We start from the raw sequence: 288358 nt of genomic DNA, 5'->3' as shown, positions 1-288358 counted from the left end.
ATATTCCATTTTGTTAATTGATACTAGTTAAGTATTAATACTTCTATTTCTGAAAGCATTCTTAATTTACAGCATTTTTTCACACCTGTCTAAGACTTTTGCATGGTACTGTATATTATATACTGTTATATTCTCTTATATATTCCTAGATTGTAAGCTGGAAAGAGCAGGGCCCTCGATCCCCTCATGTTTTGCATTGTATTGGTATTGTTCTGTCACATGTTCTGTCCCCCTTTGTAATGTACAGCGCTGAGCGAACCATTGGCGCTTTATAAATACTGTATAATGATAATAATATAGAATAATAGGGTGGATACTGGTATTATTCTCTTGCGCAGGCTTATTCAAGTATATCCCCAATTTTGGAGCCATATTTGGCATTGCTATCAAAACATAAATGTGGCATGAAGAGACAAGCTAAAGGAGAATGGTGGTCAGCAGGGACGGACTGACCATTTGGAAACTCGGGCACTGCCCAACGGCCCGGGGTCAGTAGGGGGCCCCATGAGATGCCCCTGGTACCTTTTTCATAGACTTTTTTGAGTTTGGGCAAAGACACAGGGGCCCCATGATCCCCTATTGCCCAGGGGCCCCATGAGTTGTTAGTCCGCCCCTGGTGGTCAGTTTGGCTTATTGAAGTTTTCATAGACAAGAAAGGAAGAAATAAAACCAGACCGTTTTCCTTTGCTTCTTCTTCTCCCTAAATAAATCTCTTGCATAACTTCCTCTGCAGTAACAGTAATTCACTCCAACAAAAGGATTCAGTTTTAGGATACTTGTATTCAGCACTACAGTAAGCTAAACATAAATAACTTTTAGCAACTGAAACACAATTAAAATATAAATCCGCACTAACATTTCAGACAATAAAAAACTTTATAAAATTAGTTCTGAGACTGTAAATATGTTTAACGAATGCAAACTGTTAAAACTAAACACCTTGAAGATATTGAAAAACGATTTAACTCTGGCATAAATGCATTCATTACAAAAAAAAATGCATTTAACCTGCAATGAAGAGGTATAGAGGCTACTATTGCTGAAATCTATCTTTAAATACTTGTATATAGAAAAAGTGCAGCGCTAAAAATATTCGGACAGATTTTTGGTAGCAATGTTCATAAATGGGTAATGAGTCCACAATGTAAAAGCTCAAGGTGATATATTAATCCCACGGTCGTGGTTCGAATAAAAGTCGGTGAGGGGCAGGGTATGTATAAAATGCGCACTCACATACATACCCTGCCCCTGCCCCTTTATACATACCCTGCCCCTTTATACATACCCTGCCCCTGCCCCTTTATACATACCCTGCCCCTTTATACATACCCTGCCCCTGCCCCTTTATACATACCCTGCCCCTGCCCCTTTATACATACCCTGCCCCTTTATACATACCTTGCCCCTCACCGAGTTTTATTCGAACCACGACCGTGGGATTAATATATCCCCTTGAGCTTTTACATTGTGGACTCATTACCCATTTATGAACATTGCTACCAAAAATCTGTCCGAATATTTTTAGCGCTGCACTTTTTCTATATACATGTCTCTTGAAAGGTTTATGGTTTCCTTTACTGTGCTTAGCTGCTTTTCTGAATATATTGTGAGCGCTCACTGAGTTTTTCTATCTTTGTTATCTTTAAATACTAGTTGCCTGTCTTTAATGCTGTTCTAATAGCTTCAGTACTTTCGAAGCCACTGACCAAGCCAGATACCTATGACATATGCATGTCATAACCCCCCCTGCCCCCTCCAACTTCAAAAAGTTTTCTCCCTGCAAGGTAAGAGCATAATGTGCTAGTATGTTTTGCCTACTAGCACTTTATGAAAGACTTACCTGAAAAGAAGCTCTCTAGCGGAGTGCTGTCATCAGGGGTGTGTTTACCACAAGGGAAACAAGGCATTTGCCTAGGGCGGCATTTTTCAGGGGAGCAGCAGCATTTTTCAGGGGCCACCCCCCGAAAGAAGGTATGGAAGAAGGAACACACACAGCATGGGGACCAGGTGGGATCTGAGAGAGGCTGTTGTCTGCTTGATGGTGTTTGCAGAGCCTGACTCTTGTTCCCGGGGATGTCCAGAGCTGTGAAGGTGAGGGTCTTCTCTTTTGCCAGGGCAGGGGGTGGGGTTGCCAGTGTATGCTGGGCGGTGGTAGTGGAAGGCTCTCTCGGGTGGGGGTGGGAGCTGGGGTGTTGTTGGTAAATGTCAAGCTTTCTTCGTGGGGGAGGGGGGTGTTGGTCGGTGTCAGGGTCTCTTCTTGGGGGGGGGGGGCGATTTTTATGATGCCTAGGGCAGCAAGAAACCTAAATACACCACTGGCTGTCATGACTCCCTGGGGATTCCATCTTCACTTGGCCTTCCTTCATGGGCTGTAGCCATTTGACTGGCGGAACCGCAATGACGTCACTCCTCAGCCACAGTACTGCTCTCTCAATGGACAGCAAGCTGTCCATTGAGAGTGCGGTGCGCATGCACCAGTGACATCTTTGGCGCTGCTGAACTAAACTGTGCAAGATTATTAAAGGCTTGCCTGTTGGTAAAGCATAAAAAATAGACTTTACTACCACTTTAACCACAACCATTACATGCTTTTCATTTCCAGTAGGTGTCTCCTCTGAGAGCACCACTGTAGGGTAGCCTTTAGCATTGCCATGTATACAAATTACTCCCATTTGCACTGTATCAAGCCTGACAGTGTCTTCCAGACTGGTATGGTCCAATGGGACAGGGTTTACAGAGTCTACTAATGCCTCCGCCATATACTCTTCTTTTATAATAGAACATATTTGCTTTTCAGTCTGTTTCTCCCGAAAGGGGAGATCAGGACCTTTCCGGGAGTAGCGGACATATGTGCTCGGAGCGCGCAGGGCGTGCGCTCTCAGCACAAATGTATTTTTTAATTGCACGCAAATATGCGGCTGCTCGACGTCAAGGCCCAAATGCCGAGAGGCCGTGTATTTGCGTGCAATCGTCGTCAAGGGGTTAAGCAACATCTGTTATGATTTAATATGTAGTACTAACTGCATGATCATCAGATATTAGGATCATTGATATTTTCTTACATGCTAAGGGGTAGGGTGGAGATCCGAGGTGCATTTATGAATATGCCATGCATAGTGTGTTCAGTTATTTTTTTAACCCCTTCCCTTCTGGGCACTTCTACCCCCTTCCTGCCCAGGCCAATTTTCAGCTTTCAGCACTGTCGCACATTGAATGACAATTGCTCAGTCATGCAACACTATACCTATATGAAATTTTTAGCATTTTGCTCACACAAATATAGCTTTCTTTTGGTAGTATTTAATCGCCACTGGATGTTTTATTTTTTGCGCGATAAACAAAAAAAGAGCAAAAAAATTTAAAAACAAAGTTTTTCTTTGTTTCTATTATAAAATTTTGCAGACAGGTAATTTTTCTCCTTCACTGATGTGCGTTGATGAGGCTGCGCTGATAGGCAGCACTGATAGGCGGCATTCATAGGCAGCACTGATAGGCGGCATTCATAGGCAGCACTGATAGGCGGCATTCATAGGCAGCACTGATAGGCGGCATTCATAGGCAGCACTGATGAGCTGGCACTGATGATGTTGCACTGATAGGTGGCACTGCGGGGTACTGATGGGTGGCACTGATGATCACTGATAGGCACTAAAGGGTGGCGCTGCTGGGCAGCACTGATGGGTGGCACTGATGGGCATAGGTGGGTGTCACTGCAGGGCGCAGGTGGGTGTCACTGCTGGGCACAGGTGGGTGGCACTGATGGGTACAGGTGAGTGGCACTGATGGGCACAGGTGGGCAGCACTGCTGGGCACTGATCATCAGTGCCAATCCCTTCGCTGACAATTGCCAGTTCTTGGCTTTACTTTCCTCACGCTATGACAGAGTGAGGAAAGTGCAGCCAATAACCGGTTGCCGCTGACCGGCTGACCACTATGACAGCGTGAGGAAAGTGCAGCCGATAACCGGCAACTGTATTTACCCGGTGATCTGCTATGTCATTGGACACAACTGATCACGTGGTAAAAGGCCGCCGTGATTGTCCGTTTACCGTATGACATTATCAGCTGTGTCCGTATGACATTATCAGCTGTGACCGTAGGACACAGCGATCGCCGGCAGTGCCTGGTGCGCACCGCTGGGCGTGCGCAGGGGGCGTGTTCTGAAATGACATCCATGGACGTCATCCCAGAACCATACAACCGCGCTGTAGCCATCCTTCGGCTATAGCGTGGTTAGGAACTGGTTAAGAATAATTTTTAGTAAACATTTTCCATGAGATACAAATGGAAAGCACTTGTAGAGTTTCCATACAAGGAATACATAAACATGTAGAAATTAAATAAGTGCAACTTGCTCTTAGAATTTAGATTACAAAATAAATTAGCTACATTAATGGGCAAAGAATAATAAAAACAAAACAATTGCAGCGTTAGTTATACATACATCTAATTGAAAAAGCAAAAAGATAAATGGAAAATGTACATAGGTGGTAACAAAGTCCATATAGGCTTCACATGTATAGATAAAAGTTGGAATCTGGTCACCCAGATGCCTGACTTCTGGTTCCTGACTCGGAGAGTGCCATTATTATTATTATTATTATTATTATACAGTATTTGTATAGCGCTAAAAGGTATGCTCAGCGCTGTACATTATAGTGGGGGACAGAACATGAGACAAGACAGTAACAAAACAATACATGAGGGGTTCGAGGGCCCTACTCTTTCGAGCTTACAATCTAGGAGGGAGGGGATAGTGGTACAGGAGGAAGTGGTTGTGGGGGATGGAGTGGTAGGAGGAGTGAAGGAGATCGGCTGTTAGGTGAGGGTGGGGTAGGCTTCCCTGAAGAGATGGGTTTTCAGGGTGCGCCTAAAGGTGAGGAGGGTAGGTGACAGTCTGATGGATTTGGGTAGTAAGTTCCAGAGGATGGGGGAAGTCCTGCAGTCGGGCGTGGGAGGTGGAGACCAGGGAGCTAGAAAGTAGGAGGTCTTGTGGAGAGCGAAGAAACATATAAAAGTGGAATATTTACCCGCATTATATAGAGACATCATCTATTTCCTGTACAGAGATACCTTCAGTGAATGAAGCCTTCCAAATTGGAAATGATACGTCTGCTTTAAATGTAAAGTGAAAACAAAAGTACTACGTTGACTACTGAGACTTTTCTGCTGCTTGGAGAAGTAACTTTGATTGCACCGGAAGTGACCTTTACTGAAGACCTGCTGCTGTATCAGTTGGATATATTATACTGCTCATGCTGGCCGACCCTTTGGGCAGTCAAACCTTCTGGTAAGAGGCCAGTTAATTTGGGTGGAAGGTGATGGTCTTCTTTCTGGATTGGAATTCTCTTTTTATGCACCAAATTTTATATATACAGTACATGTGAAGCCTATGTGGACTTTGTTACCACCTATGTACATTTTCCATTTATCTTTTTGCTTTTTCAATTAGATGTATGTATAACTAGCGCTGCAATTGTTTTGTTTTTATGAATATGTAGAAGCATGTGCAAAACATCACCATACAGTGCAATTCTGAATAAAAGGCTCAATGTAAAAGATCAGCTTCACGTAAATAGGCTGATGTGCAGACCAGTGTATCCCAGAAACAAAAACCAACCAAAGAGGTGTAGCAAAAAAAGAAAAAAAGAAGTCCTCAAGGAAGAAACCTCGGTGGAGCCGTAAGAGAGAGAAAAGAGAGGGTCCAATACAACTGGGAATGCTAGTACCTCCTTGACACTGTTATTAACCATTTCAATACCGGGCAATTTTACCCCTTCCTGCCCAGGCCATTTTTCACGTTTTAGCGCTCTCACACTTTGAATGACAATTGCGCGGTCATACAACATTGTACCCAAACTAAAATTTTATCATTTTCTTCACACAACTAGAGCTTTCTTTTGGTGGTATTTAATCACCGCTGGGGTTTTTATGTTTTGCTAAATTAACAAAAAAAGACCAAAAATTTTGAAAAAAAAAACACGTTTTTCTTTGTTTCTGTTATAAAAGTTTACAAATAAATAATTGTTCTTCATAACTTTAGGCCGAGATGTATTCTGCTACATGTCTTTGGTGACAATAACCCAAATTAGGATGTATTATTTAGTTTGTAGGAAAGTTATAGAGTTCACAAACTATGGTATAGATCTGAATATTGATCAATCCTGAAGTACTGACAGCCAATCTAATTTCTTGAGGTCCAAGATTGTCAGAACAGTACAGATATCCCCCAAATGTCAGGACAGTACAGATATCCCCCAAATGTCAGGACAGTACAGATATCCCCCAAATGTCAGGACAGTACAGATATCCCCCAAATGTCAGGACAGTACAGATATCCCCCAAATGTCAGAACAGTACAGATATCCCCCAAATGTCAGAACAGTACAGATATCCCCCAAATGTCAGAACAGTACAGATATCCCCCAAATGACCCCTTTTTGCAGAGTAGACAGTCCAACGTACTTCATAAGAGGCATGGCAAGTTTTTTGAAGTTGTATTTTTTTTGTCATACTTTTTCGGAAAATGAAAAAATTAAAAAAATTATTTTCACTATTTTTTTTTTACACACTGTCACCAGTGCAGTACAGCGTCATCATATAACTGGCATGGCGGTGAACAGGGACACTGACTGGTGACAGTATGAAAATATATATATATATATATATATTTTTTTTTTTTTTTATTATTTTTAATCTTTTATTACATTTTTTTTTAAATTTTTTTAAGATTTTTTTTTCATATTTTACTATGACCAAAGTAGCTCTGCAACCGCGCGAACTGCGCATGTGCCAAATGGCGTGCACCCGGAAATCTAAAGCGTTTTTGATGCCTCCAAACAGCTATAGGCCGGGCGGCTAATGGTTAAGATCCTAGAGAGTGGTTCACAGGTATGATTTCAGAGCATTGGAATTTGAAAAGTCAGTCCAGGTGTACCAAGTTGACGTGAATTTAGAGTATTTGTGTTGAATACTTTCTGTGAGCTCTTCCATTCACATGTGATTCACTCAGTCACCCATTCTCTAATCCTGGACCTGTAGAGGAATTCCAGTGCTTGGGTATTATACACCTGGCTGCCATGAGTAGAAAATGCAAGAAACCTTTTCTGGCCATCTGTGGTGAACCCGTGAGCACTGATAGTAAAGCCAATGCAGGCATCATAGGGAAGTCTGTACCCATGATTTGGGCACTTAACTGGAATCCCGCCTCCCAGAATAGTGTCAACAATGGGCAAGACCACCACAAATGCTGTGTTCAATTATTGCTATTTTTTTTGGAATGCTTTAATTGATAATGGGAAATTCTTTCTGGCTCTTTTCGCTGATATTATGTTTTAAATATACTGTATGTTAATAAACCGGTTTTTAACGAATTCAGTAGTATTTCCGTTTCTGAGAGTAACTTGGCACTTAAAAAGTCCCATTTTTTGTTTCTTTACTCTTTACTGTATATACCCACTAAACGGAGAAACCAAGTTCTGCTTTGTGTGCAAGGAAAGTAGAATTGCTGGCCTGGGAAACAGCAAATATTTTGCAAGCATAACAATATTTCAAGTTAGGAAATTGGGGCTTCCTTAATTTTGCTCCCAACACCCCTAATATTGTGCAATATAGCCTAGATTTTGTCAGGGCGACTTTGTTTCCTCCTTCTTTACAGTATTTGGAAAATCAGCATGAAGAAAAATGAGTGTAAGCATGCATGATAAGATGTAATAACACACGATTGTCAATGGACTTGGAAAAAGAATAATACATCCACAGAATAAGGTGGCCTCCAAAATAATACACATTCTTGCATATTATGGTGTTATAAAACATGAATGTGCAAGGAAAAATTCCTTCTGAGATGACTATTTTTTGACTATGACTATTTTTTGTTATTGCAACAACTTGTTTGATAGCAGGTAGAAAAAGGCATTTACTGCTTCTTATTCTAGCTTTTTATATGATGTCAAAGCTCAACTGCAGATAAACAAGTAAGTAAACAAATACATATGTGTGAGCTGTTCTAACTGTCAAAGCGCTTGTCAGGGGCGGACTGACCATTTGGAAACTCGGGCACTGCCCGAGGGCCCGGGGTCAGTAGGGGGCCCCATGAGATGCCCCTGGTACCTTTTTCATAGGCTTTTTTGAGTTTGGGCAAGGACACAGGGACCCCATGATCCCCTGTTGCCCGGGGGCCCCATGAGTTGTCAGTCCGCCCCTGGCGCTTGTATATCTGTTCATTTAGTCCTGAGATTTACACACCCCTGTCAGACAGCACAGTCTGCCTGGTGACATGGCATTTTTCTGGTGCAGTTAAAGTGATACCAAATGCTATTTTTTTTGTTGTTTAACCTCCCTGGCGGTATTCCCGAGTGTAGCTCGGGGTAAAGTTTCAGTACCAAAAGCGGTAACCCTGAGCTACACTCGGGCTTACCATGCGGCGCTGCATAGGGAGTCCCTGCAGAGCTTACCTTGTCCTTTGTTCCCGCGATGTGTCCCCTGCAGCATCCCCAGCCATTTCCTCCGGCTAATGCCGGCACCCGGCTTCTGTGTTCCGGTCCCTGTGACGTCGGGAAGTACGGGCACCGCCGGCGGCAGGAAATTTGAAAATTTTAAAAAATGTCATTTTTTCAACCCATTTCAACCCATGCTGTTTCAACCCATTTCACATACATTTTGTCCCTACTGCTTTGTCCGGCGCCCTGCCTGTATTTTGTCTGTTCTTTCTGCCTGGAAACTGAGAAAAGTCCACGGCGTCCAAAAAGCGTCCCTTTAGGTCAAAATCGGTTTTAGACCGGCTAGAGAACAGCGATAGTAAATCAGAACCACTTGCAGAATTGAGTGATAATGATTCGTGGGGGAAATTCCTCATCAGACACTGAAAACGATTTTGCGACTTTGCTCAGTGATGTGCGAACTTGGCGCTATATTTCAAATTTCAGTGCTTTCGGTTTGATTATATTATTGAATTAAATGTATTATTATTATATTATTATTTTTTATGATTATTAAATTATAATTTATGATTTTCGTGTTTCAAGTTTTATCCTACCCGGGATGTTTACTAGACTCTTGTTCAGACAGATTTCAGTGAGTTATTCCTAAAAATTACAGCCTACAATAAAAAAATACATATTTCCATGCAAAAAAATGGTACCGCTTTCAGCACCAAAAATCTGAAATAATCATACCGCCAGGGAGGTTAACCTCCCTGGCGGTATTCCCGAGTGTAGCTCGGGGTAAAGTTTCTGTACCAAAAGCGGTAACCCCGAGCTACACTTGGGCTTACCATGCGGCGCTGCATAGGGAGTCCCTGCAGAGCTTACCTTGTCCTTCGCTCCCGCGATGTGTCCCCTGCAGCGTCTCCGGCCATCTCTTCCGGCCGATGCCGGCATCTGTGTTCTGGTCCCTGTGACGTCAGGACGTACGGGCACCGCCGGCGGCGGGAAATTTGAAAATTTTAAAAAATGTCATTTTTTTCCAAATTTTACATAGTAAAACATTCCTGTATCAAACCATTTCACATACATTTTGTCCCGAGTGCTTTGTCCTGCGCCCTGCCTGCATTTTTACTGTTCTTTCTGCCTGGAAACTGAGAAATGTCCATGGCGTCCAAAAAGCGTCCCTTTACGTCATAAGCGGTTTTAGACCGGCTAGAGAACAGCGATAGTAAATCAGAACCACTTGCAGAATTGAGTGATAATGATTCGTGGGGGAAATTCGTCATCAGACACTGAAAACGATTTTGCGACTTTGCTCAGCGATGAGCGAACTTGGCGCTATATTTCAAATTTCAGTGTTTTCGGTTTGATTATATTATTGAATTAAATGTATTATTATTATATTATTATTTTTTATGATTATTGAATTATAATTTATGATTTCGTGTTTCAAGTTTTATCATACCCAGGATGTTTACTAGACTCTTGTTCGGACAGATTTCAGTGAGTTATTCCTAAAAATTACAGCCTACAATAAAAAACTACATAATTCCATGCAAAAAAATGTACCGCTTTCAGCACAAAAAAATCGGAAAGAATCAGACCGCCAAGGAGGTTAATTGGACACTTGATGGACTATTGATTTTTGTATGGATTTAATAATTTAATTTGGAATTATTTGGTTAGTATATTCACGGGTAGGATAACAGAAAGGTTGTATTATTATATTTCTACTTTCTAGGGAGAAAGTGTGACTTTCTAGTGGGGATTCACATATTAGAGGTGGATTCATTTATTTTATTGTGGGGAAATTCGTCATCAGACACTGAAATTTCCATGCAAAACAATGTACCGCTTTGACATTTAAAAATATTGACACAATCAGACCGCCGGGGAGGTTGAAAGGTAATCTATAGGTCACAGGAGGGGTACGTTGTTTGCATTGAGCTAGCCAATCCATATACATACAACTACATATTTCCATGCAAAATAATGGTACCGCTTTCAGCACAAAAATCTGAAATAATCATACCGCCAGGGAGGTTAAATAAAAAAAAAATATATATATATTTACCTGCTTTATGCAATGGTATTGCACAGAGACGTCGCTTACCTCCTCTTCTGGCATTCCCCTGCTAGCGCTATCAGCTTCTCCCTGCTCCAGGAGCCTCCTTAGCAAGCCTGGTGTTATGAGGGCACCTGTGCACTCCCAAGCCAGGCTGTGGGCATCCATAGACACACATATAAAGATTGTAAGCTCCACAAGCCGGGCCTTCCTATTCCTTCTGTACTGAAATGTATTGTAATTGTACTATCTCCCTTATATTGTAAAGTGCTGCGCAAACTGTTGGCGCTATATAAATCCTGTATAATAATTATAATAAAGTCATGTCCCTGCTCCCTCCTCACAGTTGTTTGGTTAACAGCAGCAAAAGCTTATGGCTTCCCCTCCCTTCAGTGTCTTCTGTGAGACTAGGAAGTATTAGGAGCTGTGTTGCAGCCAGGACAGCGCTGGAGCAGTGAGAAGAGCCAAGAAAGTACCGTATTTAGGGGTGGGTAGGACAGGTAGTGCAGTGTTTTTTCCACCTTAATACAGAGAATGCATTAAGAGACAAAAAACCTTTAGATGTTAGAACTACTAAAATAGCTAGACCACCTTCCCACACCCAGTCTATGGCTGGACAGCAAAAGAGCACCAGTAGTCTGGGGAGGTCATCTCTCTGCTCTCTCCTCCTGTCAGTATTCCTTGTCAGCTTATGTTCATGCAGCACATCTGTTTAGATCTTAGTGCTACCCCAGCTTCTCCTAAAGTGCTACTGTACAGGGCTCAGTCAGGTCAAATTTGGGTATTTGCATTTAAAAATGCATTTAATTATTTATTTTAGGTACTTATATAGCGCTGTCAATTTACACAGCGGTTTACATATATATTGTACATTCACATCAGTCCCTAACCCTCAAGGGGTGTACAATCTAAGGTCCCTAACTAACATTCATATACAAGGGCCAATTTAGACAGGATCCAATTAACCTACCAGTATGTCTTTGGAGTGTGTGAGGAAACCCACACAGGCACAGGGAGAACATGCAAACTCCAGGCAGCTGGTGCCGTGGCTGGGATTCAAACCAGCGACCCTAGTACTGCCAGGCAGAAGTGCTAACCATTTAGCCGTATGTATTTGCAAATGTGTGCTAAATAAACCCCTGTTTTTAACGTATACTGTTATAGGAGGGGAAAGTCGGGGACTGATCATTTGGGGGGAGTTGTGTTTAAAGGTGGAAAGGGGGAATAGGATTTGGGCTAGGAGGGGGGAATTGAGGGGGGGGGGGTTGTGCTAGAAAAGAAAATATGGTGTGTGTGGGGGTATTTATGCCATAATTTTTTTTTGGGGGGGGGGTGTGCTACGAGGGGAAATTCAATGATCAATTTGCCAGCCAGATAGTTTAATAAAGCGACACTGTAAAATTTTCATGTGGCTGCATGTGTAGTATAAATGCATTTAAAAAAAAAAAAATTCCCCCCCTAGCACAAATCATCTGCCCCCAATTTTCCCCTCTAAGCACAAATCCTCTTCCACTCACTCCAAATTCCCCCCTCCCAGCAAAAATTCCCCTCCCCAGTCCCTCATCCAAGCACAAATTCCCCACACACACACATTCCCCCCCCCCCCCCAAAAAAAAAAAATTCTCGAACAAATACCCCCCTACACACCATATTGCCTTTCCTAGCACAACCCCTCCCTTCAAATCCCCCCTCCTAGCAAAAATCCTCTTCCCCCATTCCACCTTTAAACACAAATCCCCCCAAATGATCAGTCCCCAAGTTTCCCCTCCTACAACAATTCTTACCCCCTGCCATCCCCCAAATTTCCCTTTCCAACACAAACTCCTTGTGGTGCCCCCCCCCCCACCTCACATGATACCACAGTGCCCAGGGCAGCTGTCCCTCCTACCCACCCCTTATCCCAGCCCTGGTTGCCTGACATTGCCCTTTTTGGTAAATTTTACTAACATTCTGGATTTTGGAGGAGATGCAATTGTGGGGAAATCAGGATGAAACCTTCTGTAATGTCCAGTTGAAATAGAGAGGAATGGTACTTCAGCATTGTCCACATCACTGCGTTCTGCTGTCTGCATTAGGTTCTATCACAGCTCTTCTGTATTTTATAACACAGCTTTTCCCTTCTTCATTCACATTACAGTCTGTGATGGCCCCGTGTTCACACCAGGGGCGGACTGACAACTCATGGGCCCCCGGGCAATAGGGGATCATAGGGCCCCTGTGTCCTTGCCCAAACTCAAAAAAGCCTAAGAAAAAGGTACCAGGGGCATCTCATGGGGCCCCCTACTGACCCCGGGCCCTCGGGCAGTGCCCGAGTTTCCAAATGGTCAGTCCGCCCCTGGTTCACACTACATTTTCTATCAGCCTCCCTTCCACATTTTGTATTTGTCAGCCCCCTCCTCACTATCCTGACTAGGTTCTCTGACAAACCCCAACAACCCCAACAGCAGAAAAAGCACTTTGAGTCCCCAGGGAGAAAAGCGCTATTGATATATAAACTGATTGATTGATCCATATTATCATTTGTCGAAGCTCCTCCACCTTCCATCCACACTACAGTACTTTCGTTAAACGTTTTTCATTCTTCGCCCAAACTATATTTTTTGGTGGCTCCCCCTCCAATGTACAATCTACAGTACGTCTCTCCTGCCACTGTCCATGTTTTCTGGTAGCTTCTACAGACCTTCTAGACAGAGGTCAGAGGTTTCACATCCTCCTAGAGCAGAAAGAAAACTCCTCCTACAAGCTTTAACCAGTGCTCTGCTGAAGTCCCAAGACTGTTCTAACTGCTGATGAGAAAAGGTATTTAGCAGTTTATATTTACTAAAATAATTGCATTTTTATGTTGTGCGTACTGTGGGAGACTAGGTATAGTGAATGGTCCTGGTTTTAGTAACACTTTAAGTCTCCAGTAAGATGGGAGCGGTTAAACTTCCTGATGATGCATGTTTGTCATCACATCTGGACGCTAGCGTCACATCTGGGTTTCCCCTACGTCATTTCTGGAAAAAGCCTGCTGGCTCAGTGGTTGCAAATGGCGGTGCACTGACATTATCTCCAGAGAATGCTTTGTGTGTTGGTGCCCTTCTGGTACCAATTGTGAGTGCATATGATTTTATTTGTTTATCCCTTTATTTAATAAAAATTAAATAGAGGGATATTTAATAAAACCCCCCCAAAAAAACAGGTCCGCACTTTTCACTTGCCTCCCGTTGTTTGAGAGCTCCGGTTCTCACTGATGGTAAATAAACAAAGTGGCATGGTCACTGCTGACAGCTGGTGCCCCCCGCCCCTTTGTTTATTTACCAATGGTGGGAACCAGAGCTGTCAGACAGTGGGAGCCAACAATGAGTACAGAGCTGTTTTTTTTAATTTATTTTTTCAGAGCAGGGGCGTTCATTGTGATTGATGGATTTACTATAGGGGACATTGTTTTTCTTTATTCTTTTTTTAATAAAGGACTTGTCAAAAACTGTTCCAGGGTTGTGGGGAAGAGACCCTTGTCCCCATCGACATGGGGACAGGGAGCTCTGGGGGGGAGCCCTACCTTACCCCAAAGCACCCCCCCATGTTAAGGACATGTGGCCTGGTATGGTTCAGGAGGGAGGATGCCTGCCCCCCCCCCCCTTTTCCTGACCTGCTGGGCTGCAAGCTCGGATAAGGGTCTGGTATGGATTTTGGGGTGGACCCTACACTGTTTTGTTTTTTTTTGTTTTTTTTACATTTTTGCACAGGGTCCCCTTTAAATTCCATACCAGACCTGAATGGATTCGATATTACTGATACTATGAATCCATTGGAAAAATTTTGAATCCGCTTGGAAACAAATAAACGGAACAAAACTAATTTTGTTTTAAATGCAACAAAACTAAATTAATAACTTAAAGTGGAGCTCCCCCCAAAAGGGGAAGTTCCACTTTAAGGACCGCTCCCCCGCTCCCCATTAAGGATTGGCACCTTTGGGGAGCGGGGGGGACGGGGACGGAAGGTGTTCTCCCTTCCTCCCTTTCTGTAGTCTTTTGGGACACGTGACAGGTCCCAGGAGACTACAGAACCATTCACGAAGTGCAGTGCTACTCGCGCATGCGCAGTGGGCACCCGGCTGTAAAGCCACAGTTCATGATTTGCAGGTGTGAAAATGAAGACATGTTTTGCTTTGAAAGCGAAAGTAATATAACATTCTTTTGATTCTGCTGTGTGATGAGACACCTAGCTAGCAGTTAGGAAGCCTCACTTTTGTCATTCATTGCATACTTTGCTAGTGATACGGAGTCATTTCAGAGCTTAATGAGCTTCAAAGAGGGCAAATTTTTGGCGCCGCTTAGCTGGTGCCTCTGTGACTGAAATTACCAATTTATTTGTGAGGTACAGTATCAAAGGTTATGATGGCATTTACTTTTTTGGGGAAAACGTCTGCTAAGCATAGGCGCAGTTGACTGATCAACTGAACCTGCCGACCTCCTCCACTCTTCCTACCACTCCATCCCCCACAGCTATCTCCTCCTGTGCCACCATCCCCTCCCTCCTAGATTGTAAGCTCCAAGGAGCAGGGCCCTCGATCCCCTCATGTTTTGCATTGTATTGGTATTGTTCTGTCACATGTTCTGTCCCCCTTTGTAATGTACAACACTGAGCGAACTATTGGTGCTTTATAAATACTGTATAATAATAATAATAATAATAATAATAATAACTGACTGAAAGAAACATTGAACAGGATTGTGACCCGGAATAAGAAAACAACTGCTGCAAAAGTGACTGCAGAGCTCAATCTCAGTCTTCCAAAGCCAGTGCCCACAAAAACTGTGCAGAGGGAATTCTATAAGAGGAGAGAGTGGTGCAACACCCATAAATCATGGACTATCGATCAATGTACACATTTTGGCTTTCCATGTACACCCCATGGTGCAGACGTTGTTTCCCAAAGACAGCGATTCACACAGTTGGTGTTGTCAAATTATGGTTCGATGAGCATGCAGATGAAGTCTTGCGCCTTACCTTGGCGCTGTAGTCGCCAGACCCCAATGGCATAGAGCCACTATGGTCAAGGTTTGGGCTCATTTTCAACCTCCGGCATCTATGCAAGAACTGGAACACTTTTTGCATAAAGGGTAGTATCAGATTCCATTATCCACCATCCAAGACTTATATTTGTCAATTACCAGGAAAATTCAAGCCGTCTTGGATGCCAAAGGCGGTCCAACACCATATATTCGGTAACAATTTTGTTCTTTTACCTGGTGTTTTCATAATTTTGTCCAACCCCTGTATCTCTGATGTGTGAAATGTTTCTGAATGTGGCCTACCATTTATTCAGGAATAGGGAGGGGACCTGGGATGTATACCTCCTTAGTAAAATCCATGCTTCCTGAGTAAAATCCAGGATGAAAGAAACCTGCTATAAAAGTCTTACACCCTGGTATAAAGTTACTTCAAGACCAACTTCTATGTTTCCAAATGTATCCCCACTGATTGATAGAGGATGTGGGCAGAAAAAGACCCTCTTGAATGTTTAGTGGGAATGCCCCAAAAGCTGCCCCTTCTAGTATGATATCTGATCACAGATTAATTATATCTTAGGCATTGGTTTACTTGAAGCCCTGGAAATTTTTTTACTCTACATGCCTAACGTTACTACCAAGCATTATAAAAAAGAGTGATCTTCCACACCTTCTAAATTCTTCCAAAGCATCGTCTCTCCTTTAATGGAAACAATATACAGTACATTATCAAAACCTTTTCTTTCACTTTTCACCCCCAACCCTAATACCCTTCCTTTACTTCAAAATCTTCACAATACAATTCAAAAAAAATCATTTAAAATGTTCACCAAATGTCCCAAATAAAGTTCACAATTAAAGTCCAAACGTAATCCGCCCGATGTCCACACTATTCAATCTTCCAATCGTGATAAGATGTCCAATTTGTTATTCCAAATCCAAGAAACCTCAAAAATATAAACTAAATATAGTGCATTACCTCTCAAACAATATTCTGTGATACCATACAAACACTCGTGAGAGAAAAAAAAACAAAAAACTGAATTACAAAATTCTATGTGATTATCAAACACGAATAAATAAATAAAGTGGATAGAGAAGGTCCCCTATACACCCCCACTCGTGAAGTGGGTATAGTTCACAGCAACTGGACTAGTGACAATACACAGTATATGAAGATATCATCACTCTAACCAGGTAAAATTAACAAAAAAACACTCAAACTGTGATTAGTGCACCATTCCAAACATGTGCCACCACACTAGTAGGATAACATACTATTACCCTCTTGCAGCTTAAAAAAGCGTTTCCAACATTCCAGGATACCAAGAGTATATCCAATATGCACCTTTCCCCTTGTGAATCAATCCAATGGAGGCTTCCCCGCTCTTCATAAGGCAGAGAAGACAAGAATAAGTGGAGTATATAAGTTAAAATTAAACACAGATTTTTATTAACTGCTTACATTGACAGCCCGTCCATCCTGTTCCATCAGTTCAAACAGACAAATTCCCACAACAAAGATGGCGGCGTTGCTCTTCTGGTTATGAGTCCTGACGTCACGACCCTAACGTTTTACTTTTCTTGGGAGACATACAGAGATTTTAGTTGAAATATACAGTACATGCCATACAATCAGTAGGTCTGCACATCACTTTATTAAGTTCCACTGACATGGCTTGTTTTGTTTGTTTATCTCCTCCTTCTTTGTACTTACTACCCTCGCTCCTTACCCCACTTTTCTTTCCATGTCACCCATTATCCAACCCTGTGTTGCCTGCAGTCGAAAGCAATGTAGACACTGTAATTTTCTGTTGATTATATTAGTAAAATAATCTACAATTCATAAATGCAACACTGTACAAATCTAACCCTGTGAACCTTATTTCTCCATTTAAATAAAGATTGTATTAAAAAAAACAAAGAAGGAACCAGACTTCTGGGAAGAAAAGAAATGAATGTATACTATGCCAAGCTGTTGGATAGGTAAAACATACAGTATACAAACAGTAAATATTACACATACATGTTGCTTAGTATGCATGGACTGAAGATGAGAAATGGGTCAGATGCTAGGTCTGCTAATTGTTTCTCAGCAATGTAAATATTTTAATTATGACAAAAAAACATTTCAACAATTCTTTTTATTTTTAGTTTTCTTTTTTTTATTTCCCAAACCCTTGTAAAATGTCTCTGATAAAGAGGCTGAACAATTTTCTCTTATTAAGTAACCCAAGTTGTTGCATCACTAAGCAATTGCAAAATGCCTGGGAAGCCTCTCCACAAGATTATTGAATATGGGTGTATACCCACAAAAGCAATATTAAGTTTAGATTATTTTCCCATCACCATAAAAATAATTTATGAACATTTTACTATAAAACCTATAGAAAAAAATCTACTTTAAGAAAGTACACTATACTGCCAAACTTATTGGGACACCCCTCCAAATCTTTGAATTCAGGTGTTAGAATCACCTCCATGGCCACAGGTGTTTAAAATCAAGCCCCTAGGCATGCAGGCGGCTTCTACAAACATTGGTGAAAGAATGGGTCGCTCTCAGGAGCGAAGTGAATTCAAGTGTGGTACTGTGATACAGTTGTGTCCAAAATTATTCAACCCCCAATGCTGTAAAGGGGTTTAGGGACTATAGTGTACATTTGGAATTGTATTCAGAATCAAATCCTACAAGGACGTTGTAACTACCCAAATGCAACTAAAATGACATCAATTGTTTATGTAATACAGTAGTAAATGGTTCTTATGTGGTTTCTTCATTGCCACAATTATTCAACCCCTTAAAGACTACCACTCTGAAGAACAGAGGTTCATACAGGTGCTTTCCATCAGGTATTGAAAACACCTGTGGATGTCACCGAGCAGCAATCAAGCATAATAAGCACCAATTAGGCAGCTTTAAAATGACTGTGATACTCAGCTCCTTCTAGACATTTACTGGTGTGGTTACAAACATGGTGAAGGCAAGAGAATGGTCCAGGAAGACAAGAGAAGAGGTGATTTCTCTTCACAGGAAGGGCAATGGCTATAAGAAGATTGCAAAGATGTTAAACATACCAAGAGACACCTTAGGAAGCATCATTCGCAAATTCAAGGCAAAGGGCACTGTTGAAACGCTACCTGGTCGTGGCAGAAAGAAGATGCTGACTTCGACTGCTGTGCGCTACCTGAAGCGTAGAGTGGAGAGAAGTCCCCGTGTGACTGCTGAGGAACTGAGAAAAGATTTGTCAGATGTGGGTACAGAAGTTTCAGCCCAGACAATAAGACGCACACTGCGTAATGAAGGCCTCCGTGCCAGAACTCCCAGGCGTACCCCCTTGCTGTCTCCAAAGAATAAGAAGAGTCGACTGCAGTATGCCAAAAGCCATGTGGACAAACCACAAAAGTTGTGGGATAGTGTTCTGTGGACTGATGAAACAAAATTAGAACTGTTTGGGCCCATGGATCAACGCTATGTTTGGAGGAGGAAGAACAAGGCCTATGATGAAAAGAACACCTTGCCTACTGTGAAGCATGGTGGAGGGTCAATCATGCTTTGGGGCTGTTTTGCTTCTGCAGGTACAGGGAAGCTTCAGCGTGTGCAAGGTACCATGAATTCTCTTCAGTACCAGGAGATATTGGATGGAAACGTGATGCAGTCCGTCACACACCTGAGGCTTGGGAGACGTTGGACCTTTCAACAGGACAATGATCCCAAGCATACCTCCAAGTCCACTAGAGCATGGTTGCAGAGGAAAGGCTGGAACATTTTGGAGTGGCCATCGCAGTCACCAGACTTAAATCCGATTGAGAACCTCTGGTGGGACTTAAAGAAAGCAGTTGCAGTGCGCAAGCCTAAGAATGTGACTGAACTGGAGGCCTTTGCCCATGAAGAATGGGCGAAGATACCCGTAGATCGCTGCAAGACACTTGTGTCAAGCTATGCTTCACGTTTAAAAGCTGTTATAACTGTAAAAGGATGCTGTACTAAGTACTAAGATTGAATGTCACTTGGGGGTTGAATAAAACTGATAATGCTGTGAGCACAGAAAAGACATTTGTGGTTATTTCATTATAACTGTTATGTTATATTTGTCTGACCTACAAGTGCCTCTTTAATGTAAATGTAAGCAAGATGACTGAATGATCAAAAGCAATGTCAAACTGGCCAAAACACTCAATTTCAGTGGGGGTTGAATAATTTTGGACACAACTGTAGGTTGCCACCTGTGCTATAAGTCCATCCGTGACATTTCCTTGCTACTAAATATTCCACAGTCAACTATTATTGGTATTATAACAATGTGAAAACAACTGGAAACAACAGCAACTCAGCCATGAAGTGGTAGGCCACATAAAATGACAGAGTGGAGTCAATGCATGCTGAAGCGCACAGTGCGCAGAAGTCACCACCTGTCTGCGCAGTCAATAGCTAAAGATCTCCAAACTTCATGTGGTCTCCAGATTAGCACAACAACAGTGCATAGAAAGCTTCATGCAATGGGTTTCCTTGGCTGAGCAGCTGCATCCAAGCCTCACATCACCAAGTGCAATGCAAAGCGCTGGATGCAGTGGACTCTCGAGCAGTTGAGATATGTTCTCTGGAGTGACCAAGCATGCTTCCCTGTCTGGCAATCCAATGGACATGTCTGGGTTTGGCGGTTGCCAGGAGAACAGTACTTACCTGACTGCATTGGGCCAAGTGTAAAGTTTGGTGGAGAGGGGATTATGGTGTGGGGTTTGTTTTAAGGGGTTGGGCTTGGCCCCTTAGTTCCACTGAAAGGAACTCTTAAGGTGTCAGCATACCAAGACATTCTGGACAATTTCATGCTCTCAACTTTGTGGGAACAGTCTGGGGATGGCCCCTCCCTGTTCCAACATGACTGCACACCAGTGCACAAAGCAAGGTCCATAAAGACATGGATGAGCGAGTTTGGGGTGGAGGACCTTGACTGCCTGGCACAGAGTCCTGATCTCAACCCAACAGAACACCTTTGGAATGAATTAGAGCAGAGACTGCGAACCAGACCTTCTTGTCTGACATCAGTGCCTGACTTCACAAATGCACTTCTAGAAGAATGGTCAAACATTCCCATAGACACCCTCCTAAACCTTGTGGACAGCCTTCCCAGTAGAGTGGAAGCTGTTATAGCTATAAAGCAGCGGTTCTCAACCTGGGGGTCGCGACCCCTTTGGGGGTCGAACGACCATTTCCCAGGGGTCGCCTAAGACCATCGGAAAACACATATTTCCGATGGTCTTAGGAACCGAGACACCGCTCCTCCGTCTCAGGCGATGTGTGGGCGGGATGATACGCTGCTCCTGTCACCTGGCCACACCTCCGGGATCGCTCAGCAGCTCCGCCTCCTCGCCGCTGATTGGCCACCGGAACTGTAGCTCAGGAGAGGCACACAGGCGGCCAATCACCGGCGAGGAGGTGGAGCTTGGAGGAGGAGCCGAGCGGCAGCGCGCGTACATCAAAGAAGATCGAGGGAGCTGCCGGAGCGAGTGAAGAGGAGAGCGACCAGAGAAGGAAGACAGCTGACAGGTAAGTGAGAGAGCGAGCCCAGGCTGGAGCAGGGGTCAGCAAAGTAAGTTTCATTGGTGTCAGTGGGAGGAATAGTGCCCCATCATTTGTGTCACTAATACCAACGATGGGGCACTATTCCTCCCCCCACTGACACCAACGATGGGGCACTATTCCTCCCCCCACTGACACCAACGATGGGGCACTATTCCTCCCCCCACTGACACCAATGATGGGGCACTATTCCTCCCCCCACTGACACCAATGATGGGGCACTATTCCTCCCCCAACTGACAACAACGATGGGGCACTATTCCTCCCCCCACTGACACCAACGATGGGGCACTATTCCTCCCCCCACTGACACCAACGATGTGGCACTATTCCTCCCCCCACTGACACCAACGATGGGGCACTATTCCTCCCCCCACTGACACCAACGATGGGGCACTATTCCTCCCCCCACTGACACCAACGATGGGGCAGTATTCCTCCCCCCACTGACACCAACGATGGGGCACTATTCCTCCCCCCACTGACACCAACGATGGGGCACTATTCCTCCCCCCACTGACACCAACGATGGGGCACTATTCCTCCCCACACTGACACCAACGATGGGGCACTATTTCCCCCCCCCCTGACCCCAATGATGGGGCACTATTCTCCCCTCCACCACACTGACATCAATGATGGGGCACTATTCCTCCCACTGACACCAATGATGGGGCACTATTCCTCCCCCCACTGACACCAACGATGGGACACTATTCCCCCCCCCGACCCCAATGATGGGGCACTATTCTCCCCTCCACCACACTGACATCAATGATGGGGCACTATTCCTCCCACTGACACCAATGATGGGGCACTATTCCTCCCACTGACACCAATGATGTGGCACTATTCCTCCCACTGACACCAGTGATGGGGCACTACTCCCCCCACTGACACCAGTGATGGGGCACTATTCCTCCCACTGACACCAATGATGGGGCACTACTCCCCCCACTGACACCAATGATGGGGCACTACTCCCCCCACTGACACCAATGATGGGGCACTATTCCTCCCACTGACACCAATGATGTGGCACTATTCCTCCCACTGACACCAGTGATGGAGCACTACTCCTCCCACTGACACCAGTGATGGGGCACTACTCCTCCCACTGACACCAGTGATGGGGCACTACTCCCCCCACTGACACCAGTGATGGAGCACTATTCCTCCCACTGACACCAATGATGGGGCACTACTCCCCCCACTGACACCAATGATGGGGCACTACTCCTCCCACTGACACCAATGATGGGGCACTATTCCTCCCACTGACACCAATGATGGGGCACTATTCCTCCCACTGACTCCAATGATGGGGCACTATTCCTCCCACTGACACCAACGATGGGGCACTATTCCTCCCACTGACACCAACGATGGGGCACTATTCCTCCCACTGACACCAACGATGGGGCACTGTTCCTCCCACTGACACCAACGATGGGGCACTATTCCTCCCACTGATACCAACGATGGGGCACTATTCCTCCCACTGATACCAACGATGGGGCACTATTCCTCCCACTGACACCAACGATGGGGCACTATTCCTCCCACTGACACCGACGATGGGGCACTATTCCTCCCACTGACACCAGTGATGGGGCACTATTCCTCCCACTGACACAAGTGATGGGGCACTATTCCTCCCACTGACACCAGTGATGGGGCACTATTCCTCCCACTGACACCAGTGATGGGGCACTATTCATCCCACTGACATCAGTGATGGGGCACTATTCCTCCCACTGATACCAACGATGGGGCACTATGCATCCCACTGACATCAGTGATGGGGCACTATTCCTCCCACTGACACCAGTGATGGGGCACTATTCCTCCCACTGACACCAGTGAAGGGGCACTATTCATCCCACTGACATCAGTGATGGGGTACTATTCCTCCCACTGATACCAACGATGGGGCACTATTCCTCCCACTGATACCAATGATGGGGCACTATTCCTCCCACTGATACCAATGATGGGGCACTATTCATCCCACTGACATCAGTGATGGGGCACTACTCCTTCCACTGACACCAATGACATGGCACTACTCCTCCCACTGCAAAATTACAGTTATGAAGTAGCAACGAAAATAATTTTATGGTTGGGGGTCACCACAACATGAGGAACTGTATTAAGGGGTCGCGGCATTAGAAAGGTTGAGAACCACTGCTATAAAGGGTGGGGCCAACGTAATATTGAACCCTACAGACTAAGACGGGGCTGCTATTAAAGTTCATGTGTGTGTAAAGGCAGGCGTCCCAATACTTTTGGCAATATAGTGTATGTGGATTACCTAGTCTATCAAGGAATTATTTATGCTAAATGGCCTTTAAGTGTTTAAATTATCTGTGCTTAACTGTTACTTTAACTGTTTGGACTTAGTTGTGGTCATGTGCACTGCACTCTGCACACTATAAACTCATAGTCCCTAGCAGGGGCGGACTGACAACTCATGGGGCCCCCGGGCAATAGGGGATCATGGGGCCCCTGTGTCCTTGCCCAAAGTCAAAAAAGCCTATGAAAAAGGTACCAGGGGCATCTCATGGGGCCCCCTACTGACCTCGGGCCCTTGGGCAGTGCCCGAGTTTCGAAAATGGTCAGTCCGCCCCTGGTCCCTAGTCAACCTTGGGAGACAGCAAGAGAGGGTGGCTATGTTCCTACATAAAATAGTAACATGATGAATGAATGTAGACATTTTCTAACAGGAAGTCATATCACATCAGAAAAAAAAGGATTTGGAGGAGGCTGAGAGCAATAGAAGGTACTTTTTGAGTGCATATTTAAAAATATGTTTTTTAAACAGAGTTATGTGTAATTTTAAAGCTCACTGTAGCCATAGAACTGAACTGTGTACCTTACCTAAAAATGTGAAATCGCATTATGATCTGGGATAGTACTCTCCATCACATGTACATTTTATTCAGATAAAAAGGAATTTTAAGGTCTTACCAGCCCTGGCACTACAGTTTTTCTCATTACTAAATAGCTTTTAAAGTGGTAGTTAACTCTTTTTTTGTTACCTACAAGTAAGCTTACCTGTAGGTAAAATGGATATCCCCTAAACATGCACCGTTTAGGAAATATTCAATGGAGCAGCAGCCGGTGACGTCACTGGCACATGTGCTCTGAAGTGACGGCATACCCGTGCCGTTTCTTCAGAGCTCTGTGTCATGGCTGAAGCTCTTGCATGTGCGAAAGTGAAAGACTTACCTTAAATGAAGCCCTCCACAATCACTGCCATAATAAAATGTACATATGAATATACATATAAATATAGTAAAATATGTGACCTACATATGTTACTACATTTATATGTACATTTTATTATGGCAGTGATTGTGGTGTGGCACCTGTGGTCTTTGCATGTCAAAATGATGGCCTCATTTCTGGAGGGGATTCATCTCCTGACATATTGAGACACTTCTCTCAGAATATCCATGGTGGCTATGTACGTTTTTTACCTCATATGGTCTGGTTCAATACTAACTAGTTATGATCATGTTTACTAAAATTAATTATTAATTATCATTATAGAGTGATATTATATCCCTGAAGAAGAATCTGTTAAGCATTTGAAGCGTGTTTGATCCCAGGCTGAATATATCTGCAATCAAGCTGTGAGGTTGCAAGATGGAAATCAGCTATGGGGGATACCAGGGGATCTATATTGGAATATACCACCATTTTTGAATTTAACAAGTAGTTTGAACTGTTGTACAATATAAAAAAACTATATAAAAGCAATGATATAAATGATATAAATATAAAAGCAATGGTCATTTTGTATATGCTGGCAATGATGCATTGGATATACAAATAAAATGTTGACTTGCTCTTTTAAAAAGAAGTGTTTTTTCTCGTGCAATTTACGGTTGCCTTAAAAATCCCATCAAATGTAAGATATAAATCCTTTGTATTATAGAAATAGGGATGATGGCAACCACACCCTGAGCTACATTGAATTACTGTGTCTGTCCTATTCAGTTCTTGGACAATAACATTTGCCTTTCCATGCTAATTGGATCAAGGTGTCTGTGCTACATGTGTGGATATGAATGCTGGGGTATTTTCCTGACACTCATTAGAACTGAAGAAGTACTTTGATATGTTACAAAATTTCCTGAAAATTACAGAATAAGACAGGCCATAGATGACGCATTTTTTTGTTTTGACCATTGGGTAATTTCAATCTGCTTGGTGTTGATCGGAGAACCTTTCCTGTGGATCTATTGTGTTCTGATACTGGGGAGAGTTCACCTCTGTCAGGATACAATAATTTGCTGGCTATGGCCAGCGGCACTGATCAAGCAAAAAAAAAAACAAAAAACAGCAAGCTGGTTCTACAGAAGTTGATTGAGAGATCAAATTCTGTACAACCAGCCTGCCCATACATGGATTGAAATTCAGCTGAAACATCTTAATTTTGATGACAGGAAAGAAAAGAACAGGAGAAGCCAGTCCAGATGGAGTAGTAAATGCTATATTTAATAATATAGGATTAAAAACACTCACAAGAGGCAATAAATTAACAAGCTCATCTGTTTAGAGGGATGTGCTCACTCCTCTCCATCCTCCGCCTCCACAGTCTGTGGTAAAAAGGGAAGAAGAGGCCTGTCTCTTTTGCCTGTGTTCCTGGTATCTTCCACATCCAGCCCTCCGCCTCTTCCGGTGACGCCATTTCCGCTGGTGCGTTCCACACTGCTCGGCGTGGACTCTTCCTGGTCCGTTGGACCGGCTCTGCTGCACCCCACAACATCAGGCAGGTCTCCTCAACAGCACATACGGCTCCACACTGTCCCAGCTTACATCTATGGCATGACTGGTGGTACCTGCAGGACGGAGAGGAGTGGTCACATCCACTTACACAGATGAGCTTGTTAATTTATTGCTTCTTGTGAGTGTTTTTAATCCTATATTATTAAATACAGCATTTACTACTGCACTTAGACTGGTGCCTCCTGGTCTTTTCTTTCCTGTCTTTGCATGCAGAGTTGGCTTTGCTCTATAGGATGGCTGCCGCCAGGGGTGGACTGACAACTCATGGGGCCTCCGGGCAATAGGTGATCATGGGGCCCCTATGTCCTCGCCCACACTCAAATCACACCCAAAAAAGCCTATGAAAGGTACCAGGGACATTTCATGGGGACCCCTACTGACCCCGGGCCCTCGGGCAGTGCCCGAGTTCCCCAATGGTCAGTCCGCCCCTGGATGCCACTATTTGACACTTAGTGTCTCAAAAACTTCTCAAAGACTTGGTTATGTCTATGGACATTATATGATTTAATTTAACAGTGTTAATTTCCCGTACCTGTCTCAGCACGGAGTAATACGTCATGTGCTTTGTGAGCATCTGACATTCTGTTTCTTATCCATACTATTAATTTGGAGTAACTTCACCTCTGTGCGCCAAAATTTCTTCCTTATAGCTTAATTTTGATCCTTCTCTGGCTATTTTAAGTCGCGTTGAGAGAAACTAACTACTGCTAGATTTTCCTAGCAGCTGTCAGGAATGGAATCACCACTGGTGGTGCTGTGGCTCACTTGCTCTGTGGGCTGCAGTACCAGCTCCTACCAGAGGGTGCTTTCAGCAGCCAGGGTCTCACTCCTGCAATCAAGCCATCACCTGAGGCTGATTGCAGGAAGTGTATTTAAGCACGACCAGGCCTGCAATCAGTGCCTTGGTGTTGTTCCCCATGAGCCTCTGTACCTACATCCTGTCTGCTTACTGCCTGATATTCCTGCCTGATCCTGACTCTGCCAGAACTCTACCTGCACCGACCCCGGCTATTCCTGACCTTTCTCCTGCCTGCTCCTTCGTACCTTGTCTACCCGATAGTTACCGACCCGGCCTGCCTGACTATGCTTGTGTTCCCGCACATATTGAGACTAGTTCAAGGTTTGGTTTGGTTTTGCACTGTGTGTTCTGTGTATTGTATAACCTTAAATAAATTATATTACTTTTACACCATACTTGAAGCCTGTGTTTCCCTGTGTCAGTCCACACATCTCTGGTCATACCGGGATCCCTGACAGCAGCTTTCATAGTACTTTTAACAGGACCATCAACAAGGGGGTACAGCCAGCTTTCCTTTACCTGGCCCAGCCCTGCCAATTTTTCAGGAGGGTCCAGAGGTTGAGAGGGGACTTCCAACTTCTGGAATAAGTGTAGTAATCTGGACTTTGTGCACTGGTGCCCAGTCATGTAATCACAGGAAGGGACCATCCCCAAACTGTTCCCACAAAGTTGGGAGCATGAAATTGTCCAAAAAGTCTTGGTATGCTGACGCCTAAAGAGTTCCCTTCAATGGAACTAAGGGGCCAAGTTCAACCGCTGAAGAACAACCCCACACCATAATCCCCCCTCCATCAAACTATACACTTGGCACAATGCAATCAGACAAGTGTCGTTCTGAAAACCATCAAACCCAAACACGTCCATCAGATTGCCAGACAGAGAAGCGTGATTCGTCACTCCATAGAACATGTCTCCACTGCTCTAGAATCTACTGGCGGCGCGCTTTACACCACTGTATCTGACGCTTTGCATTGCAGTTGGTGATGTAAGGCTTGGATGCAGCTGCTCGGCCATGGATACCCATTCCATGAAGCTCTCTACACACTTTTGTGCTAATCTGAAGGCCAGAGGAAGTTTGGGGGTCTTTAGCTAGTGAATATGCAGACAGTTGGCGACTTCTGCACACTGTGCGCTTCAGCATGTGTTGACCCGGCTTTGTCATTTTACGTGGCCTACCACTTGGTGGCTGAGTTGCTATTGTTCCCAGTTGCTTCCACTTTGTTATAATATCACTAACAGTTGAGTGTAGAATATTTAGCAGCAAGGAAATTTTATGGATGGACTTATTGCACAGGTGGCAACCTATCACGGTACCACGCTTGAATTCACTGAGCTCCTGAGTGCAACCCATTCTTTCACAAATGTTTGTAGAAGCAGTTTGCATGCCTAGGGGCTTAATTTTATACACCTGTGGCCATGGCAGGGGCGGACTGACCATTTGGAAACTCGGGCACTGCCCGAGGGCCCGGGGTCAGTAGGGGGCCCCATGAGATGCCCCTGGTACCTTTTTCATAGGCTTTTTTGAATTTGGGCAAGGACACAGGGGCCCCATGATCCCCTATTGCCCGGGGGCCCCATGAGTTGTCAGTCTGCCCCTGGGCCATGGAGGTGATTGGAACACCTGAATCCAATAATTTGGAGAGGTGTCTCAATACTTTTGGCAATATATATATATATATATATATATATAGAGAGAGAGAGAGAGAGAGAGAGAGAGAGATCAGGGGGAAACAGGTGCAAGAAATACAATCTTATTAAATTTAAATAATCTTTAATTTCAGCCAACATATATAAGCATACTTTTCTTCAGAAAGAGGTGAAAACAAAATGAGTTATCTGTAGCAATAATGCAAAACAGCAATGTTGCATAAACGTTTGTCCAAGATGATTACCCATTGGTATACCAATTGCTCAAAGAGACTGATATTGCCTACCTTACTGTAAAGTTGCATGGGGAATACAATGATGACGTTAGAATGTAAAGCATATCTATGGTTCAAATTTTAAATAATTTATTCTTTTCCACATTTCAATCACTCTCTAGCCTACTCCTATTAATCTGAACAATCCTGAAGTTAAACTTGCTTTGTGAAGATCCCCACACATTTACTGCTTTGAGTTCTGTGACACTATGTCCTTTTGAGCCTGCCCTCTGAACTACAGAGGTGCTGAGAGGAGGAGTTTCAGGAGGTGGAGTCAGTACAGGAATCATTGCTTGCAGGCATCACGATACCATGGGATAAGTAGTTCTTTGAGTTCTGTGACACTATGTCCTTTTGAGCCTGCCCTCTGAACTACAGAGGTGCTGAGAGGAGGAGTTTCAGGAGGTGGAGTCAGTACAGGAATCATTGCTTGCAGGCATCACGATACCATGGGATAAGTAGTTCTTTTAAATTAAACAACAGAGGAGAAGTTGCAAAGCATGCAGGGACTGTTCTGTTTGTTGAATCCAACTTAATTATTCTTCAGATGATTGCAGCACAGAGTACTAGCTAGGACTGAACTACTTAGCACTAAAAAGGAAGGGAGGACACCAAATTACATAAGCAAACAAGCTTTTCTTGATTTAAACTGCCACTAGATGTCAGCATACTACAGATGAATAATAATAACCTGATGCAGTTTATTAAAACAGAGAAAAATACATATAGGTGGGACAGAACAAGGAATCTTGGCCTCTATACATACAGCACTCACAACCTGAAAAGAGATTTTTCACGTAAACTTATATTGGATTGTCCAAAATAACTATTTTTTATATTGTTATTGGAATATTTCTCTTATAAATTGAAAATAATTAACTGTGCTGAGTGATATCTACCAAATAGCATCCTGCCAATATCCCAAATATAGCAATTGCAACACTGGATTCAAACCCTCCCTGGGAACTTTAAGGTAGAAGCACAATAGAGTGTGTCATCTAAAAGTTGTAATTCTTTATTACATATACGTTGAACAAACATAATAAAAATAGACCAATAGGTCATTAAAATCTGATCTTTACGTATAATGCAGGACCTACGATTGAGTGAATATACCATACTCCAGCTGAAACCGTCTTTTGAATGCACTCTGTGGGGTCTCCAGGGATCCTTGTGGTGGTTTGATGGACTTTTTGGGGTCACGGTTTTGTGATTTCCTGTGGATGCTGGTAGATTTCAGCCTTACAAGATCTACTTTTGGTTATCTTCATGTGTAACATTACCTGCACTGACCATAGTTGATGTACCCATTCCTTCACCCTGAAGAAGGAGTTACTCTCTGAAACATGTTGGGATTTGCGATCTATTGAAGAATACATCCTTACTGACCAAGCTATGATTAATGATTGGCAGTCTTTGTATGGTGTATATTTATATGTACTTGGGTATGGTTATTATGCATTGTCAGACAAGCTGCTGTAATGGACTACCTGACAGCACCTCTGTCAGTCCCCTGAGTACCGGAGCACTTGTTCACCAGGGCCCCTGATGGTGGGGATGGACTTGGAGCGCTCCGGGACCAGGTCGCAGCTACCGGGTATCTCTACCAGAGGTAGAGGAGTCTGCCAGAGGCTCCTGTGGGTTAAGAGTCTGATGTGAGGGAGCCCGGGGATCCCTGAGGGATGGATGGATGGATGAGCAAGATCAAACAGGCCGTGTCAGTAACTGGTGGGTCGGTGCGGTACAAGACGATAGGCAAAGGATAGTCGGGTCACATGCAGGGTCAATACCAGAAGATCAGATCTATAAGGGAGCATCCAGGAGCAGAGTCAGGCAAGCCAAGGGGTCAGGACAGGAGAAGGCAACAAGGTCAGACAATCCAGATCAGAGTACTCACAACACAGGCAACAGGATACGCAAAGACCATTCGGCAACAAGTGTCTGTTCAGGGCTGGTTTAAGTAGCCCGCCCTGCACCTGACAGGGGCAGCCAAGGTCCTAGTGCCTGCCCAGTACTGTCATAGACGACGGGTGCGCCTGGGTCCTAGTGCCCTGCTGCCTGCATGTCTTGACAGACACCTACGCATGTGTAGACCCATGCGTCGCGATGGTCCCTGACGGCTGCATATTGCATTATATGTAATTATCAAAGATTTTATTGACCTATTGGTCTATTTTATTATGTTTGTTTGACATATATGTAATAAAGAATGACAACTTTTAGATAACACACTCTATTGTGCTTTTGCCCAGAAAGTTCCGGGGAGGGGGGGGGGGCTTGGATCCAACGCTGCAATATCTTATAAATTGAAAGCGTATGCTGTGACTATAGATCTATTTTAACTATAACAGGGTTTGGAAAAAAGAAAAAAAAAACAGCAGTTAATACTTTCCTCAGGAGTGAGTAAAATATTACAACGATGAGCCAAGGACATGTACTGTATTGTCCCCAGACCTATGACAAGGAACCTTAAAGTGACAACTAAGGACCTGGTGGCATTTCTAAAGCTTGAAACTAATGTTCAAGAGGCTGCTATGGAAAAAACAGAAGTTCACAAATACACAAGTTCATGAGAGGTTACATACGAAGAAATAACCAGTCGGAAAAAAAACGAATTGCTGTGTGTTTCATGTTTATCACAGAGTATCCCCCAACATTACTAGAACAATAGTCTATGGACAGATAAGACATGTTTGAGTTTCTAGTAAATGTATACAGAGTTATGATTGGAGAAAACAAAATAGTGCTAACAAAGCCAAAAGTGTCATCATTCAAACCCATGTCCAGAATGGCTATGCAATGTGTGGTCTTGTATGGCGTTAGATGACACATAACATATGATGGGCTACTATTTCCCTTCGGTGTCTATATACAGGATACTCTAAGGACTGAGAGAGAGTGCAGGTACATATCATAACTGCTATGCATGGAAACTCAAGAGCCTTGTATGACCTACAGCCTTGCAGTGACAGCATAGGGGTAATGGTACCATTATACCACCAGAACTTTAGGAGAGTGACAGGTAACTGGGCTGCATCATCTAAATGTTCATATTTTCAACTTTAAATCTAATCTTCAACTTTTAGTGAAGTTTATATAGTTTGTTTGGACCATATTACTACCTTCACAAAGAGATGCAGAGTTGGGAGTGCTGTGTACAGTATATACAGTTTACAGTGCTGTTTTTGGCAGTGAGATGGGAACAGTCTGTCTCACTCAGCGCCGGATCTAGCTGATATGGGGGTGCAGTAAACAATGTTGGGGGGGGGCAAAGGATGCAAGGTCAACAGGGCGGTGTATAGAAGTCAGTAGAGCAGTGTAAAGGGGGGGCCAGCAGGGCAGAGAGATAGGGTCAGCAGTTTTTAGGGCAGAGTACAGAGGGCATTAGTTTGTAGGGCAGTTTACAGCAGGTTATCAAGGCAGTGTACAGGGGATATCAGGGCAGTGTACAAGGGGTCAGCAGGACAGAGAATGAGAGGTCAGCAGGGGAGTGTACAAGAGTCAGTAGGGCAGTGTACAGGTGGTCAGTAGGACACAAAATAGGGGTCAGCAGGGCAGAGGATGGGATATCAGCAGGGGAGTGTATAAGAGTCAGTGGGACAGTATATAGGGGTTCAGTGGGCACAGGATAGGGGTCAGCAAGGCAGAGGATGGGAGGTCAACAGAGGAGTGTACAAGAGTTAGTAGGGCAGTATAGAGGGGTTCAATAGGGCAGAAGATAGGGGTCAGCAGGGCAAAGGACAGGGGTCAACAGAGGAGATGACAGGGTCAGCAAAGTGGAGAACATGGGTTATCAGGTCAAAGACAGGGCAATAGAGCAGAAGAAAGGGGGTCAGCAGGGCAGAGGACAGTGGTCAGCAGGATGGAGGATAGGGGTCAGCAGGGCAGGGTACAGAGGGTCAGCAGAGTAGAGGACAGAGGTCACAGGAAAAGAGGACAGGGTCAGAACTGCAACATAGCACCCAGCTATACACTTCAGATTGAGCCTGTGTCTGTAAGGGAATCAAGTCTCAGCTAAGTGCTGTGTGGGGAGGAGGAGATCTATTGACTGCCCTATGTGTGTGGTGTGGGCAGTGCCAGGACAAGGTCATCTAGCTCCCAGGGCAAAGATGACAAGCTAAGCCCCCCTATATGTGAGCATCATGTTTCAGCATAAATAGCTCCCCCTTGAAAAAAAAGCACTAAGCAGCACGCTGCCCCAAGCATAAATTCTGTCTGCAAGCCAACATTCTCCCCAAACAACAATGCAAAAATTTCCCCTCCTTCCAGTGTAAAGCCCCCTCCCAGCACAAATTATTTTCCCCTCAATCCAACCTCCAATGCCCTCAATTCCCCTCTCTGAGCGCAAATCTACTTCACCCAAAAATTCACCCCTCTATGCACCCCTCCTTGTGTTCAATTTTCCCAAACTAGAGCAGAATGGTGCTTTAAAGGCTTCAACCAACTGTTCCAAGCTTTCCAAAGCTCCACAAATGCTTTACAAAACTTCAATAACTAATTTTACCTGCACTTAGCTCTACTTCCCTGAACTTCTGTACCTTGAAAAAAAGATTCCCATAGAGTTTGGAGCGAGCTGAGACTAAATGAAAAAAAGTTGTGTGACTCACTTTTTAAAGGGGGGTCATTAAACTTTGGTAAGCCTCCTTTCCACTGGAGGGTTAAGGGTGGTAAAAGAATTGGTATATTTGAAGATTTTTGGTGAAGGAGAACACAGGACTTATATTGTGGTGATATACGGGACATTTTCTTTGGATTTGAATCAACATTTTGTGGGACTTGATTATTATTGTATTTCACTTGTTTAGACACTGTAAGATAAGTGTAAAGCTTTCCATAACTTGCTGCACACAATGTTCTTTTAAAAGCTGAAGCCTGCGTGATCAAGGCCTTAACCGCACTATGTGACTACAAAGAATAAACTGAATATTGTCAAAGGGAAACAAGTGGAAAAGAAGAAAATGTGACCCATATACAACATATGATATATAAATGGTTTGTTATGACGTGGATGGGCTGCAAACCTATGTTGGCATGTTTCAGATCAACAATGGTCACCATAAGATGACTCTGGCTATTGATGCATTAGAAGTGGCTGCTGTGCCTGTTACACTGAAATTCTTCATAAACATTATATAATATTGATAATTCTTTGATTTATATTCCATTTGTATGTATTATCAGCATCACTATATGAGAATAACAGAATACTTCCCACAGTAGGTCCATTCAACACTAGCCACTTGCCCTCCTGAGGATTTACCCCCCTTAATGATCAGGCCTTTTTATGTTATTCGGGGCTGCACTATTTCAACTGATAATTGCGCGGTCATGCAACGCTGCACCCAAACAAAATTTATGTCCTTTCTTTCACACAAATAGAGCTTTCTTTCGGTGGTATTTGATCACCTGAGCGCTTTTTTTTTTTTCGTGCTATAAACAAAAAAATACTGAAACTTTAAAAAAAAACAACAACAATATTTTTTACTTTTGGCTATAAAAAATATATAGTAAGCTCAAAGTTAGTCATAAGTTTAGGCCAAAATGTATTCTGCTCCATGTTTTTGGTAAAAAAAACCCCAATAAGTGTATATTGATTGCTTTGTGTAAAAGTTATAGCGTCTACAAACTATGGTATAGATCAGGGGTATTGAATTAAAATTCAAGGTATCAAGTATTAGGTATCCCCATCACATTTCCACCTTACATCAGGTATTCCCGTCAGAATACCCCCTTACACTCAAAGTACCCCTTTCTATCATATGTCCCAAGCAGAGTGCCCCTTTACATCATATTCACCATCAGATTGCCCCATTCCATCCCATGTTCCCATCAGGGTGCCCCTTTCCACAGTATGTGCCCATTTTTGCCCCCTGAATGTAAAATGGGCCCGACAGAGTGCCCCTTAACATAAAATGTGCCCGTCAGAGTGCCCCTTAACATAAAATAAGGGGCATACTGATGGGCACATTTTATGTTAAGGGCCATTCTAATGGGCACATTTATATTAAGGGGCACTCTGATGGATACATTTTATATTAAGGGGCACTCTGATGGGCACATTCTATATTTTGCCCATCAGAGTGCTCCTTAACATTAAATGTGCCCGTCAGAGTGCCCCTTAACATAAAATGTACAAATCAGAGTGCCCCTTAACATAAAATAAGAGGCATGCTCATGGGCACATTTTATGTTAAGGGGCACTCTGATGGGCACATTTATATTAAGGGGCACTCTGATGGACACATTTATATTAGGGCGCACTCTGATGGGCACCTGTTATGTTAAGGGGCACTCTGATGGGCACATTCTATGTTGTGCCCATCAGAGTGCCCCTTAACATGCAATGTGCCCATCAGAGTGCCCCTGTAAGAGTACATCCTACCTTGAGGGCAGACAGGAGCTTTCCGGGATCCTTGCTGGATGCTTGTGTACAAGCAGGGATCAGGAGCCGGAAAGACAGTGAGCTGAAAGGGGCACACGTGATGTCATGTTGTCATGCCGACCACCCTGCTCAGCGGCGGATCTGTCATTGCATGCTGCTGGTCCAGGTGGCAGCGCTGCTGTGGCTATTCGCGGACCACGGTCCGCCATTTAGTGACCGCTGATATAGATACTGCAATTTACACCATTTGTCAATTAAATAATATATGGCTCACACAAGCCATAGGTTTAATGTGGAATTACACCCCAAAATACATTCTGCTACTTCTACCGAGTATGGGGATACCACATATGTGAGACTTTTTGGAAGCCTAGCCAGATACAGGAGCCTGAAATCCAGGCATCATCCTGGTATAACCACTCAAAGTCTAGTGATGTGTATATACTGGTGTACATCACTGGTCCTTGTTGGGTATATATGCTATGTTCTTTTTTTTTATGCATTCTGTGGGCTGAATGAAAAAAAGAGAAGAAATATCTGCCAGAAAAAGTGTGTGGTATGCTCACCAGAATATAGAATATACCGCCCTGCATCCACCCACTTCTAATGGTGGGTAAACATGAAATGTATTTTTTTGTCATTCAGCCAAGTGCTGAACAAAAAAAAAAGATCCTAACAGATTCCTCTATTCACATCGGTCAATGTGGATGAAGACATTTCTGCCAAAATTTTTTTTTTTAAATATATACTAAAGCATAGGGGCCATCCACCCACTGGCCACCCCAGGCCCTATGCTTTGGCATATATGCTCTTTTTTTAACTGCAGATGAAAAATCTCATATGAAAGGCACTGCACACAACTAGTTATGTATATTCTGAGAGCAATTCCCTGTTGCTGTCAGAATAAACAAGTTGGTGCTGTAGCTGAATGGCATTCCTGCAAAGAAAACAGCAATGGTTAGCAATAAAACAGTAACTCAATAAAATAACTTTTTTCTTGAATTATGTGTCCAAAAATATTATAAAATATATATGCCGAAGCATAGGATATATACTTTTATTTAACTACGGATGAAAAATCTCGTCCAACAGCACAGCACACACCCACGTCTGTATATTCTGAGAGCAAGACCCTGTTGGTGCTGCAGCTAAATGGCATTTCTGCAAAGAAAACAGCAATAGCTAGCAATAAAACAGTAACAATAAAATAGTAACATTGTAACAGTAGAACAGTAACAACAATGACAACAACAACAAAAGCTACAACTATTTTACATTTTTTAATTCTTTTTTGTACTCGCGCTTTTTATTTTTTTAAGCTTTTTCTTTTTTTAACTTGAATTTAACAAGACTGTAGTGTCTCTCAAAATGCGATAGCCAGTTTCCTGACTACCTAACATCTTTCGAGACTCTGTGCAAATATGTGCCCTGAACTGTGCCGTGTTGTATTCTATACTAATTCTCCACTAGTGTGTGGTAGTGACGGAAGCAGTCCTTGAGGCATAGACCAGGTTGGCCAGGACAGGAGGGACAAAAAAAAGCGGGTGTCATGCCTAATTTCATGTCTGCTATATACACATCTTTTTTGGGGTGTCCTTTGGGTTGGGGTACCAGGAATGTCATCAGGAAATGCCTCTCTTGCAGCCTGCTAACTGCATCTGTTTTGGGGGTTTGGGCCACAGCACCTTCTGGATACAAAAGGGCTGTGATGATCTCTGTCTGGAATTTTAGGAAGGATCCTGTCAGGGCTCCAGGTATGACCAGAGGTGTGTGGACCGACACAGGGAAACACAGACTTCAGGTATAGCCAGTGTGATGCAAACAGTTGATATAAGGAGGCACTCTGATGGGGACAATCCCATGTAAGGGGGCACTCTGATTGGGACACCTGATGTAAGGGGGCACTCTGATTGGGACACCTCATGTAAGGGGGCACTCTGATTGGGATAACTGTTCATATGTAAGTGGAGACTTTGATGGGGACACCTGATGTAAGGGGGCACTCTGATTGAGATAACTGTTCATATGTAAGTGGAGACTTTGATGGGGACACCCGATATAAGGGGGCACTCTGATGGGGATAACTGTTCATATGTAAGTGGACACTTTGATGGGGACACCTGATGTAAGGGGGCACTCTGATTGGGATAACTGTTCATATGCAAGTGGACACTTTGATGGGGACACCTAATTTAAGGGGGCACTCTGATGGGATAACTGATCATATGTAAGGGGGCATTCTGTTGGGGACAGTTGATGTAAGGGGGGACTCTGAAGGTGGCACCTGATGTAAGGGAACACTCTGCTGGGGATCCTGATGTAAGGGGGCACTCTAATGGGGACACCTGATATAAGGGTGCACTCTGTTGGGGTTAGCTGTTCATATATAAGTGGACACTTAGATGGGGACACCTAATATAAGGGGGCACTCTGATTGGGTTAACTGTTTATATGCAAGTGGACACTTAGATGGGGACACCTGATCATATGTAAGGGGGCATTCTGTTGGGGACAGTTGATGTAAGGGGGGACTCTGAAGGTGGCACTTGATGTAAGGGAACAATCTGCTGGGGATCCTGATGTAAGGGGCACTCTAATGGGGGCACTCTGATGGGGATAACTGTTCATATATAAGTGGACACTTAGATGGGGACGCCTAATATAAGGGGGCACTCTGATTGGGATAACTGTTCATATGTAAGTGAACACTTTGATGGGGACACCTAATATAAGGGGGCACTCTGATGGAGATAACTGTTCATATGTAAGTGAACACTTTGATGGGGACACCTAATATAAGGGGGCACTCTGATGGAGATAACTGTTCATATGTAAGTGAACACTTTGATGGGGACACCTAATATAAGGGGGCACTCTGATGGAGATAACTGTTCATATGTAAGTGAACACTTTGATGGGGACACCTAATATAAGGGGGCACTCTGATGGAGATAACTGTTCATATGTAAGTGAACACTTTGATGGGGACACCTAATATAAGGGGGCACTCTGATGGGATAACTGATCATATGTAAGGGGGCATTCTGTTGGGGACAGTTGATGTAAGGGGGGACTCTGAAGGTGGCACCTGATGTAAGGGAACACTCTGCTGGGGATCCTGATGTAAGGGGGCACTCTAATGGGGACACCTGATATAAGGGGGCACTCTGATAGGAACCCTGAAGTAAAGGGGCACTGTGATGGGGACCCCATATAATAGGGGACTCTGATGAGGACTCCTGATAAAGAAGCACAGGTTCTGTTTAATCATTCCAATCTAATGACTGCCTAATACATACTAGTCATGACACTGTGACAGACTCTCAGTGACGTACACACAGTGTTGACATTATGCCCCCTTACTTTTTTTTACTGCACCCCCAGATTAGATAGGCTAGATCCGGCCCTGTTTGACAGCACGATTTAGTAAAATATAGTATACATTATATACAGTATAAATTTACAAGTAAAAAATGTAAGACCAGATTCAGAAATACAGGTATGCACCTTGATAGGCTACCTTGATAAGGGACATTAGAGAATTCTTGATACTGGTGTCACAGGTGTATGTAAATGGCTGCAGACAAAATGCCTGTACAGAGCAGTACATGGCCACGGCTGTCCGCAGGCATCCACACATCCAGCAGTCGCCTGTGATTAGGGTCACATGTCCCGTTACAAAGTCATTATCCATGTAGACAGAGATTTTTTTTTTCTTTTAGTATGTAAAGTCAAGTCTGCCCAAATCATTTTCATTGTGTTGTGAACTGGACTGAGTACATGAGCTGCTTGCCTGAAAAAAGTATTTGGAAAGAAGAAGTGAAATTTATCAGAGGTGCCAGTGATCCATTAAGAACTCACAGAGTTTAAAATTATCCCTTGCTATGCAAATTTCCTGACCAACTGGCTGGTTCCCTGTTATGCATGGAGAGAAGCTGCAGCCACATCTGCTTCCCGTTTTGCCATCTGTTTGGTCTCTTCCAAAGCAGCTTGCATTTTACTGATTAAGCTGCCTAACTCAACCGCTGAGACGTACACCCACTCTGTTGTATGGCTGATTGGAGGCAACCTCTGAACTACAGAGTGCATGACTGTCACTCCAGAGGACAAAAAAGGAGCTGATTTCTGTGAACTGACTTTACTGAATGGTACCTACATTATAGTTTTTCTCATTCAAAACTACCTATTATATTTTGGGAAGCATAGTGACTAAATGGTTAGCACTTCCATCTGGCAGCACTAGGGTCATTGGTTCGTGATCCCAACCACAGCACCACCTGTCTGGGTTTGCATGTTCTCCCTGTGCCTGTGTGGGTTTCCTCCAGGTACTTCCGTTTCCTCCCACACTCCTAAGACATGCTGGTAGGTTAACTGGATTGTGTCTAAATTGGCCCTAGTTTGTATGAATGTAGGTTAAGGACCTTAGATTGTACACCCCTCGAGGGTTAGGGATTGATGTGAATGTGCAATACATATATAAAGCACTGTGTAAACTGACAGTGCTATAAAAGTACCTGTAATAAATAAATACATTGACATTGTCCATATACAGTTGTGTTCAAAATATTAGCAGTATGTTGAAAAAAGTGAATAAAGCTGAAAATCCTTCTAATAGCTTTTATTTCCATCCACACAAATGCATTGGGAACACGACACATTCTATTCCAAATCAAAACATGAAGAAAAATAGATTTATAGAATTTGTGTTGTTCCTCTAAAAAAATTAAAGAAAAGTAAATATTAGACGGTTCAAAAAATCGCAGTGTTTGTATTCTTCTTTACAAACTCAAACATTCACTATATAAACTGAGAAATGTTTGAAGATTTTGCTTTCCTTTGAATGACTTCATGAATATTTGGTTGTAGTCGCACTGTTTCTGAGAACTGCTGTACATCTGTGTTGCATGGAGTCACCCAACTTCTGGCCCCTGTGATCAGGTATTCCAGCCCAGGATGATTGGACCACATTCCACAGTTCTTCTCTATTTCTTGGTTTTGCCTCAGAAACTGCATTTTTGATGTCACCCCACAAGTTTTCTATTGGATTAAGATCCGGGGATTGGGCTGGCCACTCCATAACGTCAATCTTGTTTGTCTGGAACTAAGATGTTGCACATTTACTGGTGTGTTTGGGGTCGTTGTCTTGTTGGAACACCCATTTCAAGGGCATTTCCTCTTCAGCATAAGGCAGCATGACCTCTTCAAGTATTCTGATGTATTCAAACTGATCCATGATCCCTGGTATGCGATAAATAGGCCCAACACCGTAGTATGAGAAACATCCCCATATCATGATTCTTGCACCACCATGCTTCACAGTCTTCACAGTGTACTGTGGCTTGAATTCAGTGTTTGGGGGTCGTCTGACAAATTGTCTCCGCCCACTAGACCCAAAAAGAACAATCTTACTGGCTCCCGATTACCCAACGCATTAAATTAAAATTACTAACTCTGACATACAAAGCCATTCACAACGCTGCCCCAAACTACCTAACCGACCTGATATCCAAATACCACCCTACCCGTACCCTTCGCTTCTCACAGGACCTCCTACTCTCCAGCTCCCTGGTCGCCTCCTCCCACGCCCGACTGCAGGACTTCTCCCATCCTCTGGAACTCCCTACCCCAATCCATCAGACTGTCACCTACCCTCCTCACCTTCAGGTGCACCCTAAAAACCCATCTCTTCAGGAAAGCCTACCCCACCCTCACCTAACAACTGATCTCCTCCACTCCTCCTACAACTCCACCCCCCACAGCCACTTCCTCCTGTACCACTACCCCCTCCCTCCTAGATTGTAAGCTCGAAAGAGCAGGGCCCTCGAACCCCTCGTGTACTGTATTGTACTGTATTGTCTCATGTTCTGTCCCCCTTGCTAATGTACAGTGCTGAGCAAACCCTTTGGCGCTATATAAATACTGTATAATAATAATAATACATACTTGAATAGAATTTTTTTTCTTTAAACCAGAGTTTAGTGTCGCTTTAACTGCACAATAATAAACAAGTCAGATGCACTATAAATGAAAATGCTGCAAGTAAAAGAAACACTAGAATCGCAGATTCTTTATCCATCTATCAATTTATTGAGCAACTTAATAGATAGAAATAGGCTGAATACTCCATGAAAAAAAGACTTCAACTTTTCATTCAGAATAATACAAGTTGGAAATGTTACCCAGCAGTGAAAGTGGTAATCAGTTTCAAATCCTGTTTTAGATCTTTTATATCTCTTATTGCAATATATAAATAAAAAATATAAAAGGTGGTACAAACAATTTTAAAGAGAAATAATAAATAACATTTTTACAAACATGCTTTTATTTATTTTGTATTTTAACAATATTTTATATAACAAATTTCAGGATATACTACAGATTATGTTTTTAATGTGGAACGATATAAAATGTAAGCAATATTACACACACAAACAAATACAACAATTAGCCAAGTTACAGAGCTTGTCTACCTTTGGCAGTGTGCTTCTTTGTGACCAAAATCGTGTCTGTTGCAGTAGCTGGCAAAGTGCATTGATCAGTTACTGCTTGTTTTATCCTATGTTGTGGATAAATCACTCGGTCTGATACTATGATGGAGTAGACAGCTTAAACTTGGTTCCAAAGTATCAGAGCCATTTTTCATATTAATTATTGGACAACTATACTTTTAACAAATGCAAACCTAGCACCCTCCCTTTACCCTCCCCATTCTCGCTATAATCGTTTCTAAATAGCTCAGATCCTCCGGCAAACTGGTCAGTGATGAAAGCTATAGATTATGCAATTTTCCCATGGGTGGAAGGAAAGAAAATCGCTTGATTCCTTCATCAACACAGTCAGTGTTGATGGGGGAATCCCTCCTGCAGTGCTATTGTGTTATGAAGGTGGGGAGCGTGAGATGCCTTTCCTATCTGTGGAATACAATAATTAGTGTACAACCATGGTGTCCATACATGAATGGAAATTTGGCTGGTTCCTGCTGAACCAGATGAATTTTGATCCATCTATATAGCCCACTTAAAGCGGAGTTCCACTCAACCTATCAAAAAATAAAAGTCAGCAGCTACAAAAACTGTAGCTGCTGACTTTTAAAAAAACAGCCACTTATCTGTCCCTCGGTCCCGTGGTGTGTCCCCCCCCCCAGCTCGTTTCACCGGCCGTCCTGTATTCCAGGAGGCCGGTATCTTCATTGTGGGCACCCGGCTGTGATAGCTTGTGGCTTCACAGCCGGGTACCCACTGCGCATGCGCGAGCAGCGCTGCACTTCGTGAATGGTTCTGTAGTCTTCTGGAACCTATCACGTGTCACAAAAGACTACAGGGAGGGAGGACACCTTCCGATCGGACCAGAAGTGGGAGCGGATACCTGTCCTATTCTGGTACCCGTCCCCACCCCCGCTCCCCAAAGGTGCCAATCCTTAATGGGGAGCAGTCCTTAAAGCAGAACTTCCCCTTTTGGGTGGAGCTCTACTTTAAGTTGAGACAGACACTAGGCAGAGTTCCAGTCCTCTGCACAGAGGCTGCACTGTATAGTGCTGCACAGTCTATTCTTCATATGTCCTTTTAAAAGAGTCATGCCCTGCAGATTTGCAAGTAGATGGCCTATGGCAGGGGCATCAAACTGGCTGCCCTCCAGCTGTTGCAAAACTACAAGTCTCATCATGCCTCTGCCTTTGGGAGTCATGCTTGTAACTGTCAATCTTGCAATGCCTCATGGGACTTGTAGTTATGCAACAACTTGAGGGCCACCAATTTGATACCTGTGGTCTGCGGAGAAGAATGCATGTGCAAGAGAAGAAAACTGGAGCGCAGCTGTTCCTGAGCTGATCCTCCAGCTCATTTGAGATATGCAGAAAGTGGAGAGTCTAGAATGGAGAGGGTGAAGAGGTGTCGTTAAGATTTTACATTTTCCAAAATCTAGTGGTCTTATAGGCATGATTTTGTGTAGGCATCTTGCAAAGTATACGTCCCAAACAAAGCTTCCCAACAATAACGATGATAATGACGTTGGCCATTCACCTTCAGTTCTCAATTCCACAATCCTTTTGATTTTTTTTGGAAACTGAAAATGGGTAGAATTGCTATGAAACTGCCATCATTAAACTTTGTGAACATGAATGTGACTAGGGGCATTCACTTTGCTCCTGATTAGGAGTTGCTGCCGTTACCCTTCACAGTACTGAAAGACAGCTGCTCAAGGCAGTATCTGGTGGCCCAAAGTCGGACACAGCATGTAGGACTGATAGCAGAAAAAAATGACTCCCCCTAAATTTGGAGGAAAATAATAAAATGCCATTTTCCTTTTGAATTAGGCAGAGAAGTAATTTCTAAAGATCTATCAGTGGGCTAAGTAGGGGTGTATTGATAAAATTGGAGAGCTATTCATCTAGTGAAACTGCATGTATTTATTTTTTTATTACAGGTACTTATATAGTGCAGTCAATTTACACAGCTCTTTACATATTTTATTATACATTCGCATCAGTCCCTGCCCTCAAGGAGCTTACAATCTCTGACTCACATTCATACATACTACCACCAATTTAGACAGGAGCCAATTAACCTAACAGCATGTGGAGTGTGGAGCAACATCTTTGGAGTGTGGCAGGAAACTGGAGCACCTGGAGGAAACCCACACAGGCACAGGGAGAACATGCAAACTCCAGGCAGGTAGTGTCATTGTTGGAATTGGAACCGACGACCCTAGTGCTGCTAGGTGGAAATGCTAACTACCTAGCCACCGTGCTGTTCATGTACATTCATTCTGTGCAAATGGAGGCAAAACCAATTGGTATTAGTCTATTTATTCTGTGGGTCTATTTTTATTATTCATACAGATTAGAGTGGATCAGTAATGTGCATTATGGCTACTTGATGGAGCTGATGATCCAGACATTAAGTACTTACCTACCATACATACAGTAAATTCACCTTTCCAACCCTCATTCACCTTTCCAACCGCTCCGTTTCCGCCACCCCCCTCTGCCAATCCCTCCACTGGGTTCCGATTGCGCAATGGATCAAATTCAAAATCCTAACACTGATATACAAAGCCGTCTACCATACTGCCCCGAAGTACATCACTGACCTAATATCCAAGTACCGCCCAACACGCACACTCCGCTCCTCACAAGACCTCCTTCTCTCTAGTTCCCTGGTCTCCTCCTCCCATGCCCGCCTTCAGGACTTCTCCAGGGTGTCACCCATCCTCTGGAACTCCCTGCCCCAACCCATCAGATTATCACCTACTCTTCTCTCCTTTAGGCGCACCCTGAAAACCCATCTCTTCAGGGAAGCCTACCCCACCCCCTGCTAACTTGCCGACCTCCTCCACTCTTCCTACCACTCCATCCCCCACAGCTATCTCCTCCTGTACCACCATCCCCTCCCTCCTAGATTGTAAGCTCGAAAGAGCAGGGCCCTCAATCCCCTCATGTTTTGCATTGTATTGTTATTGTTCTGTCACATGTTCTGTCCCCCTTTGTAATGTACAGCGCTGAGCGAACTATTGGCACTTTATAAATACTGTATAATAATAATAAATACTTATTTGTTATGATCCTTGGCTCTGTCTAGTGGTAACAATATAGTATTTTCCTGAATCATTCTCTAACATTAGACCTTGAGAGAAAATAGCCTTATAACATTCATTTGTGACCCCATTAGCACAGAGCAAATCTACATGCAGTTTGACAGGATGACTAGCTCAGCAAATTTTTATAAATACCCCCCTACACTCCCTCGAATGGAAATACAATAGGCTCAATTCACAAAGTTAAGACTTTTTTTTTAAAAAAAGTGTGAATTATTTCCAGTTGAGTCCAATAAAATTTGAAAATTCTAGTTGGCGTTAAAGTGAAACTAATGTTAAAAAACAAAACAAAAAAAAAAAATAGGCAGATTCTTTAGTACAAAAGAGACATGCATTTTCTCTTCTGCAATAAAATACACTTGCCTGCCTATTCACAATCTCCTTCATAATGTACGCAAGTGAAGCTCAGTTTGCATTGCCAGCACGGTGCCATTGTGTTGGGGTGAATGCCTCCTGAGCATGTGCAGAAATGACATCATCCTGTGCCAGCCAATCAAGATGACTGAAGATGGGCACCCTGAAGAAACCGGGTAGATGATGCATGCCTTGGACCTTCGGAGCAGAGGTATGTATTCCATACTTTATTTCTGCTTCAAAACTTTGTGAATTGAGCACACTGTTTTAAGAAATATTTTATTCAAGCATATTTGGTTATTATTTGTAAAATAGTAAACTCCCAACAGAATCTGTAACTAACAGACTCTTTAGCTTTCAGTCTACTGACATTACTGGGCCCTTTTGTGCTTTTTACTTTAGAGCCTAACACTGATTTTTCCGATAAATACTTCCAATACATTTGCTTAAAAGTTACAGTGAGCATTTGCAATCTGTGGGCAAGGATACATTTATACAATTCTATATTTTTAATATATACATGAAAAAGTAAGCCACCTATATAAAGTGTGGTATTTTAGGTTTTATACATTGCCAGAATATGTTTTGAATATGTACAATAGTGAACACTACATTGCCGCCTGTCCAGATCAAAAATGAATACACGATTTTCAAAAGCTGAAGCGATAAATAAGCACATAGTATACATTTTTTTGTAATGGTATTGTCAGTTTTATACAGAAGTTGGAATTATTTAGCCCATGGTCATTAAGTGGTAGGAATCTGCAACAGACATGGCTAGAAAAAGTAAACTGTCAAAACTATCCAGGAATCACCCAGTAGTTACACTAAAGATAAGTTACCTCCAGATGCTGCATGACACTTTTAGGTACACCTGAGCAGGGCCAGCACTATACTTCCTGCCCCCCAGGCCAACTTTCTTTCTGCCACCTCTTCCTACTCAGTCTAACTAGCCTTAGGCTGGCCATACATTATACAATTATCTGGAGATTTTTGGTTTAGATTTACCAAAAACCATATAATAGGAGGACAAACCTAAACAACACTTTCAGTTGTATCCAATTAGGCTGGCCCTTGCACTACACAGTTGAAGGTAAATCTAAAGGAAATTGGGCAGAAAATCTCCAGATAATTGTATAATGTATGGCCAGCCTTATCTGGAGATTTTTTATTTAGATTTACCAAAAACCATATAATAGGAGGACAAACCTAACAACACTTTCAGTTGTATCCAATTAGGCAGGCCCTTGCACTACACAGTTGAAGGTAAATCTAAAGGAAATTGGGCAGAAAATCTCCAGATAATTGTATAATGTATGGCCAGCCTAAGGCTGGCCATACATTATACAATTATCTGGAGATTTTTGATTTAGATTTACCAAAAACCATATAATAGGAGGACAAACCTAAACAACACTTTCAGTTGTATCCATATAGGCAGGCCCTTGCACTACACAGTTGAAAGTAAATCTAAAGGAAATTGGGCAGAAAATTGGTAGATAATTGTATAATGTATGGCCAGCCTAAGGCAGGCCATACATTATACAATTATCTGGAGATTTTTGATTTAGATTTACCAAAAACCATATAATAGGAGGACAAACCTAAACAACACTTTCAGTTGTATCCAATTAGGCAGGCCCTTGCACTACACAGTTGAAGGTAAATCTAAAGGAAATTGGGCAGAAAATTTGAAGATAATTGTATAATGTATGGCCAGCCTTAGTTTCAAACTAACAAGATCAAATGTCACAGGTACATCTAAGAAGGGGCTAAAAAACTGTTTTCTTACTCTGTGTCAGTCCACCTAGAATGTTTATCAAGAGAAGGACAAACTGTCACCCCATTCTGCTTGCAATTTGGTTCTAGATAAGGCTGGCCATACATTATACAATTATCTTCCAATTTTCTGCCCAATTTCCTTTAGATTTACCTTCAACTGTGTAGTGCAAAGGCCTGCCTAATTGGATACAACTGAAAGGTTTGTCCTCCTATTATATGGTTTTTGGTAAATCTAAACCAAAAATCTCCAGATAATTGTATAATGTATGGCCAGCCTAAATGGACCCAGAGTGTCTAAGCTGTAAGAACACAGTAAAGGAGTCTACCAATAGATATGTGGTACTGTGCAAGGATAGCAAAATGCCCGGGCATACAGGATGTTAGTCTGGAACTTTTTATTGCATGTGGGAATGTATTATTGACATTTAGTAACGTGATGTGTGGTCGACAACGTGCAAAAACCTGACAGCCCTGCTGCCCTAAAGCTGGCCATAGATTGTTCAAATCTTGACCCGTTCAGTAGGGTCTGGATGAGATTCGAACCATCTATGGGCAGGCTGATTGTACCAAAATCGATTGTTGTAAAACTTGGGTACAACCAGCCTGCCAGATCTTTCATACGACTATTGCCAATGACTGGCAATAATCACTGTGTTGTCCTGGCATGTGCAGAAAAGAAAATTGCATCAACTGTGGCTGGCCTAAGTCATGGCCTAAGTTGGATATGAAGTAATCTGCCCTTGCTCCTAGATCAGTAGTTCTCAACCTTCCTAATGCCGTGACCCTTTAATACAGTTCCTCATGTTGTGGTGACCCCCAACCATAAAATTATTTACCCAGCAATTATAATTCATGAAGTGTCGTTTTACCTCCAATACTGCTGCTTTCAACACAGCTGCTTTCTACACAGTAGCTGCTCTTTACACATGGGAAATATGTGTTTTCCAATGGTCTTAGGTGACCCCTGTGAAAGGGTGGTTCTACCCCCAAAGGGGTCGCGACCCACAGGTTGAGAACCACTGTCCTAGATGGATCCACAGCCTGTCTAATAGGCACCATACAGTATATGCTGTGCAACATTCAACTGTGAGACTGCAAAGGGCATCCTTGAGAATATCCTGCACTTCTAGCAACAAGACCATTGTAAGCAGTGGAGTGTTGCTAGCTATGTCTGGAAGGAAACCAAAAGACTGTGCAAGTAGGACGTGCCTTTGTATGTATTTCAAGGCCTATTTTTAATTTAGGTTCAAGCTTAGCATTGATAAAGTTAAAATTTCACTTTAAAGGTCGTTCCATCTTTTTAGGTGACAGCTGCTCTATTGACTTGTACAAGCTCTAATGAAAATACATTGAGTTTCATGTATTTAAACTAGGAGGAAATGGCTATGGTCACTATTTTAACCAGCTGAATACTTCTCATCTGTTAACTTTACTGCTTATTTTGCTAGCCAATCATTTTCAGCTGGTATCAAACTCATTGGTTTTTTTTTCAAAATGAGGCTATATTTTTCCTGCCCCCCTCCTGTGCTTTTTTGGGCATACTGAAATAATTATTCTTTTGCCTTTGGAGACCTCAGTATGCTCTGGATATAAAAGAATACTTCAAAGACAACATAGCAGAACTGAGTTGTCTACTGGCACTACGGAGCCAAAAAAATCTGTCACTCTGTATTATTAGTTAAAATATACAGGTGAAACTCAAAAAATTTGAATATCATGCAAAAGTTCATTTATTTCAGTAATGTAACTTAAAAGGTGAAACTAATATATGAGATAGACTCATTACATGCAAAACAAGATAGTTCAAGCTGTGATTTGCCACAATTGTGATGATTATGGCTTACAGCTCATGAAAACCCCAAATCCACAATCTCAGAAAATTTAGAATATTGTGAAAAGGTGCAATATTCTCGGCTCAAAGTGTCCCACTCTAATCAGCTAATTAAGCCATAACACCTGCAAAGGGTTCCTGAGCCTTTAAATGGTCTCTCAGTCTGGTTCAGTAGGATTCACAATCATGGGAACGACTGCTGACCTGACACCATCATTGACACCCTCCATAAGGAGGGAAAGCCTCAAAAGGTAATTGCAAGAAGTTGGATGTTCCCAAAGTGCTGTATCAAAGCACATTAATAGAAAGTTATGTGGAAGGGAAAAGTGTGGAAGAAAAAGGTGCACAAGCAGCAGGGATGACCGCAGCCTGGAGAGGATTGTCAGGAAAAGGCCATTCAAAAGTGTTGGGGACTTTCACAAGGAGTGAAGTGAGGCTGGAGTCAGTGCGTCAAGAGCCACCACACACAGACAGATCCTGGACATGGGCTTCAAATGTCGTGTTCCTCTTGTCAAGCCGCTCCTGAACAACAAACAACATCAGAAGCGTCTTACCTGGGCTAAAGAAAAACAGACCTGGTCTGTTGCTCAATAGTCCAAAGTCCTCTTTTCTGATGAGAGCAACTTTTGCATCTCATTGGGAAACCAAGGACCCAGAGTATGGAGGAAGAATGGAGAGGCACAAGGACCCAGAGTATGGAGGAAGAATGGAGAGGCCCACACTGCAAGATGCTTGAAGTCCAGTGTGAAGTTTCCACAGTCTGTGTTGATTTGGGGAGCCATGTCATCTGCTGGTGTTGGTCCACTGTGCTTCATTAAGTCCAGGGTCAACGCAGCCGTCTACCAGGAGATTTTGGAGCACTTCATGCTTCCTTCCGCAGACGAGCTTTATGGGGATGCGGACTTAATTTTCCAGCAGGACTTGGCACCTCCCACACTGCCAAAAGCACCAAAACCTGGTTCAATGACCATGGGATTACTGTGCTTGATTGGCCAGCAAACTTGCCTGACCTGAACCCCATAGAGAATCTATGGGGCATTGCCAAGAGAAAGATGAGAGACATGAGACCGAACAATGCAGAAGAGCTGAAGGCCGCTATTGAAGCATCCTGGTCTTCCATAACACCACAGCAGTGCCACAGGCTGATAGCTTCCATGCCATGCCGCATTGAGGCAGTAAATGCTGCAAAAGGGCCCAAACCAAGTACTGAGTACATATGCATGCTTCTACTTTTCAGAGGTCCGATATTGTTCTATGTACAATCCTTGTTTTATTGATTGCATGTAATATTCTCATTTTCTGAGATTGTGGATTTGGGGTTTTCATGAGCTGTAAGCCATAATCATCACAATGATGACAAATCACGGCTTGAACTATCTTGCTTTGCATGTAATGAGTCTACCTCATATATTAGTTTCACCTTTTAAGTTGCATTACTGAAATAAATGAACCTTTGCACGATATTCAAATTGTTTGAGTTTCACCTGTATAAACGAAAGGTGATTCATTCGGTAAAAGCAATAGGAAGGAATGTACAAGCCAACAAAGCATTCTAAAGGTAGAAATACTATTATAGTTCTGTTCATACTTTCCAAGGTACCTATCCATGTCATATGGCTAAGATAAAATGAGAGGTTTACAGCATTCCGAAGTGGTTTCCAATCGTCCATAGACTTCCTGTAACATATTCAATGTATTCACTTTGGCATGAACAAACATAAACATGATAACATTCTCTAGTTTGTTTAATACAAATGTCCTTTAAAAGATTTCCAAAAACATGGATGCTCTAAAATGTAGCATCACTGTGTTACAGTAGAAATTGTATATAAAAAAAAGCATGCATCCTCTGTGGGAAAAAAAAGTAGTTACATTACTGTCTCTTGTAGACGCTATGTCCCCTATTGTTCCTGTGGATGGATGTAGAATAACACCTGTATGCCCTTCTGTTGTTCATATATTTTGTGCTTCATTTTTTTCTTCCGTGCAATTCTGGTGGAATCTGCACCTACAATTTACTGGCTGCGGAAAGAGCTAAGTATGGCTCAACCCATGTTGAAGCGATGCTCTCCTCGGGTTATGTGTGATGAAAATTCATACCTGTCCTGGCTCTGATAACCACACATGTTGCACTCAAATGGGTCACGGAAGCCGTGACAACCCATGTGGATAGTGTACATCACATGATCCAAGAAAAGAACTCGGCAGTGCTCACATTTGTGGATTTTTAGTGGCTCTCCGTTACTGCTGATCACTTTAAAAGCATCTTGTGAATTGTCACTGGCAGCCCTAAACATATCAAATGGCTTGTTATCTTTTAGAGAAAGCCCATTTCTGGGATGAGGGGTCATGTGATTTGTGAGATAAATAAGGCCCCCCCTTTCCTCATTGTTGCTTTCAGTGTCTGTGGAGTCTTGGCAACTATTGCTTGGTGATACCTCCTTTTCAGAAGAGATGGATTTAACCTGGGAAAGCAGCAGTAAATTTTCCACTGCGCTTTCATGAGCTGCTTGGCTGGGATGAGAGGCAATGTCAGAGTGGGGCTTGTGTAGGGCATACATTGTGTTTATGGCTGGACCAACTTCAGGACCACCAGGTGGGGTCTGTATCAGAGGACGCAAAGATTCTGCTCCCAGATATGTAATTGCATTGTTGATTGCCTGATCCATGACATGTGTCTGCATCATGTCACTCTCCTTCTCATAATTAGCACTGCCATCAAATGGGAGATCTGTCAATCGTTTCTCTCCTATGAGAAAAAAAAATAAAATGAAAATATTTTATATATATTATTATACATATGCAGAGATAACAAGAACACCCTGGACATTGCTATTCTTTCTTTCTAGAAACTTGCCTAGCCATCCATTTGGGCTTTCCTTGCCCTTGTTTTAAACCTATCCTGAATATCACATCTGTCCAATAAAATTTACAATGTCTCAAAATGTACCTTTATATCCTTATACATCAGTGGTTCTCAACCTTCCTAATGCCGCGACCCTTTAATACAGTTCCTCATGTTGTGGTGACCCCCAACCATAAAATTATTTACCCAGTAATTATAATTTATGAGTGTCGTTTTACCTCCAATACTGCTGCTTTCAACACAGTAGCTGCTTTCAACACAGTAGCTGCTTTTAACAGAGTAGCTGCTTTCAACACAGTAGCTGCTTTTAACAGAGTAGCTGCTTTCAACACAGTAGCTGCTTTCTACACTGTAGCTGCTCTTTACACATCGGAAATATGTGTTTTCTGATGGTCTTAGGCGACCCCTGTGAAAGGGTCGTTCGACCCCCAAAGGGGTCGCGACCCACAGGTTCAGAACCACTGCTATACATGCTACACAAAAATATTGCATTTCAAAGGATAAAGGCAGGTTGCTTTTTTTTTTTTTAATTACAAAGTTAATATCGATGTCATGGTGTCGCTCAATTAAAAATAAAAACAGAACAATTAAGTAGATCTTAAAAATAACCTTAAAAAATAATACGTCATCTTTTGTAAACAATTTAAACAGAACTGCTTGACTCAGTAGGGATCACCCATCATCAGACAGCTCGGTCTACAGTTTCAATCAGACAAAATCAGCCACCTGGCAGTCTGCTACTGCTTTGCTGTCTAGTTAGCAAACCCAAGGTTCTTTGAGAATCCTTTGTCATGCATTAAAATATTTCTAAAACAGCAACGGTTTTCTCAACCCCCCACCTCACCCCCTCGGTCTCTGCCCGAATCACACACCTACTGAGCGACATATCTGACTGGATGTCGCTCCACTTCCTTAAACTGAACCTCTCCAAGACCGAGTTTCTTGTCTTCCCCCCAGCCCGGAAACCACCCCCCATTGACTTCTCCATCACGTCCAACAACACCACCATCAAACCCGCCCCGCAGGCCAGAGTACTTGGTGTCATTCTGGACTCCAACCTATCCTTCCAGCCCCAAGTCCAATCTTTAACAAACTCATGCAGACTCCACCTCCGCAACATCGCCAAAATCCGCACGTTCCTAACCCCAGAAACCACTAAACAGCTCATCCACTCCCTCATCATATCACGACTCCACTACTGCAACTCCCTCCTCACTGGCCTGCCTCGCCGCTGGCTATCCCCGCTTCAGTCCATCCTGAATACGGCAGCCAGACCCATTCACCTTTCCAACCGCTCCGTTTCCGCCACCCCCCCTCTGCCAATCCCTCCACTGGCATCCGGTTGCGCAACGGATCAAATTCAAAATCCTAACACTGACGTACAAAGCTGTCCACCATACTGCCCCGAACTACATCACTGACCTAATATCCAAGTACCGCCCAGCACGCACACTCCGCTCCTCACAAGACCTCCTTCTCTCTAGTTTCCTGGTCTCCTCCTCCCATGCCCGCCTCCAGGACTTCTCCAGGGTGTCACCCATCCTCTGGAACTCCCTGCCCCAACCCATCAGATTATCACCTACTCTCCTCTCCTTTAGGCGCACCCTGAAAACCCACCTCTTCAGGGAAGCCTACCCCACCCCCTGCTAACTTGCCGACCTCCTCCACTCTTCCTACCACCCCATCCCCCACAGCTATCTCCTCCTGTACCACCATCCCCTCCCTCCTAGATTGTAAGCTCGAAAGAGCAGAGCCCTCGATCCCCTCATGTTTTGCATTGTATTGGTATTGTTCTGTCACATGTTCTGTCCCCCTTTGTAATGTACAGCGCTGAGCAAACTATTGGCGCTTTATAAATACTGTATAATAATAATAACAGTTTAGAGACATATACAAGTAAAAAACAAAAACAAAACAACTAAAATATAACTGGCCAAAAACCAAAATAGATTTTTTTTAATTGTACAGGGATTATGTTTTTGTTGTCAGTTTAGATGCACATAGAGCTGAACTGAGGTATTCCAAAATCAGTCATGAACTTCATTCTTTACTTTAGCATTGAACACCATGGTGTGACCTATGACCCCTAGCTGAAACATTAGATCACAGAAGTGACTGCTTAAGGCCAGCCTCACGTTTTTAGTGCATTCTGTGGAACTTTTCTGGTGCTTATAACTGATTTTTAGAAGCAGTGAGCAGTTATTGTGCCAAATAATCTCGAAAATGTATGTAGAATTTATGGAAATTAAAGCCGCTATTATAGGCGTTTGTAATAGCAGTTTTGGATAGAGTAGGTAATGTATATATGCCATTTGTGTCCAAATAGGAAGATTTCCCTTTTTTTCCCACAGAAACATCAGGAAGTCAATAAAAACAACTCCAAAGCAAGGAGAAATTTCCATTTAGACGTCTGTCACCAAACAGGTGTCCCCATTAGAAGACGTCTCCTCACCTCCTGGTCCTCTGACTCTGCCAACATGCAGGCAGTGGACAGGCTTTTCTACTTGGGCTGGATGTATTTAGTAGATTTAAATTTAACCACTTCATGTCCGGACACTTTCACCCCCTTCCTGTCCAGGCCAATTTTCAGCTTTCAGTGCTATCACAGTTTGAATGACAATTGCGCGGTCATGCAACACTGTACCCATATGATTTTTTTTAGCAATCGTTTGAAACAGATAAAGCTTTATATTGGTGGTATTTATTCACCACTGGGATTTTTATTTTTTTTGCTCTGTAAATGAAAATGTCCAAAAATTTGGAAAAAAAGAGTTTTTCTTATAAAATGTTGCAAATAAATAATATTTCATCATAAATCTTGGCCAAAATTTATTCCATTATCTTTTTAATAAAAAAAAATAACCCAAATTAGTTTATAACCAAAAATGATAATTTTTAAACATTTTTTTTACATTTTTATTTCCTTTTTTTATATTATATTATTTATGTTTTTTTTACATACTGTCATCCTAGCAGTACAGTGTCAACATGGGGTAATGGGGGGTATTTTTTTTACACTGATTGCTTTTACACCCATAAAGGCTGTAAAAGCAATCATTTCTCCTTCTCTCTGGCTGCATTCTTGCAGCCATTGAGAACTACTGTGTGAGCTGTGATTGGTCACATGGTACAAGGCAGTTGTGAATAGCCTTGTACCATGTGACCTCTGTGATCATTCACAGATCATTCTGTGACCATGTGACCTCTGTGATCATTCAGATTTCACACGTAGTAAGCAATGATGTCAGAAGTGACATCTTGCTTACTACTCAGCATGTGATCACTGATTGGCCAATTAGTGATCACATGATTGGGACCTCGTACAGAGGTCCCGTCCGATGACCGGTGTTTCACTGTGTCCGGAGGACACAGCGGGCACCGGATCGCGGTGCCGTGCGCTCCCAGGGAGCGCGCACAGCTAGAAATGGAGGGTGCCATTTATGAATGGCAACCCGCCCCTGGAGTGCCATCGTCCTGCCGTTTATAAACAGCAGGCGGACAGCAAGTGTTTAAGAACTGTCAGACGGTGGGAGCCTTTGTCGGGTGCAGAACTCTTTTTTTTGGGGGGGGTTGGCAGTAGCTGCAGGCATCGTGAACAATGATGGACACAGCGGGCACCGGATCGCCAGGGAGCGCGCACAAGCAGAGGGCAGGGAGGCCCTTTATATACGGCCACCCGACCCTGCACTGCCACCGTCCAGCCGTTTATATACAACGGCCGGACTGGAGGTGGTTAAAGTTAATCACTTTATTACAGAGGCACATTACACAAAAATATTTATAACTTATTAAACTAATTGCCTTATCCCTTTAATTAAACCTCCTCAAAACGCAGATTCAGTGGAGATCCAGTGGAATTCTGGAACCACTGTGGGAATTGATGATTTAAAATTAAATAAAAATCACATTTTTAACTTTATTTAAATTTGCTTTATTTTTTGTGTACCTGATAGCAAGGATCAGGTGCATCTATCGCTGCAAGCTGTTTTCAAATCTGAATGGAGAGAAAGATACATTGTATTTTGCTCTCCTTGTTTGAGGAAAAAAAATGTAAGTGAACATGTGTCAAAATAGATGTGTTGAAAAATACATAAATAATAAAAAATAAAGAAAAAAGCAGCTAGATGAAGGCTTGATCTAGGTCAGTGTCAGCCTGCTTTCATACTAATGTACTGCGGTTCACCCGCACTGCAGGTGCAGCGCAGCTTGTTGGAGCACTTTCGGAAAACGCACCAAAGATGCAGCATGCAGGAGTTTTGGTGCACTTTCATAAAGCGCACCAAACACATCGGACACAATTTAACTCTATGGGAAAGTGCAGCCAGCCCGCTCCAAACAAGCAGGTAAGCTGTGCTGCACCCGGGATGTGAAATTTCTATCAGTGTTAGAGTCAAGAGTAAAGGTCAAGGTCGGAGTCAAAGGTCAAAATCATTATATTGTAGGTTGGATGATTTTAAAAATCCAGTAATATGGAGTCATGTCAGAGCCTACTGAGCTTCAAAGAGGGAAAACTGTTGGTGACCGCTTGGTTGGTGCTTCTGTGACTGAAGTTGCCAATTTATTTGCTCTATTGCGAGGTACAGTATCAAAGGTTATGACAGCATATACAGTTTTCACGAAAATGTCATTTGAAAAAGCGAAAGCGTGGTCGACACGGTCAACTGACTAAAAGAGACAACTGCTGCAATAGTGTCTGCAGAGCTCAATCTTAGTCCCTGAAGACTGAGATTGAGCTCTGCAGTCGCTTTTGCAGCAGTTGTTTTCTTATTCCGGGTCACAATCCTGTGCAATGTTCTTTTGTCTCTTTTGGTCTGTTGACCATGTCGACCGCGCTTATTATTATTATTATACAGTATTTATAAAGCGCCAATAGCTCGCTCAGCGCTGTACATTACAAAGGGGGACAGAACATGTGACAGAACAATACCAATACAATGCAAACCATGAGGGGATTGAGGGCCCTGCTCTTTCGAGCTTACAATCTAGGAGGGAGGGGATGGTGGCACAGGAGGAGATAGCTGTGGGGGATGGAGTGGTAGGAAGAGTGGAGGAGGTCATCAAGTTAGCAGGGGGTGGGGTAGGCTTCCCTAAAGAGATGGGTTTTCAGGGTGCGCCTAAAGGAGAGGAAAGTAGGTGATAATCTGATGGGTTGGGGCAGGGAGTTCCAGAGGATGGGAGACACCCTGGAGAAGTCCTGGAGGCGGGCATGGGAGGAGGAGACCAGGGAACTAGAGAGAAGGAGGTCTTGTGAGGAGCGGAGTGTGCGTGTTGGGCGGTACTTGGATATTAGGTCAGTGATGTAGTTTGGGGCAGTATGGTGGACAGCTTTGTACGTCAGTGTTAGGATTTTGAATTTGATCCGTTGCGCAATCGGAAGCCAGTGGAGGGATTGGCAGAGGGGGGTGGCGGCCAGTGGAGGGATTGGCAGAGGGGGGTGGCGAAGATGGAGCGGTTGGAAAGATGAATGAGTCTGGCAGCCGTATTCAGGATGGACTGAAGCGGGGATAGCCAACGGCGAGGCAGGCCAGTGAGGAGGGAGTTGCAGTAATTGAGTCGTGATAAGATGAGGGAGTGGATGAGCTGTTTAGTGGTTTCTGGGGTTAGGAACGTGCAGATTTTGGCGATGTTGCGGAGGTGGAGTCTGCATGAGTTTGTTAAAGATTGGACTTGGGGCTGGAAGGATAGGTTGGAGTCCAGAATGACACCAAGTACTCTGGCCTGCGGGGTGGGTTTGATGGTGGCGTTGTTGGATGTGACGGAGAAGTCAATGGGGGGTGGTGTCCGGGCTGGGGGGAATATCAGGCAATGTTTTCCCAGAAACTGTATATGCCGTCATAACCTTTGATACTGTATCTTGTGACAAGGCAAATAAATTGGCAACTTCAGTCACAGAGGCACCAGCTAAGATGCACCAACAATTTGCCCTCTTTGAAGCTCAGTAAGCTCTGACACGACTCCGTATTACCAGCAGCGCATGCAGTGAATGACGAAAGTGAGGCTTCCCACCTGTTAGATACAGTAGGTGTCTCATCACACAGCGGAAGAAAAAGAATATTACATCACTTCCGCTTTCAACACGAAACATGTGGTCATTTTCACACCTGCAAATCATGTAGTGTTTCCATTTTTTTGGTCTAACCCCTGTATGTGGTATGGTTGTGATCGTCAGGAGCAGGAGAATTAATTTGGGGTTGTTCTTTGGTGGTAGGCTATAGTAGTAGAAAGAAAATACAACAAAAGTTTAAATTTTTTTTTTTTTTTTTTTACTATTTGGAGCCAGTTTTCCTTTGATAATAAAAATAAGAGATATATGCTACCATTTACCACCAAATGAAAGCCAAAATTGTCCTGAAAAACACAAGGTGCAATCCATCTAGATACAAAAAATTGTTGTGATATGTATTTTTACTAACGTGTCAAAGTTGCAAAATTGTGTTCAAGCATTAAGATTTGTTTTACTCTCCATTGTGAAAGGGTTAAAACAGTATTAAACCCCAAAGTAAACCTTTGTTATATTGCAGCTTACCAATTCTTAGATGTATAGGTGCATTCGTTTAGTTTTTTAGGCTTTCTTTATTCTATTTTCATCTGGTGATCCAACCAGTAAGTATTGTTTTTTTCAAAAGGAATAAAGATGGGACAAACTGACAGGGGTGCTTACAGTGATCAGCTTTTACATATTTAAGGAAAACCTTTATCTCAAAAAGAATAAAAAAACAGTTTGTTGTAACTGATTATAAAGTATCAGCTGGAGTTTTGCTTCAAATTGTTAGTGTACTTAAATCTGTTAGTAAACCTAACACTCCCACCGCACCCAAGACTGACAATGCCGTTGTCCAAATTTGCCCCCTGTGCAACTTCATCCAGAGTGTAGGCACTCAAATACAGGGAGGTTTGTTATTGGATGGATCACCAAGGAAAAACAGAGGGAAAAATCCTAAGAAAAAGGAAACTAATGCAGCCACCACATCTGCACACTGGTAAGCTGCAATAAATTACATTTTTGGTTTTGGGCTTAATACTACTTCTTTTAAATAAACAGTCTGCAATGTATATAACAATTGTTAAAACATTCTGAACTATTAATAAATAATACTTAATATGATTATGTCTGTGGACACGTCAGAGGTGATCAAATCCTCCACTCCGAGTGCATCCCACAGCTCAGATTCTCACCTTCCTCTTTGATCCCATGATCTTTGCTATGTGGCCCCGCCCTTAACTTTTTCACTATGCTCAAAGAAGATGGTGAACTAGAAAAGCTGCAATTTCTGGGGAAATTGTGTGAAGTGTTCTTGCCTCCACCAGTAGTCTACAACTGGAGTGGGCGGAGTAATTGGGTGGAGTGGGCGGAGTAACTGTTGTGTGGTTGGAGTGGCTGGAGTAACTGTGAAAAGGTTGGAATGGGCTGAGTAACTGGGTGGAGTGGCTGGAGTAACTGATGTGTGGTTGGAGTGGCTGGAGTAACTGTGAAAAGGTTGGAGTGGGAGGAGTAACTGGGTGGAGTGGGCGGAGTAACTGTTGTGTGGTTGGAGTGGCTGGAGTAACTGTGAAAAGGTTGGAGTGGGAGGAGTAACTTTATGGAGTGGGCAGAGTAACTGTGTGGAGTGTTTGGAGCGAGTAAAGATAGTAAACATGACACTAACCAATTGATTGATCAAATTTAAAAAGTGCACATGGCAAGCTTGCTAGAGTGAGAAACGCATTTCAACTTTTAAAAATGTGAGGTGGCTAGAGTGCAGTTTCAATGAATGTCAATGGGCGGCGTGAGTTGCAAACAAATGGTCATATTGTGAAAACTATCAGGACTATGGCTTAGCCGTGGACATTTTTAGTGGCAGCAGAGATAGCTGAATGTTTTGATATAAGATTTGTGTAGGTGGGCTTGAAAATGAGGGAGTGATGGCAGTTTAGAAATCATGTCCTGATTTTTCAGCTCACACTCTAGCTTTTGTCAGCTCCCACTCTAGTTTTGAACATTCCGCCATTCATTCCTATGGGACCAATTTCACCACAAAAAATTTCGTGAACCATTCGGCGAAACGTTCCACAAACAAAGCCCGGAAGTGACGAAACGTGTTAGGGAGTGACGTCAAGATGCACGTACGCAAACCGGAAGTGTCGCCGCGGCCATTTTGTTGGTTATCCACACATGGTTTTCTGCATTTGTTTGTTGGAACTTGTATAGGAGCCATGTCTGGAGCTGGAATCTCTAAGTTTTAATATAAGTGGTTATTAAATTTTCCCTGTGCTTTGAATATGAGTCTTGAGACCCTTCTTGTCTTTCTGAGGACCTTGGAAAAATATCTTTGAAGAGAGAATGGAAGACTTCTGATCCATAATACTGTTAAGCTGATTAAATACACACAGAGGGTAATAGTATTTAGTACTATTGGTGCTGGTTTTTGGTGATGCAGTGATCACAGACTGCTCACAGTTTAATTTGTATTACATATGTGCACTATAAGAAATTATTTTAACCTTTTATAAAAGTTTTGTTTTTTTTTTTGGCACATTTTTTTAAGTGGTTTGAGTTTTGCACTGAGTGATTATTCCTTTGTATAAAGGTAATGCAGTAGAGTATTTGTTTCTTTATTTTGAGGTTCTTACTGGATGAAATAGGAGTCAATCCTTCTTATTGGATGAAAAAGTTTGGAAATTTGGGACTTTTTTGGACACTGGACTTTTTTGGACACTTTTGGGATTTTTGAGATTTTATTGGACACTTTATTGTCTAACTGTATTGTAATATATCACAAAAAGGTTATATTATATGATTATATATATATATATATATATATATATAACAGGAAGTGGTCGCCATGCAAGAACACTTAATGAAATAGACTATGTAAGTCTCTTTGATATCAATGTAGAGAAGTTACTTTTCTAGAATCAGCTGGATATGTTTATCTAAAGGTCCATGCAAACAAGAATATTTACTGTAGTGCTTTTGTAACTGCATCATTTGACTTGTTTTTGTGGCTTCTGTGAACTGTGTTTAGTTGAGTAGGCTGAACAACATATAACGAGACTAGTAAACCTTTAGACAAGACAGGAAACATTACAGCTCACATGTGCTGGAAAATGGTAACCAAAGCTTTACATGAACCGCTAACACTGAGAAAGGGTGTAAATGCTGGGAGCTGCCTGATATGTATCTAGGCGAGAAAAAAAAACCTCAAGCGTAGAACAGAAATGTTTTTTGTCACACTTGTAGGCAGTTGGTTTCACTGACACCTGCTATTTACACATATCCTTGTTAGTATTTACTTATTATTACTTATTATAGAGCTTCAAATATCTACAGTTGTTTCCCATTGTGTCATGATTCTAATTAAACTTTCTTTATTCTTCCATTATCTGGCACATTTGAACATGTTTGCTTTTTTATGGCATAATCAGAGGTTTTTGGGTAGAAGGAACAGATATTGGCGAAAGGATGAAAGCGGTGGGATGCTACTTGAAGGAATGATTATTTGGGTGGCTTTGTCTGATTCAGAGAGGGCGCATGCAACGTGAAGCTGTCTTTAACCACATGCCGCCCAGCCACTGTATAAATACGGCGGCAGGGCGGCACGGGCAGGCAAAACCACGTTTTAAAAGGTGTGTTTTGTAAACAGGTAGGGGGCGCGCATGAGGCGCGCCACCGCCCTACCTGTCCCGCCGATCACAGCCGCGGATGTCAGTCGCCGGGTCACAGCCGGTCCTTACCAGCTATCGGCGGCAATCAGTGACAGAGAGCACAGCTGCAGTAGCTGTGCTTTCTGTCAGTTCCCTGACAGCTCGAGGACAAGCTGATCGGGACAGAAGAGTTTCTCTCTCCCGATCAGCGTGTCCCCTGCAGTACACACCCCCGCCCCCTAGTAAAACACTCCCCTCACACAGTTAACCCTTTCCCTGAATAATAAACTTAACCCCTTCCTCCCCAGTGCCATTAGTACAGTGTCAGTGTTTTTTTTTTTGCACTGATCACTGTATTGGTGTCACTGGGGATGTCAGTGACCCCAAGTCAGTGCCCCCCAATGTCAGAATGTCCGCCGCAGTCCCGCCATAAGTCGCTGATCGCCGCCATAAGTTGCTGATCGCCACCATTATTAGTATAAAAAAAACCTAAAAATCCCAGTATCTTTCGCGCCATTTGTAAACGCTATAACTTTCACATAATACAATTAATTTACACGTATTGGGTTTTTTTTTTTTTTTTAGCAAAGACATGTCGCAGAATGCATTTTGGCAGAAATTTATGACTAAATTTGATTTTTAAATTTTTTTTTACTGGACATGTTTTATAGCAAAAAGTCCAAAATATTGTTTTTTTCCTCAAAATTGTCAGCCTTTTTTTTATAGCGCAAAAAATAAAAACCACACAGGCGATCAAATACCACCGAAAGAAAGCTCAATTTGTGGGAAAAAAAAAGGATGTAAATTTCATTTATGTACCGTATTGCATGACCGCGCAATTATCAGTTGAATTAGTGCAGCGCTGTATAGCAAAAAGAGGCGTGGTCATTAAGGGGGGTGAATCCTCAGGAGGTCAAGTGGTTAAGTTCACATTGATTGTTGTGTAAATGTGTCCTGTCTGCTGTTTCAAAAGTACAGGATGACTTATGTATGTTGAGTTGTAAAGGCCTAATTACAGGTCCACGCGGCAGACTATTATTCTTTTCTAAGTTAACTATGTTGTTATCTTACTTTCTATAAATCACACAATAATTGCTATCATTCATAATCATTGTAGAATACAGAGTAAAGATTACACCTAGTTAATGGTTGAATTTACTTGAAATATTTTCATTGAGGAATGTCTCACATAGCACTATCGAATTTTCTGGCAATTCTATGTTACTCTGCTAAAGATTATTCCTGCTAGACAGAAAAGGCTACAAGTTCTTACCAACAAATTTCTGAGGCATACAGCTCTTACGTTTGGCAACGTTACTTGCAATTCTGTCCAGTACAAGAGACCTCTCAGAGCCAAGCTTGGAAAGATCTTCAGCCATTTCAGCCTGGTTTGTCTCTTCTTTTACTACTACAATCAAAACATGTGCAATTGAGATTATATCTCACATCTACAAAAAAAAAACCTCTGACTTGAGTACAACATTCTACTAATTAGTAAAGTATATACTGCAAAGTAAAATTGTATTCCTAAATCCACAAGACTTAATAAAACACTCCAAAATGCTCAACTTAAAAAGTTTTCTCAATCCCCTCATGTTTTGCATTGTATTGGTATTGTTCTGTCACATGTTCTGTCCCCCTTTGTAATGTACAGCGCTGAGCGAACTATCGGCGCTTTATAAATACTGTATAATAATAATAATAGTGAACGTGGTTAAAAAACTACTATATTCAGCAAAAACCCACACATTGCAGACAGTTTACCCCTTTGAAGACTTCCAAGAGCGGGTGCAATGTTTTAATGTGACTCCCACAGTCTTAGATTTTAATTAAATTGACATTTTAAAATTCAAATTATGCTAAATTTACTTTGCAAGTAAAACCTGAAAGTCAACTGTAGATTGCCGTTAAGACGGGGTTGAACAAAACCCAAGAAACACATTGGGGGGTATTTACTAAAATTGGTGCACACAGAAATCTGGTGAAGCTGTGCATAGTAACCATTCAAACTGCAGCTTTTTCAGTTAAGGTTTGACAATAAAACCTAGAAGCTGATTTGTTACTATGCACAGCTGCACCAGTTTAAGTTTGCAAAAAGTTTAGTAAATCTCACCCATTGTTTTTGCTTCTAATAACAAATTCAACAGGTGCCCAATTTGGCCCTTTAAATTGTTTTCCAAAGAAAAGCATATTTTTGGATGTGCAATATATTTGCAGACTCAGGGTTGGACTATGGCTTCAGAATCCTGTACTGAATCATGCACCCTCAGGGGCGGACTGACAACTCAGGGGGCCCCAGGCAATAGGGAATCATGGGGCCCCTGTGTCCTTGCCCACACTCAAAAAAGCCAATAAAAAAGGTACCAGGGGCATTTCATGGGGCCCCCTACTGACCCCGGGCCCTCAGGCAGTGCCCGAGTGCTCGAATGGTCAATCCGCCCCTGTGCACCCTTATGTTGGAACTCGAATGTAATGTTAGTACAAGGCATTGCAACATTCCTTTAAACCACACAGGTTTTATATTTAACATCTAATATCTTTTACCAATTCACCAATTTTAAAGGAGTCTTTAACCAATTCAATAGCGGATACGTTCCACCCCTTCCTGCTCAAGCCAATTTTCAGATTTCAGGATTGTCACTCTTGATTGACAATTACTCAGTCATGCAACACTGTACCCAAAAGACATTTTTTAGACAGATAGAGCTTTCGTTTGATGGTATTTAATCACCACTGGGTTTTTTTGTTTTTTTTTTATATATAAATGGAAAAATTTTAAACACTCTAAAAAAAAAAAACATGCTTTTCTTAGTTTCTGTTATACAATTTTGCAAATAAATAAACTTATTTCATAAATTTGGGCCACAATGTATTCTACAACATTTCATTGGTAAAACATAACCCAAATCAGTATATATTATGTAGTCTGTTTGAAAGTTATAGAGTCTACAAACTGGTATATATAATTAAAAATTGATTATTCCTTATGCACCTATAACCTCTGATAATATCTCTTTTCATGAGGCCCTCAAATGCCAAGAAAGTACAACAATCCCCCAAATTACCCCTTTTTGGAAAGTAGACAGCCCAAGGTATTTAGTAAAAGGCATATTTATATACTTAGTCTGGCTGAAAAAAGACAAAAGTCCATCCAATTCAACCATTAAAAAAAAAAGTTATAATCCTACACCCACAGTTGATCCAGAGGAAGGCAAAACAACCCAGCAAAGCATGATCCAATTTGTTCCTGCAGGGAGAAAAATTCCTTCCTAATCCGCCGAAAAGGCAATCGGATATTCCCTGGGTTAGTGAGTTTTTTGAAGTTGTAATTTTTGTCACAATTTTTTTGAAAATTAAGAAATTAAATGAAATATGTTTTTACCACATTTTTTTATTTTACATACTGTCATCAGAGCAGTACAGCATCACCATATGTCTGGTGTGGTGGTGATCAGGGACATTGACTGGTCACAGTATGGAAAAAAAAGGTATTTTTTAAATGTTTTAAACTTTTCTTTTTTTATTTTACATTTTTTTTTATTGTTTACAATTTTTTACATACTATGACCAAAGCAGTACAGTGTAACCATAGTGACACTGTACTGCTGTTGGGAGGTGATCAGGATGATGAGATGATCACTGGTATAAGCAATCATTTTATGAATGGCATCCTTGCAGAAACTCTTCTGCAATTAAATCCTACCTGCTATCATTTTTTTTAAATACAACTTTAATTTCACTTTAACCTCTTGCCGCCCGGCCAATGGCCGATTGGCAGCTGGCAAAATCCCTCAGCGTTCCGGGTGGACGCCATATGGTATCCTCCCGGGCATGCGCAGTTTGCGCCTTCAGAGCCGTGCAGCGGCGCGATCTGTCACCGGCCGTGTACCTCAGACACGGCCGATAACAGATCTGAGTACCGGCCCCGTTGCCGGTACCATGTGACCTGCTGTGACCAATCACAGCAGGTCACATGACAGTTGTATACAATGGATGGCTTCATTCATGCCATCCATTGTATACTAGTGTGTCTAGCTGTGAATGGTCACAGCGATCACATGCACAAGCTGGACCAATCACAGCCCAGCTGTGTCATGTGATTAGCCGTGGCCAAATCACAGCTAAGCACAAAAAAAAAAACCCTGAATGAATCGATGTCATTCAGGTAAATGCTTGCTTATAGCAAAGTAATTCTTTGCTATAAGCAAATTGTGTAAAAAAAAAAAAATACTGATCACTTCCCCAAAGTAGTACAATGTTACTATGGTAACATTGTACTACTTTGGTCATAGTGAAAAATGAAAAAAAAAATCTTAAAAAAAAGAAAAAAAATTTAAAAATGATAAAAAAAATAATAAAAAAAATTATATATATATTTTTTCATACTGTCACCAGTCAGTGTCCCTGATCACCGCCATGCCAGTTATATGATGATGCTGTACTGCACTGGTGACAGTATGTAAAAAAAATTGTGAAAATAATTTTTTTAATTTTTTCATTTACCGAAAAATTATGACAAAAAAAATACAACTTCAAAAAAACTCACCATGCCTCTTATGAAATACGTCGGACTGTCTACTCTGCAAAAAGGGGTCATTTGGGGGATATCTGTACTGTTCTGACATTCTCGGACCTCAAGAAATTAGATTGGCTGTCAGTACTTCAGGATTGATCAATATTCAGATCTATACCATACTTTGTGAACTCTATAACTTTCCTACAAACTAAAAAATACATCCTAATTTGGGTTATTTTTACCAAAGACATGTAGCAAAATACATCTCGGCCTAAATTTATGAAGAACAATTATTTATTTTCAAACTTTTATAACAGAAACAAAGAAAAACGTGTTTTTTTTTTCAAAATTGTTTTTTTTTTTTGTTAATTTAGCAAAAAATAAAAACCCCAGTGGTGATTAAATACCGCCAAAAGAAAACTCTAGTTGTGTGAAGAAAATAATAAAATTTTAGTTTGGGTACAATGTTGTATGACCGCGCAATTGTCATTCAAAGTGTGAGAGCGCTGAAACCTGAAAAATGGCCTGGGCAGGAAGGGGGTAAAAGTGCCCGGTATGGTAGAGGTAAAGTAACCATAAACAGGAATTTTGATGTGCCTGTAAATTTTATATATTGGATTACAGTACAGAACACAGGAATGAATTGTTAGAGCATGAGTTATGTATATACTGCTACCTTCAGGTGACTGAACACTGGAAAAAGATTTAATGGGACAACCCCCAGTATAACCCTGTCCAGTCCCTGAGGCTCCAGTTTGTTAACAAGTAGTAAGGAGATCGCAGAGGAAACGGGAGGGACACGTGTCCTGTACTCGAATATATGGAATTTACAAGTACGTCAAAATCTCTATTATCCTATTTCTGCAGTACAAGACACAGGAATTGATTCTTAGACAATGGGACATCCTATATTAATAAATCCAGGGGTGGGCAACAATATTGCCAAAAAAACCAGCAAGAAGAGGCCTACAGGGAAACAAATTCCTGCAAAAGGCGAAAGGAAGAGCACCAGGAAAACAGGTCAGACTGGCTTCCAAGAAACTTTGTCCACATGTAGTAGAAAAAAAAAGAAAATTGAAGAGCCAAGAGAGGACTATGGCTGCCAGGCGCAACAAAGAGATAATTTTGTTTCTATAAAAGACCTTTTAAGGCAGGAACCCCAAAAAACACAAGGGGAGGGACACAGAAGATTGCAGAGGGCAACAAAGAAGAGCAACTTCTTGCAAAAAGAGTGCACAGGGAGTGCAGGGAAACTAAAAGACTGAACCAATACCTGCAGGACACTAAGGGGTTTATTTACTAAAGCTGGAGAGTCCAAAATCAGACTCCCTTCTGCATAGAAACCAATCAGCTTCCAGGTCTCATTGCCAAAGCTTCATTGAACAAGCTGAGGTTAGAAGCTGATTGGTTTCTATGTAGAAGGGAGTCTGATTTTGGACTCTCCAGCTTTAGTAAATAAACCCCTTAGGGGTTTATTTACTAAAGCTGGAGAGTCCAAAATCAGACTCCCTTCTACATAGAAACCAATCAGCTTCTAACCTCAGCTTGTTCAATGAAGCTTTGGCAATGAGACCTGGAAGCTGATTGGTTTCTATGCAGAAGGGAGTCTGATTTTGGACTCTCCAGCTTTAGTAAATAAACCCCTAAGGGTTCTGTGTTTGTCAAACACAAACAGCTGAAGTTGAAGGATGAGGAATTGGAATACATTTCAAAATGGAGTTCTCTATCACCACAATAGGTGAGAACAACCTCAAATGATAAATTGCAGAGTATTGGGGAAGAGATCGGCATGCTCCAAGGAAAGAGAGGTACCCAGCCTAAAAGTTGGAATGTGCATAACTGTTGGATATCAGCAAGTTGGAAATGCTGAGAGATTTCTAAACAAAAGTCTGTACAGCAGTCATATAACTAAAGATTTCTGGGGAGAGAGGCAGGCAAATATCGGGGCCCCTACACACTGCATAGAGAAAGTGAAAAAATGCAAAAGGGAAGTACTGAGAACAGGGACAATGGGAGATTTTCTGGTACTAAAATGGCAAATGAAAATCATCCAGTACAAAAGGCTAGGTTTTAGAGAACGTATGGCTTCTCAGCTGATATAACAGACAATTTGGTAATCTACAACCATGACACATGGAGGGAAGACTATATCCAATTTTGGTGTAGAGTCTGTTGAATGTAAGCCAGGGAAATATGTATTACAGCAATAAGGAGTAAAAAAGCTCTAAGTAGTGGAGCTAACCTTCCCATGTAGAGATGACCTTGAACAGAGAAAACAGCACAGGCTGCATTGAAAGAGCCACCAGCAGAACCTCTTATCGAGGGGTAACTGAGGGGTGCTAATTAAATCATGTTCATGAACATGGGACCAGACAAATAGGATTGGACCCAAGTACCCCAGACAGTATAAGGTTGGGTTGGAGCCCAAAAAGAATGTGGGATTAACTGAAAAGGAGTAGTGTGAACATTTTGGCACTTGGTTCAAATAATTAGGCTCAGGAGCCCTGTAATAACAGGCCTCCAAGTCACCCAGGGATATTAACGTGTTCGGGGAATAAATAAGGGTCTGATAAAAAAGCAATGCAAAGACTACATTGATGTGTGAATAGATCGAGAGTATAACTCTTAACAAACAAAAACCTCATATGAGAGATAAAATGTCAGGTCTAAGAGAGACCAAGCAGAAGTCTAGCTACTAAAGTAATTAGGACATACTGTATGTTTTAGAGCCCCTATAGGATTTGTGTCCCTAAACTAACAAATGGCCAAGTGCAAGATTTAGAAAATCCTTGTAAGTCTTCCCAAAGGAGAAGGAGATGATCACCCCCTGTGACTCTAAAGCTGCAAAGGGTTGTAGGGAAACTGTCTGCATTTTGTGAAGCAGCAAGTGGGATCGGGTAGTAGACCACAATAGAGAGAGGAGAGCAATAGACTTTTTGTGTACCTCTTTGAAATACAGAGAGAAATAAATGTTTGAGGCTTTTCTGCCCTAAGCTGGGGCAAATGTCAGCAGGCGTTCACCACATTATAGAGGTGGAGGCAAAACTTCATTGTGACAAAGCCAATGGGCTTAGAGTTGAAGGATCTGAGATGAATGGATAGACCTGCAGTAGATGATAATGCCTGGAGGGGGCACACAGATCTTCCACAGAAGATAGAGGAGGACAAATCAATTGGGTGTGTGATTGTGGAGAGTGGGGTAAAAACCCCCTTATCTCCATAACCATTTTATTGTATTCCTCAAAGAATTTTCCAAAGAGGAACTCACCTTCAAAGAGCATGTGCAAAATGTACATTTCTCAAGCAGGATCAGCCGATCAAGCTCTAAGACCTGATTTCAAAAGAATCTCCAAACTTCAATCAACCGAAACCTTAAAAGGAGGGAATGCCCTCAATAGAAACAGTACATTGGTGAAGAATACAGAAAGGCTATGTAGATAGATGTTACCTTCCTTTCTGTGCCTAATGGAAAATGCGATTGCTGTGCAGATCTAGGTACAGCCAGCATATGGCAAGAAGCCACAAAATTGTGGTTCTGAAAATTTTTCACCAGCCTCTGATAAAATGTCAGCATCCCCCTTAACTTCTGCAAATGTGAGTGAGTTAGACAATCCAGGTTGTAATGCATGAATACAGTAAAGGTAAGTACAGCCAGCAGAGTGTTTACTACTGGTGGCATCCACCATTTCCAACAGAGGAGATAGCCTTTGGAATAGATAAGACATAGTTGGAGAGAATTTTGCTTTAGTCAGACAAGCCACATGTTGCACATCTGTGAGGAAGCCCAACTGAGAGGGTTGTTGCAATGTCAGTGTAAAACCTTTTTCTGAAACAAGGCAACATTTATCAACCTGAGAGGGACTTTGAGTTTCCTCAGGGTCTGAAGCAGAACATTCGCTATTTCTCCCATTTGTTCCCACTCTCAGCCACTTGTAATTTGCTCATTGTCAGGTGAGGATCTTCCCCTGTGGGGTGCACATGGAATGGATGCGGACTGCAGGGGATCAGTGTGTCCAGTATGAAGAAATCACAATAATACAGATGCTAACCAAGTTTCAGTGGCTGTATCTCTGAGGTATTAGGCAATAGGTGAGACAGCAAATCAGTAGTTTGCATCGTTAGAGGCAAAAATTGGAGGCAGAAGTGCATTTAGGAGTCTTATGAGAACTGCCTCACTAGGTAGAAAGGAACCTCTGGTATTGAGATGGAAAAAAAGACCACAAAATGTAAAAAGGTAAACGCTATGTTAACATAATCTACAAGGCAAAATAAGTGAGGGAATAATAAAAACCACAATAAGTGTAGCTTGCCCCATAAAATGTGCCTTCAAAACCACTTGTGTGGTTAGCAAGATGGTGGTCTTGAAGGATAGAAGGATTTAATATAGTGTGTACCACATCCAAGTAATGATTCAACAAAGCATAGAGACAGGAAGCAGTATGTAAAGGTAATGGGAAACTCTGTCTTACCTCGTCCATGTTGTTGGTCCCATCCAGGGTATAGGCTTTAGGCTAAGCCAAGACATAGCCCAGGGGTTGGAATACCCCTGAGGAGAAAGCATCACAGCCCTGGACCTGTATAGCACTCTATGGCAAACTACATTTGTTGCGTCACGTGTCAAGGTGGGCACCTAACGCAGTATCCAGTTCACAAAGAAAACATTACAGGCTGGCCCAGCTGCTGTGGGGCCTGGGAATAATAACAAAGGTAAACACCAATGGAACCAATCTGGAAAATACTAGTGAGCTACAGCATAAAGCAATAAACTGTCAGCTGAAGGAGAAAAGTTAATCTGGTAAAAACCAGAAAAATCTTCTTCAACAGGAAAAGCAGTCCATCACCTAAGGACACTAGCAAAAAAACAGGAGTCCCACAGCACGGGTGGGATTATATGAATATACAGCAAAGCTTTTACCAGCGTCCAATCCTCTGAAGATAGCGACATATAACCCAGAGTCTAATAATCAATTCCTGTGTTCTGTGCTGTACAATGCAGATGCAGAAATGACCCTTAAACTTTTCTCTGCCAGACCAGTGTTTGCAATTTTTGCACACGTTTAAAAAATCATTTTAGGCCTACAGATTACACAAATCGCCCAAACATTATGTTTTCTGAAAGCAGACACCCTAGAGAATAAAATAGTAGTAGTTCTAATTTTTTCTAGGAAATGCAAAATTTCAGTAAAAACCACATTAACGTGAATGCAATAAATGACTTAAATTTTTGGTAAACTATAAAAGACAAGGTTGCACCGAATAAATAGATACCTAACATGTCAAACCTTAAATTTGTGTGCGCCCATGAAATGGCCCCTATAGGTCATCAGTTTGGTGTTATGCTTCAGTTTACGGAGGAGGTTTTGTGCTAGAAATATTGCTCTCACTCCAATGTGCGCGGCGATATGTAACATGTGTATTGCAATTGATTAAGTGCCCCCGACCCATATGTATGTATATGTTGAGGTTAGGGGTCTCAAAATATTTTTTGGAAGGATTTTATGTGCTTGGGAGTAACTTTATCTTTTTGCAAAAAAAAAAAAAATATATTTTTTTTTTGCTTAGCTTCACATAGGGGACAAAAAGTCCCCAAAGTGAGGGTGTTATGGTGACTGGTTCTCTTTAGTGAGACATGCAGGGTCTAAAAGACTTTACATGTCTCCTCTGGGCTCCACTGAATGTATTGCACCGCAATATATTCCTTCCCCGCTATGCTAGGGGAAAGTGACATGTGACTCGGAAGTGACGTTATACACGCCACTTTCCAGGTCACAACAAGAAGAGGAGGAGAGCTGACATGTGTGTCCTCCCTCCTCTCCACCAGCCATGTCGGTCCCGGGACCCCAGATGGTTTAGCAGAGCCCGAAATACATGGCGGGGGGCATGCACGCGGTGAGCACTGTTACCAGGGGTGTGTGGAAGCACAGCCGCCCGAATGCTGCCACCTAAAAGGCAGGAGTGTGCCTGTCAGTTTTACACACAATCCTGGTGGCTGTAACGACCGGATGGTGTGTAACCCCCCCCCCTCCCCCTCCACTGTCAGGCCTGTGCAATGTACAGACCTGGCAGTGAAAGGGTTAACGTAAACTGTGCCAATTTTTACTTTTTGTCAAAAGCCAAACCCTTATTTCCACCTTTAACTACTCCACTTGGCTGCTGATGTATGCAGAGAGCAGAGGCACTGTCACAGGAAGGGCAGAGGTGTCTTTGACATGCGGGTTGGGATTGCCAGCTTTACGCTGTGTGAGAGACAATATTGGACACCCTGTGTAGCATTTACTCCCTGGAATCCATCTGCCCTTAGCTCAGGCACACAGGCAGGAGGGTGTGCTTAGCTGAGTAACCCTCCCCTCCTAAAGATTCTTGTAAAGTATGATATCATTTGCCTAGGCTAGAAACCAGGAAGTAGCTGAAGAAATGTAAAAAAAAAGTTTAAAACAAGTAAATATGATGTACTTTCCAATCTATTTACTAATGCTAGCAGTATAAGGATTATAAATAGTCATTATGGAATGGGGGAGTGAAGTTCTGCTTTAAGTCTGGAAGTAATGATGAGTAAGTAATGCTGTCTTTCTCCTCAAACCCTTCCTCTACTTTGCTGTTTGACTGCTGCTCATGAGGCATTAAGTTCACTATGTATTCAAATGACCAGAAATGCAACATAGGCACACATCTGGCTCAAATAATATAATTAATAATTTCAATTATTAGGGAGAGTCAAAATGTGAGAAATGCTGAGCACTCTGTAGCCATCTAAGACTGGCCATTACTGGCTCCATCCAATGGGCAATGCTTGGTTGGCTACTTAAGTGTACCCTAAGGAGATAGTAGCCTTGCCTATTCAAGCTCCGAATATTAAAACATATTTTATTTTCTGTAAGTTGACGTGCAAAATGATCAGTCTATGGTGGTGTATTATAAGCAACTAAACTGTGTTTTCCTGTAAAAAGCATATACTTATTTTTACAAGCTTACTTATTGGGGTCAGCAAAGTCACCATCATATCAACTGCCCAATAGTAGGGGTGGGATTGGGATTGGGTGGGGCCTAGCTTGATTTTCACCGTAAAAAGCGATGATTTGGATATCATTTCAGCTGACTTGACTTTCTAGATCTACTAATTTTTATATTCATTTTTAATTAAACTAAAGACAAGAGCATTTATACAGTTGTGTTCAAAATAATAGCAGTGTGTTGAAAAAAGTGAATAAAGCTGAAAATCCTTCTAATAGCTTTTATTTCCATCCACACAAATGCATTGGGAACACGACACATTCTATTCCAAATCACAACATGAAGAAAAATATATCAAACTTGTGTTGTTCCTCTAAAAAAAATGGAAGAAAAGTGAATATTAGACGGTTCATAAAAAAAGTGTTTGTATTCTTTACAAACTCAGATATTCACTATATAAACTGAGAAATGTTTGAAGATTTTGCTTTCCTTTGAATGACTTCATGAATATTTGGTTGTAGTCGCACTGTTTCTGAGAACTGCTGTACATCTGTGTTGCATGGAGTCACCCAACTTCTGGCCCCTGTGATCAGGTATTCCAGCCCAGGATGATTGGACCACATTCCACAGTTCTTCTCTATTTCTTGGTTTTGCCTCAGAAACTGCATTTTTGATGTCACCCCACAAGTTTTCTATTGGGGATTGGGCTGGCCACTCCATAACGTCAATCTTGTTGGTCTGGAACCAAGATGTTGCACGTTTACTGGTGTGTTTGGGGTCGTTGTCTTGTTGGAACACCCATTTCAAGGGCATTTCCTCTTCAGCATAAGGCAGCATGACCTCTTCAAGTATTCTGATGTATTCAAACTGATCCATGATCCCTGGCATGCGATAAATAGGCCCAACACCGTAGTATGAGAAACATCCCCATATCATGATGCTTGCACCACCATGCTTCACTGTCTTCACAGTGTACTGTGGCTGGAATTTAGTGTTTGGGGGTCGTCTGACAAACTGTCTCCGGCCACTAGACCCAAAAAGAACAATCTTACTTTCATCAGTCCACAAAATGTTGGGCCATTTCTCTTTAGGCCAGTCACTGTGCTCTTTGGCAAATTGTAACCTCTTCAGCACGTCTTTTTTCCAACAGTGGGACTTTGCGGGGACTTCTTGCAGATAGCTTGGCTTCACATAGGCGTCTTCTAATTGTAACAGTCCTCACAGGGAACTTTACTCCTTCTTTCATCTTCCTAGAGCTGATTGTTGGCTGAGTCCGCGCCATTTTGGCTATTCTTCTATCCATTCGAATGGTAGTTTTTCACTTTCTTCCACGTCTTTCAGGATTTGGTTGCCATTTTAAAGCATTTGCGATCATTTTAGCTGAGCAGCCGATCATTTTCTGCACTTCTTTATATGTTTTCCCCTCTCCAATCAACTTTTTAATCAAGGTACGCTGTTTTTCTGAACAATGTCTGGAACGACCCATTTTCCTCAGAATTTCAGAGAGAAATGCACTGTAATCAGCATGTACAACATTTGCTGCCTTCCTTCCTTAAATAAGGGCAATAATTGCCACCTGTTTTTCAAAGAATGAATGACCTCACTAATAGAACTCCACGCTGCTATTATTTTGAACACGCCCCTTTCAATGAGTGATTCAATGACACAGAATCAGCAGCATGCATGTCATGACTGTCGGGTCTGTTGGATTTCTATTACTCTACTACACCTGCTAGGAAATTATTTGCCATGTAGAAATATCATTTCTACCAAAAACAGTGATTGATCCGGTTAGTGATGTCTGACTGCTATTATTTTGAACACAACTGTATATATATTCAAATAAATATGTATTACTAAATCCCAGAGTTAGCCATATTCTTTCTGAGAAGTTTACTTTTTCTGCATTCAGCATCACAAAATATGTAGCACTGATAATGACTAAACATTTCTGCAGATTTCACAAAGCAAGTTTCTAACCGGAGAAATAACTGAAGTTTCGGTGGCATTCAACTTCTACTGAGTGACAACAAGAGGAACAGTTTTATGTTCCCTAATACCCTTCCACTGTGCTCAAGCCAAGAAAGTACAGCCATAGTATAAAATAAATAGTAGGGTAAACTAACACTAACACGAACCTTTGCAAACAATAAAAGAAAATATCTTCTAGTTAGTAAGTTGATAGTAAATAGACATGAAGCTATGTACTTGAGAAACATCCCTATTAGACTCTAAGTTCCAAGGAGCAGTGCCACTCTTGTATTCATTTGTATTGTTGCTGTATTGTATTCCTTTATATTGTAAAGTGCTACACAAACTGTTGGATCTATACAAATCCTGTATAATAATAATAATAATGGAGTGTTCATCTTCCATGTTATGTGCTGTACATCCTAGTACAGTTATCCCCATCTGATCACTTTAACTGAAATTGCCCTTAAACGGTATATACTTAAAGGCTAACTCCACCTTTTGGACCATGTTACATGTCACTCCCATTTTACTCCTTCACACAGGGTCACCGCCGGTCCTCCTGTAGGGGACCCAGGCACACAGGAGAGCCCGGGTGGCAGAGGGATCGTAGGGGGGGGGGGGGATTTGATCATAGAAGGATGTCCTGTGTGTCTCTCCATCCAGCAGCTGAAAGCTGGTTTCTCTGCCTCTTGCCGACAGAGACACACAGTGCATCCTTCTGTAACCCCCCCCCCCACACACACACAAACACACACACCACACCGATCCCTTCCTGTCCTGCCCACTTTTGATTCCAGTGTGTGCCCTCTGTTTGCCCAGGCCCCCCACCAGCAGCTGCTGGTTCCCCTCTCCCGCCGTCTGCTGCGGGTACACAGGGGGATGTGTCGGGATCAGGGGCGGACTGACCATTTGAGCACTCGGGCACTGCCCAAGGGCCCTGGGTCAGTAGGGGGCCCCATGAGATGCCCCTGGTACCTTTAATAGGTTTTTTCGGGTGTGGTTTGAGTGTGGGTGAGGACACGGGGGCCCCATGATCCCCTATTGCCCGGGGGCCCCATGAGTTGTCAGTTCGCCCCTGGTCGGGATGAAGAGCAGCAGAAGAATATGTAATTTACCAGTTCATTCCTTCACTAAGTCTATTTCTGAGCTGCTGTGTCCAGTCATAAATGAAGCATAGTAAACTGTGTTTACTATGCTTCAGTTTATGAATGAACTGGAGTCTCTATCTCCTGTTCATTCATCTTCAGTACAGCTGAGGCTACAGAGAAAGGAACCGAAGAATCTATGTCCTCAATTCCTTTTTTTCTCAAAAAGTGAGATAACTCACCCATGCCCCCCTAACAGCAATGTAAATTTTTTTTTTTTAAAAGGTTAAATATTTTTAAAATTTGTAAAAATATTTTTTTTAAAAAATTGTGAATTTTTTTTTTAAAAGTTGTAAAAAAAAAATTGAAAAAAATTAGGGGTTCATTCACATAGGTTCTCTGGCCCACAGTGTGAATGAGCTGGCTGTTTGTGCAGCTGGAGCTGCCTGTCACTCTATGAGGATGCAGCGGCTGTATGAACACAGCCGCGGGTCCTAAACTGATAAGGGTGCAGGTGTGGGTGAGTGACCCCAAATACACACTGTCTGTGATTGGGGCCCTACACCTGTCACATTAGGACCTGCAGATGTGTTTGTACAGCTGCTGCATCCCCTCAGTGTAATATGGGCTTCCTGCACACTGCTCCAGCCACGTAAAAATAAAAAAAAACACTGATTCACACTGTACAGGCCACAGCACCTATGTGAATGAGCCCCAATACCTCATTTACACAAGAAACTTTATTATTAACTCAATTCAGTTTTATCTTTTAGATTTACAGTTGCAAGAAAAAGTATGTGAACCCCTTGGGATTACGTGGAGCTTTGCATGAATTGGGCATAAAATTTAAATGCACTATGAATGTTTACATGTTATGTGCAATTAAACCATGGCAACATCTAATGTTTGTGTAGTATTATGTTCAGCAGACTGTGTTCTTCTATTGTTGTGACTTAGATGATGTTCAGAGCACATTTTATGCCCAATTCATGCAAAACTCCACGTAATCCCAAGGGGTTCACATACTTTTTCTTGCAACTGTAGCAGGAATGTTGTACCTTATGCTTGTGTCTGCTAATATTAATTTTAGTGTATTTTTAGTGAAAATACCATTTTGATATTTTCGGGAAGGGGGGGTGGGGTGTGCCTGTCATTTAGGCTGTACGGGGACCCCAGATTTCTAACAGCAGCCCTACCTTTACAGCCACTGTTTGAAATCTGTGCAGCTGTTCAGGGCACACTCGCACAGATGTGTTAATCATTCACAGAGATTTGTGAATGACAGAACTAAAAGTCCCATCTGTTACTATGGAAGATAGACTTGTAGTCCACTACAAAACACAAGTGTGGTGATCACCGCAATTGTACAACATTAACACTTCCTCCAGCTTGCCGATTGAAAGTCCATACCTCAGTACGGATGTAGAACTGGAGGAAGATTCTTCAGGAGCACTGCACCCTCAATCCACTGATGGTGGTTGCAATGATTTGCAGGCTGGTTTGCAAAAAAATAATATATGCACATTTGCTTAGCTACAAATATATACAGGTGCATCTTAATAAATTATAATATCATCGAAAAGTTAATCTATTTCATTAATTAAATTCAAAAAGTGAAACTCGTATATTATATAGATTCATTACACACAGAGTGATATATTTCAAGCATTTCCTTCTTTTAATTTTGATGATTATGGCTTACAGCTAGTGAAAACCCAAAATTCAGTAACTCGGAAAATTAGAATATTACATCAGATCAATAAAAAAAGGATTTTTAATACAGAAATGTTGGCTTAGTGAAATGTATGTCCATGTACAGTATAGTATGCACTCAATACTTGGTCGGGGTTTCTTTTGCATGAATTACTGCATCAATGTGGTGTGGCATGGAGGCGATCAGCCTGTAGCACTGCTGAGGTGTTATGGAAGCCCAGGTTGCTTTTATAGAGGCCTTCAGCTTGTCTGCATTGTTGGGTTTGGTGTCTCTCATCTTCCCCTTGACAATACCCCACAGATTCTCTATGGCAGCGGTTCTCAACCTGGGGGTCGCGACCCCTTTGGGGGCCGAACGACCATTTCCCAGGGGTCGCCTAAGACCATCGGAAAACACATATTTCCGATGGTCTTAGGAACCGAGACACCGCTCCTGTCTCCGGCGATGTGTGGGCGGGATGATATGCTGCCCCTGTCACCGCCTCCTCGCCGCTGATTGGCCACCGGAACTGTAGCTCAGGAGAGGCACACAGGCGGCCAATCACCGGCGAGAAGGTGGAGCTTGGAGAGGAGGAGCCGAGCGGCAGCGTGTGGAGATCGAAGAAGATCGAGGGAGCTGCAGGAACGAGTGAAGAGAGAGGCCAGAGAAGGAAGACAGCTGACAGGTAAGTGCAAATTTTGCTGCTGCAGCCAGGTATGCAGGCTGTAGATGGGAGAGGGAGAGAGCGAGCCCAGGCTGGAGCAGGAGTCAGCAAGGTAAGTATCATTGGTGTCAGTGGGAGGGATAGTGCCCCATCATTTGTGTCACTAATACCAACAATGGGGCACTATTCCTCCCCCCACTGACACCAACGATGGTGCACTATTCCTCCCACTCATACCAATGATGGGGCACTATTCCTCCCACTGATACCAATGATGGGGCACTATTCCTCCCACTCATACCAATGATGGGGCACTATTCCTCCCACTCATACCAATGATGGGGCACTATTCCTCCCACTCATACCAATGATGGGGCACTATTCCTTCCACTGACACCAATGATGGGGCACTATTCCTCCCACTGATACCAATGATGGGGCACTATTCCTCCCACTGACACCAATGATGGGGCACTATTCCTCCCACTGATACCAATGATGGGGTACTATTCCTCCCACTCATACCAATGATGGGGCACTATTCCTCCCACTCATACCAATGATGGGGCACTATTCCCCCCACTGATACCAATGATGGGGCACTATTCCCCCCACTGACACCAATGATGGGACACTATTCCTCCCACTGACACCAATGATGGGACACTATTCCTCCCACTGATGCCAATGATGGGACACTATTCCTCCCACTGACGCCAATGATGGGACACTATTCCTCCCACTGACGCCAATGATGGGGCACTATTCCTCCCACTGACGCCAATGATGAGGCACTATTCCTCCCACTGACGCCATTGATGAGGCACTATTCCTCCCACTGACGCCAATGATTGGGCACTATTCCTCCCACTGACGCCAATGATTGGGCACTATTCCTCCCACTGACACCAATGATGGAGCACTATTCCTCCCACTGACACCAATGATGGAGCACTATTCCTCCCACTGACACCAATGATGGGGCACTATTCCTCCCACTGACACCAATGATGGGGCACTATTCCTCCCACTGACACCAATGATGGGACACTATTCCTCCCACTGACACCAATGATGGGGCACTATTCCTCCCACTGATACCAACGATGGGACACTATTCATCCCACTGACACCAATGATGGGGCACTATTCCTCCCACTGACATCAGTGATGGGGCGCTAGTCCTCCCACTGCAAAATTACAGTTATGAAGTAGCAACGAAAATAATTTTATGGTTGGGGGTCACCACAACATGAGGAACTGTATTAAGGGGTCGCGGCATTAGAAAGGTTGAGAACCACTGCTCTATGGGGTTTAGGTCAGGCGAGTTTGTTGGCCAATCAAGCACAGTGACTCCATGATCGTTAAAAAGGTATCGGTACTTTTGGCAGTGTGGGCAGGTGCCAAGTCTTGCTGGAAAATGAAAACGGCATCTCCATAAAGCTGGTCAGCAGAGGAAAGCATGACGTACTCTAGAATTTCCTGGTAGAGGGCTGCGCTTAGTTTGGACTTGATAAAATAAAGTGGAGCAGCACCAGCAGGTAACATGGCTCCCCAAATCATCACTGATTATGGAAACTTCACAGTGAACCCAGTGGCGGACTGACCATTTGGAAACTCGGGCGCTGCCCGAGGGCCCGGAGTCAGTAAGGGGCCCCATGAGATGCCCCTGGTACCTTTTTCATAGGCTTTTTTGAGTTTGGGCAAGCACACAGGGGCCCCATGATCCCCTATTGCCCGGGGGCCCCATGAGTTGTCAGTCTGCCCCTGAGTGGACCTCATGCAACTTGGATTATGTGCCTCTCCACTCTTTCTCAAGACTCTGGGACCTTGATTTCCAAATGAAATGCAAAATTTACTTTCATCCGAAAAGGGGACTTTGGACCACTGACTAACAGTCCAGTCCTTTTTCTCCTTAGCCCAGGTAAGACACTTCTGATGTTGTCTCTGTTTCAGGAGTGGCTTGACACAAGGAATGCGACAGTTGTAGCCCATGTCCTGGATACGTCTGTGTGTGGTGGCTCTTGAAGCACCAACACCAGTCATAGTCCACTCCTTGTGAATCTCCCTCAAATTCTTGAATGGCATTTGCTTCACAATCCTCTCAAGGCTGTGGGTATCCCTGTTATCCCTGTTACTTGTGCACCTTTTTCTACCACGGTTTTTCCTTCCACTCAACTTTGCATAAATTTGCTTGGATACAGCACTCTTTGAACAGACAGCTTCTTTAGCAATGACATTTTGTGACTTACCCTCCTTCTAGAGGGTGTCAATGACTGTCTTCTGGACAACTGCCAAGTTAGCAGTCTTCTCCATGATTGTGTAACTTACTGAACCAGACTGAGAGACCATTTAAAGGCTCAGGAAACCTTTATAGGTGTTTTGAGTTAACCTCCCTAGCGGTCTGATTATGTCAGTATTTCTGTACTTAAAGCGCTACATTTTTTTGCATGGAAATATGTAGTTTTTTTATTGTAGGCCTGTCATTTTTAGGAATAACTCACTGAAATCTGTCCGAACAAGAGTCTAGTAAACATCCCGGGTAGGATAAAATTTGAAACACGAAATCATAAATTATAATTTAATAAATAATCATAAAAAGTAATAATATAATAATAATAAATTTAATTCAATAATATAATCAAACCAAAAACACTGAAATGTGAAATATAGCGCCAAGTTCGCACATCGCTGAGCAAAGTAGCAAAATTGTTTTCAGTGTCTGATGAGGAATTTCCCCCACAAATCATTATCACTCACTTCTGCAAGTGGTTCTGATTTACTATCGCTGTTCACTAGCTGGTCTAAAACCGATTTTGACCTAAAGTGACGCTTTTTGGACGCCATGGACATTTCTCAGTTTCCAGGCAGTAAGAACAGTAAAAATGCAGGCAGGGCGCCGGACAAAGCACTCGGGACAATATGTATGTGAAATGGTTTGATACAAGAATGTTATACTATGTGATTTTAGTGTATTTAGTGAATGGCACTTTTTGTCATTTTCAAATTTCCCGCCGTTCCGTCCCCCGTACGTCCTGACGCTCGCAGGGGACGGAACCCAGAAGACAGATGCCGGCATCCGCCAGAGGACATTGCTGGGGACACTGCAGGAGGGACGTCGCGGGAGCGCAGGACAAGGTAAGTGATCGAGGGATCCCGGAGCAGCGCCACATGGTAAGCCCGAGTGTAGCTCAGGGGGGGGTTACCGCTTTTGGTACTGAAACTTTACCCCGAGCTACACTCGGGAATACCGCCAGGGAGGTTAAAGTGTTGCTAAACCCAGGACCCTGCATTCACTATATCTGATCTCTCACAGTACACAGAACATGGAAGTGAAATTATTTTAGAAAATATAAACTGCTAAATACCATTTATCATCAGCAGTTAGAACAGTCTTGTGACTTCTATCAGTGTCCAGCACAGCACATGTTAAAGCTTGTAGGAGGAGTTTTCATTCTGCTCTTGGAGGATGCAGAACCCCTGACCTCTGTTTGATTGGCCCTGTGCTGATCATATGCACTCTCCCAAGAAACAAAATAAAATCTCTCTAGCAATACACACCAAACCCAGCATGTGCAGAGTGACTCTACACGATACATCTTATCAGGAGATAAGAGGGGGACAATGGAAGGAGGGGAAGATCAGAGAAGTCAGGATCAAACACCCTTTTTACACAATGCAGAGGATTAACCCCTTAGGTTCCACGATGAGTATAACAAGCATGCTTTACTGCATCTACAGACTGATTTTACTGTTGTGGGTTTAGTAACACTTTAATTAGCTGATTAGAGTGTGACACCGGGGGGGGGGGGGGGGGGGTTATTTACTAAAGCTGGAGAGTCCAAAATCAGACTCCCTTCTGCATAGAAACCAATCAGCTTCTAACCTCAGCTTGTTCAATGAAGCTTTGGCAATGAGACCTGGAAGCTGACTGGTTTCTATGCAGAAGTGAGTCTGATTTTGCACTTTCCAGCTTTAGTAAATAACCCCCATGAGTCTACAATATTGAACTTTTTCACAATATTATAATTTTCTGAGATCCTGAATTTTGGGGTTTCACTAGCTGTAAGCCATAATCATCAAAATTAAAATAAATGCCTAAAATATATCACTCTGTGTTATGAATCTTTCACTTTTTGAATTGACTTAATGAAATAAATTAAGTTTTTGATGATATTCTAATTAATGAGATACACCTGTATGCATTTATTATTTTTTGTAAAAGGTAGACTTAGCCTTTAGGTAAAAATACAATGAATAAAAAGAAGGCTTTTTGTATTTACTGATAAAATCAATTACATTCTTGTGAATTGAAAAGAGATCTGGCAGATCTCTGAGGAAAATCTTCCCAACAGGGACACACACAGCAATAAAAACCTGACAGAGGCTCTAAATCTTTCGAATTTACTAAAAACACATTTGGCTGGAATTATACTTTAAGCGAATGAACTTACCTGTGTAAAGGCTGTTTTGTAGGCCCATGCTTTGCAGGTAATTGTGGCATCTCTCCTTATGTTCTTCCAAAGAGCTGCGTTGTTTGTAACTGCGGCCACAATATCCACACTTATGTGGTTTACCTACTACAAGAAAATGGATTATGTTTAGTGTTCAAATGAAAATCTTAGAAAACACACAATGTAAACCTGAATTAAAGGTTGTGCTATCTGCTTGTTAAAGCCTACGTTTAGTCATCAAAACAGGGAACTTTTCTTACAACGTGATGTGTCCCTTTGTCCCTTGTGCTGATTTAGTCAAAACCTCCAATTGCCCCTACACACCCCCCCCCTCCCACATCCACCCCTATCGTAATCTTCTAGTACTGTGGGATTTAATAGAGCAGAGGGTCTTGTACTTATCAAGACTGCAGACTATGCACTCCCTTTCTTTCCCACTCTTCCTTTGAGGAGGCGAATCTTTCATTCATCCACCCTTCCTCCATTCATAGATTGTTTTTCATTCATAGTAGCTATTATACAGCTTCTATTAACCTCCCTGGCGGTATGATTCTTTCCGATTTTTTGTGCTGAAAGCGGTACCATTTTTTTGCATGGAAATATGTAGTTTTTTATTGTAGGCTGTAATTTTTAGGAATAACTCACTGAAATCTGTCCGAACAAGAGTCTAGTAAACATCCCGGGTAGGATAAAACTTGAAACACGGAATCATAAATTATAATTTAATAAATAATCATAAAAAATAATAATATAATATTAAATTTAATTCAATAATATAATCAAACCAAAAACACTGAAATTTGAAATATAGCGCCAAGTTCGCACATCGCTGAGCAAAGTCGCAAAATCGTGTTCAGTGTCTGATGACGAATTTCCCCCACGAATCATTATCACTCAATTCTGCAAGTGGTTCTGATTTACTATCGCTGCTCTAAAACCGCTTTTGACGTAAAGGGACGCTTTTTGGACGCCATGGACTTTTCTAAGTTACCAGGCAGAAAGAACAGTCAAAATGCAGGCAGGGCGCAGGACAAAGCAGTAGGGACAAAATGTATGTGAAATGCATTGAAACAGCAAGGACAGCAAAAATGACATTTTTTAAAAATGTCAAATTTCCCGCCGATTCCGGCGCCCGTACGTCCCGACGTCACAGGGACCGGTACACGGAAGCCGGATGCCGGCATCGGCCGGAGGAGATGGCCGGGGACGCTGCAGGGGACACATCGCGGGAGCGCAGGACAAGGTAAGTGTTGCAGGGACCCCCAGAGCAGCGCCGCATGGTAAGCCCGAGTGTAGCTCGGGGTTACCGCTTTTGGTATAGAAATTTTACCCCGAGCTACACTCGGGAAAACTGCTAAGGAGGTTAATGTAGGAGGGATGTGGAAAGGGCAGACATAGTCGGCACTCTGGATGATTGCCTATGACAGGTCCCTCAGCTCTATTAAGCCCCACAGCACCAGAAGTTTACAGCAGTAGGGGTAGGGGGGATCAGAGAATGGAGGATTTCAGCTAAATCTGCAGCCATCAGCACAAGGGATACATTGCACTGACTGTAAGTAGTGTCCCATGTGCTTAGTTTTTAAAACCATTATAGCTAAATGTATGCATTAAGAATATGTAAAAGGCGCATTTAAGTGATATGTGCCCAACAGACGTGATCATTATCTGAACTTCAGGGTTAAAGGACCAGTAGGCATAGAGAAGGGTTGAATTTGTGTTATTAAAAATTCCCTTCACAAAAGACCTAATCACCTGAATGTGTCCTGAGATGGCCAGTGAGTGCATCTCTACGCCTGCATGCATAGTTACACAAGTGACACTTAAAGGGCTTTTCACCAGAATGTAATTTGATGTGTCGCAGAAGATTGCCTTTCTGGGTAAAGGAGGCACCACATTGGTTGCACTGGAAAGGACGTTCCCCTGAAAAAGAAAAAAAACACATAAGACAATTACAACATTAGAAAATTCTAAATACAAATATATAAAATGATCAGTCTCTTATTCATCTAACTCTTTATGTGCGTACTTACGTGAGGACAAAAATGTAACACAGAAACAAGTAGAAGACTTCAGCAAGAAAGTTGTTTTCTCACTAGCACTGTATGACTTCCGTCGTCTGCAGGTTTGATAGAACATGAGGCTTTTAGACTAGACCTGCCAGTTCCTTAACGCTTCACTGGCTGGGTCAATTTGATCTGAAAATCTAATTTTTTTTTCTAAATCAGAATGGCACATCACAATGCAAATTCAACCTCATTTAAATAAAGTGACTGCAACATTTTTTGTGTTGAAGAGCCACTCTTCCTGATCAGCAGTTTTGGAATAAACCAATATCCAATTTTGTATGTTGTGGCATTTGGTGTGTGTGTTTTTTTTAATGTAGCTTTTTTTCAAAGGGTCTTTAAAATATGCTACCGAGGCAGCAAAAATAAAAAGGGAACTCATTAAAAATGCATTTCAGGATCACAAGTTCATTTCAGCGTTACACTCTTATATTTAAATGAAAGGCACTTCATTATAGCAGTTATAATAACTTCTTTTCATTTACATTTTCCCATGTATTTTCCCTTTCAATTTCTTCTCCATTACCTGTCTGTCCCTAAGCCGCCAAATCAGGGAGGAGAATGAGGGGGTGAAATAAAAATGAGCAGGCAACACTATGCTGAGGGACATTATCCATTATCCTTGCAGGATATTATCATGGGGTTTTGAATTAATAGTCTCAAGGGCTCACAAAACTCATAGCCCGTGACTGTATGTTTAGAAAAAGTGAAAAGAAGTCCCAAGGTGTATCGGCTGAGGGCTAACTCCAATACAATGCTTCTGCTGGAAGTCCTATAATTGTAGACCACATCAAGTACAGATAAGAAAGCTTAGCTAAGATAAAGGTGCAACTGCATATATAACCTTTCTGTCAACTGACATTTTTATAGTGTGAAGACTCCACAATAATTCATTGACTACGCAACCCTTACTGCCATCTTTAATCAAGTAACGCAGTCAATGAAGTAACACACAGCACTCAATCAGGTTCCGGTTTCCTCTGTGAAAATTTCATTCTGGCTATTGACTACAGGCTACTACACTCAAATACACATTAGTAAAAAGGGAAACATTCGCTTAGTATCAACACTTGTAATTTGTCTCAGAACCAACGCAAGGTTCCATTCACTAGTACCTTATGAAAGTGATTCTACAGTTTCATTATAGAAAAAAAATGTCATACTTACCTGCTATGTGCAAAACCATCGCTCCCCGATCCTCTTGTTCTCAGGTCCCCTGCTGGCGCTCCTGGCTTCTCCCTCTTGACCAGTGCCCCAATTAACAAGCCACTTGCTATGGGAGCACCGGTGTTTTCTCACTCTCAAACTGTCAGGGCAGGGCTGTGGAACGGACAGGTAGGCCTAGTGGCAGGGTAACGCACTGGCTGACGACAACCACCACCAACAGACTGAAGTCCCTCAGGGCGCGGAGTCTAAGTCCCAGGCTGCCCTTCACCAGGGCCCCTGATGGTGGGGATGGACTTGACGCAGCCAGGAACCAGGTCGCGGCCCCCGAGACACCCCGGCTGCGGTAATGGCTGCCGCCAATGGCGTGTAGCTGGTAAGAATGACAATAGCGTAGTCAGGCAGGCCGGGTCGACAACAACGGGACAAAATGGTACAGAACAGTAGACAGAGAATCACAGGTCACGGGCCGGGTTCAGCAACGGAAGGTCAGATCGAAGGAAAACACAGAGAATGGTCTAGTCACAAGCCGAGTCAGATACCAGAAGAGTCACGAGAGTATACACAGAGCTGTAGCAAGACAAAGACACAAGTGCAAAGAGCATGTGCGGATCACAGGCTTATATGTACTCAGCCACACCCCTCTGGGGGATGGACCTCAGAGACCTGAAGGCATAAAAGATTCCCACCATGCTCAGCAGAAATCCAAGATGGATGCCAGCACATGGAGTAACATAACCTCTGGGAAAAGGTAGGACCTTGACACAAACCCTGCTCTATGTGTCCAGGAGCCCCATCCCTGCTCTCTCCTCATTGGCGCACTGGCTGCGATTGACAGCAGTAGGAGCCAATGGCTCCAGCTGCTGTGTCTCAGTCAATGAGGAGAGAGAGATCCAGGACAGCCAAGGTTCCCATGCACATCGCTGGATCAAAAGGGGACTCAGGGGAGTATAAGGGAGGGGTTGTGGGGAAGAAGCACACAGAAGGTTTTTTTTATTTTCATGCATAGAATGCACGAAGGTAAGCAACCTTCAGCCCTTACAACCATATTAAAGTTGAACTCCAGACAAACAGGTTAAAAAACATATATGGGATTTTTATATCTGCCCATCCAGTCTTGAGATTTAAAGTGTTACTAAACCCAGCAAATATAAACTGCTAAATACCTTTTCTCATCAACAGTTAGAACAGTCTTGTGACTTCTATCAGTGCCCAGCTGAGCACAGGTTAAAGCTTGTAGGAGGAGTTTTCATTCTGCCCTATGGGACTGCATAACCCCTGACCCTCTATCTGGATAGTTCTGATTGGCCCTGTGCTGATCACCTGCACCCTCCCCCAAAAAAGAAAAAAAATCTCTAGCAGTACACACCAAACTGAGCATCTGCAGAGTGTCTCCGAAGCTGTGTTCTATCAGGAGATGAAATGGGGAACGTGGAAGAAGGGGAGGATCAGAGAAGACAGGATCAAACATCCTTTTTACACAATGCAGAGGATTAACCCCTTAAGTTCCCCAGTGAGTATAACAAGCATGCTTTACAGCGTATACAGACTGATTTTACTATTATGGGTTTAGTAACACTTTCAGTAGTTCTGTCACACAGCACAGCTAGGAGGATGACACCACTTTTTCTGGTACACTGTGGTTTCATATTCCTACCCCCAGTAAGATTACCATTCAGTGACAGATCAGCAGAAGAGGGGTGAGCTTAACCTTCTGCCTCCTATCATCATGCCCCTTGTCATAACATTTGCTTGCAGAACATGTGATTGACTCATAGTACGTCTCTTCCCTTTCCTCCACTGTCTGCATGTTGCTATACATTGGATTGTGAGAGGCTGACACCAAGTCAGGTACTTGCAATAGTTGCACTGAAAAAAATTGTGCATTAATGAATACATTTGCACATTAATGTGCATCTTTTATATCTGACTATATACTGAATAATAATTTGTAATAACGTACTAGTATTGAAACGTGGCAAATTAATGCATAAGATTCTCAATAGATTTATTTTTTACTCCTAAAGGTCTGATTGGACAAGATGAAGAGGTGGGTCAGTGATGTCATGCTTTACACCTTATCCAGTCAAAAAATGCTCTGCATTTATTTAGAAAAGAAAGAAACGGCTGGACGGATCGGAACAACAGCCTTGTTACTATTTAAGGCATATGTATCTGAATACAAGATCCAATTCAGTCCGCAGAACTCTGCCTCCGCAAAATAACTATGATGGATATTTAAAATGCATGTTAACCAGCAAGGGTTACAATCTCTACAGCTGCAACATCTACACTCTGAACTCCAACTATTATTCATGGATGATTGATGGACTTATACTGTTTTTTAGACACTATAGAGCACATAACCCATTGCTAATATCTAGATGACATGTTATTACCATTGACTTACTTGGAGAGATTCATTGTCGTTATTGCACATTTGATCCCCCAATTGGGAACTTTCATTGTCTGCTGTCTATATACCTCATTGTTATTTAACCACTTCCTGTCCGGACACTTTCACCCCCTTCCAGTCCGGACACTTTTACCCCCTTCCTGTCCAGGGCAATTTTCAGCTTTCAGCGCTATCACACTTTGAATGACAATTGCGCGGTCATGCAACACTGTACCCATATGAATTTTTTACCATTTTTTTGAGACAGATAAAGCTTTATTTTGGTGGTATTTATTCACCGCTGGGATTTTTATTTTTTTTTGCTATGTAAATGAAAAAGTCCAAAAATTTTGAAAAAAAGTGTTTTTCTTATAAAATTTTGCAAATAAATAATCTTTCATCATAAATCTTGGCCAAAATGTATTCCGTTATATTTTTAGTAAAAAAAAATAAGCCAAATTAGTTTATAACCAAAAATTCCATTTCCATTTTTATTTTATTTTTTTAGATTTTTTTTTTTTTTTTTTTTTTTTTTTTACATACTGTCACCCTAGCAGTACAGTGTCACCATGGTGACACTGTACTACTTGTGGGGGATGATGAAGATTTTTTTTTTTTTTTTTACAGTGATTGCTTTTGCACCCATATAGGATGTAAAAGCAATCATTTCTCTTTCTCTGTGTCTGCATTCTTGCAGCCATTGAGAATTACTGAGTGAGCTGTGATTGGTCACAGCTTGTCACATGGTACAAGGCTGTTGTGAATAGCCTTGTACCATGTGACCTCTGTGATCATTCACAGATTTCACACATAGTAAGCAATGATGTCACAAGTGACATCTTGCTTACTACTTTGCATGTGATCACTGATTGGCCAAGCAGTGATCACATGATCGGGACCTCCCGTCCCGTCCGACAATCAGTATTTCACTGTGTCCGGAGGACACAGCGGGCACCAAATTGCGGTGCTGCACGCTCCCAGGGAGCGCGCACAGCTAGAAATGGCGGGTGCCGTTTATGAACAGCAGCGCGCCCCTGGAGTGCCACCGTCCTGCCGTTTATAAACAGCAGGCGGACGGCAAGTGGTTAATAGATATCATTGGCGCTACACAATCCAGATTGTTTTGTGTTTATATGGTGTTTTAAGGTGGTTGTGTAAGATTTTCACTTTTTTTATCAAGAAATCGATAAAGTATTGTTTTATCACGCGAGCTACTCTGCTTGGGTGAGTTATTACCTCCTTTAGTAGCCTGCTCTTTGCAGCTGCTTTTTGTTTCTTTGTGGTATATACATAGACTAAGAGCAGAAAAGGAAAGCAAGTAGCCACTTGGGATAAAACAGCCCCATAAATTGGTAGTAATTTTTTAGTATTTTAAACAATAATAGTGTATTAATTCCACAAGTTTTAGTAATAACTCCAAGTATCCTGGTTGCAATTCACATATAAATACATCAGTTGTTCATATAGTGAACTCGGTGTAGAGTTATTCACCCTGAGGTCATCACAGAGGACAAGGGGGCGCTCTTTACGTCTGGAGGAAAAGAAATGTAATCTCCAAACACGGAAAGGTTTCTTCACAGTGAAAGCTGTGAAAATATGGAATAGACTCCCTCAAGAGTTGGTTCTGGCCAGCTCAGTGGATTGTTTAAAAAAAGTCCTGGATTCTTTCTTGGATACACAGAATATAACTGGATACTAACATTTATAGGTAAAGTTGATCCAGGGAATATCGAATTGCCTTTCGGGGATCAGGAAGGAATTTTTTTCCCTGCAGGAGCAAATTTTATCATGCTTTGCTAGTTTTTTTGCCTTCCTCTGGATCAACTGTGGGTGTAGGATCATAACTTTTTTTTTATGGTTGAACTGGATGGACTTTTGTCTTTTTTCAGCCAGACTAACTATGTAACGATGTAATTCATATAAAAATATAAGCCTTTCTTTGATGTAGTGTAGCTGGCATACTAGTACTTACTGAGACATTTTCATGAAAAAATAAAAAGTTAAAACTGCCTTCTGGGCAATGCAATTAGGGCAGCACAGTAATGTATATTTAGGTGCTAGCCACTTCCTGACGTTTTCTGCATGCTGACATCACGGTGCCTTCCAACACTTGATTACTGGAAGAGTGAAGGATGGATCATATATTCACAGATGATTTAAGGTCTAGAACAGCAATGGGCAAACTACGGCCCTCGGGCCGTATACGGCCCGGTGGACCTTTTAATCCAGCCCGCGGAGCGTGATACTGTCAGGATGGCTGTCAGGATGTGTGTAGGCGGGGCAGCGTGACGAACGTGAGGGGAGCTAGGCTCCTCTCACAGTCCGCCCTGAAGACCGGTGTAGCATGAAAATCTGTCTCCTATGAGGATCTGTCCCCCTCGACATATCTGCGCATGTGCCGGAGATCGCCGATCGGCTGCTAGTGCCTGAAACTGGCACATGCGCAGATACGTCGAGGGGGACAGATCCTCATAGGAGACAGATTTTCATGCTACAACGGAACGACGCGGGAACACGGCGAGAGGAACGCACGGAGCAAAGGTAAGTGAATTGACACAGGGGGGACTTGGGGACTTAATATGGGGGATGAATTACTATAGAGGGGGTGAATTACTATAGGGGGGATGAATTACTATAGGGGGGATTAATTACTATATGGGGGATGAATTACTATATGGGGGATGAATTACTGGGGGGGATGAATTACTATGGGGGATGAATTACTATGGGGGATGAATTACTATGGGGAATGAATTACTATAGGGGGGATGAATTACTATAGGGGGGGTGAATTACTATAGGGGGGGTGAATTACTATATGGGGGATGAATTACTATATGGGGGATGAATTACTATAGGGGGGATGAATTACTATATAGGGGATGAATTACTATGGGGGATTAATTACTATAGGGGGGATGAATTACTATATGGGGGGTGAATTACTATATGGGGGATGAATTACTATATGGGGGATGAATTACTATGGGGAATAAATTACTATATGGGGGATGAATTACTATGGGGGATGAATTACTATATGGGGGATGAATTACTATATGGGGGATGAATTACTATGGGGGATGAATTACTATATGGGGGATGAATTACTATGGGGGATGAATTACCATGGGGGATGAATTACTATATGGGGGATGAATTACTATGGGGGATGAATTACTATATGGGGGATGAATTACTATGGGGGATGAATTACTATATGGGGATGAATTACTATGCTTACTATGGGGGAATATTACTATACTTACTATGGATGACACATACACATCATTCATCTACTCTTGGTCCGGCCCCCGGGTCCAATATATGAACCCATTGCGGCCCTCAAGTCAAAAAGTTTGCCCACCCCTGGTCTAGAAAATATTCTTATCTCAGTGAGCCATCCTTCACTGAGGTTTGTGACAGAACTGTGTTGAAATCCATATCTCTGAGCTGTAAATGTATGAGTTGTAATAATACTGTACTTATGTACTATACAGAAAATGCAGGAAGCTCGTTCCATAAAGGGAAGCTGATTTCTAACTGGGTAAAATGGAGAGATAACACAGAAGATAACGATGTGGAATCACTCAATCTCGATGAATCAGAACGACTGGCCATATAATATCTTATCTTTTTTCGATCAGCCTGCAGCCAACAGTGCGAATGGACAAATTCCCCTGCTGGGCTATTGTATTCTGATAGCTATCCGCGACTGCTAGAATACCTGAACAGGAGTGGCATCTGAGTGCCAACAATTGTTTCCAACTGGCAATTTTTCAATTGAAGGAAGCAAGACAGGAGTGGGCCAACAAGGCCACCCAGTAAGTGAAATTTGGCCAGCTAATTAGAAACTAGCCAAAATTCAAACAGTAAACAAAACCCCAATATGGGGCACAGCGCTGTGAAATGTGATTTTTTTTTTACAGCACTCTATGCAACCGTATTGGAGTTTTGTGCACTTATCTTGAAACACTTTTTTTTTTTTTAATTTAAATATTTATTAATTTTTCACAGTAATTACAAACACTTTCATCATATTCACAATAAATATACATAACTATTTCTTATTACCTTTCTTTTCCCTCTTAACACATATCCCTCTCCCCCCACCACCCACTCCGCATTCTTTCCCGATCTCTCTTCTATAGCAAGTGTATCCTACCCTTCCACCCTCTCTATATCCTTCTACATTTCACTTTTTTGCGTTTACTCCAGATTTTTCCCATTTCGCATAGTATATCTCCATCTTATCTTCCTGCAAATAGAAGAACTTCTCCATTTTACTAATCCAGTTTATTCTTTCTATCCAATCCTCCTCTTTCGGTACTTCTGTTTTTCTCCAATACTTAGGGATCAAACTTTTTGCGGCATTTAGATAATACCCTAAACCTAAATTCCTATATTTGCTAACTGACATCTCTGAACTATGTAGCAGACAAATCCCTGGGTCTAACCCAATATTTATCTCAGTTATGACCTCAATTAAATGTACTATTGTTTCCAGAATACCTGAATTTTTGGACATTCCCTCCAGATGTGATACACTGTCCCCACTTCTCCACACCCTCGCCAACACCACAGTGACTTCTCTCCACATATCTTATTTATCTTGAAACACTTTTTGTGTCTTGTGGCAGGAGCAGTCTTTGGGTATCATAAAAAAAAGAGCAGGAGGTTTTGAAAATGTAACCTGTGTATGGCCAGCTCTGATTCTGTAGGTACAGGTTCCTAGTAATAGTTATTGTAATGTTTTTGTATATCTTACAGTGTGTAAACCCCTAAAACATATTTTAAAAACTAGTTTGGAATTTCAGTCCTTAACCACTTCCCGACCGGCCGTTGTATATAAACGGCCGGACGGTGGCACTGCAGGGTTGGGTGGCCGTTTACAAACGGCCTCCCCGCACCCTGCTTGTGCGTGCTCCCCGGGAGCGCACAGCACCGCGATCCGGTGCCCGCTGTGTCCTCCGGACACAGTGAAACACTGATCGTCGGACGGGACCTCTATACGAGGTCCCGATCATGTGATCACTGATTGGCCAATCAGTGATCACATGCAAAGTAGTAAGCAAGATGTCACTTGCGACATCATTGCTTACTACCTGTGAAATCTGTGAATGATCACAGAGGTCACATGGTACAAGGATATTCACAACAGCCTTGTACCATGTGACAAAGCTGTGACCAATCACAGCTCAGTCAGTAGTTCTCAACGGCTGCAAGAATGCGGACAGAGAGAAAGAGAAATTATTGCTTTTACATCCTATATGGGTGTTAAAGCAATCAGTGTAAAAAAAAAAAAATCTTCATCACCCCCCACAAGTAGTATAGTGTCACCATGGTGACACTGTACTGCTAGGGTGACAGTATGTAAAAAATAAATAAATAATAAAATAAATAGTGATATAAAAAAAAATAAAAATGTAAAAAAAAATTATAATTTTTGGTTATAAACTAATTTGGGTAATTTTTTTTTTTTACTAAAAAGATAACGGAATACATTTTGGCCAAGATTTATGATGAAATATTATTTATTTGCAAAATTTTATAAGAAAAACACTTTTTTTTTAATTTTTGGACATTTTCATTTACATAGTAAAACAAATAAAAATCCCAGTAGTCAATAAATACCACCAAAATAAAGTTTTATCTGTCTCAAAAAAATGGTAAAAAATTCATATGGGTACAGTGTTGCATGACCGCGCAATTGTGATTCAAAGTGTGATAACGCTGACAGCTGAAAATTGCCCTGGTCAGGAAGGGGGTAAAAGTGTCCGGACTGGAAGTGGTTAAATATATGGTAGGTCATTATCCTGTAAGCAATTTTGGATATTTGCTTTCAACATATCCAATATTTTGTTCCTTTAAAAAATAAAGTATGTTACTTTAAAAAAGAGAACTGTTGTCTGATAAAGAGTGTAGACAGCAGTGATACAATGCAGGCTTCTGGAGGAGCCTGCAAATACTGGTACCATTCACCTCTGGTACAGCTGAATGCCAACCATTCTAAATGGTCAAAATGTAGACACTTCTGAGCTTCAGACTAGTATTGAACCTTGCATAAAGAGAAATAAAGGACCTGCTATTGCTGACCACTCTAAAAATGCTGACAGCCTGGTAGTTATGCTAACCCACTAGCTTTAACCACTTCAAGTCCGGACACTTTTCCCCCCTTCCAGTCCGGACACTCCGCACTCGCTTTGATGTCTCTATTTGCACTATTTCTTCGCAATGCACAGTAGCAGCCTTGTGTGGTTGCTGATGGTAGTAAGTCCTAGAGCCCCATTTATACCGAGGAGTTTTGTAATTTGTAGTTTAACCACTTCCAGTCCGGACACTTTTACCCCCTTCCTGTCCAGGCCAATTTTCATCTTTCAGTGCTATCACACTTTGAATGACAATTGCACGGTCATGCAACACTGTACCCATATTAATTTTTTAGCATTTTTTTGAGACAGATAAAACATTATTTTGGTGGTATTTATTCAACACTGCGATTTTTTTTTTTTTGCTATATAAACGAAAAAGTCCAAAAATGTTGAAAAAAAGTGTTTTTCTTATACAGTTTTGCAAATAAATAATCTTTCTTCATAAATCTTGGCCAAAATGTATTCAGTTATCTTTTTAGTTAAAAAAAACCCCAAATTAATTTATAACCAAAAATTATAATTTTTCAAAAAATGTTTTTAAATTATTATTTTTTTAATTATTATTTATGTTTTTTTTTTTTAAACATACTGTCATCCTAGCAGTACAGTGTCACCATAGTGATGAAGATTTTTTTTTTTTTTTTACACTGATTGCTTTTACACCCATAAAGGCTGTAAAAGCAATCATTTCTCCTTCTCTCTGGCTGCATTCTTGCAGACATTAAGAAATACTGTGAGAGCTGTGATTGGTCACAGCTTATCACATGGTACAAGGCTGTTGTGAATAGCCTTGTACCATGTGACCTCTGTGATCATTCACAGATTTCACACGTAGTAAGCAATGATGTCAGAAGTGACATCTTGCTTACTACTATGCATGTGATCACTGATTAGCCAATCAGTGATCACATGATCGGGACCTCACACAGAGGTCCCATACAGCGATCGGGCAGAGATCCCAGGGAGCGAGCACAGGCTAAAATGGTGGGCGTTGTTTATGAATGGCAACCCGCTTCTGCACTGCTCCCGTCCGGCCGTTTATATACATTGGCCGGACAGGAAGTGGTTAATACTAAGTCATTATAAAGAACAAGTATGCAGAGCAGGAAATCTGAAGTTGGGGAAAAAAAGTTGGATGTCCTTATAAGTATGCTTGTTCTGGGTCAGGGTGTCAAATGAATAAAGCAAAAAGGCTAAACATGAAAGCCAATCAACAAGCATTCGGAGCATTTAACAACTACAGCATATATGATTCATATTTTAATTTAGAGCACATTTTACCCAATTTAATAAGAAAGAAGTCCTGCTTCTAGGTAGAAGAAGAAGGGCCCAGAGAGATACAGTATACCATTGTCTTCTGAAAGGAAAATATAACAAAATGTTTCTCCATTAGGAATGAGAGTATGTGTCCAAGTTCCATTTTCGGGGGAATTTATCGAACCCAGAATGAAGTCCAAACATTGCAAAATTAAAACCAAACGTCTACCAGGAGATTTTGGAGCACATCATGCTTCCTTTCGCAGAAGAGCTTTATGGGAATGCTGACTTCATTTTCCAGCAGGACTTGGCACCTGCCCACACTGCCAAAAGCACCAAAACCTGGTTCAATGACCGTGGGATTACTGTGTTTGTTTGGCCTGCAAACTCGCCTGACCTAAACCCCATAGACAATCTATGGGGCATTGCCAAGAGAAAGATGAGAGACATGAGACCGAACAATGCAGAAGAGCTGAAGGCCGCTATTGAAGCATCCTGGTCTTCCATAACACCTCAGCAGTGCCACAGGCTGATAGCTTCCATGCCACGCCGCATTGAGGCAGTAATTGCTGCAAAAGGGGCCCAAACCAAGTACTGAGTACATATACATGCTTCTACTTTTCAGAGGTCCGATATTGTTCTATGTACAATCCGTGTTTTATTGATTGCATGTAATATTCTAATTTTCTGAGATTGTGGATTTGGGGTTTTCATGAGCTGGAAGCCATAATCATCACAATGATGACAAATCACGGCTTGAACTATCTTGCTTTGCATGTAATGAGTCTATCTCATATATTAGTTTCACCTTTTAAGTTGCATTACTGAAATAAATGAACTTTTGCACAATATTCTAATTTTTTGAGTTTCACCTGTACTTTTGGAAATGTCTTTAAGCTGTATTTGGTTGTATGGAACAGAACAATTCTCACTGATAACATCACATATTTTGGTTGTGTAATTGATTTTTTTTAACCTTTTCATTGTTGTTTGGCTTAAGTACAGCAGCAGTACCTAATCTGATTCATTACAACTTGAAAAAATACTTTTTAAAGGAGATGTATGGGTTTTTAAAAAAAAACAAACAGACATACATACTCACCTCCATGCTTTAGCATTGGTCTGATGCTGCAAGTGTCCCCCACCGGCTCACTAGGCACCAAACATGACCACTGATCGCTCAGTTCTTTGTGAAGCAGAGAGCAGTGACTGTCAGTTACTGCTTTCGGTCTGCCCCTCCAGAACTCACCAGAGCGACGTACCGGAGAGGGGGCAGGTGCAGCTGGCTTCTTCTCTCAGCCATGTACTGAGAGGTGGAGCCACCCGTCAATCAGGCAGCTGGGTGCATCCTGACCATTTAGTTGGGATCCTTCCAGAACCTGGATCAGCTTTGTGACATCAGCTGACGGTTGACTGTAACCTGCTCTCGGCTGGTTCTGGGTCACAGGACAGCAAAGTTAAGTGCACTCTTGTGACCCACAAGAGATGTATAACCGAAAAAGTTTTGACCATACTTCTCTTTTAAGATAGTTCTGGTTGTGACACCTGATTTTTTTTCTTTTAGTACAGGATAATAGGTCAGAGTTGAATGGTGTAAGCAGGAGCCACAACAAAGCTATAACCAATTGGGACGTTTACCCTTAAAAAACATGTTTACTATTATAACTTGTTGACTCCTTTTTTTGCAGTACAACACTGCACTGTCCTAAAAGCTTACTAAAATATCAATCCAGAGTGTACAAAATCCCTTCAGAGCCACAACACCACATTCTCCGAACCCCTTTCCAATCCATATAAAACCTTTTTGTGAATTACAAAAATAAATTAAATAAAATAAATAAATAAATAAATTTTAAACATATAATAAACAATGAAGTCCAACTGATCAAAAAGATGTCCAGAAAGAAAGTCCAAAATAGTGTCCACAAAGATCCCAACATTTTCCACTCTTTTCATCCAATAAAAGGATTGACTCCTATTTCATCCAAAACACACCTCGAAGTAAAAAAAATATTAATATCTAGTGCATTACCCTTTCCAATCCAGTATCCCCAATTTTTCCCAGAGATTCACAATATAGAATTTAGGTATGTGTTTGGAAGAAAATGTCTAGCATCGGGACATACCATGAACACTTGAACAGGCAGAAAATAGAGGGACTCTGTAGTGTGGGCTTTTTAAACATGTCTGCTGCTAACAGCACCATTTTGGTCTGCAGGATCTGTCTGCAGTGCACCAGCCATGGTACAAGTACCAGCCATTTGGGCACCACATGTGTGAGAAAACACATGATTCTGCACCACAGATCTCAGTTGGGGCAGCACCTCAATGAAGAAACTCGGTAACAAAAGGCATGTACTTCTAATCAAGAGCACAAAGCTGCTACTTTACTTTAGGGTTCTGCTAATGTGCTCTTTTCCTCCTCCACCTTAATGGTGCCTAGCAGCCATTTTTTTTAGAACTGCTACTGTACCCTTTATCTACTCCTCTTCTGCTATTCCTTCCATAGGAAACGGGGTGTGCAGCTGCTGGCCGTGAGGAGGAGTGTTGTGGAATTCCCCGCTGGGAAACTTCAAATTCTCCCATAGCAATTGTTCAACTGGATTTTTATTTCTTGTCAACCAGGTGTACAAGAAACATTTTTATACTCAACGTCACCTATTTCAGTAAGCATAAAAAAAAAATACCAGTGAAGTGAGACAGATATCTGATGGCTGTTTTCATATCAATACTTTATAATTATTATTATTATTATTTTTATTGTAATGTTTGCTGGAAAGGGTAATTAGCAGTGTGCAGAGGGTTCCTCCAGGATCTCTAGTGTTAATATGTGGCTACACCCCTTTAGCACCTGATAGATAAATGCATGTACAAGCTATTGGGATTTGAGCATAGGTATATCTTGTTTCTTATGTGACATGGACGAGTCCTTTCTGCACTGGCAGGTTATTCTCTCTAATTTATATATATTTAATGTATGGGCCTTATGTAGATTTGGATTTGATGACTGTGTCAGTACCATATTTTACATATGGATTTATTGAGAACGGTACAAGTAGGTATACAGCTAAGCTACAACATAACCATACACGTGAATGTGCTGTGGGGTCATAGGATTATACTAAAAAGTCCATAGGTCCAAAGATATCCATGGCAGCTCCTCAATGAGACTGAAGTAATCTCTGCAATACATAAAGGAACAGTGGAGGGTGCCAACTAAGTGCACTATATCCTATATACTGCACTTAGTTGGCGCCCTTTGCTGCTTCCCTGATTTACACATGTATACATTATAACGAATGTTATGTAAGCACAGGGAGCAAAATAAAGAAATATATTTTGTATACTGGGACAATTTTCAGACAGAAAACAGAAACTGGTTATTGTGTGTGCAAGTGGAATAAACCCTTTAGAAGCCTGGGGCTCTAGATTGCCACCTGAATTGCCCTAATAAGAATCTACCAATAATTAAAGACACGAAGGCTAATGTACTAACAAAGTTGAGAATCTTTTCACAACAAATAGTGTGAAAATTCACTTCAGTTATTTAATCAGGTAAAAAGCAAATTCTTCATTTATTTCATCTGCATATAACTGGAAAATGTAACTAAATATTTACACACTTACTTTATTTTGGGGGCTACTGAAAAGCACATATATAACACGGTTTTCATTTTTTTGTGCACTCCCATTGAAGTCATTGGGCCAAAACACCACATTCTTCTTTAGAAGTAATTTATGTACCTTTTAGGGCTTCATACGTTGAACTACAGGTGCCTGAACACTCAAATGTGAACAAGGACAATTTTCAAGCATGGGTTTTGGCTTGTTAAGTGTTTAGAGCTTTGGCCTCCAAAGTACAAAAACACTAAGGTATGAATGGGGGCAGAGGTGTTTTCTATTTGAAAATCAAAGTGTAACAACCCACCTTCCCCTCATGAAACGAAGAACAGACCATTTGGTGCCTAATAGTAGGCTGTATGGTAAAGAGAATTTTTGCTTAACTTCCGTGTTAAAATAGAAAAGATGGATGTTTTCATTGTATGCAAATTCTAAATAAAAAAGCTATACCAAAGCTGTTCACCTGACCTCTCTCAATAGGACAATAACTGTGTGTATGTGACTCACGTTACTTATTGTTATAATGTTTACTTGTTTGTTACATAAAGGCACTTAATCAAAAAAATTTTTAAATAAAAAGAGCTATTTGAACAAGCTATGCAAGGTCAATAAAGACTAAGCAAAGTGTATAAACTTCCTATCACATAAACATCAACACTGCTTTTACAGCATTACCAAAATAAAAAAAACAGCACAAACTCTTCACAGAAACATGCAAAAGGAATGCAGGCGTCTTGTCTCCAAGCACATAAAGCATCACAATGTATTTGCTCTGGAACATTACATTTTCATCCAGAAATTATTACTGAAAATGGATTCATTATGTGTAATTTAATTTTTTTTTAACGTTTTTCTTAAAATGGTCAAGGAGTCTTAGTCTGGCATCTGCATTCCTCATTGGGGGTATATCTCACAAAAAAGGCCATCACTGAGCATTTAAAATGAAATCAGATGAAATATTTACATGCAGCAAACAATGCAAACTGTAATCTTTCCATGAAAATGACAATTAAGGTGGCTTCACTAGGGGTGTGCCTAGTAAACGTATCATGTGAGGATACAGCTGTTATATAATGGCGCACTTTTAATGCTTTCTAAGGACTACTATAAACAATGTATCAGTATCACTAGCAGTCACTCACAGGCAAAGACTGTCATTGGTAGTCTTAGCTCAACAATTAATGGTTATGAATGGTGGGAACTATGAGCATGTTGCCTTTTTGATTTAATTAGAAATTTGCTATTTTATTTTAACCACTTCCAGTCCGAACACTTTCCCCCCCTTCCTGACCAGGGCAATTTGCAGCTTTCAGCGCTATCACACTTTGAATGACAATTGCGCGGGCATGCAACACTGTACCCATATGAATGTTTTACCATTATTTTGAGACAGATAAAACTTTATTTTGGTGATATTTATTCACCGCTGGGATTTTTATTTTTTTTGCTATGTAAATGAAAATGTCCAAAAATTTTGAAAAAAAGTGTTTTTCTTATAAAATTTTGCAAATAAATAATATTTCATGATAAATCTTGGCCAAAATTTATTCCGTTATCTTTTTAGTAAAAATAAATAAATAAGCCAAATTAGTTTATAACCAAACATTATAATTTTCAAACATTTTTTTTTAAATTTTTTTTTTATATTATTATTATTATACAGTATTTATAAAGCGCCAATAGTTCGCTCAGCTTTATATTATTATTTTTTTTTTTTACATACTGTTACCCTAGCAGTACAGTTTCACCATGGTGACACGGTACTACTTTTGTGGGTGATGAAGAGTTTTGGTTTTTTTTTACACTGATTGCTTTTACACCCATATAGGATGTAAAAGCAATCATTTCTCTTTCTCTCTGTCTGCATTATTGCAGCCATTGAGAACTACTGAGTGAGCTGTGATTGGTCACAGCTTGTCACATGGTACAAGGCTGTTGTGAATAGCCTTGTACCATGTGACCTCTGTGATCATTCACAGATTTCACACGTAGTAAGCAATGATTTCACAAGTGACATCTTGCTTACTACTCTGCATGTGATCACTGATTGGCCAATCAGTGATCACATGATCGGGACTTCGTACATAGGTTCCGTCCGACGATCGGTGTTTCACTGTGTCCGGAGAACACGGCGGGCCCTGGATCGCGGTTCTGTGCACTCCCAGGGAGCGCGCACAGCTAGAAATGGAGGGTGCCATTTATGAATGGCAACCCACCCCTGGAGTGCCACCGTCCTGCCGTTTATAAACAGCAGGCGGACAGCAAGTGGTTAAGAACTGTCAGACGGTGGGAGCTTTTGTTGGGTGCAGAACTCTTTTTTTGGGGGGGGGTTGGCAGTAGCTGCAGGCATCGAGAACAATGATGGACACAGCGGGCACCGGATCGCGGTGCTGCGCGCTCCCAGGGAGCGCACAAGCAGAGGGCAGGGAGGCCGTTTATAAACGGCCACCCGACCCTGCACTGCCACCGTCCGGCCGTTTATATACAATGGCTGGTCGGGAAGTGGTTAAACAACAGGCAACACCAGTACAAACCGCTCTATCAACTGTTAGGTCCCTTTTCTCAAGGTACAGAGTCGGATTTGCTCAGCATGGGCTATGTCTGCTGACCTGATCAGAGCAGAGCTGGCGCATGACAGGTCCATGTCTGATCACTTTATACAAAATGTACACAGACAAAGCCCGTTCTCCACTGTTTGTTTATACTCAACTGCTTTCCGATCCGATATCCTAGATCTGATTGTAGGTAAGATGTAAATGGACACACATCCATTTACACCCACCGGTCCATAGGGATACATAAACTATCTGATCAGTTCCGCCTAAAAACCTGATCGGATCACCTGTGTGAAAGGGGCTTTACTGGGTAACGCTTTTCAAAGCAGTAGCAGATTTCTCTAAAGCCAATAGAGCATAGACAGTGAAGTTATCCATGCTCAAGGAACCACTTCATGATCTGAAGGGCTTTCCTTACTCTAATAAAAGTAGACAACCCCTTTAATTTCCCAGATAACTGCCTCCATTTGAACGATCACAGGTACACCTCTAGGATACGCCATTCATTTTTTCATAATTTTTCAAAAGGCATTTCGTGTATGTAGATGTTTAAAAAATGAAATAGGGTTTTGTAAAACTGGGTTTGATTAAATGAGTGTAATAAATTTGTGCACTAAAATTTGTAACAGGCCCCCACAAAGTATACACAATGTAAAATACAATAGTCCAGAACAGCTGTGACATGGAAATTGTAAGAAATATCTTAACACAAATAAATACATTATATTCCTTGATTCCTAAAACGTTATCCTATTATTATCAATAAGGAGCTTTTTGTAAAGATACACATCTCTATTCGTAGATAAAAATTCAAATGCGTTAGTAGAAGAATGGTTTATTGGCACCTAATTTACTGAAAAATGTTATTGAAGAAAAAAATGACGTAACAATCAAAAGGCAATCGTGTATGGAAAAAAATATATTAAAGTCAAATTGCAAATGTTAAAAATTCAAATATCTTGAAGAAATAGCTTACCAATTTGTAATTCCCAAGCAGTTAAAAAAGTGTCAGGATCATAGGCATGCGCACAGGGTGTGCTGGGTGTGCCTGGGCACACCCTAATCAACCCATGGCATTAGAATTATCACTGTGAGTGATAAGGCTTCTCGGCCTTTTGGCTAAGATCAAGTGTAGTATCTGTTCTTATCAGTGTCCAGTGGGGGTGCTCCCAGCCATTCTAGCTTTGCGGGGATGGCTGTTGTATAGTACCCTCACTGGTATGATGGGGGTCTGGATGGCTATTACGGGGGGAACAGAAACCGGGACGCCCACGAGTAGAAGCTGGGGCCTGGGAGTAATTCCCCTTTGGAACGTCTGAAGGACCCAGTACCTCCTGATTTGGACAGGTCTACCTTGTCTGGCCAGGGGCTGGGAAGGCAGAAAGTCCGCAAACTCAGTGCCCCCTGAGTAGACGCCCTCAGGGGTGCCACTAGTAACACCTGGGTGTGGGACCCCACAGTGTGAAGATGGCACAAGGTCACTGTTTTTCACTCTTTTTGCACAAGCGCCCTTAGGACCAGGCCTTTTGGCTAGGACCAGGGCAATTTTTGCTGCAGGCCTCAGGGCCTGGTCTGTGCACAATTTGGCACGGTCCACTTTTTTTTCTATTTATTTAATTTATTTACACTCCCACGTTTTGTCACTTTTTCTTACTTTTGTGTGTGTTTTTCACAGGATGCAGGGTGTGGGTCCTCAGGCCTGCCCTGAAGTCTAGGGGGAGGATGTGTGGCCTTTTGGTTCCTTCCTCCCCTGATTCCTAGGGGGTTTTCCCTTCGGGAGAGCCCCCTGACCAAGTACTGGGTGTCCTGCTTTGGCTGGACACAAGGAACGGTGGTCCACCAGGCCTTTTGGCCAGGAGGACCAAATGGGAACCTTGTCCCCGTCAGGAGCTTCGTGCCCCGGGGGATCAGGGTAGTGGTCCAGCCCCTTTAGGGGTAGGACAAAAGCACACCCCTAAGTGCACTTTTTCGTGTGGTGTTCGCACTTGCACTTTTTTTGTGATCACTTACGGGTTTTTTCGTTCTAGTTTGCACGTTTGCGGACTTAAAAAATAAAAAAAAAACAAAAAACTGTGAGTGTTGGTGGGGAAAATCGGAAAGATCTTATAAGATCTGCTGTGTGGAAGCATTTCTCTCTCACTCCGAATCTGCAGGCAAGGATATATTGTGCTGGCCAGGCAGAGTGTCGCAAGGAAGACTGTATTTTTAGAGATAAGTCAAGCCTATCATTTATGGCAGCAAATGCCCTCTAGCTACTTAGGAAATAGGAATACAAAGCAGTCTGATGCACGTGTAAACTGGAGCTCATATCTGAACTAGCCACTAGAAGGGAATTTATGAAATCATTCCTTTTATGTTAGTATGTACTCTTACTTTTTGCTGCTGTGCCAAAATTTACTATGGACTACATAACATGGGATTTGTAGTGTGCATAGGGAATCGCACATGACCACAGCTAATGCGCACTGCTCGTTCTAAAGTAATGGAAGTGATGGGGAGCTGACATCGGAAATTACACGGAGGCAGAAAAACACAGGAAGAAATATAGACTGCAAGGCAATTAAGCGGTGTATGTTTTTGGATTTTAGTGGGTAGTGATTCCTGTTTTCTATGTAATACACACTGTTGTAACCAGGGGCGGGCTGACCATTTGGAAACTCGAGCACTGCCTGAGGGCCCGGGGTCAGTAGGGGGCCCCATGAGATGCCCCTGGTACCTTTTTCATAGGCTTTTTTCAGTTTGGGCAAGGACACGGGCCCCATGATCCCCTATTGCCTGGGGGCCTTATGAGTTGTCAGTCCGCCCCTGGTTGTAACTAGACTGGAGGTTAAAGATCAAGCCTGGATTTGGGAAATGGAATACAAACCAGGACCAAGATTTCAGGTACCAGAGACTGCCCTTATCACAATAAGCATGTTACAACATTTTTCAATAGGAGGTAGGATAGTAGTGAAAAAAAAATTCACTACTTCTACAATACATGTATACTTGGTGACGTTCAAACCAAGCATCAGAATGGGGAAGAAAGGGGATTTAAGTGACTTTGAATGTGGCATTGTTGTTGGTGCCAGATGGGCTGGTCTTAGTATTTAAAAAACTGCTGATCTACTGGGATTTTCATGCACAGCCATTTCTTGGGATTACAGAGAATGGTTAGAAAAAGAGCAGTGAACGGCAGTTGTGTGGACGAAAATGCCTTGTTGATGGCAGAGGTCAGAAGAGAATGGACAGACTGGTTCGAGATGATAGAAAGGCAACAGTAACTCAATATGTCAATATGACCAAAATCTCTGAAGAATGTTTCCAATACTTTGTTGAATCTATGCCACAAAGAATTAAGTCAGTTCTGAAGACAAAAGGGGGTCCAACCCGATACTAGCAAGGTGTACTTAATAAAGTGGCCTGTGAGTGTATGTGTGTTCCCATTTGCATGTCTACTATGGAACAGTAGGTTTCTCTGTGGGTCAGGAACACAAGTGAATATGCACACATTCCCCACCCACACATATGTGAACCTAGGCTACATCCATGTCTGCTATGATATCTTTGGGAAGTGAGAGATGAACAATCTCCACTACAACACAAAAATATTACATTTTCAAGATGCTACTTGTAGTAAGTTAAATTACTTAGTTGTTTTACCGAGCAAGCAGGAAACCTTTAAACCTATTGCAGTACACAAGCTTCTTAACTCCCTTCCTCATTAAATAGCTGTTTTTGATTGCCATTAAATTAGTTCTGAGCTGCCTAGAAGAAGTGTAGCTGCTTGACTTCTTCATGTATGAGGCAATGCTATCTGCACTCCAAAAAAAAGCCATGCAGCCTCAAGATGGTTGACCTCACTAAAGCTGCTTTAGAGCCTCTAAAGTATTTCTAATATAGCTAGGACAAATCAATGGTGAGATTTTTATTCCCTGGCATAGAACCCCAAAGAAGGGGGTTCCAACTGCCTTGGTGATAGGACACATGCTCTCCTCTGTCCCTTCTGCATTTCAACAGACTAGCACTATGACATGTAGAAAGTACTCTTCACTCTCAGTCATGGAGCCCTAAGTTCATACTTATGAGGGACTCACGATACTAGTAGGACCTTCTACTGTGTTGGTGATAGGACATATGCTCTCCTCTGTCCCTTCTGCATTTCAACAGACTAGCATGATGACATGTAGAAAGTACTCTTCACTCTCAGTCATGGAGCCCTAAGTTCATACTTATGAGGGACTCACGATACTAGTAGGACCTTCTACTGTGTTGGTGATAGGACACATGCTCTCCTCTGTCCCTTCTGCATTTCAGCAGACTAGCATGATGACATGTAGAAAGTACTCTTCACTCTCAGTCATGGAGCCCTAAGTTCATACTTATGAGGGACTCACGATACTAGTAGGACCTTCTACTGTGTTGGTGATAGGACATATGCTCTCCTCTGTCCCTTCTGCATTTCAACAGACTAGCATGATGACATGTAGAAAGTACTCTTCACTCTCAGTCATGGAGCCCTAAGTTCATACTTATGAGGGACTCACGATACTAGTAGGACCTTCTACTGTGTTGGTGATAGGACACATGCTCTCCTCTGTCCCTTCTGCATTTCAAAAGACTAGCACTATGACATGTAGAAAGTACTCTTCACTCTCAGTCATGGAGCCCTAAGTTCATACTTATGAGGTTCTCACGATACTAGTAGGACCTTCTACTGTGTTGGTGATAGGACACATGCTCTCCTCTGTCCCTTCTGCATTTCAACAGACTAGCATGATGACATGTAGAAAGTACTCTTCACTCTCAGTCATGGAGCCCTAAGTTCATACTTATGAGGGACTCACGATACTAGTAGGACCTTCTACTGTGTTGGTGATAGGACACATGCTCTCCTCTGTCCCTTCTGCATTTCAGCAGACTAGCATGATGACATGTAGAAAGTACTCTTCACTCTCAGTCATGGAGCCCTAAGTTCATACTTATGAGGGACTCACGATACTAGTAGGACCTTCTACTGTGTTGGTGATAGGACATATGCTCTCCTCTGTCCCTTCTGCATTTCAACAGACTAGCATGATGACATGTAGAAAGTACTCTTCACTCTCAGTCATGGAGCCCTAAGTTCATACTTATGAGGGACTCACGATACTAGTAGGACCTTCTACTGTGTTGGTGATAGGACACATGCTCTCCTCTGTCCCTTCTGCATTTCAAAAGACTAGCACTATGACATGTAGAAAGTACTCTTCACTCTCAGTCATGGAGCCCTAAGTTCATACTTATGAGGTTCTCACGATACTAGTAGGACCTTCTACTGTGTTGGTGATAGGACACATGCTCTCCTCTGTCCCTTCTGCATTTCAACAGACTAGCATGATGACATGTAGAAAGTACTGTTCACTCTCAGTCATGGAGCCCTAAGTTCATACTTATGAGGGACTCACGATACTAGTAGGACCTTCTTCACATCACCCTTGACACTCCAATGTATAAGCAACCATAAAATAACTACTTCTATTCTCAAATGACTAAATGTATTATAGGATTAATTTGTTACTAATAAACTTTTAGGGGTTGATTTACTAAAACTGGAGCATGCAAAATCTGGTGCAGCTCTGTATGCTAGCCAATCAGCTTCTAAATTCAGCTTGAAAAAAAATAAAAAAAATGGAAGCTGATTGGTTTTTATGCAGAGCTGCACCAGATTTTGCACTCTCCAGTTTTAGTAAATCAACCCCTTAGTGTCTATTTTTAAAATGATTTCTAGTCTATCTTCATTTCATATTTAGATGATATAGTTACATGCTTAGAAATGACCTTATAATTTTGGCCACGTTGCACTATTGATGTCACAGCTGTTTTTGGAAAAAATTACAGTTTACATTGTGTAAATGGCCAACTGCCTCATATAAAGCCACATGATCACTGCACTTGTAGCATGCCATGACGCATCATTTTTTCGGCCTTTATAAAAAAAACTATTTCAGGCCTTACCAGTGTGGCTTCTTTTGTGTACCATGAGTACATTGGGGCCGATGCATATTATCCCACAGATATCACATTTTAGTTTTCCGTTAGGAAGTCGAATACCTCCAACTCCTGTCAAGGCTTTGGTGCCTTGTCCGTTCAGTGTGCCATTCATTTTCTCCCCTGCTGCATCAATCATTCGTAAATCTTCTGCACATTCTTCTCCATTCATTTCACAAGTACGACCATTCTCCTCATCACTATGAGTCTCTACTTTAATATTATCAGCTAGAAAAGACAACATAGTGAAGAAGTTAGTACCTAGAAAACAACAGTGACCCTGTACTTCAAACTATGGTCTGATATTAAAAATGTTCTGATTCTTGGACCTGCTTGGACAGAAGTAAGCCTTCATTTATAAAATGGACACATAGGAATACAAAGTTGAAAAAAATTCAAAATAGTATGGTTTTTTTTGACGTATCACACTCCTAGCCTCTTCTTGGGTTGAGATTTTCCAGCTCACGGGACAACAATCTAAGCACCAGTGGACTAAGAGTGATCACCACTGGGGCAGGTTAGCTCCTCAGTTAACCCTTTACACACAAATAGTAGAAGCCTCCACTTGTTTTAATGGAAACACACTCCATTCACAGCATCTATTGTTGAAATTCTTGCTTTTAAGAAGTGTCTGTGACCCTTCCGGCAACACCCAGACATAACTGTAACACACATTGTAGTTTTAAAAATATGGTCATATGATTTGTGTCCTGTCCATTGATCCAACCCTACTGGGTTTCAGTCATTGAGATACTCAACGGGATATGTGAGGTAATTTAACAACTTGACCCATTGGGGTTTATATTTACTAAAGCTGGAGAGTGCAAAATAAGGCTCACTTCTGCCTAGAAACCGATCAGTTTCCAGGTTTTATTGACAAAGCTTAACTGAACAAGCGGAGGTTAAAAGCTGATTGGTTTCTATTGGTTTGCAGAAGTGAGCCTGATTTAGCACTTTCCAGCTTTAGTAAATAAGCCCCATTGTTTCTACTACTGGGAATAATGGAAAATGTAGTAGTCAGTCGATATATCAAATTGTTCCTAGCTTATGTGACCATTTACGCAAGATGTGAAATCCTAATTCACTGGAAACTCCCTAATCTGGTGTTCAAGTATTGACGGAGTACTGCCACTGTATAAGCTTGCCTATGAAATTTGGAATTGCCTCAAAAAATGTAACAAAACTTAGCTCTGTTTAGATTCGCTGTCAATCCAAACAAGTTTCAGTAAAGTTTAATTAAATATCTCTCATAGTTAAAAAAGTGCTAAACCTCGCAGAGGGGTAAAAATATCCCAAAGATGCAGCACTATCTTTTTTTTTAGGATTATTTTGTATGTATGAAGGTATCTGATGCGGGCTGCTCCCTGTTTCTTTGAAGTATTTTATAGCTTTTAATACGTTTCATTGTTTTGCACTGGGCATGGAATTTATATGGTGTATAGGGTTGATTTTAAAGTATTATTTTAATGAAAAAAAAAAGAGAAAAACAGTGAAAACAGAAAAACAATGCAGAAAATAGATATCACAAAGCCACTTTTATGATTTATGATACTGCTAGAGGTTTTGTGACCATCTAAATCAGGGGTCTCCAAACTTTCTAAACAAGGAGCCAGTTTACTGTCCTTCAGACTTCAGGGGGCCGGACATTGGCCAGTGGGAATAGAAAATGTCCTGGTGTCAGTAGGAGTAAACAAAGTAATCTTTAGTGGGAGGAATAGTGCCCCAGCATTGGTGTCAGTGGGAGGAATAGTGCCCCATTGTTAGTGTCATTGGGAAGAATATTGCCCATCATTGGTATCAATGGGAGGAATAGTGCCCCATCATTGGTGGTGTCAGTGGGAGGAATAGTGCCCCATTGGTGGTGTCAGTGGGAGGAATAGTGCCCCATTGTTGGTGTCAGTGGGAGGAATATTGCCCATCATTGGTATCAGTGGGAGAAATATTGCCCCATTGTTGGTGTCAGTGGGAGGAATAGTGCCCCATTGTTGGTGTCAGTGGGAGGAATAGTGCCCCATTGTTGGTGTTAGTGGGAGGAATATTGCCCCATTGTTGGTGTCAGTGGGAGGAATAGTGCCCCATTGTTGGTGTCAGTGGGAGGAATATTGCCCATCATTGGTATCAGTGGGAGAAATATTGCCCCATTGTTGGTGTCAGTGGGAGGAATAGTGCCCCATTGTTGGTGTCAGTGGGAGGAATATTGCCCATCATTGGTATCAGTGGGAGAAATATTGCCCCATTGTTGGTGTCAGTGGGAGGAATAGTGCCTTATTGTTGGTGTCAGTGGGAGGAATAGTGCCCCATTGTTGGTGTCAGTGGGAGGAATACTGCCCATCATTGGTATCAGTGGGAGAAATATTGCCCATCATTGCTATCAGTTGGAGGAATAGTACCCCATTGTTGGTGTCAGTGGCAAAAATTATGCCCCAATTGTTGGTATCAGTAGGAGGAATAATGCTCCAGGGGCTGGATAAAGGCAAGCAAAGGGCAGCATCTGGCCCCCGGGCTGCAGTTTGGGGACCACTGATCTAAATGCTCTGCCTTGTGTCAATATGTCTTAACTTTGACTGTTTCTTTTGTTCAATATGTACCTTTCTGCTGCCTGGCACAGACATGAAACTTAAATCTGACTGTTCTGTCACTGACTTACACATTTTGGTGAAAATGAGGGTGGCACTGGTAGAACAAGTCTGCCCCATTCTCTCTGCACAGTTTGGGGTCATCAGACCTCATTATCATCCCACACTTACTTGAACACAACAGAGTTTTGTCTTCTTATGAAGAAACATTTTGTAATATGCTTACTCCAAAATCAAGTACACAAAACATAGACATTCTTGGAGACATTCAGGATGACGTAGTAAAGGGGATTGGTATCTGTAAAAGTTCTATGGGCTTGTAAAGAGAGGCAATTGCACTATGCTTTCGGGTGCATTTAGCTGGCATTTCAGATCAGTCTAAGCTGCCCCTGTGATACTTTAGAGTTGCTTCTGACCTGCTTCCGATTGCCTTCTTAGCTGTTTCAAACTGCTTTTGCAAATCCATTGACTTGTATGGGGGAAAAAAAAGTTCAGACACAAACATAATCCATGTACACAATCCCTTACATACAGTCAGGTCCATAAATATTGGGACATCGAGACAATTCTAACATTTTTGGCTTTATACACCACCATAATGGATTTGAAATGAAACGAACAAGATGTGCTTTAACTGCAGACTGTCAGCTTTAATTTGAGGGTATTTACATCCAAATCAGGTGAACGGTGTAGGAATTACAACAGTTTGCATATGTGCCTCCCACTTGTTAAGAGACCAAAAGTAATGGGACAGAATAATAATCATAAATCAAACTTTCACTTTTTAATACTTGGTTGCAAATCCTTTGCAGTCAATTACAGCCTGAAGTGTGGAACGCAGAGACATCACCAGACGCTGGGTTTCATCCCTGGTGATGCTCTGCCAGGCCTCTACTGCAACTGTCTTCAGTTCCTGCTTGTTCTTGGGGCATTTTCCCTTCAGTTTTGTCTTCAGCAAGTGAAATGCTCAATCGGATTCAGGACAGGTGATTGACTTGGCCATTGCATAACATTCCACTTCTTTCCCTTAACAAACTCTTTGGTTGCTTTTGCAGTATGCTTTGGGTCATTGTCCATCTGCACTGTGAAGTGGCGTCCAATGAGTTCTGAAGCATTTGGCTGAATATGAGCAGATAATATTCCCGAAACACTTCAGAATTCATCCGGCTGCTTTTGTCAGCAGTCACATCAACAATAAATACAAGAGAAGCAGTTCCATTGGCAGCCATACATGCCCACGCCATGACACTACCACCACCATGCTTCACTGATGAGGTGGTATGCTTAGGATCATGAGCAGTTCCTTTCCTTCTCCATACTCTTCTCTTCCCATCACTCTGGTACAAGTTGATCTTGGTCTCATCTGTCCATAGGATGTTGTTCCAGAACTGTGAAGGCTTTTTTACATGTCGTTTGGCAAACTCTAATCTGGCCTTCCTGTTTTTGAGGCTCACCAATGGTTTCCATCTTGTGGTGAACCCTCTGTATTCACTCTGGTGAAGTCTTCTCTTGATTGGTGACTTTGACACACATACACCTACCTCCCGGAGAGTGTTCTTGATCTGGCCAACTGTTGTGAAGGGTGTTTTCTTCACCAGGGAAAGAATTCTTCGGTCATCCACCACAGTTGTTTTCCGTGGTCTTCCGGGTCTTTTGGTGTTGCTGAGCTCACCGGTGCGTTCCTTCTTTTTAAGAATGTTCCAAACAGTTGTTTTGGCCACGCCTAATGTTTTTGCTATCTCTCTGATGGGTTTGTTTTGTTTTTTCAGCCTAATGATGGCTTGCTTCACTGATAGTGACAGCTCTTTGGATCTCATCTTGAGAGTTGACAGCAACAGATTCCAAATGCAAATAGCACACTTGAAATGAACTCTGGACCTTTTATCTACTCATTGTAATTGGAATAATGAGGGAATAACACAGCTGAGAAGCCAATTGTCCCATTACTTTTGGTCCCTTAACAAGTGGGAGGCACATATGCAAACTGTTGTAATTCCTACACCGTTCACCTGATTTGGATGTAAATACCCTCAAATTAAAGCTGACAGTGTGCAGTTAAAGCACATCTTGTTTGTTTCATTTCAAATCCATTGTGGTGGTGTATAGAGCCACAAATGTTAGAATTGTGTCGATGTCCCAATATTTATGGACCTGACTGTATGTACTGTACAATGCAGGCATCTAGAGGTGTCTGAATGTACCTTGCATAGTAGTCCTCGTAGTACTTCCAGAACGCCTCAGAAGCCTTGAAAGCTGAGGAGCTTAGTTATGCATATATTGACTTCAGTCCTGAGTCAAGCCCTGACCTGTCCCCTTCTATCTTCTGACCAATCACTATTAGACAGTTGGACCGCCCTTCAAAGCCCAGACCAACTGTGAGGAATGGGAGTCCTGTTCTCATTTTTCTAAAATGACTAAGGGTCCGCTTGAAGTCAACCTGTGCTTGCAGTCATGTGAAATTAAAAAAAAAGGACATTCCAGTTTAGATAAGGAATTTCAGCCAAATGAGTTGGGTCTTTGGACAGCAACAAAACATGGCTAGTCAAGATATATCTGTGATGTATTTTGCAATCCTAAATGCATTTATGTATACAAATAAGGCACTTTCCAGAAAGACTAATAAGATGCAGATTAACTATGTGGCAGTCACAGCTGCATTGTAACTGCACTATTATTATCTACCGTAAGCTGGCTTGCAGACAGCTGTTACACCGTAGTCTATAGCCGGTTCCTGACAGACTGTATAATACACATTCTATTACAATGCTTGTGTTTTCGCCAATCAACAAACTGTTTGCATACTATTACTGATGTCATTATGATTTAATATCTTTATGTACAAACAAGGTAAAATAGTGCATATGACTGTAAATGATGATCTAGTATAGAATTTCTCTGTAGCTATTTACATTTCACTGACAAAAGTTATAAAACCTATGAAAGTGCACTAGCAGGTAGGATCAGATGTGGTAATTGATATCAGTATGAATGTACATATACCGTATACATCAATACCATTACATGTGTAAGCTTGTATTTCAAAATGTTTTCCTTTCAAACAAAGGTGTCCGTTTATGAACCAGCGGTAATAGATCGCTGCTCAGTTCTCCGGCATTCTCAGAGAACACAGTTCTCCTGTGAATGCCGTTTATGAAGCATATGTAGATCAGTTCTCCGAACGAAGGGAGAACGGTCTACAAACGCTGGAGAACGGTCTACAAACGTTGGAAAACGGCTGATTTTACTCTAATCTCGCGAGATTACAGTAAAAGATCAGTTGACTAAGCAGAGGTATATTATCTCTGCATAGGTGTCCTTTTATGACACAGAGAATAGCTGCGATTCAACGGATCTCAGCTATTCTCTGGTCATTCACAGTTTATGATACTCAGGAGATCATGTCAGCCCTTCACTGGAGATCTGTGTTCTCCCTCCAGATTCTCCAGCCCAGAGCTGGAGAATCAGAGGGACCGCAAACTAAGCAGAGATAATTTACCTCTGCTTAGTAAACTGATCTTTTACTGTAATCTCAAGAGATTATAGTAAAATCAGCCGTTTTCCAGCGTTTGGAGACCGTTCTCCCTTCGTTCGGAGAACTGCTTCATAAACTGCATTCACAGGAGAACTGTGTTCTCCGAGAATGCCGGAGAACTGAGCAGCGATCTATTACCGCTGGTTCACAAACGGACACCTTAGTTTACGGTCCCTCCGATTCTCCAGCTCTGGGCTGGAGAATCTGGAGGGAGAACAGAGATCTCCAGTGAAGGGCTGAACATGTTCTCTGCTGATCTCCTGAGTGTCATAAACTGTGAATGACCAGAGAATAGCTGTGATCCTCTGAATGGCAGCTATTCTCTGTGTCATAAACGGACATCAAAATATGATAAACGCTATAATCGTAGTGTTTGCTCCACTTATGCAGGTGACACAGGTGTCCGTTTATGAACCAGCGGTAATAGATCGCTGCTCAGTTCTCCGGCATTCTCGGAGAACACAGTTCTCCTGTGAATGCCGTTTATGAAGCGGTGTAGATCAGTTCTCCAAACGCTGGAGAACGGTCTACAAATGCTGGAAAACGGCTGCTTTTACTAGAATCTCACGAGATTACAGTAAAAGATCAGTTTACTAAGCAGAGGTAAATTATCTCTGCTTAGTTTGCGGTCCCTCCGATTCTCCAGCTCTGGGCTGGAGAATCTGGAGGGAGAACACAGATCTCCAGAGAAGGGCTGAACATGTTCTCCGCTGATCTCCTGAGTGTCATAAACTGTGAATGACCAGAGAATAGCTGTGATCCTCTGAATCTCAGCTATTCTCTGTGTCATAAAAGGACACCACAGGCAGAATTTTCACATGTCAATAAATGTTACCAGTGACTGTGTCATGTTAGGTTTTATCTGATGGATATCATTTCAATAGATGTTTTAGTCCGGCTCTCGCTGTGCATAACTAATTGTAATTGTTTTCTAAGTAACATATTACTTAAAAAACAAAATTTACTTAACCATTCCCTACTGGCTATTGCCCTAGAAGGAAACTAGCCTCTAGGGCAGCAATGGGAAAATTACGGCCCGGCGGACCTTTTAATCCGGCCCACGGAGCGTGATACTGTCAGGATGGCTGTCAGGATGTGTGTAGGCGGGGCAGGCAGCGTGACGAACGTGAGGGGAGCTAGGCTCCTCTCACAGTCCGCCCTGAAGACCGGTGTAGCATGAAAATCTATCTCCTATGAGGATCTGTCCCCCTCGACGTATCTGCGCATGTGCCGGAGATCGCCGATCGGCTGCTAATGCCTGAAGCTGGCACATGCGCAGATACGTCGAGGGGGACAGATCCTCACAGGAGACAGATTTTCATGCTACACCGGAACGGCGCGGGAACACGGCGAGAGGAACGCGCGGAGCAAAGGTAAGTGAATTGACACAGGGGGACTTGGGGACTTAATATGGGGGATGAATTAATATGGGGAATGAATTACTATAGGGGGGATGAATTACTATATGGGGGATGAATTACTATATGGGGGATGAATTACTATATGGAGGATGAATTACTATATGGGGGATGAATTACTATGGGGGATGAATTACTATAGGGGGGATGAATTACTATATGGGGGATGAATTACTATATGGGGGATGAATTACTATATGGAGGATGAATTACTATATGGGGGATGAATTACTATGGGGGATGAATTACTATATGGGGGATGAATTACTATGGGGGATGAATTACTATATGAGGGATGAATTACTATGGGGGACGAATTACTATGGGGGATGAATTACTATGGGGGATGAATTACTATGGGGGATGAATTACTATGGGGGATGAATTACTATATGGGGGATGAATTACTATGGGGGATGAATTACTATATGGGGGATGAATTACTATATGGGGGATTAATTACTATGGGGGATGAATTACTATATGGGGGATGAATTACTATGGGGGATGAATTACTATATGGGGGGATTAATTACTATGCTTACTATGGGGGAATATATGAACCCATTGCGGCCCTCAAGTCAAAAAGTTTGCCCACCCCTGCTCTAGGGGTATCACTTATTCTTTATGGACGTTTAAAAATATCCTCTTGCTCACTATCGGTACATGAGCCAATGAGCCTGCTGTCATTAGACAGTGAAGATCACAAGCTAAAACACAAAGCCAATCAGAGCATCTCTGTGTCTTTTGATTACTGTAATGGCCAATCACAATGGAGGAAGGGGGAGAAGGAAGACTGGTACCTGATCGCAAGACAAGGGAGGAGAATGGTAGTGAAGGCAAGGCTGTGATTTAAGGTAGAAAAGGAGAAGGGGGGTGTCTAACGACTGACCACATATGTTGTGGGATTGTTTTGTTTGGCACCGACCACCAATGATGGAGGGTAGGGGTGAGGAGGTCTAACAAAAAAAAAACCTTGTGGTTAGGGACCTTGAGGGTTAGGGACCTTAGATTGTATCCCCTTGAGGGTTAGGGACCTTAGATTGTACCCCCTTGAGTGTTAGGGACCTTAGATTGTACGCCCCTTGAGGGTTAGGGACCTTAGATTGTACGCCCCGTGAGGGTTAGGGACCTTAGATTGTAAGCCCCGTGAGGGTTAGAGACCTTAGATTGTACGCCCCTTGAGGGTTAGGGACCTTAGATTGTACGCCCTGTGAGGGTTAGGGACCTTAGATTGTACGCCCCGTGAGGGTTAGGGACCTTAGATTGTACGCCCCGTGAGGGTTAGGGACCTTAGATTGTACGCCCCTTGAGGGTTAGGGACCTTAGATTGTACGCCCCTTGAGGGTTAGGGACCTTAGATTGTACGCCCCGTGAGGGTTAGGGACCTTAGATTGTACGCCCCGTGAGGGTTAGGGACCTTAGATTGTACGCCCCTTGAGGGTTAGGGACCTTAGATTGTACACCCTGTGAGGGTTAGGGACCTTAGATTGTACGCCCCGTGAGGGTTAGGGACCTTAGATTGTACGCCCCTTGAGGGTTAGGGACCTTAGATTGTACGCCCCTTGAGGGTTAGGGACCTTAGATTGTACGCCCCTTGAGGGTTAGGGACCTTAGATTGTACGCCCCGTGAGGGTTAGGGACCTTAGACTGTACGCCCCTTGAGGGTTAGGGACCTTAGATTGTACGCCCCTTGAGGGTTAGGGACCTTAGATTGTACGCCCCTTGAGGGTTAGGGACCTTAGATTGTACGCCCCGTGAGGGTTAGGGACCTTAGATTGTACGCCCCTTGAGGGTTAGGGACCTTAGATTGTACGCCCCGTGAGGGTTAGGGACTGATGTGAATGTTCAATATATATGTAAAGTGCTGTGCAAATTGACAGTGCTATATAAGTACCTGAAAAAATCTCCTCCCTCTAGTGATTTCCATTACACATGATTACAAATGTAAAACACCTGTGATATTCTTCTAAAACCGCCTGTATATACTTGAAAACATGCTAAAACAGCTCAAACAAAAACTGCTGAAAATCACTCTGCTCAGGTGTGAATGCAGCCTGAGAGTTGTTCAGCTATTTTAATCATTTCATTTCCATTTCTGTTGACCTGGGATGCAAACAAAAATACACAGAGACCCATAAACATAAAAAAGAAGCAATCTTACCAAATGTATCTACATATCCAATAAAAAAGTACAAATATAAGCAATCATATTTTTAATTGAAAGGGACTTATCATGCAACAATGAACCATCTCCCATACAAAGTAAGTAAAAGGTGAAAAATGAACAGCTAACACCACGCATGCCTTTAGGGAAATTGTCATCTGTAAAATTCCCCACGTTTTCTGCTGTGTTTGAAATGCCCAGGAAGAGGTATGTCTATGCTACAAGTGGCTACCCACAGTCCATGATGCGTGCGGAAAATGTCTGCAGGTTCTTTGACACATACTGTGGTTGATTTACTAAAGGTAAACAGACTGACTTTGCAAGAGAATGTTTCCCATAATGTAGTAAATGAGGTGAAGCTCTGCTGACTTTTTTTTCCATCCAACCATATAATAAGCAGAAATGCTGTCTTTTGTTTCCCTTGCGATTGTGTATTTTTTGCAAAGTGAAATTTCTCTGCATTTATTAGCTCTGAGGTGATTGTAGCCGTATTAGTTCATTTGCGACAGAAACAATTGAGTACTGTCCGTGATACTTTTTTTATATGCACTAACATACAATTTTGAGGACAAGCTTTCGGGGAATGTCCCCTTCTTCAAGGTCCAAGCAGTATTACCTTAGACCTTGAAGAAGGGGACACTCCCCGAAAGCTTGTCCTCAAAATTGCATGTTAGTGCAAATAAAAAAAGTATCACGGACAGAACTCAATTGTTTCTATTAGCTCTGGGGAAAACTCCCCTGCAATCTGAAAAGCCTATTATCACCCTTATGCAGGCCATAGACGGGTCGAAAATCGGCCGATTTTTCAGCCGCAAAAAAAAAATCGGCCGATTTTCACACCGTTAATGGGTTAATTGGTCGGCCGTTTTTCTGGATTTTGTCAGATTTTTTTGATCGGTAAAGTTGGCAAAAAAATCGGTCACGGCAATGATGGGCAAATCGGCCGATCTTTTTACCGATAAAAAATCTGCGCATGAGCCGTGACCTGCAAGAAAAAGAAGAAGAAGAAGAAGAGAAAGAAGAAGAAGAGAAAGAGGAGGAAGAGAAAGAGGAAGAAGCAGAAGAGAAAGAAGAAGGAGAAGAGGAAGAAGAAGAGGAAGAAGAAGAAGAGGAAGAGAAAGAAGAAGAGAAAGAAGGAGAAGAAGAAGAGGAAGAAGAGAAAGAGGAAGAAGCAGAAGAGAAAGAAGAAGGAGAAGAGGAAGAAGAAGAGGAAGAAGAAGAAGAGGAAGAGAAAGAAGAAGAGAAAGAAGGAAAAGAAGAAGAAGAAGAAGAGAAAGAAGGACAAGAAGAAGAAGAGAAAGAGGAAGGAGAAGAGAAAGAAGAAGAGAAAAATGAATTCCAGTCCGCTATTATATTTGACATGAAAAAGAATTGCGGTTGCAACAATGTATCTATTTGTATCCGAAAAAACATCTGTATCCAAAATGGATACAAATAGATACAATATTGCAACCGCAATATTTTTTAATGTCAAATATAATACCGGGCCTTTCTGCAGGGAAAGAAGTAATTAAATGCCGGCCATAGACAGGAAGAAAATCGGCAGATTTTTTTTACTGTTGGTTGTAACGTCGGCCTATTGAACGACCGATTTTTCGTTTTTTTGTTAAAAAACCGTCCGGTTTTCTCCCCGTCTATGGCCTGCATTAGTAAATCAACCCCACTGTACTATCTGCCAGTAAACAGGCTTCTGAAAAGCAATAATGATGAATAGTTGTATCTTCTTAGATTATGGCACCTTCATGCAGTATGTAAAGCAGTATTTCTCAAACTTTTTTCAGTCAAGGCACCCTTTAAAATGATGCACAATCTTGAGGCACCCCATTCTAAAACGTAAAAAAACTAAACTAATAGTTTTTCATAAAGCATCAACATGCACACGCATAGGACACCCAACTTTGGAGGTGATTTATTTTTTCAAAGCAAATACACTGGTACTGACCAGAATTCCAATTTTTCTCTTCTCTCTCACTCAGCTAATGTGACCCCCAATGCTTGCGGACAGGGGCAAACAAGGATGCTGTGCAGGCGCCCAACGTCCTCCTTATCAACCAATGATGTCATTGTTTTTTAGGACACCTCCTGCTAGAACATTGTAATGGTGCCCAATGGAAACTCATGGCTTTTTGTAACCAAAAGGCAGGCTTGTGTACAATGTTTAGGCATTTTGCCAAGGCACACCAGGGTGCCTGGGCACCCTGGTTGAAAAAGTTACTATACTACACCTGTATTACAGAGTTAGTATGGGTCCTTTCACACGAGGCAGACCCGTTAAGCAGGTCCGCTTGCTCAGCGAGGGATCTCTCCGCTGAGCAAGCGGGTGAAAGGTGTGTCTTGCTCCATAGAGGAGAATAGAGGTTCCGATCGGGTCCGACCAGGGGCGGACTGACAACTCATGGGGCCCCTGGGCAATAGGGAATCATGGGGCCCGTGTCCTTGCCCAAACTCAAAAAAGCCTAAGAAAAAGGTACCAGGGGCACCTCATGGGGCCCCCTACTGACCCCAGGCCCTCAATAGGGGATCATGGGGTCCCTGTGTCCTTGGCCAAACTCAAAAAAGCCTATGAAAAAGGTACCAGGTCATCTCATGGGGCCCCCTACTGACCCCGGGCCTTCAATAGGGGATCGTGGGGGACCTGTGTCCTTGCCCAAACTCAAAAAAGCCTATGAAAAAGGTACCAGGGGCATCTCATGGGGCCCCCTACTGACCCGGGCCCTCAATAGGGGATCATGGGGTCCCTGTGTCCTTGGCCAAACTCAAAAAAGCCTATGAAAAAGGTGCATCTCATGGGGCCCCCTACTGACCCCAGGCCCTCGGGCAGTGCCCGAGTTTCCAAATGGTCAGTCCGCCCCTGGGTCCGCCTGAAAAACGGGCAGACAGACCTGTTCGGAACGTCCATCTGAGGCCTAAATCTCCTGGGTTGATTTACTAAAGGCAAACCGGTCTTATACATGGTAAGGGAAGTTGCCCTTTGCAAGGGAAACAACATGTGGTGAAATTTGACTTTGCAAAGAATACCCAGTCACTTGCAAGGGAAATAAAAAAAACAGCAATTTTACTTTCACATGATTGGATGATGGAGTTTCGCTTCATTCATTAAGCTCCGGGGAAAATTCCCTTGCAAAGTGTACAACTTATTAAACACCATAGAGAGTCTGCTCAAAGTGAACATTTTTTATGCTGTTTTGTAAAAACTTTGGGTCCTTCTAAATGTAAAAAAAGGAAGAAACACTAATTACAAATTAGTAATGCAATTTTTGCAGAGCATGCAACACATCACCACACGCCACAAAGTACGAGGAAAGGCTGCATGCATGAAAACGTCGACATGCCACGGCATAACAAGAACATACTTACGTGAAAACGTTTTAAAAATGATAGCGTGTAAATCCCTAAACCGCTCAGCTTCACGTACAGCTGCAATACAGAAGGCAAACAGGATGCTTGGTTGAACAAGCCGCATTCAAGGCTTCATTGAAGTGGTGATACTGTTTGTCACAGTTAAAGTGTCCTCAAAGTGTACGGTGTGTATGACACAAGCCTGGTGTATCTCATAGATCATGGCATTTAGCTGATGGATGTTATCACAGCTTGAATTAGTAACACTTTTCTGTTGGTAGACTCCTTTGTTAGGTAACCTGGGCACTATATTCCACCTTTTGTGACAGCAAGAAAATACATGGATAAAATATTATTATTATTATTATATAGTATTTATATAGCGCCAAAGGGTATGCTCAGCGCTGTACAGTAGCAAGGGGGACAGAACATGAGACAAGACAGTAACAGTACACTACACGAGGGGTTCGAGGGCCCTGCTCTTTCGAGCTTGCAATCTAGGAGGGAGGGGAGGGTGGCACAGGAGGAGATGGCTGTGGGGGATGGAGTGGTGGGTGGAATGAAGGAGATTGGTTGTGAGGTGAGGTCGGGTGTTAGGAGAGGTTGGGGTAGGCTTCCCTGAAGAGGAGGGTTTTCAGGGTGCGCCTGAAGGTGATCAGGGTAGGTGACATTCTGATGGATTGGGGTAGGGAGTTCCAGAGGATGGGGGAAGTCCTAGAGAAGTCCTGCAATCGGGCATTGGAGGAGGAGACCAGGGAGCTAGGGAGCAGGAGGTCCTGTGAGGAGCGGAGGGCACGGGTAGGGTAGTATCTGGGTATCAGGTCAGTAATGTAGTTTGGGGCGGCATTGTGAATGGCTTTGTAGGTCAGGGTTAGCAGCTTGAACTTGATGCGTTGGGCAATCGGGAGCCAGTGAAGGGATTGGCAGAGGGGGGAGGCAGATGTGGAGTGCTTGGTGAGGTGGATGAGTCTGGCCGCTGAGTTCAGGATAGACTGGAGTGGGGATAGCGTTCGTTTGGGTAGGCTGGTGAGGAGGGAGTTGCAATAGTCCAGGCGTGAGATGATGAGGGAGTGTACGAGTTGTTTGGTGGTGTCTGGGGTGAGGAATGTGCGTATCTTGGAGATGTTGCGGAGGTGGAGCCTGCAAGATCTAGATAGCAGTTGGATGTGGGGTAGGAAGGAGAGGTCGGAGTCCAGGGTGACACCCAGGACTTTGGCGTGTGGGGTGGGAGAGATGGTGGCGTTATTAGTGGTGATGGAGAGGATGGGGGAGGGGCACGGGGTGGGAGAAGACCAGGAGCTCGGTTTTGGATAGGTTAAGTTTGAGGAAGTGGAGCGACATCCAGTCTGATATGTCGTTTAGGAGGTGGGCGATGTTCTTCAAGGCATATACTAATCAACATAAACTATATGATTGGTGTAGCAATTCTACCCTCACATCTCTAATATACACTATCATAGTAGTAGTCTACGATCTCCCAATAGAAAATATTGTTTAACAGGAAAATATAACTGATCAATTATAAGCAGAGCTGTGAGGCAAAAATATAAATAGGTGCCAAGTGACAACCCTCTAAGGGGGGCATACGCTTCACTTTGAGTGTACAACTATTATGTGTATTCAGAATTTGACATGTCTGTCTTAGTAGTTCTATGATCAACTGTGTCCAAAAATTGTACCATAATAATTAAACCGTATTCACAATGTCAATGTACCGTATATTTAGCTCCATAAGACACAGCTAGGTTTTAGAGGAGAAAAACAAGAAAAAAAATATTCTGAACCAATGGACTGCAGACACAGTACAGGAGATGACCAGAGACTGCGGACACAGTACAGGAGAAGACCAGAGACTGCGGACACAGTACAGAAGATGACCAGAGACTGCGGACACAGTACAGGAGATGACCAGAGACTGCGGACATAGTACAGGAGATGACCAGAGACTGCGGACATAGTACAGGGGATGACCAGAGACTAAGGACATAGAAGAGGAGATGACCAGAGACTGCAGACACAGTACAGGAGATGACCAGAGACTGCGGACACAGTACAGGAGATGACCAGAGACTGCGGACACAGTACAGGAGATGACCAGAGACTGCGGACACAGTACAGGAGATGACCAGAGACTGCGGACACAGTACAGAAGATGACCAGAGACTGCGGACACAGTACAGGGGATGACCAGAGACTGCGGACAGTACAGGAGATGACCAGATACTGCGGACATAGTACAGGAGATGACCAGAGACTGCGGACACAGTACAGGGGATGACCAGAGACAGCGGATACAGTACAGGGAATGACCAGAGACTGCGGACACAGTACAGGAGATGACCAGAGACTGCAGACAGTACAGGGGATGACCAGAGACTGCAGACATAGAACAGGAGATGACCAGAGACTGCGGACACAGTACAGGGGATGACCAGAGACTGCAGACATAGTACAGAGATGGTCAGAGACTGCGGACATAGTACAGGAGATGACCAGAGACTGCAGACATAGTACAGGAGATGACCAGAGACTGCGGACACAGTAAAGGGGATGACCAGAGACTGCGGACACAGTACAGGAGATGACCAGAGACTGCGGACATAGTACAGGGAATGACCAGACACTGCAGACACAGTACAGGAGATGACCAGAGACTGCGTACACAGTACAGAAGATGACCAGAGACTGCGGACATAGTACAGGAGATGACCAGAGACTGCGGACACAGTACAGGAGATGACCAGAGACTGCAGACATAGTACAGGAGATGACCAGAGACTGCGGACACAGTACAGGAGATGACCAGAGACTGCGGACACAGTACAGGAGATGACCAGAGACTGCGGACACAGTACAGGAGATGACCAGAGACTGCGGACATAGTACAGGGAATGACCAGAGACTGCGGACACAGTACAGGAGATGACCAGAGACTGCGGACATAGTACAGGGAATGACCAGAGACTGCGGACACAGTACAGGAGATGACCAGAGACTGCGGACATAGTACAGGAGATGACCAGAGACTGTGGACACAGTACATGAGATGACCAGAGACTGCAGACACAGTACAGGAGATGACCAGAGACTGTGGACATAGTACAGATGACCAGAGACTGTGGACATAGTACAGATGACCAGAGACTGCAGATAGTACAGGGATGACCAGAGACTGCAGACAGTAAAGGAGATTAAAAGAGACTGTGGACCTTTGGGGAGGGAGGGGGAGCGGGTACCTGAATTTGACAGTTAACGGCTCCCACTTGCGCGGAGTTGTCCTTCCTTCTTCCCGCGGCGGCTTCTGTGACAGCCGGGTGCCCACTGCGCATGCGCGAGAAGCGCTGCGCTTTGTGAATGGCCCGGAGCCTTCTGGGACCTGCCATGTGTCCCAGAAGACGCCGGACCATTCACAAAGCGCAGTGGGCACCCGGCTGTCAGAGAAGCCGCCGCGGGAAGACTGTGCAGCGCTGGAGCGAGGAACAGGTGAGGTCCTGCAGGAGAGAAGAGCTAAGCGGCCGGCCCGATACTCTGACATGGTGGCGGCAGAAATACCGGACCGGCCGCTTTTCATTCACTCCATAAGACGCACTGATATTTTCCCACCTTTTTTGGGGGGAAAAAAGTGCGTCTTATGGAGCGAAAAATACGGTATATTTAAACTATTTTAAAAGTTGTACTAAGCAACACTAAGCACAGCTACAGGAGATATAACACAAAGGTCTCATTTTCCAGGGCTCACCTCTGTTTCCGGAGAATGCCACTAGCCAGTTACTCAGTAAAAGGGAACTGAAACCTCCTATCCTATATAGCCCAGGAAGCTGCCATATTAGACTCCGTTCGATCTGCCCTGGTGATGCACATATACTTATTTATGACACCATCCATTTGATGGTCTGACAGTTTGGTTGAGTGCACAAGCAACTGTGACAGTTAGCATTCACGTCATGCCTTGAATTAGTGTAACTGTTTTGGGAAAATAGATGGGTTTAATTCTGCTTTAACCTCTTGCCGTCCGCCTGCTGTTTATAACCGGCAGGGCGGTGGCAGTCCAGGGGCGGGTTGCTGTTCATAAACGGCACCCGCCTTTTCTAGCTGTGCGCTCTCCCTGGGAGTGCGCAGCACCGCGATCCGGTGCCCGTTGTGTCCTCCGGGACACAGTGAAGCACTGATCATCGGACGGGACCTCTGTACTGATCGGCCAATCAGTGATCACATGCAAAGTAGTAAGCAAGATGTCACTTGTGACATCATTGCTTACTACGTGTGAAATCTGTGAATGATCACAGAGGTCACATGGTACCAGGCTATTCACAACAGCCTTGTACCATGTGACAAGCTGTGACCATACACAGCTCACTCAGTACTTCTCAATGACTGCAAGAATGCAGACAGAGAGAAAGAGAAATGATTGCTTTTACATCCTATATGGGTGTAAAAGCAATCAGTGTAAAAAAATCTTCATCACCCCCCACAAGTAGTACAGTGTCACCATGGTGACACTGTACTGCTAGGGTGACAGTATGTAAAAAAAAAAAAATAATAATAATAATATAAAAAAATCAAATAAAAATGTAAAAAAAAATGTTTAAAAATTATAATTTTTGGTTCTAAACTAATTGGGATTTTTTTTTACTAAAATAATTACGGAATAAATTTTGGCCAAGATTTATGATGAAATATTATTTATTTGGAAAATTTTATTAAAAAAAACACTTTTTAAAAAAATTTTTGGACTTTTTCATTTACATAGCAAAAAAAATAAAAATCCCAGCGGTGAATAAACACCACCAAAATAAAGCTTTATCTGTCTCAAAAAATGGTAAAAAATTCATATGGGTACAGTGTTGCATGACCGCGCAATTGTCATTCAAAGTGTGATAGCGCTGAAAGCTGAATATTGGCCTGGACTGGAAGGGGGTGAAAGTGTCCGGACTGGAAGGGGGTGAAAGTGTCCGGACTGGAAGGGGGTGAAAGTGTCCGGACTGGAAGGGGGTGAAAGTGTCCGGACTGGAAGGGGGTGAAAGTGTCCGGACTGGAAGTGGTTAACAAGTAGGAGCAGTCCGCTCTTGTCGCTATTTTTTTTTTTTATGAATAACATTTTATTAAATTTTCCACATGTATATACATACATGACATTTTAAAAAGAAATAAAGATAAAGAAAAACAAAGGGATCATCGATGCTAGTAACATGGGTAGAAAAATAACAGTATGCAATGACAATAGGGCAACATTGGAAGTCGCTATTTTTTTAGGTTCCCAATTTCCTAAGAAACTAGATTACCCACTTGACTATTGTCATCTGATCTGGCTTCCAGGCATCTTCTAAATTCTATACTTGATAACTTGTAAAATCCTAACCGCACTATTAGTAAATTAACACTCCGATGTAAATTAAAAAACGACAGCCTAGAATATTTTCGATTACATTATCATTAGATGAATAGAAAAAAAAAAGAACACAAATCCATATTCTAATAAATAAATGAATTATGTAAAGAGCGCACATAGAAACAAAACTGCGCCCCGTACTGTTCTCTGGGGAAAATGTGTTTCCATTTATTTATTTTTATCTTTTGATGGACATTTGTCTTTTATTCAACCTAAGTACTGTCCACGTTTGTATTTTCTTTCTACAGATGCAAAGAGATGTGTAGCATGCTGCCTTTACTGATACAGAAAACTGATGATTCTTCCAGGCTTTTATCCTGATCCTAGCTGGGCAGGGAACTTCAGCAAGGGTATGATAAGCTATCTCCCATGGGACAAATGTTCAGCATGACCGCACCCAGACAGCCTATGTGCTAAGATTTCCTTGAAAAACACCATGCTTGTGTAACTACACATCTTTGCATAATTCCAAGATATTATGTCACTTTAAAGATGGAAAATTCTTAAAAACTATATGTGTAAAGTTTCTTCGTGTGCATACATCTCTACAATAAATATATTTTGTTTACCATGGTAGTAACAGTAAACACACGGTATAGCAAATTATTTTTTTTATAAGGTTGATGTGAATCCAAAATCTCATACACGCTTTAAGACCCTTTTCACACAAAAGTGTGAAGACTATTACCCTTTAAATCAGTGGTTCTCAACCTCTGGAACCTCAAGACTAGGGGTTGACTAACCATTTCGAAACTCGGGCACTGCCCGAGGGCCTGGGGTCAGTAGGGGGCCCCATGAGATGCCCCAGGTACCTTTTTCATAGGCTTTTTTGAGTTTGGGCAAGGACACAGGGGCCCCATGATCCCTTATTGCCCGGGGGGGCCCCATGAGTTGTCAGTCCGCCCCTGCTCAGGACCCACATTTGTCCTTGGTCAATAAAGTGATTCTATTTTTTTTTTTTAAAACAACAAACATGTCTATACTTACCTGCTCTGTGTAGTGGTTTTGCACAGAGCAGCCCGGATCCTCCTCTTCTTGGTTCCCCTACCAGAACTCCTGGCCCCTCCCTCCAGCTGGATGCCCCCACAGCAAGCAGCTTGCTATGGGGCACCCGATGCTCCATGTATCCATTCACACACGGAGCTGCAGCTCGGCCCCGTCCCCTCTCTCTACTCACTGGCTATGACTGACAGCAGTGGGGGCCAATGGCTCCCACTTCTGTCTCAGCCAATGAGGAGAGGGAGTCCCGGGATAGCTGAAACTCCAGTGCATATCGCAGCAAGGGGGCTTAGGTGAGTATTGGGGGGCTGGGGGGAATGCTGCACAGAGGTTTTTTACCTTCATGAATAGAATGCATAGAGGTAAGAAACCTTGAGCCTTTACAACCACTTTTAAGTCGCGACCCAAAAATAATTTAATTTTCGAAATATTATAATTTATTCCACAAAACAAAAACTTGTGCAGTATTCTACAGTATACATAATTTTACATAATAAAACAAACACTTTTATAGACTTTTAAAATAATTATTTTAAGCATACATAAAATAACAAAAATCCACCAATAATAGCCCATTAAGCTGAGCAATGCCTTCTCTACCTCTCACTCTCTCAAAGGCACACTAGGTTAACCTCCCTAGCGGTCTGATTATGTCCATATTTCTGTGCTCAAAGTGGTACATTTTTTTGCATGGAAATATGGTATTTTTTTTATTGTAGGCCTGTAATTTTTAGGAAAAACTCACTGAAATCTGTCCGAACAAGAGTCTAGTAAACATCCCGGGTATGATAAAATTTGAAACACGAAATCATAAATTATAATTTAATAATCATAAAAAATAATATAATAATAATAATACATTTAATTCAATAATATAATCAAACCAAAAACACTGAAATTTGAAATAAAGCTCCAAGTTCGCACATCACTGAGCAAAGTCGCAGAATCGTTTTCAGTGTCTGATGACGAATTTCCCCCACGAATCATTATCACTCAATTCTGCAAGTGGTTCTAATTTACTATCGCTGTTCTCTAGCCGGTATAGACTCGCTTTTGACCTAAAGGGACGCTTTTTGGACACCATGGACGTTTCTCAGTTTCCAGGCAGAAAGAACAGTAAAAATGCAGGCAGGGCGCCGGACAAAGCACTCGGGACAAAATGTATGTGAAATGGTTTGATACAGGAATGTTATACTATGTGATTTTAGTGATTTTAGCGAATGTCACCTTTTGTCATTTTCACATTTCCTGCCGTTCCATCCCCCGTACGTCCCGACGTCGCAGGGGATGGAACCCAGATGACAGATGCCGGCATCCGCCGGATTAGATTGCCGGGGACACTGCAGGAGGGAGATCGCGGGAGCGAAGGACAAGGTAACTGCAGAACAGATGCCGGAGCAGTGCTGCATGGTAAGCCCGAGTGTAGCTCGGTGTTACCGCTTTTGGTACTGAAACTTTACCCCGAGCTACACTCAGGAATACCGCCAGGGGGGTTAAGAGTATTAATGTCTTCAGTCTCTTTTTAAATAAACAGTATAGTTTTTGCAATATTTGTGTGAGGGTTTTCAGTCCCCTATATTTAATGCACTCCTTCAATCCCTACCCTTCCATGCCCTGCTTTAGCCCACCCTTTCATGCCCCCATTTCTTTCCCCTTTTATGCTCTTTCCTTAACCCCCTTTCACACCCTCCTTAAATACCCACTTTGACCTCCTTCTCATGCCCTCCCCTTTCATGATTTCCTTCAGTCTTTCCCTTTCATGTGCACTTTCAGTCCCCCATCACCATCGCCTTCCTGTTTTCTTTCACTCCTTTCAGAATGTACTCTCCATCACCCAGCCACAACCCAGGAAGAGTACCTAGCGAGGTCATTCCCTGGTGTCCAGTGATGCTTTTCTTCCCCCTGCATGGCTGTCTGGCTGGAAGGAAATGTAGTTATGTCACTTCCTCCCAGCACTGCCACGGAGGAATGAGAAATGAGCATGAGGGCCATGGGACCACTTTGTAAGTACATCGTGGGCACCACCTTAATGGGACAGGCTGGCCTGCCAGAATACAAATATTAAGATGGCCGTAGCTGCAGTCCCGACCATCTTAACATTTTTATTAGTGCAGCCAGAGGTTTTTATTAAGCTATGTTGTCAGGGTACCAGACGTTTTATTGGGGCATTAGAGAGGCCTGGGGGGACACTTGTCCCGTGGCCCAATCCTCTCTCGTCGCGACCCACTTTTTGGTTACTACCTATTACTTGAGAAACACAGCTTTAAATCCTTGTAACTGTCTCCATCACTGAGCCGTGGGGTGAATTGCGTTTTGAAAAAGTCCTGAACCTTCCATTGTAAGTCAATGGGAACGCATGAAAAGTGCATTAAAAGCGCACCAAGTCTGCTTTTTGGTGCCTTTTTTAAGTCACATCCAGAGGTGGACTGACAACTCATGGGGCCCCCGGGCAATAGGGGATTGTGGGGCCCCTGTGTCCTTGCCCAAACTCAAAAAAGCCTATGAAAAAGGTACCAGGGGAATCTCATGGGGCCCCCTACTGAGCCCGGGCCCTCGGGCAGTGCCCGAGTTTCCAAATGGTCAGTCCGCCCCTGGCCACAGCTATGTTATGTGTTTTTGAAAAAGGTATACTGCGTTTTTAAGCACACCATTGTGAAAGGGCTTGCATATTAGTGTAATTTCAACCTTTTACTAAAATGTTGCTTATTGATCCTCTCATAAAGGCCCTTGCTCAGGCTCTTGTTGTTACAGGCTGACAACACTCTGTTCCTGTGCCCCAGCTGTGCTCCTGCATTGTCACCCTGCCACAAGGGCTTCTGATGGAGACTACAGGTTTCAACATACATTATACAGTCATGTTCTGCTGTTGCTACCACCAGAAAACCTTCCCTGAGAAATACCAGAGTACATGCATGTAGACAGGACGTGGCTGATAACAGGATGCAAGAGACAAGCATCCCTGAGATGCACCAAAGAACGAAAAATGGTATAGACAAGTATTACATATAAAATATTTGGGACAATAGGTGATGTAGCTTAGCAGGGGTGTGGACATTTTTGAAAAAAATACTTGTCAAGGGACTAAATCGGTGTACCAATCTACTTGTTCCTCATGACAATCTACTTATCCTGATTAAAAAAATGTCTTTTTTTAACCAAAACCGTATTTAAATCTGAGGTCCTTTAAAGAATGTCTGTGGCTTTTAAAAACAAAAGGTGCTTTATGGCGACTTCAACGTTTAATATTTTTAACATTTCACTGTTTATCTCCTTCTCCCCTCCCTGCCTGTCTGCAGCACCGCCCCCAGGGACTAGCAGGGAGGGGAGAGACCTTGCAGTGTAATGAGCACCAATTGGGTGCTCATCAAGAAAGGGGAGTGTCGGGCTTATCCTTCATCCCTTTTGTTGCCAGGGTCTAAAAGACCCTGCATGTCTCCTCTGTACTCCACTGGATGTAATGCAGTGCACATCGCACTGCATTAAATTCTTTTCTGGCCTCGTTGGGAAATCTGCCAACAGGGTCCCAGAAGTGACATGACATCACTTCCGGGTCAGGGCAAGAAGGGGAGGGGAGCAGATGTGTCCACTCTCCTCCCTCCCCTATATGAGACGGCACCTACTGAACTGGTCCTGGACCCGCAGATGGGCAAGCGGAGCCCGGGAGACATAGCAGGCAGGGGGTGGAGGCTGTCACCATAGTGGGCTGTGTGAAAGCAATCAGGCAGCAGTGCAGCCACCTGAATGCTTCCACCTGCCAGGTAAGCCCTGCTGCTCAGAGCTCTGGGCTGGAGAATCTGGAGGGAGAACACAGATCTCCAGTGAAGGGCTGAACATGTTCTCTGCTGATCTCCTGAGTGTCATAAACTGGGAATGACCAGAGAATAGCTGCCATCCTCTGAATCACAGCTATTCTCTGTGTCATAAACGGACACCTGAGTTCTCTATAATCTACTCCAGCTGGAATTCAGATTACCTGTTCTAATGCCATGAGCACATCAGTAAAGAGAATTACTTAATGAAAAGCATTTCTTCCTATAACATTCTATGATGGCTGTAAAGTTTAAACATAGATGACCATCATAGATGTTCAAAACTCACTGCAAATCTGCACTGGTGTCTGTTTATGAACCAGCGGTAATAGATCGCTGCTCAGCTCTCCTGCATTCTTGGAGAACACAGTTCTCCTGTGAATGCCGTTTATGAAGCATATGTAGATCAGTTCTCCAAACGAAGGGAGAACAGTCTACAAACACTGGAAAACGGTCTACAAACGCTGGAGAACGGTCTACAAATGCTGGAGAATGGTCTACAAACGCTGGAAAACGGCTGATTTTACTATAACCTCGCGAGATTACAGTAAAAGATCAGTTTACTAAACAGAGGTAAATTATCGCTGCTTAGTTTTCGGTTCCTCCAATTCTCCAGCTCTGGGCTGGAGAATCTGGAGGGAGAACACAGATCTCCAGTGAAGGGCTGAACATGTTCTCCGCTGATCTCCTGAGTGTCATAAACTGTGAATGACCAGAGATCCTCTGAATCACAGCTATTCTCTGTGTCATAAATGGACACCAAAGTACGGATCCACATTTCATTTTACCATAGACATACCTATAAACAGAGTATTTGTTATTAGTTGCTATGGTTTATGGTACTATGGTGTCCGTTTATGAACCAGCGGTAATAGATCGCTGCTCAGTTCTACGGCATTCTTGGAGAACACAGTTCTCCTGTGAATGCTGTTTATAAAGCATATGTAGATCAGTTCTCCAAACGAAGGGAGAGCGGTCTACAAACGCTGGAGAACGGTCTACAAACGCTGGAAAACGGCTGATTTTACTATAATCTTGCGAGATTACAGTAAAAGATCAGTTTACTAAGCAGAGGTAAATTATCGCGGCTTAGTTTTCGGTCCCTCCGATTCTCCAGCTCTGGGCTGGAGAATCTGGAGGGAGAACACAGATCTCCAGTGAAGGGCTGACATGATCTCCTGAGTGTCATAAACTGTGAATGACCAGAGAAAAGCTGTGATCCTCTGAATCGCAGCTATTCTCTGTGTCATAAACGGACACCTAAGTACCTTTTATTGCTGTTTGGAGTTATAGACACAATTGCCGCCGTATATGTATAAAGTTTACATAGAAATCAAATGCTTGAAAAACATGATGCTCCATAAGTCTCGGCATTTATAACATAAGCATAATATTATTATTATTAGAATACAGCATTAATAAAGTAACACATGATTAATACAATTTTTAAATATACTTTTTACTTTTAGTATTCTAGTATTCATTTTAGTTTTAGTGTCTTATTTAATGATTTTCAAATATATATTAAACTACAATTTATAATCTAAAAGGGGGCATAGTGTTTTGGTGTTCTGTTCTAGTGGAAAGTTTGAGTCATAAGTATAGTATATTGTATATATTAATACAAATTGCACAAATAAAATAAACAACGGTTAAGTCAGCTTGCATGGTGAATGTTGTTACTCAACACTTGCAAAATCCAACACTCTCCTTGTTTGTGTAGTTTCCACTTCCTCACACTGTCCTAAGATATTCCTGTTTTCACAATAGGGCTGTCTGAACAAGAACAATAAAAGAGAAGTGTTGACTTCTGGTTAAATGCAGGGAAGAGGGGAACAATGTATTGCCCGTTGCTCCTCCGTTCTCCACTGGTTTCATGAACTATACGGGTATATTTAAAAAGCAGTGACGTTCATTATTATCATACAGGATTTACAGTTGTGTTCAAAATAATAGCAGTGTGTTGAAAAAAGTGAATAAAGCTCACAATCCTTCTAATAGCTTTTATTTCCATCCACACAAATGCATTGGGAACACGACACATTCTATTCCAAATCAAAACATGACGAAAAATATATCAAATTTGTGTTGTTCCTCTAAAAAAATTTGAAGAAAAGTGAATATTAGACGGTTCAAAAAAATCTCAGTGTTTGTATTCTTCTTTACAAACTCAAACATTCACTATATAAACTGAGAAATGTTTGAAGATTTTGCTTTCCTTTGAATGACTTCATGAATATTTGGTTGTAGTCGCACTGTTTCTGAGAACTGCTGTACATCTGTGTTGCATGGAGTCACCCAACTTCTGGCCCCTGTGATCAGGTATTCCAGCCCAGGATGATTGGACCACATTCCACAGTTCTCTATTTCTTGGTTTTGCATTTTTGATGTCACCCCACAAGTTTTCTATTGGATGAAGATCCGGGGATTGGGCTGGCCACTCCATAACGTCAATCTTGTTGGTCTGGAACCAAGATGTTGCACGTTTACTGGTGTGTTTGGGGTCGTTGTCTTGTTGGAACATTTCAAGGGCATTTCCTCGTCAGCATAAGGCAGCATGACCTCTTCAAGTATTCTGATGTATTCAAACTGATCCATGATCCCTGGTATGCGATAAATAGGCCCAACACCGTAGGATGAGAAACATCCCCATATCATGATGTTTGCACCACCATGCTTCACTGTCTTCACAGTGTACTGTGGCTTGAATTCAGTGTTTGGGGGTCGTCTGACAAACTGTCTCCGGCCACTAGACCCAAAAAGAACAATCTTACTTTCATCAGTCCACAAAATGTTGCGCCATTTCTCTTTAGGTCAGTCAATGTGCTCTTTGGCAGATTGTAACCTCTTCAGCACATGTCTTTTTTCCAACAGTGGGACTTTGCGGGGGCTTCTTGCAGATAGCTTGGCTTCACATAGGCGTCTTCTAATTGTAACAGTCCTCACAGGGAACTTTACTCCTTCTTTCATCTTCCTGGAGCTGATTGTTGGCTGAGTCCGCGCCATTTTGGCTGTTCTTCTATCCATTCGAATGGTAGTTTTTCGCTTTCTTCCACGTCTTTCGGGTTTTGGTTGCCATTTGAAAGCATTTGCGATCATTTTAGCTGAGCAGCCTATCATTTTCTCAGTTTACAGGCAATAAAAACAGTAAAAACGCAGGCAGGGTGCAGGACAAAGCACTCGGGACAAAATGTATGTGAAATGGTTTGGTACAGGAATGTTTTACTATGTGATTTTAGTGATTTTAGTGATTTTAGTGAATGTCACTTTTTGTCATTTTCAAATTTCCTGCCGTTACGTCCCCCGTACGTCTCGACGCTCGCAGGGGACGGAACCCAGATGACAGATGCCGGCACCCGCCGGATTACATTGCCGGGGACACTGCAGGAGGGACATCGCGGGAGCGCAGGACAAGGTAAGTGATCGAGGGATCCCGAAGCAGCACCGCATGGTAAGCCCGAGTGTAGCTCGGGGTTACCGCTTGTGGTATTGAAACTTTACCCCGAGCTACACTCGGGAATACCGCCAGGGAGGCGATGTACACCTGTGTTGTGCACGAGGCCTAAAAGAAGTCAATTGTTACAGTTTACAATCACTTTACAATTTGCTATGTAATAGTAAACATTTAGAAGGGTTACCTGTGTCTAAGCAGTATCCTACACTCCTCTGTCTACAGCCCCATAGCTATATATCTGCAGTATGAGTTCTACGGCACTGTGCCTCTGACTGTTTGTCAGGATGGTTGGTAATGCCAGTGCTGTGCTGCTCACTTTTCTCCATGCTGGAGGCTCTGCCATGGAGAAGCTAAGACCTGCCTACCAAGATGGCTGCCTCCCTTAGAAATACAATGCAGAACACGGCACAGTAATTTACTAGTGGGAAAATATTTGCTTCAAGGAGACCACAGGCAATACTGGTGACTATTTCTTTATTTTTTGGGGCATAGCATCCAGAATGTAGTTCCTCTTTAACTTCTGAGCCAAAACTGGTGTGCTGGTACTGAAAATCTTTCTGTTGGGGAATCCTGGTTGTATATGCAACTTTCTTCTAATGGTTATTGTTGGCTTAACTTTTCCTACATAGTCACTGGATGCAGAATAACATCCAACTTTTGGGTATAAATCCAAGCACTTAAAAAGGCATTCAAAGGTTTCCCGGGAAGCAGAACTGCAGCATAGACCGCTGCTTTTATTGTTTTTGCGCAGCTCCACTCACATGGCCATGTCATTCATTGACTTCTTTGAATGAATAAACTGCAAGGCAGCACAGTGGCTAAATGGTTAGCACTTCCACCTGGCAGTACTAGGGTTGCTGGTTCGAATGCCAACCACAGCACCACCTGCCTGGAGCTTGCATGTTCTCCCTGTGCCTGCGTGTGCTTCCTCTAGGTACTCCAGTTTCCTCCCACACTCCAAAGACATGCTGGTAGGTGAATTGGCTCCTGTCTAAATTGTCCCTAGTATGTGTATGAATGTAAGTTAGGGACCTTAGATTGTATGCCCCTTGAGGGTTAGGGACCTTAGATTGTACGCCCCTTGAGGGTTAGGGACCTTAGATTGTACGCCCCTTGAGGGTTAGGGACTGATGTGAATGTACAATATATATGTAAAGTGCTGCGTAAATTGATGGCACTATATAAGTACCTGAAATAAATAAAAACTGAACTTATCCTTTAAGACTCACCACACTTTTGTAACTCACCTCTCCTTCTACACCTAGTGGGGATCAGCACCTTTCCTTTGCACAATTTCCAGCAAATTTAAACCACATGACAAAATTAGCAAAAGATCGAGATCAAGGCTGCTGGATGCTTATGAAAATTTCTGTTTTTACTGTAAGAGCTACATTTACCTCTGCCACCTCCTACCTCTCCGGTCTTCTAAATGATAATAAGGAAACATATAACAAGGTTTGGGAGGTGGAAAGCACTTGACTCTTACATGAAAAGTTGACATTTGCACACAACATGAGCTGACTATATAAAAGTATCTGCTCAGAGAGGCTGATTTAATAAAGGCAAATTATTATTATTATACAGTATTTATAAAGCGCCGATAGTTTGCTCAGCGCTGTACATTACAAAGGGGGACAGAACATGTGACAGAACAATACCAATACAATGCAAAACATGAGGGGTGCGAGGGCCCTGCTCTTTCGAGTTTACAATCTAGGAGGGAGGGGATGGTGGTACAGGAGGAGATAGCTGTGGGGGATGGAGTGGTAGGAGGAGTGGAGGAGGTCGGCAAGTTAGCAGGGGGTGGGGTAGGCTTCCCTGAAGAGATGGGTTTTCAGGGTGCGCCTAAAGGAGAGGAGAGTAGGTGATAATCTGATGGGTTGGGGCAGGGAGTTCCAGAGGATGGGTGACACCCTGGAGAAGTCCTGGAGGCGGGCATGGGAGGAGGAGACCAGGGAACTAGAGAGAAGGAGGTCTTGTGAAGAGCAGGCGGTACTTGGATATTAGGTCAGTGATGTAGTACGGGGCAAATAGGCTGTTTATGTTGTAAGAGAATATTCCTTTAGTTTCTAAGTGAAAATTCACTTTCCAAACAATACCAAACCAAATGCAAAGAAAAAAATAGTATCTGTGCTCGCATATGATGGAATGAAGTCAGCAGAGCTTCAACTCATTCACTAAGCCCCTTGCATGGCCAATAACCTATCTGTAAATCTACCCCACTGTAGTGTAGTGTAGTGTCATTGGGTTTACACTGAAGGCAATCTCTGCTTATTTTTCAATCAGTTTGAATTCTCCAGGTTTGTAATTTAGGTAAAGATCTGGTTATACAACAAACACATCTTCATATTTGGGTTGGTCAATATCTCAAAAATACTGTAATTATTCTAATAAAGGATATCTTTGCTTCAAACCACTTGAGACCTCACCATACCACAACCTACCCTACCTGCAATGATGCCATGTTTTAATACTGAAGTTACATCTGATCTGAAATACACTGCTCAAAAAAATTCAAGTGTTACTAAACCCACAACAGTACAATCAGTCTGTATATGCAGTAAGGCGTGCTGGTTATACTCACTGTGGAACCTAAGGGGTTAATCCCCTGCATTGTGTAAAAAGAAAAGTTGTTTGATCCTTTCTTCTCTGTTCCTCCCCTTTTACAAGTGACCACCTCTTATCTCCAGACTGAACCATAGGCATGCACATGCTCAGTTTGGTGTGTATTGCTAGAGAGGTTTTTTTTTTTCTTGGGAGAGTGCATGTGATTAGCCAGTAAGCACTGTCCAGACAGAGGTCAGGGGACTTCCATCCTCTTAGAGCAGAAATAAAAGTCCTCCTACAAGCTTTAGCTAGTGGTGGGCTGGACACAGATAGATGTCACAAGGCAGCTCTGACTGCTGATGAGAAAAGGTATTTAGCAGTTTATATTTACTAAAATAATTGCATTTCCATGTTCTGTGTACTGTGGGAGACCAGATATAGTGAATGCAGGATCCTGGGTTTAGTAACAATTTAAAGGAACACTTTTAATCAGAGTATAGCATAAAGTCAATTAATCTCCTGGGATAATGATCTGGTCAGTTAAGTAGCAGAGGGGGTTGTTAATCAGTTTCAGCTGCTTTGATGTTAATGAAATTAATAAAAGGTGCACTAGATGGGCAACAATAAGACAACCCCCAAGACAGGAATGGTTTTACAGATGGAGGCCACAAACATTTTTTTCCCTACTAATCTTTTCTGTGTTTTTCGCTAGTTTTGCATTTGGCTAGGGTCAGTGTCACTACTGGTAGCATGAGGCGTTACGTAGACCCTACAAAGGTTGCAAAGGCAGTCCAACTCGTCCAGGATGGCACATCAATATGTGTCATTGCCAGAAGGTTTGCTGTCTCCCAGAACAGTCTCAAGAGCATGGAGGAGATTCCAGGAGACAGGCAGTTACTCTAGGAGAGCTGGACAGAGCCGTAGAAGGTCCTTAACCCATCAACAGGAGCCATATCTGCTCCTTTGTGCAAGGAGAAACAGGATGAGCACTGCCAGAGCCCTACAAAATGACCTCCAGTAGGCCACTGCTGTGAATGGCTCTGATCAAACAATCAGAAACAGACTTCATGAGGGTGGCCTGAGGGCCCAACATCCTCTAGTGGACCCTGTGCTCACTGCCCGGCACCATAGAGCTCGACTGGCATTTGCCACTGAACACCAGAATTGGCAAGTCCACCACTGGCACCCTGTGCTTTTCACAGATGAGATCAGGTTCACCCTGACCACACATGACAGATATGAAAGGGTCTGGAGAAGCCGTGGAGAATGTTACATTGTTCAGCATGACCGTTTTGGTGGTGGGTCAGTGATGGTTTGAGGAGGCATATCCATGGAGGAACGTACAGACCTCTACAGCCTAGACAATGGCACCCTGACTGCCATTAGGTATCAGGATGAAATCCTTGGACCCTTTGTCAGACCCTACACTGGTGCAGTGGGTCCTGGGTTCCTCCTGGTGCACAATGCCCGGCCTCATGTGGCGAGAGTACGCAGGCTGTTCCCGGAGGATGAAGGAATTGATACCATTGAATGGCCCCCACACTCGCCTGACCTACATCCAATAGAACACCTCTGGGATATCATGTTTCAGTCCATCCGACGCCACCTCAGACTGTCCAGGAGCTCAGTGATGTCCTGGTCCAGATCTGGGAGGAAATACCCCAGGACACCATCCGTCTTCTCATTAGGATCATGCCCCGACATTGTCAGGCATGCATACAAGCACGTGGGGGCCATACAAACTACTGAGGACCATTTTGAGTTGCTGCAATGAAATTTCACCAAAATGGACTAGCGTGCTGCATCGTTTTTTCTCTTTGATTTTCAGGGTGTCTTTGAATTCAGTCCTCTGTAGGTTGATAATTTTAATTTCCATCAAACGATGGGGCGTCCTTACATTCCTAACACATTACCCCGTCCATGTCAGTATAGATATCCAGCATGAGATTTTTCCACGTTGAGATCTGATGTGTTTTCAAAGTGTTCCTTTCATTTTTTTTGAGCCATGTATAATGGAACCCTGTGTTTGGCTATTATGTCAGCAAAACCAAATTAAGCATAGGCAGGGTGAATGAGATTCAGTATGAATTTACCTCTTTTTACCTAAAAAAAAATAAAATGTTTTAATTTCTGACTCAAAGAATTTGCAAACCCACCATTTAATATTGCTGATATGTGCCTGCTGTACCATTTACTTGTATGAAAAAATATCCTGTTCTTTTTGTATTACTTCCCATGTGCAAAATCCCTGGTGTTCCTGCTAATTCCTCTGCTTTCCTATTTCAAAACTGACCACACTAGGCATGAGAGCACAGCATGGTTTGTTCTCTAGCTGTGTTGAGAACTGAACTTGTTCTCCTCCAATGGTCACGCTTGTGGTGACACACCCACCCTGCATAGACATTCACTGGAAGATGAGTGTACTGCTGTTTCTTCTCCCCAGCTCGTATGCAGCCAAGAACAGGGGGAATGTGTAAAAAAAAGGAAAATAAAAATATTTATAATGTTTTTTTATATCTATACACAAATGTTTTGCCTTTCATTTGTATTATAAACTGAATGGGTTCTTTCACAAGGTGAAGGTTTACATATACTTTAAGAACAGCCTAGCTATGGTTTGCCTAGAATGTTTATCTGGTTTGATGATAGATAACCATAAGAAAATGATCCATATATTCAGTTAAACAAATACCGTATTTTTCACTCCATAAGACGCACCTAGGTTTTAGAGGAGAAAAACAAGAAAAAAAATATTGTGAACCAATGGACTGCAGACATAGTACAGGGGATGACCAGAGACTGCGGACACAGTACAGGAGATGACCAGACACTGCGGACAGTACAGGAAATGACCAGAGACAGCGGACATAGTACAGGAGATGACCAGAGACTGCGGACATAGTACAGGAGATAACCAGAGACTGCGGACAGTACAGGAGATGACCAGAGACTGCGGACACAGTACAGGAGATGACCAGAGACTGCAGACACAGTACAGGAGATGACCAGAGACTGCGGACACAGTACAGGAGATGACCAGAGACTGCGGACACAGTACAGGGGATGACCAGAGACTGCAGACATAGTACAGGAGATGACCAGAGACTGCGGACACAGTACAGGGGATGACCAGAGACTGCGGACAGTACAGGAGATGACCAGAGTCTGCGGACACAGTACAGGAGATGACCAGAGACTGCAGACACAGTACAAGAGATGACCAGAGACTGCGGACACAGTACAAGAGATGACCAGAGACTGCAGACATAGTACAGGAGATGACCAGAGACTGCGGACACAGTACAGGAGATGACCAGAGAATGCGGACACAGTACAGGAGATGACCAGAGTCTGCGGACACAGTACAAGAGATGACCAGAGACTGCGGACACAGTACAGGAGATGACCAGAGCCTGCGGACACAGTACAGGAGATGACCAGAGACTGCGGGCATAGTACAGGAGATGACCAGAGACTGCGGGCACAGTACAGGAGATGACCAGAGACTGTGGACATGGTACAGGGGATGACCAGAGACTGCGGACATAGTACAGGAGATGACCAGAGACTGCGGACACAGTACAGGAGATGACCAGAGACTGCGGACACAGTACAGGAGATGACCAGAGACTGCGGACACAGTACAGGGGATGACCAGAGACTGCGGACAGTACAGGAGATGACCAGAGACTGCGGACATAGTACAGGAGATGACCAGAGACTGCGGACATAGTACAGGAGATGACCAGAGACTGTGGACATAGTACAGATGACCAGAGACTGCGGACATAGTACAGATGACCAGAGACTGCGGACATAGTACAGGAGATGACCAGAGACTGCGGACATAGTACAGATGACCAGAGACTGCGGACATAGTACAGGAGATGACCAGAGACTGCGGACACAGTACAGGGAATGACCAGAGACTGCGGACATAGTACAGATGACCAGAGACTGCAGACAGTAAAGGAGATTACCAGAGACTGCGGACCTTTGGGGAGGGAGGGGTAACGGGTACCTGAATTTGACAGGTACCCGCTCCCACTTCCGCAAAGTTGTCCTTCCTTCTTCCTCCCGCGGCGGTTTCTGTGACAGCCGGGTGCCCACTGCGCATGCGCGAGAAGCGCTGCGCTTTGTGAATGGCCCGGAGCCTTCTGGGACCTGTCATGTGTCCCAGAAGACACTGGACCATTCACAAAGCGCAGCGCTTCTCGAGCATGCGCAGTGGGCACCCGGCTGTCACAGAAGCCGCCAAGGGAAGACTGCAGCGCTGGAGCGAGGAACAAGTAAGGTCCTGCAGGAGAGAAGAGCTGAGCGGCTGACCCGATATTCTGACATGGTGGCGGCAGAAATACCGGACGGGCCGCTTTACATTCACTCCATAAGACGCACTGACATTTTCCCCTCTTTTTTGGGGGGAAAAAAGTGCGTCTTATGGAGCGAAAAATACGGTAATACCTAAAACAAAACACAAACAGGAATACAGGAATTGAGTGTCCTGCATCTTATACAAGCCCTGCTTCCCTTCAGCTGCCAAGAAAAAAGAAGCATTTGAAAGTGTGGTTTGCATGTAGTCCTGTTACTGGGTTTCCACATCACTAGTCTTTTGTATAAACAGATGAAGAGGAACAAGCACAAATAATGAAATATAGGATATGGGAAAAAGAGGAAGCTGAACTAGTACGTCTGTCCAACTGAAAAGCCGATGGAGAAGTGACAGAAAAGGAAGCATATGTAAGGAATAGCTCTGGTGGCCTTTTATAGGATATCATACTTGTTTAATTTTTACTTTTTTTGTTTGCTTTATTTATGCAATATCGGCAAAGGATAAAAAAAAAACTAGGATACAATAAACTAGCAAAAAATACACAGAGGGCCTAAGATACTACAGTGATCAGTACTGAATCTAAATAAAGCGGAAGGTAAAATCATTGGAAATGCACCACTTTAAGGCCTCATGCCTTGTTACATGTAATATCTTATTGAAACTTTTTGGCTTTTATACAAATAAATATATTTGCGGTGCTTCACTACGGAGATTCCTCTATATCTGAGCCCTATAGTAGGAATAGGAGGAGACCGTAGTATTGGAGGAACCTTGTGGTGGATGATTTGGATCGGGATATACACAGCTACATGCCTTTATAGACCATCTATAACTTGGGGTCTATATTCCTGGTAAGAGACTGTGTTGGGTGGTGAACACACTGGATATAATAGATTGCTGGACTCTTAGGATCACGGTGAAAGGCTTCATTGGAGACATGGACTTTCGATTTAACCACTTCCAGTCCGGACACTTTTACCCCCTTCCGGTCCGGACACTTTACCCCCCTTCCGGTCCGGACACTTTCCCCCCCTTCCGGTCCGGACACTTTCCCCCCCTTCCAGTCCGGACACTTTCCCCCCCTTCCAGTCCGGACACTTTCCCCCCCTTCCAGTCCGGACACTTTTACCCCCTTCCTGTCCAGGGCAATTTTCAGCTTTCAGCGCTATCACACTTTGAATGACAATTGCGCGGTCATGCAATACTGTACCCAAATGAATTTTTTACCATTTTTTTGAGACAGATAAAGCTTTATTGTGGTGGTATTTATTCACCGCTGGGATTTTTATTTTTTTTGCTATGTAAATGAAAAAGTCCAAAAATTTTGAAAAAAAGTGTTTTTTTTATAAAATTTTGCAAACAAATAATATTTCATCATAAATCTTGGCCAAAATTTATTCCGTTATCTTTTTAGTAAAAAAAAAAAAATCCAAATTAGTTTATAACCAAAAATTATAATTTTTAAACATTTTTTTTTACATTTTTATTATTTTTTTTATATTATTATTTTTTATTTTTTTTTACATACTGTCACCCTAGCAGTACAGTGTCACCATGGTGACACTGTATTACTTGTGGGGGATGATGAAGATTTTTTTTTTATTTTTTTTACACTGATTGCTTTTACACCCATAAAGGCTGTAAAAGCAATAATTTCTCTTTCTGTCTGCATTCTTGCACTCATTGAGAAGTACTGACTGAGCTGTGATTGGTCAGAGCTTGTCACATGGTACAAGGCTGTTGTGAACAGCCCTGTACCATGTGACCTCTGTGATCATTCACAGATTTCACACGTAGTAAGCAATGATGTCACAAGTGACATCTTGCTTACTACTTTGCATGTGATCACTGATTGGCCAAACAGTGATCACATGATTGGGACCTCATACAGAGGTCCCGTCCGCCGATCGGTGTTTCACTGTGTTCGGAGGACACAGCGGGCACCGGATCGCGGTGCTGCGCGCTCCCAGGGAGCGTACACAAGCAGGGTGCGGGGAGGCTGTTTATAAACGGCCACCCGACCCTGCAGTGCCACCGTCCGGCCGTTTATATGCAACGGCCGGTCGGGAAGTGGTTAAAATGTTACTAAACCCACAACAGTAAAATACGTGTATATGCAGTAAAGCATGCTTGTTATACTTTGTGTGGAAACTAAGACGTTAATCCACATTGTGAAAAAAGGCTGTTTGATACTGTCTTCTTGATCGCCTCCTTCTTCTGCTGTCCCCAGTCCATCTGCTAATAGTACAGAGCTCTAGAATTACTCTGCACATGCTCAGTTTAGTGTGTATTGCTATACCATTTTTTTTTTCTTTGGGAGGGTGCATGTGATCATCACAGGGCCGATCAGCACTGTCCAAACAGAGGGTCTGGGGTTATGCAGCCCTATAGGACAGTCAGAGCAGAATGAGAACTCCTCCTGCAAGCTTTAACCAGTGCTCAGCTGGACACTGATAGAAGTCACTTGACTGCTATATACTGCTGATGAGAAAGGGTATTTAGCAGTTTTTATTTAGTAAAATAATTGCATTTCCATGTTCAGTGTTCTATGGGAGACCAGATAAAGTGAATGCAGGGTCCTGGGTTTAGTAACACTTTAAATGCCATATGTTATTTACAGATTGACACATACTCACGACCAGGGGCGGACTGACAACTCATGGGGCCCCAGGGCAATAGGGGACCATGGGGCCCCTGTGTCCTAGCCTACACTCAAACCACACCCAAAAAAGCCTATGAAAGGTACCGGGGCATCTCATGGGGCCCCCTACTGACCCCGGGCCCTCGGGCAGTGCCCAAGTTCCCAAATGGTCAGTCCGCCCCTGCTCACGATAGAATTATTTGTTTATTCATGAAATAATTTATATTTGTACAGAGCGCAACATATAGGTTACTTACACTAAACCCTCTTGCCAGAAAATGCTGCTAAAATCCCATATGTGCATGAACACATAGGGTAACATGCAGCGGAGTTCAGAGGCAGGAAAAAAAAGAACACCTGATGCCCCTAGGAGTGGTTGTAAAAATGCCCAGTGTGTATGGGGCCTTAAAAGTTCTGTTACTTTGTCTTCCCGTGTATGAATGGATGTTTTTTAAAGTGTACACGGGAACACCTTTTTTAACAGCTTAGTAAATCTTTCCCATATTGAATGTCCAATTCATACGTGGCACATAATTCAAATCTATGAAAGTATAGAATAAACAGCTTTTTAATGCCATGCACTGTATCTCCCGCAAGCAATGGAGGCCATAAGTGCAGCCCTTAGGCTAGGATTACATATAGGAGAGTACGGGAATGTATGTAAATCACACGCATTCCCATGCCTACAGGCACCGGCAGGCAAACCACACTGTTCTTTAGCAGATGTTCGGGGATGCCAGTATTTCTTAAGATGTTTCCATATCATCTCACGCCTGGACTATTGCAATTCCCTTCTCACCGGCCTACCCAAATGAATGCTATCCCCACTCCAGTCGATCCTAAACTCAGCGGCTAGACTCATCCACCTCACCAACCGCTCCACATCTGCCACCCCCCTCTGCCAATCCCTTCATTGGCTCCCGATTGCCCAACACATCAAATTCAAATTACTAACTCTGACCTACAAAGCCATTCACAACACCGCCCCAAACTACATAACTGACCTGATACCCAAATACCACCCTACTCGTGCCCTTCGCTCCTCACAGGACCTCCTACTCTCTAACTCCCTGGTCTCCTCCTCCCACGCCTGACTGCAGGACTTCTCTAGGACTTCCCCCATCCTCTGGAACTCCCTACCCCAATCCATCAGACTGTCACTTACCCTCCTCACCTTCAGGCGCACCCTGAAAACCCTCCTCTTCAGGGAAGCCTACCCCACCCTCAGCTAACACCCGACCTCACCTAACAACTAACCTCCTCCACTCTTCCCACCACTCCATCCCCCACAGCCATCTCCTCCTGTATCACCTTCCCCTCCCTCCTAGATTGTAAGCTCGAAAGATCAGGGTCCTCGAACCCCTCGTGTATTGTATTGTTACTGTCTCGTCTCATGTTTTGTCCCCCTTGCTACTGTACAGCGCTGAGCATACCCTTTGGCGCTATATAAATACTGTATAATAATAATAATAATGGCACCCTCAAGTATCTGTTAAAGCAGCTTAATTGCTAATGCAGGAAATCGCATGGTACAAAAGCACCATGCGATTTATGTGCGGCTGCAGTTTTAAAAGAGGCCTTTTTCCAGAGTTTCCACAGGTAAAGCGGCCCATTCCTGGTTTTGTCATAGGAACAAAAAAGACCTCCTCTCATTTTGAGTTGGAAGTAGCAGCTTCGGGCTTGGCTAGTGTTACTTCGGCTGCCTAAAATCTCTTCATTTGAGTTGCAAAATGCTGTGATGTAAAAGGTAGCGGTGCAATACTATTGAACTCAAATGAGAAAATGTCAGGCAGGTACAGCACCCCCAACTGGGTCTACATGCAGTGCAGACCACCCCCTACATCTCCCCTTGGTACACCACTGGCAGTCACTTTTGATTCTTATACCCCCTGGAATAATTATCACTACATCCTGTAAAGACTTCTAATGCCCAAACAGTTTGAGGTTAAATGTCTATTTTTGTATATTCCTTTGAAGCAGATTTTATATTTGAACTGAATTCTTTAATCAAACACATAGTTGGTAGAACTCTCGACCCACAAAACGTGTGTGTTGGATTTGATTTCCAAAAAAATGTCAGTCTGGTTCCAGTGAAGAATCACATTTTTTTTGAAACAATGGCCCTGACTCCCAAAGCTCTTACAATAAATTATTAGTATATTTCTGTCATTTAGGTCCCTTGTTTACTACACATTTGGGGCCATATAATTCTGTTCATTTGATGCTTCAGCCTGTTGTGAGGATCAATAGGGAAGTCCCTACAACTTGTGGTGCCCTGGAGCCTAAACTGGAAGAAAGTTACATGGAGACATACAGTATAATGGTAATGACTGAACAACGAAGAAACCACCTGTGTTTTGTATCTACAGATGTCGCAATTTTTTTAGATCAGCAATTGGAATGACTGTCAGACATCCGTACTGACAAGCATTAGATCACATGAACATCCACACAGAAATGTGGTTTTAAATCCCAAGACCTAAAAAAGTTACATTAGGCTAAAGCCACTGCAAGTAAAAGGGAAGCAGTGGAGTTAAAATGTGACAGGACTGCAAACATGGACACATTTCATGAAGTGAAACTTCTTAGTTCTTCCTATTGTTTTCTTGCTTCCAGTCTGATATACAACAGCTAAAGCTTAGGACAACTGCAAAAATACTTCAGTCAGTGCCCTAGACAAATTTTAAGTAACCAAGTACAAGGGATAGCTAGACAAAGAGACAAAGGCGGCTGAATATGCAGGTAAAATTAGACCTCCCTTTTCTAGGCCCTTACATTGAACCTGAAAGTCCAACAGCTAGGCTCATCCAGGAGACCACATTTATGTTGTATAGAGAGGCAGGAGAAGAAACACATAAAAAGGGAGAATGCTGCCTCCTTCTTAGGGCTTTGACATCACAAGGGGTGGACAGAATCACTTTATAAGCAACTAAGGTGTCCGTTTATGACACAGAGAATAGCTGCCATTCAGAGGATCACAGCTATTCTCTGGTCATTCACAGTTTATGACACTCAGGAGATCAGCGGAGAACATGTTCAGCCCTTCACTGGAGATCTGTGTTCTCCCTCCAGATTCTCCAACCCAGAGCTGGAGAATCGGAGGGACCGCAAACTAAGCAGAGATAATTTACCTCTGCTTAGTAAACTGATCTTTTACTGTAATCTCACGAGATTATAGTAAAATCAGCCGTTTTCCAGCGTTTGGAGACCGTTTTCCAGCGTTTGTAGACTGTTCTCCAGCGTTTGGAGAACTGATCTACATATGCTTCATAAACTGCATTCACAGGAGAACTGTGTTCTCCGATAATGCCGGAGAACTGAACAGCGATCTATTACCGCTGGTTCATAAACGGACACCAGTGTGTACTATTTGCAGTGAGTTTTGAACATCTATGATGGTCATCTATGTTTAAACTTTACAGCCATCATAGAATGTTATAGGTAGAAATGCTTTTCATCAAATAAAACATTCACAGTTTATGACACTCAGGAGATCAGCGGAGAACATGTTCAGCCCTTCACTGGAGATCTGTGTTCTCCCTCCAGATTCTCCAGCCCAGAGCTGGAGAATCGGAGGGACCGCAAACTAAGCAGAGATAATTTACCTCTGCTTAGTAAACTGATCTTTTACAATCTCACGAGATTATAGTAAAATCAGCCGTTTTCCAGCGTTTGTAGACCGTTTTCCAGCGTTTGGAGACCGTTCTCCCTTCCTTCGGAGAACTGCTTCATAAAAGGCATTCACAGGAGAACTGTGTTCTCCGAGAATGCTGGAGAACTGAGCAGCGATCTATTACTGCTGGTTCATAAACAGACACCTAAAAGTGGGATTTCCAATACAATCAAGACAAGGAAGTGAACAAGCGACTTGTCCTTTTTAAAAGTTCACCAATATCTCCAGGAAAAAATAATATTTTCCCAGTGGAGCAAATAAAAAATTCCAGTCCGCCAACTCACCAGTACGGTATATTTTCCATTATTCACTTGCATAATTACTTACGATGAGGTAATTAATATACAATAGCATCCTTGGTAAGTTCCAAGGAGATCCTGAAACACCGGGAAGACCACAGACGTTCCAGCTCCAGTACACTAAAATTCCATCATAAAACTGTATTCAACAATAAATTCGTATGGAGTAAGAATTTCTTAACAGACCATTACCACTTTGAGAGTTCTAGTATAGCGGTCCATGGCAGTATTCAATGCCTGCCTGTTGAGGCTAGAAGGTCTCACTGTTCAGCAGTGGAAATATTCTGTCTGTATTAGCCCAGATAATGAAGGCTTAGCCTTAAACAGTCACTTATTTCTTAGTGAATATTTCTCCTTTCATCAGAAACTGTTTGCTAATTAAGGAATTACTCAAGGAGGTTTTTTTCAACCACTCATCCACCTCACTAACCGTTCTGTATCCACCACCCCTCTCTGCCAATCCCTCCACTGGCTCCCAGTTGCCCAACGGATACAATTCAAAACTCTGACAATGACATATAATGCCATCCACAACACTGCCCCAACTTACATAACCAATCTTATCTCTAAATATCACCCAAACTGTACACTCCGCTCCTCGCAAGACCTCTTACTCACTAGCTCCCTTATCGCCTCCTCCCATGCTCGTCTCCAAGACTTCTCCAGGGCGTCACCCATCCTCTGGAACTCCCTACTCCAATCTATCAGATTATCACCTACTCTACTTGCCTTTCGGCGTTCACTGAAAACCTTTCTCTTCAGGGAAGCCTATCCCACCCTCTGCTAATTCTGGTATCCTCTACTCTTCCAACCACTCCATCCCCCACAGTGACTACCTACTGTACTACTCACCCTGCCCTCCTAGATTGTAAGCTCCAAGGAGCAGGGCCCTCTAATTATTATTATTATTATACAGTATTTATAAAGCGCCACTAGTTCACTCAGCGCTGTACATTACAATGGGGGACAGAACATGTGACAGAACAATACCAATACAATGCAAAACATGAGGGGATCGAGGGCCCTGCTCTTTCGAGCTTACAATCTAGAAGGGAGGGGATGGTGGCACAGGAGGAGATAGCTGTGTGGCATGGAGTGGTAGGAAGAGTGGAGGAGGTCGGCAAGTTAGCAGGGGGTGGGGTAGGCTTCCCTGAAGAGGTGGGTTTTCAGGAGAGAGGAGAGACGAGTAGGTGATAATCTGATGGGTTGGGGCAGGGAGTTCCAGAGGATGGGTGACACCCTGGAGAAGTCATGGAGGCGGGCATGGGAGGAGGAGACCAGGGAACTAGAGAGAAGGAGGTCTTGTGAGGAGCGGAGTGTGCGTGTTGGGTGGTACTTGGATATTAGGTCAGTGATGTAGTTCGGGGCAGTATGGTGGACGGCTTTGTACGTCAGTGTTAGGATTTTGAATTTGATCCGTTGCGCAATTGGAAGCCAGTGGAAGGATTGGCAGAGGGGGGTGGAGAAAATGGAGCGGTTGGAAAGGTGAATGAGTCTGGCAGCCGTATTCAGGATGGACTGAAGCGGGGATAACCAGCGGCGAGGCAGGCCAGTGAGGAGGGAGTTGCAGTAGTCCAGTCGTGATATGATGAGGGAGTGGATGAGCTGTTTAGTGGTTTCTGGGGTTAGGAACGTGCGGATTTTGGTGATGTTGCGGAGGTGGAGTCTGGACGAGTTTGTTAAAGATTGGACTTGGGGCTGGGGCTCTAATCCCTCTTGTATTGAACTGTATTGTTATTGTATTGTCTCCCACTATAATATAAAGCGCTGAGCAAACCGTTGGCGCTATATAAATCCTGTAAAATAATAATAATAACCACCACCTTCCAGTATGATATGTAAGATATCGTTATATAGAAGGAATAAACATAATAGGGGATGTTAGGTTAGCAAGAGTGGAAGGTCCACAGATAAACTAATTGAATGACCACATGAGGTATGGAGATGCAGGAATGCATTTTGTTATTACTTTACAATTTTGTATTGCATTGCAACAGATATAACACTTCAAGGTGGGCTGAAACATACAAAATAAGGGAAGTGTTTGCAGTAGCGATGTTTTGCTGCTGGAGTCCCAGAGATGTAGTTTTCACCAGTAGGAATTACTTTTTCATAGACATATATAAAAGCATGGGTCAGATCAACAAGGGGCGGACTGACCATTTGGAAACTCGGGCACTGCCCGAAGGCTCGGGGTCAGTAGGGGGCCCCATGAGATGCCCCTGGTACCTTTTTCATAGGCTTTTTTGAGTTTGGGCAAGGACACAGGGGCCCCATGATCCCCTATTGCCTGGGGGCCCCATGAGTTGTCAGTCCGCCCCTGCAAGGAACCTGCTCAATGTGCGTGCCTGCTCAATGTTACAGCTGTTTTTTATTCCCCAGCAAAATCATCAGCTAGTTTAGTGCTGGCCATTTTGGACAGGGTAAGGGAGAGTTAAAAGCCCTCTTATTTTTTGGGGGAGATTTCCCCTCACTTCCTGTCCTATTACCAAAAATGTAAGTTAGAGGGAAATTTTCCCTTTTTTCTGTTTTTAAGACAACCCAAAATCTGGAATTTTGTAAATTATACTTTTGATGCTAACAGTATCCTTCCCCTCCTCTTTAACAATTGGCACTTTTTGGGAAGGGGGAAGTGGGTACCTGGTTTTGACAGGTACTCGTTGCTATTTCCGGTTGGATTGCCTCGGCGACCCAAGCGGAAGTTTGGGACTCCACCCCCCCCCCTTCAGCCGGGACCCGGTGATTGACAGCTGTAGACGCCAATGACGGCACGGGTAGGGCGGCGCCCCCTACCAGGAAATGCAAAATCATGTGTATATACGTAGAGTATACAGTACTTCTGCTATGGGGCGGTTGGGAATTGGTTAAGATGCTAGCACCTGGACCCAAAGCTGATTGAAGAATCGGCTCATTTGAGAACAGAGCTCCTCTTAACAATTGGCACTTTTTGGGAAGGGGGACGTGGGTACCTGGTTTTGACAGGTACTCGTTGCTATTTCTGGTTGGATTGCCTCGGCGATCCAAGTGGAAGTTTGGGACTCCACCCCCCCTTCCAGGGATTCTCCAGCCAGGACCCGGTGATTGACAGCTGTAGACGCCAATGACGGGTAGGGCGGCGCCCCCTACTAGGAAATGCAAAATCACATATATATACGTACAGTATACAGTACATCTGCTATGGGGCGGTTGGGAATTGGTTAAGATGCTAGCACCTGGACCCAAAGCTGATTGAAGAATCGGCTCAGATGAGGACAGAGCTGGATCCCTAGGGAAGCATCCTTATATTAAAAATCAACAGCTACTTTATTTGTAGCTGACTTTTAATTTTTTTGGGGAGACTGGAGCTCCTCTTTAAGGAAAATACACATTTAAATATTTTCTTTACTCTTAAAAATGCATTGTAATCATGAGTAGTGTAAGAGCAATGAGTATACTATTCCCAATGAACTAGAACATGGTGTTCCACTTACTATAACTGCAGCTTTAATTAAAACAGCTACATTATAGCTATTCTAGCAGCTTTCCTCATCCTCTTATTACTTCTTCAACTTTCCAAAAATATCTTTTCCTTCCCATCAGATCCTGTTCAGCAAAAATGTTACTTCTTCATGGTTAAAATTACAGCCTTACTTCATTTTTCAAAAGTAGTACTGCAATCTCCAGAAAAAAAAGGAGAAGAGTGCTCAGGACACGAGAATCAGTCTTTCACATTTGAAAGTAACATGTCATCATGTCCTCTTTTCTCAAGGACAGCTGCAAATACTATAAGCAATTATTACCTATTCATTTCCCTTCTATTGGTTTCCAGAGGTTTCCCGTTCATCTAATGTCAAGGCCTCATTCACATGGGCGTACTAGAGCGTATGCTCATGCAAGGGCCATGTTTGCTCCACGGAGATGCACAGAAGTCCCATTCATTTCAACTAGGATGCAGAGGCTGCATGGACAGGGCCTGCCGATTTATGGATCCCCTGTGCATCCCCATGCAGGCAAATACTGCCCTTGCATCGGCGTACTCTACAGTACACCCTTGTGAAAAAAGCCTAAAGCTGAACTCTAGCCCTACCTACAGTCTTGCACAGTTGTACTGTATATGCTCCTCTCCTCTACAGAGAATGGTTAGTTTGATTTCACTGCAAGCTGAATTTCCCACAGTGTGCATTAGAAGCTGTAGCAGATCCGATAAAGTTCTCTTCTTTGTTGGACTGAAGCATCTAGCATCATCTAACCTTTTCCTTCCCAGTATTTCTCCTGGCTTGCCCCTTTCATTAACCCCTTGACACCGAGCACACGCAAATAGGCGGCCTCTCGGCATCTGGGCCTTCCCAGTATTTCTCCTGGCTTGCCCCTTTCATTAACCCCTTGACACCGAGCGCGCGCAAATAGGCTGCCTCTCGGCGTCTGGGCCTTGAATCCAAGTGGCCGCATATTTGCGTGCAATTAGAAAATACATATGTGCTGACAGCACGCGCTCTGCACGCTCCCAGCACATATGTTCGTGACTCACAGAAAAGGTCCCGATCTCCCCTTACGATTGGGACCTTTTCCGATCATGTGACCGCCGTGACGGCAAATCACGGTGGTCACATGACCCTAAAACCCCGCCCGCCTGCCAGCTTCTGATACTCTTAAAGGGCCGGGAGGTGTCGGCGCGAAGTGGTTAACTGGATTTCAACTCTTTTAACCTCCCTGGCGGTATGATTATGTTAGGAATTTTGTACCAAAAGCGTGACCATTTTTTTGCATGGAAATATGTATTTTTTTTATTGTAGGCCTGTAATTTAGGAATAACTCACTGAAATCTGTCCGAACAAGAGTCTATTAAACATCCCGGGTAGGATAAAACTTGAAACACGAAATCATAAATTATAATTTAATAAATACTCATAAAAAATAATAATATAATAATAATAAATTTAATTCAATAATACAATCAAACCAAAAACACTGAAATTTGAAATAGAGCGCCAAGTCGCAGAATCGTTTTCAGTGTCTGATGACGAATTTCCCCCACGAATAATTGTCACTCAATTCTGCAAGTGGTTCTGATTTACTATCGCTGTTCTCTAGCCGGTCTAAAACCGATTTTGACCTAAAGGGACGCTTTTTGGACGCCGTGGACTTTTCTAAGTTTCCAGTCAGAAAGAACAGTCAAAATGCAGGCAGGGCGCCGGACAAAGCACTCGGGACAAAATGTATGTGAAATGGTTTGATACAGGAATGTTTTACTATGAAATAATCGTTTTAAAAAAAATGTCATTTTTTTTAAATTTTAAAATTTGCCGCCGGTTCCGGCGCCCGTACGTCCCGACGTCATAGGGACCGGAACATGGAAGCCAGATGCCGGCATTGGCTGGAGGAGATGGCCGGGGACGCTGCAGGGGACGCATCGCAGGAGTGAAGGACAAAGTAAGCGCTGTAGGGAATCCCTGAGCAACGCCGCATGGTAAGCCTGAGTGTAGCTCGGGGTTACCGCTTTTGGTACTGAAACTTTACCCCGAGCTACACTCGGGAATACCGCCAGGGAGGTTAATAAGAACAACTGAGTACTGGCCGTGATACTTTTATATTTGCACTAACATCCAAATTTTCAGGACAAGCTTTCAGGGTCCAAACAGTACAGTGAAGAAGAGGGTGCGCCCATGAAAGCTTGTCCTGAAAATTTCAATGTTAGTGCAAATAAAAAAAAGGATCATGGACAGTACTCAATTGTTCTTGTTGCAAGGGCACCAATATGGTAAGGACTCTTTTAATCATGGAGGCTCAGCGTTACATGCAGACTTTATCTATGATGGTGTGTTTACAAATGCACGTGTGCATAGGAACTCCCACCCTAACCATTATCCACCTATAAAGGCATTTTTACATTTGCATATCTCCTGTCAGGCCCCAGCCCACTGCTTGCATACGGATTGGGGCTGTTGAGAGGATTACTGTGGCAGGATGCTGTGATGTTTTCAGGAAGCTATGTAAAGCATCCCGCCAGGCCCTGCCCCTAGAATGACAGAAGTTACTCATTTTTTTCCTCCAAAACCTGGAAAATACACCACGTTCCAAATTATTATGCAGATTCTATTTAAGTGTCACAAAGATTAAATATTTTGTTTTTCAGTGTAACTCATGGATGTCATTGTGTGTCAGGGCTCTTTTGATCACTGAAAACAATCTCGGACCCCTGTGATAATTAGATTGGCCGGTGAGCCCAATTTAAGGAAAAACTACTAAAGGAGGGCGTTCCACATTATTAAGCAGAGCACCATTTTCAAGCAATATGGGGAAGAAAAAGGATCTCTCTGCTGCTGAAAAGAGTGAAATAGTTCAATGCCTTGGACGAGGTATGAAAACATTCGATATTTCACGAAAACTTAAATGTGATCATCGCACTATGAAGAGATTTGTGGCTGATTCAGAGCAGACGGGTTGGTGCAGATAAAGGTACATTGAGGAAGATTTCTGCCAGATTCATGCATCAGATCAAGAGAGCAGCTGCTAAAATACCATTACATAGCAGCAAACAGATATCTGAAGCTGCTGGTGCCTCTGGAGTCCCACGGACATCAAGGTGTAGAGTCCTCCAGAGTCTTGCAACTCTGCATAAACCTTCTATTCGGCCACCACTAACCAATGCTCACAAGCAGAAACGGCTGCATTGGGCAGAAAAAAACATGAAGACTAATTTTCAAACAGTCCTGTTCACTGATGAGTGCCGTGCAACCCTGGATGGTCCAGATGGATAGAGTAGTGGATGGTTGGTGGACGACCACCCTGTTCCAACAAGGCTGCGACATCAGCAAGGCAGTGGTGGAGTCATGTTTTGGCCCGGAATCATGGGAACAGAGCTGGTCGGCCCCTTTAGGGTCCCCGAAGGTGTAAAGATGACCTCTACAAAGTATGTGGAGTTTATGACTGACCACTTTCTTCCCTGGTACAGAAGGAAGAACTATGCTTTCCGTAATAAAATCCTCTTCATGCATGACAATGCACCATCTCATGCTGCAAAGAATACCTCTGCATCAATGGCTGCTATGGGGATAAAAGGAGAGAAAGTCATGGTGTGGCCTCCATCCTCCCCTGACTTCAATTCTATTGAGAACCTTTGGAGCATCCTCAAGCAAAAGATCTATGAGGGTGGGAGGCAGTTTACATCCAAACAGCAGCTCTGGGAGGCTATTCTGACATCTTGCAAACAAATTCAAGCAGAAACTGTCCAAAAACTCACAAGTTCAATGGATGCAAGACTTGTGATCTGCTATCAGATAAGGGCTCCTATGTTACAATGTAACGTCACCTGTTAAAATGTTTAAAAAGTTAAAATGTTGTTAAAAGTTTGATTGAAATAGCTTTTGAAACAGATAGATCACTGTTTCCCGTACATGGAGTTCTGTGTTTCTGTATACACCGAACTCTGTGTGTGATTGGCCACGTCCAATCAGTGGACTTCAGCCAAAATTATTGGATGAAATCAGCTGCCAAATGTGAATGCATGCCCCAAACCCAGAAAAAAAGCCATATCGTACCATTACATTGCCAGGCCTGCAGCTGCTATCCACTCGCAGTACAACTAAAGTGTACGAGTGGGAAAATAATTGTCAGGGCTCCAGGTATGACCAGAGGTGTGTGGATGACACAGGGAAACGCAGACTTCAGGTATAGTGTAACAAGACAATTTATTGAAGACTAAACAACACAAACGCAGTGCAAGGTAAACATAACACAGTGCAAACAACCCACACCCAACAGATAACCATATATACAATCAAACGTAGTCGGGCAGGCCGGGTCGGTAGCAAACGGGCAAACAGGGTACCAGGAGCAAGCGGAAGAGTGGTCAGGAATAGCCAAGGTCAGGACAGGCGGAGTTCATTCAGAGTCAGGATCAAAGCAGAGTCAGGATCAGACAGGAAACAGACAGGATGCAGGTACAGGGGCTCATGGGAAACATACACCAAGGCACTGACTGCAGGTCTGGCCATTCGTAAAATACACCTCCTGCAATCAGCCTCAGGTGATGAGCCTCTGGTTAATGAGAGCACCCGCTGGCCAGCCCTGGTACTGCAGCCCACAAGGCAGATGAGTCCCACCACTAATGGTGAGTCCATTCCTGACAATAATATACAGTGCACTTCTGCTATACATACACATTTTCCTATGTTTAACCCCTTTAACTGCTTGCTGACCACCTCACATAGGAGTACAGTGGCTCTCCTGTGCCTCTAGTATGTGATTTAGCACTTCTGGGTAGGGGGTGAGCGCACACTCAGCAGCACGCCGGCTGTGCTGTGGTTAGTCACAGCACAAGCCAATCAGCCAATGATTGACTGTTAATATAAACAGTACTGAGTTCTGTCCTGTCAGCGGGACTTGCCAGTTTTTGTTTCCTTGCAAAGCAGGGAATAAAAACCAGCACATCCCTTAGTGAAAGCACCTCACAGTACACACATAAACACTGGTTAAGCAGACATTTTACCTTTTAATTGCCATAGTCGGTGTCAGCTAGTGTCTGATTGCCCGCCATACGATCGCAGCTCCGCTATAAGCCGCTGATCACCGCCATTATTAGTATAAAATAATAAACATAAATTCCAGTATACATACTATAGTTTCCCGCAAACCAATTAATATACGTATGTATTGTAATTTTTTTTTACCTACAACATGTAGCAGAATACATATTGGGCTACATTTATGAAGACATTTGATTTATTTATTAGATATGTTTTATAGCAGAAAGTAAAAAATATTGTTTTTTTAAATAATTTTTTGTATTTTTTTGTTTGTAGAGCAAAAAATTTAAAAAAACCCAGTGGTGATGAAATACCACCAAAAGAAAGTTTTATTTGTGTAAAAAAAAACTGCATACATTTCATCTGTGTACAGTGTCGCATGACTGCGCAATTGTCAGTTAAAGTAACGCAGTGCCAAAAATGGCCTGGTCATGAAGGGCGGGGGGTGGTGGTGTGGGGTGGTAAATCTCAGGTCAAGCGGTTAACATACTTCAAGCACAGAAAAAAATTAACTGTTGATCCTGACAGAAATCCAGAGAGCTCCTGATTTCCTGCTGCGGGTTGAAACACTGCCTCCACAAAGGCCTATCAATGATGTCACTGCCAGCTCTTCTTGAAGGCTTAGTCATGTTACTCTTACAGGGTACTGCATTTGATACCTCATGACTAAAGTTTGGAAACAGTAAATAGTTTGTAAATATTTCATGTTTTTAAAATCCCCAATGCTCTGCGTTTAGATCAGTGGTTCTCAACCTTCCTAATGCCGTGACCCTTTAATACAGTTCCTCATGTTGTGGTGACCCCCCCAACCATAAAATTATTTACCCAGTAATTATAATTCATGAGTGTCGTTTTACCTCCAATACTGCTGCTTTCAACACAGTAGCTGCTTTCAACACAGCAGCTGCTTTTAACAGAGTAGCTGCTTTCAACACAGTAGCTGCTTTTAACAGAGTAGCTGCTTTCAACACAGCAGCTGCTTTCTACACAGTAGCTGCTCTTTACGCATCGGAAATATGTGTTTTCTGATGGTCTTAGGGGACCCCTGTGAAAGGGTCGCTCGACCCCCAAAGGGGTCGCGACCCACAGGTTGAGAACCGCTGGTTTAGAGAGTCTTCTCTGTAGGAGATGTGGCTACTTACTCCGTGCTGGCCTCTTATCGGAGCGCACTGGTTGTCAATCAGAAGCCTGCTGGGAAAAAATAATTGCACGTTCCTGAAAATTTCAGACAGCTGCCCTTATTTTAAATACAAACCCTGACATTTATGTGGAAATCATGCAGAAATGTACAATCAACTAGAGTACTTCACATGTGTCAGAAAAAAAGACAATCCGACAGGACCTGCCCTGATAGTAGCAGCATTATTGGAAATGTGAATGCAAGTAAAGTGAACTGATGTCGCAGAACACAGGGGTTTAAAGCAACGAGAATGGCTGTGGTTTGACCTCAAATTAGAAAATATGGACAACATACGAAAACCTAATGAAATGTGTAGGATACTGCACACTCCAAAGTCCTTTTATGAAGCAGTAGCAAAGTTACTTGACTGTCCGCAATGAAAGACTGAACTGAAAGTATTGCCAACATGATGAGATTTAACCTGATTATTTCCAATTTTTGGTGCTGAAAACTGACAGATTGCTGGGGAGAGGAGAATGTGAAGGTGGACAAGGTTTAACCTCCCTAGCGGTCTGATTATGTCCATATTTCTGTGCTCAAAGTGGTACATTTTTTTGCATGGAAATATGTAGTTTTTTTATTGTAGGCCTGTAATTTTTAGGAATAACTCACTGAAATCTGTCCGAACAAGAGTCTAGTAAACATCCCGGGTATGATAAAACTTGAAACACAAAATCATAAATTATAATTTAATAAATAATCATAAAAAATAATATAATAATAATACATTTAACCTCCCTAGCGGTATGATTATTTCAGATTTTTGGTGCTGAAAGCGGTACCATTTTTTTGCATGGAAATATGTAGTTTTTTATTGTAGGCTGTAATTTTTAGGAATAACTCACTGAAATCTGTCCGAACAAGAGTCTAGTAAACATCCCGGGTAGGATAAAACTTGAAACACAAAATCATAACTTATAACTTAATAAATAATCATAAAAAATAATAATATAATAATAATAAATTTAATTCAATAATATAATCAAACCAAAAACACTGAAATTTGAAATAGAGCGCCAAGATCACTGAGCAAAGTCGCAAAATCGTTTTCAGTGTCTGATGCCGAATTTCCCCCACGAATCATTATCACTCAATTCTGCAAGTGGTTCTGATTTACTATCGCTGTTCTCTAGCTGGTCTAAAACCGCTTTTGACATAAAGGGACGCTTTTTGGACGCCATGGACGTTTCTCAGTTTACAGGCAGAAAGAACAGTAAAAATGCAGGCAGGGCGCCGGACAAAGCACTCGGGACAAAAGGTATGCGAAATGGTTTGATACTGGAATGTTTTACTATGTAATATTCGTTTTTAAAAAAATTACATTTTTAAAAAATGTCAAATTTGCCGGCGGTTCCGCCGCCCGTATGTCCCGACGTCACAGGGACCGGAACACGGCAGCTGGATGCTGGCATCGGCTGAAGGAGATGGCCGGGGACACTGCAGGAGGGACATTGCGGGAGCGAAGGACAAGGTAAGCGCTGCAGGGAATCCCTATGCAGCGCTGCATGGTAAGCCCGAGTGTAGCTCAGGGTTACCGCTTTTGGTACAGAAACTTTACCCCGAGCGACACTCGGGAATACCGCCAGGTTTGTAATTTAGGTAAAGATCTGGTTATAAAACAAACACATCTTCATATTTGGGTTGTTCAATATCACAAAAAATACTGTAATAAAGGATTTCTTTGCTTCAAACCACTTGAGACCTCACCATACCACAACCTACCCTACCTGCAATGATGCCATGTTTTAGTACTGAAGTTACATCTGATCTGAAATACACTGCTCAAAAAAATTAAAGTGTTACTAAACCCATAACAGTAAAATCTGTCTGTATATGCAGTAAAGCATGCTTGTTATACTCACTGTGGAACCTAAGGGGTTAATGCTCTGCATTGTGTAAAAACGCTGTTAGATCCTGATTCTCTGATCCTCCCCTTCTTCCAATGCCCTCCTCTTATCTCTTGATAAGCCATATCATGTGGAGACACTGTGCACATGTGTATTGCGAGAGAGTTTTTTTTTTCGTGGGAGAGTGCATGTGATCAACACAGGGTCAATCAGCACTGTTCAGACAGAGTTCAAGGGGTTCTGCATCCTCCTAGAGCAGAAAGAAAACTCCTCCTACAAGCTTAAACCAGTGCTCTGCTGAACACTGATAGAAGTCACAAGACTGCTCTAACTGCTGATTAGAAAAGGTATTTACCAGTTTATATTTACTAAAACAAAATGCATTTCCATGTTCTGTGTACTGTGGGAGACTGGATGGAGGGTATGCAGGGTCCTGGGTTTAGTAACACTTTATTGTTTTCTTTACTTTTTATTTTAAATGTTTTGTTAATCTTTGCTAAAGCTTTATTTAAAGCAAAAACTTGACAATATGACCCATAAACCATGCAAAATAATGCAATGCATTCGATGAGTGACAGCATATCCAGTGTCCGGTAAGTCTTCCTAAAAGTATGTTATTTTTGACTTTGTTGAAATAACTTGTTTATCACATAGGAACTATGCCTGGTTTTATGTTCCTTTAGCTGGAAACATCTGCCATCCCCGCAAATCCTTGCCTGAAAGGGGCTGAGAAAATTCTGCAGATATTCTGTGGTATTTTATGAAACTCAGTTCCTGTTGAAGCCTTGAGAAACTAACCTTATCTCCTGCCTTTAGAGGACCAGAAGAAGCCAGCTGCCACATGAGCACTGGAGCAACTTCCTCCATTCCTGCTTTGTTTCCACAAAAGATGGTTTATGTGATATTACAGCTACAGTGTAAATGCCCAAAACACTCCTACATCTGGTACCTGTTGCCTTCTCGAATGCTGTTTACCTGAAATTTCCAAGACAAATGTGGCACATAGCTTATGTGTGTATGAATGTGAGTTGAGGACCTTACATTGTAAGCTCCTTGAGGAAAGGGACTGATATGAATGTACAATAAATGAGTAAAACACTAAAAAAAAAAAATTGACAGCCATACTAAAAACCTGTGATAAATAAATAAATATTCATAAAAAAATAGTGCAGCGCTATGGGTATGATGTAGGTCAAAGCAAGACTAAAAGTCAAAATATCTAAATGCACAATAGCATATGTCAGTTAAAACAAGACTAGAAATCAAAATGTCTAAACGCATAATATCACATGCAATAAGTCAAGGCAAGAAAAAAAAAAAAATTATAAAAAATAGTTCTGTGTTTTCATTAGAGTCTTATAAAGTGCTTTTCTCATAAAACTGTGGTGTTGTTCCAAGTAATATAGGGGGATTGCGCACTCACCAGATGCACAATAAAAATGTGCATTGAACAAAAATCCACAGAACAGTCCACAGACTGTTTATAAACGGCCACCCCACCCCCTGCTTGTGCGCAGTCCCTGGTTTACTGTCCTCTAGACACAGTGGACAGTGGAACGCCGATCGTCGTACAGGACCTCTGTGTGAGGTCCCGATCATGTGATCACTGGTTGGCCAATCAGTGATCACATGGTGTCAGGGACTGCGGGTCTCGCCGCGGCGCACAGGTCTGCGCATGCGCAGATTGCCTAGGCGCACTAATGTGCAGGCACTAGGACCTGGGCGGTGGCAATTGCGGCCACGCATGTGCACTATTTAAAATGACGGTGCAGGGCGCACTATTAAAACTGGCCAGGCGGTGATCAGGTTGCCGCAAGGTCTAGTTCCTGTACCTGTGTTTCTGAAGTGTGTTCCTGCTTGTCCTGATTTGTATTGACCTTCTCCTGCTCTGACCCCCGGCTTGTCCCTGACTACTCTCCTGCCTGTTGCTACATTACTATTGGACCTCCCGTTGCTGAACCTTGGCTCGTGACCCGGCTGCTCTCTGTCTACTGCTTGGTACCTACCTGCCTCCACCGTTACCGACCCGGCTAGTCTGACTACGCTCATTCCTGACTGTCATCCATCCATCCTGCTCGGGACCTGGACTTGTCAGCCTCTTCACATCAGGCTCACCCCGGCACGTACCCTCGGCGGAACCCCTCTACCACAGTTGGGTGCACTCAGGGGTCGCGACCTGGTTTCAGTCTTGCACCAAGTTTATCCCCACCATCAGGGGCTCTGGTGAACAGGCAGACTGGGACTTAGACTCCGCGTCCTGGGGAATCCCGTTCTGTGGATCACTAGGGATCCCGCCGGGCAGTGCCTGACACATGCAGAGTAGTCAGCAAGATGTCACTTCTGACATCATTGATTATTATGTGTGAAATCTGTGAATGATCACAGAGGTCACATGGTACAAGGCTATTCACAACAGCATTTTCCCATGTGACAAGCTGTGACCAATCACAGCTTACACAGTAGTAGCTCTCAATGGCTGCAAGAATGCAGCCAGAGAGAAGGAGAAATGATTGCTTTTACAGCCTTTATGGATGTAAAAGCAATCAGTGTAAAAAAAAAAAAATCTTCATCACCCCTTCCACAAGTAGTACAGTGTCACCATGGTGACACTGTACTGCTAGGGTGACAGTATGTAAAAAAAAAAACAAAACATAAATAATATTATAAAAAAATTTAAATAAAATGTAAAAAAAAGTTTAAAAATTATAATTTGTTGGTTATAAACTAATTTGGGTTATTTGTTTTTTACTAAAAAGATAACGGAATACATTTTGGCCAAGAATTATGATGAAATATTATTTATTTGCAAAATGTTATAAGAAAAACACTTTTTTTCAAAATTTTTGGACATTTACATTTACATAGCAAAAAAAAATAAAAATCCCAGTGGTGAATAAATACCACCAAGATAAAGCTTTATCTGTCTCAAAAAAATGGTAAAATATTCATATGGGTACAATGTTGCATGACCGCGCAATTGTCACTCAAAGTGTGATAGCGCTGAAAGCTGAAAATTGGCCTGGACAGGAAGGGGGTAAAAGTGTTCAGACAGGAAGTGGTTAATGTTGGCCAAAAAAAAAAAAAATTCAGTTGAAGCCTAACAGGATGTGGCAATGAATGTAATAATTTTTTTGCATGTTAAGTTTATGAATTTTTCCAGCATAGTAAAACAGAGTCGCAGTGTGGAAACACAGTTCAAAAAGAAAAAAAAATATTACAGTGTTACAATCTGTCTAAAAAGAAAAAGCAAAGTAGTGGGCAGAAGATGCATGTGGGATAAAAAAACCCAGTAATCTACGCAATGTGGGTTTGAGATATTGATTCTTGGAAGAATTATCTGAATGGACCAGAGGGCCCCTTTCATTGCTTGACATTGCGAGTAACGAGGGGAATGGCTAGAACTGTAAATTCACACCCTGTAGAGAAAAAGAAGGGGCAACGAAAAAGAGGAATTAGGTGAAAGTAAAAAGAAAGAGTAAAAGGATGGCAGTTACCCAGCTTGCAAGTCGATCAAGTCATCTCTGTACAAGATATGGTCACTTTCAACGGCGGTCACAAAAAAAGGTTGCAATTTAGGGGATGTCGAGAATTCGACTATATGTGCAAAAATTATGAATGGCCTTCATGAAGTTAGGCAATCAACTCTTCCAGTTGCATAGTATTATTTAACTCCACCCAGGGGCGGACTGACAACTCATGGGGCCCCTGTGTCCTTGCTCAAACTCAAAAAAGCCTATGAAAAAGGTACAAGGGGCATCTCATGGGGCCCCCTACTGACCCCAGGGGATCATGGGGCCCCTGTGTCCTTGCTCAAACTCAAAAAAGCCTATGAAAAAGGTACAAGGGGCATCTCATGGGGCCCCCTACTGACCCCAGGGGATCATGGGGCCCCTGTGTCCTTGCTCAAACTCAAAAAAGCCTATGAAAAAGGTACCAGGGGCATCTCATGGAGCCCCCTACTGACCCCGGACCCTTGGGCAGTGCCCGAGTTCCCAAATGGTCAGTCCGCCCCTGCCTCCACCTATTCCCTTATCAAGGGCGTGGTCGATTTCAAATGCCTAGGTATCAATGTTCATGCTTCCAATAAAAGAAAGTCAAGCAGGCCCTTTTTAATCTTTGAAAGTGACCCAGTTATAATTGACAAAAGGGGACCTCTGGGGTTTTGGGCCAGGTAGGGTTGGTGATAGGATGGCAGGGCTACAAAATAAAGCACAATAATAATCGAATATGGGGCGATTCCTCCATAGGAGGACAATGAATACAATCTTTTTTTGTATATATGTAAATAAGATTGTCACAAAATACATTCATAAAAATATGGTTGGTACAACTGCAGCTCAAAGAACATCCTGTACATATACAACAGTCTCAATCAGGGGCGGACTGACAACTCATGGGGCTCCCCAGCAATAGGGGATCATGGGGCCCCTGTGTCCTTGCCCAAACTCAAAAAAGCCTATGAAAAAGGTACCAGGGGCATCTCATGGGGCCCCCTACTGATCCCGGGCAGTGCCCGAGTTTCCAAATCGTCAGTCCGCCCCTGATCTCAATGCTGGTGAGTGATGTGATACACTGACACTGCTCTTTCTTTATATGTAACAATTTCAATTGATAGACAAGCAATTCATAATTACACTACATTAGTGATTAACCCAGGATCATTACACTTCACAAAGAAATCACTTTAATATCATTTGTTGCAACTTACCCATGTAGCTGAAATCAAGGTGTTAGTAATGGACTACAAATTGTACAAGGCTGAAGGGAACAGTTATGCTGCATACTCGATTGTATCAAAAAATGAAGTTAAAGATTCTTACTTACAAGTAATGTCCGAAAGAACCAGATCTCTATCCTGACTCCATTACCCCGTGGCAGACTACAGTGGATTCACACCCTCCTTCCCAGGGAGGTACAACATCTACCGTTCCTACATATAGGCCTACCCTGTTTCCTAGCGATCACTTTCTTTTCTACACTTTCTATTATTACAACAATACAGGATTTATATAGCATATATGTGAATTTTACGGTATCCCTTGAATAATTCAGTACAATAAGGCTATAAATAGCATAAAGATACACTTTTCCCCAAAAAGTGTAAAAACTGTGAATATAAATATGCTAATACCAATATTCCCAAAAGTATATATCACACAAATATATTAACCTCTTGCCGTCCGCCTGCTGTTTATAAACGGCAGGGCAGTGGCAGTCCAGGGGCGGGTTGCCATTCCTAAACGGCACCCGCCTTTTCTAGCTGTGCGCGCTCTCTGGGACACAGTGAAACACCGACACTCCGGACACAGTGAAACACCGATCGTCGGACGGGACCTCTGTACGAGGTCCCGATCATGTGATCACTGATTGGCGAATCAGTGATTACATGCAAAGTAGTAAGCAAGATGTCACTTGTGACATCATTGCTTACTACGTGTGAAATCTGTGAATGATCACAGAGGTCACATGGTACAGGGCTATTCACAACAGCCTTGTACCATGTGACAAGCTGTGACCAATCACAGCTTACTCAGTACTTCTCAATGACTGCAAGAATGCAGACAGAGAGGAAGAGAAATGATTGCTTTTACATCCTATATGGGTGTAAAAGCAATCAGTGTGAAAAAAAATAAATAAAATAATATAAAAAAAAAAATGTAAAAAAAAATGTTTAAAAATTATAATTAGAGATGAGCGAATTATTCAAAAATTCGATTCGGCTGATTCGCCGAATTTGTGGGAGAAATTCGATTCGATGCGAATTTATTCGCTGCAAATTTAACTTATTAAAAGGGTTTCTAGGCTTCAGAGAGCCTTTATATTAGTGCAGAACACTGTACCTTTAATTTAAATGCCCTTGGAGTCTGCTGGGGAAGAGAAATAATACTGTCAGTCAGTATGACATGCAGATGAGTGCCGTCGATCTTAGAATCACCGCACACTTCACTCATTTGGGCAGTCACGGGGCACGAAGAAGAAGAAGAAGAAGAAGAAGAATGAAAAGAAGAATGAAAAGAAGAAGAATGAAAAGAAGAAGAAGAAGAATGAAAAGAAGAAGAAGAATGAAAAGAAGAATGAAAAGAAGAAGAAGAAGAATGAAAAGAAGAAGAAGAAGAATGAAAAGAAGAATGAGAAGAAGAATGAAAAGAAGAATGAGAAGAATGAAAAGAAGAATGAAAAGAAGAAGAAGAAGAAGAATGAAAAGAAGAATGAGAAGAAGAATGAAAAGAAGAATGAGAAGAATGAAAAGAAGAATGAAAAGAAGAAGAAGAAGAAGAATGAAAAGAAGAATGAGAAGAAGAATGAAAAGAAGAATGAGAAGAATGAAAAGAAGAATGAAAAGAAGAAGAAGAAGAATGAAAAGAAGAAGAAGAATGAAAAGAAGAATGAGAAGAAGAAGAATGAAAAGAAGAAGAAGAAGAATGAAAAGAAGAAGAAGAAGAATGAAAAGAAGAATGAAAAGAAGAAGAAGAAGAATGAAAAGAAGAAGAAGAAGAATGAAAAGAAGAATGAAAAGAAGAAGAAGAATGAAAAGAAGAAGAAGAAGAATGAAAAGAAGAATGAAAAGAAGAAGAAGAAGAAGAAGAATGAAAAGAAGAAGAATGAAAAGAAGCAGAAATTCCAGTACAGCAAAAAGTGTATCTGCAGAGAGCTCCGCTATTTCTGACAGTTCTCTGACAGTTCCTTCACATTTACAGCGGTTGAAACATTGTATCTATTTATTTCCGAATAAAAACATCTGTATCCTAAATGGAAACAAATAGATACAATGTTTCAACCGCTGTAAATGAACTGTCAGAACTGTCAGAGAACTGTCAGAAATAGCGGAGCTGTCTGCAGTGACACTTTTGCCGGCTGATCGTGGAAAATTCGATTCGTGCATCCGAAGTTTGCTAAAATTCGGATTCGATGCGAATCAAATTTTTCCTAATATTCGAAATGAATTCCACTTCGCCAAGTTCGATTCGCTCATCTCTAATTATAATTTTTGGTTATAAACTAATTTGGATTTTTTTTTTTACTAAAAAAATAACGGAATAAATTTTGGCCAAGATTTATGATAAAATATTATTTGTTTGCAAAATTTTATAAAAAAAAAAACACTTTTTTTCAAAATTTCTGGACTTTTTCATTTACATAGTAAAAAAAATAAAAATCCCAGCGGTGAATAAATACCACCAAAATAAAGCTTTATCTGTCTCAAGAAAATGGTAAAAAATTCATATGGGTACAGTGTTGCATGACCACGCAATTGTCATTCAAAGTGTGATACCGCTGAAAGCTGAAAATTGCCCTGGACAGGAAGGGGGTAAAAGTGTCCAGACAGGAAGTGGTTAAAAGAAAAAAGAATTCAAAATGTAACAGTCCAAAAATAGATAAGAAATAAAATTAAATAAATAATGTTCTAAAAAGTCACTCTCTACCAACTTCAATCATCAATCTTCATATTCAGCCTTTCAATGGCTCAAAGAAACCTCAACATAAAAAGAAAAATCACATAGTGCATTATCTTAAATAAAATATAAATGAAACAGATGTGATAAACGCAAACGACCATGTGTGATCACAAATAGTGAAAAAAGTGAAAGTGTCAAAATAGTGCCAGTGAATCAATCCAGTGAGAAATATGCATCCAAAAACAACATGTGAAACACTGTGTCCACTTCTATAGTGTAAGGAGTGAATACCCTTACCAAAAATATGTAAATAATATGCCTTTACACCTCCCAGGGAGGGTATTATCACAAATTCTGCTTCAACCAAAGGATCATCACAGCCTCATGGATCAGATCAAGATGTCATCCAGATATAGCAGCTTTCAAGTATAACCATGAATCTCCACCAATCCACCGATGCCCACCATATATAGAATAAATCATAGTGTAAACCCGCATATACAATTTAAAAAACTTTATTGAATATGCTTACATCATGATTCCTCTTTAAAATAGCCTTTATCAGAATATCCAAACCTGTCAGAGTTCCCTGGTTCCTCCACATGTGCATCTACTCAATAGAGCTTACAATCTATGCCCCTAATCCCTTTCCTGTTCCTTGCTAATCTTTTAACCTCCCTGGCGGTCTGATTATTTCAGATTTTTGGTGCTGAAAGCGGTACCATTTTTTTGCATGGAAATATGTATTTTTTTTATTGTAGGCCTGTAATTTAGGAATAACTCACTGAAATCTGTCCGAACAAGAGCCTAGTAAACATCCCGGGTAGGATAAAACTTGAAACACGAAATCATAAATTATAATTTAATATATAATCATAAAAAATAATAATATAATAATAATAAATGTAATTCAATAATATAATCAAACCAAAAACACTGAAATTTGAAATAGAGCGCCAAGTTCGCACATCGCTGAGCAAAGTCGCAGAATCGTTTTCAGTGTCTGATGACGAATTTCCCCCACGAATCATTATCACTCAATTCTGCAAGTGGTTCTGATTTACTATCGCTGTTCTCTAGCCGGTCTAAAACTGCTTTTGACATAAAGGGATGCTTTTTGGACACCATGGACGATTCTAAGTTTCCAGGCAGAAAGAACAGTAAAAATGCAGGCAGGACACAGGACAAAGCACTCGGGACAAAATGTATGTGAAATGGTTTGAAACAGCAATGTTTTACTATGTAATAATCATTTTCAAAAAAATGAATTTTTTTTTTAAATTTCAAATTTCCCGCCGGTTCTGGCGCCCGTACGTCCCGACGTCACAGAGACCGGAACACAGAAGGCGGATGCCGGCATCGGCAGGAGGAGATGGCCGGGGACGCTGCAGGGGACACATCGCGGGAGCGAAGGACAAGGTAAGCGCTGCTGGAACTCCCTATCCAGCACCGCATGGTAAGCCCGAGTGTAGCTCGGGGTTACCGCTTATGGTACTGAAACTTTACCCCGAGCTACACTCGGGAATACCGCCAGGGGGGTTAATATGATATTATCCTACCTCTATTATAGAGGTATAGGGCCACCCTACTGCTAGCCAGCAAAAGTCAGGGCCTGATCTGTTTTAATTAGGGGTGGTAGGATGAAGCTGCTAATTCCTTTCATTCAGATGTGAACTTCCCTATTAAACTACTTGATACATACGCAACCAACGGACTGAGAACTACTCATCACTTTCTTCACGACTACTGTAATTTCCCTGGAGTTGCCTGTATGTACTGTATACAGCATGTTCTATGCCAAGTGGGTGACTGTATCAGTTGTCTAGTATGCAACATTATAAAGAAAGAAAAACAAAAAAGTAATGAAGTTAAAATTGTTGTACTATATTTTACTTTAGTTGTTTGCATCAACATTTTTGTACCTACAGAAAATCTATTGTATGGAAAAACTGGGACAAACCACAGACTTAACCAAAAGTAGGTTGCGCTCATGCAGATAATATGCAAAAAAAATGTTGGCTTTAAAGAAATGTGAAATTCCTGTGTACAACAGCTCTATCTGTACACCTGTAGGTGCATCTGTTGGCAAGGCAAGGTATTCAGGATTATATCTACAAAAAAGTAAGTGCAGTTACACCGTTAATTATGCTTCCCACCTCAAATGCACATTTCATCACAAGCAGATAAAAATATTTTGCCTTAACCACTTGCCGCCCAGCCACTGTACATATACGGCGGCAGGGCGGCACTCGCAGGCAAAACCACGTTTTAAGACGTGTGTTTTGTAAACAAATAGGGGGCGCGCGCGAGGTGCGCCGCCGCCCTATCTGTCCCGCCGATCACCGCCGCAGATGTGAGTCGCCGGGTCACAGCCGCTCCTTAGCGGCTGTTTCCCGGCGATCGGCGGCAAACAGTGACAGAGAGCACAGCTGCAGTAGCTGTGCTGTCTGTCACTTCCCTGTCAGCTCGAGGATGAGCTGATCGAGAAAGAACAGTTTCTCTTTCTCGATCAGCCTTGTCCCGTCCAGTACACACCCCCGCCCCCTAGTAAAACACTCCCCCTCACTCCTATAACCCTTCCCTGCAAAATAAAGTTAACCCCTTCCTCCCCATTGCCATTAGTACAGTGTCAGTGTTTTTTTTTTTGCACTGATCACTGTATTAGTGTTTTTGGGGATGTCAGTGACCCCAAGTCAGTACCCCCCAATTTCAGAATGTTCGCCGCAGTCCCGCCATAAGTCGTTGGTCGCTGCCATAAGTCACTGATCGCCGCCATAATTCACTGATCGCCGCATTAGTATAAAAAAAAACCTAAAAATCCCAGTATCTTTCCCGCCATTTGTAAACGCTATAACTTTGCCTAATGCCTAGTACACACAATGAGAAAATCAGATGAAAAATTCCACTTTTGAAACAATCGTAAGATAATTTGATCTTTAGTACACAGCTTTCGAGAGCCGATCATGAAAGTTCATGTAAAGTTATCCGAAGGGACAAACCCCAAAATTTTTCTCATACAAAACCAGAAACTACGATTTGCATTTAATCAGTACAGTATTTGTCCGAAAAAATCGGAAAACCAAAACCACGCATGCTCAGAAACGAAAGATAACAATAAAGTGCAATATATTACATCACGTAAGAAGTTGTACTCTTTCATACGAGATTATTTATAACTTTAGTACCCTCTTCAGTTTCAATAAGAGACTAGCATGCAAAAAAAAAAAAATGGATGGTCATTCGTCTGATATTTTCATTGTGTGTACGAGACTTAACTCTGGGCACATCAGGCAGCGTGTCCATACCTGGGATCTGATGCTCCCAAGAGAAAAAATACAACCAGATGTGGTGTTTGGCTTATGCAAGTTAGTGTATCTAAATCTGCTAGCCCATCTAGCATTACCCTCCCCCCATACTATCAATGCTGCTGTCTGCTGTGCCCCTGTGCTCTTTCATCCAGAGTGTAGGTAAGCTAATACAGAAAGTATGTTACTGGCCAGATCACCAGGTGAAAACTGATTGGTTGCTAGAGGCTACTGCACATCATTGCCACTCACTGGTTGGTTGCTAGAGGTTACTGCACATCATCACCACTCACTGATTGGTTGCTTGCGGTTAACATGGCAATCTTGCTTTGGAGGGGCCCCTGGACTGAATGTGGCAGTCTCCCTATGGAGGGGTTCCTGTACTGGAGGTGGCAATCTCTTAATGAAGGTGCCCCTGGACTGGAGGTAGCAATCTCTTTATGGATGCCCTACATAGAGAGGCTGCTACCTCCAGTCAAGGGGCCACTCCATAGGGAGACTGCCACCTCCAGTTCAGGGGCCCCTCCATAGAGAGACTACTATTTCCAGTCCAGGGGCCCCTCCATAGAAAGAAAGCTACCTCTAGCCAAAGGCCACTCCTATTGTACGGTGGCATTAGAATGAAAAGCCCTTGGGATAGTAAATCAGTGCAGAGTACAGGAACACTGATCCCCCCCAGCAGTGTAGGGGTTGAGGTGCCCGCCCGGCATGTGTCCTGTATGTTGACTCCACTCCTCCTCCACCACAAGGTGCCAGTCAGGTCTGTCACTGTGGGCACAGAGCGGCATGGGGCACTTGTTGTGTGGTGATGGGATAGGTCAGTTACTGTCACAGTGGGGCCTCGGAGGGGGGCACAGAGGCAGAAAGCCCCAGACTCCCTGCACATGCCGACACAGCAGCGGCAACTCCCCCCAGTGGAATTTAAGTCGTGCGAGGAGCGGAAAATTACAGATTACTTCATCCTGACAGGGCTGCAGTCAGGACTAGAGGAGGTAAATGTGGCTGACAGTTCAATCAGTGGCCAGTGCCGGCCAACCTTGAAAAGTGCAGGCTTTGGGCCCCACAATAATGACTGGGCCCAGGACAGCTGCCCCGTTTATCCCGCGTTAAAGACGGCCCTGCCTGTGGCTTTTCCACAGAATCTTTTTAGCTTTTGGGTCTATAGTATCTTTCTCTGTTTTTTTTAGCAAAACTGTGTTGCAATAGAACCGGAGAAAAGAGGCTTGTGTACGATCCGTGAATGCAGCCACTTACCAAGAAACTAAAGACAAGCCCAACAACTTTTCCCAATTACATTCCGTATATTAGTAAAAAATTATATTATATTGCCGCTGGTTATCCCCGCTTCAGTCGATCCTGAATACGGCTGCCAGACTCATTCACCTTTCCAACCACTCCGTTTCCGCCACCCCCCTCTGCCAATCCCTCCACTGGCTTCTGATTGCGCAACGGATCAAATTCAAAATCGTAACACTGACGTACAAAGCTGTCCACCATACTGCCCCGAACTACATCACTGACCTAATATCCAAGTACCAACCAACACGCACACTCCGCTCCTCACAAGACCTCCTTCTCTCTAGTTCCCTGGTCTCCTCCTCCCATGCCCGCCTCCAGGACTTCTCCAGGGTGTCACCCATCCTCTGGAACTCCCTGCCCCAACCCATCAGATTATCACCTACTCTCCCCTCCTTTAGGCGCACCCTGAAAACCCACCTCTTCTGGGTAGCCTACCCCACCCCCTGCTAACTTGCCGACATCCTCCACTCCTCCTACCACCCCATCCCCCACAGCTATCTCCTCCTGTGCCACCATCCCCTCCCTCCTAGATTGTAAGTTCGAAAGAGCAGGGCCCTCGATCCCCTCATGTTTTGCATTGTATTGGTATTGTTCTGTCACATGTTCTGTCCCCCTTTGTAATGTACAGCGCTGAGCGAACTATTGGCGCTTTATAAATACTGTATAATAATAATATAATAATATTTGCTGTGACTCAATCCTAAGTCTTCAACGCATCAAACTTATCAGAACTGTATTTTTGTTTTTCCCAAATTATGAATTTCTAGAGTGTACTACTTCTGAGTCAGTGGCAGATTGATTACTCTAGATAAACCTCCAGTTAAAAAGCTTATCAGCACAGAAGTGATGGACCCAGGAGATAATGATGACTTCCCCTAACAGTAGATTTGATCAGAAGGCCCTACTGCATCCTTCCTGAAAAGTCACGTACCTCAACTTCAAATGATCACATAAAAATCATACAAATTAAGTATTTTTTTGTTTTTTACATTTGAATGAATAAATGTCTATAATCCAATATGGGCTTTCCAAAATAATATTTCTAGTTTGTATAGCAGCTTAAACCCTTTGAGGACCAAGGGACGTATTTGTCCCATGTTTTTAATTGCCTGTATCATCTGATTAAGAACTTAAAACTCTTTTCTTTTTTTTTTGGTTTGAGTCAAAATATTAGTTCTTATCAACAAACAACAAATGGATCTAGCTTTTTGCCAATTATTTCATGAAATGGCTTAGTTACAGCAACTGAAGTGTACGAACTTTAAAAACAAAAAAATTTATTATTTTGGCGTTCCGTAATCTTATGGTCCTCAAAGGGTTAAAACCTGCTGCTATAAGGCCTCTTGCACACTGGGCGTTTTTACAGCTGCTGTTTTGGGCTTCAGGCATTTTTTTCTGCATCCAGTAAACTCCCCAGCATGTAATCCTATGTGTCCATGCACACATAGGCTTTTATCAGCATTTTTTGGCAGGAGCGTTTTCAGGCTGGAAAAAAACACAGAACTACTGCGTTTGAAGAGGAGTTTTTCAGCTGTAAAAACGATCTAATGCTGGAATGCACTGCAAAATACTGAAAACCGTGGTTATCCGGCGTTTATGACCGTTTTTGAGCCTCAAGTTTTTGTGGGAGTATAGTCTTGCTAAAAAACGCTAAAGACAGCAAACTATGAAAAACGCTAAAAACGCTGAAAGACACTAATGCGGGATGCTAAAAACCATGAGAAAACGCACGTTTTTAACGTGGCATTCCACAGCTAACGATACTGTGTTTATAACATCCAGTATGCATGAGACCAGTGATTATTATTATTATTATACAGTATTTATAAAGCGCTAATAGTTCGCTCAGCGCTGTACATTACAAAGGGGGACAGAACATGTGATAGAACAATACCAATACAATGCAAAACATGAGGGGATTGAGGGCCCTGCTCCTTCAAGCTTACAATCTAGGAGGGAGGGGATGGTGGCACAGGAGGAGATAGCTGTGGGGGATGGAGTGGTAGGAAGAGTGGAGGAGGTCAGCAGGTTAGCAGGGGGTGGGGTAGGCTTCCCTGAAGAAATGGGTTTTCAGGGTGCGCCTAAAGGAGAGGAGAGTAGGTGATAATCTGATGGGTTGGGGCAGGGAGTTCCAGAGGATGGGTGACACCCTGGAGAAGTCCTGGAGGTGGGCATGGGAGGAGGAGACCAGGGAACTACAGAGAAGGAGGTCTTGTGAGGAGCGGAGTGTGCGTGTTGGGTGGTACTTGGATATTAGGTCGGTGATGTAGTTCGGGGCAGTATGGTGGACGGCTTTGCAAATCAGTGTTAGGATTTTGAATTTGATCCGTTGTTCAATAGGAAGCCAGTGGAGGGATTGGCAGAGGGGGGTGGCGGAGATGGAGCGGTTGGAAAGGTGAATGAGTCTGGCAGCCGTATTCAGGATGGACTGAAGCGGGGATAGCCAGCGGCAAGGCAGGCCAGTGAGGAGGGAGTTGCAGTAGTCGAGTCGTGATATGATGAGGGAGTGGATGAGCTGTTTAGTGGTTTCTGGAGTTAGGAACGTGCGGATTTTGGCGATGTTGCGGAGGTGGAGTCTGCATGAGTTTGTTAAAGATTGGACTTGGGGCTGGAAGGATAGGTTGGAGTCCAGAATGACACCAAGTACTCTGGCCTGCGGGGTGGGTTTGATGGTGGCGTTGTTGGATGTGATGGAGAAGTCAATTGGGGGTGGTGTCCGGGCTGGGGGGAAGACAAGAAACTCGGTTTTGGAGAGGTTCAATTTAAGGAAGTGGAGCGACATCCAATCTGATGTGTCGCTCAGTAGGTGTGTGATTCGGGCGGAGACCGAGGGGGTGAGGTGGGGGGTTGAGAGATGGGACAATAAAATCAACCTTTTGTGTCCACCTTGAAAAGCCTTGTTTTTTTTAAACATTTAAACTAGCAGATATTGGGGATAATTTACTAAAGACAAATACTGTAAGCTGTTCGCTTTGCAAGGGAATTTTCCCCTGAGCTAAGTGAATGAGATGAAGCTCTGCTCACTTCCACCATCCAATCATATGCAAGGAAAAATGCTGTTTTTTATTTTTCTTGCACGATTGGATATTCTTTGCAAAGTGAAACTTACCCACATTCACTAAGTTCTGTGGCAAACACCCTTGCGAAGTGAACAGTTTATTTCTCTTTAGTAAATCAACCCCATTGCATGCACCTACTGGTCTTTCAGTAGGCACCAGTCATGTTATGGCAGGCGCAGAAGTACTGGTGGGTTAAGTCAGAAGCTAACTCTACCAGCAAAATGTAAAAATTGTACAAACTTTTTATCTAATGAGAATAATAATACTGTATCTAACATGTCTAATAATGTGCTACTAGGTATTGGAGAAAATGTTAAAGTGGAGCTCCACCCAAAAGGGGAAGTTCCGCTTTAAGCATTTGTCCCCCTCTCCATTAACCTCCTCGGCGGTATGATTCTTTCCGATTTTTTGTGCTGAAAGCGGTACCATTTTTTTGCATGGAAATATGTAGTTTTTTATTGTAGGCTGTAATTTTTAGGAATAACTCACTGAAATCTGTCCGAACAAGAGTCTAGTAAACATTCCGGATATGATAAATCTTGAAACACGAAATCATAAATTATAATTTAATAAATAATCATAAAAATTATAATATAATAATAATAAATTTAATTCAATAATATAATCAAACCAAAAACACTGAAATTTGAAATACAGAGGCAAATTCTCACATCGCTGAGCAAAGTCGCAAAATCGTTTTCAGTGTCTGATTTCCCCCACAAATCATTATCACTCAATTCTGCAAGTGGTTCTGATTTACTATCGCTGTTCTAAAACCGCTTTTGACGTAAAGGGACGCTTTTTGGACGCCATGGACTTTTCTAAGTTTCCAGGCAGAAAGAACAGTCAAAATGCAGGCAGGGCGCCGGACAAAGCAGTAGGGACAAAATGTATGTGAAATGCTTTGAAACAGCAATGACCGCAAAAATGACATTTTTAAAAAATTTCAAATTTCCCGCCGGGTAATTTGTTCCGGCGCCCGTACGTCCCAACATCACAGGGACCGGAAGCCGGGTGACGGCATCGGCCGGAGGAGATGGCCGGGGACGCTGCAGGGGACACATCGCGGGAGCGAAGGACAAGGTAAGTGCTGCAGGGGCCCCCAGAGCAACGCCGCATGGTAAGCCCGAGTGTAGCTCGGGGTTACCGCTTTGGCACTGAAATTTTACCCCGAGCTACACTTGGGAAAACCGCTAAGGAGGTAAAGGACTGGCTAAAATTAAATAAAAAGTCTAATGAGCAACCAAAACACTCCAAAAAATTATATAAAACAAATAAACCCTCCAAAAAAAGTCACTTACACCCTGCACATACTCATCAATGTGTCTATAAGTAAACAAACAAATCGGTGCAGTGCCTGCCAATTACCAGAAAAAGTAATTGTAAATATATACACATAACAGAACTAGTGTACAATAGTGAATATATAAAGTCCCATATATCTTGACGTAATATAATCTTTCAATATTGTACCTTCATACAACATATAGCAGTGTTCCTCCACCAACTCCCAAGTTGTGCTCTCACCTGGAGCTTTTTGACCTCCTATTATACAATGCTTTGGTCACACCACGCTTGTGTCCTCTAAATGGGACAAAGTAAGATGCAGGGTCCCCTGTCGGCACTCCTTCCCACAACAGGCTGTAGCCTCTCTGGCGGTATTCCCGAGTGTAGCTCGGGGTAAAGTTTCAGTACCAAAAGTGGTAACCCCGAGCTACACTCGGGAATACCATGCGGCGCTGCTCCGGCATCTGTCATCTGGGTTCCGTCGCCTGCGAGCGTCGGGACGTACAGGGGATGGAACGGCGGGAAATTTGAAAATGACAAAAAGTGACATTTACTAAAATCACATAGTATAACATTCCTGTATCAAACCATTTCACATACATTTTGTCCCGAGTGCTTTGTCCGGCGCCCTGCCTGTATTATTACTGTTCTTTCTGCCTGGAAACTGAGAAACGTCCATGGCGTCCAAAAAGCATCCCTTTAGGTCAAAATCGGTTTTAGACCGGCTAGAGAACAGCGATAGTAAATCAGAACCACTTGCAGAATTGAGTGATAATGATTCGTGGGGGAAATTCCTCATCAGACACTGAAAACGATTCTGCGACTTTGCTCAGTGATGTGCGAACTTGGCGCTATATTTCAAATTTCAGTGTTTTTGGTTTGATTATATTATTGAATTAAATGTATTATTATTATATTATTATTTTTTATGATTATTTATTAAATTATAATTTATGATTTCGTGTTTCAAATTTTATCATACCCGGGATGTTTACTAGACTCTTGTTCGGACAGATTTCAGTGAGTTATTCCTAAAAATTACAGGCCTACAATAAAAAAACTACATATTTCCATGCAAAAAAATTTACCGCTTTGAGCACAGAAATATGGACATAATCAGACCGCTAGGGAGGTTAAACCTTGTCCACCTTCACATTTTCCTCTCCCCAGCAATCTGCAGTTTAGAAAATCCTTTTTGCTGTTCACGCTTTTTCGCTTCCATGTGTAGACAACATCTTCTTGTCTTCAGATATCTCCAGTGGCATTCATGAATCTTCTACCTTCTCTAGAGAATGTATAGCTGCTGTCCTCTTACTCCTCTGTCTCAGGAGCACTTCCTGATTCCTTCAAACTGCAGTCATGCCACCCAATCAGCTGGTGTTATTCTCCTTTTTTTTGTTTTTTTATTAAGGATTGTCACCTTTGTGGAGCGGGTACCCAAATTTGACAGATACCCGTTCCCACTTCCACTGCAATCGCCTAGGCAATCGGAAGCAGAAGTTGTCCTCCCTCCCCGTAGTCTTGTGGGGCACGTGACAGGTCCCAGAAGACTATGGGGCCATTCACAAAGCGCAGCACTTGTCATGCATGTGTAGTGGGCACCCGGTTGTGAAGCCGCAAACTGTCACATCCGGGTGCCCACATTGAAGATGCCGGCGCTGGGGAGAGAAGACGGCCGGTGAAACCAGCCGCGGTGAAGACATCATTGGACCGAGGGTCAGGTGTCTGTATTTGAAAAGTTAGCAGCTACAGTATTCGTATCTGATGACTTTTTTTTTTTTTTCAGCTGGAACTTTGCTTTAAGCTGACCAATATAATGTTTTCAATATAAACAATACAAAGTGCTATAATAACTGTTCCCTGAAACCCAAATTCAGCATTTGAAAGCTTTATTCTAATTATCGACAAAAGTGTATCTACAGTCAAAATGGTGTAGCTTTGGATGAGCTAAAACCTCTGTCAGGTTGCCTATGCTCTATTAAAGAAACTTACCATCTCTATTTGTCTTGGTGGCCACTGTCATTGGAACTTCAAGTGATGGAAAATCTAAAATTTTGAGTAGTTCCCTGTGCCTGCATGGGTTTCCTTGGGTACTCCAGTTTCCTCCCACACTCCAAAGACAAAAAAAAAATCAAACACATTTGAGTTGTCACTAGAACAGGAATAAAAAGGAACTCTTCCAATGGGGCCACCTGTCCTACTAAGAGGGCATTTCCTTGTTTTTTGTACAAGACATATCATTATGGACAATCTCCCAATAGGACACAAATGGCAAAAAAAAGTTTTTAACCATTACCTACCTTATTAAAAAATTTAAAAAAGAAAAAAAAAAAACATTTTTAGTGTTTAGTTATACTTCATGGAACCATTTACGGTATTCATGTTTGAGCTTATACTACAGCTGTCTTTAATGAGGATGCAAGTTGGCTTCCCCCATATGACAGCAGACATTAAATGATATATATTCTACTAGTAACACTTAGACGTGCTGTCAAGTTTTGTCAGGGAATCTATTATATTTCGATATACTGACTAACAGTGTGATGCAAGGAGAGGGTAAGGACAAAGCACCACCTTCCTATCTGGCATTTGCACAAGAGAGCAGATTTGGCTTTGAGGCTCTTGAGATGTCCTACAAGCTACCCCACAGTCCATGCAGCCTGTAAGTGCCTTTTACTGTGTAGGCCTTGTATTGGTAACAAGTTTGTAATTTGGTGTTGTACATTTTTACTTCATTTATAATGATCAGAAGTAGAAAGTTTCATATATATTGAGAACGCCCTGTGGGTGGGGCGAAATGCGTTGACGTACTTCCGGCTGGCCGTCCCAACGTCCTGCGTCATTTCCGGTGAGTGGAACGCACCGCTGGCCATTTTGCTTAGTGGAGGAGGTTTTCCTTGAGGTCTGTCACCCTGCTGTGTACAAGGCCGTGAGGTCTTGCTACAGGAATTGTGGAATTCGTTTTTATCTTCAATAAATGCTGGTTATTACCTTTTAAAATGTGAGTGGTCTGCCTTAAAGTTGATTATAATTGAGAGTCATAACAGTATCACACTATTAGTTTTTTTTCTTCCTGGAATCCGGTGGAGTTGGCGAGGGGAGCAATTGGAGGAATATCCATATCTTTGAGGTGGCAATAGTTGGAGGTTACAAAGGGGGTCCAGGAGCCCCAATTAATCCTGAAAGGTGTTTTACTCACCAAACATCTGGTGAGTGCGGTTCATGTTGGTTTTGCACTGGTGGATGGTGGAAGGATCACTATTGGCACTGAAGATTCTTAATGAAAATATGTTTTTTGTGTGGGGCGCTGGACTTCTTTTTGTATATGTCACTGGACTTTTTGTTTTAATATATATATACAGTCATGGCCGAAATTGTTGGCACCCTTGATATTTCTCCAGGAAATCATGTATTTCTCACGAAACGTATTGCATTAACACATGTTTTGCTATACACATGTTTATTCCCTTTGTGTGTATTGGGACAAAACAAAAAAAGGGAGGAAAGAAAGCAAATTCGACATAATGTCACACAAACCTCCAAAAATGGGCTGGACAAAAGTATTGGCACCCTTTCACAACTGCGGATAAATAAGAATGTTACAAGCATGTGATGCTCCTGTAAACTCACCTGGGGCAAGTAACAGGTGTGGGCAATATAGAAATCACACCTGAAAGCAGATAAAAAGGAGAGACGTTCACTTAACCTTTGCATTGTGTGTCTGTCTGTGCCACACTAAGCATGGACAACAGAAAGAGGAGACGAGAACTGTCTGAGGACCTGAGAACCAAAATTGTGGCAAAATATCAACAATCTCAAGGTTACAAGTCCATCTCCAGAGAACTAGATTTGCCTTTGTCCACAGTGCGCAACATTATCAAGAAGTTTGCAACCCATGGCACTGTAGCTAATCTCCCTGGTCGTGGACGGATGAGGAAAATTGATGAAAGATTGCAATGCAGAATAGTCCGGATGGTGGATAAGCAGCCCCAAACATGTTCCAAAGACATTCAAGCTGTCCTGCAGGCTCAGGGAGCATCAGTGTCAGCGCGAACTATCCGTCGACATTTAAATGAAATGAAACGCTATGGCAGGAGACCCAGGAGGACCCCACTGCTGACACAGAGACATAAAAAAGCAAGACTACAGTTTGCCAAAATGTACTTGAGTAAGCCAAAAGCCTTCTGGGAAAACGTCTTGTGGACAGATGAGACCAAGATAGAGCTTTTCGGTAAAGCACATCATTCTACTGTTTACCGAAAACGGAATGAGGCCTACAAAGAACAAAACACAGTACCTACGGTAAAATATGGTGGAGGTTCAATGATGTTTTGGGGTTGTTTTGCTGCCTCTGGCACTGGGTGCCTTGACTGTGTGCAAGGCATCATGAAATCTGAGGATTACCAAAGGATTTTGGGTCGCACTGTAGGGCCCAGTGTCAGAAAGCTGGGTTTGCGTCCAAGATCCTGGGTCTTCCAGCAGGACAATGACCCCAAACATACGTCAAAAAGCACTCAGAAATGGATGGCAAAGAAGCGCTGGAGAGTTCTGAAGTGGCCAGCAATGAGCCCAGATCTAAATCCCATTGAACACCTGTGGAGAGATCTTAAAATTGCTGTTGGGAAAAGGTGTCCTTCCAATAAGAGAGACCTGGAGCTGTTTGCAAAGGAAGAGTGGTCCAAAATTCCGGGTGAGAGGTGTCAGAAGCTTATTGATGGTTATAGGAAGCGACTGATTTCAGTTATGTTTTCCAAAGGGTGTGCAACCAAATATTAAGTTAAGGGTGCCAATACTTTTGTCCAGCCCATTTTTGGGGTTTTGTGTGACATTATGTCATATTTGCTTTTCTGCCTCTGTTTTATATTTGTTCCAATACATACAAAGGGAATAAACATGTGTATAGCAAAACATGTGTTAATGCAATACCTTTTTTGTGTGAAATACTTGATTTTCAGGAAAAATATCAAGGGTGCCAACAATTTCGGCCATGACTGTATATATTTTGTGACACTTAAATTGCAATATTCTTTATTAATATTATGTAATGAATAAGTTATTTATCATCTCCTCCAGAGACTGCTTAGAAGTCTATTAAAAAGAGCCTGCGATTTACAGAGCTCTATAGCTCAGCCTGTAATTTTTATGCAACAAGCTGCTACTGTTGTGTTGCTTCTTTAGAGACCTATAGAGCTTTTGTATTCACAGCCTTACAATACCTAATAACTTGAGTCCCCATGCCTTTTTCTCCCTAGTCCTAGAGTGTTCTTTTCATTTTGGCTCTGTCTTGGTTCTGCATATTATAACTTTTAGTGATTGTAGCCTACCCTAACATATTAAGTTTTTTTTTTTTTTGGCCAGACAGGGCTTTAGTTTGGTAGAAAATGTGGATATATACATTTTTATTTCCTTGGTTTCAATAGTAAAAAAATAGAAAAAAATGAATTTTCCTGTAATTTTGTCCAAGCCAAAATTTAAATAATTTGCTGATCCCCACATAGTTACCACAAACAGGGGTGTATTTACCAGAAGGCAATTGCCTAGGGTGACATTTTTCAGGGGGGGCAGCAGCATTTTTAAGGGGGGCAGCGTCATCCCCCAAAAGAAGGAATGGAAGAAGGGACACATGCAGCATGGGGAGCAGGTGGGATCTGAAAGAGGCTGCAGGCTGCTTAAAGGTGTATGCAGAGCCTGTCTCTTGTTCCTGGGGATGTCCGGAACTGTGAAGGTGAGTGTCTTATCTCTTGCTGGGAATGGGGGGGGGGGGTTGCCAGTGTATGGGGGGCGATGCTAGTGGAAGGCTCTCTTGGGAGTGGACGGGGGGGGGGGTTGGGGTGTTGGTCAATGTCAGGCTCTCTTCGTGCTGGAGGGGGGAGGTGTTGGTGGGTGTCAGTGTCTCTCCATGTGGGGGGGGGGGATTTTTGTGTTGCCTAGGGCAGCACGGAACCTAAATACACCACTGACCACAAAACATAATCAACAGAGTCTTCTGATTAAAAGTATATCACTACTTAAGCAGGGGCGGACTGACAACTCATGGGGCCCCCGGGCAATAGGGGATCATGGGGCCCCTGTGTCCTTGCCCAAACTCAAAAAAGCCTATGAAAAAGAAACCAGGGGCATCTCATGGGGCCCCCTACTGACCCTGGGCCCTCGGGCAGTGCCCGAGTTTCTAAATGGTCAGTCCGCCCCTGCTTTAGTGTGACCGTTATGTAACACAGCGAAATGGTAAAGCTTTATTACCCTTTTAGACGCAGGGTTTGCATAAATTGTAAGCATAGCCATTAACCCTTTTAGGACCACCCAACACATGATGGCATAAGAGTAAGCCTAATGTCCACATACAGCACATACGTGTCACCGAGCGGGCATTGTTTGTGTGCTACAGATTGGTAGCTGGTGGGACCAGCTTCTGATCATGTGACCACTATGACAGTTGTCAGCTGATTGCCAATCTTTCACGCAATTTATTTAAACATGTTACTTATTTATGCTTTGAATTTTTCTATTGCCCACTAAATCTAGCTCATCCCTGAATTCAGAATTCCACTGATAACAGGTGCTGTCCAGAAGTATATGGAAAGGATAGATTGAATTACAGTAAGGAATAATGTATGTTTGGTTTCGATATGTTGTCAGCATATAAAACGTTGATTTATGGTGATAATTCCACTGTAGGTATGTTTTGACAGTGAATAGTAGCAATACGCTGTGTTGTAGTTTCCAGAAGAGAAAACACATTAGCTTCTCACTTGCCTTTGTATTACAAAATGTCTAAAATTGTGTTCTTTAACAGAGTCTGAAATTGTTTAATGAATTTATTAAAAAAACACGTCTCACATCTATTCTACAGAAGAAAAAACTGAGAAATAAAGATGCTCGATTCTAGATATAAGAAGCATTCTTCCACTTGAGAGGTGAATCATAAAGTCGGCATAATTTCGAGGCACTGATTCCTCAATGTCTCATCGCAGGAAAGCTGACCTACCAGGAACACTTAATGAAAAACAAACGAGAAAAAATCAGCACATGGAAAACCTTGTTGACTGCACAAGTCGGTGTGTTCAGATGTATAGTGAAGCGAAGAGCAGAACACTAGCAAATTTCATGCTCGAGAAGAGGAAAAACCTCCGTCTCCGACTAACTTTCCAAACTGCCTTAAACACAACTGATATTTGAATGCAAAATGCAATGGTTCTCCTTTAGAGATGAAAGAAGTGTAAACGCAGAATAATAGAGACACTTTATTACCTTTGTAAAATCTCGAACCAAATTTGTGTAGAGTTATGACAATTGATGTTTAGAAAAGGTATCACACTGATATTTCTTGTCTTCCCCCCAGCCCGGTCCCCACCCCCCATTGACTTCTCCATCACATCCAACAACGCCACCATCAAACCCGCCCCGCAGGCCAGAGTACTTGGTGTCATTCTGGACTCCAACCTATCCTTCCAGCCCCAAGTCCCATCTTTAACAAACTCATGCAGACTCCACCTCCGCAACATCGCCAAAATCTGCACGTTCCTAACCCCAGAAACCACTAAACAGCTCATCCACTCCCTCATCATATCACGACTCGACTACTGCAACTCCCTCCTCACTGGCCTGCCTCGCCGCTGGCTATCCCCGCTTCAGTCCATCCTGAATACGGCTGCCAGACTCATTCACCTTTCCAACCGCTCCATCTCAGCCACCCCCCTCTGCCAATCCCTCCACTGGCTTCCGATTGCGCAACGGATCAAATTCAAAATCCTAACACTGACGTACAAAGCCGTCCACCATACTGCCCCGAACTACATCACTGACCTAATATCCAAGTACCGCCCAGCACGCACACTCCGCTCCTCACAAGACCTCCTTCTCTCTAGTTCCCTGGTCATCTCCTCCCATGCCCGCCTCCAGGACTTCTCCAGGGTGTCACCCATCCTCTGGAACTCCCTGCCCCAACCCATCAGATTATCACCTACTCTCCTCTCCTTTAGGTGATATTTCATGCCGACACTCCATTCCTGAGCACCAAGCAGGCAATATACAGGCGTACCTTGATTTAAGAATTTAATGCATTCTGTTGGACTTTTCGTAAACTGAAACGCGGTTTCCCATAGGAATGCACTGAAAACCAATTAATCCGTTCCGGAGTTCAGAAAAATGTCAAAAACAGTCTTTTATCTGTTCAAAACTCTTTATAAAGTGCACTTTAACCTCCCTAGCGGTATGATTATTTCAGATTTTTGGTGCTGAAAGTGGTACCCTTATTTTGCATGAAAATATGTAGTTTTTTTATTGTAGGCTGTAATTTTTAGGAATAACTCACTGAAATCTCTCCGAACAAGAGTCTAGTAAACATTCCAGATATGATAAAACTTGAAACACGAAATCATAAATTATAATTTAATAAGTAACCATAAAAAATAATAATATAATAATAATACATTTAATTCAATAATATAATCAAACCAAAAACACTGAAATTTGAAATACAGAGGCAAATTCGCACATCGCTGAGCAAAGTCACAAAATCGTTTTCAGTGTCTGATGACGAATTTCTCCACGAATCATTATCACTCAATTCTGCAAGTGGTTCTGATTTACTATCGCTGTTCTCTAGCTGATCTAAAGCCGCTTTTGACGTAAAGGGACGCTTTTTGGACGCCATGGACTTTTCTAAGTTTCCAGGCAGAAAGAACAGTCAAAATGCAAGCAGGGCGCCGGACAAAGCACTAGGGACAAAATGTATGTGAAATGCATTGAAACAGCAATGACAGCAAAAATTAAATTTTATAAAAATTTCAAATTTCCCGCCGCACATCCCGACGTCACAGGGACCGGAACACGGAAGCCGGATGCCGGCATCGGCCGGAGGAGATGGCCGGGGACGCTGCAGGGGACACATCACGGGAGCAAAGGACAAGGTAAGTGCTGCAGGGACCCCCTGAGCAACGCCGCATGGTAAGCCCGAGTGTAGCTCAGGGTTACCGCTCTTGGTACTCAAATTTTACTCCGAGCTACACTCGGGAATACCGCTAAGGAGGTTAAAGGCATAAATACTGTGCAGGGGCATGATTAAAAAAAAATTCGTAAATGCCATGAAAACCAATTAATCCATTCCAGAGGTCAGAAAAAAGGGAAAAAAAAGTCTTATCTGTTGAAAAATCTTTATAAAGTGCACTTTAAAGGCATAGTACTGTACAGGGGCATGATTAAAAAAAAATTTGTGAATGCATTGAAAACCAATTAATCCGTTCATATTGCGAACAAAATTTGTAAACCGAGCCATTCAGTGGATTTTCATTCGTAAACCGAAAATTACGTTAACTGAGGCGTTCGTAAACCGAGGTACACCTGTATATCTTCCTTCTTTGCTTAGAGCGACACTACCAGTACAAACAGGTCACTGATATTCCCAAAGATCACAATTTGGGGAGGGGGAGTGCACAATGTATATATATATATATATATATATATATATATAATATTTACTGTTGTCAGAAGACGTATAGCAGCTTTTTAAAGAGTGCCTTTACCACTTTTTGAATGTGCACCCCTTTTAAATTAATTGCTATTCCAATGCGATATGGAAAGAAGAAAACAGCCTTCAATAATTTTTCCCACCCCAGTGGTCTCGATGGCTACTAAACCCAAAATGCATTGTTAAAGATTGATAAACTAAACCTATAACACTTAGGGCTCGTTCACACTAGGCTGTTTTGCCAACGCTTGCCAAACGCCCCTATAGCGTTTGGCAAGCGTTGGTCCGGTGTTTGCGGAGCATTTTTAACGCTCGGCAAACGCTCCGCAAACGCCACATGCGCGGTTTAGCGGCGGTTGCTAGGCGTTTGCTGAGCGTTAATAACGCCCCACAAACGCCTATAATGCATTTGAGTGGTGTTACCGCTCCGCAAACGCCCCGCAACCGCGTCGCAACCGCACCGCAAACGCCGGCCGGGCGTTTGCGGAGCAGCACCATAGACGAGAATAGGAGGCTTCAAAGCCTCCTGACTCGACCAGAGGCGTCCGTTTTGCCGCAACGCGACGCGACGCAAACGCTCCTGTTAGAACAGCACCATGTGCTGTAATGTGCAGAGTTGGCAGAGGCGTTTGGGAAGCGGTAAAACCGCTTCCCAAACGCCTCTCTGCCGCCTGCACACAAGGCTAGTGTGAACGTAGCCTTAGACTCTTGACCCTTAACCGGTGCATCCCCCCCTCCCTTCCCCCTCTTTTCCACCCAGCCCTCTTCTCTTATCCATGTTCCTTCTCTTTCCTATGTAATGATCATCAACCCAATACAGTTCTCGACTAACCGAGCATACCTCTCAGGTCAATGCGGCTCAGATATATAAATTCCTCAGCCAATTGGTGAGGAATTCATTACACATAAATACACTATACTATATGACTGTGAACTGTATTTTGTACCATGTTTGCTTACCTTACCCTGTATTTCTGTTAAAATCTTTCAATAAAAAAATATTGAAATATAAATTAATTGCTACCAAACAGATTTCTACATTTTTTTGGAACACCATGGGAAAGTCCATGGAAAATGCTACAAATATATAATTTCACTAAGTTGTACAGGCTTCTCACAATACTTTCTTCTCAAATCTAATGTGGAACAAACGGATCACATGAACTTTTAGGACTGATGTGAGGTGCAGGTGGCAGATGAGTCAATCTAGGATTTCAGTTGAGATCATGTGGGATAGCAAACTGGTATGGCTGAAGAATACATCTTTAAACTAAGTCTATGAAAAAGTCATGGTCCACTGCCTAAACAATATTCACTCAGCTATAGGTAACAAACGCAGAGCTTCAGCCTTGCACGACATAAGGAAAATAATTAATATATAAAGTGTAACGCTTCAAAGGTTTCCCAGTCATTCAAAGCAAGCTTGCTACTGTACTATATGAATGTGTCATATTAGAACTACTAGGCAGTATCTTAGCCCACACAAGTATTAATCAGAATATAGTTTTTACCCCATCATAATTTTTTTTATAGTAAACTCACCAAAATTGGGTGGCAATCCCCATGTTTTTACGTACAAGGGTCATGGAAATTGAGTCATGCATTCACATTTGACCAATCAGATGTTTGCATTCCTTTCATAACCTGCACATTTCACAACTAGATATATCCTGTCCTCCTAAACATCATCAAATAAAGTTGTGGGATATTGTGCCACCCCCCTCTGCCATTTCCTTCACTGGCTCCCGATTGCCCAACGCATCAAATTCAAACTACTAACTCTGACCTATAAAGCCATTCACAATGCCGCCCCAAACTACCTAACTGACCTGATACCCAAATACCACCCTACCCGTGCCCTCCGCTCCTCACAGGACCTCCTACTCTCTAGCTCCCTGGTCTCCTCCTCCCACGCCCGACTGCAGGACTTCTCCAGGACTTCCCCCATCCTCTGGAACTCCCTACCCCAATCCATCAGACTGTCACCTACCCTCCTCACTTTCAGGCGCACCCTGAAAACCCATCTCTTCAGGGAAGCCTACCCCACCCTCACCTAATAACTGATCTCCTCCACTCCTCCCACCACTCCATCCCCCACAGCCATCTACTCCTGTACCACTTTCCCCTCCCTCCTAGATTGTAAGCTAGAAAGAGCAGGGCCCTCGAACCCCTCGTGTATTGTATTGTTACCGTTTTGTCTCATGTTCTGTCCCCCTTGCTATTGTACAGCGCTGAGCAAACCCTTTGGCGCTATATAAATACTATATAATAATAATAATATCAGCTCAGATTGCCCAAATATTGATATATCAGATTACTATGACCATAATATCATAAGAAAGTTCCATGACACAATATTATATATCAATTCAGTGTCACATTATTGTATACAGTAACAGGACAGAATGTTACACTATCATATACCAGTTTACTACATACAAATATTATATAACAGCTCAGTGTGTCAAAAACTGCCTTCTGCTTCACTTCCTTAGGGGCATCCTCAAAAAGCTGTCCAGTGTGCACAGGTTGTCCATACTTTTCCCAGCTACAGCTTCCCTTGACTGCCTGCTAATGGCTGGTGATGCCACCTCTTTCCTTAAAGTGGTTGTAAAACCCTTACATATACCCAGTGAAGTAATTGGCCTCAGGTAATACACACAGATTAAAAAAATCATCTTACATAAGTTGAACCTGTTTATCTGCAGTCTTCTCTTCGCGATATCTGATCAAAGTGCTGAATTTATAAAGCTTGTCTGAGAGTTAAAAAAAGAAGGGTGCAGAGAGCTGAAATTACCTTTCATCACACAGCCAAGTACTGCACTCTAGGGGGAGGCAGAGAGCACAGCAGACACCCCCCTCCCTTTGCTTTCACTTTGTTCAGCATATTCAGCAGTCTGACAGCTCCCAGTGCCGACGTACCGATTGCCCTGTGGGACACACTTGCCCTAACGTTATTTCCACTTGCCATATGCGAGCAAGCGAGTGGAAATTTTGAGGCCTGTTCAAGTCCATGTAATACTCCCCTCTCCACAGACTGACAATGCTACTGTCCAAAGGTGTTCCTGTGCTCCTTCATCCAGAGTGGATGCACTCTAATATAGGAGGTGTGTTACTGGCCAGATCCCCAGGTGAAAAAAGAAGTAAAAAAACCTAAGAAAAGAAAAATAATGCATCCACCACATCTAATGATTGGCAAGCTGCAATATATTTATCCCAACCACAGTATCACCTGCCTGGAGTTTGCATGTTCTCCCTGTGCCTGCGTCGGTTTCCTCCGGGTACTCCGGTTTCCTCCCACACTCCAAAGACGTGCTGGTAGGTGAATTGGATCCTGTCTAAATTGTCCCTAGTATGTGTATGTATGAATGTGAGTTAGGGACCTTAGATTGTACGCCCCTTTGGGGTTAGGGACTGATGTGAATGTACAATATATATGTAAAGCGCTGCGTAAATTGACAGCACTATATAAGTACCTGAAATAAATAAATAAATATTACATTTTTGGTTTTGGGTTTAATATCACTTTAAGATATCAAACTTCTAAAATGTATATTTATCAAATAAAATGACCGTTTGACATATTGTCAGATGCTGATGAGAAAAGGTATTTATCAGTTTATATTTACTGAAATAATTGCATTTCCATGTTCTGTGTACTGTGGGAGAGCGGATATAGTGAATGCAGGGTCCTGGGTTTAGTAACACTTTAAAGTGGTTGTAAAGGCAGAAGTTTTTTTTTTTAACTCGCTGCATTCTATACAGTAAGGTAGAAAAGCAATGGCATGCAGATAAATACATACCAGAGCCCGATCTCGATCCAGTGATGTGCACAAGAGCCAAGGCTGTCCTGGCTCTCTCGCTCCTCATTGGCTCAGATACAGCAGCGTGAGCCATTGGCTTCCACTGCTGTCAATCAGAGCCAGTGATGGGGAGTGGGGGGTGGGCAAGGCCTGTTCTGTGTCTTATGGACACACAGAGCAGGGCTTGAGAGCGAGCACATATGAGTGTCCCCAGAACAAGGAACCCCAAAAAAGGAGGATTTGGGCTGCTCTGTGCAGGACCATTGCACAGATCAGGTAAGTGTAACATCTTAATATAAAATTTACAAGAAAAAAAAACAAACAAACCTTTAATATCACTTTAAATTTGATGACTACAGAAAATATTGTTCTTTTGTTGAGAAAAAAGTTTAAAAATAATGTATGCTACAGAAATTGATGCTGCACATAATAATGTTTGAAAGAACTACTAAAGGGGAAAGAGAAAGGTATAGCTGTACCTTACACAACAAACACTTTACTCCTGCGCTAGGAAAGGACTCAGTAGACCCAATAGGAATGTTCTGGAATTTTCTGGAATATGCACTGCTTGCTGCCCTCAACAGACCGGAGTGGTCCAAATACACTGGATATGTATTGGAAATGGAGAAACAGAAAAAGGGCGCACCGACCTAGTGCATTATCATTTTAAATAATTTATTAAAGAAACAAAAATAGGTATCATACTCACAATGGACATAATAACACAGGCATGTCAAATGTTGTTGGCATGACTCAGATGTTGTTTGGATCATACATCTTGTTCAGTTTGACATGCCTGTGTTATTATGTCCATTGTGAGTATAACTTATTTTAAATGATAATGCACTAGGTCGGTGCGCCCTTTTTCTGTTTCTCCATTTGTATCCGTAGCTGTACCTTAGTCTTACAACTGGAAATTGGTTTTATAGAAACCACTGTTATCCCTACTTGACTTTCCTAATAATGCTGAATGCTGAATTAAGATAAAGCCTCTTACCAAGTGATTTCTCATTCTTCGCATTTTGTTGTGATATTGAAGTGGTGGAGAGATCTTCAGGCATAGGCATGGGTTCATCATTGTCATCCAAGCTGTCACTCAAGGTAGGACTTGGGGGGTTTCCTATTAAGCAAGAAGTTAAATAAAAAATGTCAAAATGCATTGTTCATCTGACAACAGGGTGGATAAAAATCAATGATTTTTAAAAAAAAAAATTAAAAAAAATCTGATTTTTTTTGTTTAAATCGGATTTTTTTTATTTAAATTGGATTTTTTTCAAAATAAAATGCTTTTTGAGGAAAATATATTACCATCCAAAGGTTATTCCATCATGAAATAAAGATTAGTTTTTTAATTATGTAGAATAAGGCTGTATATGTTTAATGTTTTTGGTAAATAAATTCCATGAATCCATTCACAATGTCATGCTCTTCCAGAGGTTTGTGTAAGATTATTGGGCAGTTTCTCTGCCTACAAGATATTATCACAGATGATTGGTTTACTTTTGCAGTTCTCAAAATTGAATTTGACTCAGCGGAGATCACATGCCTCTTCTTCACAGCAAAAATGTTATAACATGAACAGAGTTAAGAAAAAGACCTTCATCCTAACTTCTACAAACCTATGAATACAGAATCAACCCCTTCACTGCTAAGTTTCAAGAAGTTCAGTGAATAGAATAGAAACAATATTTTTCTGATTGTTTGGAGTGGAATAGATCAGCACAAGAAGAAAGTGAAACTAAGTGTGAGGAGGAAGGGGCTGACAGTGTGAGGAGGAAGGTGCTGACAGTGTGAGGAGGAAGGTGCTGACAGTGTGAGGAGGAAGGGGCTGACAGTGTGAGGAGGGAGGGGCTTAAAAATAGGGGCTCTTAAAATATATATATTTTGTTTAGCCAAATTAGTTACCAAACATGGATGTTTAAGCAAATCACATATGCTGGAATGTTATTGTTTCAGTTGAATAAATCTATTTAAATTGTTATTATTAAGGTAATGATTATTTTTCTCCTTCCTAAGTACAACAGAAAAGTTGTCCAAATATGAATGATTAACCTATTAAACTGGGGATAAAAAAAACTAATATGAAAAGTTGTTATTCTAAAAATCTTCATCTACTTGCATATTAAAGTTATACCAGCAAGAATTAGTATTTATGTAGAAAACTAGGATTTAAATCAAGCCTTACTGACTAGTGATTTAAATCGTGATTTAAATCAGTTTGATTTAAATCAAATCCACCCTGTCTGATAACCTGGAATATTGATGGTGGCATACAGCTCTGTCATAGGAGTCAACCACACAGTAAGACAACCCCTCTATAGAAGGGTAATGTGTTTCTGATGTTTTTAGAAAACAAAAGTAAACCAACTTCCTCTATATCAACATTACCATTCATTTTACCATTAAAATGACATCTGTGAAAGTCTGGGTAATGAGTACCACAAAGATACAGTATTTGTTATTAATACTATGAACTGGTCCCTGTGAACAAGTAGGCATTCTGTAAGGGTGCTTTACAGGTTAAGTGCTTTTATGCATCAATTATGTATGAAGAAATACTGATATTTTTTAAAAAAAAGAGCACATTAAGACTATGACATTGATTCATCAAGCTGCAGCCACATATAAGGAGTGCTAATTTATTTCTCAAACAATTTTATTTTATAATATTGCTTGTGAGGCCACTTTAGCATGCCTTAAGTTCTGTTTCAGGCTGATGAAACATGCCTCCTATATTTATTTATATAGCGCCATTGATTTATGCAGTGCTTTACACATATATATTGTACATTCACATCAGTCCCTAACCCTCAAGGGGCGTACAATCTAAGGTCCCTAACCCTCAAGGGGTGTACAATCTAAGGTCCCTAACCCTCAAGGGGCGTACAATCTATGGTCCCTAACCCTCAAGGAGTGTACAATCTATGGTCCCTAACCCTCAAGGGGCATACAATCTAAGGTCCCTAACCCTCAAGGGGCATACAATCTAAGGTCCCTAACCCTCAAGGGGTGTACAATCTAAGGTCCCTAACCCTCAAGGGGCGTACAATCTATGGTCCCTAACCCTCAAGGGGCGTACAATCTATGGTCCCTAACCCTCAAGGGGCATACAATCTAAGGTCCCTAACCCTCAAGGGGTGTACAATCTAAGGTCCCTAACCCTCAAGGGGCGTACAATCTATGGTCCCTAACCCTCAAGGGGCGTACAATCTAAGGTCCCTAACTCACATTCATACATACACATACTAGGGACAATTTAGGCAGGAGCCAATTAACCTACCAGCATGTATTTGGAGTGTGGGAGGAAACCCACGCAGTCACAGGGAGAACATGCAAAATCTAGGCAGGTGGTGCCATGGCTGGGATTCAAACCAACAACCCTAGTACTGCCAGGCAGAAGTGCTAACCATTTAGCCTCTGTGCTGCCCTGATTCATATATGGCTGGGAAGAAGGAGATGTTTTTACCTTCTGCTGCAACCTAAACCAATCCAGTTGATCAAAGTAATGAAATACAACCAAAATGTACTTATGTCTACAATCTAAGGTCCCTAACGCACATTCATACAAGGGCCAATTTACCTATAGGAATGTATTCGGAGTGTGGGAGGAAACCCATGCAGGCAAAGGGAGAACATGCAAACTCCAGGCAGGCAGTGGCGTGGCTGGGATTTGAACCAACGACCTGAGTACTGTCAGGTGGAAGTGCTAACCATTTAGCCACTGTGCTGCCCTGATGGATATGTGGTTGGAAACAAGGAGCTGTTTTTACCTTCTGCTGCAACCTAAACCAACCCAATTATTCAAAGTAATGAAATACAACCAAAATGCACTTATGTCTACAATCTAAGGTCCCTAACTCACATTCATACAAGGGCCAATTTACCTACCAGAATGTATTTGGAGTGTGGGAGAAAACCCATGCAGGCACAGGGAGAACGTGCAAACTCCAGACAGGTGGTGCCATGGCTGGGATTTGAACCAACGACCCGAGTACTGCCAGGTGGAAGTGCTAACCATTTAGCCTCTGTGCTGCCCTGATTCATATATGGTTGGGAAGAAGGAGCTGTTTTTGCCTTCTGCTGCAACCTAAACCAACCCAGTTAATCAAAGTAATGAAATACAACTAAAATGTACTTATGTCTACAATCTAAGGTCCCTAACTCACATTCTCACAAGGGCCAATTTACCTACCAGAATGTATTTGGACTGTGGGAGGAAACTGGAGTACCTGGAGGAAACCCACACAGGCACAGGGAGAACATGCAAACTCCAGGCAGGTGGTGCTGTGGTTGGGATTCGAACCAACGACCCTAGTGCTGCCAGGTGGAAGTGCTAACCAATTAGCCACTGTGCTGCCCTGCTATATCTAACCCAACACAACACACATATATACATTCGTGTTGTGCTGGTAGTATATTACACCTCTGTAGTTCTGTCTGTCTCAATCTGTTCAACTATCACTCTAGCTGAACTCATACACAGTTGAATTACTGTACGCACGTGTGAACTGTCTTGTCTCCCAAAACACCTGCAGTTCTTTATGACTAGACTAGTGGTCCAAGAACCTCTAGCCCAGTGGTTCTCAACCTTCCTAATGCCGTGACCCTTTAATACAGTCCCTCATGTTGTGGTGACCCCCAACCATAAAATTATTTATCCAGTAATCATAATTCATGAAGTGTCCTTTTACCTCCAATACTGCTGCTTTCAACACAGTAGCTGCTTTTAACACAGTAGCTGCTTTCAACACAGTAGCTGCTTTCTACACAGTAGCTGCTCTTTACACATCGGAAATATGTGTTTTCCGATGGTCTTAGGGGACCCCTGTGAAAGGGTCATTCGACCCCCAAAGGGGTCGCGACCCACAGGTTGAGAACCACTGCTCTAGCCAGACAAGTGACCTCATTTTCCCCCTCTGGATTTATGTTATATGGCATAGTCATCAACCCAACTTCAGCCTGAATAGACAATAAATCCTGCTGTACTGGGAAACACAGGGGGGGGGTTGATTTACTAAAACTGGAGACTGCAAACCTGGTGTAGCTGGGCATGGTAGCCAATCAGCTGCTAACTTCGGCTTCTTCAATTAAGCTTTGGCAATGAAACCTGGAAGCTGATTGGTTGCTATGCACAGCTGCACCAGATTCTGCACTCTTCAGTTTTTGAAAATCAACCCCACAGGTTGCAAATATAAATAATATTTCAGATACATTTACTAGTTGAAGTAAAATATAAATGTATCTCTTGAATCCCCCACAACATAATATTGTAACTTATTTCCAGAAAGTAACATGATTTTGGAGTTCACAACTTTGCAATTTCCTGTTTCACCTCCATGCCTCTAGCCTGCTTACTAAACTATAAACAGGTATCACCACAACGGGGTCATCCTTCCTGTGTCTAAACCCATTTTATAAACTTGCCAAAACACTTCAAGTGGTTCTAAAGCCTAAACCTTTTCTACTTCAATACAATCCCTGCATTATGGTAAAAAATGTTTAGGTGAAAGTATCTCCCCCTCACCCCTCTTATACTTACCCGAGTCCTCGCTCAATCCAGAACTGTGCCCGTCTGCAGCCGCTCTCTCCTCTCACTTCCTGGTCTCATAGGCTTTGCTGAGATGGCCATTGGCTCCAGTGGCTGTCAGTCAAATCCTGTGATGAGGGAGTGAGGGGGGGGGGTGTCGAGCCTCGCTGTCTGTGTCTATAGATGCAGGGAGCAAGGCTTGGGATCGAGCCTGCAGGTGTGCCATGATAGGAAGAGGCACATAAATACCTTTTCTCATCAGCATCTGACAATATTTATTTGATAAATATACATTTTAGAAGTTTGATATCTTAAAGTGATATTAAACCCAAAACCAAAAATGTAATATATTGCAGCTTGCCAATCATTAGATGTGGTGGATGCATTATTTTTCTTTTCTTAGGTTTTTTTTACTTCTTTTTTCACCTGGTGATCTGGCCAGTAACACACCTCCTGTATTAGAGTGCATCCACTCTGGATGAAGGAGCACAGGAACACCTTTGGACAGTAACATTGTCAGTCTGTGGAGAGGGGAGTGTTACATGGACTTGAACAGGCCTCAAAATTTCCACTGGCTTGCTCGCATATGGCAAGTGGAAATAACATTCGGGCAAGTGTGTCCCACAGGGCAATCGGTACATCGGCACTGGGAGATGTCAGACTGCTGAATACGCTGAACAAAGTGAAAGCAAAGGGAGGGGGGTGTCTGCTGTGCTCTCTGCCTCCCCCTATAGTGCAGTACCTGGCTGTGTGATGAAAGGTAATTTCAGCTCTCTGCACCCTTCTTTTTTAACTCTCAGACAAGCTTTATAAATTCAGCACTTTGATCAGATGTCGCGAAGAGAAGACTGCAGATAAACAGGTTCAACTTATGTAAGATGATTTTTTTAATCTGTGTGTATTACCTGAGGCCAGTTACTTCACTGAGTATATGTAAGGGTTTTACAACCACTTTAAGGAAAGAGGTGGCATCACCAGCCATTAGCAGGCAGTCAAGGGAAGCTGTAGCTGGGAAAAGTATGGACAACCTGTGAGCTGGTGGGGGACCCCAGAAGAGGAGGATCCAGGAGAGCTGGTGGGGGACCCCAGAAGAGGAGGATCGGGGCAGCACTGTGCAATGCTATTACAGAGAGTAAGTGAGTATAACATGTTTTTAATTTTAAAAGAAAAAAAACTTTGACTTTACAAACACTTTAACAAATAGTTATAGCTTTTAGTAATTGGGCCCCTGTGCAGGTCCTTACATTCTCATTTTGATTTCTGGAAAGCAGGGATATGGGAAATTAATATTAACACCTTCGCACCCGGCGTATAGCAGATTGACGGCCCTGCGGGACACTCACTGCACACTGTGCATATGATTTGCACAGGAATGCGGTGCGGTTCCGGTGTGAATCACATGCAATATACCGTATTACATATATGTGAACCCGGGCTTAAAATACTGAGAATAGTGCGTCTGAGAAGTCAGCATTACTTTTCAGGAATCTCCCCCACTCCACACATCCAAATGGTCACCTATAAATACTGTGCAATAGGCATTTCACACACAAAGGGTCAATTTAAAGCCGACCGTTTCCATTAAAATACATACGATTGATTTACTAAAGATGAAGAGGCTGTTCATTTTTCAAGAAAAATTTCCTTTAGGTTAGTGGTGGAGATGCACTTTGCAAAATATACCCAATCACGTTCAAGGAAAATGGGAAAAAAAACCATTTCCTTGCATATTACTGGATGATAGACATCAACATTAAAGCAGTATTAAACTCAAAAGGAAACATTTAATAAATGGCAGCTTACCAATTCTTAGATGTGATGGCTGCATTAGTTTATTTATTCCTGTATTCTTATATTTTCATCTGGTGATGCAGCCAGTTATTTTTCAACAGGACAAGCTGACCTTCAGGTGGAGCAGCTAATGGGTTGAGACAAACCATATGCCACTGACGGGGGTGCGTACAGTTGTCAGCTTATATTTATTCATGTAAAAGTGTTATCCCAAAAAGTAAAAAAACTATTCCTGTAACAGCTATAAAGTGTTAGCTGGAGTTTGTCTTCAGTTTGTTTAGTGTATTTAACCTCCCTGGCGGTCTGATTATTTCAGATTTTTGGTGCTGAAAGCGGTACCATTATTTTGCATGGAAATATGTAGTTTTTTTATTGTAGGCTGTAATTTAGGAATAACTCACTGAAATCTGTCTGAACAAGAGTCTATTAAACATTCCGGGGATGATAAAACTTGAAACACAAAATCATAAATTATAATTTAATAAATAATCATAAAAAATAATAATATAATAATAATACATTTAATTCAATAATATAATCAAACCAAAAACACTGAAATGTGAAATATAGCTCCAAGTTCGCACATCGCTGAGCAAAGTCGCAGAATCGTTTTCAGTGTCTGATGACAAATTTCCCCCGAAAATCATTATCACTCAATTCTGCAAGTGGTTCTGATTTACTAGCGCTGTTCTCTAGCCGGTCTAAAACCGATTTTGACCTAAAGGGACGCTTTTTGGACGCCATGGACGTTTCTCAGTTTCCAGGCAGAAAGAACAGACAAAATGCAGGCAGGGCGCCGGACAAAGCACTCGGGACAAAATGTATGTGAAATGCTTTGATACAGGAATGTTTTGCTATGTAATAATCGTTTTAAAAAAATGACATTTTTTAAAAATTTCAAATTTGCGCCGGTTCCGGCGCCCGTACGTCCCGACATCACAGGGACTGGAACACGGAAGCCGGATGCCGGCATCGGCTAGAGGAGATGGCCGGGGACGCTGCAGGGGACACATCGCGGGAGCGAAGGACAAGGTAAGTGCTGCAGGGACCCCCTGAGCAACGCCGCATGGTAAGCCCGAGTGTAGCTCGGGGTTACCGCTTTTGGTACTGAAACTTTACCCCGAGCTACACTCGAGAATACCGCCAGGGAGGTTAAAGTGTTACTAAACCCAGGACCCTGCATTCACTTTATATCTGGTCTCCCACAGTACACGTAAATGTATTATTTTAGTAAATAGAAACTGCTAAATACCTTTTCTCATAAGCAGTATATAGCAGTCTTGTGACTTCTATCAGTGTCCAGCTTAGCACGGTTAGGAGGAGTTTTCATTCTGCTCTGACTGTCCAATGAGGCTGCATGACCCCTAATTGGCCCTATGCTGATCACATGTACCCTCCCAAAGAAAAAAAAAAAAACACTCTAGCCATACATACTAAAGTGAGCATCTGCAGAGTGACTCCTAGAGCTATGTACTATCAGCAGATGGATTAGGGACAGTAGAAGAAGGGGAGGATCAGAAAAGACAAGATCAAACAGCCTTTTTACACAATGCAGAGGATTAACCCCTTAGGTTCCACAGTGAGTATAACAAGCATGCTTTACTGTATATACAGACTGATTGTACTGTTGTGGGTTTAGTAACATTTTAAGAACCTGTTTATTTTTTTGTTCCAAATAAAGTGGACTAAAAATTAAGCAAAATTGCATCAACAATAAAAACACTTTACTGTATATATAGACTGATTTTACTGTTGTGGGTTTAGTAACACTTTAAGGGCTCGTTCACACTTGGCTGTTTTACCAACGCTTGCCAAACGCCCCTATAGCATTTGGCAAGCGTTAGTCCAGCGTTTTTTAAGGCTCCGCAAACGCCGCATGCGCGGTTTAGCGGCGGTTGCTAGGCGTTTTTTGAGCGTTAAAAACGCCCCACAAACGCCTATAATTTTTTTATAATTTTAAACGCCTATAAAGTTTGAATGGTGTTACCTCTCCGCAAATGCCCTGCAAGCGGCACCATAGACAAGAATAGGAGGCTTCAAAGCCTCCTGACTCGACCAGAGGCGTCTGTTTTGCCACGACGCGACGCTACCGCTCCCGTTAGAACAGCACCATGTGCTGCAATGTGCAGAATTGTCCGAGGCGTTTGGGAAGCGGTAAAAACGCTTCCCAAGCGCCTTTCTGCCGCCTACACACAACACTAGTGTGAACGTAGCCTTAGGCAAAATATTTATATCTGCTTGTGATGAAACATGCTTGTGGGGTGGGACGCATACTTACCAGTTTACTAACACTTTAAATCTACTAGTATATCTAACACTCCCCCCCCCCCCAGTCTAACAATGCTACTGTCCAAAGTGTCTCTGTTGCTCCTTCAACCGCACTGTAGGCACTCTAATACAGGGGGTGTGGCCATATCGCCAGGTGAAAACAGAGGGAAAAAAAGTCTAAAAAAAGAAAAGTAATGCAACCATCACATCTAGTAATTGGTAAGCTGCAATATATTAAATTTTTTTGTTTTTTGGGTATAATACCACTTTATTTTCGTTGCATGTCAAATGGTGAAAAAAGGACTCGCACAACAGTGTGCTAAGAAACAGTACACTTGTACAGGATAAAAGATCAGAAGATGTGCAAAGCTTTGCATAAGAGTGAATGTTCGTGTATATCTGCCTTGAGCAAATGTTCCCTTTCCTCTTTCTAATGAAGGTTGGTGACAATCAGGGGCGGACTGACAACTCATGGGGTCCCCAGGCAATAGGGGATCATGGGGCCCCTGTGTCCTTGCCCAAACTCAAAAAAGCCTATGAAAAAGGTACCAGGGGCATCTCATGGGGCCCCCTACTGACCCCGGGCCCTCGGGCAGTGCCCAAGTTTTCAAATGGTCAGTCCGCCCCTGGTTTGTGTATATCTGCCTTGAGCAAATATTCCCTTTCCTCTTTCTAATGAATGTTGGTGACAATGTATGATGGATTTTCCAGAGACAGAAACTATGCTTGTAGCTTCACTAAGCCGAGGCAGGTAAAATCTGCCAGTTAAAAGAGATAACATCTCTGTGCCTTCTGGTTCTTTGGAAGCGCCGGATATTGTTCCGTTAAATATATCTCACTTTGTTCTTCTCATTTCACAACTGCAACATTTCTTACCATCAGATATTAGTTTCAGAACAGGCAGAGATGTGTGTGCTAAATGAGGTTAATGTGGGCTGTGCTGTTCTATTGTCTCTTGCAAGTGCTACATTTCCCAAAAATAGCGAGACAACGTGCACAAACGTTACTGGCGAGCTATATGTGCACAGCTATATGAAGGACTTCAAGAAACCGTGATACTTATCTGAAAGAATCTTTCATTCCCAGTACTTAATGACATTCAACATGTTGTCTTATCTTATTAAGGAGATCACCAAACTATTTTTTTCACAATTATAATAAATCTTTTTTTTTTTTATATTTAATAAAATTCATCAGCCTATGTTTAACCACTTCCAGTCCGAACACTTTCCCCCCCTTCCAGTCCAAACACTTTCACCCCCTTCCAGTCCGGACACTTTCCCCCCCTTCCAGTCCGGACACTTTCCCCCCCTTCCAGTCCGAACACTTTCATCCCCTTCCAGTCCGAACACTTTCATCCCCTTCCAGTCCGAACACTTTCATCCCCTTCCAGTCCAGACACTTTCCCCCCCTTTCAGTCCGGACACTTTCACCCCCTTCCAGTCCGGACGCTTTCCCCCCCTTCCAGTCCGGACACTTTCACCCCCTTCCAGTCCTGACACTTTCACCCCCTTCCAGTCCGGACACTTTCACCCCCTTCCAGTCCGGACACTTTCACCCCCTTCCAGTCCTGACACTTCCCCCCCCTTCCAGTCCGGACACTTTCATCCCCTTCCAGTCCGGACACTTTCCCCCCCCTCCAGTCCGGACACTTTCACCCCCTTCCAGTCCGGACACTTTCCCCCCCCTCCAGTCCGGACACTTTCACCCTCTTCCAGTCCGGACACTTTCCCCCCCTTCCAGTCCGGACACTTTCACCCCCTTCCAGTCCGGACACTTTCCCCCCCTTCCAGTCCGGACACTTTCACCCCCTTCCAGTCCGGACACTTTCCCCCCCTTCCAGTCCGGACACTTTCACCCCTTCCAGTCCGGACACTTTCCCCCCCTTCCAGTCCGGACACTTTCCCCCCCTTCCAGTCCGGACACTTTCCCCCCTTCCAGTCCGGACACTTTCACCCCCTTCCAGTCCGGACACTTTCACCCCCTTCCAGTTCGGACACTTTCACCCCCTTCCAGTCCGGACACTTTCACCCCCTTCCAGTCCGAACACTTTTACCCCCTACCAGTCCGGACACTTTCACCCCCTTCCAGTCCGAACACTTTTACCCCCTACCAGTCCAGACACTTTCCCCCCCTTCCTGACCAGGGCAATTTTCAGCTTTCAGCGCTATCACACTTTGAATGACAATTGCGCGGTCATGCAACACTGTACTCATATGAATTTTTTACCATTTTTTTGAGACAGATAAAAATTTATTTTGGTGGTATTTATTCACCGCTGGGATTTTTATTTTTTTTTGCCATGTAAATGAAAAAGTCCAAAAATTTTGAAAAAAAGTGTTTTTGCAAATAAATAATCTTTCATCATAAATCTTGGCCAAAATGTATTCCGTTATCTTTTTAGTTAAAAAAAAAAAAAAAAGCCAAATTAGTTTATAACCAAAAATTATAATTTTTTAAAACATTTTTAACATTTTTATTTTATTTTTTTATATTATTATTTATGTTTTTTTTTTTTTTTTTTTTTTACATACTGTCACCCTAGCAGTACAGTGTCACAAGTGACATCTTGCTTACTACTTTGCATGTGATCACTGATTGGCCAATCAGTGATCACATGATCGGGACCTCGTACAGAGGTCCCGTCCGGCGATCAGTGTGACACAGCGGACTCCGGATCACAGTGCAACGCGCTCCCAGGGAGCGCGCACAGCTAGAAATAGCGGGTGCCGTTTATGAACAGCAACCCGCCCCTGGAGTCTCGCTGTCCTGCCGTTTAAAAACAGCAGGCGGACGACAAGTGGTTAAAGGGCCAGTCCAAATAAAATGGATATTTCAGCTTTTGGATGCTGCTGGAAGGTTACACCACTTCACAGTTTCTTATATCTTTCTGGGACTATGGCAGTGAGATCTCGGCACCCCTGCCTCAGCCGGTATGTGGGGGTCCTCTCTTCTTGCTGTATCTTTATGTATATGTTTAAGTTTTACACACTATAATTGATCGTCATATTAAATGCAACAGGTGCACTTGGAATATTTCAAGGCAGTAGGAAAATACCAAAACTCTAAAATGGAGAACAGAACCACAGAGAAAGATCTTTTCAACTCGAGACTCCAAGAGCTATAAGAAGCCAGTAACTCAACCTCAACTTGTTTGGACTGACCTTTTTTAAAAATTATTCATGTTTGGCTAGAGGTCAGACTATATACTGTATGCATACGAATCATTTTATAGCCCTTCTAGATTCATTTTCCCTTTCCTAGAGTATTATTATAATTATTATACAGTATTTATATAGCACCAAAGGGTTTGCTCAGCGCTGTACAGTAGCAAGGGGGACAGAACATGAGACAAGACAGTAACAATACAATACACGAGGGGTTCGAGGGCCCTGCTCTTTCGAGCTTACAATCTAGAAGGGAGGGGAAGGTGATACAGGAGGAGATGGCTGTGGGGGATGGAGTGGTGGGAGGAGTGGAGGAGGTTAGTTGTTAGGTGAGGTTGGGGTAGGCTTCCCTGAAGAGGAGGGTTTTCAGGGTGCGCCTGAAGGTGAGGAGGGTAGGTGACAGTCTGATGGATTGGGGTAGGGAGTTCAAGAGGATGGGGGAAGTCCTGGAGAAGTCCTGCAGTCGGGCGTGGGAGGAGGAGACCAGGGAGCTAAAGAGTAGGAGGTCCTGTGAGGAGCGGAGGGCACGGGTAGGGTAGTATTTGGGTATCAGGTCAGTTATGTAGTTTGGGGCGGCATTGTGAATGGCTTTATAGGTCAGAGTTAGCAGTTTGAATTTGATGTGTTGGGCAATCGGGAGCCAATGAAGGGATTGGCAGAGGGAGGAGGCAGAAGTGGAGCGGTTGGTGAGGTGGATGAGTCTAGCCACTGAGTTTAGGATCAACTGGAGTGGTGATATCTTTATGTTATCAGAATATATTATATGTTTGCTCAACATTTTTGAAAAGTATGCATTAGAGATTAAATGTACATGTATTTATTAAATGGCCATTACCTAATCTGCTTGATTTTGCCTTTGATTTTGGAACAATTATCACCCAATTTTTTTTCAGCCCATTGCAAATTATTACTATTATTATTTTACAGTATTTATAAAGCGCCAACAGTTCGCTCAGCGCTGTACATTACAAAGGGGGACAGAACATGTGACAGAACAATACCAATACAATGCAAAACATGAGGGGATCGAGGGCCCTGCTCTTTCGAGCTTACAATCTAGGAGGGAGGGGATGGTGGCACAGGAGGAGATAGCTGTGGGGGATGGGGTGGTAGGAAGAGTGGAGGAGGTCAGCAAGTTAGCAGGGGGTGGGGTAGGCTTCCCTGAAGAGATGGGTTTTCAGGGTGCGCCTAAAGGAGAGGAAAGTAGGTGATAATCTGATGGGTTGGGGCAGGGAGTTCCAGAGGATGGGTGACACCCTGGAGAAGTCCTGGAGGCAGGCATGGGAGGTGGAGACCAGGGAACTAGAGAGAAGGAAGTCTTGTGAGGAGCGGAGTGTGCGTGCTGGGCGGTACTTGGATATTAGGTCAGTGATGTAGTTCGGGGCAGTATGGTGGACAGCTTTGTACGTCAGTGTTAGGATTTTGAATTTGATCCGTTGCGCAATCGGAAGCCAGTGGAGGGATTGGCAGAGGGGGGTGGCGGAGATGGAGCGGTTGGAAAGGTGAATGAGTCTGGCAGCCGTATTCAGGATGGACTGAAGCGGGGATAGCCAGCGGCGAGGCAGGCCAGTGAGGAGGGAGTTGCAGTAGTCGAGTCGTGATATGATGAGGGAGTGGATGAGCTGTTTAGTGGTTTCCGGAGTTCGGAACGTGCGGATTTTGGCGATGTTGCGGAGGTGGAGTCTGCATGAGTTTGTTTGCAAATTGAATTTTTAAGGCCCTGAAGCTGTATCTGTTCCCTCCCCTCTCCACAGGCAAAGTTTTGCAGTCAAGCAATCCAGGGATATGAGTTTAGATAAAGAATTATTCAGAAGAGCATATTTTTTCTTTCAGAATTTGCCTGCACAAGCATATGTCATCTAGAATTCATATAAACTGAGCAGATAAAACAGGAGTTGTTGTCAGCAGCAACCAGGTCACATAACTTTGTGGAAAAATTAAGGAAAATAGGATTTTCTCTAATTTTATCGAATCCGCTTACTATTGTCTCTAATCATCCCCAAGACCCAGTGGAAGGATTCAGTGAGAACATACACAGTGCCCAAAATGTTAAAACTGAAGACAGAGAAGGGGAAATGAGCTTAGGATGTGGGCAAGCTAAATAAACCACTGGCTTCTTATACCCCCCATTCTTCCAGTAAGACTCCAGCAAAAAGAATTCTATATTGTCTCACTACCACCTGCATGGAATGTGTTTCCTCCGGGTACTGCAGTTTCCTCCCACACTCCGAAGACATGCTTGTAGGTTAATTGACTCCTGTCTATGCATGTGAGGTAGCATTAAATTGTAAGTTCCTTGAGGTCAGGGACTGATGCGAATGCACAATATATATGTAAAGTGCTGTGTAAATTGTTGATCCTGAATAAATACTGTACCTGTAATAAATAAATAATAAATATTCAATGGTAGGCACCTCGGAGAGCCTGTTGGATTTCCATTTGTCACACTATGTGATGCATCGTGGACTGGAAGTTCCTGTTTTACTATGACAAGCTCTAATTCAGCTGCTGGTTTGTGACTATATTACCACGGTTTTATTAACGTCACATTTTGAGGATAATGCCCTAGGCTTGTGCGCCCTCTGATTTGTTTTACGGTTTCAGTGTATCCAGACGTGCCCAGTCTACAAAGGGCAGCAAGGCAAGGCATGTCCAGTGAAGCCAGGAGGGAAGTATAGGCAACGACTACCTCTGGGGCCCACTTCCAAGACCTGGAGACTGTGCATTTACTACTAGTTTGAAATAATAAACTTTAACCTCCCTAGCGGTATGATTATTTCAGATTTTTGGTGCTGAAAGCGGTACCATTATTTTGCATGGAAATATGTATTTTTTTATTGTAGGCTGTAATTTTTAGGAATAACTCACTGAAATCTGTCCGAACAAGAGTCTAGTAAACATCCCGGGTAGGATAAAATTTGAAACACGAAATCATAAATTATAATTTAATAAATAATCATAAAAAATAATAATATAATAAGAATAAATTTAATTCAATAATATATTCAAACTGAAAACACTGAAATTTGAAATAAGAGGCAAATTCGCACATCACTGAGCAAAGTCGCAAAATCGTTTTCAGTGTCTGATGACGAATTTCCCCCACGAATCATTATCACTCAATTCTGCAAGTGGTTCTGATTTACTATCGCTGTTCTCTAGCCGGTCTAAAACCGATTTTGACATAAAGGAACGCTTTCAAGGGAAGCTGTAGCTGGGAAAAGTATGGACAACCTGTGAGCTGGTGGGGGACCCCAGAAGAGGAGGATCGGGGCAGCACTGTGCAATGCTATTACAGAGAGTAAGTGAGTATAACATGATTTTAATTTTAAAAGAAAAAAAACTTTGACTTTACAAACACTTTAACAAATAGTTATAGCTTTTAGTAACTGGGCCCCTGTGCAGGTCCTTACATTCTCATTTTGATTTCTGGAAAGCAGGGATATGGGAAATTAATATTAACGCCTTCCCACCCGGCGTACAGCAGATTGACGGCCCTGCGGGACACTCACTGCACACTGTGCATATGATTTGCACAGGAATGCGGTGCGGTTCCGGTGTGAATCAAATGCGATATACCGCACCGCATATATGTGAACCCAGGCTTAAAATACTGAGAATAGTGCGTCTGAGAAGTCAGCATTACTTTTCAGGAATCTCCCCCACTCCACACATCCAAATGGTCACCTATAAATACTGTGCAATAGGCATTTCACACACAAGGGGTCAATTTAACCTCCCTGGCGGTCTGATTATTTCAGATTTTTGGTGCTGAAAGCGGTACCATTATTTTGCATGGAAATATGTCGTTTTTTTATTGTAGGCTGTAATTTTTAGGAATAACTCACTGAAATCTGTCTGAACAAGAGTCTAGTAAACATCCCGGGTAGGATAAAATTTGAAACACAAAATCATAAATTATAATTTAATAAATAATCATAAAAATAATAATATAATAATAATACATTTAATTCAATAATATAATCAAACCAAAAACACTGAAATTTGAAATAGAGCGCCAAGTTCGCACATCGCTGAGCAAAGTCGCAAAATCGTTTTCAGTGTCTGATGACGAATTTCCTCAGAAATCATTATCACTCAATTCTGCAAGTGGTTCTGATTTACTATCGCTGTTCTAAAACCGCTTTTGACGTAAAGGGACGCTTTTTGGACGCCATGGACTTTTCTAAGTTTCCAGGCAGAAAGAACATTCAAAATGCAGGCAGGGCGCCGGACAAAGCAGTAGGGACAAAATATATGTGAAATGCATTGAAACAGCAATGACAGCAAAAATTAAATTTATTAAAAATTTCAAATTTGCCGCCGGTTCCGGCGCCGGTACGTCCTGACATCACAGGGACCGGAACACAGAAGCCGGATGCCAGCATCGGCCGGAGGAGATGGCCGGGGACGCTGCAGGGGACAGATCGCGGGAGCGAAGGACAAGGTAAGTGCTGCAGGAACCCCCAGAGCAACGCCGCATGGTAAGCCTGAGTGTAGCTCGGGAGGGTTACCGCTCTTGGTATATAAATTTTACCCCGAGCTACACTCGGGATTACCGCCAGGGAGGTTAAAATGTGGAAAATAAAGAGAGATCATTGATTTTACATCTTCTGTATTTAAATAATTATGGGGCAATTCACAAAAGGTTTTTACATGCAATGTGAGGGTCATGTGACCCATTTTTGCAAATCTTGCATGAGTCAATTCATCAAAGTAAAACACGAAATGTGAGGTATATAGAAAAAGAGATAACTCATTAAAGTCAATTCACTAAGACCCCGGTCACACTGGATGTGAATAGGCATGCAATTTGCATGCCATGTGACTTGCCAAATCACAGCCTATAGTCTGCAATTAGAGCGGTCATATCAGTGGGGTTCCAACTTGGTCGGAGCTGCACCGATTTCTAAAGTACTACACTGTATCAGATGTCTTGCAAATCACACCTGAAATCAGCATGTCATCCGACTTTGAAATCATGCAACTTCACTCTAAGTCGCACGATTTCAAAGTAGGGTTTGATGTGACCGGGGTGTAAAGAACGCACACATTCGTTGTTTATCACCTGGCAGTAGGCAGTTAGTATTTTAGCAATCTACAAAACAACAATGTGGGGAACTCTGCAGTGGCCAGTAAGCAGGGGCGGACTGACCATTTGGAAACTCGGGCACTGCCCGAGGGCCCGGGGTCAGTAGGGGGTCCCATGAGATGCCCCTGGTACCTTTTTCATAGGCTTTTTTGAGTTTGGGCAAGGACACAGGGGCCCCATGATCCCCTATTGCCCGGGGGCCCCATGAGTTGTCAGTCCACCCCTGCCAGTAAGTTAAAAGTATACAATGTATCAATGTAGAAATGTGCTGCCCTGAGCTCAGGAAAGAACCAGAGGGAAAGTATTCTGTGAATGAAAGTACTCTAGAATGTTTTCACAGTTTCATAAGATTGCTGTGTGCATCCATTTCTTCCTCTAGTGTAGTGTTAGCATGTGCAAAAAACACCAAAAATTACACTAAATTTAAGTGATTAACCTCCCTGGCGGTATGATTATTTCAGATTTTTGGTGCTGAAAGCGGTACCATTATTTTGCATGGAAATTTGGCGGTTTTTTATTGTAGGCTGTAATTCTTAGGAATAACTCACTGAAATCTGTCCGAACAAGAGTCTAGTAAACATCCAGGGTAGGATAAAACTTGAAACAAGAATTCATAATTTAATAAATAATCATAAAAAATAATAATATAATAATAATACATTTAATTCAATAATATAATCAAACCAAAAACACTGAAATTTGAAATAGAGCGCCAAGTTCGCACATCGCTGAGCAAAGTCGCAAATCGTTTTCAGTGTCTGATGACGAATTTCCCCCACAAATCATTATCACTCAATTCTGCAAGTGGTTCTGATTTACTATCACTGTTCTCTAGCCGGTCTAAACCCGCTTTTGACCTAAAGGGACGCTTTTTGGACGCCATGGACGTTTCTCAGTTTCCAGGCAGAAAGAACAGTAAAAATGCAGGCAGGGCGCCGGACAAAGCACTCGGGACAAAATGTATGTGAAATGGTTTGATACAGGAATGTTTTACTATGTGATTTTAGTGATTTTAGTGAATGTCACTTTTTGTCATTTTCAAATTTCCCGCCGTTCCATCCCTCGTACGTCCCGACGTCGCAGGGAACGGAACCCAGAAGACAGATGCCGGCATCCACCGGATTACATTGCCGGGGACACTGCAGGAGGGAGATCGCGGGAGCGCAGGACAAGGTAAGTGATCGAGGGATCGCGGAGCAGCACCGTATGGTAAGCCCGAGTGTAGCTCGGGGTTACTGCATTTGGTACTGAAACTTTACCCCGAGCTACACTCGGGAATACCTCCAGGGAGGTTAAGTGATAAATATCACAAAACATAAATATTTAATGAATTTGGTAAATAACGCATGTTTTTTAGTGAAGTGACTAATTTTGAGATGAATACCGAATAACTTATTTTATCTCAAAAATAAATGCGATATTTATCTCTTAGTTATCTCTTAGTGAATTGACCCGTTGCCTCTTATTTAACTTTTTATTATCTTCTTCCTCCATCCTCCTAATTATAAGACAACATTATACTGACCTCAGATACAGACTATACGTATTGCATGCAGGCTGCGGCTGTCTTCTTATTCCTAGCTTCTTCTTCAGTACCATGATTATTAGACCTTATGGAACTGCAGGGAGCATGTGCTCAGGTAGAAGGTAGCACAGTGCTATAAAATGATGTCACGCTCATCCTACACCTGAGGTCTGTATTCTATATAAATAAAAGGCTCTATTGTCCAATAAAGGCAAGTTAGGTAGAACTAATTGCACTAGGAAAAAATTCACAGAAGCATATACTGTATATCAGGGGGCAATTCAGCCTGTCACCACGTTTTGCTGCGTTTTTCAGCATTAGAGCGTTTTTAAAGCTAAAAAACTCCTCTAGAAACCCACAAGTTCTGGGTTTTTTTTCCAGCCAAAAAACGCTCCTGCCAAAAAACGTTGATTACAGTCTATGGGTGCATGGACACATAGGATAACATGCTGGGGAGTTTACTGGCTGTAGAACAGTGGCTAAATGGTTAGCACTTCCACCTGCCAGTACTAGGGCCGTTGGTTTGAACCCCAAACATGGCACCACCTGCCTGAAGTTTGCATGTTCTCCCAGTGCCTGCGTGGGTTTCCTCTGGGTACCCCTGTTTCCCCCCACACTCCAAAGACAAGCTGGTAGGTGAATTGATTCCTGTCCAAATTGGCCTTAGTATGTATGAATCTGAGTTAGGGACCTTAGATTGTACACCCCTTTAGGGTTAGGGACTGATGTGAATGTACAATAGATATGTAAAGTGCTGTGTAAAATTGACAGTGCTATATAAGTACCTGAAATAAATAAATAAATTGAAAAAAAAAGTAAAAAGCCAAAAACAGCAGCTGTAAAAACATCCAGTGTGCATGAGGACTTAAAGAACGTCCTGTAGGATTTCTGAGCTGTCCAGTTTGGGTGCAGATTACAAGCTATTGACTTCTATGGGAACCATTTCTAAACCTGACATGTGTGAACAGGGTAAAATCCTGAGTTGAACCTGATATAAACCTGACCTGAACTGATGAACAGCTACTGTGGTAATCAGCTGTGAAACCAGAGCTTCAATCCGCACCACACATGTGTGAATCAGCCGTAATACTTAAAATTCAGTATTTAAACATCACATTCAGCAAAGGGTTATACTGTCAGGTTTCTGTGGTAGTGAGCCAGCTTGGGGTTCCCCAAGGCGCAGAGTCTAAGGCCCCAGCCTGCTTCTATACCAGGACCCCTGATGGTGTGGATGGTCTTGCAGCTAGCTGGAACCAGGTCGCTACCCTCGGGTCCACCCAGCTGAGGATGTGGAGACCACTTGTGTATGCAGAGTACAGATGGCAGGAGACAGAAGAGGATCCAGGATACAAGCTGAGGTCAGGGCAGGCGGCAGGTAATCAAAAACAGTAGACAAAGCCGGGCTCAGTACACAGAATCCAGATAAGGCAAGGCAAGCTAGGAGCTCAGAGAAACTCGGAAAGTTGCTCAGTCTATGCAGGCTGCACTGAGCATGTCTTATATAGGGAAGCAGACTGGGAAGTGGTCAGGAGGTAATAGAAGGGAAGGGATATACCTTCCCAGGAGCAGTATTGAATACTCTCTTTCACTAAGCAGCCAATTTGCCAAATCGATTCAGGAACCCAGCACCAGAGAAAGGGGTAAGCAGGATAAACAGCGTATACTATTCTTAGTGATGTATTTAGTTATCTACTCCATACTTATCTTAGGACAGATGTATTATTTATGGGTTTGTCTTACCCACTTTTATAGTGTCATCACTTCCCAAGGGCTGCCCCCCCAAAAAAAATCAGATATTAGCTTTGGTGTTCTAATACATTTGCCTCTTGGCCCTTCTTTCAGATGAAAAGACACCAATACTATGGGGAATGCTGCCATGCTGCTTCACAAACGCACACTAAGTAAAGTTTATTATTACGCTGCATAACGTCTCTTATAAAAGGCTCCAGTCCACTGAACAATCGGAGAAAAGTTTTATGATTATTCCAGTACATTGTATTACCTCCTTTTTTTGAATACTGTTAACCTATGCTGGAAAGCACTGCTGCTGTGAATTTCTATGAAGATATGGTGATAATATCCCCTGTTTACCAGTACTGGTAGTCAGCACCCCTATTAAAATGTTAACATCTGTTAGGGAATATTAATACATACCTACAATGTTTCTAAATCAAACAATAATTCATTCATATTACTATATTTAGTGTATTAACAGACTAAAATGTACAGTATTAAGCTCTGCCTTTTTAGGTGTGCAATATTTATTTATTTCAGGTACTTATATAGCGCCGTCAATTTACGCAGCGCTTTACATATATATTGTACATTCACATCAGTGCCTAACCCTCAAGGGGCGTACAATCTAAGGTCCCTAACTCACATTCATACATACACATACTAGGGACAATTTAGACAGGAGCCAATTAACCTACCAGGACTTTAGCTCTCCACCATCTTTTTTTAACAGCTCAGACAATTTTATTAATTCTGGACTTTGAACGGATATATAGAAGAGAAGACTGCAGATAAACAGGTACAACTTATGTAGGAGTATTTTTTTCATCTCTGTGTATCACCTGAGGCCAGTCACTTCACTGGGTATATGTAAGGGTTTACAACTACTTTAAACTGTTTTGTTTTAGATATGTATGACAATGTAAATACCTTAAAGTGGTTGTAAAGGCTCAAGGTTTTATATCTTCATGCTTTGTATGCATGAAGGGAAAAACAGCTCCCCTCCTAGCCCCCCCTAACACTTACCTGAGCCCCATCACGATACAGTAATGTGCACAAGAGCCTCGGCTCTCTCGGGACTCTCCCTCCTCATTTGCTGAGACAGTGGCAGGAGCCACTGGCTCCTGCTGTCAATCACAGCCAGTGAGTCAATGGGGAGAGGGGGTGGGGTTGAGCTGCGGCTCTGTGTGTGAATGGACACACAGAGCAGCAGCTGGGGAGTAAGCCTGCTTGGGTGTCCCCTTGGCAAGAGGCTTGCTCTGGGGTCACTTGGCAGGAAGGAGGGGCCAGGAGCGCCGGCGGGGGACCTGAGAAAAAGGGGATTGGGGCTACTCTGTGCAAAACCATTGCACAGATCATATACGTATGGCATGCTTGTTTTTTTGTTTTTTTAAATTGCCTTTAATATCAATTTGAATTGAACCAGGGACACCTAAATTATTGTAAAATAACATTCCAAAAACAAGGATCCCCAGGAGCTCTTCAAAAGACCCAAAGTGACTTGAAGTGGACTGGCAAGTATATTTAAATTGAAATGAAATCATCAAAGTAAGTGACTGTTTTAAACATTTTTTTTTCCATTAATAGTAGAAACAGCCATATTTGCCAATGACATATGAGGACTCTGCATCCCATTTAATAGTGATACACAGTGATCTATTAGATTGCTGGAACTAACTGAAAGTAATTATTTCAAGGATAAATTAAAAGGTAACTAGCATTATGTTCGTAGCTGCTTAACACAGATGATAAATGAAGTTGTCTAACACAGCCTTTTTCAACCAGGGTGCCCAGACACCCTGAGGTGCCTTCTGAATTCTTCAGAGGTGCTATGGAAAAATGCCTAAAAAAATCGCTCAAAATTGCCCAAAAATTGTGTACAAGCCTGTACAATTGGATCAAGTCTAGCGTTTTAGCACAAAGCCAGAGGTTTTCATTATACAACATAACAACCTTGGACACTGTACTGGCCAGCCTCCTAACAATGTCATTGGTTGATAACAAAGATGATGGGCACCTGCACAACATTCTTTTTTGATCCCCTTCCCCTTTCTTTCCCCTCAGCACTGGGGCCATGCTGGAATATTAGTCGATACCATTGTGCAAAAGTGACACATGAACAGTAGAATTCAGGAACATTGGGTTACACTGGGTGTACACTTTTACACTGGCAAACAAAAAAGCCATTGGCCAGCAAAGTATAACTTTTTTTTGAGAATATAATCCTATAATGTTGCGCTCCCAAAACACTCCAGTATATATATATAATCACTTATCCATATCCTAAAATCATATGCAAAAAAGTGAAAAAATCATATAATAAATACTTTAACCAGATGACATACAAAATTATAATTAATATCCGTGATTATACTAAAATAAAATCTGTGATTAAAAGTACCTAAATTAATATTACTTCACTTGTAATAAAAAGGAAATATATTACTCAAATGATTTAAATAAATATACATAAATGAATTAATTAATATATCTGTGAAGACAGTGTCCCATATAATAAAAAAATGTGAAAGTGACTTTGTGCTTTAATTAATCTTCAATCCATGATTGCATGTGAATCCGTGACTGATTGTGAATCCTCCCATTAGTGCAGATGTACGCTCACCTCCTTATCTGCCTATAATTAGGCTACATGCGCTTTTGGTTCTCCTCCTATGGAACCTGCTTGATTAAGACTCTTTCCTTTGGAATAGTGGATATCCGTTGTCACTGCTATGTGCTCTGGGATTGATCCCTTCTCAAGAGGATCCAACTCCTCTATACTCTCATCTCCATACGTCTCTCCACATATGGGAAAAAAAATCTAAACATGGTGTTTTATCCTTTTTAAAAATAGGCTTTATTGACTCCAAGTATTACACTCACATGTGTTGTATTCAAATATAAGCGTATCACAATGTAGACCGAGTCCTCCGCTGACTGTAAAAAGCATGCACCCGTGGTCTGGCACACGAACTGACTCCCTCCGAGTGACGTTGCAGTCCCACCCCTACGCGTTACGCCACTGGTCACGTGGCTTCATCAGGGGGATTTGATTCAAATTGAACTTCACAGATATATTAATTAATTCATTTATGTATATTTATTTAAATCATTTGAGTAATATATTTCCTTTTTATTACAAGTGAAGTAATATTAATTTAGGTACTTTTAATCACAGATTTTATTTTAGTATAATCACGGATATTAATTATAATTTTGTATGTCATCTGGTTAAAGTATTTATTATATGATTTTTTCACTTTTTTGCATATGATTTTAGGATATGGATAAGTTATTATATATATATATACTGGAGTGTTTTGGGAGCGCAACATTATAGGATTATATTCTCAAAAAAAATTTTTTACACATTCGTAGTTATGTGTTAGATGTCTGCGATCCTACTATATAGAGGATATACATTATATGTTGTATATTAGGGTGACCTTTTGTTTTTGGCTCGCAAGATACTCTAAATATTTTACAGCAAAGTATAACCCTTCCCATTTCCACAATGATTTATTTTTTTTTAGAAGAGCAGCATTAGGAGTAGATCATTTACACAGAGAGGTGGGTCCTGTGTCCCTAATGAACTTCAAAAACAAGGATTTTACTGTTAGTATAAAAATCCTTTTTTCTTACTTGTTCATCAAGGGACACAGGAACAGTATAATTCAAGAACACCGGTGCTCCCCAAAGCAATCCAATTGATGGAACGGCAACACAGAAACAAACAATGAGGACATGCATCCTTGCTGTCCACAGAAACCAGATAGTGTCCTGCATTAAGGATAAATGACTGAGGGGCTGAATTCCATGAAAAAGGTTTGCACTCTAATGAAGTTATTGAGTTCTTTGAGATCCAAAGTAGGGCAGATGCCCCCTGTGGCTTTGAAAATAGTGAACAGGTTTGAGTAAAAACACTGAAACCCTACAGTTTGAGGAACATCGGCACTGTCTTCTCAAGGAGTTCTAATAAGGCAGCGTGGAGATCTGATGGTCTTTGTGGAGAGGTTAGAAGATTTGACAACAGGAAGCAGGGCACAGGCACTCATGCATTAGAAATGATGGTGGTCCAGGTGTCTACAAAGGCTAATAGATGTCCCCCTGCTTTGGAAAGTGGGAGCATCCCCTCATGATGAAGAGGATTTGTTTTAAGGTTAGAAAGACTTTACAGCCTAGGATTTATAATTGAACTGAGTCCTTGCTTTCAGTCTGGAGTTATAGTCCTTGTAGAAATTAAGGCAATTCTGTTGGCTTTCAGAAGTAGAATACATTTTGGTGGGTGGGGGCTTAGGTTTCTTTTACTAAGGTAAAAACATACCTTTACTACCAGCGACTTTTTTTTATTAAGTTGTCAAGGGAAAACAAAGAGATGTTCTTCATCAAAGGGCATAAGGAGCAATCTCTTTTTACCCTGTTGTTCCCTAAACCCTCATTTTAGCCATAGAGTTCACAACATTTAAATAGACAGGAGACATATTCTGCAAACAAGACAATTTCTATTGTCCTATCCACATAATAGCATAATACAGCAGGCGTAAGCTGCAAATGATCCATAACTGACTAGTCAGTAAGGATATCATCAGGATTCTTAGATGTTTCATTAGCTGCCCCATCCCCTAGACCTGGCAAACTGCCATGAAAAGGACAGATTACTGGGCAAAGGCCTTCTGGGGAAAATAGGGATTTCCATAGAACTTGCTGATGGTATCCTGGTGACATTTCTACATATGAACAGAGCTGAGTAACACAGTATTTAATTATTCTACATGTTAACCTATTTAGGGAATAATTGGAGAAAACTGTGATATTGTATCATGCTCATACAAGGACAAACCCCATATAACACAGTTGTTGGCCCAGAGAGCATGCTGTAGCTAACAAGCACAGTAACTAAGTACATTATTATTATTATAGAGTATTTATAAAGCACCAATAGTTCGCTCAACGCTGTACATGTACTGTACATGAGAGTGCCCATGCGGAACCCAGTGAACATTTCACATTTCAGGCAATCTTGGCCCTTCCCACAGGCATACACCCTAGGGAGTCTTCAAGGATCAAGAACACACCAATGTCTTGGTCCTGGACCTGTAAAGAGTTTTGCAGCTAACACAACAGTACACTATGCATCTGGAGAGTGCCACAAGCAGAGCCCAATGCCCGAATACCCTTGCAACTCTGGTCTCCAAGGCAGCGCCAAAAATCAGTCGATCCAGATAGCTGCATAACGAGTCCCGCTCAGAAACATAAGGATGCATTTTGATAGATCTAGAAAAAGGGGTTTGCATTTTGCTGTAAATAATAAAGTCATCCATCAGCATGGGACACTAGCAAAAAGCTGAAGCATCATGGGAGTGGGAGGGGTTATACTTGCCTGGCTGACATTTTTTTGTTTGCTTCTAAAGGCAGCAGAAATGGGTTTTTTTAGTCATAATCATAATAAATAAAGAAAATAACAACAATAATGAAAAAAAGCACTATACATTCCTACTTTTGTAAATGGCTATAAATATGGGTTATGTCAGTATATGTTTCCCAAGCTGAGATGATAAACATCTGGAGAACATTTTATTCAGCATGGGTCTAAGCAAAAGTCACTTTTCCTCAGTTGTGGCTGGACATCATGGGGATAACTGGGATGGAACCCCAGCAAAGGTTGCATGAACTACAAGGCTAGGCTCCTGGTATAAGCAATGCACCTGACATATAACCCAGAGAAGAGGGACTTTGACTCGATTTGCTCTTTAAAGACCAATCCCACCTTAAATGTTAAGCTTAACTTTTCCCAGAGATGGGCTTTACTTCTGTATGGCAACCGGAAATTAAAAAATAAAACCATGGATACTTCTTAAATCTCTTAGGGAATCAAGGGTAAGATACTGTATCTCCAAGAACTTACTATATCCATTACAATGATGGTGCCTGCTGATGGATTATCTGTTTTGGGTGAAGCTAGCCTTTTAAATGAGCTTGGGCAAGACCTACATACAGTGGGGATCGAAAGTTTGGGCACCCCAGCTAAAAATTTGTATTAATGTGCATAAAGAAGCCAAGGAAAGATGGAAAAATCTCCAAAAGGCATCAAATTACAGATTAGACATTCTTATAATATGTCAACAAAAGTTAGATTTTATTTCCATCATTTACACTTTCAAAATAACAGAAAACAAAAAAATGGCTTCTGCAAAAGTTTGGGCACCCTGCAGAGTTAATATCTTGTACTGCCCCCTTTGGCAAGTATCACAGCTTGTAAACGCTTTTTGTAGCCAGCCAAGAGTCTTTCAATTCTTGTTTGAGGTATCTTTGCCCATTCTTCCTTACAAAAGTCTTCCAGTTCTTTGAGATTTCTGGGCTGTCTGTCACGCACTGCTCTTTTAAGGTCTATCCATAGATTTTCAATTATGTTGAGGTCAGGAGATTGTGAAGGCCATGGCAAAACCTTCAGTTTACGCCTCTTGATGTAATCCCCCGTGGATTTCGAGGTGTGTTTAGGATCATTATCCATTTGTAGAAGCCATCCTCTCTTTAACTTCAGCTTTTTCACAGATGGCATCAAGTTACCATCCAAAATTTGCTGAAATTTTATTGAATCCATTTTTCCTTCTACTCGTGAGATGTTCCCTGTGCCACTGGCTGCAACACAACCCCAAAGCATGATTGATCCAACCCCATGCTTAACAGTTGGACAGAGGTTCTTTTCATTCAATTCTGTGCCCCTTCTTCTCCAAACGTACCTTTGCTCATTCCGGCCAAAAAGTTCAATTTTTACCTCATCGGTCCACAGAACTTGTTTCCAAAATGCATCAGGCTTGTCTATATGTTCATTTGCAAAGTTCAAACGATGATTTTTGTGGTGAGGACGTAGAAGAAGTTTTCTTCTGATGACTCTTCCATGAAGACCATATTTGTACAAATATCTCTTTATAGTGGAATAGTGTACCACAACTCCAGTGTCTGCCAGATCTTTCTGGAGGGATTCTGCAGTCAAACGTGGGTTTTGAATTGTTTTTCTCACAATCCTGCTAGCTGTTCTGTCTGATATTTTTCTTGGTCTTCCAGATCTTGCTTTAACTTCCACTGTTCCTGATGACTGCCATTTCTTAATTACATTCCGAACAGAGGATATTGACATCTGAAAACGCTTTGCTATCTTCTTATAGCCTTCTCCAGCTGTGTGAGCGTCAACTATTTTCAGTTTCAGTTTTCTAGAAAACTGCTTAGAAGAACCCATGGTGCTGATTGTTGGGGCAAGGTCAGATGAGTCTGGGCATTTAAAACCTTTGAGAGTGACATCACCTGGTCTTCCCAGACGATGATTGAGAACAATCCATGACACTGGCAGGTCTCAGCTTGGCAAAGGGGGCAGTGCATGTTATAAATTCTGCAGGGTGCCCAAACTTTTGCAGATGCCATTTTTTTTTCTGTTATTTTGAAAGTGTAAATGATGGAAATAAAATCTAACTTTTGTTGACATATTATAAGAATGTCTAATCTATAATTTGATGCCTTCTGGAGATTTTTCCATCTTTCCTTGGCTTCTTTATGCACATTAATACAAATTTTTAGCTGGGGTGCCCAAACTTTCGATCCCCACTGTATAATTTTGTAACACTGGGAAGCTCAAGATAAAACAGAGACTAAGTGAAACTACTGATATTTATATAAAAGAAATTTTGATCTCCAATATTATTCCTAAGATTTTTTTTTAGAAGTAGCTCTCATTTTTAAAATGTAGCTTGCTAAATAATCTATAACTGTCAGTTCATCACTGAATAGTACTAATTATTTTTTTAAATCCTTCAAATTTTCCCATGCAAACATTTTACATCTTTGCAAAGGAGGTTGAAGTGGACCATGTTTTTTCTCATATCTATAGTGCAGGTTATACAGTATACTACGGAAGCAAAACCATGTACCATTCATTTTCTTCCATATACTTTACTCACTATAATCTTCCTTTTACAATAATATTTAGTAATATTCACAATGCCTTATTTTTCATATTATATATAATACTAAATTTCTTATTAGAATAGATTCTGTAGTGACCTCACCTGACATCTGGGTCATATCCTGCACCTCATCTGTTTCCATGTTTCTCTGATTATCTGTAAATTAGAATTTAAAGACTGTTAATACTTATTTAAAAGAACTAAAAACTAATAAGCACAATTATTAAAATATCCCCCTTTTTCTTTTTCTGCCTGTACCTGCCTAGGTATCAGACAGGAACAGACCTTGAGCCTTTCATACAGAAAAACAGAATTACAAAGATGTATAAAGAAATATCATTAGTAGCACAGGAGGACCAAATTTGTTATTTATTGTTAATTTTCTACTGCATAATAACCCAAAATGCAAACTGACTGCAACAAAATTAAGCAGAAAATTAAATGGCCTTGGGTCATTGTAGGCACAGAATTCATTCTCTCGGCTGATCCATACTTATGTTCCTTTTAATTTACTGAGCATGCATCGATGAACCTTGAGTCAGTTTGGTGACACGCGTACAATCAGCAATCAGAAACGAAAGCAATTTGCTGAAGAATGTCTCATTTGCCCAAGCAAGGCTGCATATCTGAGTAGGAGCCGTTGCTGGCTCCATTAATAATGAATACACCTCAAACAGTGGCAGATGGGTAAAACAGAAGCTATGGTCTTAAACGTATGTAGAGTCCCTAAGTAAGACCATACTGGCCCCCTTCTACTAGGGAGAAGTGAATCTCCCAAAATAGCAAAGCAAGCCCGGGAGAGAGAGACAAACTGACTTCCTGTTTAACTTAACAGATGGCTCCACAGCTTTGGAACAAATAATAGGAAACACTTGCCCCAGTGTTGCAACACATAATGTTCTGAGGACTGAGTTGCAAGAAATGGGAAACACCAGGGAAATAGAGGCTTAGGGGTAGCTGGCTAGAAAAAAAGCAAAGTTTTGACTTGGGTTGAAGATATAAGTGATGTTAATCTCAAGAGTCGTAAAGGCACATCTGGTGGCTAAAAAGGAAAGAGGGTTTGTGCTAGTTCCCAAATCAACTCAAGAAAAATGTTAAGCAAACTTTCTGAAATGTTCAATATTTATGAAGTAAAGTTGTGAATCTAGACTCACACATTTTACTATAAAATATAATGATATAGTAACCCAAGAATTTTCATTACAAATTAACACCTGCAGAATTCTAGCTCTATTGTTCTGTATTTGTCTATAAAAGAACAAACAAGGGCGCACTCTCATCGTGCATTACCGTGGTATACCACGTGTTTATTGAATAGACAAATGAATATATACTCACAAACCAACGATATTAAAAGCAGTGTAAAAAGCTCTGAGGAAGGGGGTTTAGCTCCCGAAACGTGTCAGCTCATACGCATCACAGACTTAGCACATGCAACTGTTTTTGTGGACCTTTTTACACTGCTTTTAACCATTAGCCGCCCGGCCTATAGCCGTTTGGCGGCCGCAAAAATGCATTACCTTTCCGGGTGCACGCCATCTGGCGTGCTCCCGCACATGTGCAGTTTGTGCGGTTGAAGAGCCGTGCAGCGGCGCGATCTGTCACCGGCCGTGTACCTCGGACACGGCTGATAACAGATCTGAGTACTGGCCCCCCTTGCTGGTACCATGTGACCTGCTGTGACCAATCACAGCAGGTCACATGACAGTTTTATACAATAGATGGCTTCATTCATGCCATCCATTGTATACTAGTGCCTAGCTGTGAATGGTCACAGCAGGTCACATGCACATGTCATGTGATTAGCTGTGGCCAAATCACAGCTAAGCAAAAAAGAAAAAAAACAAACAAAAAAAAAACCTGAATGAATCGATGTCATGCAGGTAAATGCTTGCTTATAGCCAAGTAATTCTTTGCTATAAGCAAATTGTGTAAAAAGAAAAAAAAATACTGATCACTTTCCCAAAGTAGTACAATGTTACTATAGTAACATTGTACTACTTTGGTCATAGTAAAATATGAAAAAAAAATCTTAACAAAAATAAAAAAAATTTAATAAAAAATTAAAAATAATAAAAAAATTTAAAAAAATAAAAAAAATATATATATTTTTTTTCATACTGTCACCAGTCAGTGTCCCTGTTCCCCGCCATGCCAGTTATATGATGACGCTGTACTGCACTGGTGACAGTATGTAAAAAACAAATAGTGAAAATATTTTTTTTAATTTTTTCATTTTCTGAAAAATTATGACAAAAAAAATACAACTTCAAAAAACTCGCCATGCCTCTTATGAAGTACGTCGGACTGTCTACTCTGCAAAAAGGGGTCATTTGGGGATATCTGTACTGTCCTGACATTTGGGGGATATCTGTACTGACCTGACATTCTTGGACCTCAAGAAATTAGATTGGCTGTCAGTACTTCAGGATTGATCAATTTTCAGATCTATATCATAGTTTGTGAACTCTATAACTTGTAGCAGAATACATCTTGGCCTAAATTTATGAAGAACAATTATTTATTTGCAAACTTTTACAACAGAAACAAAGAAAAACGTGTTTTTTTTTCAAAATTTTTGGTCTTTTTTTGTTAATTTAGCAAAAAATGAAAACCCCAGCGATGATTAAATACCACCAAAAGAAAGCTCTAGTTGTGTGAAGAAAATTATAAAATTTTAGTTTGGGTACAATGTTGTATGACCGCGCAATTGTCATTCAAAGTGTGAGAGTGCTGAAACGTAAAAAATGGCCTGGGCAAAAAGGTGTAAAATTGCCCGGTATTGAAATGGTTAATATCGTTGGTTTGTGAGTATATATTCATTTGTCTATTCAATAAACACGTGGTATACCACGGTAATGCATGATGAGAGTGCTCCCTTGTTTGTTCTTTTTTACCAGTGGTGAAATATCCCGATCTTTGAAGGGCAGCACCTCTTCGGTTGGCATCCTGTTAATTTTCTAGTTTGCATGAGGATTGGAGCGCTGGTTTCGTTTGTTTTATTTCGTTCTGTATTTGTCTCCTTTAGATGTGTTGTATGTATACAAATATACTTTGTCTGCATTATCCAGAGAAATGTATGATAAAAATGTGACTTTTTAGTGTGAATATGCAAGGAAGGTATGGGAGCTGCCCCCAATAAATGGGTTCTGAAAGGTGCAGACTTTGGGGCTGCTCATGCCAACGGCCATGGAAAAACATGCTGTTTGAGAGTTCATACTTTTCAACTTTTGCTTGCTGAATGCTTGTCCCTGGTCAGTGTTTCACAGAATTACAGGAATCACAGGATTCACAGAAAACACAGGTTCTGGCGTCTTTACCTCTAAATACTATGTCAGAGAGGGTTTGCATGTCTTAGGGCCACACAAAGTATGCCTTACTTTTTCCTCAACATTGGTATTTAAACTGGCACACCTGAGGGGTTAAAACGCACCATCTGGGAACATAATTTGCAGGTAAACAGGAATAAAAAGTCTTTTTTTTTTTTGCCATAAATCATTTTCATTAGTAACAGCTACCAAGATGTATTCTTCTTAATTTTATAGAGGTGGAATAGACCACAGTCCTGCTTAGGTCTTTGGATCTCATAACACCAAAAACACGTTGGAGATGTGAGTCAGTGGAAAGAAGCAGCCTACATATTTTTGGTTGAACCAGAAGTGCAAAGCTTTTGCATGCAAGTGCAGACCATATCTCAGACGTTTACAGAGTTTCTAAAACCAAAGAAACACTTTTTTTCCTCTATCATAAACAATTGAGTCCTGTCTGTGATACTTTTTTGATTTGCAATAACATACAATTTTGAGGACAAGCTTTCGGGGAATGTCCCCTTCTTCAGGTCCAAGCAGGACCTGAAGAAGGGGACATACCCTGAAAGCTTGTCCTCAAAATTGTATGTTAGTGCAAATAAAAAAAGTATCACAGGCAGTACTCAGTTGTTTCTGTCGCAAATGCACTAATACGGCTACAATCACCTCAAGCAAAATGGAAGTTTCCTCATAAAACCAAGCAGCAGAAAACGTTCATCTTACTTTTTAACATTAACGCTGCATAATGCTGCCTTCTTACATCATGGGGACCAACACTAACACCCTCCATGAAAACGTGTTCTTGGTTCTGTTGGATTGTGGTTCATGGAAAAGTTCACCCACAAGTTATTCCCTTATTTCTTTTGACACTTCCTACTTACGCTGTGCTTGTGAACCATGATTGCCTTTGTCTTGCCTTTGACCTCCTTGCCCTCAAATTTGTCTTAAATAAAGATTGTTCTGGATTCACATTATTGCACTGCAATACCATACACATTAACATGTGTTCTGCTCAAATGGAAATGTACTGTTCTTTGTAATGTGTTGCAGCAAAATGCGTTACCTATGTAGGTGCATTGGAGTGCCATTAACAGTGAAAGCCACGGCGTCGCACAAACGCGCATAATGCACCAACCACTGTTCAAGTAATCAGTGGGAGCTCTAGGGATGGTGAGTCTGACTCACTGGCTGAATGGATGAGGGTTCCCATGCACTTAGGTGGCTGTATAGGGGGGGGGGAGATGTGGTATTATCACAGTGCCATAATTTCCCCTCCACGTAAAGCCAGAAAAGTGCCACTTCCCCTCACTGATGCCCCTGCAGCCTGCCTGGGATGTAGTTCTGCAGCACTCTGGAGGGGGTTGTAGTTGCAGTATGTGTTCATAGAATGTCTATGATTTGGGGATTAGTTTATCACAATGACAACAATAATATGGGGCTTGTTTTATCCCACCGACACAGAAGACATGGGACATATTTTATCCCAAAGACACTGATAATATGGGGCTTATTTTATCCCACCGACACTCACGATATGGGGTTTATTTTATCCCACCGACACTCACGATATGGGGCTTATTTTATCCCACCGCCACTCACGTTATGGGGTTTATTTTATCCCACTGACACTCACAATATGGGGCCTATTTTATCTCACTGTCAGTCACAATATGGGTCTTATTTTATCCAACTGACAGTCACAATCTGGGGCTTATTTTATCCCACTGACACTCACGATATGGGGCTTATTTTATCCCACTGACACTCATGATATGGGGCCTATTTTATCTCACTGTCAGTCACAATATGGGTCTTATTTTATCCAACTGACAGTCACAATCTGGGGCTTATTTTATCCCACTGACACTCACGATATGGGGCTTATTTTATCCCACTGACACTCATGATATGGGGCTTATTTTATCACACTGATGATATGAGACTTATTTTATCCAACTGACAGTCACAATATGGACTTATTTGATCCCACCTACACTCACGATATGGAGCTTATATTATCCCACTGACACTGATAAAATTTTATCCCACTGATAGCTAATGTACTAGCTACAGGTACAGGTACAAGAGAGTGCTATCACCTTTAAATAGTTCTTAGTGATTAGAGCAGGCATGTCCAAAGTCCGGCCCGCGGGCCATTTACGGCCCGGGGGTCGGTTTAATACGGTCCTCCAACAGCCCTCCCTGCTCTGTGTAATGTGGCCCTCCCACGGCCCTCCCTTCTATGGCAGACAGTCTTCTGCTTGAGAGCAGAGGGCAGTGCGCATGCCTGACTGCGGCGCGTTCTCCCTGGTCTGTGTAAATGCGGCTGTCGCACGGCCCTCCCTTCTGTGGCAGACAGTCTTCTGCTTGAGAGCAGTGCGCATGCGTGACTGCGCCGCGCTGGGAGCGACAGAGGGCGGTGACATCAGGGCCGGGCTTCCAGCGTGAAGTGTGTTTCTCTTCCCCTCCCGGCTGCCGAGCAGAGACTTCAGCTCCACCTACCTTTTTCACCATTCACATTAGTGCAGGTAAGTTTTTTTAAAATTTATTTTCAATACATTGTGAAAACTCAGCTGTCAGTTGATCTTAATGTTATGAAATGAAAAGTATGTCGTTTGCAATTAACTTGGCATAAAATAATTTATTTGCATTTAATTGTAATGGTTCAAAGAATGTTCGGAAAAATGTTCGGCCCTCCACCATGTTCACTTCATCCAATCTGGCCCTCTTTGAAAAAAGTTTGGACACCCCCGGATTAGAGATTATATAAAAAATGTGCTATTCCAAATGTTAACCAAAACTGTAAAAAGCAATCATTAGTGATCAGAAAGCCGTATAATGCAAAGAAACCCAACACCATCCACAGGCCAATGAAGTCTGTCAAAGTCTGTAAATTACTGTGCATGAAGAAATAAGAGGAGGAACATTAAAAAAAAATACCATTTAGTTAGTATAAATAACAACATGATATACAGTACTAACGGCTGTTTGAATGGCTTGCTTGTGTCTGCCAGGGCTTGTTTACACTGGCGGCAACCCTTGCTGCTCCTGTTCAAGGGACAGGCGGCTGGGAGGTGATCTGTTACCTCCTCACTGCAAGTTTTAGCCCTGAAAAGCCAGCACCACCACACAATTCACCAGAACAGGTCACATTTGGTGGCTTCTCAGGGAACACAAAGGACGTCTTATTTTTTATGCAGCCATTAAGAAAGGCATGTGTACAATCTCACCCCAAGGTTAAGAGGGGTGGTTGTTGGACAGTAAAATCATGGCTCAACTGCCTATTTTTACCACAACCCAGCTGCATGTGTGAAAGAGACCTCAGACATCTTGGAACTCAGGAAGAAGAAATAGACTAAGACAAAACAAATCACACAAAGCTGTCACAAAGCCACAGTTACAACTTCAGTGGTAGTGAAGGGCAAGTGTCGAATGTGAAATTGATATAAATTGTAAGTGGCATGTACTTGGAAGCAAGCTGCATTCACCTATCAAAACATGTCCAAAGCCCTTCAACAAAAGCCCTAAATCTACTGAGCATCACCATAAAGAAAAAGATATTGTAAAATAATAGACAATAGGATTCTGGGATACTCGGATGGCGCACAAATGGTGTTTTCAAATGCTACAGATCAGAGCATGCTCAGTCTCTTTACCCTTCAACTGTTTCACATAATCACCTTGTTATATACAGTGGGCATAGAAAAGAATCGCCCCCCTTTAAAATAATCACATGAAATGAAGACACACACAGTTTTTGTTTTATCCAGCCGTATTTACTCAGTACAACTTATAACATCCAATTGAAAGATATAACACCAACATGTCAGAAAAAAAAAATCAAAGAAAGTTTTTGAAAGAAAGAGTGTTGGGAAAAGGATCACCTCTTGTGTCAGTATTTTGTTGAACCACCTTTTGTTTAATTCCAGCCTTTAGTCTGTTGGGATATGTCTCGGCTAAATTTGCACATCTAGACATTTTTTATATTTGCCCACTTTTCTTTGCAGAACTGCTCAAGTTCAGTTCAATTTGATGGTAACTGTGTACTGCAGTCTTCAAGTCCTGCCACAGATTTTCAATGGGTTTGAAGTCTGGGCTCTGACTAGATCATGCAAAGACACTCATCTTTTTCTCCTTCAACCACTGTGTGGTAATTTTTTTCTGTGTGCTTTGGGTCATTGTTATGTTGGAAGGTAAACCGGCAGCAGATGCCCCATCCATTTTTCCTTCTATCCTGACAAGTGCTCCAGTCCCTGCTGCAGAGAAACACCCTCATAACAGGATATTACCACCGCCATGCTTTACTATAGGCATGGTGTTATTTGGATGGTGAGCTGTACTGGATTTCCACCAGATATACTATTTAGGGATGAGGCCAAATAATTTAATTTTAGCCTCATATGACCATAACACCTTTTTCCATGTGGCCTCAGAATCTTCAAGGTGTGTTTTGGCAAAGCTCAGTTGTGACTGAGGCCTTTCTTAAGGAATGTTTTTTTTTTCTTGCAATCCTCCCATACAAGCCATATTTGTGGAGATATTGTTGTCACATGCACACATTGACCACTCTTTGGCAAAAATTCCTGCCACAGGCTATCCCCACTTCAGTCGATCCTGAATACGGCTACCAGACTCATTCACCTTTCCAACCGCTCCGTCTCCGCCACCCCCCTCTGCCAATCCCTCCACTGGCTTCCGATTGCGCAACGGATCAAATTCAAAATCCTAACACTGACATACAAAGCCGTCCACCATACTGCCCCGAACTACATCACTGACCTAATATCCAAGTACCACCCAACACGCACACTCCGCTCCTCACAAGACCTCCTTCTCTCTAGTTCCCTGGTCTCCTCCTCCCATGCCCGCCTCCAGGACTTCTCCAGGGTGTCACCCATCCTCTGGAATTCCCTGCCCCAACCCATCAGACTATCACCTACTCTTCTCTCCTTTAGGTGCACCCTGAAAACCCACCTCTTCAGGGAAGCCTACCCCACCCCCTGCTAACTTGCCGACCTCCTCCACTCTTCCTACCACTCCATCCCCCACAGCTATCTCCTCCTGTGCCACCATCCCCTCCCTCCTAGATTGTAAGCTCCAAAGAGCAGGGCCCTCGATCCCCTCATGTTTTGCATTGTATTGTATTGTTATTGTTCTGTCACATGTTCTGTCCCCCTTTGTACAGCGATGAGCGAACTATCGGCGCTTTATAAATACTGTATAATAATAACTGCTTCAGAGTTGCTGTAGGCCTCTTGGTAGCGTCTCTGACCAGTTTCCTCCTGGCTCTTTCCTCCAGTATGGAGCGACGTCCAAGGATCCAAGGAGGGTCTGTGTTGTTCCAAACACCTTCCACTTCTTAATAATAGACTTCTTTGTTCTTCTAGGCATTGATAAAGCCTTTGAAATGTTTCTGTATCCATCTCCTGAATTGTACCTGTCCACAACTTTATCCCAGAGATTTTTTGACAGTTCCTTACCACCCACAGTGGATTGTTTGCTTCAGTTGCACCGCCAAGGATCGAAATGCTCCAGGAAAGCTCTTTTCATGCTGAGATAATCAAAATGACCACAGCTGAAAGTCAAAAGGCTTTGTGTGCCATTGAGAAGGTGATTAGCTACACCTGATTGAGTTTAACCACTTGCCCTCCTGAGGATTTACCCCCCTTAATGACCACGCCTCTTTTTGCTACTCGGCGCTGCACTAATTCAACTGATAATTGCGCGGTCATGCAATGCTGCACCCAAACGAAATTTACGTCCTTTTTTTCACACAAATAGAGCTTTCTTTTGGTGGTATTTGATCATCTGTGCACTTTTTATATTTCATGCTATAAACAAAAAAAGACCAAATATTTTGAAGAAAAACGATATTTTTTACTTTCAGCTATAAAAAATATATAGTAAACTCAAAGTTAGTTATAAATTTAGGCCAAAATGTACTCTGCTCCATGTTTTTGGTAAAAAAAACCCCAATAAGTGTATATTGATTGCTTTGTGTGAATGTTATAGCGTCTACAAACTATGGTCTAGATACTGCAATTTACGCCATTTTTTTGCTATACAGCGCTGCGCTAGTTTAACGGACAATTGCGCGGTCATGCAATACGGTACATAAATAAAATTTATGTCCTTTTTTCACACAAATAGAGCTTTCTTTCGTTGGTATTTGATCGCCTGTGCGGTTTTTATTTTTTTGCGCTATAAAAAAAAAGGCTGACAATTTTGAGAAAAAAAAAACAATATTTTGGACTTTTTGTTATAAAACATGTCCAGTAAAAAAAATTTAAAAATCAAATTTCGTCATAAATTTCGGCCAAAATGTATTCTGCGACATGTCTTTGCTAAAAAAAAACCCCAATACGTGTAAATTAATTGGTTTACGTGAAAGTTATAGCGTTTACAAATGGCGGGAAAGATACAGGGATTTTTAATTTTTTTTTATACTACTAATGGCGGCGATCAGCGAGTTATGGCGGCGATCAGGGACTTATGGCAGAGATCAGTGACTTATGGCGGCGATCAGCGACTTATGGCAGCGATCAGCAACTTATGGTGGGACTGCGGCGGACATTCTGACACTGGGGGGGAACTGACTTGGGGTCACTGACATCCCCAGTGACACCAATACAGTGATCAGTGCAAAAAAAAAAAACCACTGACACTGTACTAATGGCACTAGGGAGGCAGTGGTTAACTTTTTTATTTACTAAAAGGGTTAACTGTGTGAGGGGAGTGTTTTACTAGAGGGTGGGGGTGTGTACTGCATGGGGACAGGCTGATCGGGAGAGATAAACTCTTCTCTCCGGCTCAGAATGTCAGGAGCTGTCAGGGAACTGACAGAAAGCAGAGCTACCGCAGCCCTGCTCTCTGTCAGTGATTGCCGCTAATCGGCGGGACACAGCCGGTAACGACCGTCTGTGACCCAGCGACTGACATACGCGGCCGTGATTGGCGGGACAGGTAGGGCGGTGGCGCACCTCGCGCGCGCCCCCTACCTGTTTTGCAAACACACGTTTTAAAACGTGGTTTTGCCCAGCCGTGAAGCCCTGCCGCCGTATTTCTACAGTGGCGGGGCAGCATGTGGCTAAAAGTAATTTTTAGGAGGGGGTGATCCTTTTTCCAACTCAGTGATTCTGTTTTTGAATTAAATGTTTTTTGACATGTTGGTGTTATATCTTTCACTTGAATGTTATAGGTTGCACTGGGTACAACACATTAACATAATACAGAGAACAATGGAAACGTGTCTGTTTTAATATTACTGCTTCAAGGAGCTTTAACTGACTTCAGGGCAGCAAAGTTGTTTTGTGGCTGAAAAGCACCTATTCTATTTTAATGTGAGTGAAGTGACTATGCTTGAACTATTATAATACCTGGCAGACAGACTATCAATGAGAAGAAAAAGTCCCAGTTTTTTGAAACGATAAATACAACTGCCTTTATTACATCTCATGGAATATAATAAAAACAAACCACAAGCTCTACTATCCTGCAAAGTTCATTTTTTTTGCTTTTGTAATACAGCTAAAGATGCCGCCGGGGCAGTTTTTCATCCTATTTTTAAGTTGTGGCTTTGAATTGTTATGGAATGGAGATTGCCACATGCTGCAGCATTGAGTTGCCCTGATTCTTCCTTCTTCTCTGATTATGGGGTTATGGTTATGGCAACCTTCTATCAAAGGTTTCTCGCATACGTATCTGGCTTGATGACAGGCTGTAAGATTCATTTTCTGGATGAATCTTAGAAAACAACTGGACCAAGGAAGTACTGGGCATAAGAACAGATCATCTTAGAAAGGTTGAAAACAGCAAAAAAGCATTAAAAATGTGAGAAGGAAAAGCACATAGACATTTATTTATATTAGGTACTGATACAGTGCCATCACTTTACATATATATTCTACATTCACATCAGTCCCTAACTCTCAAGGGGTGTACAATCTAACTCACATTCATACATACACATACTAGGGCCAATTTAGACAGGAGACAATTCACCTACAAGCATGTCTTTGGAGTGTGGGAGGAAACCGGAGTACCCAAAGGAAACCCACGCAGGCACAGGGAGAACATGCGAACGTGCCTTGGTTGAGATTCAAACCAACAACTCTAGTACTGCCAGGCAGAAGTGATAACCATTTAGCCACTGTGCTGCCCTACTGCCTACTCTGATGACATTTGGTAAGAGGGGTGTGCAAATTCGAAGGTATATTCAAAAAAGCCTAAAATGTTTGTCAAAAGTATGGTGATTCATACAAGGCATCAAATATCTACCCAAAATTGTGGTCCTGCAAAAAAGCCATCTCGTAAGAACTGTCAAAGGCAAGCCTTTATTTCTCTGCAACTTAATGGATGGATTTCTATATTTCTTACAGTAATGGAAGCCATTGATTCCAAGGTCTCACAACGACAGAGAACTCTGTCCTTCCAGGGACAGGCCACCACCATGATTTGCTGCATCCTTTTCTTAAGTCTCTGATGAGACCAAACTTTGCAAACTGAACCCATTGCCTTCTATGATGAAAAGGAAACAGTTACCAGTTATGAAAAAAAATGTTTGTCCGCTAACTCAACAATTTAACCACTTCCAGTCCGGACACTTTTACCCCCTTCCTGTCCAGGGCAATTTTCAGCTTTCAGCGCTATCACACTTTGAATGTCAATTGCGCGGTCATGCAACACTGTACCCATTTGAATTTTTTACCATTTTTTTGAGACAGATAAAGCTTTATTTTGGTGGTATTTATTCACCACTGGGATTTTTATTTTTTTTGCTATGTAAATGAAAAAGTCCAAAAATTTTGAAAAAAGTGTTTTTCTTATAAAATTTTGCAAATAAATAATATTTCATCATAAATCTTGGCCAAAATTTATTCCGTTATCTTTTTAGGTAAAAAAAACAAAATAAGCCAAATTAGTTTATAACCAAAAATTATAATTTTTAAACATTTTTTTTAATTTTTTTTTTTATATTATTATTTATTTATTTATTCTTTATATACTGTCACCCTAGCAGTACAGAGTCACCATGGTGACACTGTACTACTTGTGGGGGGTGATGAAGATTTTTTTTTTTTTTTTACAGTGATTGCTTTTACACCATATAGGATGTAAAAGCAATAATTTCTCTTTCTCTCTGTCTGCATTCTTGCAGCCATTGAGAACTACTGAGTGAGCTGTGATTGGTCACAGCTTGTCACATGGTACAAGCCTGTTGTGAATAGCCTTGTACCATGTGACCTCTGTGATCATTCACAGATTTCACACGTAGTAAGCAATGATGTCACAAGTGACATCTTGCTTACTACTTTGCATGTGATCACTGATTGGCGAATCAGTGATCACCTGATTGGGACATCGTACAGAGGTCACAGCGGGCACCGGATCGCGGTGCTGCGCACTCCCAGGGAGCGCACACAGCTAGAAATAGCGGGTGCCATTTATGAACGGCAACCCGCCCCTGGAGTGCCACCGTCCTGCCGTTTATAAACAGCAGGCGGACGGCAAGTGGTTAAATTAAAAATACTAATTATTTACAAAGCCATCCGCAACTCGGGAACAGCTACATCACAAGCCTAGTCTCAAAATTCCAACCAAATCTTTCTCTTTGTTCCTCCTAAGACCTCCTGCTCCCTACCTCCCTTGTCTCCTCCTCCCATGCTCGCCTTCAAGACTTTACCCAAGCCCTATGGAACTCCCTATTCCATTCTGTCCTACTATCTGCTACTCTGTCTATTTTTTGGTTATCCCTGAAAACTCCTCTCTACACAGAATACTATTCTGCCCCCACCTAACAACTGTACTTTTATTTTCTCCATCAGTTCATCCCCCACAGCTATTACCTTTTGTATCACTTGACTTTCTGTATTAGATTCAGGGTGGATAAAAATCAATGATTTTTTAAAAAAAAATCAAAAAAATCGTTTTTTTTTTAATTTAAATCGGATTTTTTAAAATAAAATGCTTTTTGAGGAAAATATATTACCATCCAAAGATTATTCCATCATGAAATAAAGACTAGTTTTTTAATTAAGTAGAATAAGGCTGTATATGTTTAATGTTTTAGGTAAATAAATTCCATGAATCCATTCACAATGTCACGCTCTTCCAGAGGTTTCTGTAAGATTATTGGGCAGTTTCTCTGCCTACAAGATATTATCACAGATGATTGGTTTACTTTTGCAGTTCTCAAAACTGAATTTGACTCAGCGGAGATCACATGCCTCTTCTTCACAGCAAAAACGTTATAACATGAACAGAGTTAAGAAAAAGACCTTCATCCTAACTTCTACAAACCTATGAATACAGAATCAGCCCCTTCAGTGCGAAGTTTCAAGAAGTTCAGTGAATAGAATAGAAACAATATTTTTCTGATTGTTTGGAGTGGAATAGATCTGCACAAGAAGAAAGTGAAACTAAGTGTGAGGAGGAGGGGGCTGACAGTGTGAGGAGGGAGGGGCTGACAGTGTGAGGAGGGAGGGGCCGACAGTGTGAGGAGGAAGGGGCTGACAGTGTGAGGAGGGAGGGGCCGACAGTGCGAGGAGGGAGGGGCCGACAGTGCGAGGAGGGAGGGGCCGACAGTGTGAGGAGGGAGGGGCTGACAGTGTGAGGAGGGAGGGGCCGACAGTCTAAGTTTCTTCAAATATATATATTTTGTTTAGCCAAATTAGTTACCAAACATGGATGTTTAAGCAAATCACATATGCTGGAATGTTATTGTTTTAGTTGAATAAATCTATTTAAATTGTTATTATTACGGTAATGATTATTTTTCTCCTTCCTAAGTACAACAGAAAAGTTGTCCAAATATGAATGATTAACCTATTAAACTGGGGATAAAAAAACTAATATGAAAAGTTGTTATTCTAAAAATCTTCATCTACTTGCATATTAAAGTTATACCAGCAAGAATTAGTCTTTATGTAGAAAACTAGGATTTACATCAAGCCTTACTGACTAGTGATTTAAATCGCGATTTAAATCGTGATTTAAATCAGTTTGATTTAAATCAAATCCACCCTGATTAGATTGTAAGCTCTAATGACAAGGGCCCTCTGATTCCTACTGTATTGAATTGTATTGTAACTACTGCCTGCCCTCGTGTTATAAAGCGCTGCGCAAAGTGTTGGCGTTATATAAATCCTGTATAATAATAGTAGAGACTTTAAAAAAATGATTATAGATAGCTAGCTGTGATACACCAATGAAGTAACTAGTGGGATATAAAGAGTTTCTATTAAAGGTGAAAACAACCACGACAAGCATGTGACACATTGTAAAATATCTAGGCAACTAGATGACATATTGTTTGTATGGCAAAAAAGGAACATTAACTATCCATGTGTTTGCTGCACCCATCCAACAGCTGAGTTTAGGAGGAAGTTATGCTGACTTCCAGAGCCCCTTAGAAAAGAATAGACAGATGTATCTGACTCACCACCATTGAACTGGTCAGACATCTGCTTCTCCAAGGCTTTAATATGATATCAAAAGATGTGCCTAAATAAGACATGACCAAGCAAGCTGATTTAGGTTTTGGTAGGCTTTATTAACCTGATTGGAGAGCTCAGTATCAGTCCATCTATATGGTATGAAGGTATCTGCGATCTTTTCATGAAGTTGCTTGCATTAAGAACCTAGTAGACTAGGAGAGGGACTAGCAGCACAAGGAGCTAAACAGACTAAACAAGGAACATGCTGACAGGAGGAGAGATCAGAGGGGTGCATTCATCAGTTTGCTGTGGCATCTTCACTGTCCAGTCACAATCTGGAGGCAGGAGGTAATCTACCTGTGTTGTCTGACTGCAGCAGAGAATGGATTGATCACCAACCTGGCTTTGTTGTCTCACAGGACAGGGCTGTTTAACCACTAGCCTACAGGGCACTTATACCCCTTCCTGCCCAGGCCAATTTCTAGCTTTCAGCATTGTTGCACTTTGAATGACAATTGCGCGGTCATGCAACATTGTACCCATATGAAATTTTTATCATTTTTTTGTGACAGATAGAGCTTTATTTTGGTGGTATTTAATCACCTCTGGGATTTTTATTTTTTCTTATACAAACCAAAAACCACTGAAAATTAAAAAAAAACGTTTTTCTTAGTTTTTGTTATACAATTTTGTAAATAAGTGATTTTTCTCCTTCACTGATGTGCTCTAATGAGGCTGCAGTGATGGGCACCGATAGGCTGCACTGATGGACACTGATAGGTGGCACTGATGAGGAGGCACTGGTAGGTGGCACTGATGGGCATTGATAGGCATCACTGATGGGCACTGAAAGGCAGCATTCATATATGGCACTGAGAGGCGGCACTGACTGGCACTGTTAGGTGGCACTGACGGGCACTGATGCACACTGGTAGATGGCACTGACTGGAAATGATAGGTGGCACTGACTGGCACTGATTGGTGGCACGGATTGGCAGCACTGATATGTGGCACTGACTGGCATTGATAGGTGGAACTGACTGGCACTGATGGGTGACACTGAAAGGCAGCTCAGATGGGCACTGATATGTGGCATTGATGTGCACTGGTAGGCACTGGTATGTGGCATTGATGAGGCACTGATGGGCACTGGCAGGTGGCATGGATGAGCACTGACACAAGGCACTGATGGACACTGACAGGTGGCACTGCTGGGGCTACACAGATCATCAGGGCACACTGATGATCAGTGTACATGTCCCCTCTGAGGGATGCCGATTACGGGCTCTCCTCTCCTCTGTCAGCGTGACAGCTCGTGAGGAGAGAAATGCCGATAACTGGCATTTCCCTGTTTACATGTGATCAGCTGTGATTGGACACAGCTTCTCACATGACCGAGCCGACATCTTCCGAGGGACATCTTCCGAGGGACACAACGCACCATCGATCGCCACGCTGCACGCTCCCGGATCCACTCATGCGCGGTTAGAATGGGACTACGTCGTATGATGTCCTACCAGAACGAGAGAACCGCCTTGCGCACGTCATTGTACTATATGGCGGGCGGGAGGCGGTTAAATTTCAGAACTGACATTCCCAGGTCTTCCCAAAATGGCCAGGAAACTCACCACACATATTCTGACAGCGGCTAGAAGAAGCATTCCTATGTGCTGGGTATCCTCTATACCTCCTTCGATGCCAACAGGTGGCCCTGTGCTGCTTCATCCAGAGTGGGGGTATTCTAATACTAATATATGAAGTATGTTACTGCCCAAATCACCAGGTGAAAACAGAGGGGGGGGAGCCTAAAAAAAAAAGAAAACTAATGCAGCCACCACATCTAATGATTGGTAAGCTGCAATATATTACATTTTTGGTTTTGGATTTAAAGTCCCTTTAATGTGTACTTGCAGAGTTTCAGCAATATAGCAGTGTCAAGGCTGGGGCCACATCACACAGGTATCTGACATACTTCCAGGTGAAGGTTTGCAAGAGAGTTAAAATTGGAGTCCCCATCAGCTGGACTGCAAAGTGTTCTAGTTTTTCACTTGGAGGGTGCCATTTCTGAAATGATTCTTCTAGCAATAGTAGCATATTTCTGGAGCCCATCTCTGAGCAAACAGTAAAAAGAACACCCAATGAAGGATCCCAACATCTGAACATGTAAGAATAGAAAAAAACTTGGGACCGACACATCATGTGACAGCAGATTTAGGTGAACAAAAGGACATATGCATGGGGTTTTTTGTTAGTGATGTCAACAATTATTTAGAGGGGATGGGGGCAAGAAGGTTTAGGGGAGGCAGTCCAGAGTTTCATTTTAACCACATGCCGCCCAGCCACTGTAGAAATACGTTGGCAGGGCGGCACGGCTGGGAAAAACCACGTTTTAAAACGTGTGTTTGCAAAACAGGTAGGGGGCGCGCGAGGCGCGCCGCCGCCCTACCTGTCCCGCCGATCTCGGCTGCGGATGTCAGTTGCCAGGTCACAGCCGGTCGTTACCGGCTATGTCCCGCCGATTAGCGGCAATCACTGACAGAGAGCACAGCTGCAGTAGCTGTGCTTTCTGTCAGTTCCCTGTCAGCTCCTGACAGGCTGAATGGGACAGAAGAGTTTATCTCTCCGGATCAGTGTGTCTCCGTGCAGTACACACCCCCGCCCCCTAGTAAAAAAAATCCCCTCACACAGTTAACCCTTTCAGTGAATAATATAGTTAACCCCTTCCTCCCCAGTGCCATTAGTACAGTGTCAGTGTTTTTTTTTTTGCACTGATCACTGTATTGGTGTCACTGGGGATGTCAGTGACCCCAAGTCAGTTCCCCCCAGTGTCAGAATGTCCGCCATAGTCCCGCAGTCCCGCCATAAGTCGCTGATCGCTGCCATTATTAGTATAAAAAAAACTAAAAATCCCAGTATCTTTCCCGCCATTTGTAAACGCTATAACTTTCACGTAAACCAAGTAATTTACACGTATTGGGTTTTTTTTTAGCAAAGACATGTCGCAGAATGCATTTTGGCAGAAACTTATGACAAAATTTGATTTTTACATTTTTTTTACTGGACATGTTTTATAGCAAAAAGTCCAAAATATTGTTTTTTTCCTCAAAATTGTCAGCCTTTTTTTTTATAAAAACAAAAAACACACAGGCAATCAAATACCACCAAAAGAAAGCTCAATTTGTGGGGAAAAAAAGGAGGTAAATTTCATTTATCTACCATATTGCATGACTGCGCAATTGTCCGTTAAACTTGCGCAGCGCTGTATAGCAGAAAAATGGCGTAAATTGCAGTATCTATACCATAGTTTGTAGACGCTATAACTTTCACACAAAGCAATCAATATACACTTATTGGGATTTTTTTTACCAAAAACATGGAGCAGAATACATTTTGGCCTAAATTTATAACCAACTTTGAGTTTACTATATATTTTTTATAGCTGAAAGTAAAAAATATCATGTTTCTTCAACATTTTTGTTTTTTTTTTTGTTTATAGCGTGAAAAATAAAAAGCGCACAGGTGATCAAATACCACCGAAAGAAAGCTCTATTGGTGTGAAAAAAAGGACGTAAATTTCGTTTGGGTGCAGCATTGCATGACCGCGCAATTATCAGTTGAATTAGTGCAGCGCCGAGTAGCAAAAAGAGGCCTGGTCATTAAGGGGGGTAAATCCTCTGGAGGGCAAGTGGTTAAGGAAACATACTTGTGTGATTCATTAAATAAGTAGGAAACCGTTTCTCCTTCTTAGTAGTGGAAAGCTACAGGAATCTCTTGTAGTTATTTAGCATCACCCTTTGTCTCTTTCACCATTTACAAAGGTATCTGACCTTTCATAAACAGAAAAATAGCTAAAACTGTAACTGGTATATCACATTTGTACTTGCAGTGAGATGACAAAGTCCCTACTAAAGCCAAATCTCATTAGTAACAATGATAGCTTGTTGTATCCCTGTACAACTGATAAAAACACATTAATGAGAAATGTACCAAGCCATGTCCCCATTTGTGTTGTGATACCTTAGTGCTTGTATGATCAACTGAAAGACATTTGTAGATATTAAAAACAGGGTATAAAAAAAGACAAAGCAAACCTTAAAGTGATTCTAAAGGCTTTTTTTTTTTAAATAACAAAGATGTCTATACTTGCCTGCTGTGTGCAGTGCTTTTGCACAGAGAAGCCCAGATCCTCCTCTTCTCAGGTCCCCTGCTCCTGGCCCTTCCCTCCTGTCGGGTATCCCCACAGCAAGCAGCTTGCTATGGGGGCACCTGCTGCTCCAGGTGTCCATTCACACATGCAGTTGTGGCTTAGCCCTGCCCCCTCTCTCTTCTCACTGGCAGTGATTGACAGCAGCGGGAGACAATGGCTCTCATTTCTATCTCAATGAGGAGAGGGAGTCCCGGGATAGCCGAGACTCCAGTGCACATCGCTGGATCGAAAAGGGGGCTTAGGTGAGTATTAGGGGGGGCTGGGGGGATGCTGCACGGAGAAGGTTTTTTACCTTTGTGCATAGAATGCATGGAGGCAAGAAACCTTGAGCCTTTAAAACCACTTTAAAGTGACTGTAAACCCTCACCTTGTAAAACAACCCAATCGGTTTAAAATAAAAATAAAAGGTAAAACGATTAAATTCTGCAATTTCATGGCAATAACCACAACCAATTTAGGTAACTGTCCCAAATAAAAGTGTCCATTGTGGCAACAAAAGGGAAAAAAGTCACAATATGCTTGCTTGTGCAGCAGCTTTGATAAAATTGGTCACAGATGTTACTGTGTTTAAAATACGCTCAATCAAACTTAGTTTAGCACAAAGATATAGACACATACATAAATTACAAGTATGCATAACAATTCTGCAATGCCAATGGCTCTCGCTGCTGTCTCAGCCAATGAGGAGACAGAGTCCCTGGATAGAGAGGGGCTTAGGTGAGTACTAGGGGATAAAACACCTTGAGCCTTTACAACCACTTTAAAGAGAAAATGAGACTAAGGGGTAATCAAGCCTGATTAGAGTAAGCTAAGGGTTAATAGGGAGTTAAACTGAGGAACATTTTATTTAAAAAAAAATAACTTTTCAGGTGGCTTAAATTGACACAATGTGCAGATCTAAATTCATTCCTTTGATCTGCAGTTGAATAACCAGAATGATAGAAAAGTAACAATTTGTTACATTGTATCTTTCTATATTGGCATCTGGAACAGTGCTGTATATACAATGAAGGGAATAAGTATTTGATCCCCTGCTGCTTTTGAATGTTTGCCCCTCACAAAGAAATGATCAGTCTAAAAATCGAATGGTAGGTGTATTGTAACATAGAGACAGAATAGCAACAACAAATTCAAAAGAAATTCATGTCTAAGAAATTATACACTGATTTGCATGTTCATCAGGGAAATAAGTATTTGATCCCCTATCATTCAGCAGGATTTCTGGCTACCAGGTGTCTTTCATACAGGTAACAAACTGAGATTAGAAGCAATCTCTTAAAGGGACTGCTGCTAATCTCATTTTGTTACCTGTATAAAAGACAACTGTACACAGGAGCAATCAAACAATCAGATTCCAAACTCTCCACCATGGCAAAGACCAAAGAGCTGTCCAAGAATGTTAGGGACAAGATTGTAGACCTACACAAGGCTAGACCAAATAATCGCCAAGCAGCTTGGAGAGAAGGTAACAACAGTTGGTGCAATCATTCGCAAATGGAAAAAACACAAAACAAGTGTCAGTCTCCCTAGGTCTGGTGCACCATGCAAGATCTAACCTCGTGGAGTGTCAATGATCATGACAACAGTGAGGAATCATCCCAGAACTACACGTCAGGATCTTGTCAATAATGTTCAGGCAGCTGGGACCACAGTCACCAAGAAAACAATTGGTAACACACTACGCCGACAAGGATTGAAATCCTGCAGTGCCCGCAAGGTCCCTCTGCTCAAGAAAGCACATGTCCAGGCCCATCTGAAGTTTGCCACTGAACATCTGAATGATGTAGAGGAGGACTGGTGGGAAGTGTTGTGGTCAGATGAGGCCAAAATCAAGCTCTTTGGCATCAACTCAGCTCGCCGTGTTTGGAGGAGGAGGAATGCTGCCTATGACCCCAAGAACACCATCACAACTGTCAAACATGGTGGTGGAAACATTCTGCTTTGGGGGTGTTTTTCTGCTAAGGGGACAGGACAACTGTTCCACATCAAAGGGACAATGGACGGGGCAATGTACCGTCAAATGTTGGGTGAGAACCTTCTTCCCTCAGCCAGGGCATTGAAAATGGGTTGTGGATGGGTGTTCCAGCATGACAATGACCCAAAACACACGGCTAAGGCAACAAAGGAGTGGCTCAAGAAGAAGCACATTAAGGTCCTGGAGTGGCCTAGCCAGTCTCAAGACCTTAATCTGATTGAAAATCTGTGGAGGGAGCTGAAAGTTCAAGTTGCCAAATGTAAGCCACCAAACCTTAATGACTTGGAGAGGATCTGCCAAGAGGAGTGGGCCACAATCGCTCCTGAGATGTGTGCAAACCTGGTGGCCAACTACAGGAAACATCTGACCTCTGTGATTGCCAACAAGGGATTTGCCACCAAGTACTAAGTCATGTTTTGTGAAGGGGATCAAATACTTATTTCCCTCATGAACATGCAGATCAGTGCATCATTTGTTAGACATGCATTTCTTTTGAATTTTTTGTTGCTATTCTGTCTCTCAGTGTTACACCGAACATTCGATTTTCAGACTGATCATTTCTTTGTGAATGGGCAAACATTCAAAATCAGCCGGGGATCAAATACTTATTTCCTTCATTGTAAACACTGATACAGACTGCTTTTTTTGACAGCTACAGCTGCAGACACCTTCTCTGAGTATACAGTACTGCTGGCTTTGATTAATTACTGTATACTGGGAGGGGTGTGCCAGAAGCAGGGCAGAGAGGTTGGATGTGCTACACATGTCCTCTGTGTACAATGATGACCTTTTTTGGGAGTGTGTAGCATGCCAAAAGTCTGTAACTAGATAAACAAGAGTTCCACAGTTCCACACTTTTTACCTGTGGTCCTAGTTGGGGCCATGGCAAAACATATGTGGCTAAAACTTCTCAGAGGTAGCTAGCCTAACCTGCCACTTGCTGATACCTATGAAATCTCTACAAGTACCACAGGTATACCTCTTGGCACACAAATTTCATCCTGCACTCACAGATTAGAGGTAGGTATCTCCACTCCCCTCACACATTGAGTGTGCTGTTACCACACCCTGCCCAATTCTCTTCTATTTTCTGCACCCCTCTTCAACACAGAGCTCAGACACCCAGACAGTCAACAGCCCCTTTTCACTTTCAGACACTTTCACCTGCTAATAAACTGTATTCTGTATTAAAAAAAACTATAAGCTGACCCCACTCTAGGAACCAGTGCATACCCACCACCAGGAATGGTTTCCCTCGCTTCTAGCTTTTAGCTGGCTACAAGTCATGTCATTGTAAAGTGGGCCTGTTCCTCATTTATAGCCCTACTGCTTATATGGCCCTTGATGTTTCTAGCATGTTTTTTTTAAATGTCTATGCCATGTAGTTTTCAACAAATTTTATTAATTCTACAAATTTTTGTCACTGAAAGGAGAAACTGGCTTCAGGCATATGACTTATGTTGTGAAACTTGAGTATGAATATATTTCACACCTAGCTGTATCTAAACAGGAAGATGATGCTTCCTGTAATAATTTGTATCCCCTACTTATTATACTCATGTGTACATCATTTCATAGAAGGTTGACTAAATTTTTGAAAACTCTATGTTGGAAAAAATGTCTATACTTCATGTCTATGCTGTTTACCGCAATGAGCACTGCTAACACATACAGTCAGGTCCATAAAAATTGGGACATCGGCACAATTCTAACATTTTTGGCTCTATACACCACCACAATGGATTTAAAAATGAAACAAACAAGATGTGCTTTAACTGCAGACTGTCAGCTTTAATTTGAGGGTATTTACATCCAAATCAGGTGAACGGTGTAGGAATTACAACAGTTTGCATATGTGCCTCCCACTTGTTAAGGGACCAAAAGTAATGGGACAGAATAATAATCATAAATCAAACTTTCACTTTTTAATACTTGGTTGCAAATCCTTTGCAGTCAATTACAGCCTGAAGTCTGGAACGCATAGACATCACCAGACACTGGGTTTCATCCCTGGTGATGCTCTGCCAGGCCTGGACATGTTTAATAGCAAAAAATCTAAATATTTTTTTTTCTCAAAATTGTCAGTCTTTTTTTTTATAGCGCAAAAAATAAACAACACACTGGTGATCAAATACCACCGAAAGAAAGCTCTATTTGTGGGAAAAAAAGGACATATATTTCATGTGGGTGCAGCGTTGCATGACCGCGCAATTGTCAGTTAAAGTAACACAGCTCTGTAATGCAAAAAATGGCCTGGTCAGAGATTACTTACCGGCACCTGGTGATCACCGAGCATTACCGACAGAGGGAGAGAGAACTTTATGTATGTGCAGCTCCTGCACACTGCTTTGTATGCTGTGGTTTCAAACCAGTGAGCTTAGAGTTGAAAGCACACACACAGCACACAGTAAAACAGCACACAGTTAACCCTTTGATCACCCCACATGTTAACCCTTTCCTGCCCACTTGCCCTCTGGAAGGCAAGTGGTTAAACAAAAACATGGATATGGGAGTTGAAAAATACCGATCCTGAACACGGCTGCCAGACTCATTCACCTTTCCAACCGCTCCATTCTCCGCCACCCCCCCTCTGCCAATCCCTCCACTGGCTTCTGATTGCGCAACGGATCAAATTCAAAATCCTAACACTGACGTACAAAGCCGTCCACCATACTGCCCCGTACTACATCACTGACCTAATATCCAAGTACCGCCCAACACGCACACTCTGCTCCTCACAAGACCTCCTTCTCTCTAGTTCCCTGGTCTCCTCCTCCCATGCCCGCCTCCAGGACTTCTCCAGGGTGTCACCCATCCTCTGGAACTCCCTTCCCCAACCCATCAGATTATCACCTACTCTCCTCTCCTTTAGGCGCACCCTGAAAACCCACCTCTTCAGGGAAGCCTACCCCACCCCCTGCTAACTTGCCGACCTCCTCCACTCTTCCTACCACTCCATCCCCCACAGCTATCTCCTCCTGTACCACCATCCCCTCCATCCTAGATTGTAAGCTCGAAAGAACAGGGCCCTCGATCCCCTCATGTTTTGCATTGTATTGGTATTGTTCTGTCACATGTTCTGTCCCCCTTTGTAATGTACAGCGCTGAGCGAACTATCGGCGCTTTATAAATACTGTATAATAATAATAATACTCCAGGCTTCTAACACCAGCCTGTCACAGAATCTATGATGGAGCGCTCATCATGTGGCATCTGGCATATGTAAAGATAATATTCCTGTACAGCTGATGATTGCAATTACTGCAAATACCACTTATTAGTAAAATAGTTCATCCTAAAATATTAGCTTTGATCATATATGTTATATGAGTATCTGTTCACTTACATACTTTGATCATAAAACACATATAAACAATTCTGAACAAATGCAACAAACGGATAAATACAGTCAAGTATATTTTTTTATTTAGAAAACCTTAACATACTAAAATCTTTATGTTTTACATTATACAAATATAGTATATCACTTATATTTTTTTGCAAAGTGGACCCCATATGACACAATCACATTCCAGCTGTAAACATAAGCAGACCACATTAATCAATGGGCATTCCTTAAAGGCTACTTTCTTTTCCCAAATTCAACTTGTGTTCATCAGCATTTAGAAAATACGCATGCGCAAGGTGTGGGATGTGGCCTCACCTCCACTTCCACAACAGTGGCTTTAGGTTTTGTTTAATATCAGAACAAGGTGTAATGATGTACGCAGGGGCGGACTGACAACTCATGGGGCCCCCGGGCAATAGGGGATCATGGGGCCCCTGTGTCCTTGCCCAAACTCAAAAAAGCCTATGAAAAAGGTACCAGGGGCATCTCATGGGGCCCCCTACTGACCCTGGGCCCTCGGGCAGTGCCCGAGTTTCCAAATGGTCAGTCCGCCCCTGGATGTACGGTAATGTATCGCTGCCACGTGCTACAAACAGTGCGGGGACAAGGTCATCCAGCGCCCAGGGCAGAGATGCCAAACTGTGCCCCCCCCTTCCCATTTATGATATGCAAGCTTAGGGGATCTGCTTAGGGGGTGCACAACCCGCACCTCCTTCCGGCTCACTCCTCACTGCTCCCAGCGCTGGGCTGACAAGGGTAGTGATGCCGCTGTCACTACTCCTGTCAGCCTTGTAACAGAAGGAACTCAGCACAGAGTGCCCCCATTCCTGCAATAAACCATTGCGCCCAGGGCGGCCACCCTCCTGCCCACCCCATGTCCCAGCCCTGGCTACAAATGATTTTGGTTTGCACGCTTATTAAACCAATCATTTTTCTTTGTAAGTTACAAGAGTTTGGGCGCTGTGTGAATAGTGTAGCTTGTCAGGGACACCCCCCTAATCCTAACACTTAAAGAAGAACTATAGTATAAAATCAACACCCATGTAATTATCAACAGCATGGGAATTATAATTATGAACAGCATGGTAATGCAGATGTGTAGATGTAAATGGGCCTCTCTTTCAATTTGTTGTTCACACTGAACTGCAGCCCCGAGATGTAGAGCAGCCATATAGAAAAAAAAATCGGATTTCCACTTGACATGTATTTTCTTGCGGCAAAATGCAAAAGTTTTACTTCATAAAAACAGACAAGTGCCTCCCTATAGTGAGAGGGACTGAAAGCAGAAGGAAGAAACTATACAAAGGGTGGGACTGGGAAAAGCAGAGAACTAGGTGTTCTCGTGTGCACAGAAGTTAGGCCACAACGTAATTCATAGCACAATTCACAGAATTTCCCGTACCTGCATAACACCTGGACACATATACAGTCAGGTCCATAAATTTTGGAACATCGACACAATTCTAACATTTTTGGCTCTATACCACCACAATGGATTTGAAATGAAACAAACAAGATGTGCTTTAACTGCAGACTGTCAGCTTTAATTTGAGGGTATTTACATCCAAATCAGGTGAACGGTGTAGGAATTACAACAGTTTGCATATGTGCCTCCCACTTGTTAAGGGACCAAAAGTAATATGACAGAATAATAATCATAAATCAAACTTTCACTTTTTAATATTTGGTTGCAAATCCTTTGCAGTCAATTACAGCCTGAAGTCTGGAACGCATAGACATCACCAGACGCTGGGTTTCATCCCTGGTGATGCTCTGCCAGGCCTCTACTGCAACTGTCTTCAGTTCCTGCTTGTTCTTGGGGCATTTTCCCTTCAGTTTTGTCTTCAGCAAGTGAAATGAATGCTCAATCGGATTCAAGTCAGGTGATTGACTTGGCCATTGCAGAACATTCCACTTCTTTCCCTTAAAAAACCCTTTGGATGCTTTTGCAGTATGCTTTGGGTCATTGTCCATCTGCACTGTGAAGCGTCCAATGAGTTGTGAAGCATTTGGCTGAATATGAGCAGATAATATTCCCGAAACACTTCACAATTCATCCTGCTGCTGTTGTCAGCAGTCACATCATCAATAAATACAAGAGAACCAGTTCCATTGGCAGCCATACATGCCCACGCCATGGCACTACCACCACCATGCTTCACTGATGAGGTGGTATGCTTAGGATTATGAGCAGTTTCTTTCCTTCTCCATACTCTTCTCTTCCCATCACTCTGGTACAAGTTGATCTCGGTCTCATCTGTCCATAGGATGTTGTTCCAGAACTGTGAAGGCTTTTTTAGATGTCGTTTGGCAAACTCTAATCTGGCCTTCCTGTTTTTGAGGCTCACCAATGGTTTCCATCTTGTGGTGAACCCTCTGTATTCACTCTGGTGAAGTCTTCTCTTGATTGGTGACTTTGACACACATACACCTACCTCCTGGAGAGTGTTCTTGATCTGGCCAACTGTTGTGAAGGGTGTTTTCTTCACCAGGGAAAGAATTCTTCAGTCATCCACCACCGTTGTTTTCCGTGGTCTTCCGGGTCTTTTGGTGTTGCTGAGCTCACCGGTGCGTTCCTTCTTTTTAAGAATGTTCCAAACAGCTGTTTTGGCCACGCCTAATGTTTTTGCTATCTCTCTGATGGGATTGTTTTGTGTTTTCAGCCTAATGATGGCTTGCTTCACTGATAGTGACAGCTCTTTGGATCTCATCTTGAGAGTTGACAGCAACAGATTCCAAATGCAAATAGCACACTTGAAATGAACTCTGGACCTTTTATCTGCTCATTGTAATTGGGATAATGAGGGAATAACACACACCTGGCCATGGAACAGCTGAGAAGCCAATTGTCCCATTACTTTTGGTCCCTTAACAAGTGGGAGGCACATATGCAAACTGTTGTAATTCCTACACCGTTCACCTGATTTGGATGTAAATACCCTCAAATTAAAGCTGACAGTCTGCAGTTAAAGCACATCTTGTTCGTTTCATTTCAAATCCATTGTGGTGGTGTATGGAGCCAAAAATGTTAGAATTGTGTCGATGTCCCAATATTTATGGACCTGACTGCAGAAGAAACCACTTGGAAGACACTTTTAATGTACATTGTATTCCTTGCATACTGTGATATATAAAGTGCATTCACATTGTCAATCAACTATGGACAACTATGTCTTTGACACTTCTGTGTGAGTTGTGGCAACAGTAAGTTATATATGTTGTCGCAAGGGTGAGAATTGAGCAAGCAAACACCGCTGATCGCTCAGTTCTCCTTGTCGCTCTGAGCAGAGAGTGGTGACTGACTGCTGTATGCTCCCCCCCCCCCCCCCAGAGCTCACAGGAGCACAGGGCTGTGGAGGGGACGAGAGCAGCCGATTCAGGATCTTAGCGGCTCGCCGAAAGGCGGAGCCATGTGCCGGCTCAGTGACTTTAGCCCACTGTCTGCTGAAAGCAGGTCACAGGAGTGCAGAACAAACTGCACTCCTGTGATCCACAGAAGTACAGCCAAATGAGCTTTGGCTGTATGTCTCCTTTAATGAAGCGAAGGGATCGTTTGAAGGATAACTCATAATAATAGAAATATTTAAAAAAAAATATTGCAAAGTGAGCCCTATCTACTTTGTGGAAGTGGCAAAATGAAAGCTATACAGTAAGGGAAGTTGTGCAAACATATTCTGAAAACAGTAAAGGATTACATTGCAAGAAATGTTCAAATGAGAACATACAATGACCAGACAAGGTTTCTTTTTTTAACAACTGACTGTAGAGGCTGGGAAAAGTAATGAACTGCCATGTGATGTCTGTTAGCATGTCAAACATTCCCAATGATAAACCTTGCTTTTGTGAAGACTGCATTGAATTGTAGCTACTTCAAGAGAGGAGAGAGAAAGGCGTCAGTGCACAGAGACTGTAAGGATACCCACCCATTACACAACCAAGGATCCTTTTTGGATTTTGATATTTTTGTCCAGAATTGACTTTTTTGTTTTAAAGGAACTTGTAAATACAGAAATATACTACTGCTGACTTACGTTAGTCACAAAGATTTCTTTCATTCTGCAACATATTCCTTCATCCATGCTAAATGATGATGATGAAGGAATATCCTCTGCCAGCTATTGTGTTCATCGGCCAGCAGGGATCCACGGCTGCAGAATACCTGAACATTGACTGTATTTGATTGGATGCAGTCACTGTTTGGCCAACAAGTTTTCCACCCAATTCCTTCTACAAACGTTGACTGAAAAATCAACTTTTGTTGAGCCAGGTGGTGCCAACAAGGAATCCATCTCAATTCAAGCAGTGCATGACCAGCTTTACTTTTTAAGATGTAAGTTGTCCTTCTTTCACTACTTTGTGATTCAACGACCTGGAATAAGCACACACATACCAGGTACTGAGATATAATTTCCACATGCTTTTTCCAGGGTACTGACCAGGGGCGGACTGACCATTTGGAAATTCGGGCACTGCCCGAGGGCCCAGGGTCAGTAGGGGGCCCCATGAGATGCCCCTGGTACCTTTTTCATAGGTTTTTTTGAGTTTGGGCAAGGACACAGGGGCCCCATGATCCCCTATTGCCCGGGGGCCCCATGAGTTGTCAGTCCACCCCTGGTACTGACTTACTACATAATGAAGTGAGGATAAGAAAGCCAGCCCCAAAGCATGCACCTACAAACCCAAGTCTGCAACAAAAGCATTCAAGATTCTGTCCTAAAAAATTCCCTTTAAGTTAAAGCGGGAAGTCCCAGTTTAAGGCCCCCTCCCCTGCTCTTCTTTAACAAATGGCACTTTTTTTGGGGGGGCTGAGTAACAGCTTCCCGTTCCCATTTCTGCTCTGATCGCCTAGGCAATCTGAGTCAAAGTTCTCCTCCCCGCAGTCTTCTGGGACATGTCACAGTTCCCAGAAGACTGTGGGACTATTCACAATACTGGGCATCCGGCTGTAAAGCAGTCACAGATGAGCGCCTACAGCTACGTCTGCACCGGGGACCGAAGACGGGTGGGGAAAATGGCTCAGGTGAGCAGAGTGCTGGACCATAGAACAGGTGAATGTCTGTTTATTAAAAGTCAACAGCTACAGTTTTTGTAGCTGTTGACTTTTAATTTTTTCAAATATGACTGGAGCTCCTCTTTAAATCAACCACTCCATAACGTTGTTTCTTGGATACAAATAGCTGTTTTCTTGTTGCCTATAACTGACCTCTAAACCATTTACAGCTGTATATGCAAACATCACAAGTGAAAAGAGTACAGATGAGGGATTTAATTGATGTTATAGAGGCAGCTGGAGCTCAATTCTACTACTTGAATACATCTCATCATACAATCACATTCATGGACACTGTTGGCCTTTAAGGGTAACAGTCATAAGGCAATAAATTGCACACATATACCCACAAAATGTAAAATGTTGGAATTATTTATGAAAATGCATGAAAACCCTTACAATGAACTTTTCTTATGTGCTCTCTTTTGTTCTGTAAAATATACTATTGAAAGTGTTTTGTTATGATATATTTGTTTGATAAGTGCAAAAAAAAACTGTTCTGTGTTCAGTGCTCACTTGTGTTGTGTCAAGGAGAACAATTAACCCTCCCAGTCTTTATCTTGAGAATGCCTTTTTGTTCTGAAGATAGGATAGGATGTGGGTCTGGCTAGTTTGGTAAGAGAAAACTGGACAGGGTTCACTGCCCATTTACTCAAAATGCTCAGATGCAGGCAAATGCCCTTTTAACTCCATTTTCCACAACTCCCTAGGTTCCTAGACACACTTAGGGAACATAAATTCCTCCATTTCCCTCCTTCAGAAGCTCAGAAAGACCACATATAATGAGGCAGAGGGAACTGGGCAAGTGTCCTGCACCCAGGTGATAGTCTCTCCACTGTCAGAACCAGCCAGCAGGCAGCTGGGCCAGAGCCTAGAAGCATACAGCTTCTCAAAAGACTTAGCAATTTGGGAATGGCTCCCCACAGTAGCTATCAGGGTATGGAATTTCCAGTGGGGTGGCCTTTTGTCCTTGGGCTTGGGATCCCTCCAGCTGTCCACACTGTTCATGTGTATAAATCCAAGTATCTATGTTCTCTTCAGTTTTACTGAATTAAAAAAAGAAGTCTGGCCAAAGCTTTTTAGGCCATACTTTTTTTTGGGTCACATGAGTGCATTCCCTAGAACCAGCATCAGCTGACAGCGGGCTAAAGGTCACTGTCAACTAACGTCACAGAGCCGCTTCATGCTCTGGAAGGATCCCGACAATAATGTCAGCATCCATCCAGATGCCTAATGGGCACCTAGCTTAGACATTCAGCACACTGCTGTGAGCCTCAAGTGGCTCATGTTTGAGTTTTTTAGCATTTTTTTCACCCAAAAAAATTTTTTTCGTCAAATAAAGTCAAAGTCGGTTTTACCACGTTTTACCGCATTTTGTTGCGTTTTTCAGCATTAGAGCATTTGTACAGCTAAAAAAACTCTAGAAACCCACTAGTCCTGTTTTTTTTCCAGCCAAAAAACATCCCTGCCAAAAAACGTTGATTACAGTCTATGTGTGCATGGACACCTAGGATAACATGCTGAGGGGCTTACTAGCTGTAGAAAAAAGTGTCAAAAGCCAAAAACAGCCACTGTAAAAACGTCCGGTGTGTATGAGGACTTGTGTGCAAAACCACTAAAAACAGCAGGTAAGTATAAACATGTTTGTTATTTTTTCCTTAAAAAAAAAAAAAGCCTTTAGAATCACTTGAACTTGAAAAAGTCATATGTAGTGACATCACTGGGTTGTACAATAGAGCAGGGCTGTGGGAGGGATCCAGCAGAACCAACCACTACAGGCTGAATGTAGAGAATAAAAGGGGGTGAATACAAGACCAGTCACTCTGCACAGTGACCTGGACCCCATTATGTGAACTCCTGCACACCCCAACAATGCTAGGCAGGTACATTGTACCTTGAGCATAAAACAAACAACCCTCTGTATTTGCTTTACATGTTTTCTTTTTTCAGGTTGAGCAGTATAGATTACTACAAAATTAAATACTGTCCGTGATACTTTTTTTATTTGCACTAACATACAATTTTGAGGACAAGCTTTTGGAGAATGTCCCCTTCTTCAAAGTCCAAGCAGTACTACCTTGTAGTAGACCTTGAAGAAGGGGACATTCCCCGAAAGCTTGTCCTCAAAATTGTATGTTAGTGCAAATAAAAAAAGTATCACGGACAGTACTCAATTGTTTCTGTCGCAAATGCACTAATACGGCTACAATCACCTCATACAAAAACTGAAATGAAACACTACATGAAGAGCACATTTTTATCTTTTTTATTGGTTAAATATAGAGCAAGCCTAGGACACCACACCACCAAATGTTTATTTAGGATGTGTATATACAGAAAGCTGCGTCTTCATGAAAACCATAAAACCTAAAGAATAAGTAGGCTACTATGAATGACCTCCTTTTGAAAATTCTAGTTGGTTGTCTGTCTGTGACTTCCAAAATTTCATGGTAACTGGCCCACAACAAGCTTGCAGCGTATTGAGGCCAGGGCACCTTTATCTGCATACTTGTGCTGATAGATTGCTTGATCAAGTTATTCAAAGGGTTGGGTGTGATCCATTTAAAGTGCATGGTGAGGACAATAAATACACATATTCAGTACATCTCTGCACTGCATGGACATTTTCTTATGCTTTATCCATGCAAATACAGAAAAATACTTGGTGATCTGAAAGAAATCCCCATTTATTTTGACAACCAGGGGCGGACTGACAACTCATGGGGCCCACGGGCAATAGGGGATCATGGGGCTCCTGTGTCCTTGCCCAAACTCAAAAAAACCTATGAAAAAGGTACCAGGGGCATCTCATGATGGGGCCCCCTACTGACCCTGGGCCCTCAGGCAGTGCCCGAGTTTCCAAATAGTCAGTCCGCCCCTGTTGACAACACAATGTCTTTTAGTGTCCTTAAAGCCCTTAAATCCTGAGCAGAGCTGACAGACCTGACTAGTGAAAGACAGAATTCTCCCATCTTCTCTATCCTGTACCTAGAGTCATTTCTTTCTTACAAAACAATGGTGTTGCATTGACTGCCAAAAGTCAGCCCATACTTTGTGTGTAGGGAAAGGGCTTTTGGGAAATGTAGCTTTGGGAGCATGCAGCATATATGTGATGGGAAGAAAGGTGGGGTTTAACACCTAGTTGCTGTATATTTGTGTCCATGGCGGCATAAGTCTGTGTGCTGGGAGCACGCTCACTGCGCACTCCAAGTACATTGACTGAGCTGTTACTGACAGATTTTGGTCATGGCTTCTGATTGGAAGCCTGCAGGTTGGACACCCGACCATGTGACCTCTGTGAGAGACCCCTAGCTGCCACATATTTGTGTCCATGGTGGCATGAGGCTGTGTGCTGGTAGCACGCTCATGGCGCACTCCAAGTACATTGACTGAGCTGTCACTGACAGATTTTGGTCATGACTACTGATTGGAAGCCTGCAGGATGGACTCCCGACCATGTGAACACTGTGAGAGACACCTAGCTGCCACATATTTGTGTCCATGGCGGCACAAGGCTTTGTGCTGGGAGCACGCTCACTGCTCACTCCAAGTACATTGACTGAGCTGTCCATGACAGCTGTTGGTCATGGCTTCTGATTGGAAGCCAACAGGATGGACTCCTGACCATGTGACCACTGTGAGAGACACCTATCTGCCACATATTTGTGTCCATGGTGGCATGAGGCTGTGTGCTGGTAGCACGCTCACTGCGCACTTCCAGCACACTGACTGAGTTGTCACTGACAGCTTTTGGTCATGGCTTCTGATTGGAAGCCAACAGGATGGACTCCCGATCATGTGACCACTGTGAGAGACAATCATGGTGGCTACATGACATGGAAACCACACCACCTCCAGGGTGGTACGTGGTTAAAAGTGTATGCAAACCCAAAACCTATTTTTAAGTAGGTTTGGCATCATATCTCAGTCTATACAGTTTTCTTAAGCAAATCATTTTTGTTAATCTTTTGCAGAGCTTCCTACAGGGAGATCTTGCCAGTAACAGTGCTTTCTGTTGCAGGCTATCAACACTACGTCCCTGCCTCGCAATTAGCAGTAGTGCTGTCAATGTGCTGTCAATGTGATATGTGCATTCCTTTGGTTGGCCCTAGAGCTGTCCATCAGGTCTGTTAGATATGCAGCCCAATGTCCCACTGAAGGAGCTTGAATGACAGACTGACCACACTGCTGCTAACTGGGAAGTAGAGGCTTAGCAGTGTCAGTCTGCAACAGGAAGTGCTGTTACTGGCTGGCTCTCCAGGTAAGAAACATTGCAATAGATTTATAGATCGATTTATATAGATTAGATCTCAGATAGAGTTAATAGATAAAACTATTGGAGAGTTTTACTAAAACTGGTGTACACAGAATCTGGTTCAACTGTGCATAGTAACCAATCATCGTCCAGGTTTTATTGTCAAAACTTCATTGAACAAGCTGAAGTTAAAAGCTCATTGGCTACCATGCACAGCTGCACTAGATTCTGAGTGCACCAGTTTTAGTAAATCTCTCCCATAGTTTAATCTATCTAAGATGTAATCTATAGACAGATCAAATATATCTATAAATCTATTGCAATGTGTCTTACCTGGACGCTCTATGCACTCAATTGCCCATGCAAATGTAGCCTTAAGCAGGACATACATGGGTTGAATTCCGAACAATTTTTCGATCAAAAACATTGTTCGTTCTGTAATCCGATGGTGCCACCAATGATTTCCAAAATCGGTAATTTTTCACAAGTTTTCCAGCATGCCTGATAAATGAAATGGGGAGAAACCACGAAAATCGGCCGATGCCATTGCCCCATTAACAGAGTGAAAATCGGCCGATTATTCTTAGGTCCGATTTTCAAACGAAAAATCGTTTGAAAATCGACCCATGTATGGCCGGCCTTAGTCTGGTGAACCTGGTGCAGCTGTGCATAGTAACCAATCAGCTTCCAGGTTTTATTGTCAAAGCTTAATTGAATAAACTGAAGTTAGAAGCTGATTGGTTACTATTCACAGCTGCACCAGATTCACCAGATTAAGGCTACATTTGCACAGGCAGCTGGGTGAATACAGCAGAATAGATTCATGTGCACACTGATAGCCATGGACAGATGTGGCCACTCTCAGCATGTCATTCACTAGTAAAGGATTCCTGGCCACAGTTGATCTCATACACCTCTGATTCCAGATGAATCCACTATATGCACCTGACTGCCCTGGACATGTAGCCTAAAGCTTCACTACAGCAGCCTAGCACTGATGATTCAGGCTATTAATAAATAACATGAGATATTTAATCACCAAAAGGACACCAACAATAAAGTCATGATTTACTAGTGCTGGGGGTAAAATAAAGTGAACTGCAACTATTTTCAGTACATATCCAATCATGTGTAGGGATCTTTTTTCACACGATCAGGTGTTTAGAATGGATGAAGGAACACCTTCATGTCCTACATTAGCAAATCAGGCTCAGGCTCAGGTTCACTTCACAGTTTTTGTTTGTGATTCTGTCTCTTTGTTTCTGCTTCTTGTGTGATGTGCAGGTGCTGTGTACATGTTAATTCAAGTACAAGGCTGACCGCTGCATACATTCTACTACACAAGGAACTATATTATTTTAATATTTTTTTATTATTATTATTTTTATCATTATTATTTTAGCTATATCTGTGAAATAAATCCGTATATATACTCTTATCAGTGTGTATTAGTATTGAAAACAACTGTTTCTATGTATAGATGTAATGCTATAAATAAGAGGGGGTAGCCATAAATATCCATTTCATATGCAGGTTTACTCCCTTCTTAGTGGTGCTGCGTCTTGATGATCCACTTATCTCACTGCAATGATGGCTACAGTTTGCAATTGCAAAAAAAAGTCCTCGTGCACACTAGATATTTTGATAACGCTGCTAACGTTAGCTGTGTAAAGTCACCTTAAAAATGTGAGTTTTTCAGCTTTTTTAAGCGTTTTTGCATTAGTGTTTAGCGGCGTTTTCCTGCGTTTGTGGGTTTTAGCATTTTTTTTTTTTTTTTTTAACCAAAAAAAAAATAATTTTTTTTGGTTAAAAATTTTTTTTTTTTTTGGGGGGGGGTCAAAAAAAGTCCAAAAACGCCGGACTGCAACTTTTTGCTCCGTTTTTCAGCGTTAGAGCATGTTTACAGCTAAAAAAGGTCAAAAACAGCAGCACTAAAAGCGTCAAGTGTGCATGAGGACTTATAAGGATCAAGGCAAACTACCACCAAGTGTTCTGACTGTTTCAGTTTTTTGGGTTTTTTTAACCAAAAAAAAAAAATTTTTTTTTAACCAAACAAAATTTTTTTTGGTTAAAATTTTTTTTTTTTGGGGGGGGGGGGGGTGTCAAAAAAAAGTCCAAAAATGCCAGACTGCAACTTTTTGCTGCGTTTTTCAGTGTTAGAGCATGTTTACAGCTAAAAAAAGGTCAAAAGCCAAAAACAGCAGCACTAAAAGCGTCAAGTGTGCACGAGGACTTATAAGGATCAAGGCAAAATACCACCAAGTGTTCTGACTGTTTCAGTTTTTTGGGGTTTTTTTAACCAAAAAAAAAAAATTTTTTTGGGGGGGGGGTTCAAAAACAGTCCAAAAATGCCGGACTGCAACTTTTTGCTGCATTTTTCAGCGTTAGAGCATTTTTACGGCTAAAAAAAGGTCAAAAACCAAAAACAGCAGCACTAAAAGCGTCAAGTGTGCATGCACACTTATAAGGATCAAGGCAAACTACCACCAAGTGTTCTGACTGTTTCAGTTGTTTTAAAGAAAAGCGTTGGTGGTAGGTTGCCGTGATCCTTATACTTGTCTTCAAATTTTTGTACAAAAATAGTAAAAATTGTCTAAAAATTGCTGTCCGCTAGGCCAGCAAACCTCTACAAGGCAGTGTCTGTTTTATTGAAAACAACTGATTCTATGCAGTCCCTAAGGACTGAAACAAACTGAAACAACCATGATGCTCCTGGTAGCCAGAGCTACATTTTTTTTATCCAAAATTATATTATGAGTTGATAAAGTTGACATATGACCTGTTGAATTGCTTGAAACATAAATTCGAATGTTTATATAATAGAGTCCAAATATTTTTCTTAGTTTTGCACTGATATCTATTAGAGAATTCCCCTCACTTAATGTCTGGTGACAATGATTTCCCCAGACCAGTGCCTAGACTGTAACTGATTAAGATATGACATGAATCTCACTGGTGTGCAATTTAGGGATGGAACTGACTTTTTTAAACACCCTGACATTTTTACTTGATTTACAACTTCCAGCTCTAAACTAGTCCTAATGTTGCTAATGACAGCCTCTAAACAAGTGCTGAGCCCTAAAATGTACACTTGCTTTCAAGCATTCTATGTATCTGCTGACATCTCAAATGCATGAAGTCAATGAAAGACTACCAACTGTATATCCTTTACATTTCTCTTACCATTTTATTTACTTATCGGAGTGTTTTATGAACAGTCTACCATACAGGCAAGCAGGTATATTTATTAGCAACATAAATCTATTTTTAACCTTTTTAGAATTTTACAGAACTGAAAGCTCTACCAATATTTGCACACTAGCATCTATGTATGTATTCAGTTTTCATCGAGGTATATAGCTTTCAGAACTGTTTTGAGACTTTAGGTCTTACATAGCATTCTATGGCACAACAGAACACCAAATGAGGTTTTCAAAGTCTTAAAAGCCGTAAATGCATACAGCATCACTGGAACAACAATATACAATTTTTCCTTAGCATAGCAGGAATACAAACAAGTCTTTTCCAGCAGTATTACAATGCAGCACAACCTATTGACATATGCATTTACAGTATATTACTACTACAGTGATACATATGTTGCTGACTTTATTTATTAACTGTAGTTTTAACTTAAAGAATCACATGTATTACAAAAGGTTATCCTTAAAGCTTTATTTTTTACTATTGATAATATATTGATCTTGAAAACATAAATAACAAATTAATAAAATGAAAAATAAGAAGGAAATTTGGCTCCTCTAACTTCACGTGGTATAAAAGAATGACAAACATTTGCAAAGATGACAAAAAGATAAAGTTTATGTTAATAAATCATCCACTAAAGAATCTTCTTATGAAACTTATAACTGATTAATACACTATTTAATTTTTATTGCAATTATATAAATATTTCATGTAAATGTATTATTACAATTTTACACGTACTGTATAAGCACACTGCACTTTCTCAGTCCAATTTCTCCAATTTCTCGTAAATACGTTCGATCAACTTTCTTATTTATCTATCTATTCTTGATAACTTCCTAAAACGTTCTGCTTATTTTTTTCCCCAGTTCTCCATTTCTGGTTGATTTTTTTCATGTTCCACATAGTGTTTTTAATGGCCCATATAAGAATTATTATTAATACAAAGTATTGTCATCTTAGTACATGTTTGTGAGCTAAGGCAAAAACATATACCTTACAAAGTTTTCCTGATAAATACTTCAAATACTTTCTCAGATGTACATTTTATAATATATTAGACATTGGCATGATTATTAATGACAAATTATTTATTAAGAGAAATATAGATCAATCGATAGCAACTGAGAAAGAAAGCTAGAAAGAGATGGAGAAAGATGTGTTTTCTTCTGTAATTTGTTATAATAGTAGAAATAAAGTTGTAAAAGTGATGAAAAAATTAAGTAAATCGCCAAATAAATAAAAATGCCATATGAACACTATTCTAACCTCATGCAAATGTGATAATAATTCACATTCATGCATAAATAGCCTGATTCTGCCTTACTGATCGAAAGCTATTCTTGCCAGTCCACCTGCCTTCATTGACCCCAAATAAAACATCTGTTTCTCAGACTTGTAATGTGCAAAAATATAACTGATCCAATTGTCCATATAAACAGATCGCAAGTTATGTGTCTAAGAGAAGATGTACGTTTACTCATATAAAAACTCTGGAAATCTTTAACTTCTCCAAGTTTTTGATCATATCTACCGTATATTATGTCAATGTCCCTATAATTCCATGTTAACAGTGTAGCTTGCCAACAGAACCGAAACCCTTTAAACTCACAACAGAATAGGGAGAAAATAATTAAACACACTGAAAATAATTTACAAACATGTACATGCTTCTGTAAATGTTTGGATTGAAGCATTTCAAAATAAAATGGGCTTACTTTAAACTGTTGGCACATTCATATAAGCTGTAGAAAACAACACCTATCTACTATCGACTCATCTATCCACCTCTCTCTCGCTCGAGATATAGAAATTATATATATATATATATATATATATATATATATATTCTATTTGTATACTAATATAACATAGTATAATATATATATATATATAGCGAGAGAGAGAGAGAGAGAGAGAGAGAGAGAGAGAGAGAGAGAGAGAAGTACATATATATGTGTGTATATATATATTTATATATATATATATATATACACACCAGCCTACGTATAATCAGAATTCCATGCTATTAGTAACTTTTCCCACCCCTTCATAACGAAACAATGCCAACTTGTCCAATGCACAATTTCCCATATATAATATATATGTATATTATTTGCAATAAACAGATATGCATACACACATATATTTATATATATTTTTCCCTCCTCCCTGTCTATTCCTGTCCACATTTGGTTGTAAAATACATTATAACTTGTACAGCCTATACATAATTAGAATTCCATTATGTTTTAGTAACTTTTTTTATCCATTCATAGAGACAATACTAACTTGTCCACTGAGCATTCTCTCTCTCTCTCTCTTTATATATATATATACACAGATATTAATACACAGCACTCTATCCTCCCTTTCTATTCCTGTCTATAGTTGCTCATAAGACACATAATAAATTGCCCAGCCTATACAGCCCTTCACAATACCTATACACAGGGCATCTTCCTACAACCTGTTGCACAGTAAGTCTATAGTACACTTGCTCTAAACTAAACTTTGGATGCCAGACAATCCATCCACCCACTGCAATCACAAGCCCAGATATTCAAGTACAAGATATAAATTCAGTACTTTTGTGATCAATCTCATTTTTTTCAGTACTTTTTTTCATATAAATCTAATGTATTGAGTACTTTTTCATCAATCTAATGTATTCGGTACTTTTTTATATATCAATCTAATGTATTCAGTCATTTTTTTTATATCGATTTACTATAATCAGTACTTTTTGATCAATCTAATGTATTCAGTACTTTTTATATCAGTCTAATGCATTGAGTACTTTTTATATCAATCTAATGTATTCAGTACTTTTTATATCAATCTAATGCATTGAGTACTTTTTATATCAATCTAACGTAATCAGTACTTTTTATATCAATCTAATGTATTCAGTACTTTTTTTTAAATATCAATCTAATGTATTCAGTCATTTTTTTTATATCGATTTACTATATTCAGTACTTTTTGATCAATCTAATGTATTCAGAACTTTTTATATCAATCTAATGTATTCAGAACTTTTTGATCAATGTAATGTAATCGGTACTTTTATATCAATCTAACGTAATCAGTACTTTGTATATCAATTTAATGTATTGCTTACTTTTTATATCGATCTAACATATTCAGTACTTTTTTTTTATATCAATCGAATGTAATCAGTACTTTTTGATCAATCTAACATATCCAGTACTCTTTTTTCTATCAATCTAACATATTCAGTACTTTTTTTATACAAATCTAATGTATTCAGTACTTTTTGATCAATGTAATGTATTCAGTATTTTTTTACATCAATCTAATGCATTCAGCACTTTTTATGTGAATCTAATGTATCCAGTACTTTTTGATCAATGTAACGTATTCAGTACTTTTTTATATCAATCTAATGTATTGAGTACTTTTTACATCAATGTACTGTGTATTCAGTACTTTTTATATCAATGTAATGCATTCAGCACTTTTTGTATCAATCTAATGTATCCAGTACTCTTTTTTTTTTATATCATTCTAATGCATTCAGCACTTTTTATATGAATCTAATGTATCCAGTACTTTTTTTTATATCAATCTAACACATTTAGCTCTTTTTTTTTTTATCATTCTAATGTATTCCATACTTTTGCCAGCATCCAATGACATAAAGCAGCTGTAGGGAGCATGCCATAAAGAACACATATCAGATAGTATATATTCTACATAGGTAGGCAAACTTTGCTGATTGTCATGTGGAGGGACCGTCCAATGTACCACACTGAAGATCTCTATGTATATGGTATGGTCCATCGATAGAGATCTGATGTCATGATTTCTCCCACCAGGCTGTGTTCAGGAATCTCCCACCTGACAGAAGTCAGTCCTAGGTGTCATTCCAGGTGACTGGGACTTTTCTATTGAGCTCAGCCATGTGCATTCTACAACATAAAGCCCATGTATATGTGTAGGTAGGTAGTGTGTATGGGGTATACAGGTCGGACACGTGTATGGGGGCTGTAAATCGTAGAAGATTGTCACAGATGTAAGTGTCAGGAATAGAAGAGAGGAGAGAGGAGGACAGGTGCTGCAGAGGACGGTGAGTACCTTGTACCTACCTGCTCTCCTGTGTCCCAGCTGCAGTCGGCTCTCCCAGTCCCGTCCAGCAGTGGCTCCATGTGCTCCTCTGAGCGGGGCCCCAGGATGGAGCTCTCCTCCTCTCAGTCCCACCCCTTTCCACTCCACTTCCTCATTCCAGTGCAGCATGACAGCCGAGCGTCCTCCAGCCTGGCATCCCCGGCTGTGCTCTGCCCGGCTCCACACTGCCATTTAATAGGGGAGCCGAGCGCTGCCTGCCATGGCTTGTCACATGAAAACACCCCCTCCCCTCCGGACAGATCATCCCAACCGGCAGCGTGCAGCCAATAGGGGACCGTCATTGTAGAGAAAGGACCAGATCCAATGGCTCGGAGAAGTCATCCATTTCTCTTCCGATCGTTCACTCCCACAAGGAACAACCGATCTACAGTCCCGATCTACAGTCCCGATCAACTGTGCATGGATATGTTCCTTTTACTTCAGATTCATTAGTTCATTGAAGAATTTCATCGGGCTGACAACTCATGGGGCCCCCGGGCAATAGGGGATCATGGGGCCCCTGTGTCCTTACTCAAACTCAAAAAAGCCTATGAAAAAGGTACCAGGGCATCTCATGGGGCCCCCTACTGACCCCAGGCCCTTGGGCAGTGCCCGAGCTTCAAAATGGTCAGTCCGCCGCGGACTGACAACTCATGGGGCCCCCAGGCAATAGGGGATCATGGGGCCCCTGTGTCCTTGCCCAAACTCAAAAAAGCCTATGAAAAAGGTACCAGGGGCATCTCATGGGGCCCCCTACTGACCCCGGGCCCTCGGGCAGTGCCCGAGTTTCAAAATGGTCAGTCCGCCCCAGGGGCGGACTGATAACTCATGGGGCCCCTGGGCAATAGGGGATCATGGGGCCCCTGTGTCCTTGCTCAAACTCAAAAAAGCCTATGAAAAAGGTACCAGGGGCATCTCATGGGGCCCCCTACTGACCCCGGGCCCTCGGGCAGTGCACGAGTTTCAAAATGGTCAGTCCGCCCCTGGACTCATGGGGTCCCGGGCAATAGGGGATCATGGGGCCCCTGTGTCCTTGCCCAAACTCAAAAAAGCCTATGAAAAAGGTACCAGGGGCATCTCATGGGGCCCCCTACTGACCCGGGCCCTTGGGCAGTGCCCGAGCTTCAAAATGGTCAGTCCGCCCCAGGGGTGGACTGAAAACTCATCAAAATGGTCAGTCCGCCCCAGGGGTGGACTGACAACTCATGGGGCCCCTGGGCAATAGGGGATCATGGGGCCCTTGTGTCCTTGCCCAAACTCAAAAAAGCCTATGAAAAAGGTACCAGGGGCATCTCATGGGGACCCCTACTGACCCCGGGCCCTTGGGCAGTGCCCAAGTTTCAAAATGGTCAGTCCGCCCCTGAATTTCATGTCATCTTATTTGCTTTGTTGATCCGATTCGCTTTCAGAATTCGATTCGCATCCTCAACATTTGTATATTCCTTGGTGGATTCTAAAAAAAGTTTGCAGTTTTTCCAGAAGATTGCTATATATTATTATCATCGATACGGACAGATTCGATATTTCTAGTCAAGCCCACCAAGAGAAATGGCATGAGCTGATTGGACAGTATTGACTGGCGTCATGTGCATCCAAATTTACCAATCAAAGGAAATTCTGATCCATTGGTTATCCGAATCTGAATTATCAAACTCATTCAGAAATGGACTTCATTTCCCCATGGGTACGAACAACTATCGCATCATGTGATGTCATCCCAATGAAACAAATGCGTTTTTTAATTTCGTTGGAACTTTTTTTTTCAGATTCGTTGATTATTAGGTTAATTGGCTCCTGTCTAAATTGTCCCTAATATGTGTATGAATGTGAGTTAGGGACCTTAGATTGTACACCCCTTGAGGGTTAGGGACCTTAGATTGTACCCCCTTGAGGGTTAGGGACCTTAGATTGTACACCCCTTGAGGGTTAGGGACCTTAGATTGTACGCCCCTTGAGGGTTAGGGACCTTAGATTGTACGCCCCTTGAGGGTTAGGGACCTTAGATTGTACGCCCCTTGAGGGTTAGGGACCTTAGATTGTACCCCCTTGAGGGTTAGGGACCTTAGATTGTACCCCCTTGAGGGTTAGGGACCTTAGATTGTACGCCCCTTGAGGGTTAGGGACCTTAGATTGTACGCCCCTTGAGGGTTAGGGACCTTAGATTGTACGCCCCTTGAGGGTTAGGGACCTTAGATTGTACGCCCCTTGAGGGTTAGGGACCTTAGATTGTACGCCCCTTGAGGGTTAGGGACCTTAGATTGTACGCCCCTTGAGGGTTAGGGACCTTAGATTGTACGCCCCTTGAGGGTTAGGGACCTTAGATTGCACGCCCCTTGAGGGTTAGGGACCTTAGATTGCACGCCCCTTGAGGGTTAGGGACCTTAGATTGTACGCCCCTTGAGGGTTAGGGACCTTAGACTGTACGCCCCTTGAGGGTTAGGGACCTTAGATTGTACACCCCTTGAGGGTTAGGGACCTTAGATTGTACACCCCTTGAGGGTTAGGGACTGATGTGAATGTACAATATATATGTAAAGTGCTGTGTAAACTGACGGCGATATATAAGTACCTGAAATAAATAACTAAAATAAATTATTATTATTATTATACAGGATTTATGGTGCCAACAGTTTGCTCAGCACTTTACAATATAACGGGAGACAATACAGCAACAATACAGTTCAATACAAGAGGGATAGGAGGGCCCTGATCCTGGGAGCTTACAATCTAAGAGGGAGGGGCTAGTGGTACAAAAGGTAGTAACTGTGGGGGATGATATTCGTTACTGTGTCCATTCGGAGATGCGGATACATCGGAATCTCCGAAAATCACATTTTTGTCCGAAAAATGAATCCGAACGAGACGAATCGCACACGTCTATTGCCACGCCCCACACTGAAGGATAGATTTACTAACACTGGTGCACTCAGAATCACGGTAGCCAACAAGTTGTCAATACAATGATACTGTCTGACCTAGAGCACAGACTTTAAGTAACTGTTTTATCCTTTAGCTCAGGGGTCTCCAAACTTTCTAAACAAAGGGCCAGTTTACTGTGCTTCAGACTTTCAGGGGGCCGGGCTGTGGCCATTGGGAGTAGAAAATGTCCCATTTATGTTATAAGTGGAAATATTAGTGCACCCATCGTTGGTGTCAGTGGAAGGAATATTACCCAATCATTGGTGTCAGTGGGAGGAATAGTTCCCCCATTATTAATGTCAGTGGAAGGCATAGTGCACCATCATTGGTGTCAGTGGGAGGAATAGTTCCCCCATTATTAATGTCAGTGGAAGGCATAGTGCACCATCATTGGTGTCAGTGGGAGGAATAGTGCTCCATTATTGGTATCAGTGGAAGGAATAGTGCCCCATCATTGGTGTCAGTGGGAGGAATAGTGCCCCATCATTGGTGTCAGTGGGAGGAATAGTGCCCCATCATTGGTGTCAGTGGGAGGAATAGTGCACCATCATTGGTGTCAGTGGAAGGAATAGTGCTCCATCATGCAGGGCCCTTGATCCCCTCATGTTTTGCATTGTATTGGTATTGTTCTGTCACATGTTCTGTCTCCCTTTTGTAATGTACAGCGCTGAGCGAACTATTGGCGCTTTATAAATACTGTATAATAATAATAATAATCATTGGTGTCAGCAGGAGGAATAGTGCTCCATCATTGGTGTCAGTGGGAGGAATAGTGCCCCATCATTGGTGTCAGTAGGAGGAATAGTGCACCATCATTGGTGTCAGTGGGAGGAATAGTGCTCCATCATTGGTGTCAGTAGGAGGAATAGTGCTCCATCATTGGTATCAGTGGAAGGAATAGTGCTCCATCATTGGTGTCAGCAGGAGGAATAGTGCCCCATCATTGGTGTCAGTGGGGGGAATAGTGCCCCATCATTGGTCTCAGTGGGAGGAATAGTGCCCCACCATTGGTGTCAGTAGGAGGAATAGTGCTCCATCATTGGTATCAGTGGAAGGAATAGTGCTCCATCATTGGTGTCAGCAGGAGGAATAGTGCCCCATCATTGGTGTCAGTGGGGGGAATAGTGCCCCATCATTGGTCTCAGTGGGAGGAATAGTGCCCCATCATTGGTGTCAGTGGGAGGAATAGTGCCCCATCATTGGTGTCAGTGAAAGGAATAGTGCTCCATCATTGGTGTCAGTGGGAGGAATAGTGCCCCATCATTGGTGTCAGTGGGGGGAATAGTGCCCCATCATTGGTCTCAGTGGGAGGAATAGTGCCCCAAGAGCCAGACAAAAGAATGCAAAGGGCCACATTCGGTCCCAGGGCCACAGTTTGGAGACCACTGCTTTATGGTAATACCAATACAATTATAGGTGCTTTCTATAGTTTTTAATACAGTTGCTTTGAGTAGCTAGTCAATTGTAGAGGAATATGGGGTCTATGTACTAAAGCTGGTTCACTCGGAATTTCATGCACCTGTGCATGGCAGCCAATCAGATTCTAGCTTCAGCTTGTTCAAGTAAGCTTTGGCAGTACAACCTGGAAGCTGATTGGTTTCTATGCAGAGTTGCACCAGATTTTGCACTCTCCAGTTTTAGTAAATCAACCCCCTGTAAGTGGATTTGATGGTTGGAATATATGATTGTAAATTACCAATGGCATCTCTGGTATTAACTTGCAATCTCATAATCTGATCAATCGAAATCCAATCAGATTCATGACCCAAATATCTCAGTTCTGCTGATTGATGCAAGATGATCAATCATTTCCACCCTATCTGATCAACCCGGTTTGATCAAATCGGATCTAAATCGATCAAAAGGGAAGTTATGTAGGCAGACAGAACTAATAATCGCACATTCATGTTATATTCATAAAAAGATCCAAAATCCCAAGGTGGCCACACACATTTTGCTAAATTATTTCCTTTGCAATGGATCCCCCCTCCCCCCCAAAATAAACGATTTCCTTTTGCAATTCATCCCACCCCCCCAAACGAATAATCAATCTACAGTCAAGAACCCATTCGATCAGTATGCCACACACAGGGGAAGTGGAGATCAATCAATACTTGGGAGGTACGTTTGTAAATTATGAATCTCTGGATTCGTGCAACCTCATATTCTGACCAATCGAAATTACGATCAGATTCTTGGCCAAAACATCTCCAGTGCTGCCAATGGATCCAAGGCGATCAAAAGTTGTCCACCCTGACCGATTTACTCACTTTGATCTAAATCAATCAGAGGGAAAGTTATGTCTAATCAGTTGTGGACAGACCAAATACGGAACCTTCATTTTATATAAATGCAAAGATTTCAAATCTATAGCTGGCCATACACGCTTCAATAAGTGATTGATTTCTTTTTCAATCTTTCCCAAGAAGAATAAAAATAATCCATGGTCGAGAATCCATTCGATCAATATGCCACACACAGGGAAGTGGATTTCGATCAATATTTGGAAGATACGTTTTTATGAACGGCATCTCTAGTTTCAGTATGCGATATCATAATGTGATTGAATGAAATACAATTGGACTCATGACCAAAGCATCTCAGTAATGCTGATTGATGGAAGACGATTAATAATTTTGCACCTTGGCCGATCAAGGCAATTTGGCTGAATCCAATTTAAATCGATCAGAAAGGAAGTTATATCTATTCCATTGTGGAGAGACTAAGTAAAAGACCTTCTTTTTAATTAAATACAAAGATCTAAAATGTAAAGGTGGCCATACACACTTCGATAAATGATCGATTTCTTCTCCTGATAGGAATATTCATCTATGGTCAAGAACCCATTGGGATGATATGCCACACACAGGGGAGTGGATTTCAGTCACTAGTTGGAAGATACAATCATAGGTTATCTAAGGCATGTCTGCTTTTAACCACTTCCCGACCGGCCATTGTATATAAACGGCCGGACAGTGGCAGTGCAGGGGCGGGTGGTCGTTTATAAACGGCCTCCCCGCACCCTGCTTGTGCGCGCTCCCTGGGAGCGCACAGCACCATGATCCGGTGCCCGCTGTGTCCTCCGGACACAGTGAAACACTGATCGTCGGACGGGACCTCTGTACGAGGTCACGATCATGTGATCACTGACTGGCCAATCAGTGATCACATGCAAAGTAGTAAGCAAGATGTCACTTGTGACATCTTTGCTTACTACGTGTGAAATCTGTGAATGATCACAGAGGTCACATGGTACAAGGCTATTCACAACAGCCTTGTACCATGTGACAAGCTGTGACCAATCACAGCTCACTCAGTAGTTCTCAATGACTGCAAGAATGCAGACAGAGAGAAAGAGAAATTATTGCTTTTACAACCTATATGGGTGTAAACGCAATCAGTGTAAAAAAAAACAAACTCTTCATCACCCCCCACAAGTAGTACAGTGTCACCATGGTGACACTGTACTGCTAGGGTAACAGTATGTAAAAAAAAAAAATAATAAAAATGTAAAAAAAAATGTTTAAAAAGTATAATTTTTGGTTATAAACTAATTTGGCTTTTTTTTTTTTTTTACTAAAAAGATAACGGAATATATTTCGGCCAAGATTTATGATGAAAGATTATTTATTTGCAAAATTTTATAAGAAAAACACATTTTTTTCAAAATGTTTGGACATTTTCATTTACATAGCAAAAAAAATAAAAATCCCAGCGGTGAATAAATACCACCAAAATAAAGCTTTATCTGTCTCAAAAAATGGTAAAAAATTCATATGGGTACAGTGTTGCATGACCGCACAATTGTCATTCAAAGTGTGATAGCGCTGAAAACTGAAAATTGCCCTGGTCTGGAAGGGGGTGAAAGTGTCCGGACTGGAAGGGGGGGAAAGTGTCCGGACTGGAAGGGGGGAAAAGTGTCCGGACTAGAAGGGGGGGAAAGTGTCCGGACTGGAAGGGGGGGAAAGTGTCCGGACTGGAAGGGGGGGAAAGTGTCCGGACTGGAAGGGGGGGAAAGTGTCCGGACTGGAAGGGGGGGAAAGTGTCCGGACTAGAAGGGGGGGAAAGTGTCCGGACTGGAAGGGGGGGAAAGTGTCCGGACTGGAAGGGGGGAAAAGTGTCCGGACTGGAAGGGGGGAAAAGTGTCCGGACTAGAAGGGGGGGAAAGTGTCCGGACTGGAAGGGGGGGAAAGTGTCCGCACTAGAAGGGGGGGAAAGTGTCCGGACTGGAAGGGGGGAAAAGTGTCCGGACTGGAAGGGGGGGAAAGTGTCCGGACTGGAAGGGGGGGAAAGTGTCCGGACTGGAAGGGGGTGAAAGTGTCCGGACTGGAAGGGGGGAAAAGTGTCCGGACTGGAAGGGGATGAAAGTGTCCGGACTGGAAGGGGGAAAAGTGTCCGGACTGGAAGGGGGTGAAAGTGTCCGGACTGGAAGGGGGGAAAAGTGTCCGGACTGGAAGGGGGGAAAAGTGTCCGGACTAGAAGGGGGGGAAAGTGTCCGGACTGGAAGGGGGGGAAAGTGTCCGGACTGGAAGGGGGGGAAAGTGTCCGGACTGGAAGGGGGGGAAAGTGTCCGGACTGGAAGGGGGGGAAAGTGTCCGGACTGGAAGGGGGGGAAAGTGTCCGGACTAGAAGGGGGGGAAAGTGTCCGGACTGGAAGGGGGGGAAAGTGTCCGGACTGGAAGGGGGGAAAAGTGTCCGGACTGGAAGGGGGGAAAAGTGTCCGGACTGGAAGGGGGGGAAAGTGTCCGGACTGGAAGGGGGGGAAAGTGTCCGGACTAGAAGGGGGGGAAAGTGTCCGGACTGGAAGGGGGGAAAAGTGTCCGGACTGGAAGGGGGGGAAAGTGTCCGGACTGGAAGGGGGGGAAAGTGTCCGGACTGGAAGGGGGTGAAAGTGTCCGGACTGGAAGGGGGGAAAAGTGTCCGGACTGGAAGGGGGGAAAAGTGTCCGGACTGGAAGTGGTTAACATGCAATCTCATAATCTTATTTATTTGATCTGATTGATCAAAATGCAATTGGATTATTTACTTTAGCATCTCAGTGCTGCTGATTGATGCAACATGATTGATAATTTTACTCAGTTTAATCGAATCCAATCTAAATCAAGTTTAACCAGGTGCCGATTATGTCTATAAAATCGATGCACAGACCAAATACAAGATACAAACTCATAATCTTATCAATCGAAATGCAATTAAATTCATGACAAAGCATCTCAGTGCTACTGATTGATAATTTTTCACCCTGGTTAATCGACTCTAAGCCCTGGTTCACACTGATGCGGTGCGGAATTCGTAGCATTTTCAGTGAGAATTCCGCACCGCATCAGAATCGCACACCGTTCATGCGAACTGCTGCAGGTGTGTATGTTAACCTCTTCACGCTGGCCGAATGCAAATGTGCAGCTTCCCGGCATCTGGGCCTAGACGCCGAGCGGCCGCACATTTGCGTTCTATTAAAAAAAAAGTCCTGAGAGCACGCGCCCTAAAAGGGCCGGGAGGCACCGGCGCCGAGGGGTTAAGTTAACAACACCCTGAAAGCAGTCCGCAAAACGCAGTGTGATGTGCAGAATCGGATCGCATAGGTGTGAATACCTATGCGATCCGATTCTAGTGCGGATCTTAAAAAGGGTTCTGCATGTTTTTGGTGCAGGTGTGGTGCAAATAGAGCCATACAAAATGTATGGCTCCAATTGCACCACACACAAATCACGTGGGTAGCAGAGTGGCTGAATGGTTAGCACTTCCACCTGGCAGTACTAGGGTCTTTGGTTCAAATCCCAGCCACGGCACTTCCTGTCTGGAGTTTGCATGTTCTCCCTGTACCTGCGTGGGTTTCCTCTGGGTGGTCCGGTTTCCTCCCACACTCCAAAGACATGCTGCTAGGTTAATTGGCTCCTGTCTAAATTGTCCCGTGTATGTATGAATGTAAGTTAGGGACCTTAGATTGTACACCCCTTGAGGGTTAGGGACCTTAGATTGTACACCCCTTGAGGGTTAGGGACCTTAGATTGTACACCCCTTGAGGGTTAGGGACCTTAGATTGTACGCCCCTTGAGGGTTAGGGAGTGATGTGAATGTATAATATATATGTAATGTGCTGTGTAAATTGATGGTGCTATACAAGTACCTGAAATAAATAATAATGTGATTTGCACAGGAATGCAGTGCGGTTCCTATGTGATATACCGCACTGCACATATGTGAACCCAGGCCAAACTAAACTGAATCTAAATCAAAACCTCCCTCAACACTTTCCTCTTTTGAGCTTGCTACTACTGAAGAGGTCACTAAGGTTTTCTCAGAAGCCCATCTCACCACCTCCCCCCTGGATCCTGTCCCCTCAAAACTACTACGGTCCCCCTCTTCTTCCATCCTATGCTCCTTCACTCACATCTTCAATCTCTCCCTCTCTACTGGTGCCTTCCCCTCCCCTCTAAAGCATGCACACATCACTCCCATTCTTAAAAAGCCCTCCCTGGACCCCACCAACCTGAACAACTTAAGACCCATCTCCCTGCTGCCATTTACCTCTAAACTCCTAGAACGCTTAGTCTACAATCGCCTGAGCTCCCACCTCACCGACAACAACCTTCTTGACCCTTTACAGTCTGGCTTTCGCTCTCTACACTCCAATGAAACTGCCCGACTAAAACTCACTAATGATCTACTAACAGCTAAAACCAATGGCCACTAATCCGTACTCATCCCAACCAATGGCCACTAATCCGTACTCATCCCAACCAATGGCCACTACTCCGTACTCATCCCAACCAATGGCCACTACTCCGTACTCATCCCAACCAACAGCCACTACTCCGTACGCATCCCAACCAATGGCCACTACTCCGTACTCATCCCAACCAACAGCCACTACTCCATACTCATCCCAACCAACAGCCACTACTCCGTACGCATCCCAACCAATGGCCACTACTCTGTACTCATCCCAACCAACAGCCACTACTCCGTACTCATCCCAACCAATAGCCACTACTCTGTACTCATCCCAACCAATGGCCACTACTCCGTACTCATCCCAACCAATAGCCACTACTCCGTACTAATCCCAACCAATGGCCACTACTCCATACTCCTCCCAACCAATGGCCACTACTCCGTACTCATCCCAACCAATGGCCACTACTCCGCACTCTTACTACTTGACCTCTCTGCAGCTTTTGATACAGTTGACCATCCCCTCCTCCTGAAAAAACTCCACTCTCTTGGCCTCAGAGACTCTGCTCTCTCCTGGTTCTCCTCCTACCTATCGCAGCGCTCCTTCAGTGTTACCTATAACGCTGCCTCCTCCTCTTCACTCCCTCTTTCTGTAGGGGTCCCTCAAGGTTCTGTCCTTGGACCCCTTCTCTTCTTCATCCACACCTCCTCCCTTGGTCACTTGCTAAACTCCCTTGGCTTTAAGTACCATCTCTATGCTGATGACACACAATTCTATTTTTCTACTCCTTACCTCACCCCTTCAGTCTCCTCTCACATTACATCCTACTAAGTGACATATCGGCATGGATGTCACTCCACTTCCTCAAACTCAATATTTCCAAAACTGAGCTCTTAGTATTTCCTCCAGCCCATGCCCCCTCCCCTGACTTCTCCATCAAGATCAATAACACAATCTTCAGTCCCTCCCCTCATGCCAGGGTACTAGGTGTAATCCTAGACTCCCATCTGTCCTTTTAGTCCAAAATCCAATCACTGTCCTAATCTTGTAGACTTCACCTCCGCAACATCTCCAAGATATGCCCGTTCTTAATCTCGGAAACCACTAAGCAACTTATTCACTCCCTTGTTATATCTTGCCTTGACTATTGTAACTCCCTCCTCATTGGCCGACCTCATCGCAGGCTATCCCCTCTTCAGTTTATCATGAATGCTGCTGCCAGACTCATCCACCTTACTAACCGTTCCATATCTGCCACCCCTCGCTGCCAATCCCTCCACTGGCCTCCACTCAGTGTCCTCCATCCCTCTCTGCCAATCCCTCCACTGGCCTCCACTCAGTGTCCTCCACCCCTCTCTGCCAATCCCTCCACTGGCTCCCATTGCCCAACGGATACAATTCAAAACATTAACAATAATGTATAAAGCCATTTAAAACACTGCCGCAAATTACATCAACAATCTTGTCTCTAAATATCACCCAAACCGTACTCTCCGCTCCTTGCACAACCTCCTGCTCTCTAGCTCCCTTGTCTCCTCCTCACATGCTCGTCTCCAGGACTTCTCCAGAGCTTCCCCCATCCTCTGGAACTCTCTACCCCAATTTATCAGACTATCGCCTACTCTGCTCACTTTTAGGCGATCTCTGAAAACCTATCTCTTCAGGGAAGCCTATCCTGCCCTCATCTAATAATGGAATCTTCTACTCTTCCAACCAGTCCATCCCCCACAGTTACTACCTTTTGTACCACTAGCCCCTCCCTCCTAGATTGTAAGCTCCAAAGACCAGGGCCCTCTTATCCCTCTTGTATTGAACTGTATTGTTGCTGTATTGTCTCCCGTTATATTGTAAAGTGCTGAGCAAACTGTTGGTGCCATAAATCCTGTATAATAATAAAAGTTATCCCTATTCAATTCTTTACCGTTAAAATCATTTTGGTCCAAATGCTCATCAATCACATAAAAAACTATAGTCTGTATGGCTACCATAAAGATCTAAATAAGAATAACAACATTTCTATAGTGTTTTTCCCCCTACAGATCCATTTGTCAGGTACCAGGGGCGGACTGACCATTTGGAAACTTGGGCACTGCCCGAGGGCCCGGGGTCAGTAGGGGGCCCCATGAGATGCCCCTGGTACCTTTTTCATAGGCTTTTTTGAGTTTAGGCAAGGACACAGGGGCCCCATGATCCCCTATTGCCCGGGGGCCCCATGAGTTGTCAGTCCACCCCTGGTTAGGACTACACAACACATCCCTCTCTTCTCCATAAAAAGAGAATGTTTTTTATAGTCCATAGAGATAGTAGGGAACTATGATAACTGATGACATCCTAGAGCAGCCATTCTGAACTTAGGGTTCCTCCAGAGGTTTCTAGAATGTTATTGAGCTGTGGCTGATTGACCTGATGTTGCCTATATAGTTCTGGGGATAATGCTACTTGCACTGGTGGACCTTCAGGGGTAGCAGTGGTTGCAATTGCGACCTCGACCATGTTGCATGGAGCCCGTGCGGCCTCTCTATAACCAGGGGCAGCGACAGGGGGGTGCTATAGCACCCCCATAAATATTGCTAGCACCTCAATCTTTGCAACCAGGGCTGCCCATAGGGAGGTACAGCCTGCTTCTGGCTTTCTCCCCCAGGTGCAGTGCAGTGCACCTCCCTATGGCCAACATGTAGCCTCCTGTGGCTAACAGCCCCTATGGTCTCTCTCCCAGCCAGCAGCCTCTCCACGACCTGACCGAGTTGCTGGTCAACTTCTCTTACATGCAAAGATGGCCGCTCTGGTTGAAAATGGTAGAGGACTGGGTGGAAGAGTATAGATGGTGACCCTGGGAGTCTTCAATTCCCATCATATGGTGAGTGACACCTGCAGAAACTCCCTTTATCTGTAATGTTTCAGCTCCCTACTCTGGTTATTGCACTGAAGCCTAGTAAAGAAACAATTATTACCTACAGTGATTGTTCAAATGTTCAATAGGTGTATTGAAAAATGTGTATAATCCATTTTCACAGATATACCATGATAGAGCTTAAATGTGCTTTGAAACAGGATCACTTTGGCAACAATGTGTCCCTGCAAATAGTTTTTTTATGTGTTTTCATTAATTTTGCAGGAATTTTCTCAAGTTATCAGGTTCATTCACATAGGTGAAGATGCCCGTACAGCATACATATGCGTGTATTTATATGCCCAGCAGTGACAGATGTTCCACACAAGTGCTGCCACCAACCTGCTAAAAATCAATTGCAGGAGCAACTTTACAGATCTGTCCCCATTCAAATATGTATATCCATATAGAGGTAGGTGCTTCCCAAGTGCATCCATGGCGTGAATCCAGGGCGTGCATCCATCCCTGTATACATGTAAGGACTCGGATATATGGGAAGATCTGTATAGCCACTGCATCTGTTAGCCTGTCATTACATTTTAACCACTTCCAGACCGGACACTTTTACCCCCTCCCTGTCCAGGGCAATTTTCACCTTTCAGCGCTTTCACACTTTGAATGACAATTGCGCGGTCATGCAACACTGTACCCATATGCATTTTTTACCATTTATTTGAGACAGATAAAGCTTTATTTTGGTGTTATTTATTCACCGCTGAGAATTTTATTTTTTTTGCTATGTAAATGAAAAAGTCCAAAAATTTTGAAAAAAAGTGTTTTTTTTATAAAATTTTGCAAATAAATAATATTTCATCATAAATCTTGGCCAAAATGTATTCCGTTATCTTTTTAGTAAAAAAAAATAATCCAAATTAGTTTATAACCAAAAATTATAATTTTTAAACATTTTTGTTTTTTATTTTACACTGATTGCTTTTACACCCATATAGGATGTAAAAGCAATCATTTCTCCTTCTCTCTGTCTGCATTCTTGCACTCATTGAGAAGTACTGAGTGAGCTGTGATTGGTCACAGCTTGTCACATGGTACAAGGCTGTTGTGAATAGCCTTGTACCATGTGACCTCTGTGATCATTCACAGATTTCACACGTAGTAAGCAATGATGTCACAAGTGACATCTTGCTTAGTACTTTGCATGTGATCACTGATTGGCCAATCAGTGATCACATGATCGGGACCTCGTACCGACGTCCGACGATCGGTGTTTCACTGTGTCCGGAGGACACAGCGGGCACCGGATCGTGGTGCTGCGCTCTCCCAGGGAGCGCGCACAAGCAGGGTGCGGGGAGGTCGTTTATAAACGGCCACCCGACCCTGCACTGCCACCGTCCGGCCGTTTATATGTAACGGCCAGTCGGGAAGTGGTTAACAGGCTGCCCTGGACAATGTTGTTCATCTCTTTTTTTTTCCCTCTCTGTATACATTTGTGTGTATATCAGCCTTCAGGGTGCCTTCAGGTTTCTTCAGGGGCGCCTTGACAAAATGCCTAAAAATTGCCCAATAATTCTATACAAGCCAGCAGGTGAATCAAGCTTGCCTTTTAGTTACCCAAAACAAGTGGTTTCCAGTGTGCGCCATTACAGCTTTCTAGCTGGCAGCAACATAACAACCAATGATGTCATCACTTGATAAGAAGGCTATCAGGCTCCTGCACAGCATCCTTGTTGGTCCCTATCCTGCCTCAGAAATGGGGTCAAACTAGCTGAGTGAGAGAGAGAAACTGAGGGAGAAGAGAAACAATGGAATACTAGTCAGTACCAGTGTGCAAACGTGTATTTGCTTCGGAAGAATAAATCGACCCTAATGTTGGGTGTCCTACATGTGCAAATGTTGTTGTGTTCTGTAAAACTATTTATTCTGTTTTTTACATTTTGTAATGGGTGCCTCAAGATTGGGCCGATTTTTAAAGGGTGCCTCAAGATTAGGCAGAATTTGAAAGAGCTCCTCGACTGAAAAAAAAGTTTAGAAACGCTGATGTATATTATATATACTGTATATACAGTTGTGTACAAAATACTAGCAGTCAGACATCACTAACCGGATCAATCACTGTTTTTGGTAGAAATGATATTTCTACATGGCAAATAATTTCCTAGCAGGTGTAGTCGAGTAATAGAAATCCAACAGACCCAACAGTCATGACATGCATGCTGCTGATTCTGTGTCAATGAATCACTAATTGAAAGGGGCATGTTCAAAATAATAGCAGTGTGGAGTTCTATTAGTGAGGTCATTCATTCTTTGATAAACAGGTGGCAATTATTGCCCTTATTTAAGGAAGGAAGGCAGCAAATGCTGTACATGCTGGTTTCAGTGCATTTCTCTCTGAAATTCTGAGGAAAATGGGTCATTCCAGATATTGTTCAGAAGAACAGTGTACCTTGATTAAAAAGTTGATTGGAGAGGGGAAAACATATAAAGAAGTGCAGAAAATGATTGGCTGCTCAGCTAAAATGATCACAAATGCTTTAAAATGGCAACCAAAACCTGAAAAATATGGAAGAAAGCGAAAAACTACCATTGGAATGGATAGAAGAATAGCCAAAATGGCGCGGACTCAGCCAACAATCAGCTCCAGGAAGATGAAAGAAGGTGTGACGTTCCCTGTGAGGACTGTTACAATTAGAAGACGCCTATGTGAAGCCAAGCTATCTGCAAGAAGTCCCTGCAAAGTCCCACTGTTGGGAAAAAGACGTGTGCTGAAGAGGTTACAATCTGCCAAAGAGCACATTGACTGGCCTCAAGAGAAATGGCGCAATATTTTGTGGACTGATGAAAGTAAGATTGTTCTTTTTGGGTCTAGTGGGCGGAGACAGTTTGTCAGACGACCCCCAAACACTAAATTCCAGCCACAGTACACTGTGAAGACAGTGAAGCATGGTGGTGCAAGCATCATGATATGGGGATGTTTCTCATACTACGGTGTTGGGCCTATTTATCGCATACCAGGGATCATGGATCAGTTTGAATCCATCAGAATACTTGAAGAGGTCATGCTGCCTTATGCTGAAGAGGAAATGCCCTTGAAATGGGTGTTCCAACAAGACAACGACCCCAAACACACCAGTAAACGTGCAACATCTTGGTTCCAGACCAACAAGATGGACGTTATGGAGTGGCCAGCCCAATCCCCGGATCTTAATCCAATAGAAAACTTGTGGGGTGACATCAAAAATGCAGTTTCTGAGGCAAAACCAAGAAATAGAGAAGAACTGTGGAATGTGGTCCAATCATCCTGGGCTGGAATACCTGATCACAGGGGCCAGAAGTTGGGTGACTCCATGCAACACAGATGTACAGCAGTTCTCAGAAACAGTGCGACTACAACCAAATATTCATGAAGTCATTCAAAGGAAAGCAAAATCTTCAAACATTTCTCAGTTTATATAGTGAATGTCTGAGTTTGTAAAGAAGAATACAAACACTGCTATTTTTTTGAACCGTCTAATATTCACTTTTCTTCAATTTTTTTAGAGAAACAACACAAATTTGATCTATTTTTCTTCATGTTGTGATTTGGAATAGAATGTGTCATTTTCCCAATGCATTTGTGTGTATGGAAATAAAATCTATTAGAAGGATTTTGAGCTTTATTCACTTTTTTCAACACACTGCTATTATTTTGAACACAACTGTGTATATATATATATATATATATACACACACACATTTTTGATATTATTTATATATGCAATATATAATACTAGGGTGGGGAGGCTTATATGGGGGCTTTTATTTAACACCACAATTATCCAGTTTATCTTTAAGAGTTAGACACTGCTATAGCCCTTCATATACAGACACAATCATCTACTGTATGAGCCACAATTGTTATAGTTCATTGTGTTATTTACACACATTTATTACAGATTTACAGATAATCCAGTAAAATGCAGGTAAAATGAAGGTTTTTTTATACCAATGTATCAGTGGCATATACTGTATTTGTAACAAGCATGAATTAAATTTTACCAACATTTGCTCAATAGTAGTTGAGCAACATAACACCTCATGGAGCTGTTGCACTCGACAGGACATTCATTGCAACATTTCCAAGATTTCCTTGTTTCCTTCTAATTTGACTGTTTCTCCTCAGTGTGTCCTTACAAAGGAACAATTTCACAATTTAAGCTGCTGAACAGTTTAAAGAGCCCTGCTTATCTACAGAGATGTGGTTATGGGTTCCTAGGGGCTGGAAACAGGAGTGCTGAAGTCTAATACTAATTTTAAACTAAATCTCTGATTATTAACAGAAAAGTGAAGCCAAGGAAGTACAGTATATGCAAAGATATAGTGGGAAATGTGGCTGGTAAGAGGATGAAATTCTGTGTCCTGTGAAATAGAGCTCAAAAGGCTAAGAGTGGCAAAGAAGGGAGATAAGAGATACAGAGAATGAAGGAAAAAGGGGTGCAAACTGTGCAGATGGATACAATAGATACACCAAGAAAACAAACCAAAAATCCTGAAAAAGTATAGCACTGAGACTAATGCCCTGTACACATGATAAGAAAATCGTACAAAAAAGTTTGCGGAACCACCGATCGAACGATTTTCTCTTTGTTGATGAGCAGGATGTTTTAAACGATATTGTGAACGAAAAAATCTGGTTGAAAAACAGTGAAAAATGTTGTCGTTTCGCATACGAATGACCAATTTTCTATGCGGTGGTATGACGGTCGTACGAAAAAAATCTATCGCGTTATCACGCATGAGCAGAAACAGAAGATGACTCGGATGTTTATGTCCAAGGAATCTTCGTAAACATGTACGAAAAATCCAAATGTTAAAAGTAGATTGGCCTAATGAGATAATGAAACCAGAATTATGCGTATTATATTTTATGTGCCACTATTTATGTATATAGATAATGTAATAAACTATATTCTACTCATTGCTGTTAATTGTATATATCGCTCGTTCTGGCCGGAAGGGCGTGGCTACAAGGTCACACTGTATCACTTCCACTTGTTCGGAAGACGTCAACACTACGCCGAATGTTTTTTTTAGATTGGTTAATGTGGGCCACAATTTTGACCAACGAATGAACACCTCTCAGTCATCGGATGACCGATCGGTCAATTTTCTAATCGTGTATTCCCACCTTAAGGGATAGATGGGAAGACAAACTGATCAAAAGAAAAAAAAACAAGTTGCCAATAAATGGCCCAATTCCACCCCAGGTTTGGCCAGTAAGGGCTACCTTAGTGCAGGGGTTCCTAAACTCCCTAATCTGTGAACCCAATTATTATACTGGGACCAAAGAAGGGACATTTTTCCAAAATGTTGTGGCCATTTAATGAAAAAAAAAAAGTAATACAGCTGTGTATTCATAATACATCATAATGAGGCAAGGGCTGCTACTGCCAGTCAGCAAGGCGTAAACTGATGGTATGGCGCTGTCTAGTTACCTACTGCCTCTGTCATAGAAACTGATTCTGCCTCAAATGACTTACCCTTCCAAAGAGGAAACATTGTTTTTTGAAGCTTGCTTCCTTACCATCCCATCCTTGGGTTTCTTTTCAGGCTGCGTGCATTTTGTTAAAAAAACGCTCTTACTTTGCTAAATGTAAATGTAAGGGTTTTATTATTAAGAACTTCCCAACACTAATGCACTATAAACACCCTTCTCAATTTCTGTAAGTTTTAGTAAAGCCAAAAGAGAAAAAATCTTTATTGTACTTTCTTGAGGTAGTAGACATTTCAGGTCACTGGACCTCTTCACCTCCTAGTGGAAACAAAGCATGCAGTGCTGCTACCTCCCCTAATCATCCAACTCAGCTCGGAAGCCAGTGCTTTGGCAAAATGGTTGCTGATAGCTCATGAACACTTAATCCAGAGAAAGAAGCCAACACAACGGCATGTGTCAGCAGCATGATATGTTTTATTTAATGCAGGGTATTACAGCCACAAATAAGTCAACATGTTTTGGCCATTAACCTCCCTGGCGGTATGATTATTTCCGATTTTTTGTGCTGAAAGCGGTACCATTATTTTGCATGGAAATATGTAGTTTTTTATTGTACGCTGTAATTTTTAGGAATAACTCACTGAAATCTGTCCAAACAGTAAAGTAAACATCCCGGGTAGGATAAAATTTTAAACAGGAAATCATAAATTATAATTTAATAAATAATCATAAAAAATAATAATATAATAATAATAAATTTAATTCAATAATATAATCAAACCGAAAACACTGAAATTTGAAATATAGAGGCAAATTCGCACATCGCTGAGCAAACTCGCAAAATTGTTTTCAGTGTCTGATGACGAATTTCCCCCACGAATCATTATCACTCAATTCTGCAAGTGGTTCTGATTTACTATCGCTGTTCTCTAGCCGGTCTAAAACCGCTTTTGACCTAAAGGGACGCTTTTTGGACGCCATGGACATTTCTCAGTTTCCAGGCAGAAAGAACAGACAAAATGCAGGCAGGGCGCAGGACAAAGCACTCGGGACAAAATGTATGTGAAATGGGTTGAAACAGCAATATTTTACTATGTAAAATTTGTTTGAAAAAAAATGAACTTTTTTAAAATTTAAAAATTTCCCACCGCCGGCGGCGCCCGTACATCCCGACGTCACAGGGACCGGAACACAGAAGCCGGATGCCAGCATCGGCCGGAGGAGATGGCCGGGGACGCTGCAGGGGACACATCGCGGGAGCGAAGGACAAGGTAAGTGCTGCAGGGACTCCCTGAGCAACGCCGCATGGTAAGCCCGAGTGTAGCTCGGGGTTACCGCTTTTGGCAGACATTTTACCCCGAGCTACACTCGGGAATACCAGCAGGGAGGTTAATCCAGAGAAAGAAGCCAACACAACGGCATATGTCAGCAGCGTGATGTGTTTTATTTAATGCAGGGTATTACAGCCACAAATAAGTCAACATATTTTGGCCATTAATTCAGGACTATGGCCTGTATGGCCGAAACCTGATTTATTTGTGGCTTTAACACCCATCAGGCCACTGACACATGCCATTGTGCTGGCTTCTTTCTCTGAATTAACTCTTCAACTCATAATTGAATTGCCTTTTCCCTTTGCCTCACACATGCTCTAACTCCCCATCTATGTGCGGTCAGACATAGTGCTCTAATACTTGCCAAAAGTCTTATCATTAACTCTTGAAAGTCAAATGCCAACCAAAATATCCCCAACCTAATTTAAGAAACACTGCCTCAGAGGATACTAATAAATACATGTCTGTTGAAAGCACATGTTATAACATATAACATATAACAAATTCAAACTACTCACTCTGACCTACAGAGCCATTCACAACACTGCTCCTAACTACCTCACCAACCTGATTCCCAAGTACCACCCTACCCGTACCCTTCACTTCTCACAGGATCTCCTTCTATCTTGCTCCCTGGTCTCCTCCTCCCACGCACGACTGCAAGACTTCTCCAGGTCCTCCCCCATCCTCTGGAACTCACTACCCCAATCCATCAGACTGTCACCTTCCCTCCTCACCTTCAGGCGCTCCCTGAAAACCCACCTCTTCAGGGAAGCCTACCCCACCCTCACCTAACAGCCGTTCTCCTTCATTCCTCCTACCACTCCATCCCCCACAGCCACTTCCCCCTGTACCCCCCCCTCCTAGAGTGTAAGCTCGAAAGAGTAGGGCCCTCTAACCCCTCGTGTGCTGTTTGTTGTTGCTGTACTGTTGTATGTATTGTTCCCCCCCCCTCTATTGTACAGCGCTGAGCAAACCCTTTGGCGCTAAATAAACTCAATGTAATAATAATAATATTGAGATTTTGCAGCTTTCTGGAAAAAATTAGTCATGTGGTCAATCTTTCAACATGCAGGCACCGTCAGATGACTTGCAAGATGCAAGCGCTACCAATTTCAAAAACAGACAAATGTCTCCCAGACCATTGTTCTCAGTGGGACATTCACCCATGCTGGCCCAGGACAAGGCTTCAAACAGAAACCAGAATAAATTGCAAAGAATGCACAGGGAGCAAAACCCAATGCCAACTACAGGGTTCATATATGGCGCCCGGCATTTTAGCCTGTGCGCACTCCCTGGGATCGCTGCCCGATTGCTGTATGGGCCCTCTGTGTGAGGTCCCAATCATGTGATCACTGATTGGCTGGTTAGAATCCAGGATACTCCCAAGATAGTTTGACTGAGTGCTCCAGCAATCTATGATGCAGGGAGGTCAGGTGGAGGGAGATAGTACAATCAAATGCAAATGGAAAAGTTCAAAGACCAAGTAAGAAGGGAACACTTGAAGTGACATACTGCATATTATGCACGCTAGGGTTGATATACAAAAGGAATAGAAGGTATTTGCCCACCAAAGTGAATGCTCACTTTGCAAAGTTATTGATAGCGAGTAAGGCAAAGCTGTGTTCACATTAAATACCGAATCGTGTGATCAAAATTTAAAAAAAAATTTTTTTTCAATGTTATATAAATTGATATTCATCATAGCTTCACGTTAGTTCACTTTGCAAAGGTGAGGAGACTATATACAATCATACACTTCCAAAGTGGGATAAGACTGTTGTGCAATCCCAAGATTTGCCTTCTGTTTTTTTTAATTCTAAATTTTAATTCTAAAATTTTTTTTTTCCTTAGATCCACACCAATGTTCCTCATAATTTTCAGTGGGCTTAGGCTGACATTTCTCTTTAACAAGGTGTTCATACTAACAGAATCTAGGACTCGCACCATGTACTTTTTCAGTGTTCTTCACCAGGGGTGTATTTACCACAAGGAAAACAAGGCATTTGCCTAGGGCGGCATCTTTCAGGGGGGCAGCACCAAAGAAGAAGAAGGGACACATGCGGCATGGGGACCAGGTGGGATCTGAGAGAGGCTGGGGGCTGCTTGATGGTGTATGACTGTCATTCCAGGGGATGTCTGGATCTGTGAAGGTAAGTGTCTTTCTCTCTTCTCTCTCGCTGGTGATTGGTGGCCGGTGTATGGAGGGTGGTGGTAGTGGACGGCTCTCTCGGGTGAGGGGAGCTGTGTTGGTTGGTGTCAGGCTCTCTCTGCGGGGGGGGGGGGGAGGGTGTAGCCGATTTTTGTGTTGCCTAGGGCAGCACAAAACCTAAATACACCACTGGTTAAAGTGTTACTAAACCCACAACAGTAAAATCAGTCTGTATATGCAGTAAAGCATGCTTGTTATGTTCACTGTGGAACCTAAGGGGTTCATCCTCTTCATTGTGTAAGAAGACTGTTTGATCATCTTCTCTGATCCTCCCCTTCCTCTAATGTCCCCAAACAATCTGCTGATAGTACAGAGCTCTAGGAGTCACTTTGCACATGCTCAGTTTAGTGTGCATTGCTTTTTTTCCTTTGGGAGGGTGCATGTGATCAGCACAGGACCAATCGGCACTGTCCAGACAGAGGGTCAGGGATTATGCAGCCTCATAGGACAGTCAGAGCAGAATGAAAACTCCTACAAGCTTTAACCAGTTCTCAGCTGGACATTGATAGAAGTCACAAGACTTCTCCAACTGATGAAAAAAGGTATTTAGCAGTTTATATTTACTATAATAATTGCATTTCCATGTTCTGTGTGCTGGAGACCAGATATAGTGAATGCAAAGTCCTGGGTTTAGTAACCCTTTAACCATCAAGTTTACTGTGTTTTTTATGTACCTAAAAACTGTGTCAAAAATAATGACATTATTATAATGTACACATTTTAATTTCACTAAACTATTAACATAAAGGTATCTGCCATGTCTGAATCATGTTTGTATAAAGAGGAACTATAATGGTTTTGTGTCCAATTTCTTGTACAGATTTGTAGGTTTATACATTTTTAAACTGATATTTATGTAAAGGAATGCTTTTTTTCTTGTACATAATGTCTTCTTGATAAATCTATGACCTTTCTAATCAAATATATTAATAAAGACCAACACATACTGATGTCTTGATGAAAATCCCAACATGCCATGAACTATGCAGGTAACAGTTCTTCATTCATCGGGCAAATAGAGCTCAATATAGTTTTAACCAGCAAAATGCATTCACTGATATGAGACCACAATCCTCCTAGGTGACAGAGTGTCCATTATTTTATTATGACAACATGCCATTTGCGTTCTGTTGCAACTGGAATTCCAGATGCCTTGTACATTTTCTTTGGGATTCAGAGACTTTCGTGCCCATTTATTTTGCATGAGGTTATGTGTACAAACGCACACAGGTGTATCTGGAATGGCTGAGAGCGTGTTCCCTTGACTCCTAGCCAACTCTCAGACCATTTCAGTGGCTGAATAAAATAACTATCTGTAATGTGGTTACTAACTAATGATTATAAGTGGAATATACTGTACATAGCGCATTTATTATGTTGTTTTGTAGGCAGATATGACCAGGGGCGAACTGACAACTCATGGGGCCCCCGGGCAATAGGGGATCATGGGGCCCCTGTGTCCTTGCTAAAACTCAAAAAAGCCTATGAAAAAGGTACCAGGGGCATCTCATGGGGCCCCCTACTGACCCCGGGCCCTCGGGCAGTGCCCGAGTTTCCAAATGGTCAGTCCGCCCCTGAATTTCATGTCATCTTATTCGCTTTGTTGATCCGATTCGCTTTCAGAATTCGATTCACATCCTCAACATTTGTATATTCCTTGGTGGATTCGAAAAAAAGTTTGCAGTTTTTCCAGAAGATTGCTATGTATTATTATCGAATCACACAGATTCAATATTTCCAGTCCAGCCCACCAAGAGAAATGGCATGAGCTGATTGGACAGTATTGACTGGTGTCATGTGCATCCGAATTTACCAATCGAACGAAATTCTGATCCATTGGTTATCCGAATCTGAATTATCGAACTCATTCAGAAATGGACTTCATTTCCCCATGGGTACGAACAACTATCGCATCATGTGATGTCATCCGAATGAAACAAATGCGTATTTTAATTTCGTTAGTTTGTAGGCAGATATGACCAGGGGCAGACTGACAGCTCATGGGGCCCCCGGGCAATAGGGGATCATGGGGCCCCTGTGTCCTTGCCCAAACTCAAAAAAGCCTATGAAAAAGGTACCAGGGGCATCTCATGGGGCCCCCTAGTGACCCCGGGCCCTCGGGCAGTGCCCGAGTTTCTGTAATGTGGTTACTAACTAATGATTATAAGTGGAATATACTGTACATAGCGCATTTATTATGTTGTTTTGTAGGCAGATATGACCAGGGGCGAACTGATAACTCATGGGGCCCCCGGGCAATAGGGGATCATGGGGCCCCTGTGTCCTTGCTCAAACTCAAAAAAGCCTATGAAAAAGGTACCAGGGGCATCTCATGGGGCCCCCTACTGACCCCGGGCCCTTGGGCAGTGCCCGAGTTTCCAAATGGTCAGTCCGCCCCTGAATTTCATGTCATCTTATTCGCTTCGTTGATCCGATTCGCTTTCAGAATTCGATTCACATCCTCAGCATTTGTATATTCCTTGGTGGATTCGAAAAAAAAGTTTGCAGTTTTTCCAGAAGATTGCTATATATTATTATCGAATCACACAGATTCAATATTTCCAATCCAGCCCACCAAGAGAAATGGCATGAGCTGATTGGACAGTATTGACTGGCGTCATGTGCATCCGAATTTACCAATCGAACGAAATTCTGATCCATTGGTTATCCGAATCTGAATTATTGAACTCATTCAGAAATGGACTTCATTTCCCCATGGGTACGAACAACTATCGCATCATGTGATGTCATCCGAATGAAACGAATGCGATTTTTAATTTCGTTAGTTTGTAGGCAGATATGACCAGGGGCAGACTGACAGCTCATGGGGCCCCCGGGCAATAGGGGATCATGGGGATCAAAAAAGCCTATGAAAAAGGTACCAGGGGCATCTCATGGGGCCCCCTAGTGACCCCGGGCCCTTGGCAGTGCCCGAGTTTCCAAATGGTCAATCCGCCCCTGAACATGACTGTGTTTGTGTGGCTGGATGTGGGGCAATCCACTAGGGAAGAACCTGAGAAAAATTCCCAGCAGCTACCTATGAGAGTAAGTACTACATTGGTATGCAAACACATCAAATGAAGGTTATATCCAAATTTCTCTTGTGCGATTTTGCCACTTACATCGTCTGCAACACAGAAAGTCTTTCTGACGCACAACGTGTAAGGTTGTACAGAAACCTTTATTACTCCACCTCACCAAACTGCCAACAAGTTTTAAATACAATGATACTGTCTAATCTAGAGCGTAGACTTTAATCACTTCCCGCCTGACCTATTGTAAAATGATGGCCGGGTGAGCCTGGAATCGATCCGGGAGGGTGTCATATGACGTCCTTCCTGGAACGCGCCTGGGGCGTGCCTGCAGGGCCGCGCTGTGGCAAGATCTGTCACCGGCTGTGTACCTCGGACACGGCCGATGACAGATCTGTGTACCGGCCCCATTGCCAGTACTATGTGACCTGCTGTGACCAATCAATGACAGTTGTAAACAATGGATGGCGTACTTTCATGCCATCCATTGTATACAAGTGTGTCTAGCTGTGAATGGTCACGGCCAATCCCAGCCCATCTGTGTCATGTGATTAGCCGTGGCCAATCACAGCTAATCACAGCAAAAAAAACTGAATGAATCAATTACATTCAGTTAAATGCTTGCTTATAGCAAAGAAATCCTTTGCTATAAGCAATCAAATTGTGTAAAAAAAACAATACTGATCATTTCAGTTGCTGAATAAAATAACTATCTGTAATGTGGTTACTAACTAATGATTATAAGTGGAATATACTGTACATAGCGCATTTATTATGTTGTTTTGTAGGCAGATATGACCAGGGGCGAACTGACAACTCATGGGGCCCCTGGGCAATAGGGGATCATGGGGCCCCTGTGTCTTTGCTCAAACTCAAAAAAGCCTATGAAAAAGGTACCAGGGGCATCTCATGGGGCCCCCTACTGACCCCGGGCCCTCGGGCAGTGCCGAGTTTCCAAATGGTCAGTCCACCCCTGGATATGACCCTTTGTCAGCAGTTGCTTTTTGAGCTGCGATAGGTTCATGTTGCAGCTATTATATCAATACTGTATATCCACCTTAGTTTCCTGTTATCCCTTCTTCTTTTGTGTTTGAAATTTTCTTTCATCAGAGTATTCTCCACTGGGTCCTGTCTTTTGTATAATATGGCCAAAATATTTCAATGTCAATGTTCCCAGTCAGCAAAACAGACCGATTAGTCAGTTTGTGCCTCCTTTAGTCCAAGTAGCACTCAAACTTTTCTGCTACGCAGCATTTCACCCTTGTGGATTTTCTAGTGTTCAGCGTTTTTAGTAAAAATACTTGGCAGCAAGAGATGGACTATCATAAATGAGAAGACCATCTACAGACCCTGAAAAAAGTCTTGTTTCTTCTTACCATCTATCTATGACTAGATTAGAGAGTTAATTCATGTCATGTATGTTTTTTTTTAACATTTGCCATGAAAAATGGGCTCTGTAAATCTATCTATTGTCAACCCCTGATCCTGATCCATCAGTTTAATGTTGGCATGATATGCACTAAATGTACGCAATATACAGCATCGTTGGACTCTTTTCCTAATCCTGAAACAGTTTTTGCTCAATGTTCTTGGGCTACATTCAGATTTTTCAGGAGAGAATCATGGGCATACATTTCTTCACAAATTACTCACAATCAGGGGCGGACTGACCATTTGGAAACTCGGGCACAGCCCGAGGGCCCCGGGTCAGTAGGGTGCCCCATGAGATGCCCCTGGTACCTTTTTCATAGGCTTTTTTGAGTTTGGGCAAGGACACAGGGGTCCCATGATCCCCTATTGCCCGGGGGCCCCATGAGTTGTCAGTCCGCCCTGCTCACAATTTGTTATGATCCAGACTCTCAAACAACCTGGGGAAACCCTTAGCATGGAAAAATGATATAAAGTTGCAAGTTACAATAGTTAGTATGTGACCTTTATATATATATATATATATATATATATATATATATATATATATATATATATATATGACTCGATGTTGAGGCAACAGGCATCCAGTTTCTAAACAAAGTTTATTTCAGCAGAATGAAACATAGAGCATGTACAGGCATCCAGATGCAAATCGCATAGATACATTCCAAACAAGAGTCTGCTCAACTGGGCTTTACTTATGTCCCAAACAAGTCATTTGCTCCAGATAATGTTCATCTTTGGAAATGGCAGCAGTCTCAGAACAGGTTCCTATAGCACTTGCAGTCTTTTTGCAGCAGCCACTCCGACTTGCTACCTACACATCGACCACCACAGCTTGGTCTGGTTTTACAATCACCATATACAATATATATATACACATTAACTGTCTCTTCCCTTCGATCAGTCTTCCTTTTCCTCTACATCCTAATCTCTCCATCTAGCTGTACCAGCTAATCTAGGCTATACAGGGGACATAGACAAGCCTATACTGCAACTCTGAAATGTTTTACATCACTAATACCATTGTACCAGAGTTGTTTAGGCCACATGGCCAGTTTTCACATTCCACTCACAACCAACCCTGTCAATATGTGTATAGGCAGGTTGCCAACAAGGGGAAGGCGTTCTATTAAAAAGACAAGCTTCCCAGGCTGAGAAGAGGTTAAACCTGTCTCTGCAGTTCCCACTCTTTCTGGGCTCTGCCCTCTGCTATGAGCTAGGGCTCTGTACATGTTGTAGTGTGGTCTGCATGGGAAGAAGACAGAGACAGGCTATAAAGATGTAATCTCCATCTGCTTTACTGGGAGGCCTTTACGCCGTGATTGGGCTCTGAACTTCCAAGGATGCTCTGTGGAAGGGGAACGCTGGGCCCTGCAGTCCGCCCGAAGACACCAGCTTTTTCTGTAGCATTTCCCTGTCATGGACTTCCACCAGAAATGGCTTATGACCTTTATAAGGTATGCCTGGGAAGCCACTGATCAGGTAATTAGTCAGGAACATTTTGAAGTAGACTATAAATGTGGAGTCAGGTCATTGCACTTTAACGCTCAGTAAAGTTTGTTAAACCTGGTCTGAAGTAACCTAAAAGGGTGTATAAAGGATCAAATGGCCGTTAACTGAACTAAGTCTACTATGGGAGGTTAACTTGGCATCAGCATGGTACCTGGGCAAGGTGAGGAGTTCTTTGTTAGTGAGGGGATCAGTGGTTGGACTCCGTCCCCAGTGGTCACTTTCCCATAGCAATTGGGACCAAACCCACATTACAGAGACCCTCAGCATTGCCACATGGTATAAGAGAGAACGTGAGGAGTTAAGTGTGAACACACATGAGGTCCATCCTGGGTGCTTGGCAGGACTCCATTCTACAACTGGGTGTGATGTGGCAGAGATACGTTGGACAGGTGGAGGGGGCACAGGCTCAGCAGTTTGCAACAGTTCACAGTCAGTGCGTGCAGTGACACGGGACAACATGTTTTACTGGGACATAGTATGTACATTCCTTGCACACGGTGCTCATCTCTAAGTCAGGGGCCCTCATTAGGGTTGATTTAATCTGAACATGGCCACCACTTTGAGCTGGGGCATTGATGAGCACATGTAAGGAAAGGTACTCCATGTACAGGATGAGTAACCCTGCCCACTGCCTGGCCTAGCCCAAAGAACCCCTTGGGCTTTTAGATAGCTGATCTGGAACCAGCCCACGTGTATTCTACTTATCGTATATCCAAGGCTGAAAATGCGCAATATTCCTTTGCACAAGTCTAAAAACACACGGGTAGAATATTATGTCCAACTCTAAGATTTACAATAGCAAAAGGCTTTTGTGCCTCTTATTCTTTTCCTGTATTTAGTTTGTGTTTATCTACAGGCACCAGCAGTTTTTGGTAAAGGTAAACTAACCTTTTTGGCATGTATTTAACCATTAGCTGCCCGGCCTACAGCCGTTTGGCGGCCGCAAAAATGCTTCAGCTTTCCGGGTGCACGCCATTTGGCGTGCTCCCGCACATGCGCAGTTCGCGCGGTTGCAGAGCCGCGCAGCGGCGCGATCTGTCACCGGCCATGTACCTCGGACACGGCCGATGACAGATCTGAGTACCGGCCCCGTTGCCGGTACCATGTGACCTGCTGTGACCAATCACAGCAGGTCACATGACAGTTGTATACAATGGATGGCTTCATTCATGATGCCATCCATTGTATACTAGTGCCTAGCTGTGAATGGTCACAGCTAATCACATGCACATGTCATGTGATTAGCTGTGGCCAAATCACAGCTAAGCACAAAAACCCCCCCAAAAAAACTGAAAAAAACCTGAATGAATCGATTTCATTCAGGTAAATGCTTGCTTATAGCAAAGTAATTCTTTGCTATAAGCAAATTGTGTAAAAAAAAAAAAATACTGATCACTTCCCCAAAGTAGTACAATGTTACTATGGTAACATTGTACTACTTTGGTCATAGTAAAATATGAAAAGAAAATCTTAAAAAAAATTAAAAAAAATGTAATAAAAAATTAAAAATAATAAAAAAAATATATATATATTTTTTTTTTCATACTGTCACCAGTCAGTGTCCCTGATCACCGCCATGCCAGTTGTATGATGATGCTGTACTGCACTGGTGACAGTATGTAAAAAAAAAATAGTGAAAATAATTTTTTTAATTTTTTAATTTTCCGAAAAATTATGATAAAAAAAATACAACTTCAAAAAACTCGCCATTCCTCTTATGAAGTACGTCGGACTGTCTACTCTGCAAAAAGGGGTCATTTGGGGGATATCTGTACTATTCTGACATTCTTGGACCTCAAGAAATTAGATTGGCTGTCAGAACTTCAAGATTGATCAATATTCAGATCTATACCATAGTTTGTGAACTCTATAACTTTCCTACAAACTAAATAATACATCCTAATTTGGGTTATTTTCACCAAAGACATGTAGCAGAATACATCTCAGCCTAAATGTATGAAGAACAATTATTTATTTGTAAACTTTTATAACAGAAACAAAGAAAAACGTGTTTTGTTTTCAAAATGTTTGGTCTTTTTTTGTTAATTTAGCAAA

At 42.4% G+C, this 288358-nt stretch overlaps 1 protein-coding gene and 1 pseudogene across 1 annotated transcript; one reads left to right on the top strand and one right to left on the bottom strand.

Moving 5' to 3' along the window:
• Positions 1-49985: 49985 nt before the first annotated feature.
• Positions 49986-259040, bottom strand: IKZF1 (IKAROS family zinc finger 1). Its single transcript, XM_089654932.1, has 8 exons — positions 258848-259040; positions 218052-218105; positions 189885-190007; positions 107535-107795; positions 84104-84271; positions 82352-82477; positions 62288-62422; positions 49986-51273 (listed from the first exon to the last, which is right to left on the bottom strand). Exons 1-8 carry the CDS (start codon positions 258993-258995, stop codon positions 50570-50572), a joined length of 1719 nt encoding a protein of 572 aa, XP_089511058.1. The 5' UTR covers positions 258996-259040; the 3' UTR covers positions 49986-50569.
• LOC149444102 (U2 spliceosomal RNA) lies at positions 102658-102817 on the top strand (annotated as a pseudogene).
• Positions 259041-288358: the final 29318 nt, after the last annotated feature.

Source organism: Staurois parvus, unplaced genomic scaffold (genome assembly GCF_062004578.1).
Source record: "Staurois parvus isolate SC_StPar_1 unplaced genomic scaffold, SC_StPar_1.0 ptg000814l, whole genome shotgun sequence".
Lineage (NCBI taxonomy): Eukaryota > Metazoa > Chordata > Amphibia > Anura > Ranidae > Staurois > Staurois parvus.
This window is presented reverse-complemented; position numbering and strand designations above follow the sequence as displayed.

Excerpts from the sequence above, each read along its gene's own strand:
- IKZF1 (XM_089654932.1), bottom strand. The coding sequence starts at position 258,995 with ATGCTGCACTGGAATGAGGAAGTGGAGTGGAAAGGGGTGGGACTGAGA. Across the intron at positions 218,106-258,847 it reads GCTGGGACACAGGAGAGCAG|ATAATCAGAGAAACATGGAA; the intron begins GTAGGTACAAGG and ends TCTAATTTACAG. Across the intron at positions 190,008-218,051 it reads GGATATGACCCAGATGTCAG|GAAACCCCCCAAGTCCTACC; the intron begins GTGAGGTCACTA and ends CTTGCTTAATAG.